We start from the raw sequence: 288,358 nt of genomic DNA, 5'->3' as shown, positions 1-288,358 counted from the left end.
CTGAGGAGTATGGTAGAATAAAGGGATCTGTGAATACAGGTTCATAAGCCATTGGAAGTGGCATCACATGTAAATAGGATTATAAAGAAAGCTTTTGCCACATTGGCATGAATAAATCAATGTATTGGGTACAGGAGATGGGATGTTATGTTGAAGTTGTATAAGATGTTGGTGAGGCCTGATTTGGACTAGTTTTGGTCACCAACCTGCAGGAAAGTTGTAAAAAAAGTTGAAAGAGTACAGAGAAAATTGACAAGCAGAGAGTTATAAGGAAAGATTGAATAGGTTAGGACTGTATTATTTAGAACATGGAAGACAGAGAGGAGATTTGATCGAGATATACAGAATTATGAGGGATATAGATAGAGTAAATGTAAGCAGGCTTTTTCCACTGAGATTGGATGGGACTACAACCAGAGGTCATGACTTAAGAGTGAAAGATGAAAAGTTTAAGTGGAACATAAGGGGAAACTTCTTCACTCAGAGGAACCAGCTGCCAGCCCAAGGAGTACATGCAAGCTCAATTTCAATGTTTAAGAGAAGCTTGGATAGGCACATGGATGGTAGGGGCATGGAGGGCAATGTTCCCAGTGCAGGTGGATGGAAGTAGGCAGTTTAAATAGTTGTGGCATGGGCTAGATGGGCTAAAGGGCCTGTTTCTGGGCTGAACTTCTCTATGACTCTATGGGTAGCTACCAGCAGTTGCAATGATGTACAGAATGCCTGCTCTAACAGTTAACAGTGTTATGTATTATGCTGCAATAAGCTAGAGTTAGAAAAGAGGATGAACTGGAACTTCAGTGAAATTTTAGAATAGGTGTACTTTGAACCTTAAAAAAATGCATTAGAGTAGGTAAGTCCCCAGATATACTCCAGGTTATATGGGAAGTGAGAGAAAGGATTGTTCTGCTTTTGATAATGATGTTTGCATCCTCACTGGCCTTTGTTCCATCTACGAGTTTCATGGTCACATCGTTTATATGTAATATGTTGTAAAATTTAATTGACAAAATATACATTCTATAAAATTGAAGGGTGGCAAATCTTATTCTTTCATTCAAGAAAGGTAATGGGGATAATCCTGGGAATTAAAGAACAGTGAATCTTACATCAGTTGTCGGCAAGCTGTTGGAAAGGATTCTTAGAGGTGGGATTTACGAGAATTTGAAGGAACATTGTCTGATTAGGGGTAGTCCACATGGCGTGGTGAGGGGCAGATAATATTTCACAAGCACGATTGACTTATTTGAGGAAACGACAAAACAAGGCAGATTGGTGGGTGCACTGTACATGGATTTTAGTAAAATGTTCAACAAGGTTCCCCATGGTAAACTTATTCAGAAAGTTAGGAGGCCGGGAATCCATGGAAACTTGGATGCATGGATTGGGAATTGTCTTGCTCACAGAAGACAGAGGGTGGTTGTAGATGAAGTGAATTCTATCTGGAAGATGGTGACTTGTGGTGTTCCTCAGGGATCTGTTCTGGGACCCCTATTCTGTGATTTCTATAAATGACTTCTGTGAGAATGTAGAAAGGTGGGATAGCAAGTTTGCAGACAAAACAAAGGATGTGATGTATAGTGTAGCAGGTTATAGGCTATAGAAGGACACTGATAGGATGCAGAACTGGGCTGAGAAGTGGCAGATGGAGTTCAATTCAGAAGTGTGTGAAGTGGTACCTTTTGGAAAGTTAGAACATAAGAACATAAAAAATAGGAGCAGGAGTAGGCCATCCAGCCCATCGAGCCTGCCCCGCCATTCAATAAGATCATGGCTGATCTGTCTATAATCTCAGCTCAATCTACCTGCCTTTTCTCCAGAACCCTTAATTACCCTACAATGTAAAAGTCTATCTGTTTCTTAAACATATTTAGTGAATAATCCTCAACTGCTTCCCTGGGCAGAGAATTTCAGAGATTTACCACTCTCTGGGAAAAACAGTTTCTCCTAGTTTCCATCCTAAATCTTCTCCCCTGAATCTTGAGGCAATGTCCCCTAGTTCTAGCCTCACCTACTAATGGAAACAACTTTCCTACTATCTTATCTATCCCTTTCAAAATGTTGTATGTTTCTATAAGATCCCTTTTCATTCTTCTGAATTCCAGCGAGTATAGTCCCAGGCAACTCAATCTCTCCTCATAAGTTAACCCCTTCATCTCTGGCATCAACCTGGTGAACCTCCTCTAAACCGCCTCCAAAACCAGTATAGCCTTCTTCAAGTATGGAGACCAGAACTGCACACAGTACTCCAGGCATAGTCTCATCAATAACCTGTACAGTTGCAGCATGACCTCCCCGCTCTTGAATTCAATCCCTGTAGCAATGAAGGCCAACATTCCGTTTGCCTGCTTAATAACCTGTTGTACCTGCAAGCCAACTTTTTGCAATTCATGCACAAGCACTCCCAAGCCCCTCTGCACAACAGCATGCTGCAACCTTTCACCATTTAAATAATAATTTGCTCTTCTATTATTCCTTCCAAAGTGGATGATCTCGCATTTAGCAACGTTGTATTCCATCTGCCAGACCTTGGCCCACCCACTTAACCTATCTATATCCCTCTGCAGACTCTCCACATCCTCCGTACAATTTGCTTTTCCACTCAGTTTAATGTCATCAGCAAATTTTGCTATGCTACATTCCATCCTCTCTTCCAAATCATCAATGTAAACAGCTGCAGGCCCAGCACTGGCCCCTGTGGCACCCCACTCACCACTGACTGCCAACCAGAGAAACACCCATTTATAACAACTCTCTGCCTTCTATCGGTTAACCAATCCACTATCTATGCCAATACACTTCCTCCCACTCCATGCATCCGTATCTTATTTATAAGTCTCTTGTGCGGTACCTTATCGAATGCCTTCTGGAAATCCAAGTATATGACATCCACCTGTTCCCCTCTATCCACTGCACTCATTATGTCCTCAAAGAACTCCAGTAAGTTTGTCAAACAGGACCTGCCCTTTCTGAATCCATGCTGTATCTGTCTAATGATCTTGAAGGCGGAATAAAATCTTAATGGTAGGATTCTTAGAAGAGTGGAAGAACAGAGGGATCTTGGAGTCCAACTCCATAAATCCCTCAAAATTCCCATGCAAGATGATAGGATGGTTAAGAAGTGTACAATGTGTTGGCCTTCATTAGTTGAGGCATTGAGCTCAAGAACGGTCAGGTAAAGTTGCAGACCTATAAAACTCTGGTTAGACCACACTTGGAGTATTGTGATCAGTTCTGGCAGCTTCATTATTGCAATGATGTGGATGCTTTAGAAAGGGTGCAGAGGAGAATTACCAGGCTGCTGTCTTGATTAGAAAGTATGCCCTGAAAGGAAAGGTTGAGCGAACTAGGGATATTTTCTTTGGATCAAGCAAGGACAGATGGCTTGATAGCGATGTATATGATGACATGAGGCATAGACTGAATAGGCAACCAGTGCCCTATTCCTAGCGCAGCAATGGCTAATACAAGGGGACTTTACTTTCAGGTGATTGGAGGAAAGTATTGGGAGGATGTCAGAGGCTTTTGTGAGTGGTAAGTCTATGGAATGCACTGCCAGGATGGTGGTCAAGGCAGACGCATTAGGGACATTTAACAGACTCTTGGATAGGCACATGAATGAAAGAAAAATGAAGGGCTCTGTGGGAGAAAAGCATTGGACTGATCTAAAATCATAGGCCAAAGGGCCTGTACTGTGCTGTACTGTTTTATGTTCTATGTCATTTAACACAGTACATTAGAAGATGAGAAATTCATTAGCTCATGGAAACATGTTATTCAGGGCAGTTTGACATGGCATCTACAGTCAATGATTTTCACACACAGATCTTGCACACTTTGTAAGCACCAGTCACGCATGTTAAGTCTAAGCAATTTCAGGAGTTCTTTATGCTTGCTGAAACTAACCACTGTTGACTGGCATCATGCCCGTGAGTTGACGAGAAAGTTTAACATTTGCTGCAAATCCCCATTGAATTCTCGGTAAAAGAGCTGGACGCATGCAGGAAGCCTCTCTGAGCCAACTTGAGGAGTAACCTAGAGAGCTAAAGTGGCAATGTCCTCTCAAAACCTGCCCAATGCAACAGCAAATTTAATAGCATTGTACAAGTAGTCAAATCCTATGGAAACAGCAACAAAGCACCTGTCTTCGTCCAAGCAACAGAGTTATCGCATTCCGGGAAAGAAAACTCTGCATCAGGTATCTGTTATTTCCATCCACTTGATATCTTAGACTCTAAGACTTAGAAGGCAGTTCAGATGCAGATTTGCACATGGTGAATCACCAAGCCTGGTAGACTGTTACATTGAGGTTAAGGGAAAAGCACCCAGACCTACACTGCACAGCAGATTTTTTGTATCAAAGCACATCAGCGACCTCAATCTACTGTAACATTATTAAGATTTTATATCTCAGATCATTTTTAAACAGAATATACTTTCCCCAAGAGCCACCGAGTTACACTGTTGTACTCGATCTCAAAATTAGTAATCCAGAAATCAATCACCATGACACTTTTTCACTTTCAGTTTCTCATGAATATAGTCAGACACACCTCAGTTTTGTGTGAGTTCGAATGATCAGAGGTTCTAAGACAAAGAGTCAATATGTTGATCAGAGTTTCTACGGTACTGTATGGGGATGATGACGAGGTAAGAAAACACTGTTACAATATGTTGAACAGAGGCTGTGCAGAGTGTGAATCTTAAGGAAAGACTTTACGGCAGCTCAGGACAGCCCAAGCCCACTTTCTCATAGCCAGTAAATGATAGGAATAAATGCCAGCCTTGCCAATGATTCTACATCTCATAGGTGAATGTAAATGCATCTCGACAACTCCACAATTCTGAGTAGATTTCAATATCAAAATAATTATATTCTGCACTGTTAAATGCTCTGGATAACTACTAATATTATCCATATATTACCAAACTATGATTTATTGTTAGAATTATAGAATGTTTAGAAATGTGATTTGAAGTACATTTGCAACAGAGAAAGTCCACTATTCTCAGCAATACAAAAAGAGAACTATGAAGGTTATTGACTTCATTGTATTAATACCATCAGTAACAACCAACTTGTTCTTTCTGAAGGATAATGATCTGTGATTAGAACAGTTTTTTTCCCCCACATTATCTACAGATCAGATAATATTATGTATTTAAATGATTGAAACCTAAATCAGAGACTTAGAGCATGATGTTGTTAATGTTCTTATGTTCCATAAATGAATTAGGAATATTTTTTAATGTGCCAACTATTCATATATACATGCACTTTATCTTGCTTGTTTTTTCAAGATATACAAAAAGTGATTTGTGATTGCGGTGCCAGTTTTTCAGAATGGACTTACAATATTAACTCTTTAACCACTGACATACATTAGCTCTCATTTTCAAGCCTGGCTGGCTGTTTAGTTTATTCCAATTAAATTATACCAATTAAGTTAAAATATGAACAAGCTGAAATTTGCTGCTTGTGGCTCCAACGGATGTGTACTTAGCTCTCTCTAATATAGTTCATCAATTGAACTGAACCTCTACAGTCAAGAAACATCCCATGAGGTATCTCAGAACTTCATCAATGACAAGTTTAATATCACTAGGGTCCCAACCCTGAAACCCCGCTTCAACCTGTATAGTAATTTAAAATATTTTGGTATTAAAACTGTTGAAATTGCAAAAATAAAATTTCATACATCATAAAACTGTGGAAAATTAAATGTGATGTGACAGATATATAAGATTATGTGAAGTATAGATAGGGTAGATAGCCAGTGTCTGTTTCCCATGGTAAGGGTGTCTAAAACTAGAGGATATTAGTTTAATGAGAGGGAGAAGGTATGAAGGAAATCTGAGGGGTAATTATCTCACACAATGAGAGACACCAGAAGAGATGATAGAAGCAGGAATAGTTACATTAATAAGCCACCCAGATAGGTACATGAATGAGCAAGGCCAAGAGGGATAGGGAGTTAATGCAGGAAAGTGGGATTAGTATAGGTAGACATGATGGTTGACTTAGACACAAAGAACCAAAGAGCCTGTGCCTATGCTGTGGACTTAAGATTCAATGTCTCTGTAATTCAACCAGTCGTAAGTTTAATACCATGATTTCCAGCTTTTGATGATTCACTCTTGCTTTCTGTTTGGATTGCAAGTGCCTATTTCTGCCTGTTATTATCATTTTTGCTCAATTTTTAGATTTTTATTTAGTCTGGTCTGCTGTGCATGTTGCACAGCCTTACTTGAAACAAATAGCATAAACAAGCTTAATCTAACCTTAAATACTCCTGAACTGCTGCACTACCATCGGTATTTGTCAGAGATGTTCTCTTTGTTACACGCATTTCCTCTTTCCTTCACAGTTCTAATGAAAGATACTAAACCTGAAACATCAGCTGTTTCTCTCAACAGATGCTAACTGACCTGCTGAGCATTTCCAGCATTTTCTGTTTTTATTTTGCATTTCCAACATCCGCAATTATTTTTATAGACATAACTATGTTTCAGTAGGCTTAAGAAATTCTCCAGCAATGGATTGGAATAAAAATGAAATAAACAATATCCATTCTATATTTTTTATCAAACTTAAATCAAAGGTGCATAACGTCAGATTTTTTGAAGTCACTTTATGACAGCTTCCTCGTCACCACTATGGATGGCAATGAGGTTTACAGATACAGTGACTTGTTGGTTCAATTTCTTTTCTACATGATTAATCCCAGACAGTGATTAACATGAGAAAGCTGGTTCCAGGTGCTTCAAGGTAAAGACATGAAAAATATTCAGGAATTACACCCCTGGCTAGCTTCTATCTTGTGACCACAACTGCACTTCACTTGTTTTTCCTTTGTAGATATCTGGGAGTTGAGGCTTGAGCTAAGGTCATGTTGCTCTCCTTGCTTGGTTAGTTTGCCAGCATTCATTCTAGTGCTTACGCATGAGGAAGGGCAGCTGGATGAAAGATAAAAGAGCTGTGGTAAAGGTGTGGAGCCCACCCATAAGATGATTTAGTGTCTTTGAGAGAGGAAAAAGATAAAAAGGAAGAAGCATAAATTATAAGTTGATTTTTAAAATAGTGATGAAAATCCAGACTCTGCTATGGAGTAATGCAAGGAATTTCAATTTAATGGTTTACACTTAGTCATATATTTGTGCTTCCTTACAATATCGGGCAACTCAAACCTACAGTTGCTCTGTTATTGGTTCTTAAAATCTGCTGAGGGAGCTCATGAGATGAATTTGGAATACAGGTGGCCCCCCATGGAAATAGAACAGTAGAAGTAGAACAGAAAATTGCCAACACCTTGCTCCATAGAAATCAGAGAAGGGTGCCAGCAAGGTTCACCCTGAGCAGCTGCACAACATCCATGGGATGTTCTCAATCTTAACACACACGCAGTTGCCCTATTACCAGTTATTAAAATGTGCTGAGGCTTTTCTTGAGATGAGTAGATATTGGACTACTGTAAAATCACACTAGAGAGAAGAAGCAATGGTGGATATGTCATGGTCCAGTCTGCAAAATCCGCGTTCCAGTTCACAGTCCGGTCCATGGACTCCGGACTCCGGGTCTTCCGGCTGTCCCTTGTTTCAGTTGGGCTTAATTATAATCACCTGATGCTCATTTTGGGGCTAGGAATGTAAGTGGGCCTGGGTTTGAGTGTAGGTGCTGGTTCATCTTGTCAGTATCCTGTCCTTGCCTCTGTTGGGTAAGCCAGGCTGTCTTTGCTGTTACCCTGAGGCTGGGCTGTTCCCTTCCCTTCCCCTTCTTTCTGTAGCCCTTGGCTGAAGCCTTGCCTGCTACCTTTCACCTGAAGCCATGCCTGCGTCCTTGCCTATTCTCGCTGTCAAGTTCTACTGCTGGAGCAGGACCGGAGCCTTGATGTGTCTAGATAAGGAACTGTCTTTCGTTGTTTGGAACTGTCTCTTTGTGTCCTCACCTTTGCTAGGTAGGTCTGGCCATTTGCTGCTACCTTGAGTTGGAACTGTCTGTGTCCATGCCTTCGCTAGGTAGGTCCAGCCATTTGCCGCTATCTTGTGTTGGGAACTGTCTTGTCGTGTTCAGCTTTCTGTGTATGAGTCCTGGCCCTACGTCCTGTTCCCAAGGAGGAGTCCCAGCTCTGTGTTCCGCGTTCCTGTCTCCCAAGACCAGGGCTCTGTGTTCCGCATTCCTGTCTCCCAAGACCAGGGCTCTTGTGTTCCGCGTTCCTGTCTCCCAAGACCAGGGCTCTTGTGTTCCGCGTTCCTGTCTCCCAAGACCAGGGCTCTTGTGTTCCGCGTTCCTGTCTCCCAAGACCAGGGCTCTTGTGTTCCGCGTTCCTGTCTCCCAAGACCAGGGCTCTTGTGTTCCGCGTTCCTGTCTCCCAAGACCAGGGCTCTTGTGTTCCGCGTTCCTGTCTCCCAAGACCAGGGCTCTTGTGTTCCGCGTTCCTGTCTCCCAAGACCAGGGCTCTTGTGTTCCGCGTTCCTGTCTCCCAAGACCAGGGCTCTTGTGTTCCGCGTTCCTGTCTCCCAAGACCAGGGCTCTTGTGTTCCGCGTTCCTGTCTCCCAAGACCAGGGCTCTTGTGTTCCGCGTTCCTGTCTCCCAAGACCAGGGCTCTTGTGTTCCGCGTTCCTGTCTCCCAAGACCAGGGCTCTTGTGTTCCGCGTTCCTGTCTCCCAAGACCAGGGCTCTTGTGTTCCGCGTTCCTGTCTCCCAAGACCAGTGCTCTTGTGTTCCGCGTTCCTGTCTCCCAAGACCAGGGCTCTTGTGTTCCGCGTTCCTGTCTCCCAAGACCAGGGCTCTGTGTTCCAGTCTCCCAAGTCTGAGTCTGAGCTTCATATCCTCATCCAGCCCAGGAGTCCTGTGCCCTTCCCCCACATCCAGTCCTGTTGCCTTGCCACGTCTTGTCCTCGCCCAGATCCGGAGTCTGAGCCCGAGTCAAGACCCAGGTTCCGGGTCCCTGTCCAGTCTTTGGCTTGGAGACCTTGTCCAGGTTCCAAGTTCCTAGTTGCTCGTCCAGGTCCTGCTTTCCTAGTTTAGTCTTAGCCCAGGCCCTGTATCCTAGGGTTTGTGTCTTGTCCAGCATTGTTTCTTCCCCATTTCCCTTGCTTTCTTACACACCTAGTCCCTGTTCCTAGTACTTCATTGTCTGTGCCTTGCATTTGGGTCCACTCTCAACGCCCACCTTATGACAGGATAAGGAAATGGCAGGTGAACTGACTAGGTATGTTGCTTCAGTCTTCACTGTTGAAGATACTAACACTATGCTGTATGTTTGAGAGTGTCGGGGATGGAAGCAAGTGCAATTGCTATAACTAGGTCAAAGTTGCTTGTAAAACTGATAGGTCTGAAGGTAGTTAAGTCACCTGGACCAGATTGTCTGCACCCAAGAATTCTGAAGGAGATGGCTGAAGAGATTGTGGAGGCATTAGTAATTATCTTTCAAGAATCACCACTAGATTCTGGAAGGGTTCCAGAGGACTGGAAATTTTTAAATGTCACTACACTCTTTAAGGAGGGAAAGAGACAGAAGAAAGGAAATTAGTCTGACCTCAGTGGTTGGGAAGATGTTGAGTTGATTGTTAAGGATGAGATTTCGGGGTACTTGGAGACATATGATAAACTAGACTGTAGTCAGCATAGTTTCCTCAGTGGACAATCTAGCCTGACGAATCTGCTGGAATTCTTTGAAGAAATAACAAGCAAAATAGACTAAGGAGAATCAGTGGATGTTATGTACTTGGATTTTCAGAAGGCATTTGACAAGATGCCACCCATGAGGCTGCTTAACAAGATAAGAGCCCCTGGTATGACATAAAATGTACTAGCATGGATAGAGCATTAGCTGATTGGAAGGAGGCAATGAGTGGAAATAAAGGAAGCTTTTTCTGCTGACTACCGGTGACTAGAGGTGTTCCACAGGAGTCCATTTTGGAGCCATTTCTTTTTACGCTGTATGTCAATGATTTATATGATGGAATTAATAGCTTTGTGGCCAAGTTTGCAGATGGTACCAGGATAGGTGGGGTACAAATAGTGTTGAGGAAGTACAGAGGCTACATACAGAAGGATAGGGTCTTTTAAGAGACTCCTGGATAGGTACATGGAGCTTAGAAAAATAGAGGGCTATGAGTAACCCTAGGTGATTTGCGTACAGCATTGTGGGTCGAAGGGCCTGTATTGTGCTGTAAGTTTTCTATGTTTCAAAGGACAGATCAGGAGAATGGGCAAAGAAGTGGTAAATGGAATACAGTGCCGGGAAGTATATGGTCATTCACTTTGGTAGAAGTAATGAAAGCATAGATTTTTGAATTTTCTCATTTAAAACATAGTCTGAGTTGCAAAGGGACTTTGGAGTTGTCATGAAGTTTAATTTGCAGGTTGAGTCAGTGGAGAGGAAGGCAAATGCAATGTTAGCATTTGTTTCAAGAGGAAAACAAAAGCAAAGATGTAATGCTGAGGCTCTGTAAGATACTGGTGAGGCCTCACTTAGAGTATTGTGAGCAGTTTTGTGCTCCTTATTTTTTAAAAAAAAGGTGTGCTGACCTTGGAGAGGGTGCAGAAGAGGTTCATGATAATGATTCTGGGAAGGAAAGGCTTATTGTATGAGGAGCGATTGATGGCTCTGGGCTTGTACTCACCGCAATTTAGACAAATGAGGAGGGGATCTCTGAAAATTACCGATGTTGAAAAGCTTAGATAGAGTGGATGTGGAGAGGATGTTTCCTAGCCTAGGACCAGAGTGCACAGACTCAGAATAGAGGGCCGTCCATTTAGAATGGAGATGAGGATGGATTTCTTTAGCCAGAGTATGGAGAATCTGTGGAATTTGCTGCCACATGTGGCTGTGGAAGCCATGTCATTGGGTATATCTAAGTCAGAGGTTGATAGGTTCTTGATCAGACAGGGCGGGAAAGATTACGGGGAGAAGGCAGGAGAATGGGGTTGAGAGGGAAATGGATCAGCCATGATGAAATGGAGGAGCAGACCCCATGAGCTGAGTGGCCTAATTCTGATCCTATATCTTATGGTCTTCTCAGGGATTCATGCAGTGGAAGATGCACTTCGATCTGCCTGAAATCTTCCAGTGTAAGGGAAGTGTCCTTGTCACTGAACACTGCAGGGCTGGTTTCTGTGTAACAACTTGTCAAATCCTTCAGGGGAGTACTTCTTAATGAGAAAACATGAGTGGCATTGACAAATTGTAAGAGAATGTTTTGATTTGATAGTGCAATGAATGTAGAGAATGCTGTACCACTTGTGTTCATTGTTGCAAATAAAGTATATTTTTAAATTAAAAAGATGAGAGAGTGGTGTCAAAGGGCACCCCCCCCCCCCCCATGGCAGCCAAACAACACAGCTTGCATAATAAATGCTGCATAGAAGATGCATGCTACAGCGAAGAAGCAGAGAATTCCACAATTCACAGAAAGCAAAACTAAAGTGTTCAGTTAACAAGATCCATGCCGGTGAACCAAGGTTCTGGAAACTCACCCAGGTCAGGTTAAATTGACCATGACTGAGGGTGATCATTTCTCCTCTCGGAATACATGCAGGAGCATAGTGTTCTATGCTCATACGTAGACAGAGTGTTCTCCAGATCACTCAAAACATTGCTGTCCAATCCTGACACGTTCATCATGAAAGCATAAGGACATACAGAAAAAGCACATATACACAAATACAAGCTCAGTTGCACAAATCGTAACTCCATTCTCAACCTTCGAATTCCCCCTTCTTCTACAAAACCCCAATCCTGAAATGTCATTGCCAGTTGACTCTTCAACACCCACACTTTCTCCAAGGCAATGGAACAGTCATTCCAGACCATATTTATGATACACAGTGATGAATTAGAAAGAAGCCACCTGAATAGTCGGCCCCGCGCATGTGCAATGTTGCACTAGGCCAGACAAGATCCTTCCTGGTCTCTTGGCGTGGCACAGTAGCGTAGTTGTGGTACAATGCTTTACAGTTCAGTCGACCCGAGGTTCAATCCCCGCCACTGCCTGTTCATTTCCCCATGATCATGTGGGGTTCCTCCAGTTCAGGGTTCCTCCCACAGTCCAAAGAGATGCCAATTGATGGGTTAATTGGTCATTGTAAATTGTCCCATGATTAGGCTAGGAATAAATCAGGGGACTTCTAGGTGGTGCAGCTCAAAGGGCTGGGAAGGCAATTCCACGCTGCATCTCAATAAAAATAAAATTCTTCTCGTGGACAGAGGGGCGACTGTGCTGCAAACTACCGCTCAAGCCAGGGCTACACTAAATCTGCATGGAAAATTAATGGTTAATTGCAATTAGTGCATCCTCTATGAAATTATTTCAAGATACAGTATGTCTTCATTATTCTGTGTGCTATTGTATCATTGTGTTTTGACCATAAGCATAACCATCTTATCTTTAGTTATCTTTATCTTTATCTAATCTCTCAAATACAGGGAGAGGTCCTCCATCCCCTCTCACCAAAACAGTATGTGAGGAAGAGGATAGAGGTGCAGACGGGGTTGTAACCGTCAGAAGAGCGGGAGGGAAGAGTGGCAGAAAAGGGGGAGAAGATATTGGCAGCATAATCTCAAAACCTGTAAACAGGGCATCTGTGATTTGGATCTTTCACCGGTCTCAGTTCTGCTTCTGCAGGCTGTAGAGTAGTGTGAGGGCCAGTAGACTGTTACAGACTTTTCAGTCCAGTTCGCTGAGAGGCCAGCTGCTGTATAGGTGCAAGTTAATGATAACTTCCCCCTCACAAAGGGACCAACTCCAACTTGCTTCCCACTGCTTCCCACTCTCTCATATGATACAATCACACAATCAGCTACAATCAGCTCTATTTTGAAAAGGAGTCCAAAGCTTTAGCTGTTTATCCATACTGAATTGTATCTCAGCTCAGCTAGTGGGTGTAGTACAAATTGGCGTGAGAAGCCATATAAATAGAATGTAGCATTTGTCCTCAAAGACCTCACGACCCATATGTCAAGGCAGAGTGAACCTCTCTCTAAGTTTCTGCTGGTATGGACTCCTTCAGGGTAAAGAAGGCATGGAAATTATCAGGAAACATTTTAAAAATTATTCTTATGACCCAAAAGTAGCTGATGTACAAAGAGTGGAAACCCTTCCTGTCATGAAATTACCTGGGTAATTAATCAAAGACTTTATAGCCACAGGAATGCAGTCTATGGATATATCCGTACTGATGGGAAGTCACCAATATCTGCAAAGCCTAGTACCCGAGACATCAATTCCTCATTGTTACACATAAAAAAGGTCTATTCTATAGAAACATAGAAACAAAGAAAACCTACAGCACAATACAGGCCTTTCGGCCCACAAAGATGTGCCGAACATGTCCCAACCTTAGAAATTACTTAGCTTACCTATAGCCCTCTATTTTAAGAAGCTCCATGTACCTGTCCAAAAGTCTCTTAAAAGACCATATTGTATCTGACTCCACCACCGTTGCCGGCAGCCCATTCCACGTACTCACCACTCTCTGAATAAAAAGCTTACCCCCGACATCTCCTCTGTACCTGCTCCCCAGCATCTTAAACCTGTGTCCTCTTGTGGCAACCATTTCAGCCCTGGGAAAAAGCCTCTGACTATCCACACAATCAATGTCTCTCCACCACTACCAGGTCACCTCTCATCCTCCTTCGCTCCAAGGAGAAAAGGCCAAGTTCGCTCAACCTATTCTCATAAGGCATGCTTCTCAATCCAGGCAACATCCTTGTAAATCTCCTCTGCACCTTTTCTATGGCTTCCACATCCTTCCTGTAGTGAGGCAACCAGAACTGAGCACAGTACTCCAAGTGGGGCCTTATCAGGGTCTTATATAGCTGCAACATTACCTTTTGGCTCATAAATTCAATTTCACTACTGATGAAGGCCAATACGCCGTACACCTTCTTAACCACATAGTCAACCTGTGCAGCTGCTTTGAGTGTCCTATGGACTCGGACCCCAAGATCCCTCTGATCCTCCACGCTGCCAAGAGTCTTACCATTAATACTATATTCTGCCGTTATATTTGACCTACCAAAATGAACCACCTCACACTTATCTGGGTTGAACTCCATCTACCACTTCTCAGCTCAGTTTTGCAGCCTATCAATGTCCCGCTGTAACCTCTGACAGCCCTCCACACTATCCACAACACCCCAACCTCGGTGTCATCAGCAAACTTACTAACCCATCCCTCCACTTCCTCATCCAGGTCATTTATAAAAATCACGAACAGTAAGGGTCCCAGAACAGATCCCTGAGGCACACCACTGGTGACCAACCTCCATGCAGAATATGACCCATCTACAACCACTCTTTGTCTTCTGTGGGCAAGCCAGTTCTGGATCCACAAAACAATGTCCCTTTGGATCCCATGCCTCATTACTTTCTCAATAAGCCTTGCATGGGGTACCTTATCAAATGCCTTGCTGAAATACATATATACTACATCTACTACTCTTCCTTCATCAATGCGTTTCGTCACATCCTCAGAAAATTCAATCAGGCTCGTAAGGCATGACCTGCCCTTGACTAAGCCATGCTGACTACTGCTAATCATATTATACCTCTCCAAACGTTCATAAATCCTGCCTCTCAGGATCTTCTCCATCAACTTAACAACCACTGAGGTAAGACTCACTGGTCTATAATTTCCTGGGCTATCTCTATTCCCTTTCTTGAATAAAGGAACAACATCCACAACCCTCCAATCCTCTGGAACCTCTCCCATCCTCATTGATGATGCATATGAGTAGAAAGCTCTGGTCATGTGCCGACACTGCAGTAAGCTGTAAGTTGTCCAGCTCCCCTTCATCTGCCTGGAATGACTAAGAATTTGACCTCCATACAGAGAACATTCTTGGCTGGAGATCAAGACTGATGCTGTTCCTACTAAATTCCACATGCCTTTGTGATTGCAGACTACACTTAGAGACATGAACCTACAAATATAATGCAGATAGTTTGGTCCAGGCAGAATGTGGAAATGTTGAAGTCCCCTTGGGAAATAGGGTCTTAGCAGATGGACGTGTCTTCCTCCCACCACAATAAATCAGCCTCCTGAAATTGCTAGCACTGCCTCTCCCAAACTTCCTGTTGTGGAGCACTGTCAACAGAAACTTCCTTTTGAGGAATACTATCAGCAGAAACGTCCGGTTGTGCCATACTGTCAGCAGTATCATCACTGAAGCATTCACTCATGAATTGCTCAGCCACTGTTACAAACATTTTCTATTAACTTTAGCACCTTTGGGATGTTCTTGGCCAGTCTGCAGTCAATTCTGAAGCTATCCAAAGAAGAGTTCTGATGTCAGCATGGTGTCCCTTCAAATCAAATGAGATGCTGGAAGAACTTAACAGTTCAGGCAGGGAAATGGACAGCTGGACAAAGACTTCTTTTGAATGATAATTGATTTCATTAGGTGTAGGCCTGTCACTGAGAAATTGAGAATTTTGTTAAAATGGATCATAATTGGATACACCCTGATAATTTCCCAATTGGAACAATTTTACTCAGGCATTATTGCTGGGACATTTTATGAAAAGGTTAAATTCATCGTTGATTTGCACCAAATGAAGAAAAACTGTTACACTATAGTGATGTACTACATACAGAGCTAGCAACAACGACACGAAGTCGGTAAGTCGTTTCGAGACTAGTTTATTCAAACTTCGCGGCGCTGACTTTTAATCCCCAGCTCCTGCCCTCTCCGGGTGGAAATGACGTCAGAGGTGCTTTAACAAAGTCTCTCCCCGCGCGCGGACTATTTGTGAGCCAGTTCGCCTGCACAGAAAGTGGGTCGCCACATAACCCCCCCCCCAGAACCAGCGATACACCCCCCAATGACCACAGTCTGGATCGGCCTCTGTTTGGGAGGTCTGCCTCTGCACCGCGGTGCCCGAACCTCGACCAGCTGCGCCAAGTCCACATGGGCTGGTTTGAGTCGGTCCACCGTGAAAACCTCCTCTTTCCCCCCAATGTCCAGAACGTACGTGGACCCGTTGTTGTTGATCACCTTGAACAGCCCCTCGTACGGCCACTGTAGCGGTGCCCGGTGTCCGCCCCTTTGTACAAACACAAACTTACAGTCCTGCAGGTCTGGGTCGGGGTCAGTCCGTGCTGTGAAGTTGGTACGGGGGCCAAGTTGCCAAGCCTTTTGCGTAGTCTGTCCAGGACTGCTGCGGGTTCCTCCTCTTGCCCCCTTGGGGCTGGTATGAACTCTCCCGGGACGGCCAGTGGTGCGCCGTACACCAACTCAACCGACGAGGTGTGCAGATCCTCTTTGGGCGCTGTGCGAATTCCAAGCAGGACCCAGGGAAGCTCATCCACCCAGTTAGGTCCTCTCAGGCGGGCCATGAGAGCCAACTTCAAGTGACGGTGGAAGCGTTCCACTAGTCAGTTCGACTGTGGGTGGTAGGCAGTAGTGTGGTGTAGCTGCGTTCCCAACAGGCTGGCCACAGCCGACCACAGGCTGGAGGTGAACTGGGCGCCTCTGTCAGAGGTAATGTGGGCCGGTACCCCGAAGCATGCTACCCAAGTTGCGATCAGTGCTCGGGTGCAGGAATCGGCAGGTGTGTCAGTGAACGGGACCGCCTCTGGCCACCTCGTGAACCGGTCTACCGTAGTTAGGAGGGACCGCGCTCCTCGGGACACTGGTAGGGGGCCCATGATATCCACATGAATGTGGTTGAACCTCCGGTGGGTGGGTTCGAACTGCTGCGGCGGGGCTTTAGTGTGCCGCTGCACCTGGGCTGTTTGGCACCGCATACACTTTCTGGCCCATTCACTGACCTGCTTGCGAAGTCCGTGCCACATGAACTTGCTGGAGACCAGCCGGGAGGTTGTCCTGATAGATGGGTGTGCCAAACCGTGTATGAAGTTGAAAACTCGCTGCCCCCAGACTGCCGGGACGATGGGGCGAGTTTGGCCGGTAGCCACGTTGCACACGAGGGTCCTCTCACCTGGGCCTACGAGGAAGTCTTGCAGCTGCAAACCTGAGACTGCGGTCCTGTAGCTGGGCATCTTGTCGTCTGCCTGCTGTGCCTCTGCCAGTGCTACATAGTCCACCCCCAGGGACAGATCCTGGACAGCTGGTCTGGAGAGTGCGCCCGCCACAACGTTGTCCTTTCCCGAGACATGCCGGATGTCCATCATATACTTGGAGATGTAGGACAGATGTCACTGCTGTTGAGCTGACCAGGGATCGAACACCTTCGTGAACGCGAAGGTCAATGGTTTGTGGTCCATGAACGCAGTGAACGGCCTGCCTTCCAAGAAGTACCTGAAATGCCGGATTGCCAGATACAATGCCAACAGCTCCCGGTCGAAAGCTCTGTACTTGAGTTCGGGTGGTCATAGGTGTTTGCTGAAGAACGCCCAGGGTTGCCAGAGCCCCTCGATGAGTTGCTCCAGCACCCCACCGACTGTTGTGTCGGATGCGTCCACCATGAGTGCGGTCGGAACATCCATTCTGGGGTGCACCAGCATCACAGCATCTGCCAAGGCTTCCTTGACCTTAACAAAAGCGGCCATGACCTCTTCGTCCCAAGTAATGTCCTTGCCTTTACCCAACATCAGGGTGTACAAAGGGCGCATGATGTGGGCTGCTGAGGGGAGGAAACGGTGGTAGAAGTTCACCATACCAACGAAGTCCTGCAGGCCTTTGACTGTGTTGGGCCAGGCAAAATGGCGGATCGCGTCTACCTTGGCGGGCAAGGGTATTGCCCTGTCTTTGGTAACCCTGTGGCCCAAGTCGATGGTGTCGAGACCGAACTGGCATTTGGCCGGGTTGATCGTGAGGCCGAAATCACTCAGGCGGGAGTAGAGCTGGCGGAGGTGGAACAGTTGCTCCTGACGACTACTGCTGGCTATGAGGATGTCATCCAAATAGATGAACGCAAAGTCCAGGTCGCGTCCCACCACATCCATTAGCCGCTGGAATGTCTGTGCGGCGTTCTTCAGGCCGAACGGCATTCAGTGGAATTCGAACAGGCCGAACGGGGTGATAAGTGCTGTTTTGGGGATGACTTCAGGATGTACTGGGATTTGATAGTATCCCCGGACGAGGTCTACTTTGGAAAATATTCTTGCCCTGTGCAGGTTTGCTGCAAAGTCCTGTATGTGCAGCACGGGTTAGCGGTCTGGAGTTGTAGCCTCGTTCAGTCTGCGGTAGTCACCGCATGGTCTCCAACCCCCAGCTGCTTTGGACACCATGTGCAGGGGGGAGGCCCATGGACCTCCATACTATCCCCAATTCCTCCATCCTCTTGAACTCCTCCTTCACCAGGCGGAGCTTTTCCGGGGGGAGCCTTCATGCGCGGGTGTGGAGGGGTGGTCCCTGGGTCGGAATGTGGTGCTGAACCCCGTGTCTGGGCATGGCTGCCGTGAACTGCAGTGCCAGAATCGATGGTAAGTCCACCAGGATTCTGGTGAATTTGTTGTCCGACAGCGTGATGGAGTCCAGGTGTGGGGCCAGCAACTTGGCTTCACCCAGGGAGAAAGTCTGGAAAGTCTCGGCATGTACCAGTCTTTTCCCTTGCAAGTCGACCAGCAGGCTGTGAGCTCTCAAGAAGTCCGCCCCCAGGAGTGGTTGGGCCACGGTGGCCAGTGTGAAGTCCCACGTGAACCGGCAGGCGCCGAACTGCAGCTGCACTGTGCGGGTGCCATAGATCCGTATCGTGCTGCTGTTTGCGGCCCTCAGGGTGGGTCCTGGCTTCCTGTTGCGTGTGTCATACCCTGTCGAGGGTAAGACGCTGATCTCCACTCCGGTGTCGACCAAGAAGTGGCGTCCTGACTGTTTGTCCCAGACGTACAAGAGGCTGTCCTGGTGGCCAGCTGCCATAGTCATTCGCGGCAGCTGGCCCTGTTCCTGGCCCTTGCAGGGCGGGCGACAACGGCGGGCTTTTGTGCCCCACCGCTGGTGGTAGAAACACCACTGTTCACTGTCCTCCTCACTCCTGCCTCTGTGTTGTGTGCGCCCCCCTGCCTGGCCTGGTCTGGTCTGCTGTTGGGCGCGTGGCCTGGTAATCTGACCAACAGACGCCACGCTCTCCCTCTTGGCTTTCCACAGCACGTCTGCCCGGGCCACCACCTTTCTGGGGGTCGCTGAAATCTGCGTCGGCCGGCAGCAGATGTATGTCCTCGGGCAGTTGCTCTAGGAATGCCTGCTCAAACATGAGGCAGGGCTTGTGTCCGTCAGCCAGGGCCAGCATCTCGTTCATCAATGCTGACGGCAGTCTGTCTCCCAAACCGTCCAGGTGAAGCAGGTGGGCACCCCGCTCACGCCGTGAGAGGCCAAAGGTCCCAATGAGCAGCACTTTGAATGCTTCATATTAGCCTTCTTCCGGGGGTGACTGTATGAAATCCGCAACCTGGGCGGTCGTCTCCTGGTCAAGGGCACTCACCACGTGATAGTAACGCGTGAAATCAGAAGATATCTGCCGAATCTGGAACTGGGCTTCTGCCACACGCGTGGTCGCAGCGTCCAGAAAGTCAGCAGTTTTAGTGAAACTGCGTGAACAGATGAAGAGTCAGTCATCTTTGGTCCAAATCCTGTTTGGACCGTCGAGGTCACCAATGTGGCAATGTACTACATACAGAGCTAGCAACAACGACACGCAGTCGGTAAGTTGTTTTGAGACTAGTTTACTCAAACTTCGCAACACTGGCTTTTAATCCCTAGCACCCGCCCTCTCCGGGTGGAAGTGACGTCAGAGGTGCATTACCAAAGTCTCTCCCCGCACGCTGGCTATTTGTGAGCCAGTTCGCCTGCTCAGAAAATGGGTCGCCACAACACAATCCACTTACAATAGACAATAGACAATAGGTGCAGAAGTAGACCATTCGGCCCTTCGAGCCTGCACCGCCATTTTGAGATCATGGCTGATCAATTACTATCAATACCCTGTTCCCACCTTGTCCCCATATCCCTTGATTCCCCTATCCATAAGATACCTATCTACCTCCTTCTTGAAAGCATCCAGAGAATTGGCCTCCACTACCTTCCGAGGCAGTGCATTCCAGACCCCCACAACTCTCTGGGAGAAGAAGTTTTTCCTTAACTCTGTCCTAAATGACCTACCCCTTATTCTCAAACCATGCCCTCTGGTACTGGAGTCTCCCAGCATCTGGAACATATTTCCTGCCTCTATCTTGTCCAATCCCTTAATAATCTTATATGTTTCAATCAGATCTCCTCTCAATCTCCTTAATTCCAGCGTGTACAAGCCCAGTCTCTCTAACCTTTCTGCGTAAGACAGTCCAGACATCCAGCACATTTTACTGTGCAAAACTATCAGTACCTCCAGTTGAACTCTGTCTTTTTGTGTGTTTCCCCCAGCTGTCAGTCTGTGGTTTTGTATCGCCATGTGCTCCTGTCCCTGCTCCTGCTCTACTCCGGCCCCTGTATCACTGAGTACTCCGTCTCTCATCTGCCTCTATGCTTATTGCTCAGTGCATTTCAGTCCTGTGTTTTCACCAGTTGGTTGCCAGATTGTGCCAGTGAGTTTTCCTGAGCCTTTCCAGCATTCATATCTGAACTCTGTCCTCCCAAATATCAACTAAGCCTGTTTCCGATTCAGGTTTTAGATTTCTCTGTATGTTTTAATCTCTGCCTGAACTTTGAGGCCGACTTTGTTTGCATCTCGGGGGGACGTCACGTGATGACGTAGGATCGAGATAGGATAGAACAAAGTTTAAGTGAAGAAGAGTTAATTAATACCTTCTAGAAACTACTTATAAACAATTCAGGATTATCTTTGGGATTTGTTACTCAATTAATATCACTGTGTGCACAGTACTGGGTCTGCGACTGGACCCCTGCTCCAGCATCCTGACAAAAGGTCTTAGGTGCATACGGTCGGCCCTCTGTATCCGCAAGGGTTTGGTTCCAGGACCCCCCACGGATACAAAATGGTGCGGATGCTCAAGTCCAGTGTATAAAATGGCATAGTATTTGCATGTAACCTATGCACATCCTCCCGTATACTTTAAATCATCTCGAGATTACTTATAATACCTAATACAATGTAAATAATTGTTATACTGTATTGTTTAGAGAATAATGACAAGAAAAAATTCTGTACATACTCAGTACAGACACAACCATCGTAACTTTTCTGGGAACGCTGATGCTGCCTCGGCATCAGCTGATGCCGAGTCTCCCGTGATCTTTAAGTTCTTGAGTGAGGCTGTAACGCTTTACATAGCTAGCCAGCCATCCTTTACTAGCCTTAAACTCCTTCGTTTTGCTCACAACATAAGTAGCAAATGAACGAGACACGAGGCAAACAGTACTCAAACAATGAGTAATACTTCTAATCATCTCTAGATTACAGTACTTATTAGATTAGATTGGATTCAACTTGATTGCCATTGTGCTGAGTACAGATACAAAGCCAAATGAAATGCAGTTAGCATCTAACCAGAAATGCAAAGAATAGTGTTATTTACAAAATAACTGCAAATAAAAAGTAAGTGCTACAGCATACAAATATAAAAGTACTGAGACAGTACAATATGGGTGCAATACTGCTTAGCGCTGTGATATGAGGTTCAGCAGGGTCACAGCCTCAGGGAAGAAGCTCTTCCTGTGCCTGCTGGTGCGGGAGCAGAGACTCCTGTAGCGCCTACCGGATGGGAGGAGAATAAAAAGTCCATGGTTAGGGTGAAATGCATCCTTGATAATGCTTTTCACCCTGCCCAGGCAGCGTTTATGGTAGATGTTCTCAATGGTGGGCAATTGGGTGTCAACAATCCGCAGGGCAGTTTTCACCACATGCTGGAGTGCTTTCCGGTCTGATACGGGGCAATTGCCATCCCACACTGAGATGCAGTTGTTGAGTATGCTCTCAATGGTACAGCGGTAAAAGTCTGTCAGTATCCTGGGACAGAGGTGAGCTTTCTTGATGCTCCGCAGGAAATAAAGGCACTGTTGCGCCTTTTTGATCGGGATGGAGGAGTTCAGGGACCAGGTGAGATCCTCAGAAATGTGGACACCAGGGAATTTGAAGCTTGATACACGCTCCACTACAGCTCCATTGATGTAGATGGGGATGTGAGTGTGGCTCCTAGCATGCCTGAAGTCCACAGTGATCTCCTTGGTCTTCTGGGTGTTAAGGGCCAGTTTGTTGTCAGCACACCATGCGGTCAGGTGCTGGACCTTGTCCCTGTAGGCTGTCTGCAAACTTGATTATGGAGTTAGAACCATGTACAGGAACACAGTCATAGGTGAAAAGGGAGTACAGAAGAGGGTGAGAGTGGAGGAAGAGAGTGGAGAAGTTGTCTAACTTAACAGATTGAGGTCTGTTAGTCAGAAATTCCAAGGTCCAATGCAGAGCTAATACCTAATACAATGGAAATGCTATGTAAATAGTTGTTATATGGTATTGTAATGCTCAAATAACGAGTGCTAGAGAGAGAATTTCTGGGTTGTTTTTATATCCCCCAGTACTGTATTCGTCAACATGGAGCAGAGAGCGAGCAAAGGATTTTGGGAATGGCAAAGATGGAGCACAGTGGGAGGGGTTTGAGACAAGTAGCAGACAAGGAATGCCGGGGTGGAGGTTTGCGGACGCACCCAACCCTGAGACACCAGGTGAGGTCAATTGATTACAAACAATTGGTTTATTGATCATTACAGAATGTCTCTCTGGTGCTTCCCACTCCCTTCTCCTTTTCCCAACTATGATTCTCCCTTCCCACTTAGAGTCCACAATAGACACTCAATTCAGAATCAGGTTTATCATCACCCATGGATGTCATGAAATCTGTTTTTTGCAATAGTAACAGTAGTACAGTGCAATACATAAAATTACTACAGTACTGTGCAAACGTTTTAGGCTCCTTAGCTATATATGTGCTTAAGACTTTTGCACAGTACTGTACATCACAAAGTTCAAAGTACATGTGCTAACGAGTGTAAGAATAGTATGGTCAGGCATATTTATGCATGGCTGAGAGACTTGTGTAGGGGGCATGGCTTTGCGTTCCTGGATCATTGGGGTATCTTCTGGAGGAGGTATAACCTGTACAAAAAGGATGGGTTACACCTGAACCCAAAGGGGGCCAATATCCTAGCAGGCAGGTTGAATAGAGCTGTTAGGGAGGGTTTAAACTAATTTGGCAGGGGGATGGGAACTGGAGTGATAGGGCTGAGGAAGGGGAAAACAGAAATAAATCAAAGATAGCATGCAACAGAGATAATAGAAAGGACAGGCAGGAGATGAGGCATAATCACAGCCAGTGGGATGAGATACAGGACAATAGAGGCATGGTGCAATTAAAACAGAAAGTGTTGTATTTGAATGCACGCAGCATAAGAAATAAATTCAACTATAGATTGACAAGTATGACGTTGTGGCCATCTCTGAATCTTGTCTAAAGGATGGCTGCCATTGGGAGCTAAATGTCCAAGGATATGTGGTGTATTGGAAAGATAGGTTAGTAGGCAGAGGGGGTGGTGTGGTCCTGTGTATAAGAAATAATATTAAATCATTAGAAAGGGATGACATAGGATCGGAAGGTGTAGAGCCTCTATGGGCTGAGTTAAGAAATGGCAAGAGTAAAAGTACCCTAATGGCAGCTGTATACAGTTCCTTCAAACAGCAGCCGGGAAGTGGATTACAAATTACAGCAGAAGACAGAAAAGGTGTGTCAGAAGGGCAATGTCATGATAATGGTTGGGAATTTTAACAAGAAAGTGGATTGAGAAAACCAGGCCAGTACTGGATCTCAAGAGAGAGAATTTGTAGAATGTCTAAGGGATGGCTTTTTAGAACAGCTTGTTGTTGAGTCCACTAGGGGATCAGCTGTGCTGGATTGGGTGTTGTGCAATGATCTGGAGGTGATAAGAGGGCTTAAGGTTAAGCAGCCCTTAGGGACCAGTGATCACAATATGATCGAGTTCACATTGAAATTTGAGAGGGTGAAACTAAATTCCAATGCGTCAGTATTCCAGTGGAATAAAGAAAATTACAATGGCATGAGAGGGGTACTGTTGGCTAAGGTTGACTAGAAAGGGACACTAGCAGGAAGGACAGCAGAGCAGCAATGGCTAGAGTTTCTGCAAAAAATAAGGGAAGTGCAAGGCAGATCTATTCCAAATAAGAAGAAATTTTCAAAGGGAAGGACATACTGTGGCTGACAAGTGAAGTCAGAGCCAAAGTAAAAGCAAAAGAGAGGGCATACAAGGAAGCCAAAGCCAGTGGGAAGGTAGAAGTTTGGGAAGCTTTTAAAACTTGCAGAAGGAAACTGAGAAGGTCATTAGGAAGCAAAGATGAATTATGAAAGGAAGCTGGTGACTAATTTCAAAGAAGATACTCACAGCTTTTTTAAGTATATAAAGAGTAAAAGAGAGTTGAGGGTAGATATAGGACCAATAGAAAATGACGCTGGAGATATTGTAATGAGAGATGCAGAGATGGCAGAGGAACTGAATGTGTATTTTGCATCAGTCTTCACAGTGGAAGACATGGGCAGTATAGTGGACATTCCGTCAGGGAAGTGAAATTTGTGCAATGAAAATTACGACTGAGAAGGTGCTCAGGAAGATTAATGGTCTGAAGGTGAAGAAATCTCCTGATGGAATGCACCCTCAGGTTCTGAAGGAAGTAGCTGGAGAGACTGAGGAGGCATTAACAATGATCTTTCAAGAATTGATAGATTCTGGCATTGTACCAGATGACTGGAAAACTGCAAATGTTTCTTCGCTATTTAAGAAGGGTGGGATGCAGCAGAAAGGAAACTATAGACTTGTTAGCCTTACATCGGTGGTTGGGAAGTTGTTGGAATCAATTGTAAGGGATGAGATTCCAGAATACCTGGAGGCACATAACAAGAGACGTAGGCCAAAGCCAGCATGGTTTCCTGAACGGGAATCCTGTCTGACTAACCTATTACAATTTTTTGAGGAAATTACAAGCAGGGCAGACAAAAGAGATGCAGTATATGTGGTGTAGTTGAATTTTCAGAAGGCCTTTGACAAGGCCTTGCTTAGCAAGATAAGAGCCCATGAAATTACAGGGGATTTACTAGCATGGGTGGAGCATTGGCTGATCAGCAGAAAACAGAGAGTGGGAATAAAGGGATCCTATTCTGGCTGGCTGCCGGTTATTACCACTGGAGATCCACAGGAGTCAGTGTTGGGCTCACTGCTTTTTACAATGTATGTCAATGATTTACACTATGCGATTAATGGACTTGTGGCTAAATTTGCTGATGATACAAAGATAGGTGGAGGAGTGGGTAGTGTTGAGGAAACAGAGCTTGCAGAGAGACTTTGATAGTTTAGGGGAATGGGCAAAGAAGTAACAAATGAAATATAATGCTGTAAAGTGTACAGTCATGCACTTTGGTACAAGAAATAAATGGGCACTCTATTATTTAGATGGGGGAGAGAATTCAAAATGCAGAGATGCAATGGACTTGGGAGTCCTTGTGCAGGATACCCTAAAGGTTAACCTCCAGGTTGAGACAGTGGCGAGGAAGGTGAATGCAATGTTGGCATTCATTTCTAGAGGTATAGAATAAAGAGCAGGGATGTGATGTTGAGGCTCTGTAAGTCACTTGTGAGACCACACCTGCAGTATCGTGTGCAGTTTTGGGCTCTTTATTTTAGAAAGGAAATATGGACATTGGAGAGGGTTCAGAGAAGATTCACAAGGATGATTCCAGGAATGAAAGGGTTACTTTATGAGGAATGTCTGGCAGCTCTTGGGCTGTATTCCCTGGAGTTCAGGGGAATGAGGGAGGACCTCATAGAAAAATTCCAAATGTTAAAAGGCCTGAACAGATTAGATATGGCAAAGTTGTTTTCCATGTTAGGGGAGTCTAGGATGAGAGGATACGACCACAGGATTGAAGGCTGGCCATTTAGAACTGAGATGCAGAGAAATTACTTCAGTCAGAGGGTGGTAAATCTGTGGATTTTGTTGCCTCGAGCGGCTCTGGAGGCCAAGTCACTGGGTGCCTTTAAGGCAGAGATAGATAGGTTCTTGATTAGCCAGGGCATCAAAAAGTACGGGGTGAAAGCAGGGGAGTGGGGATGACTGGAAGAATTGGATCAGCCCATGATTGAATGGCAGAGCAGACCCAATGGGTCAAATGACCTACTTCTGTTCCTATATCTTATGGTCATAAAGTCTTATACATCTATTATCAAAGTACCTACGCTATGTACAACCTTGAAATTCATCTTCTTACAGGCAGCCACAAAAACAAAGAAACCCAATAGAACCCATTAAAAGAGACCATCAAACAGCAAATGTGTGAGAAAAAGAACAAATCATGCAAACAATACAAAATAAACAATTAACACTCAGAGCTAAAGATCACAAAAGTGAGTCCACAGCCATGCAGCCAGATCATCGGTGCAGCCGGTCTAGGAACCTGATAGTTGCAGTCCACAACCCAAGTTCAGCACAGAGACGATAAAAACCTCATGGAGCAGCAAGGTCAACAGAGATTTTGCTGTAACAAATAGGTCTATATCATTCACCTGATATTTGTTATATATTTTTTTATTCCATACTTTCAATTTAATTTTCAAAAGCATCAAAGTTTGGGTTAAAAATTAAGTTGGATGATCCATATTATTTAATTTGGCTATGTCGATGATGATTGGCTCCATCTTGATTCCATATAATTGATGACAGTAATGATTCATATCAAAACTTGCTTCCCAGATAAATACTAAATTGCACTTAAGAATGACTTTTATTGTAATTTATTTTTTTATTGAAGTTCATCATCATACAAACATTTCCATAAGATGTATTTCAGATATTGTACATATATATCATATACAGGCAGTCCCCGGGTTACAAGCATCCGACTTACAGACAACTCGTACTTACAAACGGACTGCTATAAAACCTATCATATTAAAAACTGATCAGCTCGAGGAAGGAGAACGCCGTCCACCATTTTAAATCATATCATGTTGCCGTTAACACTGTGTTGAGTGTGAAACTTTTATTTGACTTAAATTGTTCTTAACAAGATTCACCCTGGCCTCTCTTTTCCAGTCAGCACTGCCCCCACTTGACCCATTTAACCTGTCTCAGTAGGAGTGGACTTTAGGACCCTGAGAAATTCAGGAGGTGTTATGTAGTTAAACCATTTTTCACAGTATGAATCAAATTGTTCCAACTTATGATTAACAGATGTTGTTATCTTCTCCATTTTGTAAATGTCCATTGTGATTTCCATCCATGCATTTAAGGTGGGCTCTCCTGTGATAACCATTTCCTAGTAAGAGTCTTTTTACCAGCCACCGGCAATATATTCATTAAATATTTATCTCTTTTCAACCATTCTTGAGGTATACACCCAAACTATATGGTCTTACTTTCTAAAGGTATTTCACATTTAAAGATGTCTTGTAGGGCACTGTGTATCCCACTCCAAAAGTCTTTGATAATGCGGCATTCCCAGAAAATATGATAATGGTTTGCATTTTGATTTCCACGATTTCTCCAGCAAAGAGAGAGGTTACTATCATAATGGGATTTCTGAGAGGGTGTAATAAAATATCTTATCAAGTTTTTCCATCCAAACTCCCTCCACTTCTGTGAACTGGTACACTTCCATTGATATCTCCATATTGTTGTCCATTCTTCCTCAGATATAATTATCCTTCCTTCATCCATTTTGTCTTAATGTATGAAATCAAAAGTGTTTTAAGATTTGACAAACCCTTATACATGCTTGAAATGATTCTACTATCATTATCTGAATTATATGCTTTTCTAAATAGCTCTATCAAACATGTACTTGACTTGGTTACATTCTTAACTGTCCTATTAACATATTGTCACATCTGTAAATACCGATAAAAGACTTGTTTTTCTAATAAGTGTTTCTCTTTATACGTTTCAAAACTGAATAATGTTCCTTCTTTCATTATATTGCAAAGAACTGTTATTCCTTTAGCTGTCCGGTCCTTAACTATAGCATCCAGTTTATTCGGCGTAAAATCCAAGTCATATGCACACCATTTAAGAATTGCAGCATCTCCCTCTAGCTTATATTCTTTTATAATAGTTTTCCATATTTTAAGAATCCATTTCACCCATGGATTATCAATAGTATTTATGTACCTTTGTAGGTTGTTATCAGCCAAAATTGCCTGTATGGGAATGGGAAGTACCCGCTCCTCAATGATTTTCCATTGAACGTCATATGATGGGTTGCACCAACTTATCACCGCTATCACTTATCACTGCTGCAAAATAATAATCTCTCAGAAAAGGTAGGCCCCATCCCCCTTTTCCTTGGCTAATTGCAAAGTTTTGAGATGAACTCTAGGCCTTGCCATATATATCTTGATAACATTTTGTTCCATTCATTTTATTGATTTTGATTAATCTCTATTGGTAGGGCTGAAAGAGATATAATAGTCTGGGCAGTATATTCATTTTAATAGATTCAATCCTTGAACTGAGACTGAAAAAAAGGAGTTAGGTTCCAATTTGTTATATCTTCCTTAATTTTTTTATATATACGTTGATAATTGCATTCTGATCATTTTGCCAAACCTTTTGGCATAACGATGGCCAAATATTTGAAAGACTCTATTTACCATGTCCAGGGATATCTACTTTCAATTTCTCTTGGTGGGCTATAGTTATATGAAGGTAATTGGGTTTTATCTACGTTGATCTTGTATCCTGATAACTGACCATATTGTTCCAAGGATTGCATCAATTTAGGTAAAGAGTATGTAGGTTGGCCGAGATAGATCAAAATGTCATCCGCGTAATAGACCAATTTATGCTCTGTTCCTTTAATAGTAATTCCCCTGATATCTTCATTTTGTCTGATGTATTCAGCTAATGGTTCCAGATATAATGCGAAGGGTAGAGTTGACCATGCACAACTCTGTCTCATGCCCCTTTCTCGGGTAAATCTATTTGATAATTATCCATTGATTTTAATCCTAGCAGTAGGGTTGTCATAAAGTGCCTGTATAGTTTTAGTAATTGTATCATGGAAACCAAATCTATCTAAAACTCTGTAAAGAAAATTCCAATTAACCGAATCAAATGCCTTTTCAGCATCCACACTTATCACTATTGCTTCAATTTTATTTTTTTGCATATGATCCATAATGTGAAGTGTCCTTCATATATTGTCTTGTGTTTGGTGTTGTATAAAACCTGTCTGATTGTTACGTATCAGTATGGGTAGAAACTCTTCTAATCTTTTGGCCATGATGGAAGTAAATAATCTATAATCTACATTCAGAATGGATATTGGTCTAAATGACCCAAGTTCCATTTTATTCCTGCCTTCTTTTGGTATAGCTGAGATTATCACTTCCTTCCAGCTGGGTGGCATTTCTGCCTTTTTTTAGAGCCCAGTTCAGTGTGGAGAGAAGACAGGAATTAACTCATTTTTAAATTCTTTGTTCCACTCTGGTATATACCCACTTGATCCTGATGACTTGCTTAATTTAAGCCTACTAATTGCAGCTTTTAGTTTAACTTCAGTTATGTCAGCAGACATCATTCTATTTTGTTCTTCACTTAAAGTGGGTAACTCTAGAGAATTCGGGAAGATTTCAATTTGGGTTATGCTGCTCCCTGGAACTTTGGAATTACTGGGAATTACCTTAGAAATTACTAGGCTTACCTATAGCCCTCTGTTTTTCTAAGCTCCGTTTACCTATCAAGAAGTCATTTAAAAGACCCTATCGTATCTGCCTCCACCACCACTGTCGGCAGCTCATTCCATGCACTCACCACTCTCTGTGTAAAAAAACTTACCCCTGACTTCTGTTCTGTACCTACTTCCAAGCACTTTAAAACTATGCCCTCTCATGCTAGCCATTTCAGCCCTTGGGAAAAGCCTCTGACTATCCACACGACCAATGTCTCTCATCATCTTGTACACCTCTATCAGGTCACCTCTCATCTTCCGTCTCTCCAAGGAGAAAAGGCCGAGTTCACTCAACCTATTCTCATAAGGCATCCAGGCAACACCCTTGTAAATCTCCTCTGAACCCTTTCTATGGCTTCCACATCCTTCCTGTATTGAGGCGACCAGAACTGAGCACAGTACTCCAAGTGGGGCCTGACCAGGGTCCTATATAGCTGCAACATTACCTCTCAGCTCCTAAATTCAATTCCACGATTGATGAAGGCCAATGCACTGTATGCCTTCTTAACCACAGAGCCAACTTGCGTAGCAGCTTTGAGTGTCCTATGCACTCGGACCCCAAGATCCCTCTGAACCTCCACACTGCCAAGAGTCCTACCATTAATGCTGTACTCTGCCATCATATTTGACCTACCAAAATGAATCACCTCACACTTATTTGGGTTGAACTCCATCTGCCACTTCTCAGCCCAGTTTTGAATCCTATCATTGTCCCATTGTAACTTTTGACAGCCCTCCACACTATCCACAACACCTCCAACCTTTGTGTCATCAGCAAATTTACTAACCTATCCCTCCACTTCCTCATCCAGGTCATTTTTTAAAATCACAAAGAATAGGGGTCCCAGAACAGGTCCCTGAGGCACACCACTGGTCACCGGCCTCCATGCAGAATATGACCTGTCTACAACCACACTTTGCATTCTGTAGGCAAGCCAGTTCTGGATCCACAAAGCAATGCCCCCTTGGATCCCATGCCTCCTTACTTTCTCAATAAGCCTTGCATGGGATACCTTATCAAATGCATTGCTAAAATCCATATACACTACATCTACTGCTCTACCTTCATCAATGTGTTTAGTCTGTGTAGTTGTATTCTACACTCGTCAGTAACCTTGAAACAAGTGCAATCGGGAATTCAGATCTATCTTCCACAATGTGTGACAAAATGCCAGTCTGATGGGTAGGTATGGGTCATCATGGGTGAGCAGTTCACATCCCATGTTCAGCATGGAGATGATAAAAACCTCATGGAGCAGCAGGCTGAACAGAGATTTTGCCATAACAACTAGGTTAATATCAGTCACCTAAGATACTTGTTATATATTTAGTTTGCAAGGCCCAGGTATGACTTGGGTTGTGACGCATGTTCCAGTTTGGGTGCCTGTAGCACTGCTTCAGTCTTCTCTTGTGACTTATGTAAGCCATACTTGTCAATGACTCGTCCACAATATGAGATTCCATTCTTGAAAAACTCACATTTCTCTCTCTTTGCGCACAGACCATACTCACTCAGGCTGATAAACATCTTACCAAGGTTCTGGAGGTGCTCCTCATCATTTTTGCCAGTCATGATGACATCATCAAGGTAACATTGTGTTCCTGGGATACCTTGGAGCACTTAGACCACTACTCTTTGTCAAATTGTTCGGTCTGATGCAACGCCAAAGAGGAGGGTATTATACTGGAACCGTCCCTTGTGAGTGTTGACTTTGAGGAACTTCCTGCCTGACTCCTCAATCTTTTGCTAAAAGTTGGTGTTGCTGCTTCATCCAGTTCAACTCTGGCTTTTGTGCCCTTGAGTTCACCAATCCCCTTCTCAAACACCTTTTCATTAGCCTTATGCAGCCGTGCCAATCTCTGGTTAGTGCTACCATTTGGGCTGCCATTGCCTGTTGATGTCACTGAGAGCTCTGATTGAACACCAGACTAGCTGGATTTTTCTCAACTATAGTATTCACATCAAAAAAGAAGTGGTCCTTCATTTTTCAATACATAAAGTTGCAACTGTATTTTTTTGGCCTTCATACATCACATTTGAGTTTGCTTTTGGGAGACATTTTTTTGCCTATATAAATGTTACACCACCAGCAGCGATAGATATGAAATTGAGTCGGGTTTTTATAAATAAGCGACGATATTTACTAACCTCTACTCAAAAACGTCGAAAAGTAAACAAACGACTATCTTAAAAGGAAGTTAACAGTGTTATGCATCTATAGTTCTACAGTCGAACTTAGAGATAGTTCTTAACAGAGCTTATTCAAGCACAGTCTTAAAGTGGTAGTTTAAAAAGTCCAAGTGGTTTATAAAATAATCGAGAAGAGAGCCTTCTCGAACCAGCTTTGGATCGATGCCTGAAGAAAGACGAAACTGCTGACTCAGATCCCAGCCGCCAAATGCCTTTTCCGAATCCCGAAGAATAAGATTTCTCAAAATAACTGAGCTCTCTGTTGTTCCTTCCAGATGATATAGATAACTGATTTAGAGGTGCTTTGAGGAAACTTTAGTTTATGATTTAACTGCAGCCACAGTGAACTGATGATGAAGGAATTGTATTTTTTTGCAAGAACTAGTGGCAAACACTTTGAGGCAGCAAAAGCTAATCAGTTGGAAACTTTTCCCTTGTGAATCTTAGCCCAAACATTGAAGAAAGTGCTTGATGGTCAACAGATGTAGTTAACAGAGAGGCTGAAACTACTGAAAATGACAACTTTCTACTATCCTTAGTCATAGGTTCATAGTCATAATATTACTTAACATGGATAATGGTCCTTTGCCTATTTCCTCCACGCCAGCCAAGTTGCAAATATCGGCTAGATCCATAATGACTGCATTTAGCCAAAATAACTCTCAACCTTTCTCACCCGTGTACCCGTCTAAATTCCTACTCACCTTTGCAATTGTACCCACCGCTACACTTCCTCTGGCAGGTTGTTGCATATACCCACTGCCCTCTGTGTGAAAAACTCTCTATTCACCTCCCCCCTTATCAAGTGATTTGACATTCACAAACACCAGTTCAGGTGCTGACAGTGTGCAGAGGCAGGATCTACGTCAGGTGACTTGTTGAGTATAAATGGCCTTCAACTAAAGTCTGGAAAAGCTTCAGAGGACTCAAATGAGGATTTTGATGGACTGGCTTTAAAAGGACACTAAGAGCATAAGAAACAGATTCGGTAATAGCCCAATCAGGCCCTAATAGCTGCTCCATCAATCAACAGGGTCACAGTGGATTCTTTATCTACGTGCCACTTCCCAGCACAAACTCTGTATCATTTGTTTGCTTCATTTTTAACCAGCTTTCAATTTCCAACATCCTCAGCATTTGAGAGTTCCAAAGATTCACTATCCTTTTAGTGAAGTAATTTCTTCTCTTCTCTGTTTTCAATTGATAAGACCTGGCTCTAAACACCCCAGTTAGGGGAAAAATCAACTACACATTTGACTACTCAAGATCCATGAGAATTTTGTATGCTAATCACAGGACTATTTACAAAGGATACAGCTTTTGACTGCGGGAAGAAACTGGATCATCTGGAGGAAACTCATGTGGTCACAGGGAGAATGTACTAACTCTTTAAGGCAGCGACAGGAATTGAACCCAGGTCACCTGTACTGTAAAGCATTGTGCTAACTACTATGCTACCATGCAGGACATTCCCCCACCCATTTCACTCCATATATCCATGCAGAGTGTGCTTCCATCTACCTAATACACCTATCCACCTAACCAATTGAATTTAGTACCTACACCGTATTAAACAATAAACTCCAGATCGTGATTACTCATTGAATGAAAATGCTTTTTCTCATGTTACCCCTTGTCTTTTTGGCAGCCACTTTAAATCTCTCCTGCTGTTCTATATTAGAAACAATTTCCTTTTTATTTACTTTGTTTAGATTCTCAGTACTTGTGCCAAGCCATTTTTCAGCTTCCCAGATCAAAGGAAAGCAACCCTAGCTTCTCCAGACTGTCTAGTTAACTTCAGGTCAATATCCCTGGAATCATTGTACCAGATGTTTCCTCATCCTCTTGGTGTTTGCACGTCAGTGTAGCGCTGAGAATTATATTCAGTTGAGGTTAAACCAGTGTTTTATGAAGGTGTGGCATTTCCTGCAGATTGTGTAATCAAAAAGTACATGCCCTTCTAAATGAATAAAAAAGGGAGAACCATTGAAACTATTTCTGGAGCAAAAAGTAGAACATTTCAATGGGAAAATATCCAGGCAATAGTGATAGTTTTATAATTATTTAAAGTTATTAGGGAAACGAGAAATCAAATTTACAACAAAAAAGGATCTATTTCAGTGAAATGGAAACAAAGACTAGTCAGAAAACCAAAAAATGAACAAAGGCAGAACCTGGTGCAGAAATACTTCATGTACAGACAGTGGTAAAGTAAGTCAGCTACAGGTCACTGGTAAGAAACTAGTTAAAGCAATCAGTATAAGTGGGTTAAATTGTCAGAGTTACCAACGTGATTATTACAATTGAGAAAGTTGTTAATTTTGCCACTGGGTACAATCCAAACACACTTTTAAAAGGAATAAAGGCAAGGTAGATGAAAAATAAATTAAAATGATAATTAAAAAACAAGCAAGGTTTATGGCAAATATTACCTACACCAGACAGGACACAAACTGTGCTAAGAAAATTGAAGAGTGATTCAAAAGGGAAAAATACGTGTGAGAAACGATTAGTGGGTTACATGAAAGAGTTTCTAAAATTGCTTGCCTAAATGTAAAAGTGAATGATAATTAAGGGAAAGCAGTGTTTAATTAGGGACAAATGAAAGAAAGGGGTGCAAAGTGGAAAATGACAATATGGCCCAGGGAAGTGTGAGGCGATACACTTGCAATGACGCAACAAGGCACAATGGCCTTTTGGGGATCAAAGGGATATTGATGTACAGAGTTAGTGATCTGAAAAGGTAATGTAACTGGTAGGAATTAAATGGTTAAAAAGGCATGCAGGTTACTTCTCCTTATTAATCAGGGCACAGAAATTTTGAACATAGGAACAGGCCCTTCGGCCTACAATGTCTGTTCAGAACATGATGCCAAATTAAACTAATTCTCTTACATAATCCACATCTTCCTTCCCCACAACCCCATCCCCTGCATATTATAGTCGTGTATCATGGAAACATAGAGTCATATTGCACAGAAAAAAGCCCTTAAGCTCAGCTGTTCCCTACTGACCAAGGTTCATATCTAAGCTTTTGTCCTTGTTTAGCCCACATCTCTCTAAACTTTCCAATCCATATCCTATCTAATAGCCTTTCAAATGCCACCATCATATCTGCTTCCAGCACAGCCCCAGCAGCCCTTTACTGGCACCAACCAGTCTCTGTATAATACACATCTCCTTAGCTTTCCTCCTCTCATCTTAAATGTGGGCCTCTGGAAAATGTTACTTTAACCTAGGAAAAATAGTCTAGCCCATCTATTCCTCTCATAATTTTATAAACTTCAATCAAGTCTTCCATTAGCCTCCGACACTCTGAAGAAAATCAACAGAAGTTTGTCCAACCTATCCCTATACCAGGGGTCAGCAACCTTTACCACTGAAAGAGCCACTTGGACCCGTTTCCCACAGAAAAGAAAACACTGGGAGCCGCAAAACCCGCTTGACATTTAAAATGAAATAACACTGCATACAACGTTTTGTTTTGCCTTTATGCTATGTATAAACAAACTATAATGTGTTGCATTTATGAAATTGATGAACTCCTGCAGAGAAAATGAAATTACATTTCTGCATGCAACAAAAACATTTTGAACTCCGAAAAAAAGACGTTGGGTTGAAGGTTACTTTTAAGTAAAATACTCAACGTCTATTTGAGTCCTTCTTGTATTTATGAAAAACGCCAAACTTAAATTTGCCGCCAGCAGCAAACCAAAAATAACGTCAGCCAGCTGTCAACCTGAAAAATAAAAGGACTATTTCACTGAACAATGAAAACATATGAATATACGTAAAATAATAGGCAATTAAAATATTTATCATACTTGTTCAGGTTGACTCACACCTGACAATGCAGTTGTATTTAGTAGGGATGGATCGATGCTTAGGGGAGTGACCGGGAAGGATAATGTGTTTTTTTCCTCTCTGAACTCACAGAAGCGTTTCCCAAACGATGTTTGCATTGCGATGATTGCAGAATGTAAATACTCCGAATTTATCATGTCGTGACCTTGTTTGAACTCTCTCAAATTGGGGAAGTGAGACAATGTGCCTTTCTGTAAATCTCTGGCAAGCAACGTCAACTTGTGCTCGAATGCCAAAACATCCTCCAACATGTGCAGGGCTGTACGTCCTTACCCCGTTGAAGAGCTGTGTTCAGCGTGTTCAGGTGCGCTGTCATGTCTACCATGAAGTGTAGCTTTTCCAGCCACTCTGGCTGTTCCAGCTCAGGAAAGTTGAGCCCTTTGCTGCCCAGGAAAGTTTTCACTTCTTCCAGACACGCGACAAAGCGTTTCAGCACCTCCCCTTTGGACAGCCACTGGACTTTGTTGTGCAGCAGGTGCCCCATCAGTAGCTACTGACACCAGATGGGTGGTCTTTATTCCTTTGGCTCTTAAACAATTCAAGACAGCCTCACAGATGTCCTCCCCCCGTGTTTGGTCTTTTAGAGGTATCAACTCAATCAGTTCTTCCTGTGGCCCGGCAGAGTTTACATACCGGCAGAACAACGCTATTTGTTCAATATCACCTTTGTCTTTAGACTCGTCACAGGCAATCGAGTAGGCCACAGCTGAATTGATGTCTTTAATTTGCTGTCTTGTGATGTCTTCTGCCATTTTTATGGTTCTGTCTTTGACAGTCTTTGCAGAGAGGGGCATATCCCTGATTTTCTGCACAATTTCACTCTTGTTTTTAAAGTCCGTGAATAGATGTTCTGAAATCGTAATGAAAGATTCTTTTATATATTCACCATCTGTAAACTGCTTCCCGTGCCTGACTATTTCCTGAGCGTCAATATAACTGGCGTATGTCGTTGATTTTCCAGACTTCATCCATTTCTGGAAATGATTTTTGCTCAGATCAACCTTCCGCATCAGTTCCGAAACGGCTTTTTTTCTCTCATCTCCATCCGGATATTTTTGAGCAAAGGCTGCGTGTTTATTCTGGAAATGCCTTGCGACATTTGACTTTTTGTTGTTTGCTAGTTTCTCATTGCATATTAAGCATACCGGTAAACCAGTCTCGTCAACAGTGAAAGCAAATGAATCTGTCCACGTATCATTAAACGTTCTGTTTTCTTCAGTCACTTTTCTTTTTTTAGAATTCTCCATAGTTGGCTTACCTTGGATCGAAAAATTAAAGAAATCGCGCACTGGCGGGTGTCAGGTATTGGCAGTGGTGACGTATATTAATAGCGATAAAAACACGTTGTAGCGGTGTGCTCACGCAGTCAGTAAACTGCAGTCGAATAACTTTATTCGAACTAAACAGCCTTGCTTTTAAGCCTCCCTCAACCCAGCCCCCATGGACGCAGATGCTGCAAAAGACGCGTACTCACAAACCCCCGTAGGCTATCTCCCTTAGCCGGAATGCTGGCTAATTGTGAGGAAATGTGTCGCCACACTTAGATTGTACAAGATCACCATAATCTTCAAATTTAGAATTACATTTCAAAAGCTAACAAACTAACATAAAATACATTTTAATTAAATACTGACCAATTATTTCCCAAAGCCACAGGGAGCCGCAGCACAGAGGTGAAAGAGCCACAAATGGCTCGGGAGCCGCAGGTTGCCGACCCCCGCCCTATACAGTAGCTCATACCATCTAATCCAGCAACATCCTGGTAAACATCGTCTACATTCTTTCCAAAGGCTCCACATCCGTCTTGTACTGGGAACCAGAAATGCACACAATAACTTATGAGAGAAATGGTTGTTAAGTCGCAGTTTGAGATTTGTTTTATGTTTTGTTCGTTACATTACAGAAAAGATTTGAGAGTACTTGAGTGGGTGTAGGAAAAATTTTGCCAAATTTTGGAAAATTTTAGGTATGAAGGAAGATTAGAATAAAGAAAGCTGCCTAGACTGAAATGAGATGTTTAAAATTGTGAGCAGGCTATATGCAGTAAATGGAAAGGATTTATTTCCTCCTAGTTGGGAGATCAAAAGCTAGGGGATGAAAATTAAAATAATGAACAATAAGATGAACGGAGAGGAGAACATATTTTATTCTCATCCGAACAGTGCTAGGGGTCAGGAACCCCTCACTATATTGAAATTCCAGGATAACATCCTTGAAGGATTGAAAGTATTTCAATTGATTAAACATTGTAAATACGTCATTGAAATGGAACTGCATCATTAAGTGATTTGTACTAAACAGACACAGTATATCAGAGTAGTATCAGCACATTCTATACAGCTTTCAAAATGTAGCTCTGTTGGAAACAATGGAACAGAAGGTCAGAAACAGAATATGATATGCAGTCATCACACGCGCATATTTACCACAATCAACTGAAGACAAATTTTCAACCCATAAGTCTAATGCTTGTGGTGAGAAAAATACCAGAGACTATAGTCAGGAACAAAATTAATTCTCACTTGGAGAAGCTTTCAGCTATCGGGCAACTTACAAGGAGTTATCAAAGGCAATTGCGTCTGAGTAAGTTCTTTGATGAAGAAGCGCAGTAGACGCTGTAGCCGTGTCACTTAGAAAAGAATTTTGTGTCTAACCATTTCACATCCCTGCAAGGAAAGGTTGTATTTTAAGTTAAAAGCATAATATTTTAAAGGGATGTTGTTTTCCTTATTATAGCATGAACTCTGTCAAGTCTCAGTAACTAGGACTTTTTTCCTGGATATATTTATGACTTGGGCATAGGATTGTGGAATATAATGTCAAGGACTTCTGAAGACACAGAACTTGGTAGTACAATAAGTAGTGGGTAGGGTAATACCAGACTTCCAGAGGAAACAGACTATTGAAGAAGATGGACATTTGACAGATGTAATCTTATGTGGGGCAGTGTGAAGTGATACAATTTCGGTGAAACAACGGGGTAAGGCAGTATTATCCACATTGTTGTATTTTGAGGAAATGGACAGGGATTGCCTATTAAGAGATGTGGTGCAGAGATCATCTTCATACATCTTTAAATGGAGCAGGTTGACAAGGTGATCAAGAAAATACTTCTAAGTTATAAGTACCAGTTACAGAGTATGCATGTTGAGCTCAAACCTTTCAAGATACTCCAGGCTACAGTGTACAGTTATGGAGATCACACTTCAGGAAGGCTTGAAAGCCTTTGGCATGCAGCATATCAGGATGATTCACAGGCACAACTGCGAGAGCTGCTGCATTAAAGCTTCAAACAACCCGGCTTCAGCCCTGACCTCTGGTGCAGCCTCCAGGAAGTCTGCACCTTTTTCTTGTAATCATATGGGATTTCTCTGGGTTCAAATAATTGCCAAAAGATCTGGTGGGTTATTACTATCCGTGCCTCCTGAAAGTTCAGACTGGGCATGTATCTAAAAGGGGACTATTTGCTAGGTTTATGCACTGAACTTGCTAACATGCACAATTCTATTCAGAATCAGAGTTATTAATATTCATATGTTGTGAAATTTGTTTTGTGGCAACAGTTACAGTGCAAGAGATAAAGATGACTATGAGTTACAAAAGTAAATAAAAAGTGCAAAAGATGAGAAACAAGATCGTGTTCATGGATTCCTGGACTATTCAGAAATGGCAAAGAGGAAGAAGCTGTTCTTGAAGCATTGAGTATGGGTCTCCAGGTTCCTGTAATGCTTCTCCGATGCTAGTAATGTGAAGAGGGCATGTCCCAGATGGTGAGAGTGTTTAATGATTAACTGCTTTCTTGAGATATCCTCAGTGGTGGGGGTAGGGGTGTTGTGCATGTGATGGAATTGGCTGAATCTTCTACTTTCTACAAGCCTCTTGCAATCCTGTGCATTGGATGCTCCATACCAGGCTGTGATACGCTGTTTTAGACAGTTTAAACATCAGCCCAGATCGGAGACGAGAGGTTGTGGAATTCATTCAGAGTTGAGGAGAATAAAATTATCCATGCTGGTTCAGAAACCTGATGGTTGAAGGGAAAGAACTGTTCCTGAGGCTGGTGTTGTGGGACCTATGTCTCCTGCACCTCCTTCCCAATGGACAGCAGCGCGAAGAGAATGTGAGGTGGTGGGGATCCTTGACGATGGATACTGCATCTCTTTGTGAAGTTAGTGAAGCAGTGGATGTGAAGAGCTGTATTTACATAACTTTGCAATAGAAAATGTTAACCAATGAGTTCTATTGAGAGTAGTGCTTTCAGGAGATGCCGAAGAATTGTTATAATGCAAATGGCAGGCAAATTCCACACAAAGTGGAGAGCGGTGGGTGCGTGGAATGCACTGCCAGCGACATTGGTAGAGGCAGATACAATAGGGTCTGTTACGAGAGTCTTATATGGACCATTGAAAAATAGAGGGCTATGCAGTAGGGAAAGTCTAGGCAGTTTCTGGAATAGGTTACATAGTCAGCACAACATTGTGGGCTGAAGGGCCTGTAATGAGCTGTAGATTTCTATGTTCTAATCTAAAGTCTTTCAAGAAACATTTTAATGGAATTTCAGACAATTTCATCAATATTTCCCCATTTTTGTTTCTGAATAATAATTATAATCTCATGCTTCCATCCCAATCCTGTTTCCATTCACTTCATTTTCATTAAACCTACTCTCAGAAATGATCTATTGTCAGTGGCCACTTTACACATGCGCATCTGCTCATTAATGCAAATATCTAATCATCCAATCATGTGGCAGTAACTCCATGCATAAAAGCATGCAGACAGGTTCAAGAGGTTCAGTTGTTGTCCGGACCAAACGTCAGAATGTGGAAGAAATGTGATCTAAGTAACTATGACTGTAGAAAGATTGTTGGTGCCAGATGGGGTGGTTGGAGTATCTGAGAAACTGCTGATCTCCTGGTCTACATGCACAATACATACAACAATCCATTCAATAACATTGGTGGAAATGTATAGACTTAGGGTCTGAAATTTGATTTGTTGGTCCTTACTTCTCAGGCACTTCAACAACTATTAGGAGATCTGAAGCAGTGTTATATAATGCTTCTGCAGGCTTGTATCAGGGGTCTGTTGAAAAGGCAGGTCCCAATCTAATCCAATACATGTTTAAACTAAATGCTACATTTAATTTGCATTTCTGACCATGCATTCATCAGCAGAAAGGAGAATGTCAATGATTTTTAAGAAATCATTAATAATTCAGTTGCTGGTTGGTTTCTTGCCATTGTAATTCTGTAAGCACTTGATACTCACTAAAAACTGTTCCAAGTTGCTTTGCCATAGATGCTCCAGAACTTCATTTAAAATGATGTTCAACTTCTCCACCGATCGTTTGTTTTCAGTCATAGATGCGTTAGTAGGTATTTACCTTGCAATACAATATAACTGGGAGAATGAGAGAGCTTGAGAGCAACTTCAGACTGGGTGGCAAAACTTGGGCCCGGATCGAGCCGCTGGGTGGCATGGTCTAGGCCTGGAGCCTTTCATAGCAGCAGTGCCTGGGCCCTAGTGCAATTTACAATACTCTGTTTAAGTAGTTTAAACGCCAGTCCAGATTGAAGGTGAGAGCCAATTTTGCTCACTCTCCGCAATCTTCACTCCTCTCTCCAGGGTGCAGAGCCTTTTGCTGTTCTGTTGTTTGGTTAATTTAAATGCCAGCTGTGCTGAACTACGTGTGCCTGTCTGGACACGCCTCCTGCTGACTGCTCCTGTGGCTCCTCCCACAGGCCCCTGTATAAAGGCGATCAGAGCCTGGGCCCGGCCTCTCAGTCTCCAGGATGTAGTATGGTGGTCACTCACTGCTGGTTCCTCCTTCCAGTCAATAAAAGCCGATATCTCGCCTTTACGTCTCAGAGTGAGTTATTGATGGTGCATCACCAGCCCAAATAGACTGAAAAGTTAGGGTGGTAGGAGGCAAGAGCCAATTTTGCTCATTCTCCACAATGGTCATCTTCACAGAAGGGATTACAAGCTTCATCCAGAGGTGCATCAAGAATGTAGTCCTCCAAAAATCATTCAGGGTCTATCCAAACCAGAAACCCTGGATCAACCATTCCTTGCACATTCACTCATCATGGGAGACAGAGCTTTCACCACCGGTAACCACCAGGAACTAAAGAAATGCAGCTACAATATATGCAAAGTCATGAAGACAGTGAAACGTTACAGGGACAAGATCCCAATGACAGATGACGCAATAGCCACAGCTTTACACACTGTCCTTACATTTCTGGAGAAGAAGAATGCTTATGTGAGAACGCTGTTCTTGGATTACAGATCAGCATTCAACATCACAATTCTCTCCAGGCTTGACAAATAGCTCAGAGACCTTGCCCTTCACCCTGCCTTGTATAGTTGGATCCTGGACTTCCTGTCAGATCACCGGCAGGTGGTAAGAGTGGGCTCCCTCACCTCTGCCCCTCTGACCCTCAACACAGAAGCCCCCCAGGGCTGTGTCCTAAGCTTCTCCTTTACTCGCTGTACACCCATGACTGTGTTGCCACCCACAGCTCCAATCTGCTAAATAAATTTGCAGATGAAACTACATTGATTGGCCTAATCTCAAATAATAATGAGACAGTCTACGGAGAAGAAGTTGTCTCTCTGACACAGTCGTGACAAGAAAACAACTTCTCCCTCAATGTCACAAAAACAAAGGAGCTGGTTGTGGATGTGACTAAACAAATTGATGAAGGAAGAGCAATAGATGTAGTGTACATGGATTTCAGCAAGGCGTTTGATCAGGTACCCCATGCAAGACTTACTGAGAAAATAAGGAGGCATTGAATCCAAGGAGACATTGCTTTGTGGATCCAGAACTGGCTTGCCTACAGAAGGCAAAGAGTGGTTGTAGACAGGTCATATTCTGCATGGAAGTCAGTGAACAGTGGAGTGCCTCAGGGATCTGCTCTGGAACCCTTACTTTTAGTGATTTTTATAAATGACCTGGATGAGGAAGTGGAGGGATGGGTTAGTGAGTTTGCTGATGACACAGAGCTTGGAGGTGATGTGGATAGTGTGGAAGGCTGTCAGAGGTTACAGCGGGACACTGATAGGATGCAAAACTGGGCTGAGAAGTGGCAGATGGAGTTGGCGGAATATAGTATTAATGGTAAAACTCTTGGCAGTGTGGAGGATCAGAGGGATCTTGGGGTCCGAGTCCACAGGATGCTCAAAACAGCTGCGCAGGTAGTTAAGAAGGCATACGGTGTATTGGTCTTCATCAGTCATAGAATTGAATTTAGGAGCTGAGTGGAAATGTTGCAGCTATATGGGACACTGGTCAGACCCCACTTGGAGTACTGTGCTCAGTTCTGGTCACCTCACTACAAGAAGAATGTGGAAGACATAGAAAGGGTGCAGAGGAGATTTACATGGATGTTGCCTGGATTGGGGAGCATGTCTTATTAAAACAGGTTGAATGAACTCGACCTTTTCTCCTTGGAGTGACGGAGGATGAGAGGTGACCTGATAGAGGTGTATAAATTGATGGGAGGCATTGATTGTGTGGATAGTCAGAGGCTTTTTCCCAGGGCTGAAATGGTTGCAGAGGTCACGGGTTTAAGGTGCTGGGGAGTAGGTACGGAGGAGATGTCAGGGTAAGTTTTTTACTCAAAAAGTGGTGAGTGCATGGAATGGGCTGCCGGCAACGGTGGTGGAGGCGGATAAGATAGGGTCTTTTAAGAGACTTTTGGATAGGTACATGGAGCTTAGAAAAATAAATGGCTATGGGGAAGTCTAGTAATTTCTAAGGTAGCGACATGGTCGGCACTACTTTGTGGGCTGAAGGACCTGTAGGTGACTTGTGCTGTAGGTTTTCTATGTTTCTATGTTTACAGGAGGAATAGAGAATGGCTAACCCCTATTGACATCAATGGATCTGGGGTTGAGAAGGTGAACAGCTTTAAGTTCCTCAGTATACACATCACCAAAGACCTCACTTGGTCTGTGCATACCAACTGTCTGGTGAAAAAAGCACAACACCTCTTTCACCTCAGACAGTTGAAGAAGTTCGGTATGTGTCCCCAAATCCTAAGGATTTTCTACAGAGGCGCAATTGAGAGCATCCTGAATGGATGTATCACTGCCTGGTATGGGAACTGTACTTCCCTCAATCATAGGGCACTGCAGTTAATAACTCCTCTCCTTCTACTGTTGGCCATGTACTTATCAATCGCCCCGATGAGTTATTAACTTCAAACTTTCTGCATAATCACTCAAAGAGTTGAACTGCATGTGCATGTAACGAGAGCCGGATATCTCGTCTCCTTTTACCTTAGGCCACGAACTTATCAATCACCCATCTGTGGACACCTTCTAGAGGTCCAAGTTCCGTATGCTCCATGACTGCTGGACTGTGTGTAAATGTAGGCGAGTTTTATGTTGAAAAATAAATGTGCTAGGTTTTCTAAGATCGACTCCTTCTACCTTAGGCCACGAACTTATCAATCACCCCTTGTATATCTTATTGTACATACTTTTATTACAAGTTATTATAATTTGCACATTGCACATTCAGATGGAGATGTAACGTAAAGATTTTTACTCCTCATGTATGTGAAGGATGTAAGAAATAAAGTCAATTCAATTCAATTGAGAAGTATCTAAAGGTGGACAAGCTGCTGAAAGAGAGAAGAGAGGGAGGGAGAACTTCAAGGAACAAACTTCCTGCAATATCATACAGTATAATGAATTGACTATGTTACCAGCCATACTGAAAGAAGCTAACAAAACAGCAGCTGGAGAGTCGGAGAAGGTTTGAAAAAAGAGGAGGGGAAGAGATTAGGTACACACCCCAGATTACTTGCTATTGACTCAAAGAATTAAACTGGTATGATTCTTGAGCACTCACCAGCAGCCCAACTTTCCACTCATTCATAGCTCTGCATTTTACTTCCCCCTGTCGTTGAGCCTAGTCATTGAAGGGGCATATGAACCACATTATATCCTAAATACATAAAGGAACCATTCCAGATCCCACTCAAAAGTACTTAGAACATTGAACAGTACAGTACAGTAACAGACCATTCAGTCCACAATGTAATGCTAAAGGGCAAATCAAAGCACTGAGCCCTACTACCAACACAATGTCCATATGTCTCCATCTTCCTTACATCCAGGTGTCTATCCAAACATCTCTTAAAAGCCTCTAATGTATTTACCTCTACCACCATACCAGGCAGCACATTCCAGACCTCCAAGACTCTCTGAGAAAAAACTTACTCCTCGCATCCCCCTTGAACTTACCCCAACTCACCTTCAATGCATGCCCTCTGGTATTAGTCATTTCAACCCTGGGAAACAGATGCTCTCTGTCCACTGTATCTATGCCTCTCGTAATTTTGTAAACCTCTATCAGATCTCCCCTCACCCTCTGATGCTCCAGAGAAAACAACCCAAATACGTCCAGCCTTTCATGATAGCGCATGCATTCTAAACCAAGCAGCATCCTGGTAAAACTCTGCTGAAGGTCTCCGAAACCTTAAAATCCTTCCTTTATTGGGACAACCAGAACTGTATGTATGGCCTAAAGCAGAGCTTTATAAAGTTGCAACATAACCTCTTGACTTTTGAACTCAATACCTCAACTAATAAAAGCAAGCATTCCATTAGTTTTCTAACCATCTTATTGACCTGTGTAGCCACTTTCAAGGAACTATGAACTTGGATCCCAAGATCTCTCTGCTCAGCAACACTGTGAAGGATCTCGCCCTTCACAGTGTACTGTCTCATTGCATTTGTCCTACCAAGGTGCAACACCTCACAGTTATCTAGGTTAACTCCATCTGCCATTTCTCTGCCCATATCTGCAACAGCTCTATATCGTGCTCTATTCTTTGCCAGTCTTCTACAGCAGACACAACTCCAGCAATCTTGGTATCATCCACAAACTTGCTGACACACCCATCTACATTTTCACCCAGATCATTTACATATATCACAAACTGCAAATGTCCCAGCACAAACCCCTGGTTGATGAATGCCAACATACCGTACACCTTCTTAACAACACTGTCAACCTGCGCAGCAGCTTTGAGTGTCCTGTGGATATGGACCCCAAGATCTCTCTGAACCTCCATACTGCCTAGAGACTTACCATTGATATTATACTCTGCCTTCAAATTTGACCTACCAAAATGAACCACTTCACACTTATCTATGTTGAACTCCATCTGCCACTTCTCAGCCCAGTTTTGCATCCTATCAATGCCCCGCTGTAGCCTCTGACAGCCCTCCAGACTATCCACAACACCCCCAACCTTTGTGCCACCAGCAAATTTACTAACGCATCCTTCTACTTCTTTATATCCTTGTCCTTCCTTCAAACAGGAACATACCTTTCCTGTGCTCTGTGCAATTGATCTTTTAACACCCTCCACATGTCTGATGAGGACTTGCTTGAGAAAAGGTGTTCCTAATTAATGCTTCTTAGTTCCTGCCTAATGTCCACATAATTTGCCCTACTCTAATTTAAAGCTCTCCCACAAGGACCATACCTATCCTAATCTATAGCTAAGGAATTGTGGTCACTGTTCATCAACTGAAAGGTCAGTCACCTGGGCAGGATCATTACCCAACACCGTATCCAGCATGGCCCTTCCTCTCGGTGGAACTGCAACATATTGATTCAAGAAGCTTTCTTGGATACACTTAACAAATTCTGGCCCACCTAAACCTTACATTAAGATGGTCCAGTTTATATAAGGGAAGTTGAACACCCCATGTGAACAACCCTATTACTTTTACACATTTCCTTTATCTGATTACACTTGCTTCATGGCTGCCTGTAAGCAAACAAATCTCCAGGTTGTATAATTTATACATATTTTGATCATAAATGTACTTTTTTTGTGACTTTGAATATCAGTTCCTCCATGTTCTGGTGGTTATTAGATGGTCTATAGTTCAATCCCATTAGTGTGATCGCTCCCTACCTATACCTGAGTTCCACTCAAACGGACCCCTCCATTATGATTTCCCTGAGTAGTAGGGAACATCCATGTGCCTGGGATCCCCCAGGTTTCCCCCTCCATCCTCTTTTACCTCTCCTCTATCTTTTCAAAAATCCGAAAACCTGGTACATTGGTACCTGGCATTTTTTCTCGTGCTTGAGTCACTCATGGCCAGATTTCTAAGCCTTTGAACATAATAGTATTTTTTTTTTTGGTCTGGCTGCTTTTAACTTAGAATTTTAATTATTTGCAAAGAGAATCAATGATTTCCCTTAGAGGGTAATGTTTGCCTTTGAAAGTTATTTAATACAACATAGTTTTCTTCTGAATATGAAATTACCCTGCAAGGAAAAGAACCTACGGCACTAGATATAAATTATGACTCATTTGTAACATTGCAGGTTTAGTGACAGAAGGTTAATAGGTTCAGGCCCCATTTCAAGGACATTACATGTGTGATACTAACAGAATGCTGATATGTTAATGGTGTCAGTTTTGGATGAAAGTTAAACTGAAGGAGATAACATTTTAATCTGGATTTCCAGTAAAGGCTTTTGGAGGGTGCAAGTATCTCCGGCAGGGCTACCATTTATTTCTGACCTCTGTAAGGCCACTTCAGTAGTGGTTCACCAACAACTGTGTTGCTGTGGGTCCAGAGTTACTTCCATGATTAGGTAACAGCTAGCTCAGATTAGTTTCTTACAGATTGGTGAAGTTAAAAGGCTGTAAACTTTAGAAGAACTACGGAAAAAAATAAGGCATGGACTTAAAGATAAGCATGGTCAGCTGCAAATTTTCAATAGAAAAAAGACATGATGTGCTGATTTGATCGAGGTGTTTAAAGTTTCAGGATATCCCAATGGCCCAGAATGAATTGGGAGAAAGATCTAAACCTTTAGAAACAGAGAAAAATATTTTTTTCTTAAATAATGGGTTGTGTCTTGTGATATATATTACCAGAATTAACAGCTAAAGTAGCTGCAGTACACATCTCGTGGCCACTGAGTGAAGGTGGCAGTTGCCACTTACCAGCCAATACCCAGATGTTATTCTAGGTCTTGATTCATGTAGACATGAGCTGTTTCATTTGCTGAGAAGTTGCAAATGGAATTCAATGGAATTGAAAAGTATGCAATTGTCAGTGAAACCTTCACTACTTCCAGCTCTGTGATAGAAGGAAGGTCACAGATGACTCCAAGAAATTTTAGTAGCAATGAACTGGGCTGGAATAATTAATCTTCAGCAATTATAATTATCTTTATCTGTCCAAGATAGGACTTCAACCCTTTGAATCTGTTTCTTTTTTAAAATAGGGTTCCTTGAAGCCATATTCAGTCAAATGGGGCCTTGGTGACAGAAATCTCATCTCTGGAATTCAGCTCATTGATCCACTTTTGCAGTGTTGAGGTCTGGAGTTGAGTCGTCCTGGTGAAACCCATACTGGGCACCAGTGAGCAACTTATTCCTATATAACTACAATTTGATACCACAACCAACTTTTATTGTTATACCTCTAAATGAAGAATAAATTAGTGTCACTGATCCTTAATCATATCATTAATTAAAGAACTATTATTTTATCTATGATGATTATTTTCAGCAGAGGTAAACTGCGACCAGAACATAAAAGAAGGACTGCAGAAAGTTTCGATGAAGGGTCGAGGCATGAAACGTCGACTATACTCTTTTTCCATAGATGCTGCCTGACCGACTGATTTCCTCCAGCATTTTGTGTGTGTTGACTGCAGAAAGTATTTCAACCTATGAACTACCCATGAGTTAACAGACAGAATAGTAAAACTGCTTTGAATGATAAAAGATGAGTAGACCAAAAATTTACTTTTCTCCATGTTGTTAAGAAGTTCACATGTGTCTTGCAGTCAAATGGTTAAGATTCAACTTCTCCGTAGGTTACTTAGCCCTGGGAACATTTTCTTGCACCGAAATACTTCTGTGTAATTATCAAGTGAAAAATCATAGAATTAATTCCGTCGTCTGGAATAAAAGTACACAATACCAACAACATGCGTCAGAGAATCGTGCTTCATATTTTAGCCATTTATCTCCAACTGGGTGCACAGGATTAGTTTTATTAATCCAAGCACTTGGACACCTTAGGAACGGCTGACTTTGATGATTTGACAAAGTATTTCATTTAGAGTACATTCAGGCAATGAACTCTTTGGAAATATTTCTCCAGAATATTTCTGTGCCAATACTGTGAGCACTTTTCCCCTTTGTGTTTTCTTCCTTTAACTGAAAATAATGCCCTTAAAATAAAGTCCACTCTGTGGATGTTTTTTTTTAATATTTCATTCACTCAGGGAAGAGACCTCTATGATATTTTAGCCTCATCCCTAATTTGAATTTTCATATCACATTGAGAGCAAGGGCTTCCTCAAAGTAACATGATTTCTGACACAGGTATGATGTTGTGTCCATCACTGAATCGTGGCTGAAGGATGGTTGTAGTTGGGAACTGAATGTCCATGGTTACCACATTATATCGGAGGGATAGGAAGGTGGGCAGAGGGAGTGGTATGGTTCTGTTGGTAAAGAATTACATCAAATCAGTAGGTGTGACATAGCATCGGAAGATGTTCCATCCTTCTGGCTTGAGTTAAGGAAATGCAAGGGTAAAAGGACATTGATGGCAACTATATACAGGCCTCCCAACAGTGGCTGGGAGGTGGACCACAGTTTACACCAGGAAATAGAAAAGGCGAGTCAAAAGGGCAATGTTATGTTAGTCATGGGAGGTTTTAACATGCAGGTCGATTGGGAAAATCAGTTTGGTAATGGATCTCAAGAGAGTGAGGTTGTTCAATGATGAAGAGATAGCTTTTTAGAGCAGTTTGTCATTGAGCCTACTAGGGGATCAGCTACACTGGATTGAATGTTAAGTATTGAACCGGAGGTGATTAGGGAGCTGAAGGTAAAAGAACCCTTAGGAACCAGTGATCACAATATGATTGAGTTCATCTTGAAATCTGATAGGGAGAAAATAAAGTCTGATGCAGCACTATTTCAGTGGAGTAAGGGAAATTACAATAGTATGAAAGAGGAGTTGGCCAAAATGAATTGGAAAGAGCTGCTGGCAGGGATGTCAGCAGAGCAGCAGTGGTGTGTGTTTCTGAGGAAAATGAGGAAGGTGCAGGATATGTGTATTCCAAAAATAAAGAAATACTCCAGCTGTAAAATAGTACAACTGTGGCTGACAAGGGAAGTCAAAACTACTGTAAGAGCAAAAGAAAGAGCATACAACAAAGCAAGAATTAGTGGGAAGGTAGAGGATTACAGGTAGCAACTAAAAAAAATCTTTAGAAGGGAAAAGATGAAATATGAAAGCAAGCTAGCAAATAATATCAAAGTGGATAGTAAAAGTTTTTTCAAGTATGTTAATAATAAAAGAGAAATGAGAGTGCATATAGGACCGCTAGAAAATGAGGCAAGAGAAATAAAATGGGGGAAAAGGAGATGGCTGAAGAATTAAGTGAGTATTTTGCATCAGCCTTCACTGTGGAGGACACCAACAATATGCCTGATGTTGTAGTGTGTGAAGGAAGAGAAGTGGGTGCAGTTACTGTTACAAGAGAAAAGGTGCTCAAAAAGCTGAAAGACCTAACGGTACATAAGTCACCCGGACCAGAGGAACTGCACCCTAGATCTCTGAAAGATGTAGAGTTAGAGATTGTGGTGGCATTAGAAATGATCTTTCAAACATCATTGGACTCTGGCATGGTGCCAGAGGACTACAAAACTGCAAATGTTACTCCACTCTTTAAGAAAGGAGGAAGGCAGCAGAAAGGAAATTATAGACACAAAGTGCACTGCAGATGCTGTGGTCAAATCAACACGTACAAACAAGCTGGATGAACTCAGCAGGTTGGGCAGCATCCGTTGAAACAAGCAGTCAACGTTTCAAGCCGACACCCTTTGTCAGGACTGAAGAAGTGGGCAGGGGCCCTATAAAGAAGGTGGGGGGAGGGTGGAAGGTGCCAGGTGAAAAACCAATCAGAGGAAAGAACTTGATGTTCATACAAGGGGCTGGAGTCTACCCAGATGGTATATGAGGTGTTGCTCCTCCAACCTGAGTTTGGCCTCATCATGGCAGTAGAGGTGGAGGCCACGTATGGACATATCCGAATGGGAATGTGAAGCAGACTTGAAGTGGGTGGCAACCGGGAGATTCTCTCTGTTGTGGCAGACGGAGCAAAGATGCTCAACGAAGCGGTCCCCCAAACTGCGCCGGGTCTTCCCGATGTAGAGGAAGCCACACTGGGAGCATCAGATGCAATAGATGGCCACAACAGACTCACAAGTGAAGTGTTGCCTCACCAGGAAGGATTGTTTGGGGCCCTGAATGGTGGTAAGAGAGGAGGTGTTGGGACAGGTGTAGCACCAGGTGGGAGATCTGTGGGGAGGGACGTGTGGATCAGGCGGTCACTGAGGGACCGATCTCTGCGAAAAGCAGAGAGGTTGTAGAGAGGGAAAGATGTGCTTAGTGGTGGGGTCCTTTTGAAGGTGGCAGTAGTTGTGGAGGATAATATGCTGGATCCGGAGGCTGTTGAGGTGGTAGGTAAGGACAAGAGGAACACGGTCCCTGACAGGAGGATGGGGTGAGGGCCGAAGTGCGGGAAATGGAGGAGATGAGGGTGAGGGCATCATGGATGACGGCAGAAGGGAAACCACGATTCTTACAGAAAGAGGACATTTGAGATGTCCTGGAATGGAAAGCCACATCCTGGGAGCAGATGCAGCAGAGACAGAGGAACTGGGAATAGGGAATATCATTTTTACATTTGGCAGGGTGTGAAGAGGTATAATCAAGGTAGTTATGGGAGTCAGTGGGTTTATAGAAGATGTCAATGGATAGTCTGTCTCCAAAGATGGAGACAGAGAGATCGAGAATGAGGAGAGGAGTATCCGAGTGGACCAAGTGAATTTGAGGGCTGGATGAAAGTTAGAGGCAAAGTCAATGAAATTGACAAGATCAGTATGGGTGCAGGAAGCAGCAATGTAGCGAAGGAGAAGTTGGGAAGCAGTACCAGTTTAGATTTGGAGCATAGACTGTTCCACATAACCCACGAAGAGGCAGGCATAGCTGGGGTCCATGCAAGTGCCCATAGCTACACCCTTGGTCTGAAGAAAGTGGGAAGAGCCGAAAGAGAAGTTGTTAAGTGTGAGTACCAGTTCTGCCAACCGGAGGAGTGTGATGGTGTAGGGGAACTGGTGAGGTCTATTGTCAAGAAAGTAGCAGAGGACTTTGAGGCCTTCTTGATGGGGAATTGAAGAGTATAAGGATTGGACATCCACGGTGAAAATGAAGTGGTCGGGACCAGGGAATTGGAAGTTATTGAAGAGGTGGAGGGCATGGGATGTATCCCATGTGTAGGTGGGGAGTGACTGAACTATGGGTGACAAAATGGAGTCCAGGTAGGCAGATACAAGTTCGGTGGGGCAGGAGCAGGCCGAAACTATAGGCCTACCAGGACAGTCAAGTTTGTGGATCTTGGGGAGGAGGTAAAAGCGAGCAGTGCGGGGTGTGGGAATTATGAGTTTTTTGGCTGAGGGAGGAAGGTGTCCAGAGTTGATGAGGGTGGAGATGATGTGGGAGACAGTGGATTGATGCTTTTTGGTGGGGTCCTGTGGCAGGGGTAAGTACGAAGAAGTGTCATAGAGCTGCCGTTTGGCCTCAGTGACGTAGAGGTCCGTCCGCCAGGCTACTACGGCACCACCTTTGTCTGCAGGTTTGATGGTGAGGTTAGGATTAGTGCGGAGAGAGAGGAGGGCAGTGTGTTCAGAGGGAGTGAGGTTTCAACAGGAAAGAGGAATGCTGAAGTTGAGACAGTTGATGTCTCAGCGACAGTTGGAGATAAAAAGATAGAGTGCAGGTAGAAGGCCCGGTGGGGGTGTCCAGGAGGAGGAGGAGGGTTGGAGACAGGAGAAGGGGTCATCAACAGGGGGAGGAGAATCCTTGTTAAAGTAGTAGGCTCGGAGACATAGGCGACGGAAGAAGAGTTCAGCGTCATGCCGGGCATGGAACTCACTGAGGTGTGGACTCAGGGAAACAAAAGTGAGGCCCTTGCTAAGGACAGAAAGTTCTGCCTCAGAGAGGGGAAGGTCAGAGGGGATGGTGAAGACATGGCAGGGGTTGGGGCTGGGGTCAGAGGAGGGTAAAGAGTGGGAGGTTTCAGGAGGGAGAGGGGGTCCGGATGTTCAGGGAGAGTGGGCTGAGGGGGGGATGAGGGATCAGAGGAATGGAGGGGGGATAAGGGGTGGAGGAAAGGTTGGGAGTCGCAGGGAAGATAGGGGGTAGTAGAGGATTAAGCCTCCAGCCCCTTGGTAAGAACATCGAATTCTTCAACTTTCAGTAATTCCCCCCCCCCCTTCCCCCACCCCACTTTCACTCTGCCTCCTCTTCCAGCTGCCTATCACCTCTCTCATGATTCTGCCCTCTTCTACTACCCACAGTGCTTTCCCCCTACATTCCTTCACCTCTCCTGCCTATCCCCTCCCTGCTTCCCCTTCCCCACCCCTTGATCTTTCCTCTGATTGGTTTTTCACCTGGCACCTTCCACCCTCCCCCCACCTTCTTTATAGGGCCCCTGCCCCCTCCTTCTTCAGTCCTGACGAAGGGTCTCTACCTAAAACGTTGACTGCTCGTTTCAATGGATGCTACCTGACCTGCTGAGTTCATCCAGCATGTTTGTACATGAGAAAATTATAGACCAGTTAGCCTGACCTCAGTGGTTGGGAAGATGTTGGAGTCAATTGTTAAGGATGAGGTGATGGAGTACTTGGTGACACAGGACAAGACAGTACAAAGTCAGCATGGTTTCCTTCAGAGGAAATCCTGCCTGACAAACCTGTTGGAATTCTTTGAGGAGATCACAAGTAGTATAGATAAAGGGGATGTTGCCTTTCAGAAGGCCTTTGACAAGGTTCCACACATGAGGCTGCTTACTAAGTTAAGAGCCCATGGTATTACAGGAAAGTTACTAACATGGTTAGAGCATTGGCTGATTGGTAGCAGGCAGCAAATGGGAATAAAAAGATCCTTTTCTGGTTGGCTGCCAGTGACTAGTGGTGTGCCATAGGTGTTGGTGTTGGGATTACTTCTTTTTATGCTGTATATAATGATTTAGGTGATGGAATAGGTAGCTTTGTTGCCAAGTTGCAGATGATATGAAGATTGGTGGAGGGGCAGGTAGTGTTGAGGAAACAGGTAGGATGCAGAAAGACAGACAGATTAGGAGAATGGGCAAGTAAGTTGCAAATGAAATACAATGTTGGAAAATGCATGGTCATGCACTCTGGTAGTAGAAATAAATGTGCAGACTATTTTCTAAACGGAGAAAATCCAGAAATCTGAAATGCATAGGGACTTGGGAGTTCTTGTGTAGAACACCCTGAAGGTTAACTTACAGGTTGAGTCAGTGGTGAGGAAGGCAAATGCCATGTTAGTATTCATTTCAAGAGGTCTAGAATACAAGAGCAAAGATGTGATGCTGAGGCTTTATAAGGCACTGGTGAGACTTCACTTTGAGTATTGTGAACAGTTTTGGGCCCCTAATCTTAGAAAAGATGTGCTGGCATTGGAGAGGGTCCAGAGAAGGTTAACAAGAATGATTCCAGGAACGAAAGGGTTACCATACGAGGAACGTTTGTTGGCTCTGGGTTTGTACTCACTGGAATTCAGAAGGATGAGGGGGAATCTAATTGAAACCTTTCAAATGTTGAAAGGCTTAGACAGAGTAGATGTGGAAAGGATGTTTCCCATGGTGGGGGAATCTAGGACAAGAGAGCACAGCCTCAGGATAGAGGGGCACCCTTTCAAAACAGAGATGTGGAGAAATTCCTTTAGCCAAAGAGTGGGGGATTTATGGAACGTTGCCACATGCAGCTGTGGAGGCCAAGTCGTTGGGTGCATTTAAGGCAGAGATTGATAGGTTCTTGATTGGACATGGCATCAATGGTTACAGGGAGCAGGCCGGGAACTGGGGTTGGGGAATTATATGGGTTAAGATGGAATACAAGAAAATAAAACACACTGGAAATCAGATATTTTCATTAGGTTGTATTTAGTTAGAGGTGCTCTACACCATGGACAGGAAAGCATCAAGTTTCCATCTTGGATTAAAATCACTTTAAAATTCTGACATTAGGTGATACATGTTCATGAATAAATGATATAAATTTCAATATTTTACATTTCACCATTCTGATCAAGGGTCTCACATCTAAAATATTACCCGTTCCTCTTCCTACCTAACCTGCTGTATATTTCCAGCTTTTTCAATTTTAATTCTACCAAAGGACTGAATCTCCTTTCATCCAGGACTAAGGGATTTGTATATCAGGTCTAACAATGTGCATAAGCAATGGGTAAGTTTGAGGCAAACCAAATGGACAGAAGGAGAGTAAACACGAGGAAATCTACAGATGCTGGAAATTCAAACAACACACACAAAATGCTGGTGGAACACAGCAGGCCAGGCAACATCTATAAGGAGAAGCACTGTTGATGTTTCGGGCCGAGACCCTTCGTCAGGAAAGAAGGAGAGTATTAGGTTTATCATTCTCCTTCTCCTTCCGTGGCTTTCCCCTGGACTTTCTCACCTGAAATTACTGCTACTTCCATTGAGACTCTTGCGAATCTGGGATAACTTGAGGATGTAAATTGTACGAGGCAAATCTTTCCATCTTTCCCCTAAGGTTATGTGCTATGCAGCATAGCAGACCATTGCAGGAGGGAATTTCTAAAGGTATGTAACATGGATATCTCCAAAGTTTCAAAGTCACAAAGTAAATTTATTTTCAGAGTATAAACACTGAGATTCATTTTCCTGTGGGCATACTCAGCAAATCTGAGAATAATAACTGTTCTTTCAATAGGATCAATGAAAGATCAATCAGAATTCAGAAGTCCTTAAAGTAAGATCATTGGTTGAGGGAGCATCTCAATGGATGGACAAGTGAGTGTAGTTATCCCCTTTTATTCAAGAGCCTGATGGTTGAGAGGTAGTCTCTGTTCTTGAACTTGGTATTGCGAGTCCTATGGCTCTTGTACCTTCTACTTGATGGCAGCAACAAGAAAAGAGCATGGCCTGGTTGGTGATGATCTCTGATGATTGATGCAGCTTTTCTACGACATTGTTTCATGTAGATGTGCTCAATATTTGGGAAGGCTTTACCCATGATGTACTAGGCTGAATCCACTACCTTTTGTAGGATTTTCCACTCAAAAGCGTTGGAGTTTCCATTCCAAGCCATGATGCAGCCAGCCAATACACTCTCCTCTATACATCTATAGAAGTTTGTTTAAGTGTTAGATGTTGTGGGAAATCTCCACAGACTCCTAAAGAAGTAGAGGCACTGGCATGCTTTCTTTGCAATTGCACTTACCTGCTGAGTCCTCTGAAATAATAACACCCAGGAATTTAAAGTTGCTGATCCTCTCCACCTCTGATCCTCCAATGAGGACTGGCTCATGGACCTCTGATTTTTCTCCCATGAAGTCTACAAGCAGTTCCTTGGTCTTACTGACATTGATTGAGAGGTTGTTGTTATGACAAACTTTCAGTTTCCCTCCTGTATGCCTTTGATTCGGCCTACAACTGTCATCATCAAACTTGAATATGGCATTGGAGCTGTGCTTAGCCACACAGTTATAGGTATAAAACAATTAGAGCTGTAGCTAATAAAGAGAATTTTATGATGTATGCATCTTTACTGTCCAGATATTCCAGGAGTAAGTGAAGAGCCAATGAGATGGCATCTGCAGTGGACCTGTTACTCTGGTAGGCAAATCGGAGCAGATCCAAGTTGCCTTTCAGGCAGGAGCTGATATTTGGAAGTTTGGTTGATTGCTGAGCTTGGCAAAATGTTGGCAGATATTTAGCTCTGATTGGAAAGCCACCATCACTGTGCAGTTAAAGATGCTGTCTCCTCTGAATGCCAGCTTACGTTCTCCTCCAGGGTCCGAATTGATATTGATTAGCCACCATGATCTGGTTGGCTGGTTTGAAATACGGTGAACAGTTTAGCAGCAGAAGATTCTGACTGGCTAGCTTCGAGAGAGGTCCATTGGAAGTGTTTGTATATAAGCCAGCATTCTGAGGAGACAACACCTTCAACTGCACACTGATGATGACTTCTCGATTGGAGTTGAAATGTCTGCAAACATTTTGCCAAGCTCAGCGATCAACAAGACATCCACATGGCCAAACTGAGCTACCAATATTCTGCAATATTTCAGGAGCAGATATGTTTCATCACCAGCCTCTCAAAATACTTCATCGCTGTGGATGTAAGTGCAACTGGGTAAAAGTCATTCAGGCAGGTCACCACACTCTTCTTTTTCTCTTAGCGTGTCACACCAGACAATCAGCCATTCTTGTCTGGTGCATGGTGTCCGGATTGGTCTCCAATCGCTAAAAAAAAATTTAAAAACGCACTCTTCTTGGGCTCCGGTATAACTGAAGCCTGCTTAAAGCAGGTGGGTACCACACACTGCTGAAACGAGAGGCTGAGGATATCTGTGATCACACCAGCTAGATAGTCAGCAAAAGTCCTCAGTTCGTGGCCAGGAATCCCGTCTGATCTGGATGCTTTCTGTGGATTCACCCTCCTGAAGTCAGCTCCAGACATGAGGAGCAAATAAAAGTCTGAATGCCCTGTATAATATATAATATTTTGATCATGCTCTTGTAGACTGAGGTTGTGGAGAGATAATATTAATAGCTTTGGAGCTGATTTAAACTTACATCTCAGTTGAAATATACTGCATGTGTTGGAACATTAGAATATTTGAGAATTATAATATGGCAGAAAACAAATGCCCTGCAAAAGCATAAAGTTGATTGACTGTCTTGCTTTACTTGCACATGTCAAAATCCCGAACTTGCTTGCATTTGTAGAGGTAAATGCTGATATTTCAGTATGGTGCCACAGGTATTTACCAACAAGCTTCTACCCAATGTTTCCACAGGAAGATCTACCATCAGATCTCAACATTATTCACAATGTCCGTGTTACCTCTGATTTTCTAGTGACAATAAAATATGTTGTTTTTTCCTATTTGCATTCTGCTCCCATCCTGCCATTGTATTTTAGCATTAAATTTGAATGTTAAATTTATAAAGTACCAGTCTATAACAAAGATCCAATATTTCAGCAGTCCTGATGAAAGTTCTCAGCCTGGAATGTCGACTGCTTACTTTTTCCATAGATGCCGCCTGGCCTGCTGAATTCCTCCAGCACTCTGTGTGTGCTGCTCCAATATTTCCCATTTGTTTCATTTCCATACTAACAAATCCACAAATCCAGCACACTGGAAGCAGCAAAACGAAAATGTGCAGCTATTAACACATCTCCTGCATACAGATCCAATGCCTGCCTCTCATCTCGCCTTCATTAAAATTTCAAATGGGTGGGTTGGCTGAGGGAGAGGTGAAGGTTTTGTAGGGCTGTAGAGTTTGCACTTCAGCATTTTGTTTTTTAGAATTTTAAGTTTTATCCCCTGTGAATTATAAATAAACTTGATGAAGTAGATCAATCTCCAATAGTTATTTCAGATGAATGTAGCATCTAAAACTCCAGTATACATTTTGAGGAAAATTTCCATTCTGCCTGGTGACCTATATTTTAAGAATCAAAACTAATGGAAAATTTTAAGCATGAAATACAGTCTTCAACTTGCCAATCTTGGCAGAGGTTTCTAAGCCAGAATGCATTTCAGTTTCAATGCACTAACACTACTGAACATGATTGAAAGCATTTGCCAGCTTTCGCACATTCCACTGTTCCTATTGGTTATAGAAACAAATAGCAGTTCACCGTAATTGGACAAAACTAGGGAGTTTATTAGTAAATGGCAAGTGGACTTCAGATTTACTAGTTAGGAAGAATTGTATTCAGCCAGATGATAATTTAAAGTAAAACAATCAATAGGGTTGAATAGTCAATAATCCTAGGTAAATAGCTTCTGACAAACACATTATCAAGAATTCACAGGCAACGATTAAAGATGAGTGTTCGCACTGATCACTCAATGAAGGACATCCAGCAATGCGACATTAAGGTGAAGTATGGAAGCATATTTTACAACCTACTGATGTCACACTAGAGTAGACTACATTGTGTTTGTGAAGTTATCTATTTGAATATTTCTAAATTAGTCAAACCTTTGAGCAAATATACTAATAGTTTGATTCTGTTAAAGTATTTTTATTGTTATGAGTTGAAGTATTTTTATTTTTATTTATATTTCCTGTTTTTAACATCTCGGGCAAAAATTTATTGTGTTCTAAAGTTAATAAATCAACTTTTAAATACCCATCTGAATTCTGCTTAGACCATAAGACATAGTATAGAATTGGACCATTTGACTCATCAAGTCTGTTCTCCCATTCAATCATGGCTGATTTATTTTCCCTTTCAACCCCATTCTCCTTACTCCTCCCTGTAACCTTTGACACCCTTACTAATCAGGAACTTATCAGCTACCAATTTACCCAATGACTCAATCTCCACAGCCATCTGTTGCAAAGAATTCCACAGATTCGCCACCCCCAGCTAAAGAATTTCCTCCTCATCTTTTTAGCTTTTGATTTAATTTACAAATCCTCTATTTTGGCACCATGCCTGTACTAAAAAGAAAATTATGTTTTTCAGTAATGCATGGAGAAAGGAAAATCATTTGCTCCTCAATTAAATGGCTCTTTGCAGTTTTGCAAAGACTTGAAAAGTTACTCAGACTTGGTTCTCCTTCAATAAACCGATTGTCCCAGGATATAGATGATGTTATACCCGGCTTTAGGTCTGCTTCCTGCAAATATTCTCCCAAGCTTCCCAACTGCTTCTTCCGGCATGAGAATTCCTCTTAATGTTTCTCCTAACATTCAGATCCAGATAGCCTTACAGTACAGAGATAGGGGAATGACATAGGTTAGCAATGTTATGAGTAAATTGCTATCGCAATGAAGATGACATAATGCCATCAAAGTTCATAGTTCAATGATGAAGGTTAAATAGGTAGAGGAAAAAGAAACTCTGGCAGAGATTTCTAAGACCAGAGAGCATAGGTTTAGGTATGACAGGATGATCTAATAACTTTTATCATGTGGAGAGTGGTTATAATTTAGAATAAACATTTAAGAAGCACTTAAGTCCTCATGATAGAGTAAGTGGACCAAGTGGTGGCAAATGGGGTTAGTTTGGAAAAGTACTTGATCACCAGCAAATGCATGGTGCTTCTGTGCTGTCCCTCACTCTAATACACCAATAATATGAACATTACAGTACAGCCTGAGATAATGGCCAGGCAGGTGGTTATTATTCATGGAAAGGTTAAAGAATACTGACCATGAAAGTCTTTCTGTACCTATCTCCCCAGAGCAGTAGACCATGCATTTGTGTTCTAACTGGCATATATTGGCACTGCAACTCAAATTCGGAATTTGACTTTGTGTGATATTGGACAAATCACTGAAAGCAAATTTGTTTGTTTTTCATCAACTCCACTTTTTATTTCCATTGGAATCAATTTAGCTATCTCACATTTAACATTATCACAATGTCAATATTAACTACCTCACATCATGATTCAAGACCATTATATTAATTTTTTTTGAATTCTCTTCTCTTTGCAAATTACTCCATTCACTTGGCCTTCTGAGAACAAAAGCAAAAAAGTCTTGCCCTGCTTCTGTATTACTTTCTCCTTACTGCTAAACACTGAGAAACAGCCAAACATGAAATGAATTCTTTGTCACCTTCACTTTGATGTTTAAAAATAGATCTGAGGATTTTAACTCTATCACTGAATGTTAATACGTAGGTACGAAACGCAGCTGAGCTGACAAATGATATGATGGCACTTATTGCGGGAGGTTTAAGTAAACAACTACATACTTCTTACTCCCATTATATAATTCTCCAATCAGAACACACTTAAAATATTGTGCAGAGTCTGGTCTTTCTGAATAAAGAAGTAACTTAAAAAGAGACTTCAACAAAAATTCCTTGGTCTGTTTTACTATGAGAGGTTAAAGATTAGCTTTATTTCTCACATGTGCATTGAAACACCGATACAATGAAGTGCCTTGCTTGTGTCAGAAGTGCGCTGGGAGCAGCCCACAAGTGTCGCCATGTTTCCAATGCCAGCATAGCATGCCCACAATTTATTAATCCTAACTCCTATGTCTTTGGGATGTGGGAGGAAACCACACAGTGATGTTAAGAGTGTACAAACTCCGTACAGACAGTGATGTTAACACTCTGGTATTGTGCGTCCCATGATTATAGATTAAACCCATAATCTCTTGAGTTTAAAGTAATGAGAGTTGGTCTTGTTGAGAAGCTCAAAATTATGACATGCCTTTATGGTAAAGTACAGATTCCATGCTCCTCTGGATGGGATGTCTAGATACAGAGCTCAGGGCAGAGCTGAGAAGACATTTCTTCACCCAGTCAGATGTGAACCTTTAGACCAGGGGTGGGCAAACTTTTTGACTTGTGGGCCACAAAGGGTTCTAAAATTTGACAGAGAGGCCGGACCAGGAGCAGATGGACAGAGTGTTTTGGCAATACACCTCATAAGAGAAAATAAAATATCATGGGATATGTAGAAAACATGTGCTTTAATTTCAATTGAAAATTAACAAATGCATTACAACAAAATATCTGTCTTTGAGGTCCCATGGTATTTAGCTATTTATTGAAATGACTTTTGAAACACTGAAAATTAAATGAATAAAATACAGCTTTTTTTAATAGTAACAGTTATTATTTTAAATCACTGAAAATTCTGTTATCCTTCAAGATATTATCATCATCACTCTCCTCCTGACTGTCTTTATTTCAAAAACAGTAGTAGATGCAGATCTACTTGTCCTGCTCCTTCTTATTCAATTGTCCCCTGTGCCAAAACTCAACAACGACCAGCACAAGGACAGAACAGTGACAGCGCGCCAGTATGCAGAGCGCGTTATTTGATCTGGAGCGCATTTTTTATTTTGAGAACGTACGTGCACCTGCGCACTACTCATGTCCATCACTTAACAGAAATGACATGTAACATGTAAGGCTTATTGAAAAAAATATTTTCAAATGCATTTTTTACATAACACAACGAAGAAACTTATTTTTAATTTCAGTGGGAACAGTGTTGTTGGTCTCCCTTTTTAGCCAGCGCATCAAAGTCTGGATTTAGTTTTGTTGTGGCGATTCTCAGGATGGATCTGAGGTGTTGGTCAGTTAACTTGGATCTGTGGCTGGCTTTGTTGATGTTCATGACGCTGAACGCCTGTTCACACAAATAGGTCGAGCCGAACAAAGAGTAAAGCGCAAATGTGGAGTAATACGCTGCACCTCAACAAAGGTCAATGTATATAGAGTGTGTCATCTATTGGGAAAACGCCAGAATTGCGGGGAAAAAACGTTAACAAGGTTTATTAATATAATTTCATCAAGTTCTGCGGGCCGGATTAAAAAGCTTAACGGGCCGCATATGGCCTCCGGGCCGTAGTTTGCCCATGCCTGCTTTAGACTGTGGAGGCTCAGTTGCTCTTTGCATTCAAATTAAAGACTGATAGTTGTTTAAAGATTAAGTGAGTCAAGGGTTGCAGGGCTGGTGCGGAAAAGTGGCACTGAAGATCACTACATTATTAAATATGATTTTATTAAAAGTGTATACAGTCATATGGGGTCAAATGGTCTCAGTTGCTTCTGTTCCTCGTTTTCTTATTTCTGTAGGTCCAGGTATTGACTTCATTTAACGGTTAACTTTTTGAGTGCTTACTTTTTCAAATAAGTCCAACTATTAGCTGCATCAGTTTTGCTTCAGTTTTGTTTCACTAAAACCTAGAAGATTTAGGAGGTAACATATTGGTGTGGATAGAATGGGAAATAGGCATGAATAGGTCTATTGTAATTGAAAAGAGGTAATGATCAATGTACTGCTGGGACCAGTGCTGGGCCTCATGCTTTCCAATTTAAGTAGATTATTTACATAAAGATTCCCAAGTCATTTACGGGTAAGTTTAGTCATGTCACAAAATTAGACAGGAAAGTAAATTTTGTGGATAACAGAAGGAAGCCATAAGAGCATTGTGGATAAGTGAAATGGTAAAGGCAATTGTTGAGAAAATGTGAACTTGTCCATTTTAACAATACTTTTTTGAAAAAGCATACTAATTCTGCATGGAAGTCGGTGACCAGTGGTGCGCCTCAGGGATCTGTTCTGGGACCCTTATTCTTTGTGATTTTTATAAATGGCCTGGATAAGGAAGTCAAAGGATGGGTTAGTAAGTTTGCTGATGACACAAAGGATGGGAGTGTTGTGGATAGTGTGGAGGGCTGTCAGAGGTTACAACGGGACAACGATAGGATGCAAAACTGGGCTGAGAAGTAGCAGATAGAGTTCAACCCAGTTAAGTGTTTTGGTAGGTCAAATATGACGGCAGAATATAGTATTAATGGTAAGACTCTTGGCAGTGTGGAGGATCAGAGGGATCTTGGGGTCTGAGTCCATAGGACGCTCAAAGTAGCTGTGCAAGTTGACTCTGTGGTTAAGAAGGCATACGGTGTTTTGGCCTTCATCAATTGTGGAATTGAATTTAGGAGCCGAGAAGTAATGTTGCAGCTATATAGGACCCTGGTCAGACCCCACTTAGAGTACTGTGCTCAGTTCTGATTTCCTCACTACAGGAAGGATGTGGAAGCCATAGAAAGGGCGCAGAGGAGATTTACAAGGATGTTGCCTGGATTGGGGAGCATGCCTTATGAAAACAGGTTGAGTGAACTAGGCCTTTTCTCCTTGGAGCGCTGGAGGATGAGAGGTGACCTGACAGAGGTATATAAGATTGTGTATAAGAGGCATTGATTGTGTGGATAGTCAGAGGCTTTTTCCCAGGGCTGAAATGGCTGCAACAAGAGGGTACAGGTTTAAGGTGCTTGAGAGTAGGTATAGAGGAGATGTCAGGGGCAGGCTTTTTTACGCAGAGAGTGGTAAGTGCGTGGAATGGGCTGCTGGCAATGGTAGTGGAGGCAGATACAATAGGGTCTTTTAAGAGGCTTTTGGATAGGCACATGGAGCTTAGAAAAGTACAGGGCTATGGGTAACCCTAGTTATTTCTAAGGTAGAGACATGTTCGACACAACTTTGTGGGCCAAAGGGCCTGTATTATGCTGTAGATTTTCTGTTTTTAATTAAATGCTGGGAGTTAGCATCTTTTGGATTTATTACATGACATTAATATTCAGGTACTGCAAGTAATTAGAATAGCTGATACAAAGTGTTCTGTTTAATTGCTAGTGGAATTAAACACAAAGAAATGAGGTTATCCTTATGTGTATAGTATTGGTATCCTTCATTTAAGCTGATGGTCATCTCTTTCTCATCTGCCATTCAAAATTTATGCTTGATCAGGACACCTCCTTTCCCACTGAAAATTCCTTACTCTCCGGAGTATTTTCAGCATTCAGGAATGCTGAAATATTGTTAAATTTTATTATCATTGTAGGACATTGCTATGCAAATACTGGCTGCTACATTACAAGGAACCATACCTCAAAAATTGTTGGCTGTGTAGCACTTTAGAATGTCCTGAGTTTATGAAGAGAGAACGTTACTTCCACTCCGATCTCATCAATTTAAAGAAGTGTCTATTGTGTAAAATTATTGGCATGATCAGCATTTCTTTCTACTCCTAAAAAATGGTGGTGTGTTGTCTGCCTGAATTACTTCTGGTGATGAAGATATTTTCACAGCAATGCTTAATAGCAGTTTCCAGGATATTGACCATGCAATCATGAAATTACAGCTCAAAGTTCAAAGTACATTTATTATCAAAGTAATGTCGACAATTATTGTAGACTTTCCACCTACCTACACCTCATGAATCCTAACTCAAAACATTATAATTTCCTTCCATATTTTATCAGACATTATTTATCTCTCTAATTTTCAAGCCCAGTGCTTCAGAAATATTAGCCTGGTGATCATTTTTGTATAAAGTTTCTGTTAACTTTTATTTGAAAGAAAAAAAACTTTTCTTCTAATCTCCAATCAAGATTATGAATTGTCTGTACTTGAGTTATATGTTCTGTATGATGCAATAATGGCTGCCTGCAACAAGATGAATCTCAAGGTTGTATATAATATGCATACCTTGATAATAAATGTATGTACTTTGAAATCTCTCTCTCTCCTTCCCTCCCTTCCTCTCTTGCCCTCCCTCTCTACTGCTGCAGTTATACCTGCACACATAAACCCCAGATTATGTTTCATATACAATTTAACTTATAAGCATTTCAGACTTTCAAAAAAAAACAATAAATTTTCCTTAACAAACTAGAATATGTAAGGGATATTGCAAAACAAGCACTTCTATTGTTCAGTTCGATCACTTTTATCTAAAGGCATTTTTGATTATTGCTGATAATCATGAGGTTATTTTTGGAAGTTGTCAGTACACTTTACCAATTATTTCTTTGTTTCAGAACAGTAATTATGCTGCCCAACTCCTACCATAGGTTAATTGATAAATTGGTTGATTATTGTCACATGTACTGAGATGCATTGAAACAAATTGGTTTGCATTACATCCATACCAATCAGTTCATTACAATAATGGATTGAGTTAGTAAAAGGGTGACCAATTATAGTATGCAGAATAAGGTGTTACAGTTCAGAGAAAGGGTAGCACAGGCAAACAATAAAGTGCAAAGCCATACGAAGGCAGATTGTGAGGTCAAGAGTCCCCCTTACCCTACTCGAGGACTGTTTAAAGCTTTAAAGGGGAGACGAGAGATGAATGGGGTCCTTTGATTATTTTAGCTGCTTTACTGAGGCAGCAAGCAGTTTATGCGGGGAAAGCTGGTGATATGCTTCCCCGTGTCCACAACCCTCTTTAGTTTCTTGTGGTCTCATGCAGAGCAGTTGCCATACCAAGTCTTGTTACATCTGACAGGATGCTCTCGATAGGTGTGTTGATAAGAATAGTGAGAGATGAAGGCGAGTCGCCATATGTCCTGAAGAAGTAGGGGAATTGGTGAGCTTTCTTGGCTGTGGGATTGGCATGATTGGACCAGGGCAGGCTATTAGTGATGTCAATTACAAAGAATTTGAAGCTCTCATCTTCAGCGCCTAACTGTGGACAGAAATATATGCACCAACCCCATGAAGACAATGATCACCTCTTTCATTTTGCTGACATTGAGGGGAAGAGTGTTGTCATAACATCATCTTACTAAGCCCTTATCTCCTTCCTGTACTCCAATTCATGATTTGACATTCAGCCTATTACAATTGTATCATATGCAAGCCTATGGAAGGAGTTAGAGCAGAATCTGGCCACACATTCATCAGTGTTTAGGAAGTAATGAAGAGTGCTGAGGAGAATCATGGCTGAGGTGTTTCTGCCTGCCCGTAGTCATTGCAGTCTTTTGGACAGGAGGTTATTGATCCAGTTGCAATGGGAGGTGCTGAGTCCAAAGCCTAGGAGTTTGAAGATGAGTTTGCTTGGAATTATAGTATTGAAGGCCAAGCTGTAATCAATAAGCAATAGTCAAACATAGGTGCCAGATTCTCCAAGAAGAAGCTGTTTGCCATGTACCTCTTTTGAGAGTAGGCAAACTGCAGTGGCTCAAGTTTGTCTAGAAGGCTGGAATTAAAGCTTGCCTTGACCATCTTCTCAATGCACTTCAAGACAGTGGACGTCGGAGCCAGCAGGTGGTAGTCATTAAGGCACATTTACCTTGTTTTTCTGAGGCCCCAGGATGATAGTGACCTTCTTAAAGCAGGTGGCAACCACAGGTTGACATAGGGAGAGGTTAAAAATATCTGCAATTAACCATGCAGGGATTAGAGCAGGGGGACACCATTCAAGCCAATGCTTCCCATAGGTCCTTTCTCTGGACAACCGTCTAACATCTGCAACAGTGAATGTGGGTTCCGCTACATTGAACGCAGACATTCTATTCCCTTAATGCCATCCCAAACTCTGCTTTACTTTGTCACTGTGCATGTGGAATCAATTCAGCAAACAGTTAGATTCTGGGAACAGGAGTGTCCAATTTTTTTCACTGTAGGGTATCAGTTAGTTGAGTCATACTTCCACAAGTAATGCAAGAACAAAAGTAGTATCTATCACAGCTGCTAAGAGGGAGGATGCCATGGAGGGAATTATCTGCTGAGCCAGTGTGGGTGGAAGTCAGAAACAGGAAGGGAGTAATCCCTCTACTGGAAGTATTCTATAGACCATCCCCACCTCCCGAATAGCAACAGAGACTGAGGAACAGATCAGGAGTCAGATTTTGGAAAAGTGCTAATATAACAGGGTTGTGGTCATGGGGGACATTAACTTCCCCAATATAGATTAGTGCAAAAGGTTTGAATGGGGAGGAATTCCCATGCATGTCCATGTTATGCATGTCCATGAAGGGTTCTTGACTCATTATGTAGACAGGCTGACTAGAGGGGAGGCTAGATTGGATTTGGTGCGAGACAACAAGACAGGTCAGGTGTCAGATCTCTCAGCACGAGAACATTTTGGAGACCGTGACAGCTCCCTGACCTATACCATATATAGCCTTGGGGACAGATAGGAGTAAAAAGTATGGGAAAGTATTTGAGTGGGGGAGGGAGAATTATAATGCAAATAGGCATGAACTGCCTATTGAGAACAGATGTACTCAGGGAAATGCACAATGAAAATGTAGAGGTTTCTTAGGGAGCACTGGCATAGGGTTCTGGATAGGTTTGTCCAATTGAGGCAAGAAAAGGATGGTAGAGTGAAGGTTGACAAGGGATGTGGAACATTTAGTCAAAAGAAAGAAAGAAGCTCACTTAAGGTTTCGGAAGCAAGGATCAGACTGGGCTCTAGAGAATTGCAAGGTAGCCTGAAAGAAGCTGAAGAATGCAATTAGAAGAGCTGGAAGAGGGCATGAGAAGGCCTTGGCGAGTAGGATTAAGGAAAACCCAAGGCATTCCACATGTAGAGTATGAGAAGAACAGGAAAATGACCAGATAGTACCGGATGATTGGAGGGTGGCAAGTGTTATTCCTTTGTTCAAAAAATGAAGGAGGAATACTTCTAGGAATTATATACTAGTGAGTCTTACTTCAGCAGTTGGCAAATTATTACAGAAGATTCTTAGAGACAGAGTTGATGATCATTGAAAAGACGGAGGAAGTGGCAGTTGGCTCACAAATAGAGAAAGCTTACAGACAGTGTGAGAGGGAGGATATGCAGGTGATAGAGAAGGGATGCACTCAAACTGATGTTTTGAGATGTGTCTATTTTAATGAAGGGAGTATCATGAACAAAGCTTAGAGCGTGGATCAGTACATGGAGCTATGATGTTATGGCCATTATAGAGACTTGGATGGCTCAGGAGCAGGAATGGTTACTTAGAGTGCCAGGCTTTAGATGTCTCAGAAAGGACAAGGAGGGAGGCAAAAGAGGTGGGGGCGTGGCACCGCTGATTAGAGATAGTGTAACGGCTGCAGAAAAGGAGGAAGACATGGAGGAATGGTCTACTGAGTGGAAGTGGGTGGAAGTTAGGAACAGGAATGGGTCAATAACACCACTGCGTGTTTTTTATAGACCAGCCAATAGTAACAGGGACATTGAGGAGCAGATAGGGAGACAGATTCTGGAAAAGTGTAATGATAACATGGTTGTCGTGGTAGGAGATTTTAATTTCCCAAGTATTGATTGGCATCTCCCTAGATCAAGGGTCTTAGATGGTGTGGAGTTTGTTAGCTGTGTTCAGGAAGGTTTGCTCTGGCAATGGGAAATGAACCCGGTCAGGTGTCAGGTTTCTCAGCGGGACAGCTTTTTGGAGACAGTAATCACAATTAAATCTCCTTTACCATAGCATTGGAGAGGGATAGGTGCAGACAAGTTGGGAAAGCATTTAATTGGAGTAAGGGGAAATATGAAGCTAACAGCCAGGAACTTGGAAGCATAAATTGGGAACAGATGTTCTCAGGGAAATGTATGGCAGAAATGTTGCAAATGTTTTGGGGATATTTGTGTGGCATTCTGCATAGGTAAATTCCAATGAGACAAGGAAAGGATGGTAGGGTACAGGAACTGTGACTTACAAAGGCTGCTGAAAATCTAGTCAAGAAGAAAAGGAAAACTTATAAAAGGTTCAAAAAACTAGGTAATGATAGAGATCTAGAAAATTATAGGACGAAGGAAGGAGCTTAAGAATGAAATTAGGAGAGCCAGAAGGGGCCATGAGAAGGCTTTGGTGAGCAGATTTAAGGTAAACCTCAAGGCATTCTACAAGTAAGTGAGGAGCAAGAGGATAAGACATGAGAGAATAGGACCAATCGAGTGTTACAGTGGAGAAGTGTGTATGGAACCGGAGGAGATAGCAGAAGTACTTAATGAGTACTTAGCTTCAGTATTCACTATGGAAAAGGATCTTGGCGCTTGTAGGGATGACTTACAGAGGACTGAAAAGCTTGAGCATATAGACATAAAGAAAGAGGATGTGCTGAAGCTTTTGGAAAGCATCGAGTTGGATAAGTTTCTGGGACTGGACGGGATGTACCTCAGGCTACTGTGGGAGGTGAAGGAGGAGACTACTAAGCCTCTTGTGATAATCTTTGCATCATCAATGAGGACGGGAGAGGTTCTGGAGGATTGGAATGTTGCAGATGTTGTTCCCTTATTCAAGATAGGGAGTAGAGGAAGCCCAGGAAATTATAGATCAGTGAGTCTTACGTTAGTGTTTGGTAAGTTGATAGAGAAGATCCTGACAGGCAGGATTTATGAACATTTGGAGAGGGATAATATGATTAGGAATAGTCAGCATTGCTTTGTCAAGGGCAGGTCATGTCTTATCAGCCTAATTGAATTTTTTGAGGATGTGACTAAACACATTGATGAAGGAAGAGCAGATGTAGTGTATATGGATTTCAGCAAGGCATTTGATAAGGTACCCCATGCAAGGCTTATTGAGAAAGTAAAGAGACATGGGATCCAAGGGACATTGCTTTGTGGATCCAGAACTGGCTTATACTGGCTTAGACGGGTCATATTATGAATGGAGGTCGGTGACCAGTGGTGTGCCTCAGGGATCTGTTCTGGGACCCCTGTACTTCAGGATTTTTTAAATGACCTAGATGAGGAAGTGGAGGGATGGATTAGTAAATTTTCTGATGACACAAAGGTTGGAGGTATTGTGGATAGTGTGGAGGGCTGTCAGAGTTTACAGTGGGACATCAATAGGATGCAAAACTGGGCTGAGAAGAGGCAGATGGGGTTCAACCCAGATAAGTGTGAGGTGGTTCATTTCGGTAGGTCAAATATGATGGCAGAATATAGTATTAATAGAAACATAGAAAACCTACAGTGCCAAACATGTCCCTGCCTTAGAAATGACTAGGCTTACCCATAGCCCTCTATTTTTCTAAGCTCCATGTACTTATCCAAAAGTCTCTTAAACGACCCTATCGTATCCACCTCCACCACCATTGCCGGCAGTCCATTCCACGCACTCACCACTCTCTGAGTAAAAAAACTAAAACCTATCATCTCCTCTGTACCTACGCCCCGGCACTTTAAATCTGTGTCCTCTTGTGGCAACCACTTCAACCCTGGGAAAAAGCCTCTGATTATCCACACAATCAATGCCTCTCATCATGGTAAGACACTTGGCAATGTGGAGGATCAGAGGGATCTTGGGGTCCAACTCCATAGGACACTCAAAGCTGCTATGCAGGTTGACTCTGTGGTTAAGAAGGCATACAGTGCAGTGGCCTTCATCAATCGTGAGACTGAGCTTAAGAGCTGAGAGGTAATGTTGCAGCTATATAGGACCCTGGTCAGACCCCACAGTGTACTGTGCTCAATTCTGGTCACCTCACTACAGGAAGGATATGGAAACCATAGAAAGGGTGAGAGAAGATTTACAAGGATGTTGCCTGGACTGGGGAGCATGCCTTATGTGAGTAGGTTGAGTGAATTCGGCCTTTTCTCCTTGGAGCGATGGAGGATGAGGGGTGACCTGATAGAGATGTATAAGATGATGAGAGGCAAGACAGCAACTACACTTCATTAGGAGTGTGAAAAGATTTGGCATGTCAACAAATTCATTCAAAAACTTCTATAGACGTTTTCTGGAGAGCATTCTGACAGGCTGCGTCACTGTCTGGTATGGGTGGTGTGGCAGGCTACTGCACAGGACCAAAAGAAGCTGCAGAAGGTTGTAAATTTAGTCAGCTCCATCTTGGGTACTAGCCTACAAAGTGCCCAGGACATCTTCAAGGAGCGGTGTCTCAGATAGGCAGTGTCCATTATTTAGGACCTCCAGCACCCGGGGCATGCCCTTTTCTCACTGTTACCATCAGGTAGGAGGTACAGAAGCCTGAAGGCACACACTCAGTGATTCAGGAACAGCTTCTTCCCCTCTGCCACCCCATTTCTAAATGAAAATTGAACCCTCACTTTTTTAATATATATTTTTCTGTTTTTTACACGATTTTTAATTTATTCAATATGCATATGCTGTAATTGACTTACTTATTATTTTATTATTTTTTTCTCCTCTTCTATATTATGTATTGTATTGAACTGCTGCTGCTATGTTAACAAATTTCACGACACATGCTGGTGATAATAAATCTGATTCTGATTCATACCTCATGAATCTGATTGAATACTTTGAGGATCTGACAAAGCACATTGTTAAGCGTGGAAGAGTGGATGTGGTGTATATGGATTTTAATAGAGCTTGTGATAAGTTTTGCTATGGTAGACTCAAAAGGCATAGGATCCAGGAACACTTGTAGGAGAGTACTGAGCTTGGAGGTCAGTGACCAGTGGTGTCTCCACGGGGTTCAATTCTAGGACCCGTGCTCTTTGCAATTTTTATAAATGACTTGGCTGTGGAAGCGAAAGAGTGGATTAGTAAGTTTGCAGATGACACTAAGTTTCATAGAGTTGGAGATAGTGCAGAAGGCTGTTTGCAGTGGGACATTGACAGGATCCAGAGCTGAGCTAAGAAGAGGCAGATGGAGTTCAACCTGGAAAAGTATGAAATAATTCATTTTGGAAGGTCAAATTTGAAGGCAGAATACAAGCTTAATAGCAATGTGGAAGAACAGAGGAATCTTGGAGTTTGCATCCATCGTTCTTTCAAAGCTGATGCACAAGTTAATAGGGTTTCATAAGGTGTATGGTGAGTTGGCCTTCATTAGTTGGTGCATTTAGTTCAAGAGCTGTGAAGTAATTTTGCAGCTTTGTGTTCAAATTTGGTTGCCTCATTACAGAAAGGATGTGAAAGTGTTAGAGAGGGTGCAGAGGGGATGCTGCTGGGAGAAGAGGGCATGTCTTATAAAGGTAGGTTGAGCGAGCTAAGGTTTTACTCTTTGATGTGAAACAGGATGAGAGGTTAATAGGCATAGATCAAGTGGATATCTAGAGATTTTTTCAAAGTGGAAATGCTAATACAAGGGAGCAGAATTTTAAGGTGTTTGGAGGAAAGTATCAGAGAATGTCAGAGATAAGTTCTTAAATTCTTGGGCGTTACTATCTCAGAGGATCTGTCCTGGACCCAGCATGTAAGTGTAATTGCAAAGAAAGACTCTTCTTTAGGAGTCTGAGGAGATTCAGCATGACATCCAAAACTTCAACAAACTTCTCCAGATGTGTAGTGGCGATTGTATTGACTGGCTGCATCATGGCATGGTATGGAAACACCAGTGCCTTTGAATGGAAAATCTTATAAAAATTAGTGAATTCAGCCCAGTGCATCATGCTAAAGCCCTCCCAACCATTAAGCACATCTACATGAAACACTGTTATAGAAAACTAATATCCATCATCAGAGATTGCCACCACCCAGACCATGCTCTTTTCTCACACATGCCATCAGGTAGAAGGTGCAAGAGCCTCAGGACTCACATCACCAGATTCAAGAAGAGTCACTACCCCTCAAGCAATAGTAGGCTCTTGAACAAAAGGGGATATCTACACTCATTTGCCTATCCATTCAGATGCTCCCACAACCAATGATCTCACTTTAAGGACTCTTTTAATCATGTTCTCGTTATTTATTGCTATTTATTTATATTTGTATTTGCACAGTTTGTTGTCTTCTGCACACTGCTTGATCTTTCATTGATCCTGTTTATAGTTACTTTTCTCTAGATTTGTTGAATATGCTCACAGGAAAATGAATCCCATATATACCTTGATAATAAAATTTACTTTGTAACCTTACACAATGAGTGGTAGGTGTATGGAATGACCTGCCGGGGTGGTTGTAGAAGCAGATATATTATGGTCATTTAATAAACTCTTAGATTGGCACATGGATGAGAGAAAAAAGGAGAGCTTGTTGTTAGAGTAGGTTAAAAAGCCAAATCAACATTGTAGGACAAAGGCCCTGTAGTATGCAGTAACGTACTATGTTCTATAAGTTATTGATTGATAAAATGGTGAATTATTTCCTTAAATGCATCACACATTATAAGAGGTCTGAGAGAAAACTCACTAGGGAAATTTATTAAAACATGCTAACATGCCTAAGGTCTTCAATGGAATCTTAGTAGTTGACACGTGCACTTTTACAACGTAAATTTAGAAATGTTCATTCACTCTAAATATTTTCCTTTGATCAAGCAGCAAGATAAAGTCTTCAGAAATGGTCCATATACATTTCTAACTAATTTTATATTAGGTCTATGTCTTTAGTTTTCAAATTTCAGTGAAGCTATAAACAAATTGATTGTATAAGCCTTTACCCCCTTCAAGTCAGTATTTAGTAGATGCGCCTTGAGTCTATGTAGATAAGTTTTGCACATCTGGACAGTACAATTTTCTCGTATTCATCTTTATAAACTGCTCAAACTCTGTCAGATTGCATGGGGATCATAAGTGAACAGCTCTTTTGGTAAAAAGTATAAACCAGTATAAACCAGGTTATAACAGGATAAACCAGTTTTTACCAGTATAAACAGGATTTTACCAGTATAAACCAGTTTCTACAAGTATAAACCGGTTTTTACCAATATAAACCAGTTCTTCCCATTAGAAACCAGTTTTACCAGTATAAACCAGTTTTTACCAATGTAAACCTGTTTATAACTGTATAAACCAGTTTTTACCAGTATAAACAGGTTTTTACCAGTTTCTACCAGTATAAAACAGTTCTTACCAGTGTAAACAGGTTTTTACACGTTTTTACCAGTTTCTACCAGGATAAACCAATTTTTACCGGTATAAACAGGTTTTTACCAGTATAAACCAGTTTCTACAAGTATAAACCAGTTCTTCACAGTATAAACCAGTTTTTATCAGTATAAACCAGGTTATAACAGTATAAACCAGTATAAACCCGTTTTACCAGTATAAACAGGTTTTTACCAGCGTAAACCAGTTTTTACCAGTATAAACCAGTGTAAACCAGTTCTTCCCAGTATAAACCAGGTTTTACCAGTATAAGCCAATATAAACCAGTTTCTACCAGTATAAACCAGTATAAACTAGATTTTACCAGTATAGACCAGTTTTTACCAGTGTAAACCAGTTTATAACAGTATAAACTAGGTTATAACAGTATAAACCAGTTTTTACTAGTATAAACAAGTTTTTACCTGTTTTTACCAGTTTCTACCAGAATAAACAAGTTTTTACCAGTGTAAGCAGGTTTTTACGTTTTTCCAGTTTCTACCAGTATAAACAGATTTTACCAGTTTTTACCAGTGTAAGCCAGTTTTTACCAGTATAAACCAGTTTATACCATTATAATCCAGTATAAACCTGTTTTTAGCAGTATTAACCAGTATAAACCAGTTTTGACCAATATAAACCAGTGTTTACCAGTTTTTACCAGTATAAACAGGTTTCTGCCAATTTTTACCAGTATAAACCAGTAGCTGTTGACCTATGGTGGCGATAGGCAAATTGCAATAGGTTCAGGTCCTTACTGAGGCAGGAGTTCAGTCTTGGTATGACCAACCTCTCAAAGCTCTCAAGCTCTCAAACCTCATCATTATTGTTGATGTGACTGCTCCTGGCATCTCACATTATTCTTCTTAGGCACTGTTATAATTGTTGCAATTATGAAGCAAGTGGGAACTTTCACTTTTAGCAATGAGAGGTTGAAAATGCCAAAGCTGAAGCTACACAGGAATGGCTAAAAATCAGCAAAGTTAATGGTTTGGAATGGACAAATCACAATCCAAACCTCAATCCAACTGAGAATTTGTGGCTGGATTTCACTTACGATCCCATGCAATCCGACAGAGTTTGAGCAGTTTTTAAAGATGAATACGAAAGAATTGTACTGTCCAGATGTGCAAAGCATATCTACATAGACTCAAGGTGCATCTACTAAATACTGACTTGAAGGGGGAAAATGCTTATACAATCAATTAGTTTCTGTTTCATATTTTTAAGTAATTTAGCTCACTTCGTAGAGATCTGTTTACACTTTGACATGCAAGAGGCTCTTTCTGTTGATCAGTGTCAAAAAAGCCAAGTTAAATGCACTGTGATTCGATATTGTGAAACGATTAAACGTGAAATCTTCCAAAGGGGGTGTGAATACTTTTTACAGGCACTACATGTGTTTTCTCAATTTTACAAACTTCAAATTTGAATTCAATTTCTTCATCAGGAAACAACTCCAGAAATGGATTGTCAGAACACAGAGGTCAAGCTGGATAAGGCAACGATTATTCAGAGTGGTGTCAGTATAGACCTCAGGAAAGGAATTAGCACAAAGGTATGGGAATATCTTGGTCACTTACTTTCAAAAAAAAGGTCATAAAAATTTTGAATATCATTTTGGAAAGAAAAGGGTCAAAGTTTCACATCAAGGAGACTGCTAAAGCACTTCTAATAACATGAGCAAATCCCTGTTTTTAACAATATTATCTATAGAAATGATAAACAACAGATTTTGTGCATAAGGGCAATAGTAACAAATGATCCGAGTTAAAATCATTGCAATCTATAGCTTGTAGACTTGCAACATTTTTCATAAATTTGAAATAATTGTTTAATTTATTTCAGTCAGCTATTGTATGAGTTTAAATGAAATACCCACTTATCTTTTTGATCCAATCTGCAAAATTATTCTTCTTTACCTGGAAATATTGAATTAGAATTTCTACAGATAACTGTTCCCTTTTCACACCATTCATCCATCCCCTACATTTGTTACCCCAATACAAAACTTCCACAGAGGACCTGGTCTTAGTCAATTTAGCAATGGAAATGCATATAGTAGTTGTTAGCCTCCAAATCAGAAATTTACTTTTCCCCTTCAGTGGTTCTCTCCACTGAAACAAGCAGTGTCGCTGAACCTGCATCAGGTCCAATCTGGCGCAGAGTCAGTGAGCAGATATGCCCATGCGACAGATGGGAAGTCCCAGAGGCTATCACTCCTCCACTGAATCCTGACAGTACAGTCTTGGACACAGTATAGGATGGTGGCAGCAATGAGCTGGGCAGCATATCAGAATTTAACACAGTTAAAGTTCATGTGGTAAAGTGCCAAAACTCACCTCCCTCTGGCCAAGGTGTCTCGATATGCCCCGGCAATATCAGAACCCAAGTGCGAAGGAAAGAGAAAGCTCTGATGTAGAGACGGCACCAAGAGTTGTCATAAGAACATGGGTGGCTCAGCCAAGCAACACCACAGGAAGTAATATTCTCAAAACTAAGACCCTCTGGTTAGCATCAACTGGGCATCCACTTAAATAAAACAATTAACACGGAATCTGTAAGACAGGAAGATATAGGAGCAGAATTAGGCCATTTGGCTAATCTAATTTTCTTCTCAGCCTCAATCTCCTGCCTTCTCCCTGACCAGTCAAAAATCTATCAACCTTTGCCTTAAATATATATAAAGACTTGGTCACCACAGCTGCCTATGGCATTGAATTCCACAGAATCACCATCTCTGGCTAAAGAAATTCCTCCTATTCTCCATTCTAAAAGGGCACCCCTCTATTTTGAGGCTTTGTCCTCTGGTCTTAGACTCTCCCACCATAGGGGACATCCTCTCCACATCCACTCTATCAAGGTCTTTCACCATATGATTAGTTTCAATCAGGTCTCTCTTCATTGTTCTGAATTCCAGTGAATACAGGCCCAGAGCCATCAAAAGCTCTCATCTGATAAGCCGTTTAATCCAGGATTCATTTTCATGAACCTCCTTTGAACCCTTTTCAGTTTCAGATCAACCTTTCTAAGATAAGAGACCTAAACCTGCTCACAATACTCCAAGTGAGGCCTCAACAGTGCTTTATAAAGTCTCAACTTTACATCCTTGCTTTAGTATTCTAGTCCTCTTGAAATGAATGTTAACTTCATATTTGCCTTCCTCACCATAGATTCAACTTGCAAATTTAACTTTAGAGAACCATGCACAAGTCCCTTTGCACCTCAGATTTTTGTATTTTTTCTCCATTTAGAAAATAGCTAACCCTTTAATTTCTTCTACCAAACTGCATGACCATACACCTCTTGACACTATATACCTTCTGCCCCTTCTTTGCTCATTCTCCTAATCTGTCCAAGTCCTTCTGTATTTTCTTCCTATTTCCTCAAAACTACTTTCCCCACAACCTATCTTCATATTGTCTGAAAATTTGCAACAAAGCCATCAATTCCATCATCCAAATTATTGACATATAACGTAAAAAGAATTGGTCGCAACACAGATGCCTGTGGAACATCACTAGTCACCAGAAGCCAACCAAAATAGGCTCCCTTTATTCCCACTCTTTGTCTCCTGCCAATCAGCCACTGCCTTATCCATGCTAGAAACTTTCCAGTAATACTATGGGCTCTCAACTTGTTAAGCAGCCTCATGTGTAGCACCTTGTCAAAGGCCTTCTGAAAATCAAATCCTCTATATCAACTGATTTTCCTTTGCCTATCCTGCTTGTTTTCTTCAAATATTTCCAACAAATTTGTCAGACAAGATTTTCCCTTGAGGAAACCATGCTGACTACAGCCTATTTTATCATGTTCCTCCAAGTATCCGGAGATTTCATCTTCAATAATCGACTCCATCATCTCCCCAACCACTGAGATCAGACTAATTGGCCTATAGTTCCCTTCCTTCTGCCTCTCTCCCTTATTGAAGAGTGGAGTGACATTTGCAATTTTCCAGTCTTCCAGACCATTCCAGAACCTAGTGATTCTTGAAAGATCATTACTAATGCCTCTACAATCTGTTCAGCCACATCTTTCAGAACCCTGGGGTGTACCCCATCTGGTCCAGGTGACTTATCTACCTTCAGACCTTTCAGTTTCCCAAGATCATTCTCCCTAGTAATAGCAACTTCACATACTTCATGACCCCTGACACTTGGAATTTCCACCATACTGCTAGTGTCTTCCACAGTGAAGGCTGATGCAAAATACTTATTCAGTTCATCTGTCATTTCTTTGTCCCCCATTACTACCTCTCCAGCCTATCCACTCTTGTCTCTCTTTTAAGCTTTATATAACTGAAGAAACTTTTGGTATCCTCTTTATTATTATAGGCTAACTTAATTTTGTATTCCATCTTAATGCCTCTTTAGTTGCCTTCTGTTGGTATTTAAAAGCTTCCCTATTATCCCACTTTTTAAGAAAGGAGGGAGGGAGAAAACAGAGGACTATCGACCTGTCAGCCTGACATCGGTGGTGGGGAAGATGCTAGAGTCCATTATTAAGGATGAAATAGTGGCATATCTAATTAGCAGTGATAGGATTGGGCCGAGCCAGCATGGATTTACCAAGGTTAAATCATTCTTGACTAATCTGTTGGAGCTTTTTGAGGATGTAACCAAGAAGTTAGACAAGGGAGATCCAGTGGATGTAGTGTACCTCAATTTTCAGAAGGCATTTGATAAGGTCCCACATAGGAGACTGGTGGGTAAAATCAAAGCTCATGGCAGTGGGGGGAAGACATTGACGTGGATAGAAAACTGGTTAGCAGATAGAAAGCAAGGGTAGCGGTGAATGGGTGTTTCTCGGAATGGCAGGTGGTGACTAGTGGGGTGCCACAGGGCTCAGTATTGGGACCACAGCTGTTTACGATTTATGTCAACAATTTAGATGAAGGCATTGAGAATAACATCAGCAAATTTGCTGATGATACTAAGCTGGGTGGCAGTGTGACATGTGATGAGGATGTTAGGAGAATTCAGGGTGACTTGGATAGGCTGGGTGAGTGGGCAGATACTTGGCAGATGACGTTTAATGTTAATAAGTGTGAGGTTATCCACTTTGGGAGTAAGAGGAAGGCAGATTATTATCTGAACAGTGTAGAGTTAGGTAAGGGAGAAATACAAAGAGATCTAGTAGTCCTTGTTCATCAGTCACTGAAGGTGAATGAGCAAGTGCAGCAGGCAGTAAAGAAGGCTAATTGAATGTTGGCCTTTATTACAAAGGGAATTGAGTACAAGAGCAAGGATATCCTCTTGCATTTGTACAGGGCCCTGGTGAGACCACACCTGGAGTATTGTGTACAGTTTTGGTCTCCAGGGTTAAGGAAGGACATCCTGGCTGTAGAGGAAGTGCAGCGTAGATTCACGAGGTTAATTCCTGGGATGTCTGGACTGTCTTACGCAGAGAGGTTAGAGAGACTGGGCTTGTACACGCTGGAATTAAGGAGATTGAGAGGAGATCTGATTGAAACATATAAGATTATTAAGGGATTGGACCAGATAGAGGCAGGAAATATGTTCCAGATGCTGGGAGAGTCCAGTACCAGAGGGCATGGTTTGAGAATAAGGGGTAGGTCATTTAGGACAGAGTTAAGGAAAAACTTCTTCTCCCAGAGAGTTGTGGGAGTCTGGAGTGCACTGCCTCAGAAGGTAGTGGAGGCCAGTTCTCTGGATGCTTTCAAGAAGGAGCTAGATAGGTATCTTATGGATAGGGGAATCAAGGGATTTGGGGACAAGGCAGGAACCAGGTATTGATAGTAGATGATCAGCTATGATCTCAAAATGGCGGTGCAGGCTCGAAGGGCCGAATGGTCCACTTATGCACCTATTGTCTATTGTCTATTGTCTATTGTCTATCCCCTAACTTCCCACTAATTTTTGTTCTATTATATGCTCTCTCTTTGGCTTTTATGTTGGCTTGGACTTCCTTTGTTACCCATGGTGGTGTCCCTGAGCCTATTAAAATAAACTGAAACTTAAAACAAGCTTCAACAGAAGGCAGCAGGAAACCGCATTACAAAGAGCAAGTCACTGAAGAAAAACACAGGAAACTCTGAATGACTGATGACAATTGTTAAACACAATTAACCAGCTCAGCTGCTCTAAAAGCCTCAAAGTACATCGCTCTCCAGTGCCCTGCACAGGTCCAAAGAACTCATTACAGAATGATTCTGGAGAACGGCCAATGAAATACTCATCACAGTTTAATCACAAACAAGAGAAAATGTGTAGATGTTAGAAACTGAAGCAAAGCACAGAAAATGCTGGTAGAATTCAACAGGCCAGGCAGCTTCTATGGAAAAGATGTTTCTGGCCAAGACCCCTTATTGGAACTGGGAAAAAAAGGGATGAGGGGTACAAGTAAGAAAGTAGAGGGGAGGGGAGGGGAGGAGGAACCACAAAGAGAAGGTGAAGTGACGGGAGGGTTGAAGTAAAGTGCAAGGAAGTTGAATGGTGAAAGAGATACAGGGCTGGAGAAGGGGGAAATCTGACAGGAGAGGATAGAAGGCCATTGAAGTAAGAAAAGGGGAGGAACAACAGAGGCAGGTGTTGTGCAGGTAAGGATATTAGGTGAGAGAGGGAAATAGGAATGGGGAATGTTGAAGGGAAGGGGCATTTACCAGAAGTTTGAGAAATGAATGTTCACATCATCAGGTTGGAGGCAACCCAGAAGCAATATAAAGTGTTGCTCCTCCAACCCGAGTGTGACCTCATCACAACACTGGAGGAGGCCATGGACTGACATTTTCAAATGTGAATGGTAAGTATCACCTCCCCTAGTGCTTCTTTTCCATAGATGCTGCCTGGCCTGCTGAGTTCCTTCAGCATTTTGTGTGTGGCTCATCACAGTTTAAGTTGGATCCGACTTTTACACCTGGAACTCAGATGTCAGCTGGGGGAGAGAATGAACTTCACATGCAGCTCCATAGTTTTCATGCCAGTTATGCTGGTGAAAGAGATACAAACACATTCATTTGAATGATATAAGGTTGCAGATGTTACTTAAAAGCTAATGTACTGTATATGGAATTTTCAAAGATCTTTCATAACGTGCAGCACAAGACATAGGTACACCCACAGTGCTGTTAGGGAGGGAATTACATGATTTTGATGGAGTGACAATGAAGGAATGGTGATAGTTTCCAAGTCAGGATGGTGAGTGACTTAGAAGAGGATTTCCAAGTGGTGATGTTCGCAGGTATCTGATTTTCTTGTCCTTCTAGATGGTAGTGGTCATAGGCCTGGAAGGTGCTGCCTTAGGAACTTTGGTGTGCTGTTGCAGTGCATCTTGTAGATAGTACACACTGCTGCAACTGTTCATCGATGGTGGAGGGATTGGATGCTTGTGGAAGGGGTACCAATCAAGTGGGCTGCCTTTGTACCGGATGGTGTCAAGCTTCCTGAGTGTTGATGGAGCTGCAGTCATCCAGGCGAGAGGCGAGTATTCTATTACACTCCTGACCTGAGCCTTGTAGATGATGGACAGGCTTTGGGGAGTCAGGAGGTGAGCTACACGCCACAGAATTCCTAGTCTTTGACTTGTTCTGGTAGCCACAGTGTTTATTTGTCTAGACCAGTTCAGTTTCCTGTCAGTGGTAGCCTCCAGAATGTTGATACTAGGGGATTCAGAGATGGTGATGCCACTGAATGTCAAGGGATGATAGTTAGAACCTCTCTTGATGGAGATGGTCAATACCTGGCACTTGCATGACTCAAATGTTACTTGCCATTTGTCAGCCCAGGTCTGGATATTGTCCAGGTCCTGCTGCATTTGGGTATGAACTGCTTCACTATCTGAGGAGTCATGAATGGTGCAAAACATTGTGCAAACATCCCCACTTCTGATCTTATGATGGAAGGAAGATCATTGATGAAGCAGCTGAAGATGGTTGGTCTTAGGACACTTCCCTGAGGAACTCCTGCAGTGATGTCCTGAGGATGAGATGATTGACCTCCAGCCACCACAACCATCTTCCTTTGTGTCAGGTATGATTCCAGCCAGTGGAGGTTTTCCCCCAATTCCCATTGACTCCATTTTAGCTAGGGCACCTTGATGCTATAAATCAAATGCTGCCTTGATGTTGAGGGTTATCACTTTCACCTCACCTCTGGTATTTAGCTCTTTGGTCCCTGTTTTTACCAGTAAGGTGATGACGTCAGGAGCTGAGTGGTTTTGTCGGAACCCAGACTGGGCATCCATAAGCAGGTTATTGCTGAGCAGGTGCTGCATGACAGCACTGTTGATGACCCCTTCCATTACTTTGCTGATGGTTGGGAGTAGGCTGATAGAGCAGTAACTGGCTGGGTTGGACTTGACCTGTTTCTTGTGTACAGAACATATCTGGGCAATTTTCCATATTGCCAGGTAGATGCCGGTGTTGTAGCAGTACTGGAAAAGCTTGGCTAGTGGTGCGGCAAGTTCTGAAGCATAAGTCTTCAGGACTATTGTAGGGATTTTGTCTGGGCCCATAGCCTTCACAGAATCCAGTGCCATTTCTTGATATCACGTGTAGTGAATTGGTTTGGCTGTATACTGAAATCTGCGATGCTGGGGACTTCTGGAGGAGGCTGAGATGAATAATCTACTCGGCACTTCTGAATAAAGATTGTTGTAACAGGTGCCAGCATAGCTTCTACAAACAAAAGGACTGCACTGGTTCAAAGTCAGATCATGACCTCTTTCTCAAAGACAATTCCGGATAGTTCAATGAAGTCTGGCCTTGACAGTGTTATCTGCAACCCATGAATGAACAATACTGAAAATGAAGCAATTGGACATGGTTAAATAGCAGACTTTGCCCTATGAAAGTACAACAAGGTCTTGCATCGATTAGTCTACAATAAATTCTATCATGCCATTGTTAGTAAATTTCAGAGATTCTCACTTCCCCTGGCACAATTGTGCAAAGCATTGATCAAATTTGAATACATCTGGATCCTACCCATTCAAAATCCACACCAAACACATGATCAAATAATCTGAGTTGAGGACTGCCTTTTTGTCACTGGTGCTAAACTGGAAGTCTGTCTTTCTTCTCAAGTTGATGCAAACAATTCAAAGAGCAGATAAGTTGCCCTAACTAACACTTATCCCTCAGCTACAACTTTTAAAACATATTAATAGGCAAACCATTTTATTTTGTTCTTAAATTGGCCTTTGGTGAAATTAGAGACAAAATAGAATCATCTATTTTCAAATTCAAATGCAAAGCACATATTGCTTCCAGTGTTATGAAGTCCATTGCTGTTTTTACTTACAGTCTATTATGATACTTACTCTTCAAAAATTCCATTAGATGTAAACATCCTGAGTGTTGCTGAATAAATATAGGTTCTCTCTGTGTGTTAGAAACTTGTATTGCTGCTAAGGTGATGACTTGAGTCTGCTAAGGTATGTTAGTTGAATTGATAAAGTGAAGGTTTCTGACATTATAACAGAGGCTTGGAATTATTTAGTTTACTCCTGGAGTAAAGCCATTTAAAGCTATCGTAACTTTCCATGTGCCAAATTATGAATTTCTGTAAACTTTTCATAAGTAATTTATTAATCGATAAGAAAGTGAAATATTTCATCACATATGCAAAATACCCTAGGCAGTGCAATTACATGCTCATTAAACAACATTGCAAACTTGATAGCAATCTGCTTTTAGATTTTATACAGTGTATCTCTGCCGCATAAAAGCATTTGATCCTTCCTTGGAGTTTAGTATTGAAGGCAAAAATAAGCTTGAGTATTTGAATTGAAATTCTACAGGTAAGTATGACTTTGTATCTAAGATCTATTTTCACATCAATTCACAGCTCAATTTAATTGAGATTTATTTCAATGGACTTGTTTTGTACAAAATAGTACACATGTAAATTCTGAACAGATATGGTTACCAGATATTCTTTTAATATTATGAGGAACAAAATCCATTCATGGAGCAAAAGAAAACAATTGTTGAGGAGTTACCAATCGTGCAGCAAAGTAACATTAAAGGTGCCTTTTTGAAAGGAGTAGACTATCTGTCTGGCGATATGAAAGAATTTGGTTCCTGGATCAAAGGTAGGTGAATATTGATATTCAATTCTCAATATGGTGTGTCAACATTGCAAGAAAATATGTTTTAAACTAACAGCTTGTGAAAGAAGGCAGAGATTTATTTTGGAGATAAATGGAAATCACTTTAATATAGCTACATTTAGGTACCATAGATGTGAAAAATACCCAAATTTTTTTGGGGGTTTTGGTACGTTTTTCTGATTAGTAGCAGTATTATAGGGAAAACAGTTTCAGGGGTTATTGAATGCTGTGATGATTTCTGATCTACTGAAATTTTGTAATGTCAGGCTAAGAACATGGTCAAAAAGAAATAAAATAAAATGGAAGTCAAATAAGTCCTGAACTTTCATTGGAAACAGGGATAATTTACAGAATACTTCATCAGAAGATGAAATGATTTGGTCACTTTTTTTTTAAAGATTATAGACACAAGAATCTGCATCTAACAATTTCAGTCTCACCTTTCCTCTCACTTTTTTTACTAGCTATTTTTCTTCACAATCCTGATGCAGATTCTTGATCTGAAATGTGAACTATCCTACAGATGCTGCCTGACCCACTGAGTTATTCCAGCGGTTTATCTTTTGCAGAAAATTAATGTACATCTTTACCTACAAAATTGATTAAAGGAAGTGAATGGTAGTTTTTATTTCTTGATGCATTATCTTATAGTATGTTCTTTGGTAAAATATTTCTTGGCCTTCCACTTCAATGCAAGTTTCTATTTATACAGCATCATTAACAAAGGAAGATTTCCTAATAAACTTAACAAGGACATGATAAAACAAATATTAACAGAGGTAACAGTCTGATTAAAGAGGGATTTTTTTTTTGAGAAAGCCTGAAAGGAAAGAGATTTGGGATGGACTTTCAGAGCAGAACATCTACACCTCCGGAAACACAGTCACTAAGAGTAGGCAATGGAAATTATTATTAGAACAGACATAGCCTCTCAAAGAATTAAAAGGCAGGATCTGATTACTGAGATAGGGAACAAATAATTCTGCAGAGATTTGAATATAGTATAACAATTTAAAGTCTAGAATTTTAATGGGTCACACCTTTAAACTACAGCAAAAGCAAGGCTGCTGGTTCTTTGGTGCTGGTCAGAGAACTAACAATAGAGTTCTTTCTGAACTGAGCTATATGAGGAACAGAGAGCCAGGAGGTCAATGGAAAAACAAAGTCTGCAGATAACCCATTTCTCCTCCTAGTTTGGATGTTTGGAGCTAATCCAAATTGACTACATATGTCAATAATTGTTCCATTGGTCAACAACTCTGTGTAAAACGGTATCTCCATTTTAGAAGCATGTTTAACATAAATAGAAAATTGAAGATTCTGGAAAGTCAGTCAGACACACAGCTTTGGAGGAGATACAAGCAGCATTTTTTCAGATGTGAGTTCAATAAACACCAACTCTATTTCTGCTTCCATAGTTGTTGTTTGCCTTACATTTCCAGCATTTTTAGTTATTATTTTAGAGCTGCAGTCTCTACAGTTTCTTTGCACTTTGAATTTATTTTAACCTAATACTTATGCAGCTTATGTTCCTATCCCTGGGTCATCCCTAACCTATTCAAACAAGCGTTAAAATTATTTTTTATTATTAATTTAATGAACTCTATCAAATATCCTCAACTTCCGTAACTTTATTCAGTAATTACATTGTCAAAAAGATATAAAGCTGTGAGTTATTCTAATTAAGTGGGGGAGTAACTTAATATTCGTCCTTCAGATAACATTACAGTACTAAAATTAAAACTAGTCTTGACTAGTTTGCTGATGGTGGAATGCTGATTATCTAATCTCTCCCCATATCTAAAATCCCACAGTCCAGGGTATATTCTTGAACCTTCTTTTCAGTCTCTACAACACAACCATATCCTTCCTATAGTCTGTTGACCAAAAGTACTCCACATATGGACTAACCAATGTTTTATACAATTGCAAAGTAATTCTTAAAACCCATCTGTTATAAGACCATAAAATATAGGAGCAGAATTAGACCACTCAGCCCATTGAGTCTATTCTGCCATTCTACCAGGGCGATTTATTAACCATCTCAACCACATTCTCTTGCCTTCTCCCTGTAATCTTGGAAGTCCTGACTAATCAAGAAACTATCAACCTCCACTTTAAATATACTTAATGACTTGGCTTCCAAGATATCCATGGTGATGAATTCCACAGTTTCACAACCCTCTGGCTAAAGAAATTCCTCCTCATCTCTGTTCCAGATGAAAGTTCTTCTATTCTGAGGCTGTGCCTTCTGGTTCTAGACTCACCCACCATAGAAAACATCCTTTCATCAAGAGGGTTTCAGCCCGAAACGTCATCACTACCTCCTCCCATAGATGCTGTCTGGCCTGCTGAGTTCTGCCAGCATTTTGTGTTTTTTATTTTGATCCATATCTTACTTAGCTTTTGACAACTTTCCATGCTTTCCATTAATACTAACAATTTTTGTGTCACCCATAAACTTACTAATCATACCTTCTACATATTGTACATGACAAAGTTATTAATATATATGACAAACAGCAATATGCTTGCTTTTTTCAGAGATTCTCAGATAGTTCTCATCTGGCCCTGGTAATTTATCCACCCTAATGTGATCATCTAACAGTTCCAATTTATTAATACTTACAGTATATGGTCTAAACAACCCACATATTCCTCCCAAAACTCATCATCCTTGTGTCCTTCTCCTTGGTGAATACAAATAAAAAGTATACCTTTGGGACCTCACCCGCATTCTTTGGCTCCACACAAAGGTTGCCCCATTGGTACCTAAAGAGATCCACTGTTTTCCTAGCTACCCTCATGGTCCTTGGTCTTAAAAAGTAAATTGGGATTCTCCTCAAACTTACCTGCCAAGGATACTTCATGACCTCTTTTTGTTTGTCTTCCTGATTTACTTCTCAAGCACTCTGCTACACCCTCTATAATCCTCAAGAGACACAAGAGACTGGAGATGCTGTGACCTGGAGCAAAAAACAAATGGCCAGAGGAACCCAAGTTCAACCTTCCCTCGCCCTTGCCCTCTCCCTCTCCCTCACCCTCTCTCTCTCCCTGTCTCTCCGTCCCTCTCTCCCCTCTAATTTTGGACTCCCCAACCCTCACCCATTCATAAATCAATGTTACTTCTCAAGTATGCCACCTGGCTAGCCAGACCTGTCTTTGTTAATTTACTTCTTTTGTTCTTTCCTTACTCCGAGAAGAGCAGACTCATTTGACATTGCATTGTGTTTTGGAAGAAGCCATATGCTGATATTCCCAGGAAGCACAAGTTTGGGATATTCTCTAGCTGTTGCTTCATTACCTGGTTGACTGGCATGCTACAGGCACTTGTTTACTGCAAATACAAACTAAGCTTTCAGAAAATCTAAATAATAAATGGAGGCAGTACCGTGGCACAGCAGTTAGCATAATGCTTTCTCAGCACCAGCGACTTGAGTTCAATTCCACCTCTGTCTGTAAAGTTATTTGCATGTTCTCCCTGTACTGGGCTCCTCTCACATTCCCAAAATGTACCAGTTCAAAGGTCAAAGCTCAAAGTAAATTTCAAAGTGCACATACAACCCTGAGATTAATTTTCTTGCGGGTCTATTATAGAATCAATGAAAGGCCACACTCAACAGGTCAGACAAACAACTGGTGTGCAAAAATAAATGATAAATAAGCAATATATATCGAAAGCTTGAGATGAAGAGTCCTTGAAAGTGAGTCCATAGATTATGAAGGGTCCTGCCAAAGGGTCTCTGTCCGAAACATCAACTGTACTTTTCTCCATAGATGCTGCCTGGCCTGCTGAGTTCCTCCAGCATTTTGTGAGTGGTGCATAGATTGTGAGAACAGTTCACTGATGGATCAAGTGAAGTTGAGTGGTTTATCCCCACTGTTCCAAGAGGCCAATGGTGGAGGATTCATAACTGTTCCTGAACCTGGTGCTGTGGTTCCTGAGGCTCCTGTACCATCTTCCTGACAGCAGCTGTGAGAAGAGAGCATGTCTGTGGTGGTGGGGTTCCCCAGTGATGGATGCAGCTGGATGTGAGGAGACGAGGAACACTATTCCAGGTTAATGGAGTGAGGGCAGACTTGCATGAAATGGAAGATATGTGAGTGAGGGCTGCATTGATGGTGGAGGAAGGAAAGCCTCTTCCTTTGACAAAGGAGGATACCTCATTAGTTCTGGAATGAAAAGCCTCATCCTGAGAGCAGATGCTACAGAGACAAAGGAACTGAGAGAAAGGGATGGCATTTTTACAAGTGACAGAGTGGGAAGAGGTATATCCTGTCCTCACTGACCACCCTACCAGCCCCCACATGCAGCACATAATTCTCCGTAACTTCCGCCATCTACAACAGGATCCCACCACCAAGCACATCTTCCCGCTTTCCACAGAGATCGCTCCCTACACAACTCCCTTGTCCACTCACCCCTCCCCACTGAACTCCCTCCTGGTGCTTTTCCTTGTGAGCAGAACAAGTGCTACACCTGCCCTTGCATCTCCTCCCATTCAGGGCCCCAAACAGTCCTTCTAGATGATGCAACATTTTCCCTGTGGATATGTTGTGGGCATTTACTGCGCCCGGTGATCCTAGTGTGACCTCTTGTATATCGGTGAGACCCGATGTAGATTGGCAGACCACTTTGCCGAGCACCTACCCTCCATCTGCCAGAAAAAGCTGGATCTCCTATTTTAATTCTACTTCCCATTCCCATTCTGACATGTCCCATGGCCTCTCTACTGCCACGATGAGGCCACACACAGGTTGAAGAAGCAACACTTTATATTCTATCTAAGTAGCCTTCAACCTGATGAGTTTCTCCAATTTCTCCAACTTCTGGTAATTGCACACCCGTCACCCTGTCCTTCACCATTCCCCATCCCCTTTTCCCTCCCTCACCTTATCTCCTTACCTGCCCATCACCTCCCTCTGGTACTCTTCCCTGTTCCCTTTCTTTCATGGCCTTCTGTTCACTTTTATCAGATATCCCCTTCTGCAGTCCTTTATCTCTTTCACCAGATGACTTCTCCCAGTTTCACCTGGCACCTACTGTCTTGTACTTCTTTCTCCCCACCACCCCCCACCTTCTTAATCTGACTTCTCATCATTTTTCTTCAGTCCTGAGGAAGGTCTCGGCCCAATATGTCGACTGTTGACTCTTTTCCACAGACGCTTGCCGGCCTGCCAAGTTCCTCCATCATTTTGTGTGTGTTAACAGGATAGAATATTTTGTGGATTTAAAAAGTAATGCTTGTGATTACACAATATTTAACCCTATTCAAAACTGCTATGGAATGAACTTGCCCATGTCAGCATCCCCCAAGACTTGACAACAGTCACCTACTACCTGGTAAATGGCAAGTCAAATTTACACCATGTAATAGCCAGTAACAACTCTAACAATATAGAAAGTCAAACAGTTCAATAGCATTACAATCACCAGGACTCCACCTCCAATATCCTAGAGTCATGCCTGACCAGAAATTCAATTGCACAGCTCACATAATCTTGTCATTCCAGAACCAATTCAGATGCTGACTGTCCTGTGGTGGGTGCCAAAGGTTATTTTAAGAGTAATTAGTCAAAAATTGTAGAGATTACATTTTGAAAAGATATAGAAATATAAGTTTGAATGTAAATTTGTTTGAGGTGTATATTCATGAATTGAAATGATTGACATAGAGGGACAGGAAGATGGGAAATCTGAAATAAACACGAATGCTGAAATAGCAGAACAGGCAGCGCCTATGAAGGTACAAAGAATTAATGTTTTAGCCTGAGAAGTAGAAACAGCTTGGCATGTTTCAAGTTACAGGGAAGGAGGAGCTCCTTGGGGAAAACAAGGAGAATTAATATAATGGGGGTGAAAAAAAGGTGATGAAGACTTGTTTATCATTAATGATCTGCGAGAAGGTGGCTGAGTTGTACAGAACAGAAATGGGCCTATTGGTCTGTCAGTTCCCTGACAACTATTTTGCCCAGCTACACTCATCCCATTTGTCCACGTTAGATCCTTTTCCTTCTACGCCTTGCCTATTGAGTACCTGTCTAAACATCTCTTAAAATTTGTAATTGTATCTGGCTCTATCGTCTAAATCTTAAATAGAATGAAATTAATGAGCAGGAGGTAAAACATTTTTAAAGTACCATTCTGAAACTGTGGAAACCAATATTTTATGCAAAATAAGAGAAATCTAATAAAAGAATCGAGAATGCTGGAAATGCACGGATGGTCATGCAGCACATGCAGGAAAAGCAAAACAGAGGCATTTAAACCGCATTTCATCAGAATGAACCAGTTCTGACACAAACTGGAAGTAACACAAGAAACTAAAAAGTCAGGTTTGTATTCCTGGTTATCTGAGAGGTAAGGTCAAACATGAAAGCTGGAATTGCTGAAGTCAAATAATAAGTTCTGACCAGTGTAACACACCAAGTCTGTAGATGAGATCCTATTCTGCAATTTCTCCTAAAATGGTTGCACTAAGTATGCAGCAGATTTAATACATTGAATGTAAGATACAGTAGTTCAATGAACATCGAACATCCATCAGAATTTCATTCAAAAAATCAATACAATTTTTTGAGTTACTATATAAAATACCTGCTGTAATAATGCTATTTTAGGCTTCAAGTTACATTTGCATGGCAGCATCCAAAATCCACAGTTATAAGCCTGTTGTTCACGCAGTAATTTAATGGTCATATACTGTTTTCTCTGGCCACATTTCAGAGCAGAACATTGTGTTTCAATTCGTCAACTGGGTCATGCGAGGTGCTGCTCAGGTGATGTTTGTCAACAATCCTCTGAGCGGGCTTATTATTTTAATTGGACTCATTGTGCAGAATCCATGGTGGGCACTAAATGGCTTCCTCGGGACAGTATTTGCAACTTTGGCAGCACTTTTGCTCAAGCATGACAGGTAAATGCATGTTGGAAACAAATATTTGTTGCTCAAACTGCTCTCATAAAAAATTATTGAAATGGTTGTCCTGGAATTTTCCACTTATTTTGTACCATTTTGTGTACGAGTTTAATGTAAGATTGTGTCATTGATTGCCAAGAAACTAGCTTACAAACCTCTAGATCCCTTTAGTAATTCTCTAAGCAGTAACTAGGACCTCAGGGCAAAAGGGAAAAATGAAGATTAAACAGAGCTAACAATTACTTGGAGATACGGGGAGAAGAGGATGGAGTAATCACAGTTTAGAAGTTGAGGGACTGAAGTTTCAGCAGAAGATCAAAAGATGAAAGATATGATCTCATACCAATACAGTATACAGTTCTTTTCTGAGCTTGAGGTTAGATGCCAGTAGTTGACACAGTTTGTGCAAGGATGCCTTCTTTTTCCTTCAAAGTTCCTGCTGAAACATACTGCCAAGTGTAAAATTTGAAATAAACCAGAACTCTCAGGCAACATTTAAAGTGTTTTTATTGCTGTTTTTTTAAATCTATGTAAAATAGGTACCTTGGTAACTTTTGATTAATATGTCTTAAATCTGATTTGTTACAAAACTTAAAGAACATAGAACAGTACAGCATAGGAACAAGCCATTCAGCCCACAATATTGAGCCAAAACAGCTAAAAAGCGAATTTAAAAACAACCCAACCACTAATCCCTCCATCTTCCTTACATCTCTTAAAAACCTCCAATGTATTGCTCTCTACCACTATACCAGGCAGTGCATTACAGTCACCCACAAATCTCTGAGTAAAAAACTTACCCCTCACACCCCCCCTGAACCTACCCCTTTTCACCTCAATGCATGCCCTCTGGTATTAGATATTTCAACATTTCAACCCTGGGAAACAGATGCTCTCTGTCCACTCTATCTCTGCCTCTCATAATCTTGTAAACTTCTATCAGATCTCCCCTCAGCCTCTGGAGCTCCAGACAAAATGTTGCAAGTTTATCCAGCCTCTCATGATAGCACTTGCATTCTAAATAAGGTAGCGTCCAGGTAAATCTCTGCTGCACCCTCTCCAATGCCTCAACATCCTTCCTACAGTGGGGTGACCAGAACTGGATGCAATACTCCAGATGAGGCCAAACCCAGAGCTTTATAAAGTTGCAACATAACCTCATGACTTTTGAACTCAGTGACTCGACTAATAAAAGCAAGCATTCCATAAGCCTTCTTAACCACCTCATCAACCTGTGAAACTAATTTCAAGGAGCTATGAACTTGGATCCCAAAATCTCTCTGCTCAGCAATACTGTTAAGGATCTCGCCCTTAACAGTGTACTGCCTCCTTGCATTTGCCCTCCAGGGGTGCAACACTTCACATTTATCTGGGTTAAACTCCATCTGCCATTTCTCTGCCCATATCTGCAACTGATCGACATCGTGCTATATGCTTTGCCAGTCTTCTACAATATGCACAACTCCATCAATCTTGGTATCACCTGCAAACTTACTGACCCACCCATCTATATTTTCACGCAGATCATTTATATATATCACAAACAGCAGAGGTCCCAGCACAGATCCCTGCAGAAACCACCAATTACAGACCTCCAGTCTGAATAAGTTCCTTCTACCATACCCTCTGTTCTCTATGTACACACCATTTCTGAATCCAAACAGCCAATTTGCCATGGATTCCATGCACTGTAATCTTCTGGATTAGTCTCCCATGAGGGACTTTGTCAGACACCTTACTAAAATCCATGTAGGCAACATCCACTGCCCTATCCCCATCAGTCTCTCTCGTCACCTTGTCTAAAAAATTATCAAGTTGGTAAGGCGCAACTTGTCACACGTTAAAGCCATGCTGGCTCTCCCTAGTTAGGCTAATGGTTTCCAAGTGGTCATATATCCTATCCTTAAGAATTTCTCCAGCAATTTCCCTACAACGGATGTGAGACTCACTGGTCTATAGTTCCCAGAACTATACTTTGTTCCCTTTGTAAATAGCGGTTTAACATTAGCCACTCTCCAGTCCTCCAGGACCTCACTTGTGGCTAGAGAACACATGAAGATACCTGTCAAGGGTCCAGCAATCTTGTCTTTTGCCTCCTTCAATAACCTGGGGTAAATCCTATCAGGACCTGGGGGCATCATTCTTAATACTCATTAGGAGGCCCAACACTTTTTCCTCCGTGACCTCTAAATGCCCTAATATATTTATACAACTCAGCGCTGAACTTGTGGCCCTTCCTTAGTAAATGCTGAAGCAAAGTACTCAACAAGTACCTCACTCACATTCTCCACATCCAAGCAAATGTTCCCTCCTTTACCCTTGAGAAGTCCCACCCTCTCCTTGCTCTTGATGTATGTATAGAATGCCTTGGGATTCACCTTAATCCTACTCACCAAGGACTTCTCATGAACCCTCCTGGCTTTCTTAATTCCCTGTTTATTTCTTTTCTGACTTCTTATACTTCTTATGGACTTTGTTTGATCCTAACTTCTGAAGCTTTACATACTTTTCCATATTTTTCTTCACTAAATTCATCACCTCTCTAGACGTCCAAGATTTTCTTATCTTTTCATCCCTGTCTTTCCTTCTAACAGTAGCATATCATTTACTCTGGACAAATGATCTTTAAGCACCCTCCACATGTCTGATGCAGACTTGCCAAAGAAATGGTGTTCCCAATTAATGCTTCTTAGTTCCTACCTATTGCCCTTGTAATTTGCCCTACTCCATTTTAGAGCTCCTCCACCCCCAGGACCATACCTATCCTTATCTATAGCTGTCCTGGATGTTAGGGAGTTGTGGTCACTCTTCCCTACCTGTTCACCCATTGGAAGGTGAGTCACCTGGCCAAGTTCACTACCCAACATCAGGTCCAGGTCGGACTCTCCTCTTGTTGGACCGTCCACATATTGATTTAAGAAACCTTCCTGGACACACTTAACAAATTCTGCCCCATCTAAACCTTTGCACTCAGAAGATCACAGTTTGTCTTAGGGAAGGTAAAATGCCTCATGACAACATCTTTATTAATTTTTACACAGTTCTTTAATCTGATTACACATCTGTTCCTCAATGTCCTGGTTGCTATTAGGGGTCTGTAGTACAATCCCATCAGTGCTATAGCACCCTTCCTATTCCCGAGTTCCACCCAAACTCTGTGTCTGATCTCTCCATTGTCTTCTCTGAGTGCATCTGTGATATGGGCTCTGAATAATGGTGTAACCACACCACCTCTTTTACCTCCTCCTCCACCTTTTCTGAAACTTGGAAAATCTGGTACATTAGTCACCCATTCCTCTTTTATATTTCACTGTCAATCTATTATCTGTGATCTGTGAAAAATCCAATTTTAAATTGTGGGAAATTGAATTTACAAATTATGCAGTATTATTTCTCAGTTAGTTTGGGCTACAATAGTAGGCACTTTTGTAAATTTTCTTAAGGATCGTGGAGGATCTGGTTGCAATGAAACTACTTCATGATTAAAATTCCACAACTTTTTCCATTAGCTGCACCAATAAATTTTGTTTAAAATGACAGAAAAATTGGTCAGGAACTCCAGATTGCCACTTACTAATTTCAAATCAAAACAGTTTTAGTATTTTTAAACACAAAATACTCTGTAGATGCTGGGGTCAAAGCAACACATACAACATGCTGGAGGAACTCAGCAGGTTGGGCAGCATCCATGGAAACGAACTGCCTCTGTTTCGGGCCGAAACCCTTCATCAGAACTGAAGAGGGAGGGTCAGGGGCCTCATAAAGAAGGTGGGGGGAGGGTGGGAAGGAGAAGGCTGGTAGGTGCCAGGTGAAAAACCAGTAAGGTGAAAGATCAAGGGGTGAGGAAGGGGAAGCAGGGAGGGGATAGGCAGGAAAGGTGAAGAAGGAATGTAATGGGAAAGCACTATGGGTAGTAGAAGGAGGCAGAACCATGAAGGAGGTGATAGGCAGCTGGAGGAGGAGGCAGAATGGAACTGGGATGGGGGAAGGGAGAGGGAGGGAATTACCAGAAGTTGGAGAATTCAATGTTCATGCCAAGGGGCTGGAGGCTACCCAGACGATTGATGAGGTGTTGCTCCTCTAACCTGAGTTTGGCCTCATCATGGCAGTAGAGGATATTTGTAATTTTTAAAAAATTATTTTTAAATTTTTGAAATATTTTTAAGTTTGTTTATTTCCAAATTAATTATTTCATGACTTTGAACTTTCCAGGTCCATGATTGCAGCAGGGCTTGCTGGGTACAATGGCATATTGGTCGGTCTCATACTGGCTCTATTTTCTGACAAAGGAGATTGGTATTGGGTGTTGTTGCTGGCTGTGATCCTCATGTCAATGTTCTGGTATGTTAAAGATGTTTAAAATCACAGAAGATCAGATTAGAAACTGATGCTTGGGTTCCTACTTGAGTGAAGTTATGCATTTACAGTTAATGTAGACTGCCTCCAGTTTCTTTGGCGTAGATAAAAACTTTCAAACTCAAGGTCTTAGTGGCCACCGATAACACAGCAATCTTTTAGTCCATGTTTAGAGCCAATGAATAATTAGAACTGAAAAGGAAGTTTCTAGTACACCAATCTATCTCCTTTACACTTTAAATGGGAACCACACTCTGAGATTCAACCAGGATCCGCAATGGGTTTCAGTGGTGGATGTGGTCTGATGTATCATGTCATGAAATAAGGTAGATAAAGAAATGCCTAACACATTAATATCACCAACAATGCCTCCATAGCTTAGTTAATTGTCAAAGTCATCTCTTAAAACTGACACCAAATATTTGTTGCTTTGAGTTATGTTTAGAGCTTCCATTTGAAGAAGAAATAGAACACAAAGGCCAAATACAGCAATGCTGAATCAGAGACTTGAGGCAAATACATTTTTCATCTGTTCTCTCCCATTCAGAAGATATTCATAAAAGGTCAGCAGAAAGTGTAAAGGAAAATTAATGATTTTGATTAGTAATGGGAAAACCTATCTAATTTTCACAGGTGTTCCAAACAGAAACTGCAGAATAGCTCCTATCATTTGGCACAATTGCACCTTTGTTGGTTTGATACTGGAAGATCTTGTGGACAACCCAACACATTCCAGATTCGTATTTTTAAATGTTATTCTGAAAAAAAAAGATCAGTAAGAAAACCTAACTAGTTAGGCCTAATATCCTGTAGGCACCTTTAACTTCTGTCAGGGGCATAAGAGCACAAGTCTACCACAAAATTTGTATAACTGATTTTCCATGTTCATGTATAGTTCTTTGTAGAAGGATAAGAGATTAAAATTGTGACCCATTCCACAAAAATAGAACAGATGGTTGTAATTCTTTAGGAGACCTAAAATGAGGTAGATGTGAGTTCAAGCATCATGGGTGGATGAAGTGGCCTGGAAAGGTCTTGAGCTTTTGCTGACAGCTAGGACGAAATAATGTGGAATGGAATACCAGCTGACTAAAAGCAAGGAACATAAAAACCAATTGAGATACAATCAGTAGTAAATTAGAGGGAAATAATATAATCATTCAACCTTTGTAAATGGCCTAACCACAAAAAAAAACTGCAGTTTAAAACTGGAGGGAGATTGTTGATAGATACATTTGGATTTTTTTTTAATTTTAAAAAGGTATCATTGAGAATTGGTTGGAACATTTATCGAGATGGAAGTTAATCTATGGATATAAAGCTAACATATTCAAGTATCAGAGAAACAGCAGGAGATGTGATAACAATCAGGCTTCCCTCACAAAATGCACCAGAAATTGAGATTTATATAGAGTATTGGTGAGCAAAATAGCTTTTGTGCTTTTTTGTGTTAACTTAATGACAATTAGAGTCTTGAAGAGAAAAGGAAGAAATGTTGCAGTGGTAAGGAAATTTTTTAAAATGAAATTGTTCAAAGGGTGTAGTGCTGTCCGGAGAGGCCTGGATATTTAACATATTGTTTCAGTGAGGTGACAATCATGGTTGAATAGCTGGCACTTTGAAAACAGGGAATTCTGAGTATAGTAATCCATCTTTGAGAAATGAACATGTTGTTTCCTTCATACCAGTGTCAGCATTTGTCTTGTCACGTGGTGTCTTTCAAGTGTAACATTTCATAGGCATCAAGCTTGGAGCATCACCTGAGAAGCACTACATGTGAAATACTTCTTTTCTGCTGCCTTGAAATTAAGCTACTGTACCTCTTGCTGTGTCTCAATGCATAAAAGAATGCATGACAAGTGTGAGGATTACAGTAGCGCTGTATCGAAGCATGCAGAGTTCAAAGTTCAAAGTAAATTTATTATCAAAGTAGATATATGTTATCTGATACAACCCTGAGATTCATTTTTGCGGGCATTCATAGTAAATACAAGAAACACAATATAATCTATGAAGGTCTGCACCCAAGAGGACAGACAACAGCTGATGTGCAAAAGACAACAAACTTTGCAAAAACAAAAAGAAAGAAAAATAAGTAATAATAATAATAGATAAATAATCAATAAATATCAAGAATATGAGATGAAGTGAGTCCATAGACTGTGGGAACAGTTCCGTGCTGGGTGAGTATAGTTGAGTGAGGTTATCCCCTCTGGTTCAAGAGCCTGTTAGTTGAGGGGTACTAACTATTCCTAAACCTGATGAACAACATGCACAAAATGCTGGTGGAACACAGCAGGCTAGGCAGCATCTATAGGGAGAAGCACTGTCGACATTTCAGGCTGAGACCCTTCGTCAGGACTAACCGAAAGGAAAGATAGTAAGAGATTTGAAAGTAGTGGGGGGAAGGGGGAAATGCAAAATGATAGGAGAAGACCGGAGGGGGTGGGATGAAGCTAAGAGCTGGAAAGGTGATTGGCGAAAGTGATACAGAGCTGGAGAAGGGAAAGGATCATGGGACAGGAGGCCTCAGGAGAAAGAAAGGAGGGGGGGAGCACCAGAGGGAGATGGAGAACAGGCAAACAATTAAATATGTCAGGGATGGGGTAAGAAGGGGAGGAGGGGCATTAACGTAAGTTAGAGAAGTCAATGTTCATGCCATCAGGTTGGAGGCTACCCAGCCGGTATATAAGGTGCTGTTCCTCCAACCTGAGTTTGGATTCATTTTGACAATAGAGGAGGCCATGGATAGACATATCAGAATGGGAATGGGACATGGAATTAAAACGTGTGGCCACTGGGAGATCCTGCTTTTTCTGGCAGACCAAGCGTAGGTGTTCCGTGAAACGGTCTCCCAGTCTGCGTTGGCCACACCGGGAACACCGGACGCAGTACACCACACCAGCTGACTCACAGATGAAGTGTCGCCTCACCTGGAAGGACTGTCTGGGGCCCTGAATGGTGGTGAGGGAGGAAGTGTAAGGGCAGGTGTAGCACTTGTTCTGTTTACAAGGATAAGTGCCAGGAGTGAGATCGGTGGGAAGGGATGGGGGGGACGAATGGACAAGGGAGTTGAGTAGGGAGCAAGCCCAGCGAAAAGCAGAAAGGGGTGGGGGGAGGGAAAAATGTGTTTGGTAGAATGTGGGTTCTGAGGCTCCTGTACCTCCTTCTTGATGGCAAAAGTGAGAAGAGAGCATAGCCAAAATGGTGGGATCCCTGATGATAGAAGTTGCTTTCCTATAAACAGCACCCCATGTAAATATGCTCAATAGTGGTGAGGGCTTTAGCCATAAATTTCTGGGCTGTATCCACTACTTTTCATAGGATGTTCCATTCAAGGGCATTAGTGTTTCCACGTCAGGCTATGATTCAACCAGTCAATATACCCTCCACCACATACCTATAGAGGCTTTTTAAAATTTTAGATGTCATTCCAAATCTTTGCAAACTTCTAAAGAAGTAGGAGCACTGCTGTGCTTTCTTCATAATGGCACTTACGTGCTGCGCCCAGGACAGATGTTCAGAAGTGATAGCACCAAAGAATTTAAAGTTGCTAACCTTCTCCATCTCTGATTCTCCTGATGAGAACTGGCTTACAGAGCCCATTGGGCTGGCTGACACTGAGTGAGAGGTTGTTGTTGTGGCACCGCTCAGCCAGAGTTTCAATCTCTCTCCTAAGTGACAGACAAGCACTCAAGATCATTGTGGTTGGTTTTCCATCTTAACACCTATCTTTCCACCCTATCCTATAATTCTTGATTCCATAATGTACAAAATCTATCTATTACAATCTTGATTTATTATTGAGTGTCCAAACCTTTCAAAGAAGTTTCCCCTCAGCTCAGCACCTAACCAAAGCAAGTCCTTATTCTGAAATTGTGACCATCCCGCTCCAGATTCTATACTATGAGAAAATGCTCTGTCATGAGTTTTAAGTGCTTTGCATATTTCTATGAGTTAATTTCTCATTCTCCTAACCATGATGCAAGGATGCAATTAATGCCCAGTTTTCATGGCTATAGTTATGATAGCTGTCATCAGCAGCAGTCCACTGTGCCCCTAAATTTGAGCCACTACAACAAAGAAACAATGTCTTGCTGAACTCTGTGCGTGATCCATACATATGTAGTTGACTTGAAACAATAAAAGCCATGTTGCAATAGAAAAAAAAGGATGAATTAGTCCACTGGCAGGCTGAAAAAATACTGCAGGTTGGACCAACCCAAAGGGCCCAGTGGCATTTCGCAGCAGGTTAGAAAGATTCAATTGTTCCACTCTGATGGTACACCCTTTTCATTAGGTGTGAAACAAGATGATTAAATAGAAGACAAGGAAGAAGATAGGAGGCATGTCTGCATATTCTAGCCTTCATGCAGTGATGGGGCCAGACATCACTGAAATGGCAGTTCCTAGACCGTGGCAAGTAAAGACACTGAAGATAATAAATCAAATTCTCTCCTCAGAACGAATCAACTTCTCACATCCCAGTTGCCCTCAACCACACTCTCTTTGGATATACCTAGAAGGTGCCAGTAGTGCATGTATCACTTCCATTTCTTTTTTGCTTCAGATAACTGAGAAAGCCAAGTGGCCAGACAAGGTGAGAGCTGCAAAAGTTTTCACTGGGATTTTAATCCAGGAGAGAACTACAGAGATCAAACTTGCATGTGCTTAGACACTAGTAACCTGTACCCGGAAAAGAGAGAAAAATGATCAGAGGTTGTGAACGAGAACTGTAATATACATCATGAATGAGGAGTCTATTGGAGCAGGCAACAGAACATGACTGATAGGACAATAAGGTGCCTGATTCTCAGAAAGATTGCATTTGATATTAAATGGAGAAATCTTTTCAAAATTTCAGTCTGAAACAGAGCAAAGCAAAAAAGTGGTAGCTAGAAAAATTAGAGAAATTAAATAAATATTCTATATCTGCCCTCATGAAAGAAGACATAGACATAGAAAGCTGAAAATTTAAAGAAAGTAGATCTCTCATGAGAATAAAGAACTTAAAAAAATTAATGAATTGTAGTAAATTTAATGAATGGTTAATAAAATGAACACTGGAAAAACTAATGGGGTTAAAACACATTCCTGGACCTGAAAGGCTGGTGCAGGAGTCCAAACCTTGATTTTAATCTTCCAGCCGTTTTGCACTGCACCTTCACAGAGAGTGACATTGCTGGCAAGATCAGCACTTTATTAACCGATCCTAAATGCTTAAAGGATATTGGTGAGACAGCATCACCAGTCTTTGCACAGTCTTTAGTACAGGAAAGCCTAAGTGCTAGTAATTGGAGAGCTAGGAGCTTCAACCAGTAACAGAATGAAGACATGAAGTATTTTCAAGTTGCAAGGGCGTATGCCTTAGAAAGGAATATGTATGTGGTGATATTCCAATGCACCGGATGTTAGACAGTGATCATGAAGACGCTTTTGTGAGGTGCCACGAGATATCTTGCAGATCAATATTTTCAAAATTCATTAATCTGGATTGATTGGTTTGGGGACCTGGGTTGATGGTCAGATAGGGGAAGTCAAGAGATTTTCATCTGGAGATGCAGTTGGAGTTGATAATACAGACTGGAGCTTTAGTCAATACTTGATTCCAATTTTGAATCAAAGAGCCGTCCAGGAACTTGATCCAGACTGAAATACCCAGAGAGATAAGGATTTTGATACAGTTTCACACCCACTGAACATCACCACCCCTCTCTGTCCCTCCTCCTCTAATTTCATTCTTCCCCCCAATCTCATATCCAACTCCCATTTCCCTCGCCCCCCCCAAGATTTTGTTACCTCATTTTCCCCCAAACTTTCCTCCTCCTGCCTCCTAGTCTCCCTCCCTCACATCAGTTACCCATTTTCTCTCTCTGTCCCTGTTGTTAGGCAACATTAGTGCCAGGGCAGGTGACAGTCAATGGAAGATACATCAATTGTCAAAATTCTGTGACACATATTCATTCATGATAACAAGCTTCGTGTGGTGAATGGGGTGCAAAGGGTTTTGTTTTGAAATAATTTGAGGTTTTTGAGTGCTGTTAGACCTAATCTCATTCCATAACATCCCTGGCTTACTCCTCATGATAAAGTTAGGGTATTGGGCCATGAGATACAATTATGTCTCTTGGATTAGACTTCATGTCATTCTAAAATACAGTTCTGCTCCTATACAAGGTCTAACTGTCCCATTTTTGAAGCATTCTATGTTCACAACTTACAGATAGTGAAGTTGCTCACCCAAGATACAGTTTATGCCCTTGCAAACTTCGATGATACTTCCAAATGGAGCTCTAAGATTCATCTGTTAAGTGAAAGCAGTTGATTTCCTTCCCCATCTTTGACCTTATGCCATTCATGGGAGTGAATCAATATTAAGGATTTCCAGAAGCAGTCCGTGCCACCATCTCTATTGGGTTTGTTGTGTTTCAGGAAAGGTCAATTCCACTTCAGGACAGGGACTCAGTGGTGCTATACTGAAAAAAGAAATCAAACTGCATTCTGCTTTCTTGCATTAAGGTTCTGAAGTATAAGAATCAAGTTATATAGACCCTTGGTTAGTCCATTCCTTCAGTGTTGTGTGCAGTACTGGATCACATTTTGCATTGGTACGCATATATACTGTGTAGTCATTCAAAAATAAATGCTAGGCTGACTCCCAGAATTGAGTAACTCTTCGGTAAAAATAGTGAATGGGCAGAGTATAGATTCCATACCTTAGAAGGTTGAAGAATGACATATTTGAAACATAAAACTTTATAAGAGACTTGTCAGTGCAAATGTTGAAAGGAAATGTCACCTGGCTAGGAAGTCTAAAGTTGCAATTCGGATCTCAGAACCAGGAATTGGTTACTTTTGAATGAAATGGTGAGAAATAATTTCAATGAAGGGACTGTGAATCTTTGGATTTTTCTAGTGCAGGAAGCTGACTATAATCACTCACTGATTATGTTCAGAAAAGGGATCTGCAGATTTTTGTGTGCAAGAGGAATTAAGACCCATAGTAATAGTGCAATGTGATTGAGCTGAAGAAAAAGATCAGTTGGATCTCAGTGAATACCAGAAGCCAGTTTCAGCCGCTGAGGAGTTTATTACTGTGCATTACAGTAGTCTAGTGGTTAGCACAATGCTTTATAGTACAGGTGACCCAGGTTCAATTCCTACTGCTGCCTGTAAGTAGTTACACACGGGTTTCCTGTGGGTCCTCCATTTTCCTCCCACAGTCTGAAGACATTACTGGTTGTTAGATTAATTAGTCTTTATAAATTGTCCCTTGATTAAGCTAAGATTAAATCAGAGGATTGCTGGGGAGTGTGGCTAGGTTTAAATCGGGGAATTTCTGGGGTCGTTAGGGTCTATTCCACACTGCATCTCAACCATAGATTAATAAATATCTTATATTTAACTCTTGTGGACCCAGTTATGACTTGAAGACTGCAGCCTTCCAAAGTTGGGGCGCTTCAGCAGAAGCCGAAGCTTCAATCAATTTCTTTCAGTGGAACTTCAGGTTGCTGGCATCATGGCTGTATATTATACTCTACCAAAAAAAGTTGTGTGGACTCAGCAGTCCAGAAAAATGTCTTCCAACAGTTTACTAGGATTGCAAAGATACCACAGTGGCACTTGGAAGGAGCTTCATGGAACAGAAGATTATTATCCTCTAAGACTGCAATCTTCCTTCCACACCTACCAGTCCACCTGTGCTCTTGCCAGCCAACCAGAACTGTTGCCACCCATATCTGGGCAGGAATTTGCAGAGGTGTCAAAGCTCATTCTCTCATGCTCAAAAGCCCTCTGCAGTTCCTTCCAATAAAAATCTAGAGCTTCCAAACAGCCATTCTCAGGCCCCAACTAGCACTTAGTACAATTGGTAGGAAAGATATTATTGTAATACACCAGGGAACGAGCATGGGTTGAACTGCCCATTTCTGTCTCTGAGTCCTTGGTATTTTAAATGAAAATGGTCACTGCAATTAGAAAGGTTCCCTATGCTTCTTTAAGGATTTTCTACTTGTTAAAGAAATTTTCAGTGACATGAAATCAAAAAATAAGAATGTCAACCCTCAGTGATCTCAGGAGCAGCACCCAGAGTGGATTGGTTTTTTTTTTCCTGACGCAAAGCTCCCCACTATGCAATTGGCATGTGTCTACTACATTCATTTGACCACAGTGCTGGATTATTTTTCTCCTTCCTCACCAGTATCATCTCATAATCAGCTGTTCCACTCTGCAACATACAATTCAGTTGTAACAGTTGTACTTTGGGGAAAAAGTCCGCCTTAAGCCTTTCCAATAATAAAAAAACCCAGATAGAGCCTAAAACTAGTAAGCTGTTGTTTTAAACCATTGTTCCTTGGATTATAAAATGCTAATCACTGAAACGACAGTCAGTGTGCGCCACGAGATATTTGGTGGAGGATAATTCAGTCGAAGTAATTTCTTTTCAAATAAGCTGAACATAATAATTTACAAATGTTTGGGGGAAAATCTAAGCATGATTTTGACAGCCATATGTATTATAATATTTGGGTACTGTATTCTATAGATCTGATACCCGAATCTCTGGCAATTTGTAGAAGTTACTGAGACTCCGTAATTTAGAATGTCTCCCACAACATATTGTATGTTTTATTGATATCTTTCGGTAGTGGTGTGTTGAATCACATCAGATAATCTTTAAAATTTTGGGAACGTTTTCGTCCTCTTTCTGCCCGTTCTCCAGTAAGAGTAACAAGGGACGTGAGATTAAAGTCAGATCGTGCAAGTTAGCTAGGGAGTGCAACTTGGGTAGGGAGTACACTGGCCGGTCACAGCACCCTCGCTCTTCCTGGACTGCTTAACTGGGTTCCTCCGTACACGCGCTTTGAGCTCGTACCCCCAAGGACATCTGCCACAACGTGCTAGGCATCAGAGGTAACAGCCGAGCGAACGGTCGCTTGTCTATTTTCCATGACCTCCCCAGTTAAAAAAAAAATGAAGATTGTTTTGAAGCCACGCACAGAAGCACCGGAGGAACTCAATGGGTCAGAGAGCATCGGTTACTTTGAAAAACATCTTCGTATACGTGTCTTCTTAATGGAGGAAGGTGCAAAATATCAAGCGATTTTTTGTTTTGTTTTGAGTATTTCGTTAATGTGGGTGTTAGCGGCATCCAAAAGATCCCAAGTACGTTAATCACTTGACTCTTAAATGGATTATGGATGGAATGATTCATTCATGAATTTGGATTAGAAGAGATTTCTGGTGATTAGTTCCTGGTTGAACTTTTTGCCCCTCTACTTTTTTTTCTTGACAGGAATATGAACTTTGCATGTGATTTTAAATATTGAAAAGATTTGGTCTCGGTACATTACTATTGTTGACGAGGCAACGCTGTGGAATATTTCCAGTACAAATATGCATAATATTGGTAAAGAAACAACAGAGAGTAAGAAAAGGGTATATTAAGTTTTTAGATTGTAGTAGATTCTAGATAAGTAAGCATGACAGGGGCAAAGCAATTAGGAAGTTTATAAAGTCAAGAAAAAATAGGAAGTTATTTTATATACACAGCAATAAAAAAATAAAAATCGAGAACTACAAATGCTGTAAACCCAAAATAAAACTAGATAATGCTGGAAACACACTGTAGGTCAATACTCAACAGTGAGAAAAGAAACAGTTAATGTTTCAGTTTGAAGTCTCTGTCAGAACTCAGGTAAAGTCAGAAAAAGGAAGTTGAGATGGGCAGAGAGCACTAAAGGAAAATTCAGAACAGAATTGGCATTGGGAAAGGGCAGCATTATATTATTTCAGTTTGGTAGTTACCAGAAAAACAGAATGAAACGGAATAGGAGACACTGAATGATGAGATAAGTAATAGTTATTGAATTATACAGCTCAGAAAACTCATCCTTTCTAATCAAGGTGCTTCCCTGAGACAGTCCCCTTTGCCTGCTTTTGGTACATTTCGCTGTCTATGGATCTATTCCATATACCATCACCCTCTTTATAGAAAACCTATCGCCCATCATTTCTTTAAAGCTTTATCCTCTCAACTTAAACCTGCATTGTCTAGTTTTAGATTCCTGTACCTTGGGAAAAAGACTGAACATCCATGTCCAGAGATGATCAGAGATTAAGGGAGCTAGGGCTTTACTCTTTGGAGAGGAGGAGGATGAGAGGAGACATGATAGAGGTGTACAAGATATTAAGAGGAATAGATAGACTGGATAGCTAGTGCCTCTTCCCCAGGGCACCACTGCTCAGTACAAGAGGATATGGCTTTAAAGTAAGGGATGGGAAGTTCAAGGGGGATATTAGAGGAAGGTTTTTCACTCAGAGAGTGGTTGGTGCGTGGAATGCACTGCCTGAGTCAGTGGTGGAGGCAGATACACTAGTGAAATTTAAGAGACTACTAGACAGGTATATGGAGGAATTTAAGGTGGGGGGGTTACATGGGAGGCAGGTTTGAGGGTTCACACAACATTGTGGGCCAAAGGGCCTGTAATGTGCTGTACTGGTCTATGTCTATGTCCTCCATGATTTTATATACCCCCATAAAGTTACCCCTCAGCCTCCTTCATTCCAATGAAAACAGTCCCCTACCTATCCATTCTCTCCTAATAACTTAAGCTCTCCAGTTCCATCACACTTTGTAGATTTTTCCTGTACCCTCTGTAGCTTAGTCACAACCATCTTATAGTTTGGTAGCCAGAACTTCTCACAGTACTCCAGGTGAACGCTCACCAATGTCCTAGACAGTTGTAACATGACGTACCAATCTTGCACATTCTATTAAAGGCAAGCCTACTATACTAAAAAAAGGCATTTGGTAAGGTACCCCATGCAAGGCTTATTGAGAAAGTAAGGAGGCATGGGATCCAAAGGGACATTGCTTTGTGGATCCAGAACTGGCTTGCCCACAGAAGGCAAAGAGTGGTTGTAGACGGGTCATATTCTGCATGGAGGTCAGTGACTAGTGGTATGCCTCAGGGACCGATTCTGGGACCCTTACTCTTTGTGATTTTTATAAATGACCTGGATGAGGAAGTGGAGGGATGGGTTAGTAAGTTATCTGATGACACAAAGGTTGGGGTGTTGTGGATAGTGTGGAGGGCTGTCGGAGGTTACAGCAGGACATTGATAGGATGCAAAACTGGGCTGAGAAGTGACAGATGGAGTTCAATAAGTGTGAAGTAGTTCATTTTGGTAGGTCAAATATAATGGCAGAATATAGTATTAATGGTAAAACTCTTGGCAGCGTGGAGGCCAGAGGGATCTTGGGGTCTGAGTCCATAGGACGCTCAAAGCAGATGCACAGCTTGACTCTATGGTTAAGAATGCATACACATTCATCAATCATGGAACTGAATTTAGGAGCCGAGAGATAATGTCGCCTCACTACAGGAAGGATGTGGAAACCATAGAAAGGGTGCAGAGGAGATTTACAATGATGTTGCCTGGATTGGGGAGCATGCCTTATGAAAACAGGTTGAGTGAACTCGGCCTTTTCTCCTTGGAGCGAAGGAGGATGAGAGGTGGCTTGATAGAGGTGTATAAGATGATGAGGGGCATTGATCGTGTGGATAGTCAGAGGCTTTTCCCAGGGCTGAAATGGCTGCCACAAAAGGGCACAGGTTTAAGGTGATTGGGAGTAGGTACAGAGGAGATATCAGGGGTCAGTTTTTACGCAGAGAGTGGTGAGTGCGTGGAATGGGCTGCCAGTGGCAGTGGTGGAGTTGGATACGATAGGGTCTTTTAAGAGACTTTTGGATAGGTACATGGAGCTTAGAGGGCTAGTAATTTCTAAGATAGGGACATGTTCGGCACACCTTTGTGGGCAATAGGGCCTGTATTGTGTTGTAGGTTTTCTATGTTTCTATACTCCTTCTTCATCACCTTGTTTGTCTGTATTGCCACTTTAGGGAACTATCTACTTGTACCTCTAAGTGCCTCTGTTCTATATCACTCCCAGGGTCCGATCATATACCATGTAAGTTTAACTTCCTATAATTCAACACTTAGCCTTTATCTAGGTTGAATTGCATCTGTAATGCCTTTGCCTACTTTCCCATTTGATCTAGATCCAATGTAACCTTAGACAACCTTCTTTACTGTCCAGTATATCAAATCAGCTGGCTCACCTGGGGTCCTATGTGATTTCAACTTTCTGCCCAGTCTATTATGCAAGACCTTGTCAAAAGTCCAGCTGAAGTTCATGTAGACAATTTCTACTGTCCTGCTCTCATTAATCTTGTTTGTCATCTCTTTTGACTATTTCTAATCTGTCCCTGCCTTTTGATAGATCCTGTCAAACTCAGACTCTCTACCAGTAACTTACCCACCACTGCGGTTGGACTCACCAGCCTGTAGCTCCCTAGTGTGTCCTTGCAGCTCTTAAATAGAAGCATTGAGTAAAGCATTTCAAAATTTTAAAGAGTTATATTTTAAAAACTAACCTGTAATCAGGATGGATTGCAACCACATAATTTTAGAGAAATTAAGAAAAAGATGGCAAATGATTAATACATAATTATTAGTTCATGGCTAAAAGGTGAAGTGCTAGAGAATTGGAAGATAGCTAATCTAAACTCCATTTCATGAAGGCTAAGAAAGATGATGGAACATATCCAGGAAACTATAGATCAGTGAGAGAACAAGGATTCTTGAAGAGAACTGAAGAACCGCTAATCACAAAAAGTATAATAATGAATAACCAGCAGGGACTTCTTACTCTACCAGCTTCACTGAAAGTTTTCAAGCAATAACTGAGGGAATAGAAAATGACGATGGGAACATGAGATAATGGATAAAGAGTCCTTAAATTGAGATCACTGGTTGTGGGAACTTCTCAATAGATGAACAAGAGAGTGTAGTTATCTCCTTTTCCCTTTTGTTCAAGAGCCTGATGTTTGAGGGGTAGTTACTGTTCTTGAACCTGGTGGGGCAAGTCCTGAGGCTCTTGTATCTTCTACCTGATGGCAGCAGCAGGAAAAGAGCATGGCCTGGGTGGTGAGGATCTCTGATGATGGATTCTGCTTTCTTACAACAGTGTTTCCTGTAGATATGGTCAATGTTTGGGAGGGCTTTACCCGTGATAGGTTGGACTGAATCCTTTACCTTTGGTCGGATTTTCATTGAAAGGCATTAGAATTTCAAAAGATTTTTGATAAGGTGTTCCATAAAAGAGAAACGAATTAGGTCAGAAAATAAAATAAAACAAGCAGCAGAATGGATTGCCAACTGATTTGAGGAGAGAAAGCCGGAAATGGGGAGAGAGGGAATAAAGGAAAATCAACTCACAATGGAAGAAAGTGAGAAGTGGATCAGTGCAGTGACACTGCTCTTCACAACTTATATTAATGATTTAGACTCTGGAATCTTAAACATCTAATTTTGCAAATGAAACCAAATAGGATTTGAAAAGGATGAGGAAATTCAACATGAGAAGTATGCAATAAACTACAGAAGGATAATTAATAAATAAATAGATAGATAGATAGATAGATAGATAGATAGAGAGGTAATTTAAAAACCCTAACAAGAGAAAATCTGCAGATTCAGGAATCCAAGCAACACACACAAAATGCCGGAGGAACTCAGCGGGCCCAAAACATTGGCTGTACTTTTTTCCATAGATGCTGCCTGGCCTGCTGAGTTCTTCCAGCATTTTGTGTTTGTTGAACAGCCTGACTCTATTCCCTTGCAAAAATACAGCTAAGGGGTGATCTAATAGAGTCTTTCAAATTATGAAAGATTTTGAAAGAATTGCTGCACAATTTTTCTCTGCAACTGCAGAGCCCTCACATGGCATCCACATAAATTGAGCACAATGAAGGTCCCCATGCTGCATTAATGAGCTGATCAATGAGTGGTTTGTTAATCACATTGTGGTGGAAGGAGAGCTGTTGCATTAGGATACAGAAATATTTATGCAATGTTTTTCTGCCAACTGGACCTACTTGTCCCAGCCTTTGGACCAAGGGACATTAGAAACCTGAAATTGTGTGTGGCCAATAGAGCACCTGCCTCACTACTCTAGTAGGGTGGTTTAGACTGGCCTCTGGCTAGATTAGTTTGTGGTTTTTTGATTAGTTTGTACTTTCTCCCTATGATCATACTGAATATTGAAACTACACAATCTCCCAATAACAGTTCATACATCTGACACCATCCGGGTCAAAGCTTTGCTTGGCTGGCACACCAGTTACCATGCCAATTCTCTGTTCGCACATCAGAACTTCAGTAGAACCATCTACAGCAACTTGTTAACAACAACTTTACTGTAAATCAGAACTTCCCAATCTGGCGTCCACAGACACCTCGCTTCATGGTAGTGGTCCATGGCATAAAAAAAGGTTGGGAACTCCTGGTCTAGATGGAATAAGGGAGCAATTGTATAGGAATCACAGCTTTAGTGACCCGGGTTCAATCCTGACCTCCGTTGGAATTTGCATGTTCCCCATAACTGTGTGCATTTTCCACAGAAACTTGGGTTTCCTATTAAATGCAGATCAGGAAGTTTATTGGCCATTGTAGTTTGCCTCTAGTGGAGGGTTTCCCAACCTGGGGTCCACAGATGCCTCGGTTAATGGCAGAGGTCCCTGGCATAAAGAAAGGTTGGGGATGCCTACTTTAGTGTGTAGGCAAATGCTAAGGGCAGTTGATATGAATATAGGAAAAGTAAAATAGGATTATTGTAGGATTGTAAATGGGTGGTTTATGAGTGTGAACTCAATGGGACAAAGAGACTATTTTCATGTTATATGACTCTATTCTATTTTATATGGATCACAAATGTTTCTATTTCTGTTCACATCACAACAACAGCTTGGTTTGTAAGTTAATTGGCATCAGTAAATTAGCTCTATGTGAATGTTGATTGTAGGAGAATCATAGGATAATTAATGAGCCAATGAGAACCAATAGGTCAGGAGGAAATAAGTGGGAAAATCAGATTGCTAGATTGTTTGGAGAAATCGCAAAGACTCAATGAACCATATGAAGTCCTTCAGTGTTGTGAGGAGAAGTAAGAACGATTACAGGATTGAATTAGTTATTTCCTGTTCATATGCTGGTGAGATGAATACATTCATGGAGCAACTCACCATTAGACTCAACTTTTCAGTAAATGTGCAGGCATGGGAGTCAGCGATACAAGGCAATAATGAAAAGCACCTGGCATAGTGTATGACCAGTTGCTTAATCACTCTATGAATGCAATCAACTTAAGCGGCATTAAAATTTGAAACAAGACACAAAAAGCTGCAGCATTATCACTGTACACAAAAGAGTGACCAAGCATCTTTGGATGGATGAATTAAGACACTGAAGCACCTTTGATCTGACAAATAATGTGTGAAGAGGTTGTCCCATGTTTATGATACCCACAATGACATTTATACTGCTCAGTTTCAAAGAACTTAGACAGGTGATCATCCACTCTATGTAATTTCATCTCACTTATATCTTATTTCCTATAACCTTGTATTTCCTCTCTGCATTCCAATGCTTGGTGACCTTTCTATTTTTTAAAATTTATAATTGCTTATCACTTAGGATACCTGTGATGTTAAATGAAATGAAAGTGAAGAAACAGAGGAGAAGGTCAACATGGATCAGTGGATAAAGCAGGGAGATGGTTGCATAAGGGTTTGGGAGCAGGAGAGTTCCAACACTCAGCAAGAAGTTACTATTGTTCACCATATCCAAAGAGATCTTAGCTTCAGAAAATAGTTAGCTATTACAGAACTAAATAATAAATATAATAAGTTTTTTTAAAGTTTCATCGAGTTTAATCAAATTTAGTTACTTTGATCAGCTATGTTTATCTGCATATGACCAGCTAAAATCCAAATCTGAATTTATCCATTAATGAGAATACTGCTCAATTCTGAAGACTTTAGACTGGGGATCATCCACTCAATGTAAATCTCACTTATACCTTATTTTCTACAACCATGAGTTTTCTCTCTCCATTGCTAATCTTTGAGATCTCTCTTTTTTATTATTTATAATTGGTTATTTGGTATATAGTTTTGAAGAATTAAATATTATTATAGGAGTGCCATATGAGCTCCCTTCTTCACCTTTAATGAAATTTTAAGTTGCATTCAGTAAGTGAATGAAAATAGTGCTGAAAAGTAACGCAATCTTTATGTGAGAAAATAAGATAACCAAGCCCTTTAAAGAGTGATGCTAATTTGCATTGGAACTGTTTCTTTTTGCAGCCCTGTTATTGCCAGTGCCTTGGCTGCTGTCATGGGAAAATGGGATCTACCAGTTTTCACGCTGCCTTTTAACATAATTGTTGGTTTGTCCATGGCTGCCACAGGACACTACAATCAGCATTTCCCTCAGGTTCTTATTGAACCTGTACATACAACACACAATATTACATGGCCTGATCTCAGTATACCTATGGTAAGCAACATTATGCTTCCTTTTAATTTTGTAAATTGGTGCAGAATATATTAATCTATTGTCAATATCATGAACATATAATGCTAATATATATTAATATACAATATCTGTTCAAATATTATTAACAAGAGCAAACATTTTCATTTAAATAACTGTTGAAAATTACTTCTTTCTTTATGCACAGTGTACAATTTTGTATATTTGTTGAAGGCCTAATGAAGTCACCTGATAATTGACAAGTAAATATAAATTCACAGTGATTTATAGTCATAGAGAATTATAAGATGATATGGGCTGCTTGGCCTTCTTTCTGCACCGAACTTCAACTCCCTATTTACACTAATCCTGCTTTGTTACCCCCATATTTCCCCCCCCCACAAATTCTACCACTTACCCACACACTGTGGGGTAATTTACAGTACCTATTGACCTACCAACCAAAATATGCTTGGGATGTGGGCAGAACCCTTTAAAGTCACAGGGAGAACTTCAGAGTCTGGAAGTAGATAAGTCACCTGGACCAGATGGACTACACCCTAAGTTCTGAAAAAGGTAGCTGAAGAGATTGTGGAGGGATTAATAATTATCTTTTGAGAATCTCTAGATTCTGGCATGTTTCTGGAGGACTGGAAAATTGCAAATGTCACTCATGCTTCAAGAAGGGAGGGAGGCAGAAGAAAGGAAATTATAGGCCTCTTAGCCTAAACTCAGTGGTTGAAAAGATTTTAGAGTCCATTGTTAATGATTGTGAAGATATTGGAGTCCATTGTTAATGGTAAGTTCTCAGGCTACTTGGAGGAACATGATAAAATAGGACAAAATCAGCATGGTTTCTTTAAGGGAAAATCTTGCTTGACAAATCTGCTGGAATTCTTTGAGGAAATAAAAGCAGGATAAACAAAGGAGAATTGATGGATGTTGTGTATGTAGATTTTCAGAAGACCTTTAACAAGGTGCCACACATGAGGCTGCTTAACAAGATAAGATCCCAGAAAAGATACAAACATGGTTAGAAAATTGTCTGATAGCAAGAAGCAATAAATGGGAATAAAGGGAGCCTTTTCTGGTTGGCTGTTGGTGACTGGTGGTGTTCCACAGGGGTCAGTGTTGGAACCATTTTTTTTATATATGTGAATGATTTCAATGATGGAATTGATATTGGTCTCTTTTTCTAAGAAAAGATGTTGGAGTGGGTTCAGTGCAGATTCACGAGAATGCAGGAATGAAAGGGTTATCATATGAGGAGCATTTGGTGGCTCTGGGACTGTACTCAATGGAATTTAGAAGATGGGGGTGGGGTGTTATCACTGAAAGCTACTGCATGTTGTAAGGCCTAGATAGAGTGGATGTGGAGAAGATGTTTCCTTTTGTGGGGAGTCTAGGACCTAAGGGCATGGCCTCAGAATAGAGGGAAGTCCACTTAAAAGAGAGATGAGGTTGTACATATGTGGAATTTAGGTCATTGAGTGTATTTAAGACAAATTGATAGGTTTTTGATTAGTCTGGGTGTGAAAGGCATGAGAATGGAGATGAGAGGGAAAATGGATCAACCATGATAAAACGGCAGAGCAGACTTGATCCCAAATGGCTGAATTCTGCTCCTAACTCTTATGACCTTATGGTCATTCAGCACCAAAGTCGGAATTAGACATGGATTCCTAGCAGTAACTTGGTTAGCTATGCCACTGGATCACCTGGTGCTGCGGTGTAAACTGCCTTTTGCTCTCCTCAGCTGTTGTCTGACCAGCTGAGTATCTCCCACATTCTGCTTTCCTTTGTGTTGATTAACTCAACCATTGTCACAGCCCCGGCAAGAAGTTATGCCAATTGGTGTTGTTTAGAAAACAGCTTTCCCTATATTTCCACGGTTTCTGGAAGGATCGCCAGGATCCTGAAGAAATACCGGATTAATACCACCCACAAACCCATAAGGAAGTCAGAGCTGATTCGGGTCAAAGATGACCTGTTACTCAGGTCAGCTGGTGTTTATAGGATTCCCTGTGAATGCGGAGCAGCGTATAACAGCCAGATGGGACACACAGTGGAAACACACAAGGAAGATAGGAGGTATATTCATTTGGATTACCCAGAGAAATTGGTGATAGCAGAACCTTGCATTCGCAGTGGTCATAGGATTGACTTTGACGGCACAGAACTGCTGTGCTGCACCAATGGCTTATGGGACCGCCAGGTAAAGAAAACAATTGAAACAAAACTAGAGGAAAAGAACAAAGACGAAGGTCTCACTCTAAGTAAGAACAGGAATTCAATTGTAAACAAGGTGGGAGAATGGAAACCTGATTGCATGAGGACTAACCAATCAGGAAGGATGGAATAGCGGGGTATAAATACCACCGGATTAGATACACCCAAGCATCATCCCTGAAGAAGGTGGCAGAATTTGGCATTGAAACTTCAATTATCATTGATACCTGTACCTGGCTTGAAGCCCAAATAGAGTTTTTTCATCATATATTCTTAGAAAGCACTAAATCCTTTGATTTATAAACAAAAGTATGCTTAATGTTGGAAAACCTCTATAGATATGCAGTGGTGATTATATTGACTGGCTGCATCACAAGCTGGTATGGAAATACCAATGCCCCTGAACAGAAAATCTTACAAGTAGCGCATATGGCTCAGTCCATCATGGGTAAAGCCCTCCATAACACTGAGCTCATCTACACAAAGACATGTCACAGGAAAGCAGCAACCATTATCAGGGACCCCCACTACCCAGGGCATGCTCCCTTCTCACTTCTGCCATCAGCAAGAAGGTACAGGAGACTGAAGACTCACACCACCAAGTTCAGGAACAGTTATTACCTCTCAGCCTATTGAACCAAAGGCGATAACTTCACTCAACTTCATTTGCCTCATCGTTGAAATGTTCCCACGACCTACAAACTCACTTTCAAGGACTCTTCACCTCCTGTTCTTGATATTTATTGCTTATTTATTGTTTTTATTTGCTGTATTCTATCTGCACAGCTTGTTGTCTTTTGCACACCCTTTGAATGCTCATGTTGGTATGGTCTTTCATTGATTCTATTATGGTGATCATTCTGTGATGGATTTATAGAGTATGCCCGCAAGCCAATGTATCTCAGGGTTGCTTAAGGTGACATATATGTACTTTGTTAATAAATTTACTTTGAACTTTGAAAATGTGAGTGAAAGGAGGTTGATGCTCAGGAAGGCCAGTTTTTTAAGCTATTGATCAGTGTAGTCTCTCCTGCAAGGAATGTAGTTTTAGACATCCAATTAATCCTTATTCCAGTAGCAAGCAGTTGTTTTGAGAGCTCCAGGGCAAGCTGTTTGTTGCAGGTATTTAGTTGTCAGGGCAAGTGCTCAACCTATTGGAACTGAAAACTACACTGAGATTCCAGAATAACATAGGACCCCAACAGCATGGACTAACAAAATATCTACTAACTCTCGAACCTGGTCTGGATGTGGACTTGTACCATGGAATCTCTAGGACCCTGTAGGCTATTTAAACCCATGTTTGAATTTAAAGTTGGTGCTTGTGCTTTTGGAGATGTATTCAATGATGAGGCAACTATGGACCACAGGAGAAAGGGAAGGAAGATGGGCAAATGAGGATAAGAGAAGTAGTAAGAGGGGAGTCAGAATGGGTAATGGTAAACGAGAGCGAGTGAGGGTGAGAAATCACCAGAGGTTAGAGAAATTGATTGTTAGTCTGGTTTCAATGGCTGGTAATAGCTCATCTTACCCAAGAGATTCCTGGCACTTCACTAACTTCCCTATTACCTTCTGAAATGCTAAACTGAGCCAAACCACATTGATGGACCAGATATTGGCAGAGGTTTTTTGGAGCATGAGGAGAAATATAGCATTGATATTACCATATCATTAATACAGAGTGACGATACTGAGTCAACCATAATATTGAATTAGTAGAACCATACACATTAATTTCTGAAAATACACTGAAATCAGAAATTTACAAAAGGAACATATTTGTTTAAATATCTGGGTGGGTCTGCTCAGGAACCTTATAAAGATTTCCACCTTAACCCATTCTTTCTTGTTTGTTGCTTCTTCCTGTCCCCATTTTGTGATCTGTAAATTTGAAAATATTCATTTTAACAACATTACCTCATCACTATAAAATTCACTGTGTCATTGGCCGGAGAGGTTACATATTCAGGATCAGGTTTATTATTACCAACGTATGCTGTGAAACCCGTGGTTTAGCAGCAGCGGTACAGTGCAAGACATAAAAATTAGTATAAAGTACAAAGTAAATAAATAGTGCAAAAGATGAATAATTAGGTAGTGGTCATGGATTCATGGACTGATCAGAAATGTGATGGTGGGGGGAAAATGTTGGGTTTGGGTTCTCAGCGTCCTATACTTCCTCCCGGATGGCAGTAACATGGAAAGACATGCCCTGGATTATGTTGCTCTTCATTGATGAATGCTGCTTTCTTGAGGTACCACATCTTGAAGATGCTTATCTGTCTGACCTAGAAAGACAGAATGATTTGATATATTACCTGTTAATAGTTCATACATTATTTGCTCCTGTGCACAAATAATTGAAGCTAATTTGGCAATATTCATTAGTCCAGATCTCGAAAACTTGAGTTCACTTTCAGTGATGCCCTCTAAGCTATACTATAGAATTAGAAAGCTTAGTTTATTTTATGAACTTCTTTCTGAATTGTTCTAAAAATAATTCTTCTGATGGAAAATAAGCAATTGCATAGGATTTAAAAATCTCTACATGAAAAATAAGTTAAAGATAAAACATTACAAATATAAAAGCTTAAGAAATAGAGTAGGACAGGTCGTTCAAGACTTCACACATTCTCTGTTATTCAATAAAGTCATTGCTACTCTTTTACCACAGTAGTACTTGACTAAATTAAACCAGTATCCCTTGATTCTTTTGCAATCTTAAAGTCTAACGATTTCCTTTTTGAATATAGACAGTCACAGCCTATTGGGTAGTGGATATCTAAATGCTCTGGTAAACAAGTTTCTTCATATCTCATTTATGAATGGTTGTCCCCTTTGAAACTGTGATACCGTACCTTTTTCTGTACACCCCAGCCAGAAGAAACATTATTCCAGCATCTATCCTGTAAAGCTCTATATAAAAAAAAAATATATATATATATATTTCAACAAGAGAATGTAGGCCGCTTAACGTTTCCTCCCTAGACCTGCCTCTCCCACCTCAGGAATATATCTAATGATCTTTCATTACTGATCCTCTCTATTCTTCCTTAAGATAGGAGACCAGAACTAAACACAATATTCAAGGTATGGCCTCACCAAGACCCTACATACTTCTACTAAGACCCCTTTACTCTTGAATGACTCCATTTTTCTTGCCATAATACACAACATACCATTTCCATTGCTAGTTGTTGCTGTACTTGGACATTAATTTTCAGTAACTTACATACAAGGAGTTCTATGGCCCTCTGAACACCAATACTACTGGACTGATGATCATGAAAATCACCATGAAATTTCCCTATCTCGTTCCATTTGTTAAAAAATCACCTATATATGTTATTTCAATTCATAATTCATGTCAGAATAACTGATGCCAAGATTAAGGAAGGCATTTTTGTTGGTCCACAAATCTAACAGGTCATCATTGACAGGCAATTTGAAGAACTACTAGTGGGACCAATGAAAATTGAATGGAAAACAATCAAGGATGTTGTTGAACATTTTCTTGGCAACTATAGAGCACCAAATTACGTGCAGCTGGTTGACAACATGCTTCAAGCATACAAAACCATGAAGCACAACATGTCACTAAAGATTAATTTTCTCTGCATTTCCAAATGGAGTTCTTCCCCATTATTCTTGGCGCTGTCACCAGGACATTGCAGTCACAGCGAAACAGTATCAGGACAACTGGAATACCTCAATACTGGCTGATTATTATTGTACACTTAAGCAAAAAGTGTCAGACACTGAGTACAAATGAAAATCATCAACAAAACATTTTAGCTTAGTTGAACTATTGCAAAGCATCAGCACCATTATGCAACTAAACACATTATATTCAATAAAAGTTAACTCTTGTTTCTCTAAATTCCTATATGATACAAGTAGTCTGAAATCATATTTGTGTTCAGCTTCAAATGGTCTACCATAAATAAAAAATAAAATTCTGAGGAAGCAACACTTTGGAAAGCATTTGTTGTCCAGTGTCCTTTGCAATTTCTCTGAGTTAATCGCTATGCTTCCTCTGATCATTGTCAGTTCTGCTCCTATTATTTTTTTTTCAATTGACAGTTCAGTGAAAGAATTTTCACATTCTAAGGAAATCATATAATGTGTCCTTTCTTTTTTTTATTCAGCTCTTGAGATCTGTCCCAGTGGGAGTTGGACAGGTGTATGGCTGTGACAATCCCTGGACTGGTGGAATTTTCATTGTTGCATTATTTATCTCATCTCCAATCATCTGCCTGCATGCTGTACTTGGATCATGTATAGGGATATTGGCAGGTGTGTCTGCATACATCACTGCTTTAAAGGAGTCTTTAAGGGCTCTGCATAAAATGTTGCTTATTTCTTTTTTTTTCTTGGGTAAGTTCAGGATTTATTGGCTGCTTCCAGAGCTAGATTGCTCAGACACTTCAGAGGGAAGTTAGACGTAAACTAGGTTACTATTGCACTTGAACCACAGATAAGCATGACAACACACACAGAGTGCTGAAAAAACTCAGCATGTCAGGCAGCGTTTACGGAGGGGAATAAGCAGTCAATGTTTCGAGCCGAGAAAACTTCATGTTTCCTTTCCTAAGGGAACTGAAGAATTATGCAAATTGATAGCTTCATAATCACTTTTACTGATAACAGTGTTTTTATGTTGAGATCTGTTTTTCACAAAATTATCAAGGTGGAATTTGAACATTTTCCACATGTTAATATATAAACTTAGAGATGAGCTCAGTGTTAATGAACTTCCAACTTGTGCTGATTTCAATATACAAATATGTTTTTTTGTATGTTTCAAAATTCCTAGACAATATAAGATGTAATTGAACATATGAATATTGAAATTTGGACAATTATTGCCCTGTAAAACTATGTGTAAAATACTTAAGTAAGCGTCATAGTTTAGATAAATATGCCCTAGCACTCAGTTCCTCCCAAGGTTCATTAAGTATATCACAGAGTTAACAAGCAAGACGACTTTACAGTAGTGCTATTTAAATTTTGTAGTTATTATATAAAAGTTTAGACATTTTGGGTTTCCAACAAACTTTTGGGCATTGATAGAAAATTTGTATTCATCTATTTGTTTCACTTGTTAGTTACTTAGAACTGAATATTGAGATCATTTAGCTTTAAGTGATCAAATCATGAATTGTCAGACCATATGGGCCGAAGGGCCTGTATTGTGCTGTAGGTTCTCTATGTTTCTATGTTTTCCTGAAGGCAATTAGAAACATCTAGTAATCAATAAAAGGCTAAATATTTTTCTGTTTAATTTTTTTTACAGGATTATCTTTGGCTTCACCATTTCAGAAAATCTATAATGGATTATGGAGTTACAACTCTGTCCTTGCCTGCATTGCAGTGGGTGGAATGTTTTATGCTTTGACATGGCAGACTCATTTCTTGGCAATAATATGCTGTAAGTTGAAAAGAGCATCAGAGATAATCCTTGCAGAAAACCTGTTTGTCTTTCCAGTTTTTGATAAACATATTTACCATTACCATGATTCATTCTCCTCAATAGTCTACTATTGTAGCATAGTTCTGATACCATTCCTTTGCTTGCTATTAGTCTGGATATTGTATCTCTTTAAACCAGTGTTCTCCCATACAGTCAACATTGATGCATCATCCTCTGATCCCCACACATAGTCCTGATGTACAGTCTACTCATCTTCCACATGTACTGTACATTGATAGAGAATGCTATTTGAAACAGTGTGGTAGAGCACGAAACAATGAATAAGGACAAAGCCAGTAGAATTACTGCCCGACAACTCCATCAACTTGGGTTCACATGAAACAGAGAAGGAGCTGACTGACTTTGGCAAGGATATATAAGCTGAGTGCGGATGAAAGAAAATGCTGGAATCTGAAGGTCACACAGCAACTGTGGAAAGACAAACAGTTTATGCTTCAGGTCTGAAATGTTAATTGTTTCTTTTTTCAGCAGAGTGTTTCTGTAATTACTAATTTTATTTTAGACTTACAGAATCTGATGGGGGTGGTGGTTTCGCTTTTCAGAGAGAGCGGATTGAGATCAACACAGCATACTGAGTGAGAATGACATGGGTATAAACAGTAAGAAATAGAGAAAGAGAAAGCTAAAGAATCATAGCTGGGAAATGTTAAGACTGAATGTGTTAGAAACTGCCAGCAGTTCCACATTGAACTGTTAGAATTTACCCCATCGTTATAAGGAAGTTCAAGTTTCTGAGAACAGCACCAAAGATCAGAACTCGCTGGACGTTGCCTCCTGCCATCTACCCAGTTGTGTTCTGACAACGGACAGCCAAGCCAAGAACTGGCTGGAATTCCCCGTCATTTAAGCTGGTCAATATGCCTGCTCAACCAGAGCCAGGTTAAACTGGAATGGCAACACTGAGCTCATAAAGAGGAGCAGCTTTTAAGGAGAAAGGTAATGATCATTTACAGGATTTTTCGTAATTAATTGCTGTAATGGAGAAAGAGAGAGATAACATTCAAGATTCAAAATTCAAGATTATTTCATGTCATTTCTCGTACACAACAAAGTAATTGTTACTCCAGCTCCAGTGCAGCATAAAAGAAAAAAACACTAAAGGAAAAGAATACAATAAGAATAAAACACACACAATACATACAAATGTATAAAATAGTTGTTTGTATGTCCATGCAGTGACAGTAGGCTGTATTTAAAGTGACTGACAGGAAGTAATAAAGTATGCTGGAGTTAGTGGGTGGAGGTGTTAATCAGCCATACTACTTGGGGAAAATAACTGTTTTGAGTCTGGTGGTCCTGGCGTGGATGCTACAAAGCCTCCTCCCTGATGGGAGTGGGACAGTTCATGAGCAGGATGTGTGGAATCCCTCATGATATTACTGACTCTTTTATGGCATCTTTCTGTTTTTATGTCCTTCATGGTGGGTAGGCTGGTGCCAGTGATGCAGTGGACAGTTTTAACTACCCGTTGTATCACATTGGATAACACTGTGAATATTTAGAAGAAAAGCACAAGCATAGCATGGAACATAAATCCATGCAAAAGAAATAAAGGTTGCAGGCTTATGTGGGAATTGAATGAGAGTCATGGAGATACAACAAAAGAGGAAAATAATGTTAATTTAAGAAGAACATGGAGTATTCAGAACCAAGAGACAGAGTCACAGAAACTGGATGAAAATGGCAGAGATGAAAACTAAAGAAAAGCATTGCTGAGAAGAACTGAACAAGGGGAGCTGGAATATAGTGAGTCAAGCAAATGGCTCTAAGACTGTAAGAAAAAAACTCAACGTGACGTTTATTGGTTGGTAAGGATTGTCTTCTTTTTTGATTGTGGTTTAAACAAAAGAAAACAGAAAAATAACTCCTAGTTAATTAATTAAATTCCAGATGAGAAGATAGAATACTGAACATTGAACATTATAGCACAATACAGGCCCCTTGGCTCATGGGGCTCTGTTGACCTTTTAACCTACTGTATGATTAATATAACTCTTCCCCTCCACAGGGCTCTGTCTTTCTATCATCCATGTCCCTATCTAAGAGCCTCTTAAATACATATCCCTTATGTATTTAAGCTAAGACTAGAGAAACTGATTTAGCAATTATTAGTAAGACCATAAGATATAGCAGCAGAATTAGATCATTTGGCCCATCAAATCTGCTCTGCCATTTCATCAAAACTGATCCATTCTTCCTTTCAGCCCTAATCTCCTGCCTTCTCCCTCCTCACACAACTTCATGCCCTGACAGGTCAAGATTCTATCAACCTCTGTCTCAAATACACACAAGGGCTTGGCCTCCGCAGTTGCCTGTGGCAGTGAATTCCACAGATTCATCACTCTCTGGATAAAAAATTCCTCCTCAACTCCATTATAAAAGGACATCACTCTATTCTGAGGCTGAGTCCTCTTGTCTTAGAGTTTCCTACCACAGGAAACATCCTCTCCACATCCACTCTATCAAAGCCTTTCACCATTTGATGGATTTGTTAAGCCTTTCACCATTTGTTAGGACACCCGTCGTTCTTCTGAATTCAAGTGGATACAGGTCCAAACCCATCAAATGCTTTTCATATATTAAGCCATTCAATCCTGAATATTTTTCCTAAACCTTTGAACCCTCTTCCATTTCAGCACATCCTTTCTAAGATAAGGGGCTCAAAAAAAGTCACAATAGTCCAAATGAGGCCTCCCCAGTGCTTCATAAAGTCTCAACATTGCATCCTTGCTTTTATATTCAACTCTTCTTGAAATGAATACGATCATCACATTTGCCTTCCTCGTCATAGACTCAACCTGCAAATTAACCTTTAGGGATTCCTGCACAAGAACTCTTGAGTCCCTTGCCACCTCAGTTTTTTTGTATTTTTTCTCCACTTAGAAAATAGTCTACCCTTTCATTTCTTCTACCAAAGTGCATGACCATACACTTTCCAACACTATATTCCATCAGCCACTTCTTTGTGTATTCTAGTAATCTGTCTAGGTCCTTCTATAGCCTCTCTCTTTCCTCATAACTACCTGTCCCTCCATTTTCTGGCTAAAGAATTCCTCATCTCCATTCTAAAAGAACACCTGTTCTTATTCTTATCATCTGCAGACTTTGCAGCAAAGCCATCAAAGTCATTGACATATAACATGAAAAGAAGCGTTCCCAACACAGACCCCAGTGGAACACCACTATTCACCAGCAGCCAACCAGAAAGGGCTCCCTTTATTCCCCCTCTTTACCTCCTGCATATCAGCCACTGCTTTATCCATACTAGAATCTTTCCTGTAATACCAGGCTCTCTTAACTTGCTAAGCGGTCTCATGTGTGGCACCTTGTCAGAGGCTTTCTGAAAATCCAAGTACACAACATCAACCAATTCGCCTTTGTCTATTCTGCTTGTTATTTCTTCAAAGATTTCCAACAGATTTGTCAGGCATGATTTTCCCTTGAAACTATGTTGACTATGGACTATTTTATCATGTGCCTGCAAGTACCCCAAAACCATATACTTAATGATTGACTCCAACATCTTCCCTACCACTGGGGTCATACAAACTGGCTTACAATTTCCATTCTTCTGCATCTCTCCCTTCTTGGAGTGACATTTACAATTTTCCAGTCTTCCAGAATAATTCCAGAATCTAGTGATTCTTCAAAGATCATTACTAATGCCTCCACAATCTCTTCAGCCACTTTTTTCAGAACCTTGGGGTGTACAGCATCTGGTCCAGGTTATCTACCTTCAGACTGTTCAGTTTCCCAAGAACCTTCTCCCTGGTTAAAGTAACTTCACACACTTCATGACCTCTGACACCTAGTACTTCCACCACACTGCTAGTATCTTCCACAGTGAAAACAGATGCAAAATACTTAGTCAGTTCATCTGCCATTCTTTTGTTCCACATTACTAACTCTACAGCAACATTTTCCAGCAGTCCAATATCCACTCTCACTTTATGTGTTTGAGGCAACTTTTGGTATCCTCTTCATTATTATTGGCTAGCTTATTTTCATATTCTATCTTTACCTTCTTTATGACTTTTTTGTTGCTTTTGTTAGTTTTTAAGGGTTTCCCAATCCTCTAACTTCCCACTAATGTTTGCTCTATTATATGCCCTTTCTTTAGCTTTTATGTTGGCTTTGAATTCTCTTGTTAGCCATGGTTGTGTCATTTTGCCTTTAGAATACTTCTTCTTCGTTGGAATGTATATATCGTGTGCCTTCCGAATTGCTTCCAGAAAGTCCAGCCATTGCTGCTCTACCATCATCTCTGCCAATGTAATTTTCCAATCATTTCTGGCCAACTCCTCTCTCATGCCTCTGCAATTTCCTTTTCTCCACTGTAATACTGATACATCTGACTTTAGCTTCTCCTTCTCAAATTTCCGGGTGAATTCAATCATATTATGATCGCCTTTCCCTTAAGTTACTTTTACCTTAAGCACTTCGATATATGCAGTTCACTGCACAACATCCAATCCACAATAGCTGATCCTCTACTGGGCTCAACCATAAACTGCTCTAAAAAGCTATCTCATAGGCATTCTAGAAATACCCGCTCTTGGATCCAGTACCAACCTGATTTTCTCAATCTACCTGCATATTGTCATGCCCTTTAAGCATGCATTTTCTTTTTCCCATTGTAAATTTGTAAGCCACATCCTTACTACTGTTTGGGACTCTGTATATAACTCCATTAGTGTCTTTTTACTCTTGCAGTTCCTTTGCTCTATCCACAATTATTCAACACCTTCCAACCAATTCTATGTCACCTCTTTCTAATGATTTGATTTCATTTTTTACCAACAGAGCAACACCACCCCCTCTATCTTCCTGTCTGTCCTTTCAATACAATGTATATCCTTGGATATTAAGCTCCCAGCCATAATCTTCTTTCAGCCTTGATTCAGTGATGCCTACAACATCATACATGCCAATCTGTAACTCTGTGACAAGTTCATCTACCTTATTCCGTATACTACGCATATTCAAATATAACATCTTCAGTCCTGCGTTCACCCTTTTCAATTTTGTCCACCTTTTACATTACAACTTGTCCTGTTGATTGAAATTTTGCCCTATCATCAGCCTCTCCTTGCTAAGAGTCTCATACACATTGCCTCTGTCTGTAAACCAACTACCTCATCTTCAGCGCTATCACTTCAGCTCCCATCCCACTGTCAAATTAGTTTAAATCCTCTCGATCAACCTTCCCGCAAGGATATTGGACCTCCTCGGGTTCAGGTGTAAACCATCTCTTTTGTACAGGTTGTACCTTCCCCAGAAGAGATCCCAATGATCCATAAATCTTATGAATGAACTATTAATGTAAAGAATAAAATTATTTGTATTGTACCCAGAAGTTTTAGGTAGTGATGTCAGGTGGTTTTGCAGCTTATAGGAACTTCCAAACACCATTAAGATCCAGGCTGCCACATTTACAGTTCCTATATCAGGTAAAATAAAGACTTTTATGTGTTGAGTAGGAATCCAAGGCGCAGACATTGTGATCCATCTGGGAGAGGATTAGTTATCTCATGCAATTTATCCCATATGCAATTTTGACTCTTCTTGGGGTTAAATTGCCAGTTAGAGAATAGACCTTTGACTTTGGGTATCTGTAGAATATCTTCCTTTCCCCTGAGTTGTGTGGAGTTTCCAATCCAAGGATGTTTTGCACTTCCAATGAACTAGTTCCTTGATCTCCTGGTCATTGTCATCAAATCAGCAGTAATGTTTTCTGGTAAAGCAGCAAAGAGTTTCTTCAAAGTTACTAATCATGATGGACTTCAGGGAACCTCATGAGCACCCAGTGACTCTCTGTTGATTGGAGGTTGTCAGGATATCTGAGGAAAGATATCACTGAGAGGTATTTGCCACTTTTAATCATGACATTATTGTGGCAACACTTCAGTTGCTGGATTATTTTGGGGGCCAGGCTGATAGAGATAAAAGAGAAGGTTAGGTGGTGGTCAGTATAACAGTACCTCTGAATGCTTGGAGAATGTGAAGATCCTTAAGCTTTCTCACTGAGATAAGCCATCATCTAACAGATTACCAGTGCCTGAATTAGGCTGTCAACATGAGGTTTTCTGCTTATCTCTCTGGAAAAAGTACGCTGTAAGTTATGACAAGATCATACTCAAGAGCAAAAGACCTCTATTCAAAGTAGAAGAGCAAGAAAAAAAACAAATGCAAGTAAGATGGACAAAAATCTAACATAAAAATGTAATTGATGATTTGTTTTAATACCGAGAGGAAACCAATCTCTTGGAAGTTTTGGCCAATATTCTATAGAGAATGTAAATACAGTATATTGGCCATTTTCCAAAATTCCTTACTGTTTAAAATGCCCCCATCAAATTGTTTTGAAAATATAGCAAGGCCAGTCAAAAGCCTTGACCTCATCAATGGTATGATTGTGGCAAATCTTTGTCAGATTTAGCTGAATATAGCCATTCTTGCATATACAGTATGCACACTCTGAAGATAAGTTCCATGTTACCTAAAACTTGTTCACTGAGATGCACAAGTAAATAGATCTTACACTGAACATTTACAAAATAAACTTACCTTACCAATTGGTCGTCTGCTGCACAACACCATTCCGAACAATAACTGTATATACTGTTTATTATTGTCGCATATACTAAGACATGAACTGGGTGGCAGGGTGGAGCCATGTCTCTACTCAATGGGATGTAAGGCATTCTTCCTCCCCACTGGCTTGCAGGTCACTCTTGGGTAAGATGTAGTACCTGTGTAGCCCCTGATTAGGGTCACATGAAGCTATGGGAGCAGGTGGTGGATGGTCATATGAGCAGCTGGTGCATATCACAAGTCCTGGTTATGCAACCATTGATGCCAGCTAGACAATCTCTCAAGAGCATTGATAACACTGGACAACAATGATTTTGCTTCCTGAATACTTTTGGGTGTATCTTATGGATCTTGGGCTGCTGATCATGAAAAGTACCTTGAAATTTCCCTATCACGCACCATTTTGTTGTCGTTTGCTGTCCCGATGATATGGCGAGAACAGGAGGATCATGTGACAGACTGCAACTTGTGTCTGACCAGTTTTTCTGCTCAAAACAAGAAATCTGTAGAATGCCTCAATCTCCCTTCAGCCATGTGACCTGTGCCACATGACGATTTTCCTCCAGTACTGAAGCCACTAGCAATATGGAGACTACAGGAAGCAGAGGAAAATGCCATGACACACAAGCCAGGAATGGAAAATGACACTGATAATGATTTTGAACTCCTTATGTCTAGTGAGCCTCATCTGATAACTCAATCTGAGTTAAATGACCTGGACCGAAACTTGGGTCTGTCAAAGGCAAAAGCAGAACTACTGAGTTCAAGACCGCAAGAATGGAACCTGCTGTCAGCAGGCACAAAAATTTCTGTGAAGAATTTCAATATTTGAGACATTTGTTTCCCAGGGTAACTAATGGCAAGATTAAGGGAAAAAAAATTGTTTTACACAAATCAAACAGGTCATCAATGACAAGCAATTTCTAGTGGGGCCAAAGGAAATTGCATGGAAGGCATTCAAGGATATTGTTGAAAATCTTCTTGGCAATTACAGAGCACCAAACTGCATGCAGCTGGTTGACAAAATGCTTCAAGCATACAAAGCCATAAAGTGCAACCTGTCACCAAAGATTCATTTTCTGCATTCCCATTTTGATTCTTCCTTGGAAATCTTGGCAGTGCCATCAACAAGCATGGTGAAAGGTTTCACCAGGACAATGCGGTCAAGGAGAAACAGTATCAGGGCAATTGGAATCCACCAATGCTGGCTGATGACTGTTGGACACTTAAGGGAGAAGCCTCAGACACTGTGCACAAACGAAAATTATCAACAAAATATTTTTAGCTTAGTTGAACTATTGCAAAGCATCTGCACCAATAAGCAATTAAACACATTACATTCAATAAAAGTTAGCTTCTTGTTTCTCTACATTCCTACATAATACAAGCAGTTTCCAAATTCCTACGTGATACAAGTAGTCTGAAATTAAATATGTGTTCATCTTCAAGTGTGCAATCATAACCACAAAAAATTCCTGAGGAAGCAACCATTTCAAAAAAATTTGCTGTCCAGTGTAACGGTTGGGGTTACCCATCTTGTAAAGACACAGCCTGGAAGAAGGCAATGGCAAACCACTTCTATAGGAAAATTTGCCAAGAGCAATCACAGTCAAAGACAATCATTGCCCATGTCATACGACATGACATAATGACAATGATTAAGACACAATGAAAAATTTTGTTTGCATGCCATCCAAACAGTTCATTCCATGTATCAGTACTAACAAAAGAAAAACCAATAACAGAATGCAGAGTAATGTGTTACGGTTACAGAGAAAGTGCTCTGCAGGCAAGCAATTAAAGTGCAAGGGTCATGACTAGGTTGACTGGGAGACTAAGACTTTGTCTTCATTGTACAAGAGGCCTCCGCAAGACCCTAAAAATATGACTCATCTTTCTAATATTAGGAATTATACTGAGGAAAAGTTGATAATCATGAATACCATCCAAGCCAAGCTTTCTTCTCCTTGCTGCCTTCAGGAAGGAGGTACAGGAGCCTCAAGTCCCATATCACCAGGTTCAGTGACCCCTCAACCATCAGGCTCGAACCAAAGGAGATAACTTCACTCATCCCAACACTGAAATGATTCCACAACCTATGGACTAAATTTTAAGGATTCCTCTGCTCATGTTCTCAGTATCAATTGCTTGTTTATTTATTATCTTTAATATATTTTTTTCTTTTCTTTTTGTTTTTAAACAGTTGATTTCCTTTTGAACAACCCACACAAAATGCTGGTGGAATGCAGCAGGCCAGATAGCATCTATAGGAAGAAGCACTGTCGACGTTTCGGGCCAAGACAGGAGGGAAGGGATGAAGCTAAGAGCTGGAAAGTTAATTGGCAAAAGGGATACACAGCTGGAGAAGGGAGAGGATCATGGGACAGGAGGCCCATCCAGTCTTCTTCTATCGTTTTGGATCTCCCCTCCCCCTCCCACTTTCAAATCTCTTACTATCTCTTCTTTCAGTTAGTCCTGACGAAGGGTCTCGGCCCAAAACTTCGACTGTACTTCTTCCTATAGATGCTGCCTGGCCTGCTGCATTCCACCAGCATTTTGTGTGTGTTGCTTGAATTTCCAGCATCTGCAGATTTTCTTGTGGTTGCCTTTTGAACACAGGTTATTTGTCTCTGTGAACTTTTTCATTGATCCATTATGTTTCTATGTTTTTACTGTGAATGTTCACAAGAAAATGAATCTCAGGTAAGTTTCTGGTGACATATATGTACTTTGATGATAGATTTACTTTGAACTTTGAAATCCACACACCAGTGCCCACCTGAGAAAAGAATTGTTCACAGATCAAATGCAGCACTCTGCTCATATTTGGCTGGGAATAGTGATCATCACCTTGCTTCTTTGACAGTTGCTGATGAGGTATTATCATTATTTTCTCTGCAAAATCTTCCAAATCTATGTCAGAGCCCTCTCCCAGGCAACATCCACAGCACCAAGGCTTTGAAGGACAAATCACATCACCAACATACTTAGCACAAGAATCCCCAAATAGGTATCAAAACAATAGATTTCTGGGAGGGTAAGGAAAACATTTCAAAGATGTTCCCAAAGCCTCCTCGGAGATTTTATAACATCTTTGTTGCTTCATAAGAAATACCTAATATGCCTACACTTAAGAGAGAGAGAAAAAAGCATCCAGGGAGGTATTGAGAATCTTGTGTCTTTTCAAAAGGATAATTCATAGGCCAAGTGAAAATGATGTAGAAAGTAAATATCCTCCAAAAGCAACTACATACCTTCCCCACCTAGTTCACCCTACACCATTTGCAGCAAAGTCTGAGACCCCACATAATCCTTATCAGCCATCTCACACATCGCCATACTGCAATAGAAGTAAGTTATCTTAGATGCTGTAACTGCATAAGAAGACTACTACTCAAGAAAGAGAAAACAGTGTGATCTCTGTAGTACTGGAAATGCTGATGTATAATTGGATGTATAATTTGACTTAACCATGTAGACATGATTTCATCAAAGGCAAATGGAATTTGAAAGATCCAATTTAAAGCTTCAAGGCATTTAAGTGGCAGGATAGACACAGGAGGCTGAAGTGTTTTAGATTATCAGTGGGCATTTGGTAAGTGCTACCTGAACCACATGAATGGTTGTTGTAAAACCCAATCATGTTTGTGGTACCACATTAGCAATGGACAGAAGATTGCTTTAAGAAGATAAAGCAGCAGAGGAATAAATAGATCATTTTTCAATTGGCAGACAATGGCTGGTACAGTCTACAAAGATATATTGCTGCACACCGGTGAGCTTACCTCAGGCTGAATGAAGTGTTATCATAACGGCATTAGTGGAAACTAGAAAGGATGCCTGCTAGTTTTGCTGAAGCTGATTTATGATGAAAAGATTCATCCAGTGTTTTATTTTAGTCAGGCTATTAAATAATATGGACCTGTAGTCAAAGATGATGATGGACAGGTGTAAAGATTTGTAAGAAACAAGAACAGGAGTAGACACGAGGAAATCAGGAGTAGTCCATATAGTTCCTTAAACCCGCTCTGCAAATTCTGCTGACCCTTGAGCTCAACTCTTTTTTCCTTCAAAATATATTTAGTTCTCTGTCTGAAGGAATGTCTCTTCTCCACACTCTTAGATGATCAGCCTCTTATCTTAAAACAATGCACCCTATCCCATACCCTCCAGCTGGGAGTGAACAGTAAGCCACTCAACATGCTCAATGTTCCTGGAATCATATGAGCTTCAGTGAGAGTGGAGTCACATCTTGGTACAATTTTCAAAAAGGACTGGTATTTCTACCCAACATCTGTTTCTGGGCTACTTAAAGATTAAAAAATTAGCTTTATTTGTCACATGTAAATTGAAACATATGGTGAAAGGCGTCATTTGCGTCAATGACCAATGTGGTCCGAACATGGGCTGGGGGCAGCTGGCAGGTGCTCCAGCATCAACATGGCTTGCCCTAACCATACGTCGATGGAATGTGGGAGGAAACTGGAGCACTCAGAAGAAACCCATGCGATCATGGGGAGATTGTACAGACAGAAGTGGGAATTGGTGCTGTAAAGCATTACACTCCTTCAGACTCCAAAGTATTTCATACATAGTGCACTTCTCCAACATTGAAATAGTCACATACACATTCATTCCTAAGAACACTAATTTCTCTAATATTCTAACCTTTGGTAAATCAGCAGATACCCCTCACTAATCTTTAGTTATTCATAATCTTAGAGTCCAATGTCTCTCAATGTACAAAGTCTTCCTTCCCCATTATCCTTGCCTAGCTCTGATTTATTCTAGTGAATCAATTTGAAAGTTCTCATTTTTGACTTCATAACCATCAAAAGCTTTCCTTTGCATTACTTGGGACATCTTACCCACCAGCTGTCCCCACATTCATCTTACATAACCTTCAAGTCCCTCCATAATCACAGCTGTGAGTATAAATCAGTACATGTGCTTTGATCCATAGCTTCAAACCCAATCACTCTCACTATCCCTTTAGTTATGCCCACCCTAAACCTTCAATAAGCAGTAGAATGTTTCAATATAAAGTCTAGGTAAGCAGGTATTATAACTTAATTACTTGAAGAGTACTAATTAGTATTTCCAAGACTTACTAAACTAAATATTTTTCCATCTTTTCCCAAAAGCAATTTTCTGCGCTTACTTAGGAGAAGCACTCATGAATGTGATGTCTGTGGTAAGTGATCATCAGCAGTTATTAAAATTTTAATATATTTGCATTTTAAACTTAACCTGTGACTTCACTAAATCCATATGTTTTCGTTAACTAAAGAACCAACTTGCATTAATGTAATAGCCTTATTCACTTACTGTGACTGAGTGTGGGATGTGTACTATGAACTGGGTGATTTATTTAGTGGGGTTAAAGGAGCAAAAATTAAATGAGGGCAATTTAAAAAGTTTGTGTGGGTGTTTACCTCCACCTTCTGTTCTTTTCTGATCCCGGTAAGGTTTCTAATACCTTTGTCTGTTTTCTGCCCCCTTTCCTTGTCCACACTGATCATTCAGTGGCAGTAGAGTTTTATGATGGTGGTTAAAAAGGTGTATGGGCTACTGGCACTCATTAATCAGGGTATCGAAGGCAAGAGCATGAGATTAGACCTCAGAGGAGTACTACATGCTGGTCTGGTCACCGAAATATAGGAAGGGTGTGATAGCACTGGAGAGGGTGCAGAGGAGACTCACCAGGATATTGTCTGGGATGGAGTATTTCAATTATCAGATTAAACTGGAGAGGTCAGGTCTGTTTTCCCTGAGGTGGAGCAGGTTAAGGGGGACCTCCTTGAGATATATAAAATCATAGGGGTATAGAAAGGGTAAACTGCAGGAAACTGTTCTCCAGAGCAGAGATGAATAAAACTAGAGGACTTTGATTAGGGATAATGGCATAAGAAATTTAGAGGGGATTTCAGGGGAATCCATTTCATCCGAAGAGCAGTGAGTACCTTGAGGGAGTGGTGGAAGCTGAGTCACTAATAGCTCTTAAGAAGTGTCCAGATGAGCACTTTAAACCCCAAGGAAAGTGGTAACATAGTGGTTAGCACGACCCAGCTCAGGGCATCAGAGGTTGGAGTTCAATTACAGCATCCTCTGTAAGAAAGTCTGTACATTCTTCCTGTGTGCGCGTGGTTTCCTCCAGGTTCTTCGCTTTCGTCCCCCAGTCCAAGATTTACTGGCTAGTAGGGTAATGGGTTGCCCTGTGATTAGGCTAGGGTTAAATTAGTGGGTCGCTGGGCAGCACAGCTCAGTGAGCCTAAAGGGCCTGTATCTCTACAAAGAACACTTACAGGTCATATGCTAGATGATGAAATGAATATAGCTAGCAGGGACTGGATAGGTTGAATGGTATGTTACCTTGCCATATGAAATGAAGATCCATGTCAGTGAGGAGCAACTCTGTGCTGCCCCCTTTGCCACATTTTCAGTAGTACACATGTATCCTGTATGCTGTGGCTTTGGGGGTTATAGCTCTATCATTAATCATCACAAGACTTGGTCAGATGCACAACACTGAGCCATTACTCAGAGAACTAAAACAATGCAAAGGGAAATGAAACATTGTATGCTCAAAATATGGACAAACATTTTCACAGTAATTGTGATGCAATACCACGTGCGCCATCTTGAGCGGATGCAGGCTAATTCAGGTTTAGCACTCCTGTTTATGACCTATCCGATTCAAAAGGCAGCTGTCCCTGGGGTGCATAAAACAAGACCACAATCTGTGAATCATTTCAAATCTCCTACATCTTTTAAAGTGGAATGTATAAACATTAACTTTGCAGATCCACTCTTTAGGCTATACTTATATTAATTCTTAAATCATTAATGCATAACAGCAGCATGTGCATATTAATATGAACTTCACCAAAGGGCTGCATTCTGTGGAACAATAAAATCCTCTTCAGTATGGACTATGTCTGTTATCCAGGCTTGCTTTCATCAATAGTTTTTCTTGAAGTAGCAATGATGTTTCCCCTTACTGTTTTATTATGCACTGTTTTCTAGTTTGGATTACCTGCATGCACTTGGCCCTTCTGCCTTTCCACAATTGTATTTCTCCTGATGAAGAGTAACCACAAAGACATCTATAAATTAGCACTATGCGAAGTGACGTACCCGGAGAAGAACAGAAAGATCTATCTGGAAATGAAGGAAACTGAACAAAGTAAATGAAACTATAATAATCCAAAGAAACCTTGATAGTATAGCTGCGTACAAGAATGTAAATCATGTTGCCACATCTATCAATCGCCTTATAATCACTCCACATTATGGAAACACACATTATGGTAGAACTACCTATATATGCATGCAACTGGTTCCTCTTAATTACTTAATCGGCATATAATATAAATATTTTACTGTAGGTACTGTTTTTGTTTCAAAGTTGAAATGGACCCTCTCTATACTAATAACATGATATCCAATAAGTAATATTGATTCTATCCAACACCATTGATTTGAACAGCTCCTGCTCTCACTTGTGAATATGAAAAGTAAGTTGGACATTGGACATTGGACATTTGGAGTTAAAACCATCCATATATATATATATATATATATATATATATAGGCCCTAACCTGGTTGATCGTTATTAGCCTGACCCAGGAAAATATCTGTATCCAACCACTCACACTTAACACAGAGGGCCCCAAAACATTTCATGTAGACAAAAACAAATAGGTGTTAAGGAAAAGAAAAGATAAAAGGTAAATAACATCTTGAAAAACAGAATTTTAAGGAAGGCCTTCAGGGGTGGAATATGGAGGGGTACTCCACAGACCGCCACCACCTGAGGAGAAATATTTTCTCTTTACAAATGAAAAGTGCACAGTAGGTTGACACATGTGCTTGTTGGAGTGTGTTCTCTGCAGAAGGGTTCACACTTTTATCTTCAACTTTTGTGGATGCATGAAATGCAAAGACAAAACTTTTCCTAATCAGGCATTCAGGAAGGCTGATCACTCTAAGCCTTCAATTTCATCTTAACTACCATTAGATACATTAATCCATGAGACTATACTCCTACATTATATGTTTTCTAAACACTTAATTGGAAACGTTTTCCAGGATTTTCATGCTGACTAAATTACTAGAAAGTAAAACATTCAACTTTTTTTTTGCACACACAGTTTTTCCAAACGAATTGTGTAGTGGCTCTCTCCTTTATACAACATCTCAATCAAGAATTAATGATCAAGTTGCTGAAGAAGAGAAGTTCATTGGGTCAAATCAGAAAAGCGTTCTTCTTGTGACAAATGTAAATTTCAAGATCTGTGAGGTAGAAGAAATATAAAAAGAAGCCAAGAATGAAAGTCCATCAACTAAATTAAAAGTCAGAATAGACAAAGTGGTGTACAGTAGATAACGATGTCTGAGCTATCTGTATTTCATTTGTGAACGCGAAGCTTCCTATAAAAAGCTTATTCTAGTCAAAGGTGTGCCAAATGTCAATTTTGATTCGTAAATGTTGATTAATCCCTGACAAACAATCCCCACAAAATTATGTACAATAGTGAAATGATATTATATTACATCCTCCATAGTCACTAAATGTAGCAATGATTTTTTGCAGCCATGCAGTAGTTCATTGTAAAATAATAGGAAATGCAACAGCAAATTCCCTTGCTCTTCATTTGAACAATAATATAAAATTAAAGTTTTCTTCATCAGTACTTCTAGTAATGTAGTAGTCCCTTAGAATTTAGTAATAAATGACCAAAGAATTTTGTGCGCAAGCCTCTGAAAAGAATTTGTAAATGTTTGATTTGACATTGAAAGTGCTCCCAACTGAACCTTGCATGGCACAGTGTTATGTGTGATAAGTAGCTGGAAACCAGAATTTAAAACTCTAATGAAAGGTATTGCATAATTTTGTGAAAGTTAAACCATCACTTAGAAATTGCTGGAGATGTTATCAAATGACCACTTAAGACATTCATTACTTCATTAATTTTATTGGTTATTTTAAATGGACTGAGTTGGAAAACTGAATTTTCCTCAAACTGCTGAGCATGATCGGTCAAATCATCTTGGAGCATTAAAAATACAGAACAGATTGATAAATGGAATTGAAATTCACAACTAATGGATATTGGAATAAATTCAGTGCAACAAACGGCCCATTTTGTTGCAATGTTCAATGCTTCAGTTGAAGCACTCATAAAACCTGAATGTTTTAAACATTTACTGGTAATTTCCAGGCTTGTGCTTCTATTCTGTATGATAGTCTGAATAAATGGAGATCAAATAGAATAGACCAAATGGTATCCTTCTCTGTCATATATTATATCAAAGCATAGCTTGATTCTTCTGAATGCTGAGCCTTGCAATACAATTATATCTCATTGTCTCTATTAAATGGTCCATTATCTTGACTTTAAAACTTAATTAACCAGATGGCTGATTCTGCAAATCACACTTAGTCATGGATTTTTAACCATTTTAATAGATAAAAATGATAACAAGTATGTATTTGGACTGCTTATTTTATACAGAAAAGCTATTTTGTGAAATTTGACAATTAATATGTTTCCAGATGTAAATAAAGCAATAAAAATGTTTTTAAAATGAGAATTTAAATATAGAAAATGCTGTTTGATACTACAGTTAGCAGTTAGAATTAAAAAATTGGTTACCAATTTGGTGTTTATCTTCAGTCCTTCCTGTCTTTTTCCTGGATAGCCTATACTCATGTTGGTTAAATTGTCTCAATCAAATATTTGGAAATGCCATCTAATAATTAGTGTGTTCAATCAATAGGATTATGTTCAGTCAGAAATAGTTGTATTAAACAAATACATTATTACCTTGGTTGTTATCAATAATATAGATCTTGGAATACTCAAACACTGGATGTGAAGTATTTAAATTCACCTTTAATTGTGCCAACCATCAGACTTTATGACTTTCCTTTTGAAACAACTCAAAATACGTATTTTTGGCTTGGCTAACCTAATTGTTGTGAACAGAGATCAGAGTGATTCATAGATGAGATCATAGAAAGATATTAAGATTTTCAATGTAAGGTTTATTGAACAAGTCAGTGTGCCCATCCCAAATTTCAGAACCAGAACCAGGTTCATATGTTGTGATACGCTCTCCTGAATACATAAGTCCACTGAACATATACAGTAGGTTCACTGAAGATTTAGTTATCTCACTTTTTCAGTTACTTTAGTGACCAAAACTGCCGGAAATGCCAAGTTATAATTGTTGTCCCTAATTCTCCAACAGTTGTTAAGCAAGATCAACAAAGCTCTTGCTCCCCGCAGAGAGGAGTAAAAAAGGACAAAAATTGGTCACTTAGGTCAGGCATGGAGAACTTAATATTGTAGAGAATTTAGGGCATAGAAATTGTAGTAAGAAGTTAAAAGGAAAACAATACTGAAGGTGTGAAAAAGTAATGGCAAATATAAGAAAATCGAAAGATTTTTACGGAGGGCAACTGAGAGATGTGTAAGGCCTCCTCAGAACCAAAAAAGGTAACTGGTATGTGGAGGTGAAAGTAGAAGACATGAATAATATACTTAATGAACATGGTTCAGCTCACAAAAGAAGAGGATGATGCTGTCCTTAAGAACTATAAAATATAGGATGGCATAAACAAAGGGAGAGCAGATTTATCAAGTGGTTTAGCATTATTGAAAGTAAAAGCCAAACTGAAAAGTAACCCATGCAAAGTTCAAAGTAAATTTATTATCAAAGTGCATATATCCCACCATATAGTTGTATCCAGAGATACCGGCCACGTGACAGATGCACTGCCACCTGGCTGGTCGGAGGACACACCACATGCCAATCAACATTTGGTCACTCCCAACTAATCAATGCACACCTAAATTATTGGTCACCTTAATTGGGTTATCTCACGCAGCCCCATGCTTTAAAAGGTGAGTCTTGGCCTTGGCTAGCCCTCTCTTACAGACCACCATGTTGGCGGTAAGTGCATTGATTTATGCTTGGGAAGGTCTATCGTTTGTCCTGGTAAGGGAGCCGCAGCTATCCAAGGTCAAGGGGGATAGCTGTTGTAGTGCTTTTCCCTTGTTCTTTGTTTGTAACCGTACCCTGTCCCCACACTGTATTGTAGTTGCTTGTGTTGACCTGACAACCCCTTGTAAATAAATTCCTTATTATTAAAACTGTGTATGTCCAGGCCTCTACTGTTGAGACTCAAAGAACCAGTTATTTCCATCACAACATTTGGCGCTGCAAGCAGGGTTTCATAGGGTTTGGCTGGACACAGGCACAGGGGATAATGTTCTAGAATAAGGGGAAGAAAGCCAGTGCAGGCACCCAGGATAAGATCCCCGGGTGGGCTGATGAAAGGGAGGGATTTGAGAGTCTGGCCAGCATGCCGGCAGACCACGGAAAACCAGTGACTGGTCTGAGCAGTTAGAGCCCTGTGGAGAGAAGCTGAGCCATCATGTGGTCTCCCTCCTGAAGGAATCAGGGTTCCCCAAAGCCAAGGGGAGTCGAAGGGGTGCCTTCTGGTTGTTTGCATCCCTGCTGAGTCGCCAGGTTGGAATCACTGATCACCTGCAGCACTTATGTGGTCGGAAGGACAGGGAAATTGAAGACCTCAGTCAGCGTTGTTGCACACTGAAGGAAGCAGCACAGGCTGCCAGGCCCGAGCCAATGACCTTGAACTGAACTTGCCTGTCGCCTCATAAAACTTCAGCAGGCCTGGGCAGCCCGTCGGTCTGGCTGGCAGCCGGACCCATTAAAGATCCGAGCCTTAGTCCAGTGTGGCGACAAGCTGGACGCATGGCTGGGGGATGGGGACATCTGGCTGGATAGTGACGACGAGGGGGTGCCCGAGGAGCCAAGGTCCCACAACCACCCTTCCCCCTTCTCACCCGAGCTCCAACATGCCCGACCCGTCACCACGCGGTCCCAGGTTCACCGCAGGGAGGAAGGGAACGAGGGGGAGACAGCCGGACCTTCCCCTCGTCACTCCGAGACCACGGGGACCCGGGACTTCTCCTCCCAAGGAGCTGACCCAATTGGCGGATCGCTACCGCCAACGACCAGGTGAGCACCTCGCGGCCTGGCTGCTCCGGCTGTGGGACGAGGGGAGCCCCAACCTCAGCCTCTCTCATCAGGAGACAAGTGCCCTGGGAAGCCTCTCTGACCAGCAGAGCATAAAAAATGCGCTGCGGGCACCACAAGCAGAAATCCGCGACGGCACAACCCTGTGGGATCGGGTAGTGACCGCGGTACGAGCTCGCTATCCCACACTTCTGGAGTGGGATCAACACGGGCGCCCGCAATGGGGTACGGACAGTGAGGGCACCCGGGTTATCAGGGAATGGGCACTGGTCAACGGCATCTATCAAGGTGGCTGTGACCGTAACTTCCTTGAAAACACACGAGTGACCGGTGCCCTAGCGGGATACTTGGTCACTACCGCACGCCCGATCTGAAGTCGGTAATCCTGCCCCTCATGGCACCAGCCAGCGGTAGGACCGTACGGGATGCCATCACCCTCCTGGAGGGATTAGAATATATGCAGAGGGGGGCACCTACGCAGGTCCACGAGACCGAGCCAAAGGCCCTAGACACTATCCCTCTCAGATATACACGCAGGCAGCTGTACACGGACCTGCTGTGTGCAGGGGTGGATCATAACCAGATAGATGGCATCCCCACCCCCAACCTATATGCCCTGTGGAAGGAGCATTGCAGGAGAAGACTACTTACAAAAAGACCACCCACACCGAGCCACCCTCCGCGGCTCCCTTACCGGAAACTGCCTTGAAGCAGAACTCAGACAGCTCATCAGGCAGGAAATGTCCCACCTCCACCAGCATAGTGCCTCACCCCCAGCATGGCAGCCCTCTTCCCCCCTCCCATAGGATGAAGGCCACCGCCCCTGGTACAGTTGCTCTCTCGCCCTTTCCCGCCCAAGCCTTTGAGGCCACATATACCCGTCACAGTACATTGGGGAAAGGGAAACACAAAGGTTGACACAGGCGCCCAGCACACCATTATCCCAGGCAATCCTGCCTTATGGAGGGGTACGGACATGCAGATAGAGGGATTGGGGGGGCTCCCTGTTACCAGCTAGGGAGGTCACCCTTCGCCTCACCATAGGCAACCATTCCCCCAGATTTGTGCAAGTCGTTATTGCCTCCTCCCCGGAATGTATCCTCGGGATCAATGTTTTAAAGGGACAATCACTTGAAACAAACGGGCAAGTTCACCTTCGGCATTGTGCGAGCCACTATTGTCGATGGGGCGGCTAAGTGGGAGCCAATTGTTATTCCCCCTCCCTCCAAGATCATCTGTAACAGTCAGTACAGAGTGCCGGGGGGCACCAAGAAATCGCAGACTCCAATCAAGCCCTGTTACGGGAGGGAATTATTAGAACCGCTGCCTCGCCTTTCAATAGCCCCATTTGGCCCGTCCGTAAGAGGAACGGCTCCTGGCGGATGACCGTTGATTATAAGCAATTGAACAATGCTGCACCCCCCTTGCTGCCACTGTACCTGACATTGTCACCCTCATTGAAGACATCGCAGGCCGTCCCCATAAACCCTGGTACGCTGTTGTTGATTTAGCAAATGCATTTTTCTCGATTCCCCTGCACTCAGATAGCCAAGACTGGTTTGCCTTTACTTGGGGTAGCAGACAATACACATTTAATCGCCTGCCCCAAGGCTACATTCATAGCCCCACTATCTGCCATGGCCTTGTCTCCCGCGATTTACACAACATCACTCACTTGGCCGCTCACATTCGGGACTCGGTGGCTAAAATTCAAAAATCAAGGGACCAGCTCCTCCAGCACAACACCTCATGGGGCAATTGGTGGCCGTTTGGGTCCCTGGGGGAGTGGTGGGCAACTGTCATTCACTGGACAATCGCACTCATTCTTGTAATCATAGCCATTTCTATACTATGTTGCACATGTCAGCTGATTAAGAGTGTCTCTGCATTTACTTAGCAGCTCAAAATTGGTTATTTCTGGTATATGCGATTTTGTTCCACCCTCTTATGTGTGTTGGCTATGTGGTGTGTCTTCCGAGGGGTGGAGAGCATCCAGAGATACCGGCCACGTGACAGACGCACTGCCACCTGGCTGGTCAGAGGACACACCACATGCCAATCAACATTTGGTCCCTCCCAACTAATCAATGCACACCTAAATTATTGGTCACCTTAATTGGATTATCTCACCCAGCCCCATGCTTTAAAAGGTGAAACTTGGCCTTCCTTGCCCTCTCTTACAGACCACCATGTTGGAGGTAAGTGCATTGATTTACGCTTGAGAAGGTCTATCGTTTGTCCTGGTAAGGGAGCCGCGGCTATCCAAGGTCAAGGGGGTTAGTTGTCGTAGTGCTTTTCCCTTGTTCTTTGTTTGTGTAATCGTACCCTGTCCCCACACCGCTCCCTGTGTATTGTAGTTGCTTGTGTTGACCCAACTTCCCCTTGTAAATAAATTCCTTATTATTAAAACTGTGTGTGTCCACGCCTCTACTGTTGAGACTCAAAGAACCAGTTATTTTCCATCACAACAATACTACCCTGAGATTCTTTTTCTTGTGGACATTCAGGGTAAATACAAAGAAACGTAATAGAATCAATGAGAAACCATACACGACAGAGATGGACAAACAACCAATTTGGAGAAGACAACAAACTGCACAAATGCTAAAAAAAGAAAACAAATATAAAATAAGTAAATAAGTGATAAATATTGATAGCACGAGTTGTAGAGTCCTTAAAGGTGAGTCCATAGGTTGTGGAATTATCTCAGTGTTGGAATGAGTGAAATTATCCCTTCCAGTTGAAGAGCCTGATGGCTGAGGTGTAATAACTGTTCCTGAACCTGGTGGTGTGGGCCATGAGGCTCCTGGACCTCCTTCCTGTTGACAGCTGCAAGATGAGAGCGTGGCCTGGATGGTGGGGGTCCTTCATGATAGATGCTGCTTTCCTGTGATAGTGCTCCTTGTAAATATGTTCACTGGTGGTCTGTAGTGAAATGAGAAACTTGCGGCAAAACATTCCAGTCCTGTCTGACTACAGAAGTCCCAGAATACCACAGGTCTCTTAACAGTTTGCTATCATTTTAAAAGAGAAGAAATAGTAAGCCAAGTTAGGGCATTTTAGTTTAATCATGCTAGCTGGAAAATATTGGAATCAATAGGTGAGTATCAATCTTAAATGGAAAAGCCACCGTGTATATTAATCAAAGGAAGTCAATGTATAATTTGAAGAAAAGTTTAGTCTGAACAACTTAATAGAATTTTTTGAGGTAACAAGGATGCTTGCAGTATGATCTGCATGGAATTTATTAATTATTTTAATTTAAATGATACAAAAATTGACTATTGGTTGGCAAGGAGGTGTAATGTTTTAGATAGAAGTATAACAATGAGCATTTGGGCAGAAGTCAAGTCACTTTTATTGTCATTTCGACCATAACTGCTGGTATAGTACATAGTAAAAATGAGACAACATTTTTCAGGACTATGGTGTTACATGACACAGTACAAAAACTAGACTGAACTACATTAAAAAAAAACAACACAGAGAAAGTTACACTGGACTACAGACCTACACAGGACGACATAAAGTGCACAAAAACAGTGCAGGCATTATAATAAATAATAAACAGGACAATAGGGCAAGGTGTCAAGTCCAGGCTTCGGGTATTGAGGAGTCTGATAGCTTGGGGGAAGAAACTGTTACATAGTCTGGCCGTGAGAGCCCAAATGCTTCGGAGCCTTTTCCCAGACGGCAGGAGGGAGAAGAGATTGTATGAGGGGTGCATGGGGTCCTTCATAATGCTGTTTCCTTTGCCGATGTAGCGTGTAGTATAAATGTCCGTGATGGCGGGAAGAGAGACCCCGATGATCTTCTCAGCTGACCTCACTACCCACTGCAGGGTCTTGCAATCCAAGATGGTGCAATTTCCGAACCAGGTCGTGATGCAGCTGCTCAGGATGCTCTCAATACAACCCCTGTAGAATGTGATGAGGATGGGGGGTGGGAGATGGACTTTCCGCAGCCTTTGCAGAAAGTAGAGACACTGCTGGGCTTTCTTTGCTATGGAGGTGGTGTTAAGGGACCAAGTGAGAATCTCCATCAGGTGAACACCAAGAAATTTGGTGCTCTTTACGATGAATGGAATTTAGTCAAAAGTTATATAAAGTAATACATTTGGAGAAGTGCAACAAGGTAACAGAACATAAGATATTGGAAAGGATAATGACAATTAGGAGAGCCAGAGAATATCCACCACTTTTCACAGCTACAAGGACAGGTCATAAGGTGGTCAAACATGCAGATACTGTATCTCCCTTTACTACCAAAGCATTAGAACATATGATCATGGATGGCCTGCTAGAACTATATACAACACTGTATATGACATTTTATGTGCCACAGTTCCTAAGGAGACATTGGATTGCACATAATTGCAACCTTCAGTGAAAAGAAGCTAGGTTTAAGTAGAGCAGCCATTGTGTGAGTGGGCCAGTGTTAGTGTGGGGAGTTGAGGCCTTGCCTCATCAAATTTCAGCAAGGAGAGTTGTAGGCTGTAGGTAGAGATTTTTTGTTATTAATTCTTTTGTTCTTTCATATTGCACATTTGGAGCAGTGGGGATGCTAAATAGGATAATTAAATGCTCCTCTTGCGAGGTGTGGGGAGACAAGGGGACCTCCAGTGTCCCTGACAATAAAAACTGTAAGAAGTGCATCCAGCTGCAGCTTCTAACAGATGGTGTTAAAGAGTTGGAGCTTGAACTGGATGAACTCCAGATCATTTGGGAGGCTGAGGGATTAATAGACAGGACATACAGGGAGGCAGTTGCACTCAAAGAGCAGGATACAGGGTGACCATCCGAAGGGGTAAACAGTCAGTGCGAAGTATCACTGTGACCATTCCTCTCAACAACAGGTTGATGAACTTCCTACTTATGGCCTCACTAGCATGTGGCATGCATAGCAATCCTGAGATAAGTTGGGGTACTGTTGGGGGGGATGACCTAGCAAAGCAAGGCCACTGGGGTCAGGCTTCTGGCAAGGAAGGAAGTGAAGAAGGGAGCCGTAGTGTTAGAGCATTTGTTGGTCAGGAGAACAGAAAGAAGGTTCTGTAGATGAGGAGAACATTCCCAGATGCCAGGGTCAGGGTTATCTCCAATTGAGTCCACGGCATTCTTAAGTGGGACATTGAGCAAACAGAGGTCATTGTCCACATTGGTACCAATGACATGGGTAGGAAGGGTGATGAGGCCCTATAAAGTGAGTTCAGGGAGTTAGGTTCTAAGTTAAAGGATAGGACCTCCAGGGTTGTGCTTTAAGAATGGTACCTGTGCCACGTACTAGTGAGGCCAGAAATAGGACGACCATATAGTTTAATACATGGCTAAGGAGTTGGTGCAGGAGAGAGGGCTTCAGATATTTGGATTATTGGGCTCTCTTTCAGGAAAGGTAGGACCTATACAGAGGGGATGGTTTGCACCCGAACTGGATGAGGCCTAATATCCTAGTGGGAAGGTTTGCCAGTGTTGTTCAGGGTTGGGGGGGGGGGGTTTAAAACAATTGCAGGGACATAGGAACAAGAGCGCCAAAATAGATAGTGAAGTGACTGTGGAGAGTGATGGTAAGCATACACACAAAGTCAGGAATCGAAAGCTTCAGCACGGTGTGTGACTAATGTTCATAGCTGCATATTTCATAGCTGTTATATTTCAATGCAAGGAGTACTGTAGGGAAAGACGGATGAGCTGAGGGCATGGATCAGCACATGGAATTATGAGATTGTAGCCATTAGTGAAACTTGGTTGCAGAAAGGGCTGGAATGGCAGCTCAATGTTCTGGGGTTCCATTGTTTTAGATATGATCGAGCGGGAGGGTCTGAACGGAGAAGAGTGGCATTACTAGTCGGGGAAAATGTCATGGCGTTCCTCAGTCAGCATAGACTGGAGAGTTTGTCCAGTGAGGCTTTATGAGTAGAACTGAGGAAAAAGAAAGGTATGACTATATTAATGGGATTATATTATAGACCACCCAACAGTCTACGGGATTTAGAGGAGCAAATCTGTAGAGAAATCCCAGGTATGTTCAAGAAACAAAAGGATGTGATGGTTGGTGATTTTAACGTCCCACACTGGAAACTCCAATACTGTGAAAAGGCTGGATGGGAAAGAATTTGTCATATGTATTTTTCAGGAAAGTTTCCTTATTCGGTACCTGGAAGTCCCTATGAGAGTGTGCAATACTTGATCTCCTTTTAGGGAATGAGACAAGGCAGGTGACAGAAATTTATGTAGGGAATGCTTTGCATCTAGTAATCATAATGCCATTAGTTTCAATTTAATTATGGAAAAGGATATATCTGATCCCTGAGATAAGATTCTATATTAGAAGAAGGTCAATATTGATGGTATCAGAAAGGAACTGGCAAGTGTGGATTGGGCCAGTTCATTTTCTGTCTGCCTCCAAGGGCAGACAAGCTGGCTCCAGCCAACAGGACCATGCGAGTGCCAACACCGTTTAGTTGGGGGTGTACTGGAACTAGAGAAAGAGTGTCTCTAGTTCAGGAGCAAGCCAAGAAGGTGTCCAAGCAGTCTGGAACTCTAGCAACCAAACCTAAGGGATACAGTCAACCGGGTCCTATCAAAAGGCAAGGCTCCTAAATGTAAAACCTTGGAGCCTAGTCCCAGGAGAACAAAGACTAATTCTAGCACCTTGATGCCATTCTCTGAGGATATGTATGAGGGATTGGACTCTGATTTGGTCTCTGTTTCAACTAAAGACTCTAGTGAACTTATGGAGGAGACTGAGGTCTGCTAAATCACTCCCACTACCTAAGGCTTTTCAGGAATCATTCTCTGAGTGAGGTTGGAGGTAGTGGCAATTCCCAAACTGGTCAAAATCTCTTCCAGCTACAAGAATTTGGAAGAGGTCTTCAGCAAAAGAAAGGTTAACCTGAAGAGAAGACGGGGACCAATTTTGCAGCCTGGGCTGGCAGGTCTGGCTGTCTACTCAGGATCTGTCTCTCCGGATGGAGTCTCGGAAGTCAGTGCCCAAGTTCATTGGAGTCTTCAAGGTTCTCAAGAAAGTAAACTTACACCTTGCAGCTCCCCCAAGATCAATCCCACCTACCATGTTTCCAAATTAAAACCTGTAAACGCCAGTACTTAAGCCCCACCACAATCAGTCCCACTGCCACCTACATCTGTCAATGTGAAACAGTTTTCACCTCAAAGAGAATTCTGTATTCATGAACCGCTCAGATGTTCGGCAGTTCCTTGTGGTCGGACACGAGGAACGGTGCTGGTTTCCTGCAAGGGACATCTTGGATCCGGATCTCATCCAGGACTACCATAATTGTGTCTCTGAACAGCCACCGCTGTCAGGAGTTGGCAGTAGGGGAGGGGATCCTGTTATGACATGTACCTGACCTCGCCAGCCTCTGAGACCTAGACACTCCAATTCTCCGGAATATGGATAGCTGACATAGCTCCTTTAAAAATTCAGGTCCGCTCTGCTAATTGGTGACCATGTTTTGGCACCAGGATTTTAATAAAGAGCACCAGAACTGAGCTTCAGTGCTTAATTGTCAGCTCTACTTTGGATTCTCATCTAGTGTCTGGTTTCGAACCCTGTCTTTATATCAGTCTCGTATCATATCTCAAACACTTCAGCACTTGGCTTCTAACCTTCTTCGCCTAGGACTCTCGTCACACTATCAAAGCTTTTTAGTGGGACTGGACCAGTTGGGAAAAATGGGCTGAAAAATGGCAGGTGGAATTTAATGCAGACAAGTGTGAGGTGTTGCACTTTGGGAGGACCAACCAGGGTAGGTCTTACACGGTGAGCAATAGGACTCTGAGGAGTGTGGTAGAACAGAGGAATCTGGGATAAAGATCCCTATTTCCTTGAAAGGGGCATCACAGATAGATAGGGCTGTAAAGAAAGCTTTTGGCATATCTGTGGTGAACTACATATACTTGTCTGGACACGCCCCCTGCTGACTGCTCCTGTGGCTCCTCCCACAGACCCCTGTATAAAGGCGATTGAGGCCTGAGCCCAGCCTCTCAGTCTCCAGGATGTAGTATGGTGGTCACTCACTGCTTGTTCCTTTTTCCAGTCAATAAAAGCTGATATCTCGCCTTTACGTCTCAGAGTGAGTTATTGATGGTGCATCAACATCAGTCTCCATAAATCAATGTACTGAGTACAGAGGTTGGGATATTATGTTGAAATTATATAAGATGTTGGTGAGGTTTAATTTAGAGTATTGTGTGTAGTTTTGGTCACCTACCTAGAGGAAAGATGTAAAGATTGAAAGAGTGCAGAGAGAAGTTATAAGAACGTTGTTGGGACCCGAGTCCCAGTAAAGGCTGAGGTTAGGAATTTATTCTCCAGAACATAGAAGATTGAGGGAAGATTTGATAGAGGTATAAAAAATTGAGGGTTATAGATTGGGCAAATGCAAGCAGGCTTTTTCTACTGAAGTTGGGTGAGACTAGAATTAGAGGTCATGGGTTAAGGGTGAAAGGTGAAATGTTTAAGGAGAACATGATGGAGATCTTCACTCAGGATGGTCAGTGTGTGGAATGAGTTGACAGCACAAATGGTGGATACAGGTTTGATTTCAACGTTTAAGAGGAACTTGGATAGGTGCATGGATGGAAGCAATATGGAGAGCTACGGTCCAGGTGCAGGTCAATGGGACTAGTCAGGTTAATACTTCAGCACAGACCAGATGTGCCACAGGGCCTGTTTTAGTGCTGTAGTGTATTATGAGTCCATAAAACTAGATTGGCTACAGATTGAGGACTTTGTATAATTAAAATTTATGTGCTAGATTTGCAAATGCTTCTCAGGCTGGAAAATTTTTAGCTCTGAGAAAAGGCAAATGATGTGATCAGCTAATTAGACACCTCTGAGGACAAAGTACGCAGGTGTTTCCAACGGGTGGACAGTCGCAAGGCTGCGGGACCAGACAGCATCCCAAGGTGAGTACTGAGGATGTGCTTAGCACAATTGGCAGGTGTGTTTACCGACATTTTATCTGCAGCTTGTTACCACCAAAACTGGACCCCCTACGATTAACCTATTGACACAACCAATCGACAGACGACACAATAGCCACAGCTCTACAAATCGTCCTTACACTTCTGGAGAAGAGGGATGCTTACGTGAGAATGCTGTTCTTGGACTCCAGTTTAGCATTCAACACCACAATTCCCTCCAGGCTTGACAAGAAGCTCAGAGACTTTGGCCTTCACCCTGCTTTGTGTAGCTGGATCCTGGACTTCCTGTCAGATCGCTGGCAGGAGAGAAGAGTGGGCTTGCTCACCTCTATCCCTCTGACCCTCAACACAGGTGCCCGTCGGGGCTGTGTACTAACTCCCCTCCTTTACTCTCTGTATACCCATGACTGTGTCGCTACCCAGAACTCCATTCTGCTAATTAAATTTGCTGACAACACTACACAGACTGGCCTAATTTCAAATAATAGGCAAGCTACAGAGAAGAAGTCATCACCGTGACACAGTGGCATCAAGAAAACAACCTCTCCCTCAATGTCATAAAACCAAAGGAGCTGGTTGTGAACTACAGGAGGAATGGAGACAGGCATCAATGGATCTGGGGTTGAGAGGGTGAACAGCTTTAAGCTCCTCAGCTTAAACATCATCAAGGATCTCACATGGTCTGTACATGCCAGCTGTGTGGTGAAAAAAGGCACAACAGCATCTCTTTCACCTCAAATGGTTGAAGAAGTTTGGTATGGCCCCCCAAATTGTAAGAACTTTCTATAGGGGCACAATTGAGAGCATCCTGACTAGCTGCATCACTGCCTGGAATGGGAACTGTACTTCCCTCAACTGCAGGAATCTGCAGAGTGGTGCAGACAGCCCAGTGCATCTGTAGATGTGAGCTTCCCACTATTCAGGACATTTACAAAGGCGGGTGTGTAAAAAGGGCCTGAAGGATCATGAGGGATCCGAGTCACCCCAACCACAAATTGTTCCAGCTGCTACCATCTGGAAAACAGTACCACAGCATAAAAGCCAGGACCAACAAGCTCCGGGACAGCTTCTTCCACCAGGCCATCAGACTACTTAATACATGCTGACACAGCTGTATTTCTATGTCATATTGACTATCCTGTTGTACATAATATTTATTATAAATTACTAAAACTACATATTGCACATTTGGACAGACGTAAAGATTTTTACTCTTCATGTATATGAAGGATGTAAGTAATAAAGTCAATTCAATTCAAAATGGATTGTTTCTTTTGGTGCAGAGAAGGCTGAGGGGAGGTTTAATTGAGGGACTTTGGTGAACAGGAATTACCAATTGCCCAAAGCAGAAGGGTAAAAAAACAAGCAGTATACATTTAAAGTAATTGGAGGAAATTTTACAGTATGAGTGAGGAAAATACAATTCATGAAGAGTTGGGAGTCTGGAGTTTTCATCACATTTTAAAAAGTACTTGGATGGGTACTTCTTTGACCAACACAGATACAATGATCAAACAAAATTCTTACATGCCATAACTTTCACAATTTTCTGGTCTCTTGTCAAACCATTTTATTTTTAAAAATAACACTAATATTTGACAATAATTTAAAAAGTTCACAGACAGAATTATTAAGCAGAATACAGCAATCTACATTTACAGCTTAGACAAATATAGATAAAATATAATGTATATATGTAACAGTGTTAGTCCTTCAAACAGCAATCCAACACAGACATAATGGGCCAAATGCCTCCAGCTCCAATGTAAATGTTCATGATTTTCAGTTCTACTGTTAAACCAGTAGATGGCATAAAGGCACTGTACACCAAATTAATGCTCCCTCATTATTGACATCGTACAAATGTAAAACCGCATCAATAAAACATGACAAGTGACCAGTGCAGGTTGAGTGTGTGTCTGAGTTGGGCAGTTGTGGGGGGGGGGGGGGGCAGGATATTCAGACAGGGTATACATGTGCTGGGTGGCAGCAGGGTGTTAAGAAATCCAACAGCCTGGGTGTTTTACATGTCACTTCTCTTACCATTCTGCAAGCCCACGCCTTCTTGCAACAAGCAGTCAGTGAAGGAGCTCAGCTGGTCAAGCAACAACTGTGAAGTATAAAGGAATTGTCCATGTTTCAAGTTGAAACCCTGCATTGGGATAAGAGTGTAGAGGGAAAATGGTAGCTGAAGGCCTGTTAGCCAAACAAATGTTGGCAAGATGCTGGTGTCTATGTCCAAGGAAAAAATGACTGGTCATTCAGAAGCATTATGTAATCAATCCATGTTGACATGATAGTTATGTCATGTTTGACAAATTTGCTTGAGTGCTTCAAGGACATAACCACCAAAGTTGATAGGAACCTATGAACAGTGATTTGGGTTTTCACAAGGCATTTAATTGGTTTCTCTTAATCTAGTTTTAGGACTTACACAAAGATCTGGTCATATTTATGCCGAAATAGAATGAATTCTGCAGGGTTCACAAACTTTCTAGCACCACTGTATTTGAACTCTGCTATAGAATATAGATAAGTTGAGTGATTTGGAATGTGAATTTTGAAACTGGATGTTAATACAGGAAAGTGCAAGGGTAGGCACTTTGAAAAGAGGAATGCAAAGGCAGACTATTAACAAAAAGGAGAAAGACTGCAAATAGGTGAACCCCAAAGGGATCTAGGTGTTCTGCATGGATTGCACCATTAGCAAGCAGGTTAAGAATGGTTAGTGAGACAAATAATATGCTAGGTTTCATTCTAAGAGGGTACGTGCTTTTAAGTATTAAAGTACTATTACAAGGTACTGATGAGACCACACCTGAAGTACTGTAGACAGATTTGTTCCCTTTGAAACAGGATAAGCAATAAAGCTCTACAATTAGCTAACTTTTCAAAATTCTTGGTGGTTTAGCATAAGGTTCACAGGCCATTGACTCACTGTGAACCTGAATCCCATGCTACCTTTCACACACCAGGGCCAAGGTTCTCACACTTCCTTTCATTCACTGACCTTCCCACCCTACATGGGTTCCCATGTTCCCCTTCACTAATTGCAGACCAGCTTTCTATGTCCCATTTAAACTTATCAAGGCCCTAGCTCTCGTGTTTCCTTCAAATTCAACTTCTTCTGTTTCCCCCAGTTTCATTTAAATATACAAGTTTAAGTTTACTGTCAATTCAACCATATACATATCAAACAAAACAATGTTCCTCTGGACCAGCCAACACAGTACGTATAACTCAAATACAACAGAGTCATATTACCACAAATCAATTACCAGGTAATAAGGTGCATCTATGTTACAAGTTAATAAGTAAACACTGTCTTCATAGATGGTGAGACCTGAGTATGCCAGGGAGTTCTTGTGGCTCAGGGGTTAGAAGCTGTTTCCCAGTAGTTGTCCTAACGTTATGCTACCTCCTGCCTGATTGTAAAGGTTCAAGGAGATTGTTGGACAGATGGGAGGGGTCATTGAGAATGTTGAGGGGCACAATGCTTCTGGTAACAGGGCCTTGTTTCCCACGCTCCCTTTAAATTTACAGGATTTACTGCATAATATCTAAAAAAGTGAATTAAAAGTGAGGATCTAAAATAGATTTGTTACTTACCCCATAACTGGGTGTCTTACCAGCAAAGGTAGAAGTGTCCGTTGGAGCTTGGTACTATTTTCAAAACAGTGTTTATTAGTAAAATATACAAATAAATATCAACAATGCAAATATACAGATAATACACGTTAGCAAAACTAAACCTAAAAGTGTGGGTATAATAATAATCAATAATAAACAAGCTCTATCGTTGTCTAGGGGATAAGGAATTATCATGGGAAAGTATAAAGTTCAGTTCATGTAGGCTGAGGTAGTTGTTGATTCTTTTGTTGTAACAGTTGGGGGGAGGGAGAGAGGGGGAGAGAGAATAGTAACAGCTATTGTCTTGCAAACCTTCCTTTACGATTTTGATCCGTCAATGTGTTGTTGTGGCCATTCAGGTATGACCCCTCTGTCCTTTAGCTAGACCGTTCTTCTGTGGTGGACTCGTCACCCAGGCAAGGGTGGACACACACACAAGCCCCCGCTATAAACACTAAGAGTTAAAATTGACCAATCCTTCATGGTCTCCGATGCCCCACACTTTTCTCGTGGGTTCCAACACTTAAACAGTGCTCACCAGTGTGTCTCTTACTGCATCTCCTGGTGTGTCTGAGGGGTGTCTCCCCAGACCTCACTTTTATCCCTACTCATGGGGTCTCAGGTGTCAATCATTTTTGAATGGCTTAGTCCATCAAACCCGCCCACTCCGGCTGTCCACTGAGGGAATTTTAATGAACAGAATGGTACCAAGTAAACAGCCCTCTCCGGAGCTGTGAGTCTTACAGGAGTCATTATATGGTCTCTCTCCCCCCTGGTGTTATCTCGCCCTTGTCTGAAGCAAATGTTCCAGTCTCAGTATGTTTTGTTCCATCTCTTTCTCTCTCATTAACAGCCTGGCAACAGTAACAGTTTGTAATTCTCCCAGGGGAGGGGGACATGGGCAACCTTGCACCCTTCTTCTCATCAGAGCTGTTCATCCTTCGTAACAGATATAACATTCAATAGTTCTGCTGGTCTGACATTATCAAAGTCCCTAGCATGCTGGATTACTGAATCATGACACTGGAGACAGTCCAAAAGAGAATCATGTAATTCTCCCATTTCTACCATCTATACTTGGAATTTAGAAGAATATCGAATGATCATATTGAAACATTCACGATCCCAAGGAGATAGGACAAGGATTGTCTCCATTAATAAGAGAACATCAAAGAATGGGACATAACTACAATCAGAATCAGGTTTATTGTCACCAATATGTGATGTGAAATTTGATAATTTAGTAGCAGCAGTTCAATGCAATATGTAATATAGAAAAAGTAGTAATAATAATAAATCTTATTCAGTATACTTTATACTGTATACATATATTTAATAGACAAAAATCATACAAAGAACAGAAATACTATATATTTTTCAAAAAAGTGAGGTAGCATCTAAGGGTTCAATGTCCATTTAGTAACTGGATGGCAGAGGGGAAGAAGCTGTTCCTGAATTGCTGGGCTATTTCACCACTCCCTGAAGATGTCCTAGGTACTTTGTAGGCTAGTACCCAAGATGAAGCTGACTAGATTTACAACCCTCTGCAGCTTCTTTCAGTCTTGTGCAGTAGCCCCTCCATACCAGACAGTGATATAGCCTGTCAGTAGGCTCTCCACCATACATCTGTAGAAGTTTTTGAGTGTATTTGTTGACATACCAAATCTCTTCAAACTCCTAATAAAGTATAGCCACTCTCTTGCCTTCTTTATAACTACATCAATATGCTGGGACCAGGTTAGATCCTCAGAGATCTTGACACCCAGGAACTTGAAGCTGCTCACTCTCCCCACTTCTGATCCCTCTGAGGATTGGTATGTGTTTCTTTGTCTTACACTTCCTGAAGTCCACAATCAACTTTTTCATCTTCCTGTCGCTGCATGCCAGGTTGTTGCTGTGGTACCACTCCAATAGTTGGCATATCTCACTCCTGTATACCCTCTCATCACCTGAGATTCTACCAACAATGGCTGTATCGTCAGGAAATTTATAGATGGTATTTGAGCTATTGCTCACCATAGTCATGGGTATATTGTGAGTAGGGCAGTGGGCTAAGCACACACCCCTGAGGTGCAGCAATGTTGATCATCAGCAAGGAGGATATGTTATCACCGATCCGTACAGATTGTGGTCTTCCGGTTAGGAAGCTGAGGATCCAGTTGCAGAGGCCCAGGTTCTGCAACTTCTCAGTCAGGATTGTGGGAAGATTAAGGGGTGCCATTTATAACTGAGTTGTGTAGCTTCTCACAGAGGCCAGTGGATCACTTGTGCAACTCAGACCACAATGCGTATTTAAAGATGAAATTGATAATTGTTTAAAGATTGAGCATAGTGGACTACAGGAAATGGATGAGAGACACAACAGACGGCATATGCTGTAGTCTGGGGCAACCCACAAAGCGTTGGAGAAATGACGAGTCAGGTAGTATCTTAAGAAGGAAATGGACAGTCCACGTCTGGGGTCGAAACCTTCATCTGGACAGAAGGGAGAAGGACATGATGACTTGAATCGAGTAGAGACCTACTCCTGGTACTATGACCTTTAAACGGGCTCCAGTCCTGACAGACAAACTCAGAACGACTGAAGGTGCGACCAAAGCGGTGACCTAATTCTGAGATTTGACAGCACGGGTGCCATCCAGTCATATACAGCACAGGGAAAGGCGGTATCCTAAAGTTGAAGTGAACGAAAATGAACTCGGAATCCAAACTCGCAGGAGCGACCCGGCGCATGCGCGGTACCCGGCTTCTCAATGACGTAACGCCTTACCCCGTGACCTTTCCCAGCAGCGAGTGCGCGGGCAGCTCCGAGAATGGCGGAAGTGGCTCGTCCGAGGAAACCACGACAGGCTGCAAAGGGGCAGGTAAAGGAGGGTCTGTTTGTGGGTGCCATGTTATGGCAACGCTCAAAATAACGGTGCCACTCTTAGCTGGAGGCATTTCCAGGGCCGCGGGAAGGCTGCAGTGTATCCGAATTTGTAAGTTTCTACCTGATGTGGTGTTAGTGTAAAAGGGTCATGAATGCTTAGCTGCCACCCTCCCTATCAGAAGATTGGAGCACATCTCACGCTGTGGAAATTTGAGTAAAGCTTCATACTTACAACATGCGTGACTGTTCATAAGGTTTAAAAGCTCCCTTTAGTGCCACTGTGATCTTGTTTTACATTACATCTGAAAGGTGTACATTTTTACTGCAGCCAAAAGTTGATTGCGTATCTAATCCGTAGAGCTACACTGCGACAAAATGAGAGTTTCCATTTGATCAACGTGCAATGTTGTATGGCGGCAGATTGAATCTTGATTCCGATTATTTTACTTGTAGGCACCTACTGGACGAAGGGTCTCGGCCCGAAACGTCGACTATACTTCTTCCTATAGATGCTGCCTGGCCTGCTGCGTTCCACCAGCATTTTGTGTGTGTTACCTGTAGTATTAATTATGTTCGAACGTTAATCTCTGATTTGGATTTGCAGGACAAAAAGAAAAAAGAAAGGTTGAAGCCAGAATTGGACCGGGAATTGGTTTCCAGTCAGCCAACAAAAGTAGAAAATCCTACAATAGTTGATAAATCTCAAGCAAATTTCTCAAAACAAAAAACTCAGGAGCAAAGTGAGGACCAAAAGAGGGTGCCTGTGGAAACTCTTGATCGTGAATTATGTACAGAAATTGCATCCATTGCAACAGCTGAATCAAAATTTGATTCAAAACAGTTTACTACATTAGATGTTGAAGATAAACAGTTTCAATATAATCAGACAATAATAAGCTCAGGTGATGGCTCCAAACATGACAGTGAGGTGTCTGAAAATACTGAAATTCCAGAAACTCATCAACAGCCTTGTTCCGGTAAGACTGTCACAGATGAAGGCAGAGAAAGCTTAAGTGTTGTTGAACCTGCTGTTCATGGGGGTTCAATGGACCATGGAAATATTTCTTCTCAAACAGTGGGAGTCACCGTGACGGAACAGGGGGTAATGAACAGGAAGGAAATGAGAAGTCCTGCTGTCCTAACACTGGGCGATGGTGAGAAAGAAATGCTTGGCGTGAATCTGCGTAAAAGCATTGTAGATCTTCCTGTCCAGTTGACCGTTGAAAAGCTGTATCCTGACTTACCATCAGAGGATAAGAGAGATCTTGAAACTTCATTTGTAAAGCAAGTTTCACCTAATTTCAGGATGTTGTATCCAGAAATTCCACGTGAACCAGAAATTGTACCATTTTCGAAAGAAGAGCTGAAGATATTTGCATTAGGTTCATGGATAGAAAATGTAGATGCACATACAGAAGAATTTCTTTCAGTGGCAAATCAAGACAAAAATGAACTTTATGAGCTACTCATGAACTATGGAAGATGCAGGAAACAATTTCAGCTGGCTGTGGCAGAGCTGCAGACAATGATATGTAATTATAAGAGTATTGAAAAAAGACTTTGGACTTTCAAAGAAGAGCAGCTGACCATCCAGGTCAGTCCTTATTTTTGGTTAAATTGAACTCACTCTGAACTAACAAACAAAATGTTCCTTAGTTATTTCTACTTATACAGATTAACCTTGTTTTTCTAGTTTGATTTGTGCACAGTTGCGAAATTGGAGATGAAAATTAGGCAATGAATTCTGTGTTTGTTCTCCAAGATTATGATAACATTGTTATGAATGTAATCTCTGGCCACATATCTGACTCCTAAATGAGTCCCAATCCACAATAATTGGTATGGGAAATCTTTAACAATTGTTTTTGCAGCTCTAGTTCTGTAGTGCTGTTCATGTGCAGTCTGCAGGTAATTTTGTTAATCTTGATTGAAACTGTTGCATGCAGCTGCTGCCAGAAGCTCTCAGTGTTTCTTGGTAGTGAGCCATCTGCACAAAATCAACGGAATTTGTACCAGCTCTTTAAAATTGGTTGTAGAAACAACTTCGCTTTTTTCTTCATACCTTTAACATCTGTTTTGAGAAGTCTTGTTTTCTGATAACTCTTAGGTCCTTGTCATAGTTATACAAAGTGGAAGCAGTGCTTCAGGCCAACCTGTATATGCTAACCAAATTGTCCCATTTTCCTGTATTAGGCCCATATCCCTGTAAACTCTTCCTATCCAAGTATCTTGCCAAATGTCTTGTAAGTCAAAGTAAATTTATCAAAGTACAGATATGTTACCATATTATATCATAATATCCCTGAATGCAGGTAGATCCTGTCTCTTAGAATTCCCTCCAGAAATTTCCCCCCCATCAATGTTTAGTTCACCAGTCTGTAGTTCCCTGGCCTTGCCCTTGTTAACCCCTTTTTAAATAGAGGCTAAATTGGGATTTCAGTCTTCCAGTACCTCGCCCTTTCTAACAATGATACAAATATCTCTGCTAGGATCCAAGCAATTTCTTTCTCTGCTTCCTACAATGTCCTAGGGTGCACTTGGTTGGGCCTCAAGGATTTATCCACCTTTAAGCACTTTAAGACCACCTACCAGCTCTCTTGTAACATGGTTTATTTAAGGAAGTCACTGTTCTCTTAAATGCCAAGCCATCTCAAGTCCTTTTACTTACCTTATCTAATCATTTACAGTACTGTGCAAAAGTCTTGGGCACATATTTAGCTATGGTGCCCAAGATTTTTGAACAGTGCTGTGGTAATTTTGCATATTGCCCTGTACTTCTGCAGAAAAAAAATCATGACATATGAGTTTTGATGAACCTGATTCTTGTATTGGTCTCTATTGTGGACTGAGAGTGGGAAAGGACTAAGGTGAAGAGGATCATGGTTGGGGAAAGGGGAAGGAGTGGGAAACACCTGAGAGACATTCTGTAATGGTCAGCAAACCAGTTGTTTAGAATTAAATAACCTTGCCTGGTGTCTCAGGGCTGGGTATGTCTGCACCTGCACCACTGCCTGCCCCAGCACTCCTTCTCTGCCCCTTGTCCCACACCCCTCCTATGGTGCTTCAGCCTCAGAAGACCCAACATCCTTTGCTTCTGCCAGATTTACAAATTTGCTCTTTGCTCCTCATTGGCAAATACAGTACTCACTTTCCAGGTGTCCCTTAACTCCAGCCTCTTACAGTTCCTTTGCAAGTTCCTGTATAATGCCATCAAAATTAACCTTCTCCCCCACTATAGGATTTGTGGACCAGTCCCATTTTTTCCATAACATTTTAAAAATTAATTTGTACTCCTTCACTGACACTTCACTCACTTACTCTGCCACATTTCTCAATAGGTCTAGTGCTGGCCCCTCTCGAACAGGATCATCTACATATTGTTTGAGAAAACTTTTCTTCCACCAAGCTCTTCGGACTTGCAATTCTAATCAATATTGAGGAAGTTAAAACCTCTTACCATTGCAAGCCTAATATACTTTGAGCTAATTGTGATCCCAATAAATAGATAGATGCTTCATTGATCCCTAAGGAAATTTCTGTGTCACAGTAGTATTACAAGTGCATGGATGTAAATATAACAAAAGAAGTAGAAAGGATAAAAAATAAGTTACCTCAAACAGTCTAACAGGAGGGGGTCAACACTCCCCTAGCTGTAGGTTAGGTTGACTCATTATAGAGCCTAATGGCTGAGGGTAAGAGTGACCTCGTATTGTGCTCTTTGGAGCAGCACAGTTCTCTTAGTGTATTACTAAACCGGCTCCACTGTTCAGCCAAGATGGCATGCAGAGGATGAGAAACATTTTCCAGAACTGCCAAGATTTTCCGTAGCGTCCTTTGTTCTACTACAGCATCCAGTGTGTCTAGTTTGACTCCTATAACAGCCACCCTTCCTATTTAGTTTATTGAGCCAATTGACATTGCTCATGTTGATGCCATTGCCCCAGGACACCAACACATAGAAGATTGTTCTGGTGACAACAGACTGGTAGAACGTTTGAAGGAGATGCCTACATACTTCCAAAGGACCTCGGTCTCCTAGTTCTGATTGACAATTAGGGGACCTATAATTCAGCCCTATCAAAGTGATTCCCCCTTCCTCATTTCAGAGTTCCACCCATATCGCCTCACTAGACCACCCCCTCAGGAATAATCTCTCTGCCCACTGTGATGTTCTCCTTAATCAAAAATGCAACTCCTTCCTCTTGTCTTGCCTTCTCTTGCGTCACACTTGTAGCACAAGAACCCTGGAATATTGAGCCCATCATTCAACTGTGCTTCTGTGAAGAGTTGTAATATGCCAGCCCCATGTACTTAACCACGCTCTGAGCTTAATTAGCCCTCTTGCCAGAATTCTTGCATTAAAATAAATGCAATTTAATATATCACATCTGCCTCACTCCTGTTGCCGACTGAACTCCCTTGCTTCAACTTCTGTTTATTTATTAGTGATACAGCACTGAGTTGGCCCTTTCAGCCATACCACCCCAATAACCCACGATTCAGCCCTATCCAAATCTAGTTTAATCCCTCCCAAACAACACCGGCAGGTCATCCTGCCAGGATATGGGTTCCCCTCCATTTTAGATGCAGCCTGTCCCTCATTCAAACAAGAGGACTTGAGTTGAGAGTTAAGGGGCAAAAGTTTAGGGGTAACATGAGGGGGAACTTCTTTACTCAGTTGTAGCTGTGTGGAACGAGCTTCCAGTAGAAGTGGTAGAGGCAGGTTCGATATTGTCATTTAAAAAAAAAATTGGTTAGGTATATGGACAGGAAAGGAATAGAGGGTTATGGGCTGAGTGCAGGTCAGTGAGACTAGGTGAGAGTAAGCGTTCAGCACAGACTAGAAGGATCGAGATGGCCTGTTTCTGTGCTTTATTTGTTATATGGTTATATGTACACCTTTGCCTCAGAAAAAGGTCCATCGAAGAACTTGAATCCTTCCCTCCTGCACCAGCTCCTCAGTCACATATTCATCTACCAGAACTGCCTGTAACACCAGGAGTAATCCATAGATTTCAGTCCTTGATATGCTACTTTTTAATTTTTTTGCCTAATTCTACGTCCTGTAGGTTCTCATCCCTTTTTTTACCTATGTCAGTGGCAACAATATGCACACTAACCTCAGGCTACTCGCTGTCCCCCTGGAGAGAGTCGTGCAACCATTTGGAGGCATCCTTGATTGAACCTGGCATGATACCATCCCGGAGTCTTGCTTGTGGCCACAGTCTTCCCTAACGATAGAATCTCCTGTCATTCCAGTCCTCCTTGTCGCCACCCTCCTGTGCTGTGCATCACAGCCAAATTGCCGCTACTCCGAAAGGCCAGCCCCACCTCTCCAAAAAATCTAAAACAATATGCTTGCTCGTGAGGGGAATCCAGCACTCTGCCTATTCGCTCTCCCTTTTCTGATGGTCACCCAGCTACCTGCTCCCTGTCCATGAAGCTCTTGGCAATAAATCTGCTTCTAAGTGAGTCCAACTGTCAGTCACTCGCTGCTGATGGATGCACTTCCCAGAGGTATAGTCACCACTATCTCCCCCATTGTGCAGAAGGACAATGCAATTGTCCTGACTGCCATCTCTAAATCACTAAAGCTGCTGAGGGAAGTAAAAGATCTTACTTTTGCCACTGCTATTCTCACCAATGCCTCTCAAGCCAAAGCATCAGCACTTCTAACTCAACAGCAGATCTCATAATGCCCTGCCCACTTTGCTCGGCTCCTTTTAAATCCTAAGTGTTGCATATGTTCATAATCTTAATATACCAATAAATTTTGGTAACTGTGCAGAGGGCCTAGTGTGAAACTGCTCAGACTGTGTTCAGAGTTGACGATGGACCTGGCTGGTTTGTGTTTGATCTTCCCACCGTATTAGTGGTACACTGACCAGTTTGGGTTTTGCATGCAGAGAACAAAGATTCTTTTATTTGCGCAGCGGTAATTGAGACTCCAAGAAGTTCACATGACTATTGGCAAAAGATAGACAGTTAACACAGAACTAAAGCTGCATCCATAGCAGATGGTGAATCTCTTTTAACCTAAAGTACGCAATAAAGATCAACAACTTGTATTTTGAAACACAAGATCTTCTGCAAACGATAGAAATCCAGAGTAAAACATAGAACATGCTAGCTGAGCAGGTCGTACAGCATCAAAGAAAATGAATAAATAGGTGACATTTCAGGCCAAGACCCTTCATCAGGATGAGAAAGGAAGACGGCAGAATAAAACGTTTGGGGGGAGGAGAGAAGGAGGACATTAGAAAGTGACAGGTGGGAAAGGTAACAGCTGGAGAAGAAGGAATCTAATAAGAGAGGAGATTGGACACTGGGAGAAAGGGAAGAAGGAAGGGCAGCAGGAGGAGGTGATGGCTAGGTGAGGAGAAGTGGTAAAAGGCTAGAGTGGGGAATAGAAGAGAAAAGGGGTATTCCAACAGATATTTCACTGCTGAGGGTCTGCTGCACTTGAATAGGTGCTACATATTGGATGAGTTGTTAAATTGGGACCCCAATTCGTCACTAGTATACATATCTAGTCAGTATTTATTTTCTGACTGCCTAAAGTAAATGATTTGTTTGTTAATGTTTTTATTTTCTGAGAGTATCCGCATGTGTAAGTAGGTTACAGTATTTGCAACACTTAAATGTTCCACATTGGCACTTCTAGGGAATCCTTGGGTTGTGAATGGAGGATGATGATGGGCTGGGAGGAACATTGATGATGACAAGTTTCGAGCGAGCTTTTTGACGCAGCAGTGTGTAAGAGAAGAATGCCATTTTATGCAGGATCTAGTAGTACACAGATGCCTGCAACTTTTTCTTCCCCTAACTTTGGCAAATTCTTGCCTTTGGCCTTTTAGCCTCATTCATACTATATTACTCTTAATCAGTAGTTGTTGATGAAATAATATTCACTTGATTCTATTCATATTGGCGGTGCTTAAATGCATATTGAAATCCTGATATTGAAAGCATTCATAAAAATAGAAATAATACTGCAGTATGAACAGTTAAACATAATTTTTGTGATACTAGTTTGCTGACTGAATTCAAAGCAAGTATAGAAATGAAAGAAGTTGCCCTATAATTTTGCAATGTATGTACTCAAAAATGAATTGAAATTTCCCTTACTACTTTTGTGCTCTGGTAATAGACGCAAATGCATTACTTCGATAAGGGAACCCAGACCTTCTATTAGCCTTCGTCCAATGTGGGTGTTACTGTGTCTTTTTTAAATTCACAGGGAGTTTGTGCCGATCAAGCAAAGGTGACGACATATTATCGATTTCAGACTGTGGAGATGAACAAGTTAGTTCTCGGAGAGCTGAAACGGGTGATGGATGTTATGGCTGATCATTTACATCAAACGATGGCTTTACATGCTTATACCTCAGTGGTTTCTCGCCTCCAGGTGGAATCGTACATTTACAGGTTGTTGAATAGTTCGCCAGCATTTAAAGCTGTGGCAGTTGTGCAAAAACAAGGTTAATATTCTGTCAATACTTAGTATTTTTATTACAGATTTGCTTTGATAATGGATCTATACTATAACATTGATCTGACTTCTCTTAAAATGAATGCTGTACATTTGATGCATGTATGATATATGTGAATATTTTGTTTTGTTTTTATTTTACTAAAATATTCTTGGTGACAAAATCTACTAAATTTTTATAGCCAATAGAGTATTAAATGCTGCAGTGGAAAAATCTCATAGTGGGGAGGGGTTTGCCTTGATTTATTGCACAGAGTCCACTGTTCTCTGCAGCTTCTTTGCTCCTGCATATATGAATTGGCATGCCAGCCCTGATGTAATCAGTCTGGCTACAGTATATCTGTAAAAGTTTAATGTTTAGTGACAAGACATGCCTCCTGAATATCCAAAGAAAGTGCACCCTCTTTGTGATTGCATCTACGTGCTGGACCCAGGACAGGTCATCCATTGTGTTAACAGCCAAAAATTTGAACCTTTTGATTCTCTCTACCTATGATTTTCCCAGTGTAGACTGGTGCATGTTCAACCTCCTTCCCCTTCCTGAAGTCAACAAACAGCTCTTTAATTTTGTTGACGTTGTGCAAGAGGTTGTTGTTGTGGCACTTCTCGACCAGATGTCCTGTCTCACTCTGGTAGCTGACTCATAACCGAGCTTAGCCTCATGCATTTAGAAAGTAGGGCTAAGCATGCAATCTTGAGGTACACATGTGCCAGTGATCACCGAAGAAGGGATGTTATTATCCAACCTTGTTGACTAAGGTCTGCTGATGGAGGAATTCAAGTAATCAATTGCAGAAGGAGTGTTTTCTCTAGACATGTATTAGATGAAAGCAAATTTGAAACTTAGTACAATATGAAAATATTAACAATGTAAGTTTTCAGCTATTATATATTCAAATTGCAGTACATTTATTTTTTTAGGAAAGTCACGTGCTAAGCTTCATTAAGAAGTCAGAATAATGCATTTCCTAAATCTAATCAAATAATTTTCGTAAGGTATAAATATGCTGTTTACTTTTAGTTATCAAAATTTAGCATGATGTTCTTTTTTAATAATTGTCACATCATACAATTGTCTAACTTTTTGTAGTTGATCAAGAAATAGATTGCAGCTATTCAGACCTGCAACTTTTAAAAGAAAGCATCAGTGTGCTCTTTAGTTTTACCCGAAGAGTAACTGAAGATGGTCAATTCCATAGTGACATTCTTCTTTGGCTGCAGAGATTGGTATGAAATTTTGTTATAAAAATGCCTGTTTTGATAATTATACCTTTTCTATGTGGATAGATACAGCCTTTTCATTTCCGTTGTGGCTCCAGCCTCAGCCACCCCAGGTGAAGAGCTCTAAGTATATACACTGCTTTAACTCTCATTTAATATGCCATTGTCATGTACCAATATCAAATAATTAATTGTTAAATACTCTTTGGCATCTTGCACTTTTATTGAGACAGAATCTGGAGAACAGCATACCAAAATACGAATAAATGACTATTTTGCACTGCTTCAACGCTTCTGAAAGCAATATACTATATGTGTGCAGCGTAGTTAGTAATTCCTGATTTGTAGCTATTTTGTTCAACTGCACTTGTTCCCACTCACCCTAATAGCTTTTCTTGATAAGGTATATCTTAATTTTGGAAATTTCAGTAGTCCCAACTTCCATAGCTTCATAGGAAAAGGAATTTCAAATTTCTACAACCCACTGAATGAAGGAGGTGCTCCCTGATTTCACACTTAAGTAATCCAGCTCTGCTCACTTGATCTGGATTTCTATTCAAAAGGATGTAGTTTCTTGAAAGCTTCCCTAACAAATCCAGTTGAGGTAAGATCCCTGAAACTTCTAAACTTCTAGAATACGGTATCCTCAGTAGTGTGATAGTGTCTTAAAATGATTAAATTATACATCCTGGTGATTCTGTACTAATTCTCAGGCCATATACAGTATCCTGATCTGTGTTGCCTAGAAATAAATTCAGTATTTCCAAAGGGCTGTAGATGTGTACAATTCAAAAGATGTGTGCATTTGAAGATTTTGTCGATACTGCATTTCTTCCTCATCTCATTAAGTCCTACATTCCATTGGCCTTTCTGATTTCTTTCACCTCTGCATACTGCACATAGGTACCTAAATCCCAATGGTCCTCCACAGCTCCTCATCTTATAGAAGTTCATCTGAAATAGTTTTCTATATCAATGTTCATCAATAATACTTCTGAAAATTCTTGTCTAGCCCACAAATTACTATTCTTCTAACTTAGTATTCTTCTAACTTATTAAAAAAGAGGCTTATGTTTGAACTTAAACCAAATTATTAATGCAATTAGAAAAGGTTTCTTTTGATGATGTTTGAACTCAGTAATGATTTGTGTTGTAGTTAAAGGAATAAATATATTATTACTGTAGATCTGGTCTTTATTTTTCTACTTTTATTTAAAGGTTGCTGTGCTACACAGAGTTGGCTCCTCTGCTGATCACCTCTTCTTATTGAATCACATCCTCAGATGCCCAGCAGGTGTGAACAAATGGGCAGGGCCATTTGTAAAGGTATGGTTTCAATTGCTGCATTAAAACCAACGTTGCCTCACTTCTGCTTTCGGTTTAATATTCAGGAAGAAAATTAAATATTATCACTTTGTTATCTTCTTATTATAATCTTATGCTTGATGCAAAAAAGGCAATGTTCAAAATGTTATTTAATTGTAAGCATATTCTATAAATTAACTTTGTGAACTTGAGAAAATGCAGGATTTTAAACTGCAATCAACCGGAATAAGTTATAGGAGATTCAGTACAAAAATGTAGTTGAGCGTTTTCCGAACTTTAGCAATTCAGCAAAAGAAATGAAAGGAAATTGTTTTCATTCCATCTGACATCAAGGTACAGATGAAAATATTGGATCTGTTTCTGGATGATAACACTATGTCCTTTGAACAGCTATCTAATAAATATAATTTACCTAAAACCCATTTTTTTAGATATTTGCAAGTTAGAAATTTTTTGTATAATGAGTTAGTCTTTTTCGAAAGAATGTCCATTGGACATTACAGAAAGAATTTTAGCCCTTAATCCTTATCAAAAGGGTTTAGTAGCCATCATTTATAAGATGATCATGAATTTACAGTCAGATGTATCAGAAAAAATTAAGAAGGAATGGCAAGAAGAGTTGCATTGTCCTATATCTACTGAACAATGGGAAAAAATTTTATTATTGGTAAATTCGTCCTCTATTTGTGCTAAACATGCCCTAATACAATTTAAGGTTGTACATAGAGCTCATATGTCTAAGGATAAACTGGCTCGATTTTATTCTCTTTTAATTCAGCCTGTGATAGATGTCATTCTGATGTTGCTTCATTGACTCATATGTTTTGGTCTTGTCCTTGTTTACAAAATTATTGGAAAGATATTTTCAGTATTATTTCAAGAGTTTTAAATATCAATTTCCAACCGCATCCTTTTACTGCAATTTTCTGTTTACCAATGACGGATAATAACCGTTTATCCGCTTCATCTCAACGAATGATTGCATTTGTTACATTAACGGCTAGAAGATCTATTTTATTGAATTGGAAAGAAATTAATCCTCCAACTGTATTTCAGTGGTTTTCTCAAACTATCTCTTGTTTGAGTTTAGAAAAAATTAGAAGTGTGGTTTTTGATCCTTCAGTTAAATTTGAAGAAACTTGGAGACCATTTATTCAACATTTTCATATGAGTTGAATTGTCTTTTCCTAAACCTTACTTATATTATCCTTAATTATTTGGATGGAGGTTCGGAGTTATTGGCACTACTGTATATGTACGTAATATTATTCAATGGCCCATGTTGGTTAGTGTTTTTTTTTTCTTTTTTTTTGGGGTCTTTTTTTTTCTTTTTGCTTCTTTGTTCATTAATGTTCTGAGTTTGGGAGGTTATATATTTTTATTATTATATATCTGAATGTCTATTTAAACTATTAATTATGTACTCTCAAACACCTTGTATTCGTGTTTCATTTATGTTTGTTTAAAATTAATAAAAAGATTTAAAAAGAAAAGAAAGAGAATATTGGAACCATATATAGGACCAGACAATATCCTGGCTTGTACTCCAGAACCAGTTGACACTCCAGTCCATGTATTCCATTATATTTACAATACTGATAACTACCAGCAATATGAAAAATTGCCTAATTGTGATCCTATTCATAAAACAGAGGCAAATCCAATATGGCTATTACTACCCGCATCAGTATCATCAGTGTAAATTGTAACACTGTCTTCTATACCTTGCAGATTACAATATATTTTGTATGCAATGATTTGATTATTTAACATTTCTCATGATTTCAGATAGAAGTGTTGAACAATCCTGCAGGTGTTTTTCTCTTTATGCAAGCCCTAGCTTTACTTTTATCACCAATCAAGTAAGTATCTTTATTGTTATAATTACTTGATATGCATACTATTTTTTTTAAATCATGGTCTCCCCATGCGCTAGTACTTTATCAATAAATAATTCACTATACAAGTCATAATAGTGACTTATCTCAATACTCACAACTTGGGGAATCATTTTATGGACTACATTAATATATCTTTGTGAAGGGCTATCCAGATGGGAATTGAAATCCCCAGTGTGATTATGAAATTGAATTAAGAATTGTGTTGTGAGCGAGGCCTCCGTCGGTCAGAGTCAAGCATGGATATTGCACCCCAGCTGTCTAGGTACGCAAGCCTGGGTAGTATGATATGGAGAGCAAGCTGAAGCCCATGTAGTAAGCTCCCCCTCTCCACGCAGCTGATGAACCCAAAGGAACGGCAGAGACTGATACAGTTTGGTAGCAGCAGAGTCGAAACAATTGCCAGTCAGCGTTGATCTGAATGTAGGACTGCCTTAGGGACTCCAGCTCCAGATTTCTTTCTCTGGACCCTCTCCCATGAGTGGGTATAGCCACAAGGCAGCAGAGGTTTGAGATCAGATTTTTCCATCTCCTAAATGAGCGCCATCTGCACAATGCGACTGGTTTTAAGGCGCCAGTAACCTGCCTTTGCCTTTCACGGTTTTTGTAGCTAAGCCACACATGAAGGCCAGGAGCTGGAATAGTGAAATAATACCACAAAATAATTAATTACCATGACACCTGAGCTGGAAAAGTGTAATTAATACTGACCTAACACTGTATTCCACAAGAATGATCTTGTAAAGTGCTCTGGGAGAAATAGAGCTGATATCAGTAGCAGTGAGTATTCAACCCTCATTTTGCTTTTTCCTAAAATAACAACATCTAATAATTCCTTCATTGATTATTGCACACTTTCATTTGTAATCTGGAGTTACCTATTCCAGTAGGTCTTTTTTTTAATTCCCCATGCTCTAAGGTTTTTAGTTTTGGCTTTGACCAGACCTCAGAAGTACCAACCAATAAGATAGTCAATGTTTTTATTCAAGTTTGTACAGAAATGCAGGTTTTTTCCACCTTGCCTTCTAACACTGAATTATTTTAAAACTACTACTTATGAAATAGTTTTATTTATATTTTAAAAAGCCATAGTTTGGTGTAATGCTTTATGCAACTGTTTTTAAATAGTTTTTACAGCCCTGAGATGTAATGTTTCTGAACAATTCTAGGTATCGATCTGAGTTTCTGGTGCATATGAAACCCAGTGACCAAAAGCAACTTTCACCTGTATCAACAGAAAGAGATGTACAGAACTGGACCTTGGTAGATGAAGCTGGAGAAGAGGTATTTAATATTCTAAATTATATGTTATTAATGTTTAACCTTGCATTGAGGAAAAGACGGAGTTAACAAAGGAGGGCCAGTATGGTTTATTTAAAGAAATATCTTATTTGATGAATCCAATTCCATATTTTGCTGAGGTGTCAGAGAAGCTTAGAGTGGGGTGTGGTCAGGTTGGATTGACCGTGGTCTAGTCAGGTTCATGGCTGATTTAAATTTTACAGCCATACAGACATCCAAGTGCAGGTGAAAATAAGTGAAAATTGCAGGGCATGTAGTGAAGGGTCATGGGATTGATAAATAGAGAAATTTTACACGTGTTGATTTTGTTGATATTTATCAAATATTAGTGAACTTGCAACTAAACTATTGCAAAGGATATATAGAGAGTAGGCTTGACAAAGATGGTGATTAAAAAGTAAAATTCAGATACCAGAGACCCAAAATAAAAAGAAAAAATGTTGGAAATGCTCAATAATGCAGGCAGCAGCTGTGGAAAGAGAAAGAGGAAAAGTGGAAAGAGTTTTAGCTGTTCAAATAAACGATTGAAATTGTTTTCTGGCATTGTTTTGGTAAGGATTTTTTTCAAATAGTTTAATAATTTTAAGTATAGAAAATTAACAATTATGACATGGTCACAAAATACCTTGTGCAAATTTTTTTTATATACACCTAGAAACAAAACTGCTTTATTAACACATTTTAAATATTTTCAAATGAAGTCATTGTGTGTGTTAATATTTGCAAACCGTTTCACAATGGATAAATAATGGATGGCAAATTTTTTCAATTATATAAAATATTAAAATATACTTACATTTCTGGGTAAAGTAGCTTAAAATACATAAACACTTCCTGTTCTTTTTAAAATCATTTTATACTAGTGGATAGTCGAGTGGGTCTTGTGATTCTTGTTGAGAACCAACTGTGTAATTCCTTAGCTTTATCCTTCGGTGATGTCTAGTGAGTGAACAGGATGAACCGCTTTACTCCTCTCGTTTTGCTCGAATTGCTGAGACTCGGTCTTTGACCCAGTCCACCCTTAGGAACAGGTTCCACCAATCCAACAATTGAATCAGAATTACTGATGTGTATGTTGTGAAATTTGTTTTTCTGCTGCACAAAGACACAAAACTGCTCGAAATTACAAAATGGTATAACAAAAGAGAATAATTAAGCAATGTTTATTGACCATTTGGAGATCTGACAGCAGAGGGGAAGAAGCTGTTCCTCACCAGAGCAGTGACCTACAAGTACCTGTGTGTGCACCTGAAGGACAGACTTGAGTGGAGCACCAACACAGAGGCTGTGTACAAGAAAGCCAGAGTTGCCTGTACTTCCTGAGGACCTTTGGGGTGTGCAGGCCTCTCCTTCGCATGTTCTACCAGTCTATTGTTGCCAGTACAATCTTCTATGCGGTGATGTACTGGGGCAATAGCATCAACACAGGTGATGCCAACAGGCTCAATAAACTGATTAGAAAGGCTGATTCAGTTACAGGAGTCAAACTGGACACACTGTAGGCTGTGTTAGAGCAAAGGTCCCTATGGAAAATCCTGGCAATTCTGGACAATGTTTTGCACCCTCTGTATGCCATCTTGGATGAACAGAGGAGCACTTTTAGTAATAGACTTAGACAACTGCGCTGCTCCAAAGAGTGCTATATGAGGCCATTCTTACCTTCGATCTTTGGGCTCTATAATGAGTCAACTTATAGGCAGGAAAATGATGACACCCTCCTCATAGACTGTTTGAGGCACCTTATTTTTTTTATTTTTCCTATCCTTACTCCGAGCCTTCACTCAACTCTTGAAATTTTTTTCTTCCTATTCTTAATTTCTCATGATCTTCAATGCACTCTTTCATCTAGTTGACTTGGAAAAGGAGCTTCAGCATTGTAGGCAGTGAGCTTAAATCAAGTGCATGATACTCAAGTGTAAAAGACCTTCTTTGAATGCATTGATTATCAGTTCATTATTCTTATGATTTAAATCTGCTACAAAAATATTTTAAAATTCTTTTTACTTGTGCCTATGCATCTACTGTGCTGAATTTACAATCTTGGAGCAAACTACTCAACAGTTACATAATCTGAACAGCTGGATTAAATTTTACTTCAAAAGTGAAACTTAAGAAATTTGAACATGCCGTATATACAAAGAATCATTTACTGTCTTAAACAAATTGAATATTTTATTGAATAAATGTACAGTGACATTTTTCATTTTTGATTCCAAATCTAGGACGAAGATCCTGACACCAGTTGGCAACTATTGTCAGAGGATGATTTGATTACCCTTCTGTTGCAGTTTCCTTTTGATGAACTGTTTAAACAAATGTTTGGGATAACTATCAAAGGTAATAACACTGCATTTCCCTATAAAAGCTATTTAATTTTTATACTTAAGTTGGATAACTTTGCCATTACAAGACCACATTAGCCCACATTTTTTGGGAAGACAATGACGAAATGCAAAAGTACCAAAATTTGCTTCTATTACTTTTTATACTGTCAGCATCTTTGAAAACTTTTACACGTGCACAGCTCTGAGCTGATCAGTATGCCATTATTGTCTTGCTGCCTTATGCAGTGTGAGCAAGCGGAAATCAATTAGTGATATGTACCTAAGCTTCTCACAGGCAAAATTCCCTCTGAGGTATTTTATAAAGCTTGTACAAAACAAAGAGTGATCTCTGTAAGAACTTGGATTGTTTTCTCCGGAGCAGTAGAGGCTAAGGGGTGACCTGACAGAATATATAAAATAATAAGAAACAGGATCAGAATTAGGCCCTTTGGCCCATTGAGTCTGCTCTGCCATTTCATCATAGCTGATCCAATTTACTTCTCAATGCAAATGCCCTGCCTTTTCCTGTATCCCTTCATGCCCTGACTAATCAAGAATCTTATCAACCTCTGCTTTAAATATATCCAATGATTTGACCTCCACAGCCACCTATGGCAACCGGATTCCACAGATTCACCACTATCTGGCTAAAAAAATTCCTCCTCATCTCTGTTCTAAAAGGATGCCCCTCTATTCTGAGGCTGTGTCCTCTGGTTTTAGACTAATCAATTTGCTGATAGGATAGTATGCTTTTTCACTGGGCGGTAAAATCTAATATCAAAAGGAATAGGTTCAATATGAGAGGAGCAAAGTTTGGAAGAAATTTGCAAACCAAGTTTTTTTTTAACCTAGTGTGGTAGGTGTCAGGAGCACACAGCGAGGGAGGTAGTGGAAATAGATGTGATAGCGAAGTTTAAGAGGCATTCAGTCAGGCAAATGAATGGGCAGGGAATGGAGGGATGAAGACTACACGCAGGTTGATGTAGTTAGTTTAATTTGGTGTCGTGTTCAGTGCAATCATGATGGGCTGAAGGGTCTGTTCCTGGGCTGCACTATTATATGCTTGACATAGGTAACTTCTGTGCATTCAGTTTAATATATTTAAAAGCGTGAAACGTAATTCTGTTTTAAACTATTATAAATTATTGTGCAATGAATTGAAATTTTGCTAGATGGCATGTAAAGTGAATGAAAAAAGTTAAGATTGAAATATTCGATCATAACATTCATTATAAAATATTGTATTTCATTAACTTTTATATGTTGAGCAGGTGAATACAGTCCAGAGAAAAGCACATGTCATCAGATGATGAAAATCATTGGGTTTGCATCTTCATTGATAGACCTCCTAGCTTTGGGATTGGAAACCTTTAATAGAGCACGATATAGACAATTTGTGAAAAGGATTGGTCAAATGATCAGGTAAGATAAAAATTGTCTCAAGTCAAAGATATTTTTGACACTGCAATTTTGCAATAAAAGTAATGTTATTTATTGTACTTCTATCACTAAACAGAGATTAGGAAGTGAAAGCACAAAATCCTGGAAATATTGAGAAATCTGGCAACATATGAAGTCCGTAATGTGTTCTGATGAGAAAAAGATTACAAGTGTCTGGAAATTTTGTTTTGGTAGGTTTTAGGAGCAGAGAATTTGATTAAAAGTTTTAACAGGAAACAATCAGAGCTTAGTGTCCAAACATCAGAAAGGACAGTAAATAGTTATAGAACTGAGGAGAAATGAAGGAATGGAAGAATATAAAGACTAATACAGTTTTTTAAATTTCAGGCATTTATTAACATTAAACCAATGTAGTTCTTGTTTCTTCCACTAATCAACAATACTTTAAGGCAGTAGAGATATTTGGAGTGCCACTTGCATGGTGTAATTCTCCATTTCAGTTTTCTCACTCATCTTGGGGTCTATAACCTTAACCCAGCGAGTGAAAGCTGGGATGGTACCAGAACCAGCATCAGGTTCTGAGATGGTGTTTTTATTTGATTTTCCTTTTCTATTTCAAGAATATAATTAAATGGATAAAAATATTTTAGCCTGCTAATCAAACCCTCTCTTTCCAGAGACCAAACACAACTTACCTCTTTACAATTTACACGTTTAATGCTTTATGCAAACATTCCTCAAATTCCAAAATGCTGAAATTTTAAGAAGTGTTCAGTTGGGTTAAATTTTTTCAGTCTTGTAGTTTACTATATTTTGGATTTAAGCAGAAATTTTATTTGCACCTTAAGGGAATTGACTTCAATTTGTACATTCAGTGCTGGATCATAGACTGATTTTATTAGGTAAACATGTGACAGCTTTTCTACACTTGAACTGTTTTTTAAGTTAAAAGAGAATTTGAATTTAAGGGTTGGGATGAAACTGGAGAGCATAAGAAATAACAGCCTATTTAGAAATAGTACAGCCCTTCAAAGGTGTTGCACAGTTAAGATCATGGCTGATCCATCTCACTGACCTTTGCCTACACTATCCCAATAGCCCTCAATTCCTTATTCAGAAATCTATTCATCTATGTTTTGAATAAGACCTCAATGATCTTGAGAACCTTTTCTGAATCTTAAACCTACATTGTCCATCTTTTAAAGCACAGCAGCGCTTCTGTTTCCTCAAATGGCTAAGGAAATTTGGTATACCTCCACTTGCCCCAACCAATTTTTATAAATACAGCATGGAAGGTGTCCTATCCAGAGTCATCACAGCTTGTTATGTCGACTTGCTCAGCCCAAGACCACAAAAATCGCCGAGTGGTGGTTACAGTGTGGTCTATCACAAATGCCAGCCACTCCCGCATAGACTCTGTATATACTTTTAGCTGCCTCGGAAGAACAGCCAACATAATCAAAGTCAGCTCAGGCATCTGAGCAGAAGCTGCTCTTGAACCACTAGGGTCAAGAATGGCCTCAATCTCACTGTTAAACAGACATTTTGTATGATAAAGGTGAACTCTTAACTTCATAATCTACCTTTCATGGACTTTGCACCTTAATGTCAACCTGGAGTGCACTTTTGCTGTAACTCTAACAATATATGCTGCATTTTGGTGTTTTCCCTCGTAGTACCTCAATGTACTTGAGTTTTAAATGATCTGTATGAATAGCATGCCACAGAAATATCACTATCTCAGTACATGTGGCAATAATTAACAAATCCCGATCCCTTGTTTGGAAACTGTGATCCCTGATTCTAAAATTTTCAGATAGAAGAAGCAGTCTACTTGCATCCTGTCATTCACAGTTAGGGACAATATATCTTTGCTCACTTTAGTTGAGTCATTTTTCCTACTCTTTCTGATATGGCATTCATTAGACAAAAGACAAACCAATTCGTATCTATCCAGCCATAGGTCAAGATGAAACTTGGTAAACTGGGAACCTAGTGAACCATTCTATTTGTTGGTTTCATTTTGGTGATTATGCTCTGAGCCATTTTTGCTGAGTTATCCAGAATACCTGATTGATTGTTTTCATCCTGTAATCCTTCATTTAAAACCAGAATGATACATGCCAATTTGTCGTTGGTAATCAAATGTTAATTGTTTATCTTTTTTTCCACACAGACAAACTTTCCCTGTAAAGGGAGGGCCAGAAAATTAAGCAAAGTCAATTGGCTCTTTTTCATGTTTTTGTGAGAGTGATTTTATGTAATTCAGAAAGACTGAGATCACACAGTATCATTTGTTTTGATGGAAAATTGTTAAATTTAGGATTAAGAATGTTTTCACAAATCTGGTTTTAATTTCCTATCAAATTTTGGGAATTAAGTTTATTGAACTCCGCATTGTCTGTATATATCACAAATAAAACTAGTCTTCGACCTCCCTCAATGCATTCCATGACCCACCTTCCTCTCCTATGATTCCACTTCAGGCCTTTATGGCTCCCACCTGTCAACTTGCACCTTCTCCATCTGCCTGTCATCTCACCTCACCTAGCCCAACCTATCTTGCTGTTCCTCCACTCCTTCCATCCACCTTTTTAGTTGGCTATCTTCCCTCTATCTTTCAGTCTAGCTGAAGGGTCTTAACCCGAAATGTTGACTGTCCATTGCCTCCATAGATGCTGCCTGACCCCGAGTTCCTCCTGCATCATGTTTGTTGAATCTGAACTGAATATTGAAATCTGGGATAAACCTCCTCATGACAAGGTTAAGTGCTTGCATCAGGAGTCTTACAAGTGAACTTCAAAAATACCTTCTGAAAGTACATGTAATGTGTAGTAACTTTATCTACTCCACAAGAAACAATATTAAATTTACCAAAGCTTGGAAAAGTAATAGCGGAAGGGAAATATTACAAGGTTGGGGCTGTAAGAGAAACAAAAACTAACAGCTTGAGGGACTCGGGGGGTTAGGCAGCATCTGTGGAGGGAAATGAGCAGTCAATGTTTTGGATTGAAGCACTTTGTCACAACTGAAAGACAGAGAAAATAAGCAGTATAAAAAGATGAGGGGAGGGGGAGCAGTAAGAACTGGTAATTGATGGGTGGATCCAGGTGAGGATGGGTCATAGGACAAGAATCTCAAAGTAAATTTATTATCTGAGTGCAAACAGTATATGCACCATCTACAACCCTCAGATTCATTTTCTTGTGGGTGTACTTAGTAAATCCAGGAAACATAATAGAATCAATGAAAGATCACACCTAAGAGGATGGATAGACAACCAATGTGCAAAAGGCAACAAACTATGCAAGTACGAAGGAAAACAGAAAAGTACTAATAATAAATAAGCGATAAATCTCAAGCAGCTGAGATGAAGAGCCCTTGAAAGTGAGTCCATAGGCAGAGGGAACATTTCAGTGATGGGGCGAGTGAAGTTATCCCCACTGGTTCAAGAGCCTGATGGTTAAGGGGTAATAACGATTCCTGAACCTGGTAGTGTGGGCCCTGAGGCTCCTTTATAACTTCCAGGTATTGGGGGTCCTTGATGATGGATGTTGCTTTCCTGTTACAGCATTCCATGTAGATGTGCCCAATGGTGGGGAGGGCTACCCTGATGGACTAGGCCATATCCACTACTTTTTGTAGCTTTTTCTTTCGAAGTGTTTCCATACCAGGTCGTGATGCAATCAGTCATTTATACTCTCTACCACACATCTGTAGATGTTAGTTGAAGTTTTAGATGTCATGCCAAATCTTCGCAAATTTCTAAGGAAGTATACGCTGCCATGCTTTCTTCCTAATTGAACTTGCTTGCTGGACCCAGGACAGTTCCTCTGAAATGATAAGACCGAGGAATTTAAAGTTTCCTCTCCACCTCTGATCCTCAGTTAAGTACTGACTCATGGACCTCCAGTTTCCTCCCCCTGAAGTCAATAATCGGCTCTTCGGTCTCACTAACTTTGAGTGAGAAGTTGTGGTGGGGCACCACACAGCCAGATTTTCAAACTCCTTCCTATATGCTGATACAGTATGTCACCAGGCAACAAAAGTGGTATCATCAGCAGACTTAAATAAGGGGATCAAAGCAATCTGGTCTGCTAATGTTCCTAGATTCCTCATTGATTTCAGATTCTAACAATTAGATTGTTTTAATGTTTCTTTTTTTTAGTTAATCCTTTTCTCATTTTTATGGATGTAATCTATTTTCAACTTAATCACTAGGAGAACAATTTGTTACGTAAGTAACCACTGGGCTCAGTTTGCAGCTTTCCACAAAAAACATGGAATAAAGATGAACCAATTTTACTCTCTTGAAAAGCTGCAAGTGGAATTTGATGAGCTTTTTCTTCGGGCAGTGTTATATGTACTGAAAGCAAAAAGGTATGTTTGTGTTAAAATAGATGTGTTGATGAGCATTTATAGGTTTTGTATTATTAATTGCTATTGCCTATTTTTAAATATTCTTGGGTTCTCTACTTGCAGAAAAGATACATTGTTTGAGCCTTAATGCACGTATATCCACATTATGATTCGGGAATCAGTTCTTCAGAAAGAGGAAAAGTATTGAAACCTATTATTGAGGATCCATTTTACAACAGTTGACAGTGTTTGGCAAGTTACATTTTTTGAATGCCCAACACCAAACTCTTGAAACAGGCACTCTTCTGAGCTCCATGGAAGAAAATAAGAAAGCTGTAAAAACTCAAACTGAAATAAAAGCGGAAAATGCTGGAACACTTATTAGGTTAAGCAGGATATATAAGCTGTTACTATTTCAAGTCCTTAAGGCCCTAGTAGACTATAAATATTAATTGTTTCTTTCTGTGGAAAGGAACAGTTAACCTTTATGGTCCACTAGAACCTCAGGGTCTCAGATCTGAAATGGTACCTGTTGATAGTGCTGCTCTGCCAAGACTTTTCTAGTAATATGAAGGGATTACCAGATACACAAAGGGTTCAAAGATATCCTTAAAGCCCACTTGAAGAACAGCAACATTTCCCACAAACTAAGATTCACTGCCCATCTCAAAGTAGAGGTGAACATTCAGAATGGTATTGAGGATTTCAAAGTGATGCATTGAGAGCAAATAGAGACTCCATGGAAGAGGCAGAACTGATGCACGATAGGTAGATCCAGGTGTGGAGGAATATGCCACTCCATAAACACCCAGCCATTAGCCCAGCTGGCCACCACTTAACCAATTGTTCTACAGTTCTCATGTTTGTCATTAGTCACTTCGGAAACACTATGAACTAGCCTGTTAAATATTCCTACAAGCATACACCTCATTGTAGGACAAAGAGAGCTGGGAATACAGATCCATACTACTTTGAAAATGGCACCACAGGTAGATAGGGTCATGAAGAGAGCTTTTGGCAGAGGAGCTTCATGAATCAGGACATTAAATACAGGTGCTGGAATGTTATGCTGAAGTTGTATACATTGATGGGACCAAATTAGGACGATTTGTGTGCAATCTGGTCACCTACCTATAGGATGCATCTCAATAAGTTTGAAAGAATACAGAGAAAATTTACGCAGATGTTGCCGGGACTTGACATGAGTTACAAGGAAAGTTTGAATGAGGGGAGATCTTATGGAGCTGTGATAAAATTGAGGCATATAGATAGGGTAAATGCATGCAGGCTTTTATCCCTCATGTTGGTTGAGACTAGAATTTGAAGTCATAGGTTAAGAACGAAAGCTGAAATCTTTCGGCCAGAAGATGTAGGAGCACAATTAGGTGATTGGGCCCAATGTGTCTGCTCCGTCCAATTTTCCTCTCAGCCTGTTGTGGAAAAAAATCTCAGGAGCAGCAGACAGAATAGATCAGACCGACGCAGAGAATTGTTTCAGACTAAAGAGTTTTATGACATGATATCATAGAGAGCCCAGACTGCAACAGCGGAGTTCTGAGACTCTACTCAACAATGGATTACACTCTTATTTATACCCCAGGTGTATGTGACAAGAAGCACTTAAATCTGAAAAAGAAGGGAACTTCAACTACCACTCGTTAGAATAGCAAAGTTGCATTATATGTCCTTAAGTCGTTATACTTTTTCTTAAGTGTTCGTTCCCAAGACAGTATATCAGGCTTTCCCAACTGCAGACATGTGATGATTCTTAGAACAGTGAAGTACAGACATAGTTATTTTCCCATCCCATCTACAAAGCACATTTCAGTCACAAGGTGTATGTTAGTCACAGATAAGTGACTTTGAATTCACATACTAGGAGGTCATTAACCATTTAACGCTCATCACAATGTCTTATTATTTTTCTTCCACAGTTCCCTCCTTGTTAATCTTCTAGATTAACATTTCTTACTGTGGTATTTCCTCCTGTTCCTCATAAGGGGGCTCATATCCACAGGGGAAGGGTCTTTCCTTCCCCAGGTACACCTCTTCACCCCACCAGTGCTCCTTGCTAGCTTTATCTGGGATATCATCGGGACACCCTCGGGGCCAGACAAAGTCCTCTTTATCAACTGATAACAGCACAACCTCAGTGCTCCACATACACAGCACCCTAAAACACATATCATTACCACTACAATTATTCCACGAGTTATCTGGCTTCCCCAGCCAAAATGCCATCCCCATATTCCTTCCCACCAAGATCCTCCACTGTTAAAGTTTTCAAGCTGTTTTCCCACCTTCCTAATCTCCTTAACCTTCTCCAAAATGTGTTGACCTAAGTCAGTTATGCTTTCTGTGCCATCGGGAATATAAGTACAACATTCCTCTTCGTCATAACTATCCTCTTTTTTTTCCCATCTCCCGTGATGTGAGATCGCGCATAGAGTAATGCTACAGTCTCCCCTGACTTAGACTTCGTGCGGGCGCGGACCCAGCAAATGCATAGTTGTATGACACAGTGAACTACCACCGCTAAGCAGGCCAGGGCAATGAGGCCGTAAAAGAGGAGCTATAGCCAGGAAAATATTCCTTCTCCTAACACTGATTTAACCCTTCTGGAGGGGCTTGAGAGTTCAATCTATGCATTCCATCTCGCAGCTGGGTCATAAGTTCTAAGACATGGGTCATATTTTCTGAAGCATTGGGTATGTAGGTGCAATGTTCTTTCCCTACTAACGCACAGACCCCTCCTTCTCTACTTTCCTGTTTCTTTGTATTTGCCCTCCGACGCTGTCTGGTAATCAATCACTCCCACCTGCAGTATGATTATTACCACTACTTCCTTCATGTTAGTCCTCTTTTGAGTATATATTTTGTTAATAATCAGTCACTATGTATGTAACATGAGGTTAGAATAGATTTCTTTCCCAGTCTCTCAATAACACTTGGATCCTGGTTCTCAGCGCCGTTCCTCTCCCTCAGGGAAGATGTCACTTGTTCAGTGTTTTGTTTTGTCCTCGTCATGGCGCAACTTGCTTCTGGTGGCATTGATCCAATCAGGTTTCTCCTTCACCTTAACGGCTGTACAGGTCCTCGGCAGCCTGGGAGAGAAAGAATCTTTATTCATTGATCTCACATATATTCTATCTGCCAGCTTAATGGATGCACATTACCTTTAGTTAAAGGTGCCTGGGCTTGCCGGACCCTCTCATACAATCTCCCTGCCTCCTGACACAACGCTTGTGTGTATTCAGTGTCTTCTCATCACATCACCTTTCCTGGGGTCATGGGAGGCTTAGTTCCTGTTGTCATAGGCCACACCATCAAAATATCATGGGGGCAAGTCCTGTATTCCTATTCTTCTGATTTCGCGGATTGTACTTAACTAAGGGCACTGCCTCTGGCCGTCCAAGACTGTTTTGCTGACAAACTTCTGTCAAGCCACTATTATTTCCCCATTTGCTTTTTCCACCATACCTGAGGACTGAGGCTGGTAGGGGATATGCAGTTTTTACTGTGGAACCCCAAGGTTTCCTTCAGTCCCTGCACTAATTTATTTGTAAAATGGGTTCCCCTGTCGCTATTTATCCCTAGAGGAATTCCAAACCTAAATATAATTTTTTTTTCATCAATATGTTCACCACAGTTTCTGCGTCCTTCCTCCTAATTGGATTGGCCTCTGCTTATCTGGAAAACATGTCTACTATTACCAGTACATACTTAAACCTCCTTTCAGCAGGCATATGTACAAAGCCAATTTGCAGGGGTGTACTATTGTTGAGTGATGACATCTCTCCTTTGCCCATGTGAATCTGGCCATGTGCCAGGTGAGCCAGGGGCAAAAATAAACTGGGCACAATACTGGGCTGTCTGGGTGACGCCATAGCCCAGTATTCTGGTAACATACAGATTTGCTCTAGGCTCATTTATCCGGCTGTGAGGCAAGATTTTGGGCTTCCTGCAACTACTGGATGTCAATATACACAAGGAGCTCCTTCCCTCCTGATTCAGCCCGAGGGGTTTGTGGCACAGGTTTCACTGAAGGGCCACCTGTTTTGCTACCATGTCTGCAAACCAATTCCCCTTGGGCGACCTCATTCTCGCAGAAGTGTGTGCCTCGCTCTTAATTATTACTAAAGTCTGTGGCAACTGTATAGCTTCTAAAAGGTTCAGTACAAAGGAGGCGTGTTTAATCACTTCCTCCATGGAGGTGACAAATCCTCTATTTTTCCACAATTGCCCAAAGTCATGTGCTATCCCAAATGCATAACGTGAATCAGAATAAACATTGGCAGCTTTTCCTTAGGCCAAAGTGCAGGCAAGCTTGGGTAACTGCATAGAGTTCTGCCGCCTGCACTGATGCTCCTATTGTAGAGGTGTAAGCTTCTACTACCGCGTGGGGAGTTACTATAGCATACTCTGCCAGCAACAGATCATCTCTTCGGCGGTGCAAAGAGCCGTCTTTGACAAGAATTAAATCAGGGTTATCAATAGGTTCACTTCTCTGATCTGGTGGGGGAGTAGTAGTGGCTTCCACTGCGAGCAGAGAGTCACGGTCATCCCCATCCTGCTTTGCAGATGGTAACGGAACAAAAGTAGCTGGATTAATAGCCGGAGATCTTTTGTACATACAGTTGGATCATGAGAAGAATCACTTCATAACCTGTCTTTCTATCCATGGTAAAATGCTGAGTAGCAGCTGAATTCAACAGTAACATTACAGCATGGGATACTATCACAGTACGCAGGTGATCCAATACAATAGGAATAGATTTTTCTACCATTACATTTAGGTCATGGAAGGCTTTCTTCCTTTTGGGTGTCTGTTCCATGATGAGGCGCTCCATTTTCAATGTAGCAGAACGCATTACTGCATCTCTCTCCTGGTATTCGGGAATCCACTGTCGACAGTGCCCTACCATGCCTAGGAAAGAAAGAATGCCCTTTTATTTGTTTTGGGGACTGGGATCTTTATTATTGCTTTTATTTGATCCCTTCTCAAACTTCACCAGCCTTTGCTGAGCTGGAGTCCAAGGTACTGGACAGTCTCTTGGCAAAACTGCATTTTCTCCACAGGTACCCTGTGCCATCTTCTCGCCAAAAGTTCAAGGAGTGTTAAAGAATCTGTCAGACATTGTGGCCCTGTAGCAGAAGCTATCAGGATGTTGTCTGCATACTGAATCAGCGTGGAATATTCAGACAGCTGGCATTCGGCCAAATCATTTTTAACTGCTGCAGCACAAGCTGCAGGGTTTTCAGTATATCCCTGGGGCAGATGTGTCCATGTATATTGCTTATTCTTATAAGTAAAGGCAAATAAATACTGGCTATCCTCGTGCAAAGGTATGGAGAAAAATGCTGAGCACCAATCAACTACAGTAATGGTACTAGCTCCCGCAGGTATAGAAGTAAGCATTATGTTGGTGTCCAGCACCAGCGGAGCAATAGGGATGACTAACTTACTAATGGCTCTTAGGTCCTGCACAAAACGCCACTCATTTCTCCGGCCCGGTTTTGGGATAGGTAATATAGGGGGTGTTACACAGGCTTTGTGTCTTCACCAGCACCCCTTGCTGCAATGAGTCAATTACTAGAGCAGTACCTTCTTCTGCTTCAGTAGCCATACAGTGCTGTTTAATACAGGGCAGTGGCACATTCTTTTTTTAGAGTAACTTTATGCGCCAGAGCTGTTTGGGCCTTTCCCATGATTTTTATGTTGAGCTCATAGGTTCCCTGCACCCGCTCTAGGGGGACGCAGAGGGTCTTCTGCTGGCGGTTGTTGCTTTTCAAAGGATGTTTCCCAGCTCTTGGACTTTAACATATTTCTCCCCTCCTTTTCATTAAAGAATTCTATTCGGGCTGCTTGTCCCAGTACCGGCAGAGTTACAGTATAGACAGTCTTGGTTTCTTCCGCCAGTCATTTTATCATCATCCTGATATCTTTAGACTTTGCTGGTGGTTTAATGGCCACTGTCAAATGAGGCATTGAGGAGTCCCCTAGTCGGAATCCTTTTTTTCTGATCTTCCACTAAGTCTACCAGGAGCCCCTAATCCCTTGGGACCAAAATACACATGCAGTGTTGCCTTCAGTGTTACCGTTTAAATAAGGATGTACAGCTTGATCATAGTGCAGGTCAGTTTGTAAAGTGTAATAGACCGTGCGATGGAGCTGCTTTTCTCGGCAGCTGTTAATCAAGCATTGCAGATTTTGTTAGTAGAGGTTGGTTTGTCCTATTAATGTGTCATACTGTCTCTGAACCTGCCAAACACGGAGATTGCTGTCTAGCTGCCAACAGTATAGTATGGGTTCTGAACTGTCCTTTTCTCGCCCATTCACTAATTTTAGCATTTGAGGAAGCTCCATGTATATACCTTCAGCTGTACAGTGCAGTGTTGCCCCTGATTTACAAAGGGTGTGCAGAGCCAGCAGGGGAAGCAGGGCTGTTTTAGTTATAATGAAGGTGTCTGATAAAAGCTTATCCTCTATTCTGTTTTTCTCTTTTTTTGCCTTTTCGGGCATTTTTTAAAATTATCTCTAGAACTGCTAACACTTCCTTCAGCTCCCTCAGCTTCAGTTCCTCTTTCCTGAGACCCTTCATTACAGTGATGTCTGCTCCTCTGGGGGTATCAGATGCCTGAACTCCAGCATGGGGGGTTGTAAGGAGTGGGTGCGGGTCGTCGCAAGGCAGTCGATGTCATTATTAAATCGTCTATTTCACTATTGGGTGCCAATGGGGCACTGGCCGGTACGGGGAGTTGTGGATAAAGTCCCGTGGCAGCTTTTGTTTCAACCCCAGCCTTCTCTGTTTTAGGCTGCTTAATATCCTTTTTCTTTGGAGATTGGTGTCTTTTAGCCACCAATTTACATCGTTTAAAACATCTTTACAGGTGATCAGCATCCCAATTTAGATCACCGTCCCCATTTCGGGTGGTGTCCTCCCAGAACTGGATTAGTCTCAAATTAAAACTTCCCCCATATGGCCAATCCCCATGAAAATCACTACTGAATGTTACCGCAAAAGGATCATTTCCGGTCTCTCTGACTACCATATCCGCTGGGGATCCAGGTGGGACTAAGGGGTCTCCTATTTGCTGGTGGTGCTGTTTTATCTTTTTAATCTTTTTTTTTGCAGTCCTTTTCCTACCTGCAGTTGAGTGTGCAAAGCCATCGTCTTACCTCTGGAACAATTCAGTGTATTAGCAGGATCAGCGCTAGCCAATCGAATGCTCATACTTCCTGCTTTTCTTGTTTAGGATTTCAATTTCAGTTAAGACAGCACAAAGTTTCTTTATTCATACAATATACACAATGAGTATTCACTGGTGTATTTCCTCTGTCTTTCCACAAGTCTCTTGAGTTCAGTCATGGAATAAATCGGTAGCTGCCTTAGTACTCTCACGAGCACCCCCTGCTGTCCCCCTTTCAGCTAGGAGACAGGCCACCAGTCTCCGCCTTTGAGCTAGGAGACCAATTCTCCTTCCTAGTTTGGAAGGCACCTTTCTGTCTTGCTTCTCCTTTTCTGCCTAGGGTTCTTTTTTAGATCCTGCTCTTCTAGCCACCCCCTTTCAGCTAGGAGATTAGATTGAGGATCCCATCCTTCATTGCCAACTGTTGTGGAAAAAGAATCTCAGGAGCAGCAGACAGAATAGATCATGTCAACTCAGAGAATTGTTTCAGACTAAAGCATTTTATTTCATGATATCATGGAGAGCCCAGACTCCAAAAGCGGAGCTTCGTAGCTCTGCTCAACAACGGATTGCACTCTTATTACACTCAGCGGATTACCCAGGCGTACTTGACAAGAAGCACTTAAATCTGAAAAAAGAGGGAACTTCAACTACCACTCGTTAGAATAGCGAAGTTGCACTATATATCCTTGAGCAGTTATACATTTTCTTAAGCATTAGTTCCCAGGGCAGTATATCAGGCTTTCCCAAGCACAGACATGTGATGATTCTTAGTGAAGCACAGACAGTTATTTTCCCATCCCATCTACAAAGCACATTTCAGTTACACGGTGTACATTAGTCACAGATAAGTGACTTTGAATTCACATACTAGAATGTCATTAACTACTTAATGTTCGTCACAATGTCTTACTATTTTTCTTCCACACAGCCCCAATCTTCTACTGTCTTCCCGTAACCCTTCATGCCCTGGCCAATGAAGAATCTGTCAACCTCTGCTTTAAGTAAAGACTTGGCAGCTGCCTGTGGCAAAGAAATCCACAGAGTCACAACTCCCTGACTAAAGAAATCCCTCCTCATCTCCATTCTAAAAGGATGCCCCTTTATTCTGAGGCTGTCCTCTGGTGTTAGACACTCCATCATAGAAAACATCCTCTCCACATCTACTCTATCGAGGCCTTTCACAATTCGATAGGTTTCAATGAGATCACCACTCATTCTTCTGAATTCTAGTGAATACAGGCTCAGAGCCATCAAACACTCCTATGACAAGCCATTCAATCCTGGAATAATTTTCATGAATCTCCTTTGAACCCTCTCCAATTCTTGTTACTACTTCAGAGAATTCCAGCAGATTTGACAGGCAAGATTTTCCCTTGAGGAAACCATACTGACTATGGCCTATTTTATCATGGCATCCAAGTACCCTGAAACCATATCCTTAACAATCGACTCCAACGTCTTCCCAACCACTGAGCCTATAATTTCCTTTCTTCTGACTCTCTCCTTTCTTGGAGTGACATTTTAAAGTTTCCAGTCTTCTGGAATCATTCCAGAATCTAGTGATTCTTGAAAGATAATTACTGATACCTCCACAATCTCTTCAGCCACCTTTTTCAGAACCCTGGGGTGTACACCATCTGGTCCAGGTGACTTATCTACCTTCAGACCATTTAATTTCCTAAGAACCTTCTTCATAGTAATGGTAACCTTATACAGTTCATGACCCCTGACACCTGGAACCTTCACCTGTCATAGTTTCTTGTGCCCCGCAGAAGATTCTTTAAGAAGTGTTAAACTTTAATTTGCAAATCAAAGCTGAGACAGTCAGTGAGCTAGTCGCTGATTGCCCACCGATTCTTGTGCATAGCATTTTTTACAGCAATCTCCTGGTTTAGTTGCATTAGCATATCCAATCGTCTACAGTTGCATATCACCAGTACATCAGCTCCCGACTTCCCACTGTTGTTTCTACCCATTAACTTAATCATGTTCTAATCTACTTTTTGGGCCACCTGTTACTTCATCCCTGGCCACAGTTATCTCTTAGCTGGCCTCTCATTAACACACCATTATCTTCTTATTTGGCTACATTCTTAAGTTATTGATGTGTTCAATAGTACAGAGACAATACAGAGATTTCATTCTGGTTGATAAGTTGGATACATACATAGCAAATAGCAAACACAAAGCTGACTGCATAGTTTTGGTTACACCTCTCATTAAGACACCATTATCTTATTTGGCTACATTCTTAAGTCACTGATGTGTTCAGTAGTACAGAGATTTCATTCTCCTACTAAATTGGATACATACATAGCAAATACAAAGCTGACTACATAGTTTTGGTTACACAGCAAACAATGCAACTTTGTACAAAACACTTTACTGCTCCTGTCTAAAACAGTGATGACTGATGCAAAATACTTATTCAGTTAATCTGCCATTTCCTTGTCCCCCATTACTATCTCTCCTGCATCATTTTCCAGCAGTCTGATATGCATTCTCGCCTCTCTTTTACACTTTATGTATCCGAAGAAACTTTTGGTATCCTCTTTAATATTATTGGCTATCTTACTTTTGTATTCCATCTTTAACTTATTCACTTTTTTAAATTCCCTCTGTTAGTTTTAAAAGCTTCCCAATCCTCTAACTTCCCACTAATTTTTGCTCTATTTTATGCCCTCTCTTTGGCTTGTAAGGGGAATCTGAGGAGGAAATTATTCGTTCAGAGGGTGGTGTGCATGTGAAATAGGCTGCCAGTGCAAGTGGCAAATACAGATTCAGTTGTAATACTTAAAGAGCGATTTGGATAGGTGCGTGGTTGGGAGGGGTATAGAGGGCTATGGTCCAGGGGAGGTAGATGGGACTAGACAAACCAAGTCAGCATTGACTAAATGGCCTGAGGTGCCTGTTTCCATGTCATAATGCTCTGTATGTGATCTCACATTTGCTCCCACATACTCAGGCATGCCACTTAACCACTTTTTATATTGTAGTCAATGATAAAGAAACAACATGCATCCAAAGCCCTAAAATTTGACCATCAGGTAACACTAATCACATAGAAATTCCCATGTGCCCATTAAGATGGGGTGTACGAATGGCACAGCCAAGCTCCAGTTGATATTTGGAGGGTGGGATTACTAACAATTGGGCCAGAGGGGCAGATGGTTAGATGATGCTTTGGGGGTTGGTACATGATAAGTTGGTCTTTGGCAGGGTTGCTGAAAATAATGAGCCTCGATAGGGAGTTAGACCAATCTTCTTTAGTATATCGATTAGGTCCATATTAGACCAGAATGCTGTAAGTTAGAGAGTGGATTTTTTAAAATCTATGCACTTTAGTAATTGTTGAACATGATTTGATAGCGGAACATGTCAAATGTTGAGCTGATTTTTTTTTTAAAATCAGGATTTTTGTTGTATGTCTCATTTCTTTTAAGTTAGAAAAAAAATTGTCCTTTGAAACAGGTTGGGAATTTGGCTTTTCATGTCTGAGATGCCATTTGAAACCCTATCAAACAAGATGATATGGAAACTCTTCTATATCCTACATTGTGCAGAATGTGATGATATTGATGGATTATGCGCTGGGCTACATTCTGATGAATGCAAGATCAAGCTTAAAGGTACTGCAGAGACATTGTCACCTCTGCATTTGCAAACAACTTTTCTAAGCAGTATATATATAAAAATTGTTTTTTACAGGGTTAAATTTTAGTCAGTTTAGTAAATAAGGAAAAAGATTCATTGTTCCTTGCATATTTACATTTCTTTCCATCAATATAATGTTTTCTCTTCCAATTATCAATACCTCTGTATATAAGAAGCTATTTTTAGAAATCAGTAAGTTTTTGATGCTACATTCATATGTGTGCGATTTAGATAAGCAAATGGATATAAATTAAAGGGTTATGACTTTAGTCTAGGAATTCTCAGGGTAAATAGGTTTTTTTGAATAACGATATTTCTATCCTTTTGTTTTAACTCGCATACTTCACAATACCATTATTTAGTATACTGATGAATGTATTGAACAGACAACAGAAGGTTAGAAAGATGGAATACTGTTTGTGTCTGTTAGTCTAATTTAGTATCTCTTTGCCTGCAGCATTTAAAAAAATATATATATATATATCCAGTTAAATGGCTTCATCTTTCTGATTTATCAGACAATCATCAGTGTTGTTATTAATTGAGTCAGCCTCACACAGTTAAAGTATTCTGTTCAGTTCTGGTCACCTCATTTTAGGAAGGATGTGGAAGCTTTAGATATGGTGCAGAGGAGATGTATTGGGATGCTGCCTGGATTAAAAGACATATTTTATGAGGAAAGTTTGAGCGAACTAGGGCTTTTCTCTTGATAGAGTTGTGAAAGATTTTGAGAGACAAAAGCATAGAGAGCCAGCATAATTTTTCCCAGAGTGACAATGGCCAATACTAATAAAGGTGAGTACACAAGGAAAGTTTAAGGGAGATGCCAGAGGTAGATTTTTATTTTGTTCGCAAATGATGGGTTCTTAATACACAGTTTTGATGGTGGTAGTGGCTAAGCTTTGCTGTTCTATGTTCATGATTATTAATGCTAGACTAGCAGTTTGGAAGTTTGAGTTTAAATTATACTTGTTTTGAAATTAAATTTAATACATTTTGTCATTTGTAATCCTTAGTACCAGAAAAGTAGATCATTATTACATTTTTGTGTTTCTATTTTAAAACAGACCCAGAACATAAACAAATGTTTGAACAGTGCTTGTCCAACATTACTAGCTCCGACGGAATATGTCTTCTCACTACATTTGCACATATGACCCAATCAAAACGAGAAAATGTGGATCAAGAGTTTGTGAAGATAGTTGCTTTAGAAATATACGAGGTCTGTTAGTTGTCTAAAAATTGGAACTTATCTTAGAATCATTACTATTTATTTTGAAATTCGATGGGACAATAATAGCATATTTTGTAAAAAAAAACCAGTACTATTACTAAATAGTTTAATTGTAAAAACATACTTAAAATAAATAATGGAACTTTATAATGTTTATAATTACTTGGGGGATAATCAGAAAGATGATGTTGCTAATGTATTGATATTTGTGAATCCAAATTGCTGCATATCAGATGTATTGTCTTTGAGAAAATGAATCAGGAATATTGGAATAGATTTTCTTCACTCATTAGGTGTGGTAAACTATTAACAGACAGTGTCTGACCGCATAAGGAAGCTTTGATAAATTTAAAGGCCTTACTTTCCCCGATATTACAGTGGACAAATGTGTCACATTTTTAAAAATTTATGTCAAACATATTTATCTTATAACCTAATTTCAGAAAAGTGTTCAGGAGAGCATCATTCTCTGGTATGTTGTCAGATCAACTAGAAAGGAGGAATTGCTGAATTGGGTACTGGGGAAAGAAGTGGATCAGATGGCAGAAGGAGAATGCGTAGGCAAATATCAATCATAGCTACTGGGCAGTGGGTGACTTTTGAGGAGAAAATGTTTCAGGTATAGATGAGTACAATCCCACAAGAAAAAATGCTAGAAAACCAAAGCCAGGGTGATGAGGGAAATGTGGTGAAATAAAGGAAGAATTCTTGAAGTGAGAGTAGAGCAAAGCACAGTATGTTGAGAGGGAAACTGAAGAAATAAGGCCAGTGAAGACATAGAATAAAAGACATAAAACATAAAAGGGAACCTGAAAAATCATTTTATAGTATTTAAATGATAAAAGGCAGAATGGGACCTATTGAAAAGTGATCTAAAGGTTTAAATGTGTGATGCTATATAACAATTTAATCACAGATGTCTTAAAAAAAAATGTAAGTCTGATTGTGCCTGATCCAGATTTGAATACTGGTTAAACGCACAGCTCAACAGAATAAGACTGTGGTTGTGAACAATCTGGTCATCTTGTGTCACTAATTTCAAGCAGTTTGGGATTTATGCTCTAAGGCAAAGAAAATGGTATTGTTTTCTTTGCAGTTTAACTGATAGAATTTCTGATTTATTCGTGATTCTCAGATTATGAACTGAGCCAAGCAATGTGTTGTGATTGATGGTGGTGCGGAGGGGGAGGAGATCAGAAATGCCTCATTTCTGGATGTTTCCAAGTGCTGCACCGAGATGAACAGAGACCAAGGAGAAATACCGAGGGGGGGGGGGGGGAAGAAAAGAAGAATAGGTCTGAGAAGAGAAGCTTTTGTGGGATATACTCAGTGCAGTGGATTCAGTTATTTTGTACACATCGGGGCAAGTACACTTAGGTCCAATTAAGTAGCAGCCCCCCCCCCCCCCCCAATTAGCCATAGTTTCATGGAAATAGTTTAAAAAGATATTAAAAAAAGGCAAACTACCGTTTAACTGATTAACAAGTTATGTATTTAAATGAAATACAGAAAAAAATTTGAACACTGCCAATGTATACTGCTGTGCTCTTGAACATAAATTAACATAGTTAGCACAGGCATCTGTGGTAATTTTTTTTGACTACTGTCAAATCTTCTCATGACAAGAATCTTGACAAGGGTCTGAAATTAGTCCGTTTTTTAAAAAATTATCAAAAATCACTGATTTTTGAATTGGTGTTCGTCAGCCCAAACATAACACAAGTGCATGCAATTGACGCTATTGAAAACTGTTCACTCTGAACATGGTGTGGTGTCTAACAGCTTGCGACTGACACTAGAATCTGTTTAACATTATCCTGTCCCAATCAATATTGTCCCAAATAAATGTATGGAAGCGAACTACTTTCTTGAATAATTTTTGTTCTTTAAGTGTTGTCCCAAAAAATGACTGGCCTGATTAACCAATTAACTAATGGCCCAATTGACCACAATCCACTTTTTTTTTAATATACAGGTAGCCTATGTAAGTCCTTCCACCAGAGAGTCATTTTCCAAGGTTGGCCGTGAACTTCTGGCCACAATTTCAACAGCTCATCCTCATATAATCTCAATACTTTTGGATCGTGTCCGAGGAAGCATTGATAAAGTTGGCATGGTATGTTCTGATTTAACTTTTAAATAAAATGGCTAAGTACATAAAGTACCAGATCTATTTCCGAATCAGCTTTTTTATGAAGTAAGTTATGAAATTTGTTGTTTGGCATAGAAGTTTCTATAATGTACAAATTGAATTGTACAGAAGAAAAGGAATAGCAAGGTTGTGTTTAGGTATTCCTGGACCATTTAAAAATCTGATCGCAGAGGTGAAGATGATGTTCCTAAGCCATTAGGATGGGCATGCAAACCTCCTGTGCATTTTCCTAGATGGTAGTCACTGTAAAAAAGCATGTTCCCCATGGTAAAGGTTCTTGGTGATGAGTGCAGTCTTCTTGAGGCACTGCTTCTTGAAAATGTCCTTGATGGTTGGAGGGTTGTGTCCATAATAGAGCTGGCTGCCTCTCTTGTGATCCTGAGCATTGAGGTACTTCCATACCAGGTTGTGATGCAACCAGTCAGAATGTTCACCTCCACACAAGTCCACGCAAGACATTACATTATCTCTTCTAAGTCCTAATGAAGTATAGCTGCTGGCCTGTCTTTACACCTGCTTGTGTTTTCCCACTGACTCCTCCACAAAGACTGGTGTGTTCTCCCGACTTCTCCTTTCTTAAGACCACCGTCAGTTTTTTGGTCTTGCTGACATTGAGTGTGAGGTTGTTGTGACACCACTCAGCCAGCTCTTTCTTGCTCCTGTCAGCCTCCTCATCGCTTTTGGAAATTTTACCAATAACAGTGGATTTATGAATGGTGTTTCGGCAGTGCTAAGTGACACAGTCATGAATGTAGAGAGAGCAGTGGGCTAACCGTGGATATTTAATGTGCACCTGTGTTAATTGTCAGTGTGGGAAAGATGTTATTACTGAACTGCACTGACTGTAGCCGAGGATCCAATTGCGGAGGCAGGTTCAGAGTCCCAGGTTTAGAAGGTTGGCAGCTGCCTGGTGTATGCTTTGGTGTTGTCCAGGCGTTCTGAAGTAGAGTAGAGAGCCAGTGAGATTGCACCTGCTTGAAGGCCTGTTGTGGTGGTAGACATGTTTCAGCAGGTCTGGGCTCAGGCAGTAGTTAATTCTAGCCATGACTAACCTCTCAAAGCACTTCATTGCAGTAGATATGAGCACTGCTGGGTGATGGTCATTGAGGCAGCTCGCCCTGCTGTTCTTGGGCCCTGGTTTGCTTGCTGCCCTTTTGAAGTGGATGGGAACATCAGATTGCAGCAGTGAGAGATTGAAGTTATTGAGTAGTTGAAAAAACATGAAGGGGCCAAATGGGAGGGAAAAGTTAGATTGACTTTAGAGTAGATTAAAAGTTTGACACAACATCTAGGCTAAAGAGCCTGTATTGTGCTTTTCTGTTCTATGTCCTTGAATGCTCTAGCCAGTTAGTCGATACTAGTTGTCAGTACCTGGCCAGGTACACCGTCAGGACCTGACACCTTGTGAGGGTTTACCTCTTCAAGGATGGTCTGATCTTGCCCTCCAAAATGGAGCTCATAAGGTGACTGGATGCTGTGGTGATTCATATAAGCATAGTGTTATTCGGTGTTAAAGGATGGATGAAAGATGTTGAGCTCATCAGGGATTGAAACATCACTGCCATTTATGAAGTTAGATTTTACCTTGGAGAAAAGGTGAAACCCTGCCACAATTGTGCATCTGATTGTTTATCTAACGTCATACAGATTGCCTTTTGCTCTCAGAATGGCCTTCTGTGGGTCATACCTGGATTTCTTGCAGGAGTCTGGATTGCTGGTCTTGGATGCCACAGATCTGGCTCTGAACAGACTGCAGATCTCCTGTTCACACAGGGCTTTTGATTTGATGTTTGGTTGATGGAACTTAATTTACTGCTGTTTGACAGAATGGATTAATACGAATTAGAATTTCTTTTCAAGATAAAGAACTTAATTTCATTTCTTCGTGTGGAGTAAGAGGTCATATTGATACACCACCTTTAAGCTACTAAAACGTACTAAAAGGGGTTCATAGGAATGTTATCAAACAAAATTTGATTCTCATTCATTTAACAAGATTTTAGGCTGTTAAATAAAAATTTGGTGAAAAGCCCACGTTTCTACGCACATCATAAAAGAGGAGAAAGGTGTGGATTCAGAGAAATTTAATCATGTCTGGATCTTGTTGTTGAACAGATACCTATTATTAATACATCAATTAAAACTCTATATGTAAGAAGCCAAAATAGGAAGCGATCGGAGAACATTGTCGGAAGGTACCAACAATGGGAGGGAGAAAATAATGATCAGTATTTTATAATCAATGTATTACTCAGAGGAATCCAGTGTGGAACACTGGGCAGAGGGGTGATGGGTAAATATGACAATGAAAATTATTCTATTAGAAACAAAGATTTTGAATAACCTCAAATTTTAACCTGGTAGAAGATGTGAGGGGGATGGTGGTGGGAGGCTGGCATTGTAATTATCAGCTCCAACAGTAATAATCATTAAAGAATGTTTCAGCAACAGATGAGCTATTTAAAGCCTTGGAGTAGATTCAAATAGATATTGATAGATAAAATATATTTTAAAAAATGAACTGGAAGTGTGTTGAAGTAAGATGAGTAATATAACATTTAGAACTTGTTCGTTTTTGAAAGCATTAAGCATTTCATTATGAGAAACTTCTTTGCTCACACTTGACATAGTCACATGAGGTGACTAAGCAATCTGATTGTAATTGCTGGTTGCATGATTCACAGTTGAAGGTCTCATAATGTGCAAGAGTCTAAAGTGGGAAGTCAAGGGGTGGGGGAAATAAAGCAAAAGGATGCAGTTTTTATTTTGTTTCTCATTTGCCTTGGTATCATGAGGAAAATAAAGCCTCAATGTAAAGGGAAATGAGAGAACTAAAAATGTGCAACATCCTCTTCAGCAACTGCATGTGAAAAGGCATACAAATATGCATTTATGGTCCTTTTGCTTTACAAATAAATGAGTACGCTAGCATAAAGTTCTACCTCATGAATAAATTTTACTTCCAATTCGGAGTATTGTGTGCAGTTTCGTTCACCTACCTACAGGAAAGATGTAAATAAGGTTAAAAGGGTGCCAATAAAATTTACAAAGATGTTGCCAGGTCTGGAGGACCTGAGTTACAAGGAAAGATTGAATAGGTTAGGGCTGTGTTCATTCGAATGTAGAAGATTGAGAAAAGAAGTTGATAGAGGTATACAAAATTATGAGGAATGTAGATAGAATAAATGCAAGCAAGCTTTTTCTACTGAGGCTTGGTGAGACTACAGTCAGAGGTCATGGGTTAAGGGTGAAAGGTGAGAAGTTTAAGGAGAACATGAGATGGAGTTTCCTCTCTGAGGGTCATGAGAGTGTGGAGTGAGCTACCAGCACAAATGGTGCATGTGAGCTCAATTTCAATGTTTAAAGAAAGTTTGGATCGGTATGTGAATGGTAGGGATATTGAGGGCAAAGGTCTTGGTGCAGGTTGATAGGAGTAGGCAGTTTAAATGGTTTCACCATAGACTAGATGGGCTGAAGGGACTGTTTTTGTGCTGTACTTCTATGACTGTAATTCTAATATATATGTACAACAGATTAATACTAAAACATAGTGATAAAATAGTTCCAGTTCCAGAGCACATTCAATATTTTGCCTAAGCAAAGTAGCAGGTGGTGATTTCTGTTGTCAAGCATGTACTTCAGATGATATTGGTTTCACTTTTGTCAAACAAGTTGTGCTATCATTTCTTTTCAAAGTTTCTGCCGCTGTAATGACTTAAATAATACTGCCCTTTTACTTCAATTTAGCTTTTGAATTTATCATTTATAACTTGTCTATAAGATATTTACTGTCAATGTCACATAGACTTAAGTAATGAATGATAAATTCAGAAATAAAATGTAAGTAAAAGGGCAGTACAATATTGCCACTTTTAAGAGTTTGCAAAATCACAATCAGTTTCACAAGATAATCATTAAAAGGAGGTTGTTATGGAATAGAAGCACTGTCTCCTCTCAGCTACGTGAGTACGCAACCACGTAGTAGCCTTTGTAATCGCACAACTGGAATATTTTTAATATGTACTGCGTAGTTTTGCAGGCCATGTAAAAATTTCCAGCTCAGAGCAATGGTTATAGTCTGCGCAGCTGTTCACAAAAAACATAAAGGGAACATTGAATAGAAGTGTATCATATATTTTATAATGTCTTTATGCAATATTGGTGTAATTCTCAGAGAGCTGGGATATAAATTACTGATTTATATAATCATATTGGAGAAAGTAACGTGTATGTTAAAATTGTAGTATTCCTTTGGCCAATGAGAATGTAATGGACTCCTTATTGCTGCAGGTTTCTTTGTATCTCTTTAAAGAACTTCCACTGCACCTGTGGAAGATAACTTCAGTTGAAATGGATGTAATTCATGACTGGCTTCTGAAGTACAATTTAACTGCTGTTGAGAACAAGCTGGCTTGCATCATACTTGAAGGACTGAACTGGGGTGTTGATGAGCAGGTATGTTAAACTGAGTGGGAGGCAGAAAGCTGCATTTTGTTAACAGCTTGGCAAAGCTTTGTCATAGATTCTCCTGATATTTTAACTGACTAGGATTGTGCATTTTTCATAATGATAGTAGGTTGAGTTTTATTTAAACTGATCTATACTTCTTAAAACCACAAAGAATTATTGCTACATTTGAACACAGGCAGAAGTCACTGAGTTAATTTGTTGATTGGCATACAGGAGTGAGATATGTCAACTAGTGGAATGGTGCCGCAGCAACAAACTGGCACTCAACATCAGTAAGATTAAAGAACTGATTGTGGAATTCAGGAAGGGTAAGACAAAGGAGCACATACCAATCCATAGAAGGATCAGAAGTGGAGAGAGTGAGCAGCTTCAAGTTCCTCGGTGTCAAGATCTCTAAGGATCTAACCTGGTCTGAACCGATTGATATAAAGAAGGTAAGACAGCGGCTATACTTTATTAGGGGTTTGAAGAGATTTGTCATGTCAACAAGTACACTCAAAAACTTCTGTAGATGTACTGTGGAGAGCATTCTGATAGACTGCATCACTGTTTATTATGGAAGGTTCTATTGCACAGGACCAAAAGAAGCTCAGAGGGTTGTAAATCCAGTCAGCTCCATCTTGGATTCTAGCCTACAAAAGTACCTAGGACACCTTTAGGGAGTGGTGTCTCAGGAAGGCAGCATCCATTATTAAGGACCTCCAGCACCCAGGGCATGCCCTTTTCTCACTGTTACCATTGGGTAGGGGATACAGAAGCCTGAAGGCACACACTCAGCGATTCAGGAACAGCTTCTTCCCTTCTGCTATCTGATTCTTAAATGGACATTGAAGCTTTGGACACTACCTCACTTCTTTAATATGCAGTATTTCTGTTTTTGCACATTTTTTAGATCTATTCAATATACATAATTTGGTTTACTTGTTTATTTATTATTACGTTTTATGTTTTTTTTCTCTCTCTGCTAGAGAGATTGCATTGCTGTATTGCATTGAACTGCTGCTGCTACGTTAACAAATTACACGTCACATGCCGGTGATAATAAACCTGATTCTGGAAATTTTGCATGTTAAAATATACTTAAGTTTAGATTGTATCTCAAATACATCCAACACTTCACTTAATACAGGTTTTCCTCTTAAATGCTTCGTCATAGAAAATGTACAGCATGGAAATAGCCATTTGCACAACTTACCCACCCCACCTAGTGAACACCTTTCAGGTTACTCCCATTTCCCTGAACTTGGGTTCAGTTATAGCAGTCATTTGAAAATCTCAGGGCTGAGTACTGGCACTTTACAGAGAACATCATTCGACTTAGCAAAGACCAAAGCAGTATACTCATTACAGTTTGTGAGCAAATCTGAAAACCACTAAAAATAGATTCTCAGTTCTCCGATAGCACCAAGGCTATCTGGGGCTGACTAAATGTTGCAGTTCCCAAAGATCTGGGACAGCAGAAGCATAACTTTAAGATGTAGTTTTGTAGTGAACAGGAGCAAATTAATACCATAGATAACATCTCCTTCTAGGTACACTGGGAGCAGCTGAAGTCTGCTCTCCAAGGCTATTGATTTCATGTAATCATGGAGCCAGAAATAATTTGTATATAATAACACGCAGATTCATGATCTCCTTGAGTATAAACCTGAGAAAGCCATCCACAAAACTGGTCGTGATCCAGTGATGCATTTGTAATGAGAAAACACTGGTGAGTGGAGATGGTATAAAAGATCCAGCTATGCAGACTGACAGAACATGCAACTTTTAGCTTCAAGGACAGACTATGGGCCCCACACCCTTGGATAGTTCCCTGCTTCTTAAGGAAGATGACACCATAAAACAGATTTGGAAGAAGCATTTTAAATTCCTGTGCTCAACAGAATCAGGTTTATTATCACCAGCACATGAAATTTGTTAACTTAACAGCAGCAGTTCAATTCAATACATAATCTAGCAGAGAAAAAAAAGTAAAACAATAATAAATAAGTAAATCAATTAAGTATATAGAATAGATTAAAAGGTGCATGCAAAAACAGAAGTACTGTATTTTTAAAGAAGTGAGGTAGTGTCCAAAGATTCAATGTCCATTGAGGAATCAGATGGCAGAAGGGAAGAAGCTGTTCCTGAATCATTGAGTGTGTGCCTTCAGGCTTCTGTACCTCGTACCTGATGGTAACAGTGAGAAAGGGGCATGCTCTGGGTGCTGAAGGTCCTTAATAATGGATTCTGCCTTTCTGAGACACTGCTCCCTAAAGATGTCCTGGGTACTTTGTAGGCTAGTACCCAAGGTAGAGCTGACTAAATTTACAACCTTCTGCCGCTTCTTTTGGTCCTGTGCAGTAGCCCCTCCATACCAGACAGTGATGCAGTCTGTCAGAATGCTGTCCACAGTACAACTATAGTTCTTGAGTGTATTTATTGACATGCCAAATCTCTTCAAACTCCTAATAACGTATAACTGCTGTCTTGCCTTCTTTATAACTACATTGACATGTTGGGTCCAGGTTAGATCCTCAGAGATCTTGACACCCAGCATCTTGAAGCTACTCATTCTCACCAGTTCTGATCCCTCTGAGGATTGGTATGTGTTCCTGCATCTTATCCTTCCTGAAGTCCACAATCAGCTCTTTCGTCTTACCGACATTGAGTGCCAGGGTGTTGCTGCAGCACCACTCCACTAGTTGGCATATCTCACTCCTGTACGCCCCCTCGTCACCACCTGAAATTCTACCAGCAATGGTGGTATTGTCAGCAAATTTATAGATAGTATTTGAGCTATACCTAGCCACACAGTCACGTGTATATAGAGTAGAGCAGTGGGCTAAGCACACACCCCTGAGGTGCGCCAGTGTTGACCATCAGCAAGGAGGATATGTTATCATCAATCCACACAGATTGTGGTCTTCCAGTTAGGAAGTCAAGGATCCAATTGCAGAGGGAGGGACAGAGGCCCAGGTTCTGCAAATTCTCAATCAGGATTGTGGGAATGATGGTATTAAGTGCTGAGCTATAGTCGATGGACAGTGAGTCCATCATATCAGAGGAGATCCTGCAAGCCACACTACAATGCGCTTGGCAATACATCAACGACTGGAGAACTGAAGTGGTCCATCCCTACAGATGGAAATCAGTTAAACTAGTGGGCTATATGTCGTGGTCTGTCATAACAGTGGCTTCCCGAATATGACAAAATTCCAGCAGAGATCTGGGAAGGAGATTTCTTGGTGATCTTGGGGATGCCAATCAAAGTTGAAAGTAAATCTATTATCAAAGTACATGTACGTCACTGTATACAGGATTCCCCCGCTATCCGAAGGTAGAGTGTTCCTATGAAAACGTTTGTAAGCCGAAATGTCGTAAAGCAAAGAAGCAATTACCATTAATTTACATGGGAAAAATTTTTGAGCGTTCCCAGACCCAACAAAATAACATACCAAATCAAACCAAATAACACAAACATATAGTAAAAGCAGGAATGATGTGATAAATATACAGCCTATATAAAATAGAAATATCATATGTATCATATCATATGTGCTTATCAAAATCGGGAAGACAGCAAGCCAAAATCGATGTGGAGAAAAAAAATTGGCACGTACATGCATATGTACGTATACGCCTGCATGGACAACTGCCTGCACAAGGCTTCGCGGTCATGGTAGTCTTTCTCGGGGTAACACATACAAAGCGGGCGTCTTTTTCGTAAAAGCGAAAATCCTCTTTGGTTAGCGAAAACAGGTAGTAATGTAGGTCTTTTGTAACAGCGAGCTGTCATAAAGCGAACGTTTGAAAAACGGGGGCCACCTGTACAACCCTGAGATTTAATCACTGTACCAACTTATAAGGAAGGGGTATTTCCTTCCTGTCTAGTTGGGATAATGTCCTGGCCACATTATCCTGAACCTCCTTTGCCCTGTGGTGAGAGACACCTCTTGGAAGCATACATATAGCAGAACTGCTGGGGAGAAACAAACAAAAACAAAATGCTGGGAACCAAATCAGTAACTGTTCTTACGTTCACTGGCCTGTTGAAGATGTTCAGTTTCTTAAATCTGTTGGGTCTCTGGATTGCCCTCCATTGCATTGGTTTTCATCATCCTCAGACTTGGGCATGATGACAGGACTGTCATTGTCCTGAATGTAACGCTTGAGACTGATGGCTCCCACATCTGGAGTCCAAACAAGGTTTTGTAATTTATCTCACCTCTTCCTACTTGACAGTCATCTTCCACCTTGTTGAAATCAATTATCATCTGACTTTGGTATCTAGTATCAACTGACAGTAAATACTCTAATAATAGTCCTTTCCATTGCTTAAATAATAGCTCGTTATCAAGGATAACCAGAATCAGCTTGTGTGTTAGCTACTCTGCACATGGTCTTCAAGCAACAGTGAATCCATTTAATGCTTCAGTTAAGAAACTTAGGTTGTTCTTGAACATTACAAAGTCAAAGGTTGTCCACTAGCCCATCCAAGCCGGCTGACTATCACTCATCTCATCCATGTAACTGAGATGGCTCTAGAGTATATAGGGTACCTTTGGTTTTTTTTGCTGTCATTTCTCCCAAAAGTTTATCGGTGAAGAGGAACAGCAGAGCAGCTTTCTACAAACTGTAACACAGTGTCTTTGGAAATGGAGTCCTGTGGAAGCTGACTGAAATCATTTGTACCACAGTGCCCTGTGGAGGTCTTGTGCAGACAAGTTCTCTCAGCAAAACTTGAAATATCTACTGATGCCATATGATGCCATATATCTTGATTGGTGCGTGGGTCAAATCCTGGGGGTCAAACAGCTCCATGAAGGACCTACACAGAGCTGTGTACACCAGTGCTGATGTCTTGCTCTCGACGAATAACTTCTCCAACTTTACCATTGTCTGGTGCTGAGAATTTGGCTATGTTGAATGCTACTCTCAACTAGAATGCATTGGCTCCAGAGACTGAGGGAAGCAATCTTATTGCTTCACTGGGTAGCATCAGATCCAGTAAAATAGGAATAGGAAATTGAAATCAGAGTTTTTCCAAATGCCTTCAAAATTGAGGCTGTCAACCCCCTACTTAAGAGGCCAAGCTTTGATAGTGAGGTACTAGCTAACTCAGGCCTATATCAGATCTTCCCTTGTTGGGCAATACTGTTGAGAAAGTCATTTTCAACCAATTAGCAACTTTCTAGATGAGAACAATATTCTAGAACAGTTAAGTTTTAGAGTAAACCAAGCACACAGGTGGCCCTTATCAAAATTATCAACGACCTTCCGCTCAACACTGATAAGTCTGTTCAAATTCCTCTAGAGCTAAGTACTGCCTTTGACACAGTTGACCACAATGTTCTCCTGGATCTCCTCGATATTTGTGGCCTCTCTGGTAATGCCCTCAGTTGGCTTAGGTCATATATCTTAGAGAAATTTTTTTGTCTTGTTCAGGATACCATTTTTCTAAGAGATACACTATAGCTTTTGGTGTTGCTCAGGGAGGTTATCTTGGTCCCCTCCGCTTCCCCTTATACATGTTCCCTTTAGGAGACATTATTACAGAGCATAAACTTGTTTGCCATAGTTAAGCAGATGACACACAATTGTGTATCTCAGTTGAGCCTGATGATGATAACCCCCCATCTTCTCTGATTCCTGGTATGGCTGCAATAAACAAATGGATGAGCAATAATTTCCTAAAACGGAACTGAGATAAAACTGAAGTAACTATGGTTAGTCCCAAAGCCAGAAGCGATAAACTTAGGAACTTATCTCTCCTTGTAAAATCAGAAGTATCAAGCCAGGGTGTTATTCTTGATTCAGATTTGAACTTTAAATTCCACGTAAAGAAAGTGATCAGAGTAGCATTCCTACACTTAAGAAATATTGCAAAGGTACATTTGTTTCTGTCACATATTGATACTTAAACTAATTCATGCTATTATATTGAATAGACTAGATTACTGCAATGCACTTTTTACTGGCCTTCCAAAGCAAACTAATGACAAGCATCAACTCATTCAGAATGCCACTGCTAGATTTTTAACTAAAACCAGGATGAGGCAACATTTCACTACTGTCCTAGCTACTCTGCGTTAGCTTTCTGTATCGTTTAGTATTCCTATTACAGTTTGCTTACTTATTTTTAAATCTCTTAATGGTCTAGGAATGGAGTACATCACAGAATAATTTTCATTTTATAATCCTGCTCGAGATCTCAGATCTTGTGCTGCTGGTCTCTTAACTTTAAACAATCTCCCTCAAAAGATAATTGGCAGGTCAGCCAATTTTGAATTACGGCTTCTAAGCTGTGAAATTCAATATCTAAAACAATAAGAGCACAGATTCAGTTGACACCTTTAAACGTCAGCTCAAAACCTATTTATTTAACCCTACTTTTAACTAACATCTTTTTGTCTTTTATTTTCATGGTTTTTTAAATTTTAGTTTCATGTTTGCAGTTTACCCCATTGCAAACACTTTGAGCTATATTATCTGTATGAAAATTGCTCTATAAATAAGTCATTATTATTATTACTACTACTACTTTGAAGCCCAAAAGCTGGCTTGGCCCTGAAACACAAGCAATAACATGCCCTACTACTGAAGAACATTGGATCTCAAATTTAATTTAGTTAGAGGAAATTAAATACAGGTTTCCCCCGCAATCCAAAGGTAGAGCATTCCTATGAAACGGTTCGTAAGCTGGAATGTCATAAAGTGAATAAGCAATTACCATTTATTTATATGGGAAAAATTTTGAGCGTTCCCAGACCCCAAAAAAGAACCTACAAAATCATGCCAAATAACACATAAAACCTAAAATAACAGTAACATATAGTAAAAGCAGGAATGATATGATAATACACAGCCTATATAAATAGAAATACTTTTCTGCAATCATTGCAGCACTGTCTAGCACAGCGAAATTCTCACTATGTAGCGCTACTAGCGTAGCAGAAGCAGTCTCTCCAGTAACTACCTCCAGCAGTCTCTACCTTTAACTTCAAGCTTCGCAACACTTTCACCACCATCTTCCAGTGCTTTCTGTTACAGGTTATTAAAAAAAACTGACTGATTTCTTCTTAAGTATAAGATAACTTAATAGAACACCACGCTTTGTACACCCATCAATCCACTCAAACAATAGACTTTACATTTTATCCATTATTGGATACCAACTAAGAGAGACCACTTCGCTACGAGCAGAACCAACAGTAACATTGGCAGCTTTCAAGATTCTTTCTCTCTGCTTATAAATAGTGTGAATGGTTCAACGCACGGGCAATGTCCTTGCTTCGTTCACCAGGATCGAAACGCTTAATTATGTCTAGTTGTATGCTAAGTCTAACACCCTTACGAGCTCTTTTAGGTTTTTCCGATACCTTAGAACTTACCTAGCTAACAGATGCACAAAATAAATCGACATAAAGCACAGATGCTCACAGGCACACGTTTAAGCAGTGGCGGCTAAAATGCAGTTCCTGGGGAGAAGCTTGGCTGCTCGGGGCGCGCACTACCTTTTCTCGTATCGGTGAAAATACCTTCTGTTAGTGAAAACAGGTAACTAATGTAGGTCTTTCGTAACAGCAAGGTGTCGTAAAGTGAACATTCGAAAAACGGGGGCCACCTGGAAAAGTAAAGTGAGTTTTTGGGGCCATGTTGTGGTAGCTGATGCATAAAACTCTATCCTATCTTAATACTTGGATTTATTTTCCAGCAATCAAAACTTGCTCTTGATCCTTCCCTTCATACTGAAGTAGCATTAATGGTTCTAGAAGCATATCAGAAGTACCTCACTGACAAACCTTACAGTGGATTTATCTCTGAAAGCATAAAGCAGGTAATGTGGAGATCATTTTTTGGATAATGCTGTAAAATATGTCATAGTTTGCCTGTTGCATGTTATTGGCAAAAACACTTGAACATGATGAAAATCCTAACTCTGCCATGGACTCTGCCAAGCCCAACTACTAAAGTAGGAGGGTTAGGCATGAGACTAGCAGCCCCATTTTGTGAAAACCCAGAGTTACAGAAAAGCTAAAAGAGGCTCCAAAGACCTTATCTGGGGAAGGATCTTTGAGAATGGGCTACCGCTGGGGACAACTTGAGAGACTGGCCCAGGATAGAGAACTCTGGTGAGCTGCTTTCAGTAGCCTGTGCTCCAGCGGGTGAAGGCTCAGAAGAAAATGATGAAAATCTGAATTAGTGAAGAATGTATCCATGCAAGTGGACCATTTATAATGTCGTCATTCACTTCCAAAAATTTTCTAAAAGAATCTTTGAAAAGTGTTCTTGAAGTATGATAGTTTTTAAGCCTTGTATATGTTGAAGTATTTCAATTTAAAGTGATAAGATATGTTTATACCTCTGTTAAAAGATAAGTGGTTACTAAACTATTAGATTTTCAGAACTAATTATTATTAATACTTTCATTTATTTGTATTAATCTTAGGTATCCTACTTAGCTAGTGTTGTTCGCCTGAACCAGACTCCGGAGGCCTTATTTAATCACTGGGCATGGGAATTGGTTGTCAGATTGAAGCTACACAGTAGCCATTCATACAGTGACCAGGGCTGGACACCTATCAGTAACCCCTCCACTGCACCAGAAATGAATGAGTTACCAGCCCTCCATCCACTTTTTAAAGCTGTAAAAGCTGGCATTCCTATTGGTTGTTATCTTGCACTTTCAATAACGTCAATAGGTCACAGGTACGTCAAGTTATAAAGTATTAGGAATTTTAGATTTTAAAATTAGTTATGACAAGGATTTTATTTCTCTTTTTTCAGTGGCAGAGATGCTGCTGCTGCCACATAGCTCCAATGACTTGGAGTTGATTCTAACCTCGGGTAACTTTTTGTTTGACTGCATGAGTTACCTCCAGGAGTCTCATTCCTTCCCCTATCCTGAAGACATGCTAGTAGGTAAACAGACTGTAGCGCACTTGGTTAAGAAGCAAATTGGAAGGAATTGATAGGAGCAAATATGTTTGAGTAAAATAAAAGAATGGGATTGATGAATTGATTTGGAAGCTAGCAGAAGCTTCATAGACTAAATGGCCTAATTCTTTAGCATAAGGTGATATGATAAATATTAATCTCCCAGTCAGTAGCTTTGCTAAGTCATTCATCATTGGAGATGAACAAACAAAAAAGCATCACACACAAAATGCTGGAGGAACTCAGCAGTCCAGGCAGCATCTATGGAAAAGAATAAACAGTTGACATTTTGAGCCGAGACCCTTCACCAGTCCTAATAATGGCAGCAGCAAGAAGAACATGGCCTAGGTGGTGGGGGCTTTCAGAAAGGACTTTGATGTAGTCCTAGCGTGAATGCTGTGTAGCATCTTCCCTGATGGGAATGGAGCAAGCAGTCCAAGAACAAGGTGGGTGGAATTCTTCATGATATTTCTGGCCTTTTTCTGGCACCTTTCTGTATACAAGCCCTTGATGGCGGGTAGGCTGGTGATGCATTGAGCAGTTTTAGAGCCCTCCTGTACACTGCAGTGTAGGTTCTATATTATGAAAGTCACTTGTGAGTGTTTACAAAAAACATATCAATATATGACTATTCTGTGCATTAGTGTTTTGTAAAAGATGAAAATTATTATATCATTGTGTTCAATTAATACAAACTGGAAAATTACTCAATTTCTATAACTGACATTTATCAATTAACAAAATCAAACAGTGGCCAAGGCTACTGATCCAATATGGTAACTCCAGTCTAATGGAAGCTTTTAAAGACCTTCTGTCAATTACTGCATTATTACTGTTTAAACAGATTCATATGGCAGCTTTATATGCTGCTAAGCTTTATTCAAAGATGTGAAATTAGTATTACGCTTTACTGATTCTGTATTTTTTCCACTTAGCGCTGACAAGTTCTGCTCTGAAGGCATAGCTCTTCTGGAAATACTGGTACAGTCAAAGTGTCTTAAAGCAGTAATTCATGTATTAGATAAGATCTTGCCGATCTTCTACCCATGCCAATATTATCTTCTGAAAAATGAACAGTTAAGTAAAAGCTACTTTATTTTGTGCTGAAAAATAATTTTAATAATCATGATGTATTCTTTAAATATATCTGCTGAGTGTATAGTGACTCAAGAACATTTTATAAAATGCATTAAGGCTGCCTTTACAAAGTCAAAAGATGTGACTGGCAGTTGATAGCTTCAAAAAGTGATTGTTGTATATTGCAGGCTAACTAGGGGTAATAATTTCTGTAAAGTACAAATATTTAGTCCATCTTGTTTTATCTACTATTTGACCCCTAATAGCTCAGAATTACATGAATTTTTAATGATTTTCCAAATAAGCATTCAACTTGATTGACGAGGGGTGATCGATAAGTTCGTGGCCTAAAGTAGAAGGAGTCAATTTTAGAAAACCTAGCACATTTATTTTTCACCCTCCCCTAGTGTTGCCACCATGTTCTCATGGACCTCCCTGGGTGATAAGCCCTTGAGACCGAGGTAGCGGATGACTGCACGAAGGCCAATGTTGTCCACTTTCTCAGACAGTACTTGCAATTTTCAATTATCTGAAACAGAAATACCACAGAAGTTGTAACTTCAAACTTTCTGTATAATCGCTCAAAGAATTGAACTGCACGTGCATGTAATGAGAACTGTATAACTCATCTCTTCATACCTCAGGCCACGAACTTATCAATCACTCCTGCTGTGGACCACTTCTGGAGGTCCAAGATGCCGACTTCTACAAAGAAGGATCCGCATGCTCCACGACCGCTGGACTAAGTGTGTAAATGTAGGAGGGGACTATGTTGAAAAATAAATGTGCTAGGTTTTCTTTCTACGTTAGGCCACAGACTTATCAATCACCCCTCGTAATGTGCTTAGATGAAGTATGGAAGCTAATATTCTTACATATTTTGTTTATTTGAAATTTTGAATTGTTAATGTCCCAATAAACCCTTTATGATACAAAGTTCTTTTTTCTCCTTAAACTCCATTCCAGTAAATCAATTCATGGGTATGATTAATGTCATAAAAAAAACTAGTAAGTTTACAACAACATTGCTTATAAAAGCACACATCTTGGACCTCATTGTTGTAACATGAACAAAGTTACCAGAGAGACACAGCTGGTAGATACGAAATAGGCTTGTTTTCTTCAAAATGAGGCTCACCAGATGTCATATTGAGACCCTTTTGGAGGAAGAGGACTGTTTAACCCAATTTTGCTTCATTTTGTATGCTAAGTGAGCTTCCATTAGAAGTGGTAGAGGCAGGTTTGACGAGTTTCCAGTAGAAGTGGGAGGCAGGTTCGATATTGTCATTTAAAGTAAAATTGGATAGGTATATGGACAGGAAAGGAATGGAGGGTTATGGGCTGAATGCAGGTCAGTGGGACTAGGTGAGAGTAAGCATTCGGCATGGACTAGAAGGGCCAAGATGGCCTGTTTCCATGCTGTAATTGTTATATGGTTATAAAGATTAAAGGACAATTCTATATTTACAATATATCTACAATGCTTCCTTTGAATTACGTATAACTTTCACACCTCCTTCTTCGCAACCATACCAAAGACACCCAAGATGAATGCTAAACCAACATTGTCTGGTTTTCCAATTAATTGCATTTCGCAACTCTAAGAACTTATTATCCGGAGCTATATTTTAAATTTAATCTATAGTCCATATTCAGATCCGAAGGTTGGTTGCTTAAGTTAATTATTTTGCTGTACAACCCCAGTCCAGAATTTGCTCTAACACCCACTTATCAGGAATAATGAAATACACTTAAATAGTGAAGTAGACTAGCTGGATGTGTCACTCATGTGAATTTGCGTTTGCATATAAGCATTTAAAGACAAAAAAGACTTAACTCTTCCGTCTGTATTCTTCATGATATTACAATAATATCTTATGGGAACTGTGTGATTGTCATTTAGGATTAGGAATCTTTAGTGTGAAAGAAATGGGAGAAAACTCACTATGATTCATTTCTATCTTCCGCAGGTTTTTATTGACTTTACAGCTTTTTCTGCAGACTGACAGTGTTGTGCCTCAGGGAGTGACTCAGCAAATGACTCAGAAAGTGGCACAACATTTAACTGGTATCACTTATGGTGAAAACATTAAATTATTAAACAGTATGATCCAGGTAGGAAAGGCACATTAATTACGTTTCAAAAAACAGCGAAAATTATTAAACACATCATAGTAAACAATATAATCATATTAAAAGATGAGCTTGTAATTCTGTGATGCTGTTCATTGCCTCTGGACATCCCATGTCATTTCATGAGCAATTAAATGCATTTGGAAGTGCTGTTACTCTGGAGATGTGCAAATTCTTCTGTTAACGGTTCTCTAAAAGATTTGCTTCTTTGGGTTCTATTTAATATTGCTGAGTAATACAGTCAAGATTACATAAGTTGGCTTGACTGATTTGTGGCTCAGTTCCTGTATTGCTGATTAAACAGATTTGAATAAAAGTATGATATTTGTAAAGTACTAGATTTACTGATTTGCACAAATTAATCCCATCAGTTGACACACTATCCCAATTCTGGTTGTACCTGACATATCTGCCTTTTACAGGATGTTAAGATAACACTGTGAGCACAAGTACAGCAGATACTGCATATCTGAAATAAAAGCCAAATGCTGATATACTCATTAGTCAGGGATCATTTGAGGGGAGAGGGAGGGAAAAAGAAAATTAACATTGACCCTTCATCAGAACATGAAACGTTGATTATTTTTCTGTCTCCCTCCCCACACCCACTGACGCTGGTTGATCTCCTGTAAATCAGCCTTCCCCTCAAAAATTATCAGGTTTCCAGTAGATTCCAGTTAATTGAGTTGTTGGTGAATCAGGGTTGTGACTTATTTGGAACAACTCTTAAAAGAACACAGACTAATTGAGAAAATTTCTGGTATTCCCTTCTTTTTTTGGGACATCATGACACTTAACTGGGGCAGGAAACTGTTGCCGAACAGGTTGTACCTAATGTCAGCCAAGGGTACTTGTGTAGATGCTACACCATGCTTAGAGCAAAATGCTTTTCTAATACTGTCAGTCATCTTTTTCCTATACAAAAAGCGGTGATTTTTTTTGACACTGTAAGTTCATAAGAAATGAGCAATAAGACAATTCAGACCTGATTTGCTCACGGTGGGTTCAAGCATTCAGACTTTGAGATGCCAGAAATGGCTGGAGTGAAAATGAAATTATTTCACTACAAAGAGTTTGAAGGTTTCACAATCTTCTTTAATGAAGATTGTCAATAGCATTGTATGAAGTCAATCCATTATCTACACTCTGTATCTGCGCTGATTTTGTTCATTGCATATATTGGATGAATTCATCTGTTGTAAACTACTAGGAACTAATACACAGTTTTATATTGCTAGTGTTCTACTTCATGTATTTCATTTAAATACAGTCTGTTACTCAGTTTGTCTTTTTTATAACTATTTCTAAGAAACTTTGGCTGGTTGGGGCGGCTACTTAATTGGGCTAAGATGTACCGGTCCTGATTTGTTGGAGTTAATCTAAATCCACTGTATTGCATTTTAATGAAATATAAGCATCTTGCTCTTCGTAATCTGTTGATAAAGATTTTTTTTATTTTTGGAGTCAAAAACAAAGCTTTTGCATAATTTATAGTTATAAATGAAAACCTATTATTGATGTTTTGAGGTGATAACTCAACTGAAGCAACTTTTTTTGTAAAGATTAACCATTTGTATGGATGTATTTCACATTCAGTAAGTCTCATTAGTGTTTAACTGTTAAGGTAGATAATAAATTATAGACTGGAGGTTTTTCTTGTTTTTTTTTATCACACTTGGAGTTACTTTATGTTTCTCCATTCCCACTTTTTAATTACGTCTATTGTACTTGCTGAACTTATATAGTTTCAAAAATATGAGGCTGCAATTCTTCATTCATGCATTGCAGAGGCATTGATGATTGGACAGACCCCAAAGCATTTTGCACTTTAGAGCTGCCAGCTCCAGGTCTTGAATGAGTACAGGTGCAGAGTAAGAATTGGAATGTACTAAGGAGGAATTTGGATGGAGTGGAGGGGAGTATGGCGAGTGGGGGGCAGGTATACTGAGGGTGGCTTAAGGAAAAGTCAACTCTTAGTGTCATCTTCAGTATACAAATGTAAAAAAGAACAAAATAATTGTTATTCCAGATCTGATTTAGCACTAACAAAACACAAAAAGATAAATAACAAATAATAAAAGAAACACAATATATATAAATAGTTAAGATAGCTATTCTATATTTTCAGAAGGTTAAGTTATGGTTGTGTATTTAAGAATGCAAAATATTCAGCATGTAAACTTTTTTTTCTCTCAGCATTTTTAGTCGTTGATTTGATGCAATATTCTAAAAGAAATTAAACAATGCTCATCTTCACAGACTCATATTGTGGAAAGCAGTAAACCCGGCAGAGTGGGAGCTGGTGTTATTTTGGAATTCTGGATTCACGTCTTGACAAATCAGCACTTGTGGCACAGAGATAAAACTGTTTTGTTTCTAATGGACAATCTATGCAAGACAGCATTTCTTCACCGACAGGAAGACTGTTTGCAAAAGTCACTTTACCAACTACACAAGGTAGCTCACAAATTATATATTCAAATGTAAAGTAACCTAATTTAAATTGATTCAATCAAAATTGAAACTTGCATTTGGTTTCATACAAAAAATAGAACAGCCAACTAATTAGAACAGTTATAAACCATCCGTTGGTGCTTTAATTTTGAAATATTAACATCAGCATTTACACTGCAAGATTATGCACAAGGTTATTAAAATGAATATTTGATTTGAGAATATTAATTTAATGTCAATTTGTACCTCCCTTTTAAAAATGTATAATGTTAATAAAATCTGGTACAAGTAAATCCAGATATATGGTGTAATTTTTATCAGTCGTTTTCTTATTGTCAAATGTTTAGAATGCTCTTGGATACCACAGTGATCGTGGATTACTGACTTCATTCATGAACTGGATGTTAGCTGGCAACATAACACCATCATTTATTGAAGGCAATGCCACTGCAACTGAGGTATATGCTTATAATAACTCCATAAAGTTTTCACTCATAGAAGCTTACCACTCATTTAAAGACTCCACCTTTATTTCACTTGCTGGGTGTGTTCTGAACATCTGCCTATTGCTGAGATGTGAGTACCTAACTATAGTTAGGGTTTCCTGATTATTTTTGGCAAAGTAATAATTTTGAGTAGTCAGAATCAAGTTATCTTGTGTGCCCTGGCCCAGCCTCAATAGACATGAAATTATGGATTGACCATAAGCTGCTTAAGTTAACTTTAATTATAATATGACTTTTTTATTATAATAAAAATATATGTAATAAAAAAGTGCAAAAGAAGAACAAAGATAGTGAGGTAACATTTGTGTGTTCATTGTCTGTTCAGAAACGTGATGGCAGAGGGGAGGAAGCTGTTCCTGAAACATTGACCATGTATCTTCAGGCTCTCTGATGGTAGTAATGAGAAGATGACATGTTTTTGGTGGTGGGGGTCCTTAATGATAGATGCCTCCTTTTTGAGGCGGCACCTTGATGGTGCAAAGGCTTTATATCAAAGCTTTGACCCCTTTATATTGAAGCTATGCCGCCCCAGTTCCAGATTTCTCCAGTATGACTAAATAACTTTGCAATCTCAAGCCAGGAATATTCTGCTAGACTATTTATTAAGATTTAATACACTCGTCCTTCTCTAAGGGCCTAATGCAGAGTGCAAACTTTTGCAAAGAAAAGCATTTGTAAAACAGTGACTGAGTCTGAATATTTGCTTAGTAGTATAATATTTACGCAGCTTTTAAAAGAATATTTATTTTATAGGTGTGGTTTTCCTGGATCATATTCAATATGGAGGCAATTTTTGAAGAAGATTCCCAACTCCGTAGGTATATGGAACTTGAATTAATTAGCAATTCTTCAGTAACTCCAGATCAAGCCTTAAAGGTTTGTATTTCATTACTGTGTTAGCTAATTATACATAATTTAGTTTAATAAGTGTAACAAGCTGTAAGGTTTCACTGCTAATGTAATGGCTTCTCTGTAATGTTCCACTGCTGAGGTAACGGTTTCTCTGTAGCAGCAATGTTTGGGTTATGACTAAAATGTTGCAAAGTGGTTCAATGTGCTGGACTTGAGGAGCATACCAGATATTACCAGATCCCATGAGTGAGGTTGCCAAAGCATTTATATGTCCCCTGGGATTTTTCCAGTTCAAAAGGATGCACCAGGGCACCTCAGGAGCTCTTGCAACCTTGCAGTGAGTCATGGAGAAGACAGTGGGGGATATGAACTTGCTTGAGGTATTGGTATATCTGGATGACCTCATAGTATTTGGAAGAATATGAAGCGAGGCTGCTGAAGGTGTTGGGTCGCCTGAAAGTTGAAGGGTTAAAACTTTCCCTGGACAAGTGCCAGTTCTGCCAAACATCTGTTAGCTTTGTTGGGTACATAGTGTCACTGGATGGAGCAGGTGTAGATCCAGCTAAGATAGAGGTGGTTACCACTTGGCCAAGACCCCAGACTGTGAGCCCTCGCTCTGCGCTTGTTCCTCGGGTTCTGTGGTTACTGTCAGAGGTTCGTGAAAGGCTACCCGTTGACACAGCTTCTGTGCAATTACCCTCCATTGGGGAAGAAAGGGAGGGGGAAGAAGAGGACAGGAAGGTGGAGAGTATCTTTGCCCATCATAGCCCTTTGGACTGAGGTGGGATGCAAAATGTGAAGAAGGATTTCAGTCGCTGAAGGAACTGCTGACCCAGGCACCAGTACTGGCTTTTGCAGAAGCCCGGTTACCATATGTACTGCACACAGATACCAACCGAGAGGGTTTAGGGGGCATCCTGTATCAATCGAGGCCTGTGGCATTTGTCAGCCAGAGTCTGTCACCCTCGGAGAAAAACTATCCCACGCACAAGTTGGAATTTCTGGTGTTGAAATGGGCGGTGGTGGATAAGCAAGTGACTACCTCTATGAGGCCAAGTTTGAGGTGAAGATGGACAACAACCCCTAACTTATATCCAGACCTCGGTGGTTGGCAGCGTTGTCTGCCTATGATTTCAGCCTGACATACCGGCTGGGAAGCAGGAATATTGATGCTGATGCTTTGTCCCGACGGGCACATGAGGGACTGGTCAGGGACAAAGAGTGGAAGAGTGTTCCTGCCACGGGGGTGAAGGGCATATGTTATTTTGCCATCACTGTGAAGGCAGAGGAAAAGGAGAGGGAGGATCAAGTGGTAGATAAATTGGGAGGTTCTGATGATGCCATCCCCCAAGTTTACTGTAACCTGAATACTCTGAAGACAAATCAGCAACTAAAATTGAGTTCTGAGAAGGTAACAGCAGCTCAGTGAGATGATCTGGGCATTGGTACCATTTGGGGGGCGGTTGAAAAGGGAGACGTGGCTCAGGCAGAGAAGATGAAACACACGTCAGTGCCTCCATTACTGAAAGAATGACCTCAGTCCCGACCAACCTCGGCGTTGTCAGCTGGTTCTGCCTGAGAAGTATCAAAGGACTGCGTTAAAGTCACTTCATGATGATTCTGAACATTTGGGGGCAGAAAAGACCTATAGATTGCTCAGAGACCGGTTTTACTGGCCTCGAATGAAGTTGGAGGTCGAAGAATACTGCAAGTCGTGCATTCGATGCATATGGAGGAAGACACCGCCTACGCGGGCACTCCCTTGTCCCACTTGCAGAGTGCAGGGTCTCTGGACCTGGTGTGTATGGATTTCCTGTCCATAGAACCCGATGCCAGCAACACGGCGAGCATCTTAGTCATCACGGACCAGTACACCAGATATGCTCAGGCTTTTCCTACCAAGGACCAGAGGGCATCTACGGTGGCAAAAGTGTTATGGGAGAAGTATTTAATCTATTATGGCCTTCCCAGGTGAATACATAGTGACCAGGGACGGGATTTCAAGAGCAGACTCATTCATGAGTTACTGGGCATGCTTGGAGTTGAGAAGTCGAGGACCACGACCTATCACTCACAGGGTTATCCCCAACCAGAGAGGTTTAATCAGACCTTGCTAGACATGCTCGGGACACTGAAGATCAGCAAGAAGATCAGGTAGAGTCAGCATATTGGGCGTCTGGTTCAGTTACAACTGTACATGAAATGAAGCTACTGGGGTACTCATCATATTATTTGATATTTAGGGGTGAGGCAAGATTGCCTATTGACCTTTGTTTTGGGACTGATGAGGGTAACTTACCCCCGAAGACTTAACTGAAGTATGTGTCTGATATGAGAAGAGAGTTAAAAAGGGCTTATGAATTAGCAGGGGTCGCGGCCGCCAAGCGAAATCAAGGAAATAAGAAGAGATATGTTCAAAAGGTGAAGTTCTCCCAACTGCTGCTGGGAGTCTACAGAGTCCTCATAAGGAATTTGGGGCTACCTGGAAAGCATAAGTTGGCTGACTGTTGGGCAGCTACGCCCTATGTGGTGGAGAGTCAAATGCCAAACCTACCAGTTTTCTGGGTGAAACCAGAGGTTGGGAATGGGCCTGTTAAGATTCTCCATCGGAACCACCTACTGTCAATGATGCAGGGAGACCCAGAGCCTGACTTGGAGCCTACATCTAAAAAGAGGACTCTTCGGAAACAAGGGGCAACTACAGGGCCTACAGCAGGAGAGGTTAGGCCGGCTCCTACCCCGAGAGGGATACTGATTCAGAGGATGAGGACCTGGATGTGTGGTATGTGCTGCCTTTCGCTAACTCCCCGTTGACTGAGGAAGAAACTCCCGATCATTCTCCCGCTGTCTGGTGAAATGTGGGGTTGGGGGGGGGGCTAGCTGTGGGTAGCCTGGGTTGCAACGGGACTCTGCAGGGGAAGAAGCGGGGCTTGGCCACGAGACGGGGGCGCTGAGTTGCAGGTGGGCACGAGTGATAGGTTGGGGGAGGCCTTGCCGGGTAGACCGGAAGTATCCCCAGTATCCTGAAGAGTTAGATGCTGGGGTGCAAAGGTCTCAGAGAATTAGGAGACCACCAGATAAGCTGGCCTGAGTAGCACCAGGGGAGCAGAGCGTGATCCTACCGTTTTGGGGAGCTATGTCACTGCCTTGTGCTCTTGGATTGGACTTTGTGTTTTGCAGGAAGGGTTGGCGAATTATCTCAGCATCATGAGGACATGACTAAATTTGGTGGGGGGAGAGTGTAACATGTTGTAAGGTTTCACTGCTAATGTAATGGCTTCTCTGTAGCAGCAATGTTTGGGTTATGGCTAGAAGTAACGGGTCATGTTGGCCAACAAGCAGGATTTTGTTCTTTCTTGTGTGTCTGGGAGCCGAGACATCACAGTTTTTTTGCCAGGAGAGATGAGAGAAGACGCAAATGGAGAGAGTTGGTAGACCTTGGACTGAGTGGACTTGGAGTGAGAGTCCGAAGGTCAGCAACGATCGGAGGAGGTCGATAGTGGACGATCGGTCTTATCAGTGAGCTCCAACATTGCGTATTAGACTGTTTCAGGAGAATGGGCCCTTTTTCTTCTTTTGTTTTCTTTACTAACCATATAGTCAAATTAAGAATTATAAAGCTCAGTTTAATCGCATATTATGTACTGTTTGTTGTTTCATGGTACTGATTTAAAACAGGACAGATCGTGTAGCATCCACCCAACCAAGATTTTTTAAGTTTGGCCGGGCCGGGAGCTGTCATCCCCTGTATTAAGCCCCCAGCTAAAGTGAGAGTTACATAAGCCTCTTGCATATTCTAGGTGATCTTAAAGATTTGTTTATATCATTGCTTGAAAACTAGTTTTTTTTTTATTGGAAATAATTTTTTAGATGTTGTAAGGTTATTCATCTTTTGAGTGGATGCCAAATACTGTTATACCTGTAAGTATACTCATAAATGTTATTATTTTTGGGTTGGTCCTGGGATGGACCTGAGCATTTTTCATTCTTTTAAGGCCTAAAACCATAAGCCATTGGAGCAGAATTAGATTATTCAGCTCATCGAGTCTGCTTGGCCATTCCATTATGGTGGATTTATTTTCTCTCTCAACCCTGTTCTCCTGCCTTCTCCCCATAACCTTTGATGCCCAAGAACTTATCAATCTCTGCCTTAAATATACTCAATGGCTTGACTCTACAACCGTAAGTGGCAATGAATTTCACAGGTTCACCATCCTCACATCTCTGGATGAATGTGCAGAGATCTCCCTCTATTCTGAAGCTATACTCTCTAATCCTAGACTCCTCCATTACAGGAAACATCATCTCCACATCCACTCTACCATCTTTTATCAATATGTTACCATTTCAGGTTTATGAATGGCATTTATTCTTTACACCTGTCTTTTTTTCCCTGATGTTTTGAATTTTGTGAAACTTTCATTGCAGTACTGAGGCTGAAGCAGTTATGAGACATAGCTCTCAACAGATATATGGAGAAATTAGAATATCAAATTATGTTAATATTAAATGGTAATTGACTCATAAAATAGAATGAAACCAGCTTTGATCACAGAAGGTTCTGGCCACATAACATCGATCAGGCTTCTATAACTTATAACTTTGGTCTGCATCCTATCAAAGACATTCTTCACCCCTTCCCCTCACTTGAATATTCTTCATTTTCCAGTTTTAATGAAGAGTCTGGGATCTGAAGCATTGAATTTGTTTCTCTCCTCATTTTTGCTGGCCAATCTTCTGAATGTTTCCTGCATTTTCTGTCTTTGTGCTCCAGGTGTGGATCCAGCTAGCTTTTCTCTCTGCTGACAAATACCACATTGATGACCTTATGCAGACTTTAACCATTGATGTCCTGATTAGTATTTCAAGGAATTTCAAAGAATTAAAGAAAAAGGATTCAGAATTAGACCTAAATCCTAAGGCAAATTCAGGTCTGCCTTGGGAATCAGTCATTTCAATTTCTTAATAGTTTGGATTATTTTATGTCATTGAAATTGATCTGTGATTGTCAGTTGCATGTATCTAAAACTTATGAATCATACAACTTTTTTCTCATTCACAGATGAATAAATCAAAGTAATTTCCAACTTATTGCCATAAATGGATGTGGAGAGCAAGTTATTGAGTATGTTTAATGCAGAGGTTGATAGGTTCTTAATTAGTAAGGGTGACAAAAGTTACAGGGAGAAGACAGGAGAATGGAGTTGAGAAGGATAATAAATCAGCCATGGTGGAGCAGACTCGATGGGCTTAATGGTCTATTTCTGCTCCTCTGTCATGGTCTTACACCAATCAGGCTTGCAGCTGTCCATTCGTAGCAGGTGTACCCCTCTTTGGGGTATGGGGTATCAGGGAGAGGTAGTACCTCTGACAGGGAACACGTCGTATTCTTCTGAGTAGTTCATCCGCATTGATCCTCACCTGACGCTCAGCTCTCACCAGTGGTTCCTCGTAGCTGTTGGCATGCAACAGCGGCCACACCCTGGGCAACAGCTTCGACTGGCCGGCAAAATCTGGTGAGACTAGCCCTCGGTGAGTTAGGGCTTGTCTACCTACGCATGTGAAGACTGAATTCGGCGGACTATGCAGAGGAGACCACCATTTGGCGGTCCAATGAGTAGAAAGGTGGACCCAGCAAAGCGTTGTGAAGCGCAATCAGGGCACAGTGAGACACGTAGGACACTGCTGCTATGAGGGTGTCAAGTTCTTAGAACTTATCTTTGATGTCATCTGGTTTGGTCATTGTTGGGGCATATGCGCTGATCAGCAATGCACTCCTCTTATTGCCAAGTGGGAGCCAAAGCATCATCAGGCGATTGTTGATGCCCTCTGGAACCTTGACAAGTTTACGAGCGAGGTGGGATCAGATGGCAAATCGAACGCCAGCCTCGCCGTCGTTCAGTGCTGCTGCGACCACTCCAGAAGAAGGTGTACCCACCACCACGTTCTGTAAGCTGGCCCTTGTCTGCTAGGTGTGTTTCGCTGAGAGCTGCAATGTCCACGTTATAGCGGTCTAGTTCTTTGGCGACCAGTGCTGTTCTTCTTTCTGGTCTGACAGCCTTGGTGATGTCAAGCAGAGTTCGCACGTTCCATGTGCTAAGGTTGAGCATCTTCACTTTCGTCTTCTTTGTAGATCGACCGCTGAGTGGGATCCCCGCCAGCCGCGGTGTGCTGGCCAGGGTAAGATGAAGCAGGCTGTGTTTGAGGCACCTTTTCTAGCCCCTTCCTCCATGGAAGTGAGCAGAGCGATTCCTAAAGAGGACTGCACAGACACCCAGGGGGCTGCCGAGCTCCACTGCTGCTTCATTCCAGCGGAGAATGACCCAATGCCCTGGGCCACCTGTGTGCAGGTTTGTGACTACAGCTTCCAGTGTATCCACACCTGCTGCTTCGCTACTCGCCCATCGCCACAGAGCTTGAAGTTTTTAGCGGAATAGGTTTGGAGTCGTAACTTGCGCTTGACTTGGATTAAAATGAGGGAGAGTTGCACAAATCGTCAGCCTCACTCTTTCGTCCCAACCTATCTGTATCCAGTTGCAAGATGGAGTCAAGGGGTGAATCTATGGAACAATTGTAGTGAGAATTGTTTTTAAAAGCACCACACTTAACAAGTTTAAAAATTACTTAAAAATAATTTAATGATGAAATATAAAATGCATGATTTAAAATGAATGGGAGTAATGTAAATAAATGATACTTGGAATTGGATTTTGTGTTTAAAAGATTATGAAATTGTTTTGATGTAATGATCGACGCCAAATATGTTGTATAAGTGAGAGGGGTAGGCGTAATAAGCTGTAGCTTCAGCCTACACCCTTTTGGTCTGTTTTAAAGAATATCTTTTTTTGTTTTTGTAATTTTGTCTTATGAAATCATCGTTGAAAATGATTTTTGTTATGTTTGTACTGACCGAAGTAAAAAAATTTCATTCATTCATCATGCACCTGTTCACCCAAAGCACGAGGTAGTCCTGTTCCAGCAGCCTCTGGACCAACTCTTATGTTTGGGGTGGGCAGATGGATTTCAGAAAAAGGCAGCAGTTTTATATTTATAGTATAATATCTTCTATAGTATATTTTATTTCCATATTTAACTTATTTTCATGTTTAATTCTAAATAATCCTTGCTTATCATGCTCTATCCTCTAAGCATAAAGGTCAGCCAAAGTTCTGCTCACACCAAGACCCATTCCCCAAAATCACTATTCATGTGGTCTACATTAGCCACACAAAATTTCAATTGCAGTATTTGTATCTTCATTTCAGATTTGTTTTGGCCTTCCCACTCTTTGTAAGCCCCTTCAGTCCACCATCAAGAAAGGTAACTGTACGCTTTTAATGGTGGCTTTTAGTGAGCTTTCAGGTTTTTTTATATAGTTAATGTATCTTCATCTGAAGTGTTTCTGGATTAAATCTCCTGAACCTCTTCATCTCTTTCCTCCTTTAAAATACTCACAGGTTTTGGTCGTCTGCCCTATTTCACCTTTGTGCCAAATTTTGTTTGATTGTGCACTTGTGAAGCAACTTGAAATGGTTCAGTGTTGTGCAAATGCATCATATTATTTTACTCTAATTGTCAGGTTTATTTTTGCACAGCAAGAAAGTATTTAAGAGTTGTAAGTCTTAGAACTATGCTGATACTTGAGACATGACTTCTGTTTATTTGCAGAAAGCCCAAAGCCATTTAAAACTCCCTGTAGTGCCTTCCACACAGCGGCTTATGATCTATCGCTGGGCCCAACAAGCTTTAGTTACTCCTCCAGATCATCCACTTCTCCCACTAATTTGGCAGAAATTCTTTTTCCTGTACCTCCGTCGACCTGGACCAGAGTTTGGGTAATTCTCAGCATTTTGTACATTACTTTTGTTGGAACTTGTTGATTTTCAGATGTTATTCCTCATGGAATTATGCCATATTAAATATCAAATGTGCAGATTTTCATGTAGTTTTCATTTGCTGTTCATGTTCCTAATAACATTATAGTTTTGGTCATTTTCCTCTTGTGTATTAGTATATCAATATTTCATATTTAAATAAAGGCTCCAAAATCCAGACTTTTCCCTTTTTCTTAATTATTACATCTTGCTATTTTTATGTTTTTATTTTATATTAAAATTTAAAATATTTTTGAACTTTTAAAAATATGTGCAAATATCCTAGTGTAAATATCATATTCCACTTCAATTTTTATTCTTTTAAAATCATTTTGATTTTATTTCTCTCTGAAAATAAATTCCATAATTGCATCCTAGTCTTTATAGAGAGTTGTCTTCACTTCAGCCTCTGATAATGCCTTCAGTTACAATTTCTTTCAGTTTCAGATTTACCCCTTTTTGAGCTGTGAATTACAGCTCCCCTTCATCTTCACTGCAGAGGGAGAGGAACAGACAATTGTGAGGGATCAAATACAATTTTATTTTCAACCTTCAATGGTTTTTCCGTTTGTCCTTTTATCATGTCCTTCACCCCATGATTATGAAAAGGGAGGGGTGGAAAAGATGATTAGATTCATAGTCATAATAATTGTACAAAATGAAGTGAATGCAAATTGAAATGAAGCACGTCTCCAGCTTACTTTCATTAAGCAGGCATATTTTTTGCAAAAGGCTTCTAATAATAAGTCAAATTCCATTCTGAAGCTCATAATGGGCCATCTCAGGGCCAATAATGGACAACTGAATTTGTAGAATAGAAGTCCAAAATCATTAATGCCATTTTATGAAATGGTATATTCATTGAAGCCATGAATAACCTCAAACTACCTTTTCTACTCTAAACATCACTTCTTCTGTAACTCTAGATCACTTTAAATTCTCGGAATCAATCCTTGGGTTATACTTCCTGTGGCTTCTTGTGAGATGCCCTTGCAATACTCTAACCCTCAAGCGTAGCTTTTTTAAAATCACTAAGCACTTTTGTAATCCAAAAATCACACTTGTCATAATTTGATTAACACAACTGTTCCTTTTGATTGTGCCACCATTCTATATGCTCCATGTAGGAATGTTTGAAGTCCAACCAGTAGCAGAACTAAGATTTTTTTTTCACCTTATTTGAATTTATCAACATTCTAAAAGTTGTTAGTGAATGTTTTCATAAATATCATATCTTGTTGAGAATAGTGAGATACTAAGTAATTATTTATGTTATAGTTTGTTACTTAGTTGCCATTGTTACATTGTGCAGGTCCAGATGAACAGGTTGTCTTTTAAACAAATACTGAAGTACTGACTTCCCAGTCTACACATACCGTAGTTAGTTTGAAATGTTCAGCTTGACTCTGAGGCCCTACAATGCCTTGGAATAGAAATTTTAGTCAATGTTTTCGTCAATTGTTTATGTATTCTTGCTAGGGGCATCTGACTACACCACACAGAAATTAATTGTAATATTTGTTTAATTCTTCTGTTTTAGTTTGCCAGTGAGTGGCTGTATAGGAAAGCGTTATTTCCACAGTTCTTCACACTCTATTTTGCTGAAAGAAATGAGAAAACGCCTTATTGAAATCGCAGATTTTCACCATGAAGCTAGTAAAGCTGTAAGGATCTGGAAGAAAGGACAACGTACTGAAGGTACTTCACCACCAGATGAGAATATTGCACCTCGCCAGCCTGAATCCATGACTTCACCAGAATTACACAAAGAATTGCTCAGGTATTAAATCATTTTACTGCTAAGATTCTTTGAAAATTATTCTTTCACCCAAGTAGATGTTGCTGTTAAAGTCAGCTCTTACTGGCCTGACTAAATGCTTTAAAACCAGCCGGATCATATAAGAGAATAACATAGCTGTCATTTTGGAATGAGATATAGATCAGGTCTGGCAGGGCCGAAAAGAGATTAGCGAACCATGGTGTTTTAAAGCAGTCCTATATTCTTCTTGTTAGCATCTTTGACACTCACTTTTTAATTCCAAATTAATTCAGTTATTTAATTACAACAGCTGTTTGAATAAGGTTTGAACTCATTCATCTGTATCATTCACCTCTACTTCCTCAGGAGGCTAAAGAAGTTTGGTATGTGCCCATCGGCCTTTACTGATTTATTTCAATTCCATGTAGAAAGCATCCGTTCTGGATGCATTACAGCTTGGTATGGCAACTGCTCTGCACCTGACCTCAAGAAACTGCACTTGTGGATGCAGCTCAGGATATCACAAAACCAGCATCCCATCCTCTCTCTGTATTTCTCTCTACCTCTATAAGGCAGCCACCTTAATCAAAGAGCTTAACCCTACTGGTCATCCATGTAGTACATTGAGCACTGTAGCACAGTGTTCAATTACTACTCTGTCCCTTCCTATAGAAGATATAAGAACTTGCACATATATAGCACCAAACTAAAGGCAACTTCTCCCCCACTGTTATAAGACTATTGAATTGTTTCCTAGTACGATAAGATGGACTCTTGACCTCACAGTCCACCTCATTATAATCTTGTAGTTTATTACTTAACAGCATTGTACTTTCTCTGTGGCTATATGCACCTTATTCTATTACAGTTCTACCACTGTGTAGTAAATTGATGTATGTATACAATATTGCAAGACCACTGTTTCACTGTACCACAGTACATGCAATAATAAAAAAACAATTCCAATTCATTCAGGTCACTGGGTTGCTAGTTCACTAATTTTTTTTACTATATCCAAAATCTATTATTTTATAGATAATAATAAATCTATATCCAAAAGGAGGAAAAGGGAAAGCCAGAATTACAGAGCCTCAAGCTGACAGCAGTTGTTGGGGAAGAGGCTGGAGTCCATGTTTGTAAAATGTGTTTATTTTGAAAGGGAAGTAGTATTTGGCAAATTTATTAGAACTTTTTGAGAATGTAGTTGGCAAGATGGGTATTGGGAAACTGCAAAAGCCCTTTGATAAGCTACTTGAAACGAAAAGGAAAATGTGTTTTGTGTTTTTGTGTAGAAAGTTGGTTAAAGGACAATACAAGAGGAGAAAATAAGGGTCATTTTCAGGTTAGCGGCTAGTAACTTGTGGGGTGTCGCAAGGATTAGTTTTATCAATAAACCTGTGATGGCGATTTGCATTTGATTGAATTCAGTCAGCTCTGTTAGATAGGCCACGTCTTTCCCATGACCAACACCAGACTCCCAAGCTCAGTCACACAAAGAAATTACCAAATGACAGAAGTTAATATTCAATGATGTTCTCAATGCCTTCTTGCAAAGTGTAGCCTCACAGGAAGGTCCCTCTATTCCTCCGTGCTCCTAATGACACAACTATTCATGATGTACACCCCATCTTTAATACATCTCCCAAGATACATCACTTTTCATACTAAGCAGGATTAAATTCCATTTGCCATTACTCTGCTCAATTTACTAGCTTGGCGACATTACATTGTCCACAAATGTTCTCCTTACTTTCAACAGCACATCAGTGTTCATGTTATCTGCAAACTTAGAAACATCATAGCTATACAATAAAAATGAGTTGTCTTAACCCTCTACCTGGTACTACATCATTCTTCACATTCTTCCAATCACAAAAGCAACCTCCCATCATCCCCAGCTAAGTTCTATTACTGCACCAACTTTGGATCCAATTCCCTAGTCTAACTTGGATCCAGTTAAAAAAGTAACTTGGCTTTTATTCCAAGAAGATTTGGAGTTTAGAATAGGGAAGTATTGTTACAATTATATATGGTACTGGTCAGACCACAGCTGGGGTACTACGCACAGTTTTGGCCTCTTTATTTAAAACAGATACACAAGCATTGGAGGTTGGCTAAAAGAGATGCAAGAGGCCAATTTCATGGATGAGAGGTTTATCCTCCTTCTTGGCTTAGAAGAAAAGGGAATAGTTTAAATTAAACATGAAGGACTGTGAGGGAGTATAACGGTAAATATCAAGATGTTTCCACTAGCAAGGGAATTTTTTTTTTAAATAAAGGTTACAAGGTCATGGGATCATAAACACAAGAAAATCTGCAGATACTGGAAATCCAAGCAACACACACAAGACGCTGGAGGAACTCAGCAGGCTGGGCAGCACCTGTGGAAAAGAGCATAGTCGACGTTTTAGGTTGCGACCCTTCTTCAGGACTCTGACATCTCATCTTTTTCTCTCCGAGCCTGATGAAGGGTCTCAGCCTGAAGGTATCTTATGGATAGGGGAATCAAGGGATATGGGGACAAGGCAGGAACTGGGTATTGATAGTAGATGATCAGCCATGATCTGAGAATGGTGGTGCAAGCTCGAAGGGCCGAATGGTCTACTTCTGCACCTATTGTCTATTGTCAGCTGTACTCTTTTCCACAGATGCTGCCTGGCCCGCCGAGTTCCTCAAGCCTTTAGCGTCTGTTGCAAGGTCATGGGATGTTTTATTTAAACCTAAAGTGCACGGCACCTTCTCATGGAGTTGTCAGCTTTTTAGGGTGTGGAAGCTAGATCACTGGGGTATGTAAAGAGGACGCAGGTAAATATTTAAAGTTTAGCTGCTATGGGGAACTGGCACAGAGGAGGTTGGGAGGCCTGGGGTTCATCACCCATGTCCGTATGGAATAGTGGGACAGTTTTGAGGGGCTGAGAGGCCTGCTCCTGCTCCTACTTTCTAATGTTCTTGTATTAAAAGCACTTGGATTTCTTGACATTGCAGATTATCTCTCTGCTGCATATGGGATGATGCTGATGCAAAACTACTGTCATGTTTACCTGCTTATTGACATCTATTGCAGTTTACAAGCAATTGATTTTTTTGTTCTAAGAGATAAAATGCTTCATGATTGCATGTGTCTTCATTTTGAAGGCTTTTCCACATTTTTACATATTGGCTGGAGGATAGCAATCTACAAAAGAATGATCTTTATCTGCCCACTCTGCCTGTACAATATGATGCACATAAATTGGCAAAAGTCATGCAAAACCAGCAGGTAAATGTTCCCTCTTACCAAATTTTAGTTTGTTGAAATTTCTAAATAATATAGAACTAGACCATAACTAATAGCATGTTGTTGCATGCTGCCTCAGAATGTCACTTTGGTCTGAGTTTGTCTTCTGTTTACTCTAGGATCTTTGGATAGAATACGTTGACAGTGAGCGTGTGAAGCACGAGCTCCAAGAGACAGTGGATCTCTGGATTCAGCTCCACTCTGCGCCTTCTGCAACTTATGGAACATCAAGTTTTAAACACTTTGATCCACTTTCAGGCATGTTGTATATTAAAACTGTGATGGCAATTTTATGTTTTGTGCCCTAACCTATGACAGCGAGCTTGCATATGCCTTCTTCACCTTATCTATCTGTTTGGCCTGTTTCATGGATCCATCGGCTTGAACCCCAAGGTCCCTCTATTCATCAGTATTCTTTGTTGTACCAATTATTGTATAGGTCCTGTCCTTCTTGATTTTTCAAAATGTATCTTCTTGCACGTGTCTGGATTAAATTCCATTTGACAATGCTCTGCCCAATTTTCCATTTTAATTGTAATCTGCTGTTGCCTTAGACCACATTCCTTTATCCACATGTCACCAATTTTCTTCTTGTCCATAAACCTATTAATTATACCTCCAGCATTCAAAGTTCAAAGTAAGTTTATTATTAAAGTATATGTATGCCACCATATACAACCCTGAGATTTGTTTTCTTGCAAGCATACTTAGCAAGTCCAAGAAACATAATAAAATCAGTGAAAGACCACACCCAGCAAATACAGAAGAAAAAAAGAAATAATAAATAAATAAGCAATAAATATCAGGAACGTACAGTCAATAGGTTGTGAAAACTTCAGTGATGGGCCAAGTGAAGTTGAATGGTTTATTCCTACTGGTTCAGGAGCCTGATGGGGTGATAACTGTTCCTGAACCTGGTAGTGAGTGTCCTGGAGCACCAGTCCCTGCAATACACTTCAGATCAGAAAATCGTCCTTCCAGGACTGCCTTCTTCCTCCTATCACCAGGCCAATTTTGGACCCAGTTAGCTATCTCACCTTGGATCCCATGTGCCTTAGCTTTCTGGGCCAGTCTACCTTGCAGGATCTTGTCAAATATCTTGCTAACGTCCACACAGACTACATCTACGTCTCTTCTTTCATCAATCTTCATAAAATTTCCTCAAAAAAAAATTGAATAGACAAAGCACTCTAAATATGAAGAATATGATACTAGATTTCTACATTGACCTTTTAGAAAGGAAATCATCAAATTTCCAAAATTAGGTGAAAATGTGAAAAATAGATATCCTCAAACAGATTTTGGGGAGCCTACTTTTTAATGAATGAGACAGTGCCATGATGCATAAAATACAAATACATAAAATTTAAGAGTCAGTAATTCCCTAGCCATTCAAACAGTTATTACAAATGAATGCTTTAGATTTATCACCCAATACCAGTGATAACAATGGAAATTGTTTTTTCTATTTTAGCTAAAGGTCGAATCTTTAATTATCTGAAAACCCACAGCTCCCTTGTATCTGCTGTGCCCCTGCAGCGTATGAAAGCCCCTGTTCCGGATGTTGTCAGCAATAATTTGTCAGACAAAAAAGTGGCAATCGAACATGTTCAGCAATATCTAAACACCTTGCAACAGCAAGCAAAGTAAGTCACCAGCAATAATGTTTTCTTTATTTGTTCACCTTCATTGCCAGAGCGATTGAACTTAAGAACAGGGAAGTTATGCTACAACAGTACGGTGTTCTGGTGAGACCGCATCTGGAGTATTGTGTGCAGTTCTGATCTCCTTACTGGAGGAAGGATGTACTGGCTTTGGAGGTGGTGCAGAGAAGGTTCACCAGGTTGGTTCCAGAGATGAGGGGATTAGGCTGTGAGGAGAGGTTGAGTTGCCTGGGACTGCATTCACTGGAATTCAGAATGAGAGGAGATCTTATAGAAACATATAAAATCATGAAAGGGATGGATAAGATAGAGGCAGGAAAGTTGTTTCTACTAGTAGGTGAGACTAGAGCTAGGGAACATAGTCTTAAGATTCGGGGAGTGAATTTAGGACGGAGATGAGGAGGAACTGCTTTTCCCAAAGAGTGATGAATCTGTGGAATTCTCTGCTAATGAAGCAATAGAGGCTACCTCAGTAGATCTATTTAAGACAAGATTTTTGCATAGTAGAGAAATTAAGGGTTACTGGGAAAAGGCAAGTAGGTGGAGATGAGTCCATGGCCAGATCAGCCATGATCTTAGTGAATGGTAGAACAGGTTCATTGGGCCAGATGGCCGACTCCTGTTCCTCTTTGTTGTATTCTTATGTTTAATCGTATGGCCTCTGACTTACTTTATCCGTGTGATCGATCTCCTTTCCCCAATAAACTGTTGAATACCCTAGTTATTTCCCTAGTGACATATTAAGTGACAATATTAATATTTCTCTTCAAGTACTGTACCATCCCCCAATTCTTTAAATTTGCTTTCATCATTTATCTCAAGAAACCAGCCCTTGATGCATTTTCAACTTATAATTTTGTTCCAAAGTATTAAAACTTTGGTGACCAAATTGGTATCCACCTCTCGAAAATCCTTGTCCAACTACCTCTACTCAGATTTTTGTCCTTACCCTAAACAATAAAGGAGCTCTGATCAAAATCACAAATGATTTTTTAAAAATTATTATCATGAGTACCACAGAGACTGTGTGAGGGAATGGGAAATCTACAATCTTTGTCCCCTTGAGCGTTCTATATCCGTGACCATCTATATCTAGAGCTAATTATAAATGACAGAATACAGCATAAAGGAACATAATCTATTTCTGACACACTTCATTATTCCCTCCAAATGTATGTAAGTTCATTTGGCATGGTGGTGAATCTGTGGGATTCATTACCCCAGATGGCTCTAGAGGCCAAGTCATTGTTTAAAGTGGAAGTTGAAAGGTCCTTGATTAATAAGCGTGTCAAAGGTTAAAGGGAGAAGACAGGAGAATGGTGTTGAAGGGGATAATAAATCAGTCATGATGGAATGGCTGCACGGGCTCAATGGGTTAAATAGTCTCATTCAGTTCCTTTGTCTAATGGTGTAAATCTGACTAAATTATTTTCTGAGAATGCTTTCTAACAGCTGGAGTATTTTCTTATTCATGCACACAAATTACAATTAGTTTTCTAATACAAAACAATATGTTAGTAATTGCATAAGTCACATTAGCATGTGATTTTGACATCAGTTTGTTTGGATCTCATAAATTTTAAGGTAGTTAATTATGAATACGCTGCATCGGTGTTCTCAATGTCGGCCATATGGCCCCAGGGAGCCATGCCGGGTTTCATTGGGGCCACAGGAGTTTCTGAAAAGGCCATGATAAGTTTACTGTTTTAATGAAATATTGCTAAAGTATATTAATAAAAAAGAAATAGATGTATGTAATTTAATTGGAACCCTGAATGAAATGAATGAGAATATAAGCAGGTCAGAGAACAAATGGTTGCTACTAAATTTGGCATTCTACCTGTCAGATATACTTGAAAAAACTAAATTTATTAGACACATTATAAGGAAAAACTGCAATCTCATATCATGCAAAGAGGCTATTACCACTTTCCTTGGAAAACTCAAACTTTTCAGTAGTAGTATTGGACGCCGCAAGTTCACTGGCCACTCTTAAAAAATATTGGGTGGTGGATCTATTTGGGGTGAACATGATGATGTTGACACCACATTGCAAGGATGTCTTACTGAGCTGCAGAGTAATTTAACAGCTCAAGCAAAATTCAAATGCAGCAACCAAAATTTCTGGATAAAGCATAGTTATTTGTAGTTGGATTTCCCTCCTCTTATCTCATTGAATGTGGTTTTCATCAAGCTCGTCACCTGTTATCAAAAGCTTGTAACTGCCTTGACGTTGTGAAAATAGGTGATCTTCAATTATCTTTAACCAAGTTGCCACCAGATATTCAAAAACTTGCTAGTTTGCATCAGTGCAGGGATCCCACTACATACCCAAAGCTATAATCCAGAACTGGCTTGCCCACAGAAGCAAAGAGTATTTGTAGATGGGTCATATTCTGCATGGAGGTCGGTCACCAGTGGTGTGCCTCAGGGTTCTGGGACCCCTTCTCTTCGTGAGTTTTATAAATGACCTGGATGAGGAAGTGGAGGGATGGGTTAGTAAATTTGCTGATGACACAAAGGTTGGTGGTGTTGTGGATTGTGTGGAAGGCTGGCAGAGGTTACAGCGGGACATTGATAGGATGCAAAACTGAGCTGAGAAGTGACAGATGGAGTTCAACCCAGATAAGTGTGAGGTGGTTCATTTTGGTAGGTCAAATCTGATGGCAGGATATAATATTAATGGTAAGACTCTTGGCAGTGTGGAGGATGAGAGGAATCTTGGGGTCTGAGTCCATAGGACACTCTAAAAGCTGCTACGCAGGATGACTCTATGATTAAGAATGCATACAATGCAATGGCCTTCATAGATCATGGGATTGAGTTTAGGAGTCAAGAGGTAATGTTGCAGCTATGTTAGGACCCTGGTGAGACCTCACTTGGAGTACTATGCCCAGTTCTGGTCACCTCACTACAGGAAGGATGTGGAAACCGTAGAAAGGGTGCAGAGGAGATTTACAAGAATGTTGCCTGGATTGGGGAGCATGCCTTATGAGAATAAGTTGAGTGTACTTGGCCTTTTCTCCTTGGAGTGATGGAGATGAGAGGTGACCTGATAGAGGTGTATAAGATGAGAGGCATTGATCGTGTGGATAGTCAGAGGCTTTTTCCCAGGGCTGAAGTGGCTAGCACGAGAGGGCACAGTTTTAAGATGCTTGACAGAGGTAAGTTTTTTTATGCAGAGAGTGGTGAGTGCGTGGAATGGGCTGCCGACAACGGTGGTGGAGGCAGATATGATAGGGTCTTTTAAGAGACTCCTGGATAGGTACATGGAGCTTAGAGAAATAGAGGGCTATGGGTACCTCTAGGTAATTTCTAAGTGTAACTCTCACTTTACATAGCAGCTTAATGTAGTGGGTGATAGCCCCTGGCCCGGCCAAACTTAAGAAATTTTGTTTGGGTGGATGCTGCACGATGTGTCCCGTTACAAATCAGTACCCCGAAATGACAAACAGTACACAATATGCGATTAAACAATTAAAATTTATAACTCTCACTTTGGCCATATGGTTAGTAGAGAAACAAAATGAAAAAAGGCCGAACCTTATTAAACAGTCTGTGCAAAGTTGGAACTCACTCATAGTCCGAATGTTTAGCATTGACCTCCGAATGTCGCTGCCCTTCGGGCCCTTGCTCCAAGTCCACCCCATCCAGCGGTCTACCAACTCTCTCCATTCATGTCTTCTCTCTTCCTCTCTCTCCCTCTCTGGCAAAAGCCCGCAAAATCATCTGCTTCCAGATTCACAAGACAGGGCAACAAAATCCTGATTGGCTAACATGCATACCCCAGTCCTGTTATCTCCGGCCATAACCCAAACATTGCTGCTACAGAGTAACTGTTAATTCAAAAGTAAATATTACAGAGAAGCCATTTCATTAGCCTTAGCAGTGAAACATTACAGTGCATTACATAAGGTAACGACATAGCTTAGTAGGCCAAAGGGCCTGTATTGTGCTGTAAGCTTTCTGTGTTTCTGTTTGTAAAACTAATATCATAAATTGTGGAGACAGTGAACTGATCTTATTTCTCAGAATTGCTGCCCAGTGGGAGTCCCAGCAAACAGCACTGAACAGCGAGGTTTTGGAAGCATTACCTAAATTATACAGCAATCGGGAGGAGCAAGTTACAATGAAATTGGAGTGCCGGGGTAGCTCTTCTGACCGTGCTTGTCAAGGAGCAACAAATATGTCTGTGAAGGTTGGTAATTGTTTACCCATCTGTCTGCTGTATAGTTAAAACAATCAACATTAAAAATCAATTATTCCTGAAAAAATTAATTGCCTAAGATGTGTGCAATGCACTCAGTAGCTACTTGTTTATGTTCACTGAAGCATATAGTGAAATGTGTCATTTGCGTTATCAACCAACGCTTGTGTTATCCACAAGTGTCGCTACACATTCTGGTGCCAACATAGCATGCCCACAATCCTCGACAGAACATACCAAGCAACAAACAACAGAAAAACAAGCCTCATTCCTCCCTTCCTCCCACCCATGCACGCACACAGTCCTCTAACTCCAATGTAAGCAATCTTCTTCAGCCTCCAGTGGAAGTGTGGTTTTGTAGTAAGGTATTTGACTATCTTCTATGTTCTTTGACCGTTGTGTTTTAATGATGCATGTTAAAACATCGTAGTCACAGTAGTGTAGCAGTTAGCATGGTGCTCAATCCCAGCATCCTCTGTTAGGAGTTAGTACGTCCTCCCCGTGGAATGTGTAGGTTTTACAAATGCTCCAGGTGCTCCGGTTTCCTTCCACGGTGCAGAGATGTACCAGGTAGGTTAATTGGTCATTGTAAATTGTCCCATGTTTGTTTGGGTTAAGGTTAAATTGGGTTTGTCAGGGGTTGCTAGGCAGCATCGCTCAGACCAAAAGGGCCTATTCCTCGCTGTATCTCTAGGGAATAAAAATAAATGATAAATGTCACCAAAGCACTTCCCCTATAAAAGGAGAAATTGGAATTCCTTTCAAAGTACAACCTCTAATAACCTAGTGCTTCCTCAGTGCTGTCACGTGTCAGCCTAGGTTCTGGACTGTATTATCTGGAAGAAGATTTGAACTCTGAATCAATTTACTCAGATAGGAGTGGTAGCACTGGTAACAATGATTTCATCGGTCTTCATTTGGAGGAATCTTGTATATACCATCAGTGATCCCAGCAAGAAGGTAAACACCATGCCAGATTAACTTCTGATTTGTGGATAATAAAATAAAATGAATAAAATATAATTTACTAATGAATGCAGTAAAGATGCAGTGACTATTAGAGAATTAATATTTGTTATCAATAATTATTTGCGTAATAAATTCTATAATCAATAAGGCAAGCAAATGAGGTTGAAAGGAGTTGAGAGGAAAAACCATAGGATTACATGAATTAAATTAGTGGTAGCTTACAAGGGTCATGAACAGACATACTATAGATCACTTGGGCCAACTGGACTGAGTTCACTGCTGTAAATTCTTTATGATTAGTATAATAGCATATTAATGGCAATATTTACACTTAATTGCCTAATTATACTAATATGTAAAAATTAGTTAATACAAGATTTTAAGCAAGCTATCTTGAAAAATAAAATGGATCATTTAATTTCTGTTCGCATTTTAGTGTAAGAAGTTGTACAAGGATAATGCTGTGAACCAACAGCTTGAAGCTTTGGTCAGAGACATTAGCCAGTTGCAAACCTATGTCGCCCAACCACCTCCTCAAAATATTGCAGAAGCTGCTGTATATGTGGAAAACTTCATAACGTAAGTAGTGTTTCCAGAAGTTAATGTGTATAATCTTTGTTTGCTTCACAAAGGTGTGTTCTGTACATTTGCAACAATTATTTAATTGGTTTCTGTACACAGTTTTTAAAATTAATCTGTCGTTAAATATGGTAATTATTAGTCATTTTTACTTCAGTTCTAGTTCCCATAGATTTTAATTTCTTGACTTTTTTTCAGAAGGTTAACTACCTTCTCTTTAAATACTCTCAATGATCAAATCACAGCTCTCTACAGTTTATTTACGTTTTATATCACAGTAAGTATTTGAATGTATGGCTGTAAGTGGTCAGCATCACTATCATCCTTGAATTATCAGTAAGAAACTTCACAAATGCAAGAATACCTGTTTCTGCCACTGTCGCACATCGTGTGTTTCAGAGTGTAACTGTCCTTTGGGTTTTAAAAAAAATCCTCAGATTCTCTCCAACCCTCTTTCTCCTCACCTAAAAACTGTGCCATCCAGTTTTAGACATTCTTGGTATTGGGAAAAGTTTTTTATTATCCACATTGTCTATTCCCCTCATAATTTTATATATCTCTATCAATTCCACCCCAACTTCTTTACACTGTAAGAAAACAAACGCACCTTTCCAGTCTTTCCTCATTACTGAAAATTTCCATCCCAGGGAACGACCTGGTACAGCTTCTGTGCACTCTAGCACGCACACGTCCTACCTATTGTGTGTCCACCTCCCATTTAGCAGGATTAAATTGTTTACTATTACTCTACAGAATTTACTGTTCTGTACCCTACTTGCTACTAATAAAACACCAATTTTTGTATCAGTTGCACAAATAAATGCAAAAATTAGCTTGCTGGTTTCAGTGAGGAATTAGAAAGGATAATAGAATGCTGGCTTTTTTGCAAGAGGTATAGAGTATAAAACAGGAAAGTTTTAAAGCAATAAATGTGATGCTACAGATTCCAGCGTCTACACTTTCTCTTCTCTCGAGTTTTGGTGCCAGACAGACTGTATCTGGAGCTCTGCACAAATTCTATCCTTGCTGTTACCATTATAAATTCCATTGAATTTTGCAGTGTATATTGCTGAATAATGCCAGAATAGAAATTGCTCTGCCATTGATGATTTATTCAGTTTCATGGTCAAATATAATTAAGCGATGTGACTGAAAGTTCTGCAGTCTATATCTGAAAATTGAAACTTCTGAAGAAACATAGAATCATAAAAATCTCTGTAAGCAAGGAACCCATTTGTCTTCAAGCACATATCAGTATCAGCTCTTCAAATTTTAGCTCAATTTCTACCATTCCTTCTCATTCCTACCTTTAATCTTTTTCTTATTTCATTTTTCAGATGATGTTCATCCCTTTGTTAACAATTAACCAATCACTAGAAACAGCGTTCAGCATTTTTTAAGTTTTCATCATCAGTTCCATTATATGGATTTTAATAAACATTTATTGCTTTGGAGTGTCATTATTTTACCTGTCATTATTTCCAGGGCCTTGGTGAATGCCTTCAAACTCCATCATACAGAAAGTTATCAGAAAGTGGGGATTGCCTTGTTCTATGAGATTGTCTCTTTTGTCTGTGATGAAACTCAGCGGCACCCACCAACAAGACAGTTCTTTACATCATGCATTGAAATCCTTGGGCAGGTGTGATGATACTTTCTTTAGATATTACATGTATCAAAAACAAGAAAATATGAGATGTAACTATGTTTGGGTATCAATTTGGTGTTCTTTGAAAGTCAATAAAAACACTGCAGAGGCAAAATATCTGAAATATAAACAGAAAATGCTGGAAATCTCAACAGGTCAAGCAGCATCAGTCAATGTATCACATCTTGGACACTTTCTCAGTTCTGATAAAGCCCTAGGCTTAAAATGTCAATTATTTCTTTTTCCACAGATGTTGCCTGGACTGATGAGTTTTTCTAGCATGTTCTGTTTAATATTCTGTTCGCTTTCTCTGTCTTCACATTATAGTTCAAAGAATTCGTATAGACTGGCTTGCTTGATTTATTTCATTTTCAGCACCCTTTTATACCCTTCTTTGCTGCTTGGCTGACTTCATGCGCATATTTTTCTTCTGATACCCTTTTTACATAAATGTCCAAAAGCATCTTGAAGACACAGTTCTCAGCTAATGCTAAAAAGCTAACTTCCTTGAGTACATAAAACTCCCAACATCAATAGTTCAGTTATTTATATGCTAATTTGTATTGTCCATCTAGTCTCAAGCTTCCTTTAACTAAGCAGCTTAGCTTGTCTGTTTTGAAGCCAAATAACCTGTTTTCTTATACTGCATCTCTCTGAGCAGTTAGCTTTGTGATATGAGCCAGCAAGTCTGAGCTATAAGAACTGAAGACTGACTACTGTTTACAACCAGAAACTAAACAAAGAAATAATAGTTGCAAGGTTACTTACAAGTGTCTGGTCTTACAAGTGGCAGCTGCTGTGTTTAGAAAGCGGGCTTTGCAAAGCATGAGCAAAACACAGGCCAAGGAAGTGAATATCCATCATAGTTAAAGTTAGTGAATTCATGACCGTTTGTAGGTTAATGTTGAATGTTATTGGAATTTCCATTTTTTTAGATGGAAACATAGAAAATTGAACTCTGAACTCCAACTGTTGGCCGTGTTGTAAGAATATCATCAAAGTTAGTATGACACTTTGACAGCTCAGGGTGTCAGAGTTCAGAGCTCAATCCTGGATTCCTTTGTAAGTAGCCTGTACCTTCTCCCTGTGGAATGCATGGACTTTCCTCGGGTCCTCCCATTTTCTCCCGCAGTCCAAAGTAGGTCATTGTAAATTGCCCCACAATATGGTTGCCGTTAAATTAGGGTTGGCTGGGTTTGCTAGGCGGTACCACTCGAAGGGCTGGAAGGCCCTATTCCGTGCTGTATCTCTAAATAAATAAATAAATAAATAGAGTTTAAAAAACCTTTTAATTATTATAATGCAATTTTCTCCAGTACATCAAAGCAATAAAATATCAGACTTTTGAACAGTTAAAAATTAACTCTAATATTGAATATTTTCTCTATCCATGATTTAGGTTTTTCTTGGCTGTGCTAAAGCAGAAAGCAAAACTATATTGGAAAAAGTTCTTGGGAATAGAAGACTCTGCAATCTTTTGTCACCATACTTCACACCAAATATCTCGCCAGATGAATTTGTCAATCTTTACAGCAAAGTTGTCAAGTTCCTCCACACTGACAATGGTGATGTTATCTTTATGTTACTAACAAAGGTATTTTTCTTCTGTTTTTGCTACAGTAAAGTTATTAATATTAATAATCCATCTATAACCTGGCTTGTCATTGAATCTAAATTTGTATTGAGTTTAAGAAACTAAAATTCAGTTACTATCTTCCTGCTTTCAGAATTTATTTATTTTTTCTGTCATCACCAAATTTCATTTAATGATATAGAACTTAATGTTACATTTAGTGTTGGGAGAACACACACACACACACACACACACACACACACACCCCTCCTTCAATGAGGACTCAGTGGTAGAAAGAGTGAGCAGCTTCAAATTCCTGGACATCAGCATCTCAGAGGATCTCTCCTGGGCCCAACACGTTGATGCAATCATGAGAAGGCCATGCTTCATCAGGAGTTTGAGAAGATTTGTAATGTTACAAAAGTTGCTAGCAAATTTCTACAGATGTGCCATGGAGAGCATTCTGACTGGTTGTATCACAGCCTGGTATGGAGCCCCCATTGCACGGGATCACAAGGAGTTACAGAAGGTTGTAGACTCAGCCAGGTCTATCACAGGCACATGCTCATCATAATCAAGGACATCTTCAAGAGATGGTGCCTCAGGAAGGCAACATCGGTTATTAAAGACCCTCACCATCTGGGGCATTTCTGCACTTTACTCCTGTAGGGAAGGGTAGTTGGGTACCAGAAGCCCCATACCTAGCATTTTAAGGACATTTTCTACCCTTCCACCATATGCTACAAAGCCACAAATTATGCAATTTATTTCCAATGGTAGTAAACCTGATTCTGATTCATATATATCCACATGAGTGCTTTGGGCATGAAAGAGCTGCAGTGCTCTTTCACAGCCACTGCACAGGATCGAAAAAAACTGCAGACAATTGTAAACTCAGCCAGCTCCATCATGGGAACTAACCTCCCCAATATCCAGGACACCATCAAAAGGCAATGCCTCAAAAAGGTGGCAGACATCATTAAAGATTCCCATCACCCAGGACATGCCCTCATCTCATTTCCATCAAAGAGGACGTACAAGAGGCTGAAGATACAAGCTCAACATTTCAGGAACAGCTTCTTCCCCTCTACCATCAGATTTCTGAATAGACAATGAATCCATGAACACTACCTCATTTTTTATCTCTCTTTTTGCTCTGCTTATTTAATTTAATTTCCTTTTTTCATATATACTTATTGTAAGTTATAGTTTTTAGTATTATGTATTGCAATGTATTGCTGCCACAAAACGACAAATATTGGGACACGGAGAATGCTCATGATTTTAAACCTGGTTTTGATTCTGATTCAAACATAGAAATCAGAGGAAAAATGAATGCTGTCAATGTAACTGCAATAGGTAGCTGAGGTACTCCTTGTTGATGATACATACTGCAAAGATGGATGGATTTGATTTGAACAATTAGAGCAAATGAGGTTGAAACAGGAGAAGGTTTCTCCTGCCCCTTGAACCTACACCACCATTCTATGTTCATCAAATGAAAATTCAAAAAAATTTGCATAAGCTGAAAATCTGAAATAAAAACAGAAAATGCTGGAAACAATTCAGGAAATGAAGCAGAAGATGTTAAAAGAGAAACAGTTAATTTTTCAGCAGTTGGAAATTGTCTCAGACAGTAAACTTGTTTTTCTCTCTCCACAGATGCTGCCCAACGTTCCTCATGATTAGAAATCTAGCATTTCAGTCTTAAATAAAGAGACTCTGTCTTTGGATCTTCCAACTCAGTATCAGTCTAAACTGAGCTTCTTTTGTTTTCTGAGACTATACACTATAGTTCTGGATTCTCCCATGAGGGAAGAAATACAGTTCCTTTACCCTATCTATCCCTGTAATAATGGTATATCTTTCAATAAGATTGCCTCCTATTCTTCTTGCCTCCAATGAGAGTTCAAATATGTATAACTATTTCTACTATACCTGCAATCATTCTACTGATCCTTCTGTAAACCACCTAAATGTATTAATATATTTTCTTACAAGGAGCCTAAGATTGTTCATGGTACTCAAGATGTGGTTTTGTTTGTGCTATTTTACTTTTGTAAGAAGATATGTATATGCTTATGCTCCAACCCCCATCAAATCAAGGCCAACATTATAGTATCTTTCCCCAATGCCTATGAACTTAATGTGCTAGCTTTTTACATAAGAGCTCCCAAATTCCTTCATGCGGTAGTTTTCTTTGTTAAAATAACATTTTGTTCTTTTGCCTGTTGCAATTTGTTTTGAGTGCCACTTTCTTCAGACCTCTACTTTTCCCACCTATCACCTTCCCAGCTTCTCACTTCATTCCCCCTCCCCCACCGTCCTAACTTCCCCCTCACCTGGCTTTACCTATTGCCTTCTAGCTTGTACTACTTCCTCCCCCCCTTCTTATTTTGTCGTCTTTCCCCTTTCTTTCTAGTCTTTCTAGAATCTCAGCCCAAAACGTTACTCCTTATGCCTTTCCATTGATGCTGCCTGACCTGTTGAGTTCTTCTAGCATTTTGTGTATATTACTTGGGATTTCCAGCATTTGCAGAACTTCTTAGGTTTACAACTTGTTTTTGCTTTCTTTGATGGGAGAAGTAATTGTTCTCGCCTGGTCTATGTTGCAAAATCCCAGATTTCTATTTCTCTGATTAAACATCTGCAGTCCTTGTCATGCTGCTACTAACACAAAGATGTCGTAAAGGAAGTTATTAGATTTTGACCCTCAAGAATAAAGGTTGTATACAAATCATTATTTCTAAACATGAAGAGTTTGGAAGGGTTGATTTTTCCCATGATGTGCAATGCTAACTGTGTATCTAATTCATGTTTTGCCCATAAATATTGACTGGAATGGTTGTCATAACTTGTGGGTTATGACAGTAAAGAACAAGGAATCTACAAGATTGTTGCAGATGAATGGTGCTTTTAATTTTTATTTTACAGTTTGACATTTTGTTGTGGTTGAATTCCACTAAGCCAGCTATATCTGAACGGACGCAGTTATTAGAATTGATCCATTTAGGCCTGACAATGTGTGGACTTCAACCAGAGGAAGAAATTCAAATGGCTTTTAATGTTCTGTGTAAACACTGGATGTACATTTTGCACTATCAATTCCCGGATCATTACAGTGACTTCCTCAGACTTCTGATGCAAAGTAAGATGTTTGATATACATTGAAATTGTAATCAATGTTTTAATGTGTAATTTGAATGATTGATGTTTGCTTATCCTGTTTACTACTTAAACATAAGATATATTTATCGACTGAATTATTTGTACACCAAGTTTTTGCTGCCCAGATGAGCTGGATATTGTTGCACTAGGTCCACCTCAGTGAACCATTGCATGAAAGTTTTTTCTAGGCCTTATAAACAAGGACTGAGTTCACTTGAAAACATGTAAAAAAAAAAGTAATTAAAATCTTAAATGAAAGGAGAAATAATGAAAATGACTCTGCCCTATGCTGTCCTATTCTCAGGCGTGGAACTTCCACTGAGCCTGTACTAATTCTGACTGATGGTGTGCCTGAGAGACCATTGCTATGGCCTCGCTATTGGTGCCCCCAAATCTAATGCTGGAGCACAATTCTACACTCAACCACTAATTCTGTTTTATATACAGGGTTTGTGCTTAAGGCTGGAACTTCAGTTCAGATGTCTGAATGGTGATAGTTGCTATTGCAGGCATCATCCAGAGCCATTGAGGTCCAACCCATTGTTCTAGAAGATTATAGAATATTATACATATATTACTGATTTTTCTTAAATATTTTTGTTCTGATGTTTTTCCATAGTATTGTATCGCCTGAGTTCTGTCAAGGTTTTAAATAGTCACGAACATGCTACATTCATAAGCTATATCCTGACTGTTTCTTTTCTCTCCTCCTTCAGATTTCTGAAGGAAACTTCTGTAACAAACATCCAATTACACAGAACGGTTACTCTTTTTTGGACCAATTTCTTTCAAGATGACTATAAACATATAATAAAGTTAACATCTGGTATTAGTGAAAACTAATTAGAGATGAAATTTGAGATTGTAGTTTCAATTTGGTCTTCTAGCCCACATTTGTTTCTTTTTGCATCAGTGATAGCATGTGATGGATGTAAAAAGGGTAATTAAAGTGTAATAATGGTAAGGTAAAATGTTTAAAAATTGGAAATATTGATAATTGATGTTATTTTGGCTTCTCCCTCTACAGAGGCTCCTTGCCCTGTTGAGTATTTTCAGCAATCTTTTTTTTTAGATTTTCATCATCTAATTTTTTGTATATTTATAAATTGGAAGAGATCTTGCAAAAAAAAATTATATGTTTACTCTTGTTTTTTGAATAAGGTTCTTCAGAACAAAAATTGAATCCAGATTGTTGGAAGAATACTTTGAAAACCTTAAGTTGTACCTCTGAGGTTGAACGTGAACCCAGAATAATGAGATCTGTAGATAGTCAAAAGATCACTCTGTCATTTCAGCAGGTAATGCATGATCTGCCAATTCTAGCACAGGAAATATTTGTGTCTAATCAATTGTTTCTGGGGTTTCTGTATTAAATTCTATGGAAAATCCTGGCAATTCTGGACAATGTTTCTCACCCTTAGCACACCACCTCAGCTGAACAGAGGAGGTCTTTCAGTAATAGACTAGGACTGTGCTGCTCCTAAGAGCACTATATGAGATCAATCTTACACTCGGCCATTAGGCTATCTAATGAGTCAATCTATAGCCAGGGAAGCGATGATCCCCTCCTGTTAGATTGTTTGAGGTAACTTATTTTTTATTTTTTCTTCTAATATTTGTATATCTGTGCACTTGTAATGCTACTGTGGCACTGGAATTTCCTTTGGGATCAATAAAATATCTCTCTACATTTTGTTCCAAAATCAACATATTCTCTCCTATTTGCACATTTTTTCATTTGAATTTCATTTGAATTTCTTATATTGTCTTTAGCGCTTGAGTTTTTAGCTATTTTTTTCATCTGTCAACCAAGCCCTAACTACTTTGTTATTTCTTTTTCCCTTGCCCCACTCGTACTGCATCACCGTTTTGCATACAATAAAATGTTGTCAAGATACAAGGCCCTCAGTACGAATGTTCTGTTGAGCAAGGAGGAGTAAGCATGACAAAAAATGTTACTCTTCACTCCATTTTCTCCCACTTTTAAAGGGTCGAGCACCTGGTGAAGTGAATTTAGGAATTTTTTGAAATGGGCAAGAGAGAGTCTTGAGGGTAGACTTCAAGTTTAGGATATTTAGGTTTGAGTGGGGTAAGAATGTGATCACTGGTGGGGGGTGGGAATTAGGGCCACAGAGAGTCTTGTTTTAAAAAAAAATAGACCAGTCTATAGGAAATATAAATGGTGAAAACAAAATCAATGTCTGCAATTCTTTATTACATGAAAATTAATGAGAGAAAATAACAAACCTGTGAGTTTGTGAGTCTCCAGTACATAATCAGGGATGGGAAAATAGTTTGCCATGGATCAATTTCCACACAATTTTACATGTACTCCCAAGCAGTAGTATTAATACGCATGTACAGATTTGAACATAGACTGAATCATCTGGATGTGGGGCTGAAGTATGGAATAAGAGTCTGAAAGTAACTTGAAGAAATGCAAAAATTGGTGAGAAATGAGGGGTTTGCCTACCAAAATTGATTGTAGCATATTAAGTGTGAGAAAGGAATCTCAAATCCAGGCTCATATTTATGAAGTTGTCTTCTCACTCCCACACCCTATTTAAAAATGTTGATGATAATGCACAATATGATCATAAAACGGTTTGAATTTTGTTTCAATTAATAGGTACAGGAGACAATACAGTGGCTCTCTGATTTCTTGCACAAATTGCGCCTTTCAAAAACAGACTTAAGAAGCTTTGGTCTATTTTCAAAGTGGACTCCATATATGAATGAAGTGAAGAAATTCTGGATGTTCCTTGCTACGTCTTTTATTGACTCTGAGGTCTCCAAGTTGACCCAAGAACCTGCAGCCAGTAACAAAAATGCAGCAGGTATTATTTAAAGAAAATATTATCAAGTACAGATTTATAAATCCTACATTGCTTGATCACATTAGATGAAGAAATGTAACAATTCAACTAGAAGATTTCATCAATATCATTCCTGTTGAATCTTTGTGTTTAATTTCCCTGACTCTTAATTTGAACAAATTCAAAGCAAACTCTCACTAATGGATCACAAACGAGAAAATCTGCAGATGCTGGAAATCCAAGCAACACACACAAAATGTTGGAGGAACTTAGCAAGCCAGGCAGCATCTAGGAAAAGAGTACAATTGATGTTTAAGACCAAAACCCTTCGGCAGGACTTACAAATGGATGGCCTGATAACTGCATTTGCATGTTAATTTTGAAGTGTAATCATTTAACATTTTCCCAAATACATGATGTTTTAATGCAGGCTTTCTATTCTGTTGTTTCAGTATTGTAGTACTAGTTACATTTGAAGCAATCTCCAACTAGGACTAACGTAACACATCACAATCGCTACCAATAATATTTGCCCTGAGCTGTAATAGTGTTGCGCTAACCATCATAGTGGTCTAGTGTATTGCATGCAGCTATTACAGCAAAGGGCTCGGAGTTCAGATTTCAATCCCGCCATCTTCTGTAAGGAGTCTCTGTGTATCCTCCCTGTGGAATGTATGTATTTACCCCAGGTCCGCAGGTTTCTTCCCACCAGTGTAGGTTAATTTTTTATTGTAAATCATGCCGTGATTGAGTTAAGGGTTAAATCAGAGTTGTCAGGGGTTGCTGGGCAGCATGGCTCAAAGGGCCAGAAGAGTCTATTCTGTGCGGTATCTCCAAGTAAATTTATTTATTTTTGTGTTTAATCTCTTGTAACATTCAGTCTAATTCTTCACTGGCTGCTCTGTGAGCCATTATGCATTCATCACACACAATAAGTATACAGTCTTTTAGAATTTTTTTCCTTTACTGCCTCTCAATGTCAAATTTAAAGGGACTTTAAAAGCCAAATACGCACTTTTCTCCCCACAAAACACAACACCTGATGATTTTCATGCACAGGACAATCACATTTTGTCTTTAAACTTTAGCCAAAAGTAGGTTAATGAAGAAAGTTTTCCAGTTCCACCAGAAACATCCACAATGACGGGCATTAATGATGTTAACTGAGTCCTGCCAAATGGTTCCGGCCTGAAACGTCGACTGTACTTTTTCCCATAGGTGCTGCCAGGTCTGCTGAGTTTTCCCAGCATTTTGTGTGTGTTGCTCAGATTTCCAGCATCTGCAGATTTTCTCTTGTTTGAGACATTAATGTCCGATGTTTCATTAGTTGTTATACACAGCCTCTGTAATAGTATCTTAGGCATTTCTTTGATATCTCACTAAACTGATATCTGTTCTGGGACCTCTACTTTTTGTGATTTTTATTAACGACCTGGATGAGGGGGTAGAAGAGTGGGTTGGCAAGTTTGCAGATGACACGAAGATTGGTGGTGTTGTAGATAGTGTAGAGGATTGTCGAAGATTGCAGAGAGACGTTGATAGGATGCAGAAGTGGGTTGAGAAGTGGCAGATGGAGTTCAACCCGGAGAAGTGTGAGGTGGTACACTTTGGAAGGACAAACTCCTAGGCAGAGTACAAAGTAAATGGCAGGATACTTGGTAGTGTGGAGGAGCAGAGGGATTTGGGGATACGTGTCCACAGATCCCTGAAAGTTGCCTCATGGGTAGATAGGGTAGTTAAGAAAACTTATGGGGTGTTACTTTCGTAAGTCAAAGGATAGAGTTTAAGAGACGCGATGTATTGATGCAGCTCTATAAAACTCTGGATAGGCCACACTTGGAGTACTGTGTCCAGTTCTGGTCGCCTCACTATAGGAAGGATGTGGAAGCATTGGAAAGGGTACAGAGGAGATTTACCAGGATGCTCCCTGGTTTAGAGCGTATGGATTATGATCAGAGATTAAGGGAGCTAGGGCTTTACTCTTTGGAGAGAAGGAAGATGAGAGGAGACATGATGGAGGTGTACAAGATATTAAGAGGAATAGACAGAGTGGACAGCCAGTGCCTCTTCCCTAGAGCACCACTGCTCGGTATAAGAGGGCATGGCTTTAAGTTAAGGGGAGGGAAGTTCAAGGGGGATATTAGAGGAAGGTTTTTCACTCAGAGAGTGGTTGTTGCATGGAATGCACTGCCTGAGTCAGTGGTGGAGGCAGATACACTAGTAAAGTTTAAGAGACTACTAGACAGGTATATGGAAGAATTCAAGGTGGGGGGGTTAAATGGGAGGCAGGGTTTGAGAGTCGACACAACATTGTGGGCCGAAGGGCCTGTGATGCGCTGTACTATTCTATGTTCTAAACATGGTCTTTATGTGCAAGACAAAAGCATATTCTATTTTATTGTATATCTTTAGTTTTTTTCAATTTTTTTTTAATGACTTGACATTTCATTGTAGGTATGCAGTTGGTTTATGCAGAATTGCTGGAACTTTTCAAACCATGGCTAATCGTACTAAATACAGAAAAAGGAAGGTAACTACTTTGTGCTTAATTATAAAATACAAGACTGAACAAAAGTTTGAATTTGCACTGCATTTTGCAAGATCCTAAATATGTGTACACTCACATGGGGCTGCTAAACAAAATAAAAGCCCCTGGCATTACTGGAAAGATAACAGCCTGGATAGAAACTTAGCTGACTGGCAGGAGACTGACGGGCGTTTTCTTGTTGTCTACTAGTGGTGTTCTGCAGGGTTTAGTGTAGGGACAAAGTTTTTCACATTATATGTTAATGATTTGGATACTGGAATTAATGGCTTTGAGGTCAAGCTTATGGACAGTGCAAAAAATAAGTGAAAAGGCAGGTAGTGTTGAGAAAACGGAGTCTGAGAAGAACTTGGACAGGTTAGGATAATGGACGAAAAAGTTGCAGACAGAATACAGTGTAGGGAAGTATGTGTTATGCACATTGGCAGTAGGGATAAAAGCATAGACTATTTTCTAAACGGGAGAAGATTCAGTAATGAGAGGTGCAAAGGGACTTGGGAATTGAGTAGGTGGTAAGGAAGGTAAATGTAATGTTAGTGTTCATTTTGAGAGGACTAGAATATAAAAGCAAGGGTGTAAAGCTGAGGCTTAAAAAGCATTGGTCAGGCCTCACTTGGAGTGTTGTGAGCAGTTTTGGGCCATTAAGAAAAAATGTTCTGTCATTGGAGAGAGTTTAGAGGAGATTAATGAGAATGATCCTGGATTGAAAGGTTTAATGTGTGAGGAGTGTTTGATAGCTCTGGGCCTGTACTTGCTGGAGTTTAGAAGAATGAAGGGGGGGGGGTGTTCTCATTGAAAGCTATTGGATATTGAAAGGCCAAGACAGAGTGAGTGTGAAGAGGATGTTTCCAATGATGAGGGAGTCTAGGACCAGAGGACACAGCTTCAAAATACAAGGCCATCTCTTTCAAACAGAGATGAAGGTAAATTTCTTTAGCCAGAGGCTGATGTATCTGTGGAATCAATTGCTACAAACATTATGGAGGTTGTCATTGGATATATTTAAAGGGGAGTTTGATAGGTTCTTAATTAGTCAGGCCAACAAAGGTTATCGGGAAAAGGCAGGAGAAAGGGGTTGAGTGGTTTAATAAATCAGCCATGATGGAATGCTGAAACAGACTAGATGGGCTGAATGGCCTAATTCTACTTCTTTGTATTATAGTCTTAAGTTCTAAATGTTTGTCTGTGAAAGTACAAAACAGCAATTCCTTTTTTTTGAATTTATGGAGATTTTTATATCAATTAGAATAAATTACTTTCCTAAAATTAAGATACAAATTAATTTAGGGCATTAATACATAAAGGAAATATTGATCAAAATACAATTTTACCTCTAAGCGCCTGCCTTATTTGTTAAGTCCTCGGATTGTTAAAGGCTGGGTTCATTTTCAAATTCATCATTCATCAAGCTTTATAAGTTTCAGGTTTCTGTTTTGACAGTGAAGTTTGAGCTACAGTATGCAGTATGCTGTATGTTCTTCTCGCAGAGAAGATGGAAAAATGGAAAATTATATGATTAGGAAATGGGCTACAACATACCTACCCCTTGCCAGTAGCTCTGAAAGGAACCACCAGCAAGCTGATTTTCACAGATCTGTCAAATCTGTGACCTGCTCATAGCAGATTTCAGATTCAGTTTACTGTCATTTAGAAACCACAAATGCAATGCAGTTAAAAAATGAGACAACGTTCCTCCAGAATGATATCACAAAAGCATATGACAAAACAGACTACACCAGAAAATCCACATAACATTTGGCAATCCCCAATCCAGAGTCCAGAGAAGCTGCTGCATATTAATAGAAAGGCTGGAGGTTAGCTACCAGTGCATCTCATGTTCTTCAACTAGATTTAACATTGAATTTAATTGATTCAATATTAACAATTGTGTATTGAGCTAAGGAGTCTGCTGCACTTCCCACCTGGCACTTCAGCTTTACAACAGCCATGGCAAGTGCAGCTCTTTTCATTCAAATGGAGTCACTGATCTTGACTAAAAGTTGAGTCCAAAGTAAATTATTTTGATTTTAAATTTACTGTTTTTAATAATTTTTAATTACTTGTGTTTTAACATAAATATTATATTCATTTTTTTCTTTTTAAAAGTCTCTGGCGAAGATGTATAAAAATAGTTTTTGTCAGCATCAGTGTAGTTGAAGGGGAATCTCAGGACCTGCCTTGGTGCTGTTCAATCACTGCTTCATTTTGCAGTGCAGCCTTGGTAGTGAGATTCCAAAATGGGCCTACATGGGCGGGCCAGCTTAAACACGGTCTTGAAGCAGGCAAGTTACAATAATGGAGAGCTCCTTTCAGTATTCTACCCAAGACGTACAAAAAAGCTGGATGAACTCAGCAGGTCGGGCAGCATCCGTTGAAATTGGAAGGTTAATCTTGAAATTTAACTTCACTTTGGCATTTTTGCTATATTATTAACATGTGGGGACCCACTTTCTGCACAGGTGAACCGGTTCACAAATAGCCAGCACGTGGGGGGAGACTTTGGTAATGTACCTCTGATGTCATTTCTGCCTGGAGAGGGCGGGCGCTAGGGATTAAATGCCAGCGCCATGAAGTTTGAATAAACAAGTCTCGAAACGACTTACTGACTGCGTGTCGTTATTTCAGCGCTGTGTGCAGCACATCGCTACATTGGTGACCCCGACGGTCCAAAAGGGATTTGGACCAAAGATGACCGACTCTTCATCTGTTCACGCGGTTTCGCTGAAACTGCCGACTTTCTGGACACTGTGACCACGCGTGTGGTTTAGCCAAGCAGAAGCCCAGTTCCAGATTCGGCAGATATCCTCTGATTCCACGCATTACTATCACGTGGTGAGTGCCCTTGACCAGGAGATGGCCGCCCAGGTTGCGGATTTCATACAGTCGCCCCCAGAAGAAGGCAAATATGAAGCATTCAAGGCGCTGCTCATTGGGACCTTTGGCCTGTCACGGCGTGAGCGGGGTGCCCACCTGCTTCACCCGGACGGTTTGGGAGACAGACTGCCGTCAGCATTGATGAGCGAGATGCTGGCCCTGGCTGACAGATACAAGCCCTGCCTATTGTTCAAGCAAGTGTTCCTAGAGCAACTGCCTGAGGACATACATCTGCTGTTGGCCGACGCAGATTTCAGTGACCCCCGGAAGGTGGCGGCCCAGGCAGACGTGCTGTGGAAAGCCAAGGGGGAGAGCGTGGCGTCCATCGGTCAGATTACCAGGCCACGTGCCCAACAGTGGACCAGACCAGGCCCGGCAGTGGGGCGCACACAACAGAGGCAGGAGTGAGGAGGCCAGTGAACAGTGGTGTTTCTACCACCAGCGGTGGGGCACAAAAGCCCGCTGTTGTCACCCACCCTGCGAGGGCCAGGCCAGCTGCCGCTAATGACTATGGCGGCTGGCCACCAGGACAGCCTCTTGTACGTCTGGGACAAACAGTCGGGACACCGCTTCTTGGTCAACACCAGCAACAGGAAGCCAGGGCCCACCCTGAGGGCTGCAAACAGCAGCACGATATGGACCTAAGGCACCCGCACAGTGCAGCTGCAGTTCGGCACCAGCCAGTTCACGTGGGGCTTCACACTGGCCGCGGTGGCCCAACCACTTCTGGGGGTGGACTTCTTGCGAGCTCACAGCCTGCTGGTCGACTTTCAAGGGAAAAGACTGGTACATGCCGAGACTTTCCAGACGTTCTCCCTGGGTGAAGCCAAGTTGCCGGCCCCACACCTGGACTCCATCACGCTGTCGGACAACGAATTCACCAGAATCCTGGCGGACCTTCCATCAATTCTGGCACCGCAGTTCACGGCAATCATTCCCAGACATGAGGTACAGCACTACATCCCGACCAAGGGACCTCCCCTCCACGCCCGCGCACGAAGGCTCCCCCCAGAAAAGCGCCGCCTGGCAAAGGAAGAGTTCAAGAGGATGGAGGAATTGTGGATCGTATGGAGGTCCGACAGCCCATGGGCCTCCCACCTGCACATGATGCCCAAAGTAGCTGGAGGTTGGAGACCATGTGGCGACTACCGCAGACTGAATGAGGCTACAACTCCAGACCGCTACCCCGTGCTGCATATACAGGACTTTGCAGCAAACCTGCACGGGGCAAGAATATTTTCCAAAGTAGACCTCATCCGGGGATACCATCAAATCCCGGTGCACCCTGAAGACATCCCCAAAATGGTACATACCACCCCGTTCGGCCTGTTCGAGTTCCTCCGAATGACATTCGGCCTGAAGAATGCCGCACAGACATTCCAGCGGCTAATGGATGTGGTGGGACGTGACCTGGACTTTGCGTTCATCTATTTGGACGACATCCTTATAGCCAGCAGTAGTCGCCAGGAGCATCTGTCCCACCTCCGCCAGCTCTACTCCCGCCTGAGTGATTTCGGCCTCACGATCAACCCGGCCAAATGCCAGTTCGGTCTTGATACCATTGACTTCCTGGGCCACAGGATTACCAAAGACGGGGCAACACCTCTGCCCGCCAAGGTTGACGCGATCCGCCACTTTGCCCGGCCCAACATGGTCAAAGGCCTACAGGAGTTTGTTGGTATGGTGAACTTCTACCACCGTTTCCTCCCCTCAGCAACATGTATCATGCGCCCTTTGTACACCCTGATGTCGGGTAAAGACAAGGACATTACTTGGGACGAGGAGGCTGCGGCCGCTTTCGTTAAAGCCAAGGAAGCCTTGGCAGATGCCGCGATGCTGGTGCACCCCAGAACGGACCTTCCAACTGCCCTCACGGTGGACACATCCGACACAGCAGTCGATGGGGTGCTGGAGCAGCTCATCGAGGGGCGCTGGCAACCCTTGGTATTCTTCAGCAAGCACCTACGACCACCCGAACTCAAGTACAGTGCTTTCGACCAGAAGCTGTTGGCATTGTATCTGGCAATCCGGCATTTCAGGTACTTCTTAGAAGGCAGGCCATTCACCGCCTTCACGGACCACAAGCCATTGACCACACTGTCCCTGGGGGTGGACTATGCAGCACTGGCGGAGGGTTAACAGGCAGACGACAAGATGTCCAGCTACAGGACCGCAGTCTCGGGTTTGCAGCTGCAGGACTTTCTCGTAGGCCCAGGTGAGAGGACCCTCCTGTGCGACGTGGCTACTGGCCAACCTCGCCTCATCATCCCGGCAGCCTGGAGGTGGTGAGTTTTCGACTCCATACATGGTTTGGTGCACCCATCTATCAGGACAACCGTCTGGCTGGTCTCCAGCAAGTTTGTGTGGCACGGACTTCGCAAGCAAGTCAGTGAATGGGCCAGAACATGTGCGCAGTGCCAAACAGCCAAGGTGCAGCGGCACACTAAAGCCCCACCGCAGCAGTTCGAACCCACCCACCGGCGGTTCGACCACATTCATGTGGATATCGTGGGCACACTACCAGTGTCCCGAGGAGAGCGGTACCTCCTAACTATGGTAGATTGGTTCACGAGGTGGCCAGAGGCGGTCCTGCTCACCGACACATCTGCCAATTCCTGTCCCCGAGCACTGATTGCAACCTGGGTAGCACGCTTTGGGGTACTGGCCCACATTACCTCCGACAGAGGCGCCCAGTTCACCTGCAGCTTGTGGTTGGCTGTGGCCAGCCTGTTGGGAATGCAGCTACACCACACTACTGCCTACCACCCACAGTCGAACGGCTTCCACCGTCACTTGAAGTCGGCTCTCATGGCCCGCCTGAGAGGACCTAACTGGGTAGACAAGCTTCCCTGGGTCCTGTTTGGAATTCGCACAGTGCCCAAAGAGGATCTGCACGTCTCGTCGGCCGAGTTGGTGTACGGCGCACCCCAGCCATCCCGGGAGAGTTCATACCAGCCCCAGGGGGGCAAGAGGAGGAACCCGCAGCAGTCCTGGACAGGCTACGCGAAAGGCTTGGCAACCTGGCCCCCGTACCAACGTCACAGCACGGATGGGCCCTGACCCATGTACCCAAAGACCTGCAGGACTGTAAGTTTGTATTTGTATGAAGGGGCGGACACCAGGCACTGCTACAGCGGCCGTACGAGGGACCGTTCAAGGTGATCAACAACAACGGGTCCACGTACGTTCTGGGCACTGGGGGGAGAGAGGAGGTTTTCACAGTGGACCGACTCAAACCAGCCCATGTGGACTTGGCGCAGCTGATTGAGGTTCAGGCACTGCAGCGCAGAGGCAGACCTCCCAAACAGAGGCTGATCCAGACTGTGGACATTGGGGGGGTTTATCGCCGGTTCTGGGGTTGGGGGGGGATTATGTGGTGACCTGCTTTCTGCGCAGGCGAACTGGCTCACAAATAGCCAGGGGGAGACTTTGGTAACGCACCTCTGACGTCATTTCTGCCTGGAGAGGGCGGGCGCTAGGGATTAATTGCCCGCGCCGCGAAGTTTGAACAAACTAGTCTTGAAACGATTTAACGACTGCGTGTCATTATTTCAGTGCTGTGTGTAGCACATCACTACAAACATTCCTTTGATGCATATTTTAATGCATCTTCCAATAACCAATGATGCAACTCCTTCAATTTCCCTCTATGAATGCTGCCTGACCTGTAGAGTTCCTCCGGTATTTTGCAACTCCTGTGATTTGACTCACAGAATAATAAATTGATTTATTTGCAGTAGCTACGAAGTTTCTGCTGCTTTCCCTAGTAACATTTTTCCACTGTCTTGGATCAGCTGTAGCATTCAAATCAAGTTCCAGTCCTGGGTTCAAGTGGTCTTGAAGGATTTTTTTCAACATCATCAGGATGATGAAATTAATTGACTCATTAAACTAAACCTGTTTAGTTGCTCACTGTTACTTGTTAGCCCTACTCTCCTAAAATCTCTCCCGCCTGCCTTTTTCATCCTCACTTCAAACAGATACAATCACCTATCTCCCTGATTACATCCGTCCTGGCGTACTATCAGGCTAATCTGTCCAGGAGTTTCTGTTACTTTCACAGAATGCTATCAAAACCAGCATCACTTACCCATGCCTAAATGTCCTCTAATGTAGCATTCAAATCTCTAGCAGGATAGGCTAATCAACATTAATTTCCCCCCTCTGGCCAAAACCCTCAATTTATACCTGATATAGCTCCATTCATTTGGCCTTCATCAGATTCCCAAATCGATTCAAACATTTTCATGAGAAAAGATTACTGGAAAGGCAGAGGAAACAATTCAATCGTTTTCTCAAATTTATCTTGGAAAATGTGTTACAATCTCACTGGGATATGGAAATCCTTGGCCAATGATAGCTCAAAATGAAGGAAAAATATCCAGGGTGGTATTGAGAACTTTAAGATGCATCTTCCAAGCAATTATAGAATCGCTGTGTAACTAGGGAAAGGAGTGTACTAGTGCCAATCAACTCACCTGTTCAATTCATGAAGCACCACCTAGTCTATCTGTTTCAGAGTCACGGTCTTATTGGTCTCAGGAGCTATCTCCATAATCCAAAAACTGGACTGAAAATATGACTGGCTATACCAATGACTACTTTATAAATGCAAATGCTATTCAGAATCAGAATCAGGTTTATTATCACTGGCATGTGACGTGAAATTTGTTAACATAGCAACAGCAGTTCAATGCAATACACCATCTAGCAGAGAAAAGGATAATAGTAAATAGAATTTAAAAAAATAAGTATATCAATTACGTATATTGAATAGATTTAAAAGATCGTGCAAAAGCAGAAATACTGTATATTTTAAAAACAGTGAGGTAGTGTCCAAAGGTTCAATAACCATTTAGGAATCGGATGGCAGAAGGGAAGAAGCTGTTCCTGAATCGCTGAGTGTGCGCCTTCAGGCTCTGTACCTCCTACCTGATGGTAACGGTGAGAAAAGGGCATGCCCTGGGTGCTGGGGGTCGTTCATAATGGATGCTGCCTTTCTGAGACATCACTCCCTAAAGATGTCCTGGGTACTTTGTAGGCTAGTACCCAAGATAGAACTGACTAGATTTACAACCTTCCGCAGCTTCTTTCAGTCCTGTGCAGAAGCCCCTCTATACCAGACAGTGATGTAACCTGTCAGAATGCTCTCCACGGTACAACTATAGAAGTTTTAAATTTTTATTTGTTGACATGCCAAATCTCTTCAAACTCCTAATAAAGTATAGCTGCTGTCTTGCCTTCTTTATAGCTACATCAATATGTTGGGACCAGGTTAGAAGCTGCTCACTCTCTCCACTTCTGATCCCTCTGAGGATTGGTATGTGTTACTTCGTCTTACCCTTCCTGAAGTCCACAATCAGCTCTTTCGTCTTACTGATGCTGAGTGCCAGGTTGTTGCTGCAGCACCACTCCACTAGTTGGCATATCTCACTCCTGTGTGCCCTCTCGTCACCACCTGAGATTCTACCAACAATGGTTGTATCATCAGCAAATTTATAGATGGTATTTGAGCTACGCCTGACCACATAGTCACGTGTATATAGAGAGCAGAGCAATGGGCTAAGCACACACCCCTGTGGTGCCAGTGTTGATTGTCAGTGAGGAGGATATGTTATCACCAATCTGCTAGACTTTGGTCTTCCGGTTAGGAAGTCGAAGGTCCAGTTGCAGTGGGAGGTACAGAGACCCAAGTTCTGCAACTTTTCAATCAGGATTGTGGGAATGATGGTACTAAATGCTGAACTATAGTTGATGAACAACATCTTGACATGGATGTTTGTGTTGTCCAGGTGGTTTAAAGCCATGGGGAGAGCCATTGAGATTGCATCTGCCATTGACCTATTGTGGCGATAGGCAAATTGCAGTGGGTCCAGGTCCTTGCTGAGGCAGGAGTTCAGTCTAGTCATGACCAACCTCTCAAAACATTTAATCACTGTCGATGTGAGTGCTACCAGGAGATAGTCATTAAGGCAGTCCACATTATTGTTCTTAGGCACTGGTATAATTGTTGCCTTTTTGAAGCAAGTGGGAACTTCTGCCTGTTGCAGTGAAAGTTTGAAAATGTCCTTGAATACTCCCGCTAGTTGGTTGGCACAGGATTTCAGAGCCTTACCAGATACTCCGTCGGGACCTTCTGCCTTGCGAGGGTTCACTCTCTTTAAAGTAAGCCTAACATCGGCCTCTGAGAAGGAGATCACAGGGTCATCAGGTGCAGCAGGGATCTTCACAGCTGTAGTTGTGTTCTCATTTTCAAAGTGTGCATAGAAGGCATTGAGATCATCTGGTGGTGAAGCATCGCTGCCATTCGTGCTATTGGGTTTCGCTTTGTAGAAAGTAATGCCAGAGTTGACATGCATCCAATGTCACGTTCAGCCTCTTTCAAAATTGTCTTTTTGCCCTTGAAATAGTCCTCCACAAATCATACCTGGTTTTCTGGTACAGGCTTGGGTTGCAAGACTTGAATGTTACGGATCTAGCATTCAGCAGATGATGTACCTCCTGGTTCATCCAGGGCTTTTAGTTTGGGAATGTACAGTAAGTCTTTGTAAGACTAAGTACTCTATAGGAACAAGTCATTCTGCTTGTTCCTATAAAGTAAGTGATAACTTATAATTATCATAGAAAACATTTTGATAGCATTAGCAATTTGCATCAAACCTTGATGGAAGAGTTCTTTAAAGAAGGTAATTCAATGAAAACTTGTTTTTATATAATTTTATATGTATGCATATTAGTTTTTCCACAATCAAAATCAAACCTATTCAGCTTAATTTATTGCTATAAATGTTTAATTTTATAGGTCTTGCCCACTACCCCTATATCAATTAGCATTCATATAATGTTTTCATTTACAGCAATAACTATTCCTATCCTTGGTTAGAGATTGACACTCCAATTGCTTCTGGAATGGTGAAGCTGTTTACAAAATGTGTTGATTACCTGCATCAGAGTTTAAAAGGTAAGCTTGTAGCAGTGTGCTACACGCAGCGCTAAAATAACGACACGGAGTCGGTAAACTGCATTTAAAGAAGATTTTATTCGATCTTCACAGTCTTGCTTTAAAGCCTCCCTGATCCCGCCCTCCCCGGGCGCGGATGCTGTAGGAGCACGTACTCACAATCCCACGCCGGCTTTTCCCTTTGTTGGTGAAGCAGACCTGGCGCCCTTTTGGGACTGGCCTTTGTGCTGGCGCGCTGGTTATTTGTGAGCAGGTTCAAGTGCGCTAGGAAGTGGGTCGCCACATAACCCCCCCCCAGCCCAGAACCGGCGATACACCCCCCAATGTCCACAGTCTGGGCCGGACCCTGTTTGGGAGGTCGGCCTCTGCGCCGCGGTGCCGGAAACTCGACCGGTTGCGCCAAGTCCACATGGGCCGGTTTGAGTCGATCCACCGTGAAAACCTCCTCTCTCCCCCCAACGTCCAGCACGAACGTGGACCCGTTGTTTCTGAGCACCGTAAACGGCCCCTCGTAGGGCCATTGCAGCGGTGGCCGATGCCCGCCCCTTCGTACAAACACAAACTTACAGTTCTGCAGGTCTTGGGGTATGCAGGTTGGGTTCTGCCCATGCTGCGAAGTGGGTATGGGGGCCAGGTCACCAAGTCTCTCGCGTAGTCTGCCCAGGACTGCTGCGGGTTCTTCCTCTTGTCCCCTTGGGGCTGGTATGAACTCTCCGGGGATGACCAGGGGTGCGCCGTACACCAACTCGGCCGACGAGGTGTGCTAATCGTCTTTGGGCGCCGTGCGGATGCCGAGTAGGACCCAGGGAAGCTCGTCCACCCAGTTAGTTCCTCTCAGGTGGGCCATGAGAGCCGACTTCAGGTGACGGTGGAAACGCTCCACCAGCCCGTTCAACTGTGGGTGGTAGGCAGTGGTGTGGTGCAGCTGTGTCCCCAAAAGGCTGTCCATAGCTGACCACAGGCTGGAGGTGAACTGGGCGCCTCTGTCGGAGGTAATGTGGGCCAGTACACCAAAGCGGGACACCCTGGTGGCAATCAGTGCCCGGGCGCAAGATTCGGAGGTGGTGTCGGTGAGCGGGATCGCCTCTGGCCATCTTGTGAACCGGTCCACGATAGCCGCTGCACCTTGGCCGTCTGGCAGTGCATGCACGTTCTGGCCCATTCACTGACCTGCTTGCGGAGTCTGTGCCGGAGACCATCCGGATGGTTGTCCTGATGGAGGGGTGCGCTAAGTAATGAATGGAGTTGAAAACACATCGCCGCCAAGGTGCCAGGACAACGGGATGGGGCTGGCCAGTGGCAACGTCAGAGAGTAGGGTCCTCTCACCTGGGCCTACGGGGAGGTCCTGGAGCTGCAAACCGGAGACTGCGGTTCTGTAACTCGGGATCTCCTCATCCGCCTGCTGCGCCTCTGCCAGCGCCTCAAAGTCTACCCCTTGGGAAAGGGCATGAATGTTAGGGCGAGAGAGCGCGTCTGCCATGACATTGTCCTTACCCAAGACGTGCCGGACATCCATCATGTATTCAGAGATGTAGGACAGATGGCACTGCTGGCGGGACGACCAGGGATCGGACACCTTCGTGAACGTAAAGGTAAGCGGCTTGTGGTCCGTGAACGCGGTGAAGGGCCTACCTTCTAAGAAGTACCTGAAATGCCGGATTGCCAGGTATAGCGCCAACAGTTCCCGGTCGAAAGCACTGTATTTGAGCTCGGCTGGCCGCAGGTGTTTGCTGAAAAACGCCAGGGGTTGCCAGCGACCCGCGATGAGTTGCTCCAATACCCCACCGACTGCCGTGTTAGATGCGCCCACCGTGAGGGCGGTAGGGACGTCCATCCTGGGGTGCACTAGCATCGTGGCGTTTGCCAAGGCTTCTTTCATTTTAATGAAAGCGGCGGCAGACTCCTCATCCCAGGTAGTGTCCTTGCCCGGACCCGACAGCAGGGCGAACAGGGGGCGCATGATTCGGGCAGCTGAAGGGAGGAAGCGGTGGTAGAAATTGACCATACCTACGAATTCCTGAAGGCCTTTGATTGTGGTGGGTCGGGGGAAATGGCGGACCGCGTCTACCTTAGCGGGCAGAGGGGTCGCCCCGTCTTTAGTAATCCTGTGGCCCAGGAAGTCAATGGTGTCGAGCCTGAACTGGCATTTGGCTGGGTTGATTGTTTGACCGTACTCACTCAGTCGGGTGTAGAGTTGATGGAGGTGGGACAGATGCTCCTGACGACTGCTGCTGGCTATGAGAATGTCGTCCAAATAGATGAATGCGAAGTCCAGGTCGCGTCCCACTGTATCCATTAACCACTGGAACGTCTGTGCGGCATTCTTCAGGCCAAACGGCATGCGGAGGAACTCAAAGGCTGAACGGAGTGATGAGAGCCGTTTTGGGGACGTCGTCCGGATGCATCGGGATTTGATGGTATCCCCGACGAGGTCTACCTTGGAGAAGATCCGTGCGCCATGCAGGTTTGCTGCAAAGTCCTGAATGTGCGGCACAGGGTAGCGATCCGGTGTGGTAGCCTCGTTCAGCCTGCGGTAGTCGCCGCATGGTCTCCAGCCCACTGTCGCTTTGGGTACCATGTGCAGGGGGGAGGCCCATGGGCTGTCGGACCGCCGGATGATCCCCAATTCCTCCATCCTCTTGAACTCCTCCTTCGCCAGTTGGAGCTTGTCCGGGGGATGCTGCCGAGCACGGGCGTGGAGGGGTGGTCCCTGGGTCGGGATGTGGTGCTGTACGCCGTGTCTGGGCATGGCTGCCGTGAACTGCTGTGCCAGAACCAATGGGAAATCCGCCAGGACTCTGGTCAAGTCGTTGTCGGACAGCGTGATGGAGTCAAGGTGTGGGGCTGGCAACTGGACTTCTCCCAGGGAGAACATCTGAAAGGTCTTGGCGTGGACCAGTCTCTGCCTTGGCAAGTCGACCAGCAGGCTGTGAGCCCGCAAAAAATCCGCACCCAGAAGCGGTTGGGCTACGACAGCCAGTGTGAAGTCCCACGTGAACCGGCTGGAGCTGAACTGTAGCTGCACAGTACGGGTGCCATAGGTCCTTACTGTGCTGCCGTTCACGGCCCTCGGGGGGACCCGGTGCTCGGTTGCGGGTGTCGCAACTCGTCGGAGGTAAGACGCTGATCTCGGCACCGGTGTCGACCAAAAAACGGCGTCCCGACCTCTTGTCCCACACATACAGGAGGCTATCCCAATGGCCAGCCGCCGTAGCCATCAGCAGCTGCTGGCCCTGGTGTTTCCCGGGAACTTGCAGGGCAGGCTACAGCGGCGGGCTTCTGCGCCCCACCGCTGGTGGTAGAAACACCATTGTTCATTGGGCTCCTCACCCCTGCCTCTGGGGTTAGCAGGCTCTATGGCCGGGCATGGTCCGGTTTGCTGCTGGGAGGGTGGCCTGGTGATCTGTGTGACAGACGCCCCACTCACCTTCTTGGCGTTCCACAGCAAGTCCGCCCGGGCTGCCACCTTCTGGGGGTCGCTGAAATTCGCGTTGGACAGCAACAGGCGTTTGTCCTCGGGCAGCTGCTCCAGGAATGCCTGCTCAAACATGAGGCAGGGTTTGTGTCCACCGGCCAGAGACAACATCTCATTCACTAAAGCCGATGGAGTTCTGTCTCCCAAACCATCCAGGTGCAGTAAACGGGCAGCCCGCTCGCGCCGTGAGAGTCCGAAAGTCCTGAGGAGCAGGGCTTTGAATTCCATGTACTTGCCGTCCGCTGGGGGAGACTGCACGAACTCCTCAACCTGGGCCACTGTGTCCTGGTCGAGGGAGCTCACCACGGAGTAGTAACGTGTGGCATCCGAGGTTATCTGCCAAACGTGGAATTGGGCTTCTGCTTGCTGGAACCATAGGTGAGGTCGCAGCATCCAGAAGCTTGGCAGTTTCAACGAAACCGCATGAACAGGTGCGGCGTCAGTCATCTCCGGTCCAAAAATGTTTTGGACCGTCGGGGTCACCAATTGTAGCGGTGTGCTACACACAGCGCTAAAATAACGTCATGGAGTCGGTAAACTGCAGTTAAAGAAGATTTTATTTGAACTTCACAGCCTTGCTTTAAAGCCTCCCTGACCCCCCCCCCCCCTTCCCCGGGCGCGGATGCTGTAGGAGCATATACTCACAATCCCGCGCAGGCTTTTCCCTTTGTTGATGAAGCAGACCTGGCGCCAATTTGGGACTGGCCTTTGTGCCGGCGCGCTGGTTATTTGTGAGCCGGTTCGAGTGCGCTAGGAAGTGGGTCGCCACAAGCTGTAATTTAGTTGGGTAAGTTCTTTCATCTTGTAGAGAGGTGGGCTAAAAGGAATACACATTATTTTTAGATATTATAAAATGAAGGGGGTGTGATTTCTTAGTGTATGCCCCAAGAACCAAGTAATTCACAACACTAATATTAAGAAGTGACGTGGATATAATTTTGTATTATCAGGCCATCTTGGCATTTCATTCATGAGGTCATTGAAAATTACATCAGAAAAAAAAGCACGAAAATAAGCTTTCCTAGCTTCAGTTGCATAAATTACTTACACACTTCTCCTTTACAGATAAACTGATTCCTGGCCAACGAGGAGCTCTATGGTTCCACTTGATGTATTATTGTGAAACTTGCACTATATCTAAAATACCAGAGTATATTTTGTACACCTATCATTCTGAATATTCCAAATTACCATGGGGAGAGTTGTATCCTGATCAAGCCTTGATGGAAGAATTCTTTAAAGTAGGTAATTTAATGAAAATTTTTTAAAGATTTTATATATTTGCATTTTAGTTTTTCTCAATCAAAGTTAAATGTAACTCAATTTTTGCTATAAATTTTTAATTTTATAGGTTTTGATTGCAGGTATATATTTGTGTTGTTTTTTAATCTTATAATTTGTTGAGGCCAGAAGTGTTCATTCTTGCATCACTTCTCGACATACATCCTGAAATGAAAAATAAGAGTTCAGATGAATGGATGTGTTTCACAATGGCTGAGCATGTGAATGTTTTTTCATTAATTAAGTTTTTTTTAAACCAGGTGCCAGTGTTCAAGCTCAGAAATTACACATATTATAATGAACTTATTGTTAAGTGTTTTGCAATACTGCTTAATGTAATTAATCAGATTTTAAGATTCTGTTTTTTTACACCTTGCTGACAATCAATACTGGTGCACCACAGGGATGTGTGCTTAGCCCACTGCTCTACTCTCTCTACACCCACGATTGTGACTAGGCATAGCTCAAATGCCATCTATAAATTTGCTGATGATACAGCCATTGTTGACAAAATTGCAGATGGTGACAAAAGGGTACAGGAGTGAGATATATGAGTTAGTTAAGTGGTGTCGCAGCAACAACCTTGCACTCAACCTCAGCGAGGCCAAAGAGCTGATCATGGATTTCAGGAAGGGTAAGACAAGGGAACACAAACCAATCCTCATAGAGGGATCAGAAGTGGAGAGTGGGCAACTTCAAGTTTCTGGGTGTCAGTATCTCTGAGGACCTAACCTAGACGCAACATATCGATGGAGCTACAAAGAAGACAAGACAGTGGCTATATTTCATTAGGAGTTTGAGGAAACTTGGTTTGTCAACTAAAACACTCAAACGTCTACCAATGTACCATGGAGAGCATTCTTAGTAATGGTATCATCATCTAATATGGAGGGGTGGGTGGTACTGCACCAGATCAAAATAAGTTGAAGAAACTTGTAAAATTAGTCAGCACAATCATTGGTACTAGCCTCCATAGACTCCAAGACATTTTCAAGGAGTGGTGCCTTAGGATGGCAGTGTCCATCATTAAGAAGGCCCACCACCCAGGACATGCCCTCTTCTTATTATTGCCATTAGGAAGGAAGTACAGAAGCCTGAAGGCACACGGTCAGCGATTCAGAAACAGCTTCTTTCCCTCTGCCATCCGATTTCTAAATGGAAGTTGAACCCATGACTACCTCATTAATTTTTTTTATTTCACTTTTTTTTGCACTACATATTTACCTATTTAATAGACATATACATACTTGCAGTAATTCATTTTTTCTCTATATTTATTTATCATGTATTTCATGGTATTGCTGCCATAAAATTAATACTTTTCATGACATATGCCTATGATGTTAAGCCTGATTCTAATACCTCTCATCATCTTATATGCCTCTTGCATGGGATACCTTATCAAATGCCTTGCTGAAATCCATATATACTACATTAACTGCTCTTCCTTCATCAATGTGTTTAGTCACATCCTCAATAAATTCAATCAGGCTCGTAAGGCACAACCTGCCTTCTGATTTCTGATTTTACAGGATTGTGAAATAAACTGTTGCTGAAGATCTACATGTGTCCTGTGCTTTTTTTTTTAATTGAAATTTTCTCAGACAGCCTTTAGATTCGGGCTTCAAAAGAGCTTTAGTGATCTGTGTAAAACATGTGTTCTTTATGCATTACCATTGGCAGTCACATTGTCATAGTGCAAAGAAATTTGCCGACGGTCAATGTTTATTTCTCATGTTTAGTTGTGAATAATCCTTATTTTTGTTCTCTTTCAGGTGGAGAGAGGAAGTCCAAAGAGTTGTTTCCTGTTTTTGGGAACTTTACTCTGTAAGGTTAACTGGGTCAGTGTTCTTTCTGATGCTTGGAATCCCCACCCTCCCGTGCATACAAGAACCATGGTTGTGTATTTGTTGTTTATGATAGTATTTCTATCAAAAGAGGGTGAACTTACAAGTAAACCAGTAAGTAGTTTTCAACTCCGTTAATTTGAAAGGCTTTCCAATGCTTAACTTTAGAACAAGTTAGTAATATATTTGAGCATTGTTGCTTATAATTGATACCAATTTTTCTATTATGTAATTAAGATAGTCTCTTTCTGCAGGATTGTAATTTTTAACTTAATGGATTAAAGAATAGTCTCAGTGCAGAATCTAGTATGCGTCACAGCAAATGAAGCACACTTAATTTAAGACACAAGAGAAAATCTCCAAATAGTAGCCAAGATGTGGGGTTGAGATGGCAAAGGGAGCTAGAAAGACATGTAATAAAGGTAATGTCTCAATTGTAATGGGGGACTTCAGTATGCAAGGGGATTAGGAAAATCATGTTGGTGTGTTGGATCGTATGAGAGGGAATTTGTTGAATCCCCTGGAGATGGCTTTTTAGAGCAGCTTGAGCCTACTCGGGGAAAGGCTATCTTAGGTTGGGTGTTGTGTAATAAACCAAATCTTATTAGGGAGCTTAACGTAAAGGAACCCTTAGGAGGCAGTGGTCATAATCTGATTGAATTCATACTGCAATTTGGGAGGGACAAGCATAAGTCACATGTATCAGTATCACAATGGAATAAGGGAATTACAGAGGTATGAGAGAAGAGCTTGTCCAGGTGGATTGGAGGAGGATACTGGCAGGGATAATGCCAGAGCAGAGATGGCTGAGGTTTCTGTGAATAGTTCACAAACCGCAGGATGGAAATATCCCACAGACGTTATTCTCAAATGGCAGGGCTAGGCAACCGTGGCTAGCAAAGGAAGTTAAGGACTGCACATAAGCCAAGGAAAGGGCATATAAGGTAGCAAAAGTGAGTGGGAAGTTGGATGATTGGGAAGCTTTTTAAAATCCAACAAAAAGCAACTAAAAAAGCTATGAGGGAAAAGGTGAAATATGAGGGCAAACTAGCCAATAATTTGAAGCAAGATACTAAAAGTTTTTTCCAGTTTTATAAAGAGTAAAAGGAGCTGAGAGTTGATATTGGACCACCGGAAAGTAATGCTGGTGAAGTAGTAATGGGGAAAACAGAAATGGCAGATGAACTTAATGGGTACTTTGCATCTGTCTTCACTGTGGAAGACACTATCAGTGTGCCAGAGGTCCGTGAGTGTCAGGGAGTAGGAGTGAGTGCCATTACTATTATAAAGGAAAAAGTGCTAAGCAAACTCAAAGGTCTTGAGGTGGATAAATCACCTGGACCAGATGGACGGCATTCCAGAGTCCTGAGAGATGTTGCCGAAGAGATAATGGATGCACATGTCTTGATCTTTTAAGAATCACTTGATTCTGACATGGTTCCAGAGGACTGGAAAATTGCAAATCTCACTCCATTTAAGAAGGGAGAAAAGCAAAAGAAAGGAAATTATAGGCCAGTTACCCTCAGTGGTGGGAAAATGGAGTCTATTGTTAAGGATGTGGTTTTGGGATACTTGGAGATTAATGATAAAGTCAGTCAAAGTCAGCAAGGTTTCTGTAAAGGGAAATCTTACCTGACAAATCTGTTAAGAGTTCTTCAAGGAAGTAATAGCAGGGTGAACAAAGGAGAGGGAATGGATGTCATTTACTTGCATTTTCAGAAGGCATTTGATAACGTGCCACACATGAAGGTGTTTGATAAGATAAAATCCTATGGCATTACAGGAAAGATATTGGCATGGATAGAGGAATGGCTGACAGGCAAGAGGCAGCAAGTGGGAATAAAAGGCACCTTTTCTGGTTGGCTGCCAATGACTAGTGGTGTTCGTTGGTCAGTTTTGGGACTGGTACTTTTCACATTGTCAGTGAATTGGATAATGGAATTGATGGCTTAGTGGCAAAGTTTGCAGACAATACAAAGACGTAGAGAGGGAGGTAGTGCTGAGGAAGCAGTATGATTACAGCAGGACTTGGACAAATTGGAATAATCAGCAAAAAAGAATGGCAGAATAGTGTTGGGAAATGTATGATTATGCATTTTGGTAAAAGGAATGATAGTACTAACTATTACCTAATTGGGGAGAAGGTTCAACATCAGAGGTGCAGAGGAACTTGGGAGTCCTTGTGCAAGACTCCCAGAAGGTTAATTTATGGGTTGATTCTGTGGTAAAGAAGGCAAATGCAATGTTGCCATTTATTTCTAGGGGAATGGAATATAAAAGCAAGGAGATAATACTGAGCCTTTATAAGACACTAGTCAGGTTGCACTTGGAGTATTGCCCACAGTTTTGGGCCCCGTATCTCAGAAAGGATGTGTTGTCATTGGAAAGAGTCCAGAGGAGGTTCATGCGGTTGATGCTGGGAATGAATGGGTTAACATACGAGGAGCATTTGGACGATTTGGGCTTGTACTCACTGGAATTTAGAAGGATGTTGGTGGGGGGGGGGATTTCATTGAAATGTACTGAATGTTGAAAGGACGGATAGGATGGATGTGGAGAGGATGTTTCTTCTGGTGGGGCTATCCAGAACTAGAGGGCACAGCCTCAAAATTGAGGAGGTGACCTTTCAGAACAGAGGTAAGGAGGTATATTTTCAGCCATAGGGTGGTGAATCTGTGGAATGCTGTGCTACAGACTGCAGTGGAGACCAGGTCCATGGGTACATTTGATAGTCTCCTGATTGGTCAGGGCATCAGAGGATATGGTGAGAAGGCAGGTATATGGGGTAGAGTGGGATCCAGGTTCAGCCATGATGGAATGACAGAGCAGGCTCGATGGGCTGAGTGGCCTAATTCTGCTGCTATGTCTTATGGTCTAATGCTGGAAATCGTATCCCCTATCACCTTGTGTTTCTTCCTTCCCTCCTCCCTCCCACCTTCTTACTCTTGACTCCTCACCATTTTATCTCCAGTCCTGGTGAAGAATCTCAGCCCAAAACATCAAATACACTCTTTTTCATTAATTTAAGACATCTCTTTTGCAAATTACAGGAAACAGAAAGTCATGCTATCTTAATGCAGTAAGCAAGGAAAACTGTTGAAGTAATGTCAACTAGGTATATCCCTGCAAATGCTGTATTTATTTGGCCTTTTCATTTCCAGAGAGGAAAGAAGGAAAATAAAACTAATTAAGAAAGGAAGAAGCAATTAGATTACGATTTCATAATGAATTTTTGAACAAAACTTCTGAATATTTTCTCCACTCTTTTTGGAAATTTGTTCTTCCTGTGCCCAATAAATTAATGTGTATTTATGCTGATTCATTCACGGGATGTGAACATTACTGAGAAGATCAGCAATTAATTTCTATTTCTAATTGTCCTGAAGAGGTAGAGGTGACGTATTTTACGAAATACTACAGATATTGTGAAGATAATCCACTGGTGCTGTTAAGTAGGAGTTTGACATTTTTGACCCCATGAGAATTAATAGTAATGTACTTCCAAATCCAAGTAGTCTGACATATGGAGGGAATGCAAGTCTAAGATCCTTCCAAAAGATGGCACAGTATTGTAGCAGTTAGCACCAATGCTTTATATTGCCAGCAATTCCTGTTCTCTGCTTTTGAGATCCAGGGTACCCACTGCAGTAATGAGAAAAACACTACCAATACCACTCTGCAAAATCCTCCAAAATTTTACTTGATGTGTGACAATCAAGTGTCAGTGCTCTTTCACAGGCAAACATCCTCAGTTACATTTAGCCAGTTGCATTGGCTGGGTATTTCATTTCCCTAGCCAACATCAGAATCCTGAAACAGTTTGTCACATAAGCAATACCATATGGACAGAGGAAAAAATTCAAAGATTTGCTCAAAGCTTTGAAAAAATACAACATCCTCACTGATTTCTGAGAATCTCTAGCTCTTGACCACTTAAAGTGGAGGAGTTGCATTTGGGATGCTGTTAAGATCCTCAAAGCAATCTTATCCCACCGACAGAAGTTCCAGTATTGACCTCATTAAGCACCTCAGAGTGGAAGTAAGAAATTCTTCATCCCAAGGGATTGCCAAAGATTTATGGGATTGATCCACTTAATTTTTGGTTAGTAGTGATTGCCTGTATGTCAATTGGGAATCTAGTGATGATCAAGCAATGAATTTAAAGATTAGTCTAACTGTCCCTTCTGTGCAATGGATCTTGCTTATAAGCCAAACTGTCATCCAGTTTCTGCTGCATTTGGGCAAAAATTGTTATATTTTCTGAGGAATTGCAAATTAAATTGAACATTTATGCATTCATCGGTGGACATTCCTAATGAGAAATGTTCATTAATAAATCAGTTGGTTTGGTCCAGATACCACTCTAGGAAAGCCTGTCCTGCAGATGAGTTGTTTGGCCTTAAACTTTGCTCCTAGTGTTAGTTATAGCTCGAGCCAGTGGAGTGCTTTCCCACAACTTTCTGATCAATTGAACTTTACCTGAACCTATGGAAGCTTTCTTGATATGCATGACAGAAGCTCTGCATCAGGCTTTGGAATTCAACTTTTTGTTCCTCTTTGGGTGAAGACTGTAATTGATTAGTCCTGCTGGAGTCTAGATCACACATCATTGAGCTGGTTCTTGGAGCTGAAAGGCCACATTTTGCTCAGACATTGGTTCTCAGTGCTAGTCCTTGGTGGGAGAAGGATATTGATCAGGAAGAGGACAGTTGCTAGGCTGCAGGCAAATTGTACAAATACCTGCCACTGCATCAGATAGGGGCAGGCATATGCAGGAAGCTCACAATGTTGATACACTTTAATGGGTTGTCAAATTTAAGCTGCAGTTGCTGTGCAGCCTTTTGGTTAATTGAGGTAATTTGATTGTTAGGCATTTCTGTTGTTTAGCACGTTTATTTCTCTCATGATATCTGTTAACTGCTTTCATGTATTAACATTTTTCAATAAGACCATAAGATATATGAGCTGAATTGTGCCATTCATCCCATCGAATGTCAACTGTTCCATCATGGCTGATTTATTATCCCTTTCAACCCCATTCTCCTGCCTTCTCTCCATAACAATAGACAATAGGTGCAGAAGTAGACCATTCGGCCCCTCAAGTCTGCACCGCCATTCTGAGATCATGGCTGTTCATTCACTATCAATACCCAGTCCCTGCCTTGTCCCCATATCCCTTGATTCCCCTATCCATCAGATATCTATCTAGCTCCTTCTTGAAAGCATCCAGAGAATTGGCCTCCACCGTCTTCCGAGGCAGTGCATTCCACACCTCCACAACTCTCTGGGAGAAGAAGCTCTTCCTCAACTCTGTTTTAAATAACTGACCTCTTATTCTCAATCCATGCCCTCTGATACTGGACTCTCCCAACATCTGGAACATATTTCCTGCCTCAATCCTATCAAATCCTTTAATTATCTTAAACGTTTCAATCAGATCCCCTCTCAATCTCCTCAATTCCAGTGTGTACAAGCCCAATCTCTCCAATCTCTCTGCGTAAGACAGCCCTGCCATCCCAGGAATCAACCTAGTGAATCTACGCTGCACTTCCTCAATTGCCAGAATGTCCTTCCTTAAAGCTGGAGACCAAAACTGTACACAATATTCCAGGTGTGGTCTCACCAGGGCCCTATACAAATGCAAAAGAACATCCTTGCTCTTGTACTCAATTCCCCTTGTAACAAAGGCCAACATTCCATTTGCCCTCTTCACTGCCTGTTGCACTTGCTCATTCACCTTCATTGACTGATGAACTAGGACTCCTAGGTCTTTTTGCATTTCTCCCTTACCTAACTCTACACCGTTCAGACAATACTCTGCCCTCTTGTTCCTGCTTCCAAAGTGGATAACTTCACATTTATTCACATTGAATGACATCTGCCAAGTATCTGCCCACTCACCCAGCCTATCCAAGTCTCCCTGTATTCGCCTAACGTCCTCTTCGCATGTCACACTGCCACCCAGTTTAATATCGTCAGCAAACTTGCTGATATAGTTTTCAATGCCCTCATCTAAATCGTTGACATAAATCGTAAAGAGCTGTGGTCCCAATACAGAGCCCTGTGGTACCCCACTAGTCACCTCCAGCCAGTCTGGGAAACACCCATTCACTGCTACCCTTTGCTTTCTATCTGCCAACCAGTTTTCTATCCATGTTGAAACCCTGCCCCCAATGCCATGAGCTCTGATTTTACTCACCAATCTCCTAAGTGGCACCTTATCGAATGCCTTCTGAAAATCTAGGTACACAACATCCACTGGCTTACCCTCATCTAACATCCTTGTTACACCCTCAAAAAACTCCAACAGATTAGTCAAGCATGATTTGCCCTTGGTAAATCCATGCTGGCTCGGCCTAATCCTATTACTGCCATCAAGATGTGCCACTATTTCGTCCTTAATAATGGACTCAAGCATCTTCCCCACGACTGACGTTAGGCTAACAGGGCGATAGTTCTCCGTTTTCTCCTTCCCTCCCTTCTTGAAAAGTGGGATAACATTAGCCACTCTCCAATCTTCAGGAACTGATCCTGAATCTAAGGAACATTGGAAAATGATCACCAATGCATCCGCAATTTCCTGAGCCACCTCCTTTAGAACCCTCGGATGCAGACCATCTGGACCCGTGGATTTATTAGCCTTCAGTCCTACCAGTCTACTCATCACAGTTTCTTTCCTAATGTCAACCTGTCTCAATTCCTCTGATATCTTATGACCCTGGCCCATCCATACATCTGGGAGATTGCTTGTGTCCTCCCTGGTGAAGATAGATCTAAAGTACGCATTAAATTCTGTTGCCATTTCCCTGTTTCCCATAACAATTTCTCCCAATTCATTCTTCAAGGGGCCAACATTGTTCTTAACTATCTTCTTTCCCTTCACATAGCTAAAAAAGCTTTTGCTATCCCCTTTTATATTCCTGGCTAGACTGAGCTCATACCTGATTTTTTCTCTCCATATTGCTTTTTTAGTTAAGATCTGCTGTTCCTTAAAACTTTCCCATCATCTGTATTCCCACTCATCTTAGCCCTGTCATACTTCTTTTTCTTTAATGCTGTACAATCTCTGACTTCCTTTGTCAGCCACTGTGGCCCCTTCCCCCTCTTTGAATCCTTCCTTCTCATTGGAATGAACTGCTTTTGCATCTTTTGTATTATCCCCAAGAATATCTGCCACTGCTGATCCACTGTCTTTCCTGCCAGGGCATCTGCCCATTTAACTTTGGCCAGCTCTTCCCTCATGGCTCCGTAGTCTCCTTTATTTAATTGCAACACTGACACCTCTGATCTGCCCTTATCCCTCTCAAATTGTAGATAAAAACTTATCATGTTATGATCATTACTTCCTAATGGCTCCTTTACTTCAAGATCACATCAATCTTTGACACTTATAACCTTTGATCACTTATAACCTTTGACATCATGATGAATCAAGAACCTGTCAGTCTCAACTTTAAATATACTTAGTAGCTTGGCTGCCACAGCCTTCTGTGGCAATGAATTCCACAGATTCACCACCCTCTAGCTAAAGATAATTCCTCCTCATCTCTAATCTAAATAGATGTCCTTCTATTCTGAGGCAGTGCCCTCTGGACCTAGACTCGCCCAGTATAGGAAATGTTCTCTCCACACGCACTCTATCTCACACCCAATAGGTTTCAATGAGATCATTCCTTGTTCTTTTAAACTCCAGAGGTATAGGCCCAGAACCATCAAATGCTCCTCGTATGCTAAACCTTTCATTCCCAGAATAATTCACGTAAAGAGGCTTTATTAATTCATGTTTTGATCATGTTTGATCCTTGAAAAATATTGTAAAGATGTATTCTAAACTTTTTCTGTACTTTTTAAAGTTTATTTTTAAGCCCAATCCTTTGACTGCCTTATTTGGTATTGTTGAGGAAAGAGCTAAAATTTTGGAGCCTTCTCATTTGCGGGTACTGGCTTTTATTTCTCTTATGGCTAGGAGGGCGATCTTGCTTAAATGGAAGGAGGTTGCACCCCCCCCCACACACACACACACACACATGCTCAATGGTTATGCAATGTTACGTCATGTTTAAATTTAGAGAATATTCATTGTTTGATTTCTGATTCTAACCAAAATTTTCAAACACTATGGGGACCCTTTCTGAACTATTTAAAAAATCTTTGAATTGTTATTGTTATTAAAATATAGGTCTGGGCTATTAATATAAAACACTATATGGTAAAGTGTTTTGTCTTGTTTTTTTTCCCCAACCAGCTTTGTCTTGGTAATGGGTGTAGATGTTTTTTAATAATATAATTAACCATGTTATTATTGTATTTAATTCAATTTATTTTATTTGATTGATCATGAATATGGGACACCGTGATTGTATCAGTGTGATTTATATATAGTTCAATTTGTGCTATCTTATTTTGATTTATACTATCCTTATGAATTCTGTATTTGTATATGAAATTTAATTTAAAAAATTGGAAAGAAAATAATTATTTTTAATCATACAGTTAATATGCGTTTTTCACTAACTCAGCCGGTAATGCTCATTTCTGCAGGAATCTCCATTATATAATCTCCTTGAACAAACGAGTGCACTACCTTGGCATTTTGTGGACATTGCATCTTACCAAAATGTCCTCAGCTATTTTAGTAGCCACTATTCTCCTTCTACCATCATTGTAAAAGATCCTTCAGCTGAACCAATCCTGAAGCTTTTAAAAGTAGTCACAGGTTTCGGTGACACCTTGGGCATACACAGTGTGAGTAGACATAACAAGAAATTGTCTGGGATAAATTAGGTTGAATTTATGTTTAGTTTCTTAGTTTGTGTCTTCCAGTACATATACACAACTTTTGTCTCTCCAGAGTTTTACTGATTGACCAAATGTGTTCTGATGCTTGCAATATCAATTTATTAGTATGGTCATGTTGTCAAAGCTGCTCTTAAATCAGAAAGAGCCTGAACCCCTTTGTACATTATGAGCAAAGCAAATTAGTGCCTAAGTTGAAAACAAAAAGCAATTACAAATTATTTAATGATTTCTGCTGAATTGGCCAATACAGTTGTTAATGATTTTATTTTCCTGAATCCATTCTTACGCATTGAACAAATGCAAAAGCATGTTTTGCCAATTAATACAGTTATTAATACAATTAATACAGTTGTTCCAGTTATATCATAAGTTACAACCATATTTGTATTCAAATATCAGAAGCACAGTTGAGTTTTAATTTAATCTCATACGGGTGAATAACATTCACAAGCTTTTTTGTTTCTTTACACTGGTTGTCTTTTGTATATTGATTGTTTGTCAGTGCTTGTGTCTAGTTTTTCATTGATTCTGTGGTATTTCTTTGTTCTACTATGAATACCTGCAAGAAAGTGAATCCTTGCATAGTATATGGCGACATGCACTATACATACTTCGATCATAAATTTACTTTGAACCTTAGAAAATAAAATATGAATGCTTTACCACTAATAGAATATTTTTAATTTTTTTAGGATGCTACACCTAAGTGCAAAGCGTATATCCACCACATTGTCCAGTGCATCATCACTCTGGATCAGAGTACTCAGATAGTTCATGGTCAACTAGAACATGAGATGATAATGTTATTGGATGACATTGTTCTTTTTAATCCTCCTGGTTAGTGCATTCTGAAAAAGATCTTGTGTTTTAGCTTGTTGTGATAATCGAAATCTGATGTCTGCCTTGCTGCAGGTCAGTGGCTCAATATTCAAATATAGTTTTCTTTCCATCGTGTTTTGCATAATACCATTTAAATACAAGCATTGACCATCTAGTTGTGGAAAATGTGGAAGCAATAGGACATCTACACTAACTTTGCATCTTGATGTGAATAAAACAAGACAGAAGTGTGAACTGTTACGAAGACAAAAGACCCAGACAAACCTGCTGAGTTCTCCAGACTTCACATCCCTTATGAAAGAATTTTATGAACTCTGCTGGTCTTCCTTATTCAGGACATGGAATATAGAAGTGGGGAGCTGATATTATGATCGTACAAGATTTTGGTGAAGCCAAAGTTGGAGTTCAGATTTGATCACACTGTTATAGGAATGATGTGATGAAACTGAAAAGACTGCAAAAAGATTCACAAGGATGTTGCCTGGACATGAGGGATTATGTTGTAAGGAGAGGTTAGACAGGATGGGCCTTTACTCCATGAGGAGTGATCTCCTGGAGGTATATAATGTCATAAGGAGCAGAGATAGTATGACCAGTCTCTTTTTGGGGGTTGGGAAATCGAAAACTAGAGGACATAGTTTTAAGGTTTGAGGTGAAAGGCTTAGTAATCTGAGGGGCAACATTTTTATACAGCAGGTGATAGATGTATGGAATGAACTGTCAGAGGAGATTGTTGAGTGATATACATTAGTAGATGACAGTGTTTAGAGGGATATGGGCCAAGTGCAGGAAAACGGGATTAGTTTGAATATACATCATGATTGACATGGATAGATATAGGCTAAAGGGCATTGTTCGATGCTGTATGGCCCTCTGACTCCTCCCACTCCCAGTGAGGCTATGGTGGGGAAAAGAACATTGCCAAAAATGGTTAAGCAAACTACGTGAAATGATAGTAACTTTATAGTTGATGATGTACTTTGATACCTTCAGAAGTCATTCACATTCAATTTCCTGAAGTGTTTCCTTTGTAGTTATCATGAAATTTAATATAAATCATGCAAATATTCAGAGGCTAATTTTGAATAGAAAGGATATTGATACCTAAGTAAACCGATCAGCTCCTTGGGTATACAGGAGACTGTAGATGCTGTAGTCTAGAACAACAAACCATCTGCAACTCACACAAAATGCTAGAGGAATTCAGCAGGTTGGGCAGCATCTATGGAGAGGAATAAACAGTCGACGTTTTGGGCCAAGACCCTTCTTTGGGACTGGAAAGGCAGGGAGAAGACATCAGAATAAAAAGGTGGAGAGAGGGGAGGGAGGATAGCCGGAAGGTGATAGGTAAAGCCAGGCGGGTAGGAAAGGTAAAAGGCAGGAGAGGAAGAAACCTGATAGGAGAGTGAACCATAGGAGAAAGGGAAGGAGGAGGGGATCTAGGAGGAGGTGATAGGCAGATGCAAAGAGGTAAAGGGACAGAGTGGGGAATAGAAGGAAGGAAATTGTTTTTTTTACTGGAAGGAGAAATTGATATTCATACCATTAGGTTGGAGGCTACGCAGATGGAATATAAGGTGTTACACCTCCGGCCTGAGGGTAGTCTCATCGTGACACAAGAGGAGGCCATTGACCAACATGTCAGAATGGAAATGGGAATTGGAATTAAAGTGTTTGGCCACCAAACAATTAGATACCATTAATTTCCTGCTGTACATGTATTTAAACAGGTAATTCATCAGTGAACTTATTTCTTCCATATTCTTTCCACAGAAGTGGACATTCAATTGCGGCACATGGCAGTCACCAGTCTTTTTATGGAAGTATTGATGATGCTGAATAATATTAGTGTCACATCGGCAGATTTACTGCGTACAAGTTTGCGGTCTTGGATCGATTCTAAGGTGCATTACAACCTGGCATTACCACTCCTGACTGCGGCATGTCAAAGTCTGGCATCTGTCAAGCACATGGCAGAAATGACCGAAGCCAGCATTATGGCATACTTTAAGGATGGTAAGCAGCATGTTCGTGTTTGAAGAACTATTTAGATTTTCTTCATGTTTTATTTAGTGGGACACTCCAGTTAATATTTTATGATGCTTTTTTTTTAATGAGACCTCCTCTTGCCCTTCCAGACTCCAGCAACTACAAGCCCAGCATGTCTAACATTTCCTCACCTGCCTATTCATAGCATTAGTCTGATAAAACTGTAAACAACTTCCAGACATTAATGCTGTTCCATACCTGAAGAGGCCAATAATGTTCACAGCACTTCTGTTATATTCTTACGATAGCATACACATCACTGAAGTATAAAATCTCTTGACAGAGTATACGATCAATGAGGCTTAGTAAAATTGAATTTGGTGGGAAATAAGTAAATTTTGCAGATTACAAACAATGCAGCACTACTAGGCTGGTTGCTGATCTGTTTCCTAAGCACCTGCATATAGCACCAGGATTCCTCAGGGCATTGACCTAGGCTGAACTATCTTTAACTGCTTGAGACCTTTTGTCTTTTCCAAGCTCAAGTGGGTGCTGATAACTGTAGTGTTCTATCCCACTTCTAGCAGCTTACACAATGAAGCAGCCCATGCACTAAGACCACGCATCGTGGCAGGAGTTATCTACTTCCTAAAAGAGAGTCTACCTACTCCTCCAAAGATGATACCTCTCTGACTATCTCTCCAGGCTTCAGTCAGGGAAAGAAAAGAAAAGCTCAAAGTTACTTTTTTCCCTTCCCTTCTCTATATCTGCTCAGTAGAGATGTCAGGCAGGATGGTTGAATGCTCCTATTTTGGGATGTGGGAAGGCACGGAGACCTCCATTGTCCCTGATGACTACAACTGCAAGAAATGCATCTAGATGCAACTTCTAACAATCCGCATTAAGGATTTGGAGCTGGAACTGGATGAACTCAGGATGATTCAGGAGGCTGAAGGGGTTGATAGGACATATAGAGAGGTAGTTAAACCCAAGGTACAGGACACAGGAAGACTAGATGACTGTCAGGAAGAGGAAAGGGGTTAAGGAGCCAGTGCAGAGTACCCCTGTGACCATCCCCATCAATGACAGGTATATCACTTTGGATACTGTCGAGGGGATGACCTAACAGTGGTCGGGTGTCTAGTACTGAGTCTGTCTCTGTGACTCAGATGAGAAGGGGGAAGAAGAGGCATGCTGTGATGATAGGGGATTCGTTAGTTAGGAGAACGGACAGGACGTTCTTTAGGCGAGAACGAGATTCCCAGATGGTATGTTTCCTCCCTGGTAACATGCTGCATGATGGGGCTTGAACTTGAGTTGCAGGCTGATGGGGAACAGAATGGCAGATATTTAGTGGAGAGGTTGTGGAGGCAGATGTTGGTAAGACCTCAGATGAAGTTGGGAATCAAAACCTTAAGCATGGTGCGACTAGTGTCCTGAGCTGCCTATATTTCAATGAAAAAAATATCATCGGAAAGGCAGACAATATTGTTGAAGATGAGGTAGCTGGTTTGCAAACAGAGGCAATGTGTAGTGATGAGAAGCAGGAGACAGGGCAAAATTGCAGTCAACAGAATGAGTTGCAACCAAAAAGGTGGACAAAATTGAAAAAGGTGAATACAGGACTGAAAGTGTTATGTTTGTAGGTGCGCAGTATATGGAATAAGGTATATGAACTTGTGGCACAGGTGCAGATTGACAGGTATGATGTTCCAGGCATCAATGAATCATGGCTGAAAGAAGATTATAGCTGGGAGTTTAATGTCCAAGGATACACATTATATCGAACGGACAGGCTGGAAAACAGAGGGGATTAAAAACTGAAAAAAATTATTAGGAAGTGATGATATGGGGTCAGAAAGTGTAAAATCATTGTGGTTAGAGCTAAGGAACTGCAAGAGTGGGGAAAAAAAAACCCTGATGGGAGTTTTATACACAAATAGTAGCAAAAATGTGACCTACAAATTACAGCAGGAGATAGAAAACGCATGCCAAAAGGGTAATGTTATGAGGGGCTTCAATATGCAAGTAGGTTTGGAAAATCAGGTTGGTGCTGGATTCCAGGAGGGGGAATTTCTAGTGCATCTACAAGATGGCTTTTTAGAGCAGCTTGTAGTTGAGCCCACTAGAGGATCAGCTATTCTGGACTGGGTGTTGTGCACTGAACTGGAATTGATCAGAGAGCTTAAGGTAAAAGGAACCTTTGGGGACAAGTGATCATAATATGATCGAATTCACCCTCAAATTTGAGAAGGAGAAGCTAAAGTCAGATGTACCAGTATTACAGTGGAGTAAAGGGAATTACCGAGGCATGAGAGGACTTGGCCAGAATTGATTAGGAAAGAACACTGGCAGGGATGACAGCAGAGCAGCAATGGCTGGAATTTCTGAAAGCAATTCGGAAGCCACAGGATTTTTACATCCCAAAGAGGAGGAAGTATTCTAAATGAAAGATGACACAACCGTAGCTAACAAGATAAGTGTTATGAATCCCGTAACTGGAGAACTTACCAGCAAAGATAGAGAGGTCCGTTGAAGTCTGATGTCACTATTTTCAAACGTTTTATTCGTAAAGGGACACAAAAGTAGGGTTAATACATACATTCAGATAGTGCACATTGTCAACATTCAATCTAAAGCACGGGTATAGTAATAATCATCATTGAGCTCTGCTGGTGTCTAGGGGTTAATAGATTGTCCGTTGGAAATATAAAAGTCACTCTGAAAGTCTGCAGGCCTCAGCCCTTTGAAAATCGCTGGGTTTTCCGTGGGGCGACCGAGAGAGAGAGATTGGGGGAGAAGAGAAAGAACTTGCCGAGTCTTGATGAATCTTCCGTGAAATCGGGGGAGCATTGGTTTCCTCTCCCCGATGTTAGTTAAAAGCGGCTTTCTGTGATTCCAGCCACAAATTCCAATCCCGGAATCTAACGCACGTGGCTTCCTTCAGAATGGCTTCCCGCTGCTGCGGGATCACTCTCTCGTGTCTTCTGGGTGCGTCTGAGGGGCTGTCCCCCTGAGACCCTCCTTTATACTTCCTCATGGGGTCGCAGGTGTCAATCAGGTTGGGATGATGCAATCTCTCTCTCAACCAGCCCACCTTGCCCGAGGGCTTTTCACGTGGTCTCCATGAGACAATAGTTGCTGGCATCTTATTCTGTATCCCTGGTAGGACGTGCAATTTTTCACGTTTCTCTCTCTCTCTCACTTCCTGGGTCTACTGACCCCCCCCCCCCCCCCAACGGGTGCTCTTGCGATTCTCACAAAGGAGGGGGCTGGGATCATAACATAAGTCAAAGCCAACATAAAAGCCAAAGAGTGGACATATAATGGAGCGAAAATTAGTGGGAAGTTAGAGGATTGGGATGCTTTTAAAAACCAACAGAAGGCAATGAAAAAGTCATTAAGAAGGTAAAGACAGAATGTAAAAGTAAGCTAGCCAATAGTATTAAAGATGATACCAAAATTTTCTTCAGATACATGAAGTGTAAAAGAGAGCTGAGAGTGGATATCGGACCACTGGAAAACAATGCTGGAGAGGCAGTAATGGGGGACACGAAATGAAAGACAAACTGAATAAACTAATTAAAAAGGCTCTCAAATAATTGGACTAAGTACTGTAGCAATTCTATATTTCTGCTATTGATCTTTTATTGGTTTTAAATATACCTGTAACAGCTTCCCCATGATTTTAGTTTGCATTAACACAAGTTAAAGCATACAAGTTTATTTTTTAATATGCTGTGCAATTTTCATAAGTGTTGAGATGCATATTTTGAAGCTCTTTTTGCATGCCAGTAAGTTACGTGCTTGAGAATTTGAGACATGACACATTCTGTTCAAGCATTTAAGTACTCTGGTTTAAAAATGTTTCAGGTTCATTTGTAGGAAGTGGGTATCACATGCATACTTGTTTCTTACTGCAATTATACAATTATGTAATGTAGTAGTATCTGGTCTTAGTGATGCTGTACCTGGAATATTTTGTACCAGTCTGATCTTCACTGAAGAAAGACATACTTCAATTATTCTGGGATGACTGTGCCTATGCTCTTGGGTTCTGAAGAGTGAAAGTAATCTTGTTGAAACATACCAAATTTTTATGGCACTTAGTTTAAATGTGGGAATAATATAAGACCATAAGCCATAGGAGCAGAATTAGGCCATTTGGTCCATTGAGTCTGCTCCACCATTCAAATATGGCTGATCCTTTTTTCCCCTCCTCAGCCCCACTCCCCGTAATCTTTGATGCCATGTCCAATAAAGCTATCAAGCTCCTATCAAGCTCTGCCTCAAACATATCCAATGACCTGGCCTCCACAACTGCCTGTAGTAACAAATTCCACAAATTTACCACCCTCTGGCTAAAGAAATTTCTCCACATCTCTGTCTTAACACCCCTCTGTCCTGAGGCTGTGACTACCCCACCATGAGAAACATCCTTTCTACATCTACTCTGTCTAGCCTTTTCCACATTCAAAAGGTTCAGTGAGATTCCCCCCCCCCCCCACCCCCGCCATCCCATCCTTCTAAGTTCCAGCGAGTACAGATCCAGAGCCATCAAATGTTCCTTATTTGATAACCCTTTCATTCCGGGAATCATCCTGCTGATCCCCCTCTGAGCCCTCTCCAATGCCAGCACATCTCTTCTGAGACGTGGAGCCCAAATTGTTCACAATACTCATGATGAGGCCTCACCAGTGCCTTATAATGCCTCAGCATTACATCCCTGCTCACATATTCTATACCTCTTGAAATGAATGATAACATTGCATTTGCCTTACTCACCACTGACTCAACCTGCAAGTTAACCTTTAGGGTGTTCTGCACAAGAACTCCAAAGCCTATGCTCTTGAGTTCTGAAGAATGAAAGGTAATCTTAACAGTTTAAATGCAGGAATTATATCTCCCTCAACATAGATATTTTGTATCAAGGAAATTTTGTAATCTTTAGTCTGACTGACCCAAGAGCTCCAGAGGCAAAGTTGAGTATGTTGAAGAATGGAAAATAGTGTCCTCCTCATTGTTGTAATGGGAGCCAAGGAAATGTGGATGAACTGGATAAGTATTTTGCATCATTCTTCACGCTAGTAGTATGGTGGACATTCCAAGTGTCAGGGGACATAAAGTGTGTGAAATTACCATTACTAGAGAGAAGATTCTTGGGAAACTGAAAGGTCTGAAGGTAGGTACATTATCTGGATCAGATGGCATACAACCCAGAATTCTGAAAGATATGGCGGAAGAAATTGTGGAGCCATTAGTCATGACCTTTCAAGAATCACTAGGTTTTGCAATGGTTCCAGGAGTCTGAAAAACTGCAAATGTCTCTCCATTCTTCAAGAAGGGAGAGAGGTAGAAGAAAGGAAACTATAGGCTAATTAGGCTGATCTCAGTGGTTGGAAGATATTGGAGTCAATCATTAAGGATGACGTCTCAGGGTAGTTGGAGGCACATGGTATAATAGGCTGTAGACTGCGTAGTTTCCCCAAAAGAAAATCTTGCCTGACAAAACTGTTTTAATTATTTGAAGAAATAACAAAATGAGCAGGATAGACAAAAGAGAATCGGTGATGTTGTGTACTTGGATTTTCAGAAAGCCTTTGACAAGGTACCATGCATAAGGCTGCTTAACAGGCCATGAGCCCATTGTATTACAGGGAAGGTTCGAGCATGGATAAAGCAGTGACTGATTGGCAGGACCAAAGAGCTGGAATAAAAGGAGCCTCTTCTAGTTGGCTGCCAGTGACTAGGGATGTTTCACTAACTGTGGTTGGGACTAGTTCTTTTTAAAGTGCATGTCAATGCTTTGTATGATGGAATTGATGGCTTTGATGCAGACAATATGAAGATAAGTGTAGGGGCAGGTAGTTTGATATAGTAGAGAGGCTACAGAAGTGTTTAGGAGAATGGGCAAAGAAATTGCAGATGAAATTGTATGGTCATGCACTTTGGTAGGAGAAATGAAAGGATTGACAATTGTCTAAATGGAGAGAAAATAGAAAAAAGTAAGGCACAATGGGGTTTGGGGTTCCTTGTACAGGATTCTCTAAAGGTTAATTTTCAGGTTGAGTCTATGGTGAGGATGGAAAATGCAGTGTTAGCACTCATTTTAAGAGGACAAGAATATGAAAGCAAATAATGTTGAGACTTTATAAAGCATCGGTGAGGACTCATTTGGAGTATTGTGAGCAGTTTTGGGCCCCCTATCTTTGAAAGGCTGTGCTGAACTGGAGAGGGTTCAAAAGAAGTCACAAAAATGATTCCAGAATTGAGTGGTTTATCACCTGAAGAAATATTTGATGCTCTTGGCCTAGAATTCAGAAGAATGAGAGGTGACCTCATTGAAATCTATCGATTGGTTCAAGGCCTTGATAGAGTGAATGTGGAGACGATGTTTCCAATAGTGTGTCTAAGACCAGAGGACACAGAATAGAGAGTGGTGAATCTGAGGAATTCTTTGCCACAGGCAGCTGAGGAGGATGTCTTGATGTATATTTAAAGAAGAGGTTGATAGATTTTTGATTGTTTCAGGGTATGAAGAGATAAGGGGAGAAAAACATAGAACACCTACAGCACAATACAGGCCCTTCGGCCCACAAAGCTGTGCTGAACATGTCCTGTCCTTGGAAATTTCCTAGGGCTACCCATAGCCCTCTATTTTTCTGAGCTCCATGTACCTGTCCAGGAGTCCCTTAAAAGACCCTATTGTATCCGCCTCCACCACCATCACTGGCAGCCCATTCCATGCAGTCACCACTCTGCTTTTTTTAAAAACAACAACTTACCCGTGACATCTCCTCTGTACCTACTTCCAAGCACCTTAAAACTGTGCCCTCTCGTGCTAGCCATTTCAGCCCTGGGAAAAAGTCTCTGACTATCCACATGATCAGTACCTCTCATCATCTTATACACCTCTAGAAGGCAGGAAATTGGGGCTGAAAAGAATATTGGATCAGCCATGTTGGAATGGTGAAGCAGATTTGATGGGCTAAATGCTCCTATATCTCAGTCTTATGATCAACGGCATTACCATTGCTAATATCAATGTCCTGATGGTCACCAGTGATTAAACTGTACTGGCCACTTAATTATATGTCTGCAAGAGAAGCCAGAAGCTGAGTATTGTGTGTTGAGAGACGTGCTTCCCAAATCCCCCAAACCTTTCCACAAAGGCATAATTCAAGAATGTCATGGACTACTTACTGGATGACTGAAACTCCATTATCACTTAAAGAAGCTTAACATCATTAGGACTAGTGGCTGCTAATTCAAAGCAGCATGTTTAATTAGCACCCAATCCTACACTCCTGGGATATTATAACATCTAAATATACCATTTACAAAATGCATTGTAGCAACTTGACAGCCCATTCCAACAATTGAAAGGTTAAAAGCAGTAGTCCTGATGAGTCTCGACCTGAAACGCCAACTATTTACTCTTTTCCATAGATGCTGCCTGGCCTGTGGAGTTCCTCCAGCAGTTTGTGTGTGTTGCTTTGAAAACACCTCCACCTGCAATTTTCTCTTAGTTACACACTACACATCACATATTCCTGTCACTTCCTCATTGCTAGATCTGAATCCTAGAATTGTTTACTCTAAGGGAATTACTTACACATGGGAGCAAATAATTAGACTATTCAGTGCATCGAATCTCAGTGTCATTTAAACCATGGCTGATTGTTTTTACTTCTCGTATCCATTTTCCTGCCTTCTCCCCATGAGCTTGAACACCCTGTCTAATCAAGTACTATATACCAAATGACTTGGCTTCCTCAGTCATCTGTGACAACAAATTCCACAGATTCACCACCCTCTGGCTAAAGAAATTTCTCCTCATCTCTGCTCGAAAGGTCTCCTTTTGCCCTAAGGCTGTGTCCCCTGATCCTATATTCAACCACCACTGGGAAAAATCCTCTCCTCATCCATTCTATTAGGGCCTTTCAATCTTTGGTAGATTTCAATGAGATCCAACCCCCCACCCCCGCATCCTTCTAAACTCCAGTGAGTATAAGGCAGAACCATCAAATGCTCCTCACACTTTAAACCTTTCATCCCCGGGCCCAAAACTGCTCACAATACGTGGTTCAACTAATACCTTATAAAGCCTCAGCAATACCTCTTGCTTTTATGCTCTAGTCAGCAAATTGCTTTAAAGCATGGAAAATTTGTATTGAATGTTTTGAAATAGTTGGCAACTTTAAATTTGAAACTTCTGTGCAATAATTGTATCCAATTTATTTTTCATTCATAGGCAGTCTGTTGATTTGTGATATAATTTCTGGCTTTTTTAAATCTATTTATCTGATTTTAATAACTATGTTTATGTCATGCTTTTATTTAGGTGCACAGCACGATCAGTATTTTGGATGGGGACCAATTTTAGTATCTCTTCAAGTGCCAGAATTAACTGCAGAAGAATTTCTGAAAGAATGTTTGGACTTGGGAAGCTACTTGACTCTTTATGTGTACATTCTTCAGCATCTGAACATGGAACAGACCCTATCCAATGAAAGGAAAATGCTAGTTCTACTTAACAAATGGATAGACCAAGTCTTTCCAAGGTAATATTTACTCACAATATCTTGGGCAAGGTACATATATTAAGTGGACCTAGTAGAATGTTGCTACATCTTTTGAACAGTGTTGGAACACCAGACTGATACCATGGAGAGACTAAATGTTGGTTTCAAAGACTCACCTGTTTGGGGAGGAAAACATTGGCATTGGTATATTGTATAACTATCAGTGAGCTTACTCAGTCTGAAAGTGTCACAGGATCTTTTATGAATTCTATTTGTGTTATTAATGCCAAAACAAACAAAATGTTGGGGTTTTACAGGGGTTGACCAAAGGATGTGATATGTTGTTAACATGGGATTAACAATTAATATATGATATAATTAATATATGATAAACACAACTAACACTTCAAATGCCCCAACACTACTGTGCACCCTCCTCTCCCACATCTCCCTCTCAAACATCTGTGCCTTCCACAACTAATCTTGGTTACCTTGGATCACCTGGAGTATTAATGCTGGATACTCATCGGTATCTCCTTAGGTCATTTGCAACCATTCATTGACTTCATCTGTTCTGCAGTTTGATTAGAATTATCCAGCTTCTATCTGTTCAGCCCACACTAGAACTGTGTGTGAATCTATAGATTTCTCCACATGGAGTATGTTTTTATTATGGCTGATTAATCTGAAGAGTATACCTGTCAATCATCTACTTGCATAGTGAAGTGTCTGTCAGTTTGAAGCTTCAGTCTCATTTAAACTCAGTGAATGAGCTTCACAAGGCCGAACAGGTGTTCTGAGCCAGAGCTGTTACTAGCATGGTAGATTGCTAGCAGATGGGATAAGATCAACATAGTGGAAGTGGATGTACAGAAAAAAGCAGAGAGCAGATTATTTTAGCAAATGTTGGAGGAACTCAGCAGGTCAGATATCATGAACAGTTGATGTTTTGGGCCAAGTTCTTTAATTAGGGCTCAGTCCGAAACGTCGACTGTTTATCGCCTTCCATAGATGCTGTCTGGCTTGCTGAGTTCCTCCATCATTTTGTGTATGTTGCTTAAGATTTCTGGCAGAACCTTAATGGGTAGAGAACTTTCACTGCCCAACTGGACATTAGGACACTATTTACATCATTAGATTCTAATTTCTAAATTAACAATTCTATTCCACCCCCACCCATATCAAACAATCACTTTGGATACTTGACAGTAGACTTTTGATAACAGCACCAGACACATTAGTGCTGACAAGATGGTGATGCCATTACCACCAAACAAGAGCAGTCAAAGTCAACTGCAATGCAGGATTCCTTCCTCAAATGGATGACTCATCTGTTCTCATTCACAGTTGTTGAAAGTATGGTATATTTGAGAGAGATTCTCATACCTCCTAGAATTTGACAACTGTGTATTTTGTCAGCAAAATGTCATGACCTCATGCAAACTCCTTGCCCATTTTAATGCTCCCAGTGTTCATGCCTCATGCCTATCCTAACTGCCAAATAGGAATGACATTCAAAGGACTAATGCCTCTGTAAAAAATCACAAAACAGGGTTAAAATGAGAAAAATGAATTATGACATGTCAAACTGAAAGAGAATATGTAGGTTAGGCTAAGAATGTCCTCCATTCTGACCTTTGTACCATTGTAAAACTTTTAATAAATGCATGGTGCATTCCATTCAAACCGTATCAGACATTCTACAATGTTATGGTCACTTCCTAGAGGATCTTTAATCACAAGTATTATTAATCCTTCCTCGTTACGCATAACCAAATCTGTAATGTACTGTTAAGAAGCAATCCCGGTCACACTCCATAAAATTTTCTTCTGTGATAGGCTTGCCAGTTCTTTATTTTCAAACTTGTAGCATGTGATTTAGAGTTAATAGCTTATGAAGGAAGTGGTTTCTAACATTTGTGTAATTTCTTTCCTATAATGGGGTGATTTCACAAAATACCAAAAGCACTAGTCAAACTAGAACACACAAATTTTTCTGAAATGTGGTCATTTTAAAGAATTGAAACACGCACAATTTTACATTTAAAAATGAACCATTTAATTCATTAGGAATTGGCGATTTATTTGCATGTGAAGTTTTCAATCTCTATTAACTATTGAATATTGTTTCCACAGCAATACAAATGATGAGGTTAAACTGTTCCTATGGTGGCATAAATTATTGCAATTGGCATTGATCCAGCTTGAGCAGAATGATTTAACTGGATTGGATTTTTTTGTGAGGATATTAAATGCATTGCAAGTAAAACTGAGTCAACTGGCAGAGGAGAGGCTCTCTTCTGGAATTCTGGGAGCAATAGGTCTTGGAAGGAAATCTCCACTCTCAAACAGGTGGGATATTTTGTATGAAGTCTAACAAAAAAGTACTATATAGATTTTCCGTGACTTATAAATTAGCATGATCTTCAGACTTAAAAATTAAATACCGACTGTATGAATTTTTCCAGTGTTCACAAAAGTATTCTTCCATGTTTGTGTAAATACCATGAATATGTATGCAAAATGTTTGATTATTTTTATTAAAGTGTATCTATTCAAGCCATTTTATAATCACTGGTAAGCTACTATAAAATTGTGTAGCTTCTAAGTTTCATCACCCTAAGCTGTTTTATCTTTCTGATAACTTTCATCAAGAAACAATAGCTGATCTCAAATTTCATGTTTAAAACTATTTTTGTATCAGGTTTCCAACATCCATAGTACTTTTTGGATGTTATTAATCTATTTGCACCTAGTATACTTAAAACGATCAGGATTAAAAATATATGACTATTTTATGAATTATGTAAAATAGTTGCAAAGGTTTTTATGTTGTATTGCAGCCACATGATATTTATTCTCAGACTGTTGGTATTGGTGGTATTTGGCACCTATTGCTATTTACCCGTGAGCAACATGTTAGGTCATATCAATGTTGACCATCATTTTGTAGCTCTGGAGTTGTACATATGCCTTAGTAGGTGAGAATAGATTTCCTACTCTAAAGAATATCAGTGGATCATAATGTTGCAGTTTACTTCACTCAAGTAGTATCATGTTCAGTTACTGATACTTAGGTTTTGCTTCCAGATGTATTTATTTAATTACTTGTTTAGAGTTCACTGGTGCCATGGTAGGATCTGAATTCCTCAGTAAAATTATTCCAAGCCTTAGATGCTATTCTCATAACTAAACCCCTTGCTTCCATACTCTCTGAATCTCAGCATTCAAATGAGTGTTCTCAGCCTTCAAACAACTCCAGCTGCTCTTTCAGATTTCTAGTATTTCTTCCACCCCACACCATAAAGAATTATAAGATAGTACAATAATTATTTGGAGTCCCCTTTTCATGTTTATAGTTAACATACATTTAATAATTAGAGGGAAAAAAAACTCAGATGCTGGCAACTAGAGGTAAAAACAGAAGATGACTGAGGCTCTTATTACATTTGTAGATCAAGTAGCATCCATGGGAAGAGAAAATCAATCTTTCAAGTCAGGGACTGTTCATTTGACCTCCTAATGCCTGCTTCTATAGAATCGTTTTGAGATTTCAATTAGTTTCCTTTCCTGAATAACATTTCTTTAGAACAAAAACATTTTATGCTGCTTTGATGTATCTTCACATTTCTGATTGTGCACTTCTATAGATTTCGAGTAATAGCTCGAAGCATGTCAGCATTCCTACTAGTTCAACTTCCTGCAGATAACTGCATTCGTCTGAAACCTGGTACAGAACTACAACTATCTCCCAAAGCACAGCAGGTACTGAAAACTTAAAGAATGTTTTTCTTAAATGCGTTGACAGACTGCCTGGATTTTATGACCTCATAACCAAACAAACAATAACATCAGTTGACAGGTGTTGGGAAAAATGACAAGGCACAATTGTTGGAATTTATACTACAATCTATGGGATATAACTGGGATGGCTATATCCCCATTCAGCTCTTTTAAAAACTGAACTAGTGTTGCCTTCATCATCCTGAACCATAGCTCTCTGTGCAGGACCTCGTTAGCTCATTGAAGGACAACAATGATGATATGATATCTCCTACCTAATATATATTTTGGTGCATCTGTAGAATTCAATACCTAAAACTTAAGGGATGCAGAATTTGGTTGACACATTTGAACATCAGCTCAAAACCTAATTACTTAACCTTGCTTTTAATCAACAGCTATTTTTTTTTATTTTTATGTTTGCACTTTATCCCATTGTAAAGCACTTTGAATTGCACCTGTATGAAAAGTGCTCTATAAATAAGTTATACTTTAAATACAAATGACCAGTTTTCAAATAAACATACTTTTATTTGTTAGGTTTGATATCCACTCCTTATATACATATTGATGTCAACCCACCAGTGATGGATAATAAAACTAGTTTTGATTCCTTCTATAAAGATTAATTGCTAATGCCTTATTTGAGACAAACCAACAAAATCTGTTCTGTAGATAGTGTAGAAGTGAATAAAAGATGTTGATATTTTCATTCATTGATAAATTTTGCATCACTTGCATACATTTAAGTTTTTGTAATACAAAGTTTTAGGTCCAGAATCCATTTAGAAACTTTAATATTTTATGCAAATTCAAAACTTAACTTTAAATTTGAACAAATCTCCCAGAAACCCCTTGGTGCATTAGAAAGTCACACTAAGTATGTTGTAAAAACAATAGAAATCAGAAAATAGTGATTAACAAGTGTTAAGTATTTAATTTGTACCTTCATGGGTAGCTCATATAGTACTACTAAATGGTTGCCATTTTTCAATACAATTGAATGATTAAATATAATGGTATATAAACTGTTAATTTAAATCAACCTATTTATTTTATGAGGACATACTATATTCAAAATTCCTTGAGCAAAAATTTTATTTTTAGTCCCATGATGTGTGCATCTCTAAAATGTGCCTTTGAATAGATGGAGACGATTCACAAGAGCATCTGAGAAGACAGATCAAAACTTAGTTTAATATCTCATCCAAAATATCGTACCTTCAATAGTATAGCACTCATCTACTGTCAGCCTAAAATATCCTATTGTTTCTGCAGAACATAAACTCAGCTTTTTGCCTCCGGCATGAATGCAACTGTTATACTACAGCCAACAATGAATTTTTTTGATGGTTCTACCCAATAAAACCCACTAAGGAACACCAGGCCATTGTCTCCCACACCATCACCAACCTGGATAACTTTGGGGATTTCCCATCCATTGCCACCAACCTCATAGTTCCTGCAACCTGCACCTCCCATTTCTAACTCCTATCAAAGATCCACAAACCCACTTGTCCAGGTAGACCCATTGTTTCAGTTTGTTCCTGCACCACTGAACTTGTATTAGTATACCTTGACACTGTTTTATCCCTCCTAGTTGTCCCATCACATGCTCAGAATCTTTTCAATGATTTCAGGATCCCTGCCCTCATCATCTTATTTTTACTTCCGTCCTCCACCAGGAAGGCCTCAAAGCTCTACATTTTTTTCTGGACACCAGATCCAACCAGTTCCCCTCCACCACTACCACCACTCATCAGCCTAGCAGAACTTGTCCTCACTCTAAATAATTTCTCTTTTGGCTCCTACTTCTTTCAAACAAAAGGGGTAGCCATGGGCACTCGCATAGGTCCCAGCTATGCCTGCCTGTTTGTCAGTTATGCTGAACAGTCTGTGTTACAAGTCTAAACTGGTGACCACTTTTTCTACACTACATCAATGACTGCATTGGTGCTGTTTCCTGCACCTGTGCTGAACTCGTCAACTTCATCCACTTTGCCTCCGACTTCCACCCTGCCCTCAAATTTGCTTGGTCCATTTCCAAAACCTCCCTCTCCTTTCTTGATCTGTCTCTATCTCCAGAGACAGCTTATCCACCCATGTCTATTATAAACCCACGGACTCTCACAGCTTCTTGGACTATACCTCGACCCATCCTGTTACTTATAAAAATGTCATCTGCTTCTCTCAATTCCACCGTCTCTGCCGCATCTGTTTTCAGGGTGAGGCAATTCATTCTGGAATGGAGATGTCCTCCTTTTTCAAAGGAAGGGGCTTCCCTTCCTCCACCATCAATGCTGCCCTCAACCACATCTCTTCCATTTCATGTACATCTGCTCTTACCCCATCCTCCCGCCATGCTACCAGGGATAGGATTCCTCTTGTCCTCAGCTACAACCCCACCAGCCTCCGCGTCCAGTACATAATTCTTTGAAACTTCCACCACTTCCAGCGGGATCCCAGCGCCAAGCACATCTTTCCCTCCCCCTCACTTTCTGCCTTCTGCAGGGATCATTCCCTTGTCCATTTGTCCCTTCCTATTGATCTCCCTCCTGGCACTTATCCTTGCAAGCGAAATAAGTGCTATACTTGCCCCTACACCTCCTCCCTCACTACCATTCAGGGCCCTAAACAGTTCTTCCTCCTGTATATCAGTGAAACCTGACATAGATTGGGAAACCACTTCACCAAGCACCTGCGCTCCATCCTCCAGAAAAAGTGGGATCTCCCATTGGCAATCCATTTTAATTCCACTTCCACTTCCCATTCTCATTCCGATATGCCCATCCATAGCCTCCTCCACAGTCGTGATGAGGCCACACTTAGGTTAGAGGACAACACCTTGTATTCATTCGGGTAGCATAAAACCTGACAGCATGAGCATCAATTTCTCAAACTCCTGGTAATGCCCCCCCCCCCCCCCCCCGCAGCGACAACTTTGCAATCAACTGATTGTGGATTTCAGGAAAGGTAAGACGAAGGAACACAGACCAATCCTCAGAGGGATCAGAAGTGGAGAGAGTGAGTAGCTTCAATTTCCTGGGTGTCAAGATCTGAGGACCTAACCTGGTCCCAACATGTCGATGCAGCTTTAAAGAAGGCAAGACAGCGACTATACTTCATTAGGAGTTCAGAGATTTGGTATGTCAACAAATACACTCAAAAACGTCTATAGATGTACCACGGAGAGCATTCTGACAGGCTGCACCACTGTCTGGTGTGGGGAGGCTACTGCACAGGATCAAAAGAAGCTGCAGAGGGTTGTAAATTTATTCAGCTCCATCTTGGGTACTGGCCTACATAGTACCCTGGACATCTTCGGGGAGCGGTGTCTCAAAAAGACAGTGTCCATTATTAAGGACCCCCAGCACCCAGGCCCTGCCCTTTTCTCACTGTTACCATCAGGTAGGAGGTAGAGAAGCCTGAAGGCACACACTCAGCGATTCAGGAACAGCTACTTCCCCTCTGCCTTTTGATTCCTAAATGGACATTGAACCTGTGAACACTACCTCACTTTTTTAATATACAGTATTTCTGTTTTTCCACTATTTTAATCTATATATACTGTGATTTATGTATTTATTTTCCTTCTATATTATATATTGCATTGAACCACTGCTAAGTTAACAAATTTCACGACCTATGCCGAAGATAATAAATCTGATTCACCTTACCATTCGCTTTTCCCTCTCTCACCTTGTCTCCTTGCCTGCCTATCGCCTCGTGAATAGAAAAAAATGTTTTGACACTTGTATTCTGTAAATTAACCAAGATCACTGTGTAAACCTTGATAAATATTTCGTATGGTTAAGTGTTATTCTTATATTGAAAATTGCAAAACAAAGTCATATTTCCATTGGTATTTCAGGCCCTGAGTGTACTTGAATCAATGTCAATCAGCAAGCAGTATGCAGACTATCAAGAGGTGTTTTCACAGGCAAAATCATTCATCAAGGATCCAAACAATTGTCTCTGGGATGGCAACAAGTTACTCACTATTCTTATTAACCTCCTTTACCCTGATGTGCATTATTTAAATATTATCCGTTAGGTATTTTGCCAAAGCAGGATCTCAGCACTGGATTTCAAAAATACTGCAAAACATTTAACAAGAGCATCTTCGGAAAAATAATTTGAACTAAAATTGTATTACTATATTTGTTAATGATTATGGAAAAAAGATTGTTTGCCTATACACAATCAATATTTTTGTACCATAATCTGTAATGTCATAAATTGAGCTAAAAATCTGCAAAATCTGCATTGTGGTAAAAATATATTCTACATCTTTGGCTTACATTAGCTGTGAAAATAGTGGTGATCATTATGAAGCTACTAAAATTATTTGTGATATTGGTACAATGGAGACATTATCTAATATACCTTTTTTAAAAATATTTTAAAAATCTTCTCCATTTCAATTCATCCAAATATTTCCCTTTTTTGAAAAAAAAATGTATTTACATTGAATGGTATGGATTTTGGCAGCATGGTAACAAGTTGCCTTGTTCCGTATTCCTTTACACAGTTTCCTCCACTCAATAAGATATTTAGGTGTTTTAGATTAGTGTTGTTTTGTAAAGAGTGAAACATACAAACATAAGCAGGAGTGTATTGGAGTTGTGTCTTGGAGTTGACACAATCCAAAGCCCTGCAATTCTCTGGGGAAAAATAACTGGATCTGTATTCTAAGTTTCTTCCAATTAACCTTAGACCATTTGACATTGACTTTGGAAATTGTTTTCGTATCGTAACTGATCCATTAAGAAATTTAAACAATTTTATTAACTCTTGGTCACAATTTGTTTAAGGTAAGTTGAAAGGAATTTATTATTCTTCAAGAAACAATTCACTCACTTAAATTATGTCTTTATAATTTGTCAAGCACTTTAAAGCGTTATGTATAATTTGATTTTCATAGGAATTTCATTTGTTACATTCATCAGCTGATGCTTAAAAGGTTATTTGACTGAACAAGTTCTCAGTTGTGACACCATAGATGCCACATTATCTCCAAATTCATAAAAGTAAATTTGTCCACCAGTAGACTTCTACTGTTGCATTAAAATTAAGAATGTACTTACTATGCTTATTTTACAAAGAAGCAGTTACTTTTTTAATTACTGAAAGTCTCACATAGAATAAATTGATTCAGTGTTACAGGAACTTGTCTCAAAAGTAACACTCTTCCATATTAATTAATGTATGACTGAAGCTTTCGCAGCACATATAAAGCTTCACACTTCATAAATGTGAATAAAATTAAAGTTTGTGTGTTAAGTGATACCATCTAGAATGTTTGTTTTCCTGCACACTCAGATGTTCAATTTAATAGTCACATTTTTGAGACTGGTATCAATACATGTTTAGATTGTAAAGATTTAAGTAATACTTGAAACATGCAACCAGTACAACAAATGGGCTTTAATTGTAAAAATATATATATAAATAAAGTTTGGTTATGAATTCTATGTGGATAATATATTAATTGAATCAATTTCTTGTACAATTTTATTAAGTAGTGCTTCAAGAGATTTTGCTGTACATAAACTGAATTGTGGATTTTTACTGTACTCCTGAAATGTTAATGGTACTTTTGGAATTAAGATACAGGTAAAATAAAGACATTCCCTGTCTAAATGTATTGCTGTATTTCAATTTGCTTTGTTTAATGCATTTCAAAAGTACACTTGTGAATAAGTATAAACAAATTTGGAGCACAAATTTTCAGAGTGTTTTGATAACTTCCTAGTTTCTGCAGTTACTGCTTGAATAAGATCCAACATTTTTTCTTTAAGAAAAGTAGTTCTCATTTTCAAACTTCAGGCCTACACCTAAATACCCAATCTGTTACGTGATGTAAAGCAAAGAAGTGGAAATGCACAGTAGATCAGGCAGCTACTCTGTGGATAAAGTATTAAAATTTCATATCAATTACCTGAAACTAAACATTTTCTAATTAGAGAATTCCTTTCACAACGCCCACTTTGACTTTTATACTTGGCCTCCTGCAATGCCAAAATGAGGCCAAAGATGAAAGTGGAGGAACAGCATTACTGTCTGGATAGTCTACACCCAAAAGCACGAACAATGAATTCCCCCCCTCCCCCATGTCCCTTGTTCTCTTCCTAGTTCTTCCTGAACACACCAAGATGCTGATCACTGTTTCTTTCCTCTCCATGCTTGTCCCACACACAACTCCCACTGGATCCCTCTGCCCCCCCCCCCCCATTTCCAGTTGCCTACCCCACCTCAACTCTTATTTGGTTCCATGCTCCATCTTTCTTTACATCAAGTGCAGCCCTTTGTTGACACCCCTGTCACCTCCCAGCCTTTGTTGCTATTTCCATTCCTCCTCCTCCAATCTGCCAATCACCCATATATACTTGTATCCACCTATCGCATGCCAGCTCTAGCCCTACCCAAGCCCAACTACTGGCTATCTCTTTCAGTCGCGAAGCACCTCACCCTGGAACATCGACAGTCCATTTCCTTCCACAGA

General features: G+C 41.0%; 2 protein-coding genes across 5 annotated transcripts; both read left to right on the top strand.

The window, feature by feature from the left end:
- Window positions 1-83,477: 83,477 nt before the first annotated feature.
- On the top strand, window positions 83,478-137,080 carry slc14a2 (solute carrier family 14 member 2). Of its 3 annotated transcripts, XM_059989480.1 has the most exons (10): window positions 83,478-83,632; window positions 83,785-83,926; window positions 90,672-90,861; window positions 95,077-95,205; window positions 111,432-111,624; window positions 117,978-118,125; window positions 119,126-119,260; window positions 131,062-131,111; window positions 132,944-133,103; window positions 134,072-137,080. In XM_059989480.1, the coding sequence occupies exons 2-10, from the start codon at window positions 83,800-83,802 to the stop codon at window positions 134,233-134,235; spliced, it is 1,296 nt and encodes a 431-aa protein (XP_059845463.1). In that variant the 5' UTR covers window positions 83,478-83,632; window positions 83,785-83,799; the 3' UTR covers window positions 134,236-137,080. The 3 variants fall into 3 exon arrangements, with proteins under 3 accessions (XP_059845463.1, XP_059845465.1, XP_059845464.1); XM_059989482.1 differs by lacking the exon at window positions 83,785-83,926 and having other exon boundaries at window positions 83,550-83,632; XM_059989481.1 differs by lacking the exon at window positions 83,478-83,632 and having other exon boundaries at window positions 83,768-83,926.
- A 16,276-nt stretch (window positions 137,081-153,356) lies between these two features.
- On the top strand, window positions 153,357-287,500 carry epg5 (ectopic P-granules autophagy protein 5 homolog (C. elegans)). Of its 2 annotated transcripts, none has more exons than XM_059989479.1 (44): window positions 153,357-153,426; window positions 154,036-155,025; window positions 160,672-160,912; window positions 162,014-162,150; window positions 163,363-163,470; window positions 165,259-165,332; window positions 166,538-166,652; window positions 168,893-169,007; window positions 170,266-170,416; window positions 174,617-174,775; window positions 185,420-185,577; window positions 186,670-186,824; window positions 188,812-188,952; window positions 193,279-193,443; window positions 201,155-201,277; window positions 201,890-202,149; window positions 203,313-203,453; window positions 205,425-205,569; window positions 207,847-208,044; window positions 208,389-208,499; window positions 209,301-209,423; window positions 217,068-217,234; window positions 218,814-219,053; window positions 222,168-222,291; window positions 222,429-222,567; window positions 223,784-223,955; window positions 228,006-228,171; window positions 229,586-229,728; window positions 231,214-231,370; window positions 232,776-232,970; window positions 235,884-236,097; window positions 237,279-237,415; window positions 238,747-238,954; window positions 241,388-241,463; window positions 251,210-251,313; window positions 255,855-256,030; window positions 257,846-258,031; window positions 266,459-266,662; window positions 267,409-267,553; window positions 269,330-269,572; window positions 277,890-278,109; window positions 280,207-280,422; window positions 281,721-281,835; window positions 285,725-287,500. In XM_059989479.1, exons 1-44 carry the CDS (start codon window positions 153,376-153,378, stop codon window positions 285,905-285,907), a joined length of 7,791 nt encoding a protein of 2,596 aa, XP_059845462.1. In that variant the 5' UTR covers window positions 153,357-153,375; the 3' UTR covers window positions 285,908-287,500. The 2 variants fall into 2 exon arrangements, with proteins under 2 accessions (XP_059845462.1, XP_059845461.1); XM_059989478.1 differs by having other exon boundaries at window positions 170,263-170,416.
- The last annotated feature ends 858 nt before the right edge of the window (window positions 287,501-288,358 follow it).

The sequence above is a fragment of the Hypanus sabinus genome, chromosome 14, assembly GCF_030144855.1.
Source record: "Hypanus sabinus isolate sHypSab1 chromosome 14, sHypSab1.hap1, whole genome shotgun sequence".
NCBI classification, from domain to species: Eukaryota; Metazoa; Chordata; class Chondrichthyes; order Myliobatiformes; family Dasyatidae; genus Hypanus; species Hypanus sabinus.
This window is presented reverse-complemented; position numbering and strand designations above follow the sequence as displayed.

What these genes read in the sequence shown, in the direction of transcription:
- slc14a2 (XM_059989480.1), top strand. Translation starts at nt 83,800, where the DNA reads ATGGAGCAAAAGAAAACAATTGTTGAGGAGTTACCAATCGTGCAGCAA. An exon ending in CTTTTGCTCAAGCATGACAG is followed by an intron (nt 90,862 to 95,076) that starts GTAAATGCATGT and finishes TGAACTTTCCAG; the next exon opens with GTCCATGATTGCAGCAGGGC. An exon ending in AATGAAGGAAACTGAACAAA is followed by an intron (nt 133,104 to 134,071) that starts GTAAATGAAACT and finishes TTGCACACACAG; the next exon opens with TTTTTCCAAACGAATTGTGT.
- epg5 (XM_059989478.1), top strand. Translation starts at nt 153,376, where the DNA reads ATGGCGGAAGTGGCTCGTCCGAGGAAACCACGACAGGCTGCAAAGGGG. An exon ending in GCAATGCCACTGCAACTGAG is followed by an intron (nt 208,500 to 209,300) that starts GTATATGCTTAT and finishes TTTATTTTATAG; the next exon opens with GTGTGGTTTTCCTGGATCAT. An exon ending in ATAGACCAAGTCTTTCCAAG is followed by an intron (nt 278,110 to 280,206) that starts GTAATATTTACT and finishes TTGTTTCCACAG; the next exon opens with CAATACAAATGATGAGGTTA.